We start from the raw sequence: 260,093 nt of genomic DNA on the forward strand, positions 1-260,093 counted from the left end.
CTCCTCAGGGATGTGTCCTCTCCCCACTTCTATTCTCCCTCTACACTAATGCCTACACTTCAAGTGACCAAACTGTTAAACTCCTGAAATTTGCAGATGATACTTCGCTCATCTGTCTCATCCAAGATGGCGATGAGTCTGCATACCGGCAGGAGGTGAAGCGGCTGGTGCTATGGTGCAGTCAGAACAGTCTAGAGCTAAACACCCTCAAAACTGTGCAGATGATAGTGGACTTTAGGAAAGACCCCTCACAATATCCAACAGCCCCGTGTCATCTGTGGAGGCCTTTAAGTTTCTGGGCACTACCATTTCCCAAGACCTGAAATGGGAGTGCAACATAAACTCCATCATCAAAAAGGCCCAGCAGAGGATGTACTTTCTATGCCAATTAAGGAAATATGGCCTGCCACAGGAGCTGTTGATGCTGTTCTACACTGCAGTCAGACATGCAATCTGTCCTGTGCACATCCATCACCATCTGGTTTGGTGCAGCAACAAAACAAGACAGGAACAGACTGCAACACACGGTTAAAACAGCGGTAAAAATTACTGCCAGAAACCGGGCAGTGACCCTTCGCACCCTGGACACAACCTTTTTCAGCTCCTCCCTTCTGGCAGGTGCTACAGAACTTTGTTTACTAAAACTGCCAGACACAGGAACAGTTTCTTTCCCCAGGCCCCTTATCACCCTGATTAACAACTCACCATAATTATATTCCCTGCTTCATATCTATAAGTACTGCATTATCAGGACTGTCAGTCATCACATCATCTTTATATATATTACACACACTATTGCTGCTGTATATTGTACAAAAAGCATAATATTGCACAATTTTGTTATTTGCACTTCCCACACTTTATGTACATAACTGATCAGTCATATATTCTGTATTCATATTTAATACTCGTAATGTCTGTTGTATCACATCTGCATTGTCTTGTATAGTCTGTATTATCTTGTATAGTATAGTGTTATTTATGTATGTACTTTTGAGAGTCACAAACATCTGGAACCAAATTCCTTGTGTGTGTCAACACATAAACCGGATTCTGATTCTGACGATACTCAATTTGCTGTCATCATTGCCATTATGACAAATTCTACACACTACCTTTTATCATACTTGTTTCACTATAGAACATTATATATCGTCGCTGTCGGGCGGAATCCTCATATCTCCAAAACCATTACTTTTCAGGAAATTTAAAAAACGCCTTACCTTATCTGCAGTGCACAGGGTTAGTCCACGTTGGACTCAATGTTTTGAAGACATTTACCTCAGAAGATGTGTTGATTCGTTGCGACTCTTCTTGAGGAGAAATATGCCACGAAGCTCTCCCGCGGAGTGAGGAAGAGGTGGACAGTTGAAGTGTCCAATGGAGTTATGAGATTTGCGCTCAAGCTATTTTCAAGACTTTAGATTGGTTAATAACTTGTAAAAATAACAGACCCACTTGGGGACTGACCAATAGCATCGATATGTGAAAAAATATGAAATTGACCAAATTTGGACCTATGAGGTTTCCGCCCGACAGCGTCAATATGTATATATATAGTTATTGTATCCAGAAAAAGACTTAGAAAAACATTTCAGCTAAATGAACCAAGTATTCAAAAAGAGTGTAGCGGCGCTAATAAACATAAAGTTATCATTTTCTGCAGTTCAGCAACTCCGGTATTCTAAACTTGACCCACCTAGGCTTATTTAGCAAATCCTGTTTTGCAGCTTGTCCTATCACTTGGATTGATGCAAATGATATAGCTGAAAGCAGTCCATTGCACCCGAGACTAGGTTTATTAAAAGGGGAGAGTTTTCACAACGATTACTCACATATTATTCATTTTACAGACCCTCTATGGTTTTAAAAAGTTGTAAAATATGATTTCTATATTATTCTTAATGGATTAAATTGAAAATAGATGCATCTCAGAGTTCTAGATGTTAATCATAAGTGGTAACATCAAGCCACAAACTAACCACTAAGGGTTAAGTAATAAAATATATAGAAATTTTGGTTTAATACCCCTGGCATAAACCCAAAACCAATCCGTCCATTTTCTGTAGGACTTACCCTACACAGGGACTCAGGGCACAAGGTGGGGGACACCCTGGACAGGATGACAACCCATCACAGGGCACAATCGCACACACACATACAACACTTTAAACATGCCATTCAGCCTACAAAGCATGTTTGTGCACTGGGGCCAGAAACAGAAGGTGTGGCAAGATCGAGTCAAAAGTTGCACGAGGTTTGGTTACATTTAGTGGGATTCAATTTAAGCAAGTTAAAAAATATAATATAATCAATATAATCAGTAACAGAGACCTACTGAAGTGGCAGTACTGTTGTAATGTAATGTGTTCATGTTCATGTATCACTAGATCTTGGACAAATCCCAGTAAAAATATTATAGCAGCAGTAGGAATATGGGAGACATGATTTTTGGTAATTGTCTACCAGTTTGGTAATTTGGTATTTCAATTTGGTAATTGAGTACAGTATATGCCATCTGTTGATCTGCATAACATAGGGACCACCACAGGAGCGCTGCTGACCAGACTTTAATGACAGATAGACAGTTAACATGACTAGAAATAAATATACACTAATACACTAATCACGAAGCTGTGAAAATAAAACACGCAGAATAACAATAAATTAATAGGCCATGTGCGAGAATTTATGCCGTCAATTGAAAACGTGTTTTATGTACTGTAAGGAAAATAGGAAACATCTCAAAAGACTTTGCTGTGAACTCAATCGTCATTGTTTTCTGTACAGCAAAGACAGAGACATGTTACTGTGTGTTGCTGTAGAATGCCTGGATCAAAAGCTGTCTTTACTGAAAACTTTCTCACATGTGTATTTGAGGTTACAGCATCGTTATTCTATTTGCTTACGGTGTCTTCCGCGAGCTTTATTATGACATTGTAATATTGCTAGATTGATATTTTTGGTTGTAGTGTTTTTCAACCAAACAGTGACTAATGTCAATCCTGCTGTGACTCATTCAGGCGGCATATACAGTACTGTGACCTGTCGCTATCACTGCTGTGTAAAAAATAGCCCACGACTCGAATAATATCAACCCGGGGTTGGTACTATGGTGACACCCTGGGGTTTTTTTAGGAAGGGAATAAATTGTGCATAGCGGTGAATAGCAGTTTGTACACATGTGTGTGTCCGATTTGAAAGACATACAAAAAAATAAAAGTATTCCAAAAGTAGATGTGATGGTATAATATAACCAAATTGTTTAAGTCTGCTATTAAAACCTGCAGCTGTGTTTTTGAAACATCAACACATCACCAGTAGATGTCAAAAGACGTGCAAGAACTTTCTGCGCTCTGACTCACAATAGATCCAACACAGTGAACTAAACACTGAGGCTTTGTGTTGCTGTAGCCCTGTTCAAACCTGGTATTAACATCTTTCTCGAGAGTTCCAATCACAAGTGGACAGCAGTAGCGGTAGAAAATAAGTGAGAGTGAGAGTGAGTATCAAAAGCATGGGTTAAAGTCTGAGGTTTACAAGTTTCGAGTTCGATTACGAGTTCCGCTGATTTACTCTACATCAAAAAAATATCAGTCCCTCACTATGCAACTCTACTGAACCTGACAAGAGTGCACACAGCTAAAAACTCTAATATATTATTAAATATCAAATTACATGTTAATAATGTTACTGCATTTGTGTTTCTAAAATTTTCTTACCTAACAGCAGATTCAAGCTCATCTTTGGAGACTGATTTGTATTTTTTCTGATCATGTAATCCCTTTATGGCTTTTGTTAAGGGCCATAAGTATGTGGACACCTGACCATCACAACCCCCTGTGCTTGTTGAAATCTCTTTCCAGATTTAGTCCATGCTTTGCTATTATAATAAATTGGAAGGCTTTCTATTAGATTCTGGAGCCTAGCTGTGGGAAATTTTGGGCATTCTGCCAACAGAACATTACTGGCACTGATGTCAAGTGAGAAGGCCTGGGGTGCAGTCGGCATAGCAGTTCCTCCCAAAGTTCTTCAGTAGGGTTGAGATCAGGGCTCTGTACATGCCACTCGAACTTCTTCCACTGCCACATAATCAAACCATGTCTTCATAGAGCTGGCTTTGTACACAGGGGCATTGTCATGCTGGAACAGGTTTGGGCTTAGTGCCAATGAAAAAAAAAACGTAATGCTACAGCATACAAAGATAACCTACACAATTGTTTGTTTTCCAGTTTGTGACAACAGTTTGGGGAAAGACCCACAAATGGATGTGATGGTCAGGTGTGCACAAAGTTTTGGACTATAGTTTAACTATCTAACATTTCCTATAGCAGTGCTGCCCATCAGCTGAACATATACCACCAAACTCTATAAACATTAAAGCCTATCAAACCGTCTGAGCAAAATTATATTGAAAAGTGCCATCCAATCATTTGACTGTAATTTAATCAATAGAATTTAAGCAACACATCTAAGTTTTTTTATCAACCTGTTACGCATGTCAAAATCATGGCTTGGCAAAGAAAACTCAATGCTGCATGAAAACTGCAAACCTAGCAACACCTGCTCATAGCAGTATTTAGCATTCGCCACTTGTGATCCAATCACCCGGGGCCTGTGATCACACATTCTCTTTGCAGAAAACATGTGTCTCACTGAAATTATTCTGTATATTGAACTGGCCACAATGGAGGCATTAAATCCTAACGTATTACAGTTAGTGTTGTTGAAACTTACCACCAAGTCCCAATTGTTCAGCTCTAGGAGAGTGATTGCCTCGGCAATATTGTCGATCCCGGTGCATGCCTGAAAAAACAGCAAGCAGACATGACTTCCCAAAGTACAGCAGAGGTCTATAAGAGATATTATCACTCTTAGCACAGGTTCTAGCACATAATAATGATCTACATTTGAAAACCACAATACAACAGTAAGTTTATATGAGCAAGAACTTTATATGAGCAATGCTCAGTTATAACTGCTCATTTATATAGAACTGTGTATTAAAAAAGTTAGTTGAGACATGAAAACCTGAATCCTGCCTTTTTCATCCTTTACACGGTTGTTTTTATGTGGTCACGTGACCGGGTGTCGCATTTTCAATACACTGAAACCTTGTCCAAATCTAACAAACCTAGCCTTTTATTTCAGCCTCCCACACACACTAGATTTATAACTATTATTAAAGAACTATTATTCCAACCAGGCAGCGAACTCTTCTTAATTGTCCTGTTTATAAAACAGCTCTGTGGACGAGTAAAAACAGCTGTCTTATCATGAAGTAGTGTTTAGAGCTACGCTAGCTAAAATGTCCAGTCATAGCTACGGGGCTAGTTGTAGTTACGGCTTCTTCAATCATTTACCAGAAGCTCATGAGAGACTGAGTGAAAAACAAGTGCTACAGCTAATACTGTATTCTCCTTAAACGCTGCTGAACAATCTTTTCTGCAAAACCAGAACAACTCAGCAGCGTCAGTAGGTTCGCCGGTTGCTGTCAAAGACCAACAATGAAACAGTTAGCCATCAGCGCTAAGTACAGAGCTTTTAGCCAATCAATACTCTTAAGTATTATTACTCTGACAGTCCGAATTAGCCTCTGGTTTGTCGTGTGTGGTGTTAAAGATATCTCATAGTTGTATGAATGCTAAAAAAGCCCATAGACGGTATGTCAAAGGCGTTAGCTTGATAGCTGCTAACAAATGAACTGTCAGTGACATCGCAGCTATAGCTAGCTGTCTATCTGGTCTCGTCACACCACTGTTTCTATAGTTACTGCGCGTGGAACGTTTAATAAACCTCTTGCTTCAAGTCAGGCACGAAGTTTAGTGAAGGTTTTCGATCAGGAGAGAAAACCTACCTGAAAGTCAGCCAGAATCATCTCTCTGTCCATGTTGCTACCGCTGTCGGAGGCCATTGCAGTGACTGGCTAACGCTAGCTAGCTGTTGTTTAGTGCCGCTACAGCTGTGCTCAGCTCTGCTCCCTCTCTTCGGTCCCTTAAACGCTCTGACACGCAAAGGATAATACAGGGACTACAAACAACGTCGGCTTTAAATATTGAACCACATATGAATTCAGTACAACAGAGAACCCAGGAGCAAAACCAGCACTTCAGGCCCCACTTCCTAATCTGTAGTTTTTTAAAAGATTTTCTATTAGTCACTTTTTTTTTATCCGAAGCAACGGGAAACAACATACGGCAGTCGCGAAGAGCTGTCGTAAAACGAACCGAGGCCCAAAGGCAGAGCTGTCCGAATAATCGAGATCACATAAGAATGCTGACGGTCCTCAGTTCTTAAACTAATGATTCCTATTTCGTGCATATCCTCATAACAAGGTGCTCACGTCGGTATATGTCCATTTATAACATGCATATTTGCTTTCTGTACCTGCATTTTTTAAGACAGGTCAATCACTTTTATTAAAGTAGGCCTTAACCTGTCTATTAGACACTGACTACAGGGAAAAATACATTTTATGGGATTACTTTAGTAATTAAGTATTTTATACATAGCCTGCTATTCAGTGTATGGACTCCACTGTAGGTTAAGACTACAATGGTCAAGTCCCATATACCTATATAATAATACAGCTAGAATGATCACCCTTTAATCATGACCATATCATTTTATAGCATCTAATACAAATGGTTATTAAATTTAAACTTGATAGTAGCTATCAAATATAATATTATTGTGCATTATCTTGAATGTGTGTATTACATTTTTAACTACAGTACTATCATGTTAGTAAATATTTAACAAGAACTGTAGAGTGATTTTACAGCATTACATTGGTAACTAAATGTATTGCTTATATACCAGTGATACTAATATAGGGTTGTTCTGCTGCACTAAGCTTATTGTGTTCAATACTTATTTAACCATGATACTATAAATGCTTTTCTACAGTGCAATATACATATTACTTTTATTGATGAGTATGTAATTAAGGCAACTATGCTTATTTTTCTATGATGCATTTTATATATGGTGTATAGTGTATTGTTTACGATGTGTAGCGGTTCATTACACGTTTATGTTATTACAAAAATGACATTTTATATGTTACTGTAAAACAACCCGTATGTTACTACAGCGCATTACGATAACTACATTCAGCTACATATATAACCATGATAGATATTACAGTACATTTATTTATAAATCTATGTTTATTATTTATTTGATCATGATTATTATGTTTACTACAGTGCAACATACAATGTACTATCATGTTCAAATATGTAATAAATGCAGCTACCATAAATTTATTATACATTGAAACATAGAATTGCAATAGTTTTACTGGTGCATAATGTTTTATATATATATATATATATATATATATATATATATATATATATATATATATATATATATATATAAAATGCTTGTAATTACCATGGATATATATATATATATATATATATATATATATATATATATATATATATATATATATATATATATATATCCATGGTAATTACAAGCATTTACTACAGCATGTACAGTGTAATGTACAATATATCACCACGTTCAAACAGTCTGTGTAATCAATGGAACTACTGTACATTTATTATATATTTAAATATAATATTGTGTTTTTGTATGGGACACTATGGGAACTTTGTTCATCACACATTTGACTACGATACTACAATTCAATAGTTCTGGCATAAAGTGGTACACTACTTTTTATATGTTAAAATACACTGCAATAGCTTTAGCCTGGTGTAGTATGGTAGTCTGTCTAATACATATAAAATAAAGATGTAAATATGTAGTATGGTAGTCTGTCTAATACATATAAAATAAAGATGTAAATATGTAGTATGGTAGTCTGTCTAATACATATAAAATAAAGATGTAAATATGTAGTATGGTAGTCTGTCTAATACATATAAAATAAAGATGTAAATATGTAGTATGGTAGTCTATCTAATACATATAAAATAAAGATGTAAATATGTAGTATGGTAGTCTATCTAATACATATAAAATAAATATGTAAATATGTAGTATGGTAGTCTGTCTAATACATATTTAAGTACACTACGGTAGTTTTACTCTGATGTAGTATGGTACTCTGCTAATTAAAAATATGAATATATATTTTAAATATTTGTTTTACTGTGGTACACAATTACACATTTAAATATATTACAATATTATTATTTTGCAGTGTTGGTTTAAGGGCCTGGGTTGTGATCGGAAGGTCAGGGTTTAAGCCCCAGAGCTGCCAAGCTGCCACTGTTGGGCAATTAAGCAAGGCCCTTAACCCTCCCTGCTCCTGAGTGGGAATATGTGAAGAAAAGAATTCCACTGTGCTGCAATGTATATGTGGCCATAATAAAGGCTTCTATGCCACAATTTCATTTTATTTAACTTTCATTTTGGTGTGTTTTTTTTTTACCCAGTTTATTGCACATTAAGTTTAGAACAGTAGTAGCTTTACTTTGGTGTTGTATGGTCGTTTGTCTATCACATATTTAAACTACAGTCGTTTTTCTCAGATGAAGTACAGCACTCTGCTTATTATATATATATATACACTTACTGTAAATATACTAGAAATGTTTTACTTAGTTACACCATAGTACTTTGCCTAATACATTACACATTTAAGTATTCTGCAAGTGTGTTACGCTGGTGTATGTAGTATGATTCTCTGCTTATAGATTAGATATTTAACTATGATTCTACAATATAGTAGCTTGGGGATATATTGGTACACTGATTATTAAATATACAATAGTTTTACTTTGGTGCCCTCTGATACTCTGTTTATTAAGTATTTTAATTATACTACTTTACTTTTAGTCTAATGGAACATTGTACACCGCTTATTGTGTATAGAAAAATAGCGCATTAGCTTTAGTCTGCTGTAGCTTGTGTACTCCTAAGGCTAGGTATATTTACCCAGAACACCGCTGTATCAAAAGCAGCTCATTTTGCGCGTCACACTGGATGAATGATTTGCTGCGTAAATGAGCTTCGTGTGAATTGATGTTCGATACTTTCTTCTCTTCGTAAGGCTTTGAAAGGCAGCAGTAAAGTGCATCTCAACGTCTCCTTGATGTTAACACAGTACTGAGTCCCGCCTTTCCCTGCGTCTGTTAGTCAAACTGGGCGGAAGTTTCAGTCCTTTATTTCAAAAATTGAGTGATGTCAAACAACAAGAGCGCATTCTCTCTCTCTCTCTCTCACACACACACACACACTCTGTGTCTATGTCTCTCTCTCTGTCTCTCTCCAACGTCAACTGCGTACAAAAACAGCTTGTCGACAAGAAGATGTTCCGTCGCCACGCCGATTCCATGTAGGTTATATGATGCTTCTGCTCCTTCAGGTGGTCGCGATACATACAGTGTGCCAGTATCGCGTATTCTCCGGAATACTAACGCAGTGCGACCTAGCGAGCATTGCGTCCTCACAGCATGAGAAGGTGTTGCAGTGACACAGGACTGTTTTCCCTCAGACCAAAGCTCGTTATCTGTGTAATTTATAGACTTGAGAGAGCTTACCTGCTCGAACGTATCGGTGAAAACTCAAGTCTAAACCTAAGCGCTGTTTAAACCACAACTCAACCGACTGCGGCTCAGTTTGAAATGGGCGGGAAGCTGTAAGAGCTCCCAGCGCTTGTCTCTTCTGACAGTCATTGGACGGCTGCAGCACGGCGCCGCTCGTTGCCTCATTTGTTCTTTCATCCGATTTCAGTCGTGCGATTGGAGGCATCGAGGGGCTCCTTTGAACTCTAGATGACAGCAACTGGATGGCAGTTTTTGTAATAGCGTGCACCTGCATATCAGGACTATTCGAAGTGTATTTGTGACTTGCAGATCAGCTTTAGATTTCTCAGCACTTCATGTAGGGGCGCCAATTTTTTCATCCGCAGCTGCGTCATGACATTTGGGTTTCATCTGAACTGATTTTTCTTCTAAAGGCTTTCCAGTATTTTTACATTTTTTTTTTTTTTTTTTTTTTTTTTTTTTTTTTTTCAAGTGGATGCAAGACCAGCACGACTGTACTAACAAGAGCCAGGCTGCTGGCTGTGTACACGCGCGAAGCAAAGACAAGGACGCAGGACAAATCGTCATTCTGAATTTGGCTCGTGCGTAAAAACAACACATTTTCGGCCGGTGGTAACTAAAAGCCTCCTCCTTGGATAGAGATGGCGTGATATCCCTGTTTTTTCCGCGCTGAGAGCGATCTCTACAGTGGGACGATATTAAGACTGAGGTGGGCGGACCTTGGCATAGGACCATTTTTTGTAGGGGGGCTGGAAGAAGAGGCTATTTACTACAGATCCGTGCTGATTTGCGTTACAACTAAGATTGGGCTTAAAAAAAAGCAACATCACAAAGTTCAAATTGAATCGGTTACCATTTATTTTCCTTCACACGCTCAACATCTTGTGAAGATCATGGCCGAAGCCCCAGATGTAAACAGGTTGTCTACTGCTGCTGCAAGAGGAGACTTGAGAGAGACTGAGCAGATTCTGGAGAGCAACATGAGCGTGAATGCGAAGAACATATTCGGCAGGACACCACTGCAGGTTGGAGAACATCACAAACTACTTCCACTTAGGTTTCATCATGCTTTTCTTTCTTCCTTTTTTATTTGATCTAGGCTGTCAAACCCTTAGTATCCTGTTAAAGTTTATTTAAGCATCAGTCTATATTCGCTCGAAGCTCCACAATTTTAACTAAATAAACAGCCATCTGCTAGAATGCTTTTGTTATAACCATATATTTGAAACTAAATTTTACTATATAGGCTAATGGAATGCATATTTTTGTGTATATGTATATTTTGGATTTTTTTAGATTGCTACATTATTTGGCTATTGCTTTTTTTATGACCAGATATTTACTTGTCACGTTTTATTGCAAAACACTAGTAAATATAACATATAGGCTAATGGAATGCATATTTTTGAGAATAGGTTTGTTTTTGATTTTTGAGAACTTTTTTAAGCTGCCACTACACTGTAGAATTATTAGTGCATGTCTTAGATACATCCCCAAATATTAAAAAAAAAAATAATAATACATTTTAGCTGTAATTATATGAATATAAAATATCCAAATCTGTGATTTAGATATAATTATTGTTATTTATCTATTTATTTATTTATTTTGCTTAGTTTGATTGGGGCCTAGATAAAAATGGTGTAGAAGAGCCTCTCAATAATCTCTTTCAACACCACAGTCCTTAATATTATGATTTTATTATATATAACAAATATATATTGTTTGACATATATATTGTGTGTATATATATATATATATATATATATATATATATATATATATATATATATATATATATATAATATCTATACACATTTATAATATGTTTTTTGTAAAAGGTAGTATAGTATAGGATCATTTTCATGTATTAGTATCAATTTAATGAAAGGTCGCATGTGCCCCATATCTTATAGTGTGTTGACAAGCGCTGGTCAATATGAAGTGCAGTGCTTACTCATATACTGTATTTACACAAAATTGTTTCAGCTTCAAAATTACTAGAGCCACATATGTTTAGGGGAATCCCGCATGTCGTGCCTACGAATATGCAGCTTAGTTAGGCTAAGCTAACATTGCTAACAGCTTGTATGGTCTATGGCTAATAGTTTACTTCAGATTTATTAGTTGTTTATTCACTGGTTAGGTTATATAGTTTGTTCTTAATATTTCTCAAGCAATAAGCAATTTTTTCTGAGGATATTTCTGAGCACTCAGGAAAACAAGCCCAGCTTTCTTAAAGCACAAATGAGAATCTTTTTTTGCAGCTTTTCAAAAACCAATTTTTATTATTGCAATGTATTAGTGTTTTTAAGAGAAAGTTAGCAAAGCTTTTGATTTTAATTTTGCTGGAAAAACCCTAGAAACTGTACAAGCCAATACAGTTAATAATGTTGAGATAGGCCTAGCAGAATATATACAGAAAGGCCTACAAATTTTAAGAAGTGCCCTTTTTTGTCCTTTTAAACAAGTCAGGACCATGAGATTTTAAGAATGGACTTTAAAAGCAGAATTACTTATTTCCTGATGAAGTAGGTTGCAAACTACATGTAATGGTCACAGGCTGTTATGTTATATTTACAAATACAAACTTATGGTTACTTAAAAAAAAGCGTTTAGATTCATTTTCGTTTTGATAAGTGACAACAACATTTGCATATTGAGATTTTTTTAACCAGCATGTTTTTTTTTACAAATTAAAAAAAAACACCTGCAAAAATAGATAATTTTTGATGTAAAAATGTCGGTAATATGCTTAAACTCATTCTTGGAAAAATGCCATTGGGTTTGTAACTTATTTTAACATTAGTGCGTGTATGTGCATGAGGTGTAACTCTAAAGTATTATTGTGAAAGCTAATAAAAGTACTCTAGATGGGAACCGCCCCAGTCAAAAGAAACATACAGTTTAGAAGGTTTAACCTGATAATGTAGTGTACTTAGGCCTAATTTCGTTTTTGTTGGTTTTACTGCAGTTTGTCTTAAGCGTGACGATGTTGTACTAGATTTTTCTTTTTTTACAGGTGGTGAAACTTGGCTGTCCTTCTGTAGCGGAAGCCCTGCTACGCGCGGGCGCTGATCCAAACGTGCGCGACCCGTGCGGGGGACTGACGGTAACGCACGACGCGGCGCGCGACGGCCACACGGACACGCTTCAGGTGCTGTTGCGGTATGGAGCATGTGTCAATCTCCAAGACGACGCTGGTAATCTGCCGTTGCATCTGTCGGCTCGCGAGGGACATCAGAGCGCAGTGGAGATCCTGATGCCGCTTACCGAACACCCGTTTCTGCCCAACCATGCGGGTTTTACGCCCCTGGAGCTTGCAACACACCACCATCGAGACAATACGGCACGCTGGCTAGAGAACTACCTGTTTGTGCCATCACAATCAGATTAGGCAGAGGGCCGCCTGCTTTGTGTTGTTACAGAGGTAGTATAGAGATATATGCTGAATGCGCCTTTTGGTAGTATTAGAAAATATTCAGCTAACTACCTCCTTTTGAAATTGTGAAATTAAGAAAATGAAGTTGCAAGAAAAGAGTCTGAACGAAGGCCATTTTCAAGCACACAAAAGGCCAAACGTTTTTACAGGCCTAGGCTGCTTTCTATTAGTTTCCTGTTAAATACAATAATCTTTCATCAAAGTGTTAAAAAGTTAAATTGTTTCGATTTTAAGGGACATTCAGATTAATACATTTTTAATTTCAGGTTAACATTTATGTCTAAAATCGCTTCCAAACCCTCCCAGAACTAAAGGTAAACTGTAATGGAACTAATGATCAAATGGTACTTTTCCTTGTTGGAGGTTGGTACCATCAAAGCTACACGTTTTGTACCGAAATTATGTATATTTATATTCCGATAAGTTCTTGCAATGTACATTTTACTTAGCTTTTAAAATAAATGTACACTTTCGGCATTTAGCAGAAGCCCTTATGGTTCACCAGGTCAAGAAGAAGAATATTATCAGAATTCTCATGGGAGGTAATATAACAACACTAAAATATAATATAATATAATATAATATAATATAATATAATATAATATAATATAATATAATATAATATAATATAATATAATAGTAAAATAAAGTAGTAATAATTAATTCATGAATTTAATATGTATCTTTGAACCTGGAACCTGAATACAATCTTTGAAATTTTTTAAGGGAAATAAAAAATGGGCCTTTCTTTATATGCAAAGGTGTAAATATTTTGGATATCAACCAAATCCCCGAGGAAAAGTACCCCTTTCTTTCTGAGCGTATAGTTCTAGAGCAGTAAAGACCCATTAATTATGCATCCTAAATCATTTAAAGTCATTTTGGTAATTAATAAAAAGGTAATAAACAAGTCCACTTGACGGTACCACTTTACATCCAGTGTATCTGATGACCTGAAATATCATCATGTATAAAAGATAACTCAATCCTGCTTCGAGATATTTCTCTTCCCTATTTTACTAAAAATAATTGCACTAAAGGTCTCTGAAGGCCAGAAGCATTTCTAATTTGCTTTGTACTTTTTTATTTACTTCCGTTTGCAAATAAATTGCACTTTTGCTTGCATTTTGATATTTGTAAAACTATAACTGTGAACGAATGTGTTTTTGTTGTAAACAAGTCGTATTTTTTCAAAATAAACCAAAGACCAGGATACACAATTTCCAAAAAGGACAAATCTGACTTCTTGCCTTTAGACTCACACTATTTCTATACAATATCACTTTGTTTTATTTAACTGAGCTGATTTCCAACATAATACTATGTCACAATGCAATAGATTAAATTAGACGAAGCATACTTGAACGTTACTAATGGTTGTATCTTTTAATTATATGAAGAAATACAATGCTTGTTTCTAAATGTGTGTTGTTTTGATTATTTATATCAGTTTAATCAAAATTCATCTGTGGTGATGATTGAGTACATGTTCTGTGTGCTATACTTTAGATGGATTTAACCTTGATAATCTTAGATCATAAGTAATATCCATGTTAAATGATCCAGCCAGTAATGTTCAGTTTTTATTATAACATCTTGTGTCCTGTTACCTGTATGACTGAAATCCTTTGTTTCCAGCTGTTTTGTTTTGAATGTACAATGAATCAGATTACATATCTATAGACGAGGTATCACGGTTTTATTTTTACACATCAAGTGCAAATGATTTTGTCTTTGCTTACTTGAAACGAAAACAGCTCTGAATGAGTTTGTGTGGTGTTTATTTCATGAATGGAAACTCTAAAGGCATCAGAAAGATTCATCTGTTTTCATCCTGCAGCTGTATGTTAACTCCCTTAATTTATCTGAAATCTTTATTTTACGTGCATCAATAACCTGACTTGTTTTTATATTTAAGGCTGTGCATTTACATTTTACAGATTAAAAGCAAGAAGAAAAAACGGAGTGATTACAAAAACAAAAAAAATCCCCGACAGCTTTGTGTGAGGAAGTAAAACAAAAGCAGACTCCCGTTAGATCGGACTGAGGAAATAGCCTTGTAGCATTAGTCTATATATGCTGTTCTGTGCCAAGACGTTTCTGGTGCGGAGAAAAAATTCCATCCGTGTTATTCTGGGATATTGATCCAATTCATACAGAGAGTACAACGAATTTCGGTGTTTTTTGTTTGAGAAAGTAAAGATGACACTGAAGGTGCTGCGCTTCCTGGTTGCGCGGCTCACGTGCTCCATCCCTTATAAACATGCACAATACTAAAATACACAATACACAATATAAAGCCTATTATTAAATATTTATCTCGATAGTATTGCTATATTAAAGAAACCATTCGAAGCCTGGGATATCTAAATATCCTATGATAACCTAAGATGTTTGCAGCCCACAATAAAACCCCAGACATGGTTCCTTTAATAAACAGCTTTAGTTTCATGACTCTTCTGTAGGCAGAAACACCTGCGAGTGATGTGAAATGGTTTGTCGACTCTTTTTCTGTCATTTGGCTATATCACAATCATAAATCTTTCATAAACAGGCATGGTAAGTACATTACTTGAACAGTTTTAGGTTGATGATATCCTGAATCTGTAACCTAGTGATCCAGTGTTAATGTATTCATTGATAGAGACTCAAAAGCACTGGATAAGGGCGTAGGCCAAATGCCAAAAACTTCATATGCTTCATATATTTTACACTTTTCTTTCCTTTAATATGTTCACAGCTCAGTCATCTCAAGCTTACTTTTCATAATTGTGAAAGTTTATATGGTTTATTTGACATTCATCAGATTACTAAGGCATTACACACATACAAGACACAAATGCACTCTATCCAGTTGTAGAGACCTACCTGTAGTAATTGGTCACTTTTATTTTGGGATCAAATTTTAGAGCAGCACCCTGAAATGTATAGCTTTTAGTATGTCTTTTTAAAAGAAAGGGCATCTAGAGTGTCTTTACATCTGCACTCTATGTAATTACAGTCTAATTATGTGCCTTAAATTTTTTTTTTTAACATTACACTATGCATCTATTGGGGTGTTCTTTGTGCTGTTGCCAAATAATATCCCTAAATTTCCCAAACGTGTAAACAAAACCGAAACACAGATGTGGCTGCCATTATAGATTAGTTTTTCCATTTTTGTCCTTTTCTTTAACAAAGTGTAGACTTGGGGGCTTTAATGTTTCTTTGAAATAATCTTTCTTCTACTCTAATCATTTACCTAAACGCATTTCCTGTGTCAACCTTCACATTTATTCATGTGGGTCACTTTTTTTTTTTAAATTCTGCTTTGTTTTGTTTCTTCATACAGCATGGAAAATGTTGCCTTAGACTTTACAATTAAATAAACTAGTCCAAATTCCTATTAGGCTCTATTGTTGCAGCAATGCTTTCACTGTTATTTTGCTGGATTTGCACTGGTTGTGCATAGAAGATGGTGTACTTTTAGATATTTCTGCATAATTGCTCAACTATGTTGTTATGCCTTGTCTAATATTTACTCCATTTCAAAATCTTTACTCAAAATTCAAGTTTTAGGAAAATCACGAAGGGGCCGGTTAAAAAAAAGATTAGTTTTATATAAAATACAGCTTACAGTAAGACAGTTAAAATGATTTAAGAACCTTAGAAGTCTTTTCGTTAATACTTTACCTTTTAAGGCCTACGATTTATGACTTCCCCCAAATGTAACAGATATGCAGTCATTTGAAAGCCTTCTTTGTTTCGGAGTATGTGATATGCCACTCAAGTACCCATGAGGTGGTGAAGCATTGCACAATTGACATAGTTATTATTCTCTAAGGACTGCAGAGACCACACATGTGCCTGCTTCTCCCAAGTTATGAGGGGAGTAGATTGTGGTCACATGATTGACAGGACACCAAGTACTTCAAGTACCATGCTTCCTCTCTTACATACAGGCATCTGTGCAACAACGAGAGAAGCTTATGGTAGCATTGTCAACATTGATCTATCTATCTATCTATCTATCTATCTATCTATCTATCTATCTATCTATCGTGTATAACATTTTATAGTTAGATTGACCTATATGGCCAAAAATATGTAGACAAATGCCCATGATGGTCTTCTTTAAACTGTTGTAATAAATTTAGAACACAATTCTATATAATGTATTTGTATGATGAATTGTGCATGCCAAACTTGCTCCAACATGTCAACATGCTATGCACAAAGCAAGCACCATGGGGGCATTATTTTCCAAAGCTAGTGTTAAAAAACACAGGTGGCCTCCACAGAACCCTGACTTTAACCCCTTTGAACACCTTTGGGATGAAGTGGAATGCCACCTCACGTAACACTTGTACCTGGTATTCAAATAATACAGCATGGGTATCATGCATGGTGAAATATTTTTGCTTAGGCTGAGATTAATATTACATAGAGGCATTATTTCGTTCCAATTAATAACATATTATGATAAGGTCACCGTGGCAAGAAAAGGCCCCTGCATTGCAGATTAAGATTCCCTGTCACCAACCCTGTAAAAGTCACAGGTCTGACAAGATAATACTGTTAATTCTGCTAGCCAAAAGATTCAAATCTGATAGCCCTGATCTAGGACGAGGCCTAATGCAGTTAGCAAGTCTAATAACAGACAGATCAGAGGTCAGATTTCTACCAACATATTTTTTTCCATGCAAATTAAAAATTTAAAGATTAAAGAATAAAGATTTCACTGCAGCTGTACTTTCAAAATGACTGAATTGGAGGAAGAAGAAAGACAGGAAATGGATCTAAACATCAAAAACACTTAGAAGAAATTAATAAAACAGCACAATCATCTCCATCTAGTGGACGATAAACGCTACTAAAGTTTGAGTCAAGAATTGATCACAGGTTTAAATCATAACAAAAACTGACCAATGCTGTTAGAAAGAGATGTTTACAGGAAATACACATAACTGAACAAAAATGGACTGCTTAATGTGGCTTAAATATATTTCAAAATGTCATTTAGATTATAAAAATATATCATTTGCATGCAACATATACAAGACACTAAATAATACAGTTAACACTTTCATATATATTTTTACTTGTATCTCTGCATAAAAAACAAATTACTCTGAACTGTATTTATTGTACACACAGTGGTAGTGATGTTCATGTGCATTGTGAAAGCAAGGCAAGGTCTGTGTGGCAGTGTTGTTGGTGTCACTTTTGCTCCTTTGCCCTCTTGATGCCAATCTCCAAGCTCCAGGAAAAACCACATTGCTCAACTAGTCTAAGGCAACATGTTCCATGCTGTGTGAAGAAACAAAACAAAACTAAGTTTAAAAAAAAAGACTTAATTTTGCATAAGTGACCCACATGAATAAACATGAAGGTCGACACAGGAAATGGGTTTAGGTAAATGATTAGAGTATTATTTCAAATAAACATTAACACACACACACACACACACACACACACACACACACACACACACACACACACACACACACACCAGTCTACATTTAGCTGCCTATTAATAAGGAATGAAAGCATCACACAGACACAACATGCACATGCACACTTTGTTAAAGAAAAGGACAAAAATGGAAATTTAATAGCAGCCACATCTGTGTTTCGGTTTTGTTTACACATTTGGGGAAATTTAGGGATGGTATTTGGTAACAGGACAAAGAACACCCCAATCTCAAGAGCAGAGAAACAGCACAGAAATTTGAAGTTCCACTTCCTTTAAGCATGACAATAACCATCTTTTACAGAACTAACACAGAGCGGAGAAAAATAGAACACTATGGGGGTTTTTGTGCTTCACCTTCAAACATCAGAGAGAAGAACGGAGGGTTTATATCTGAACAATAATATCAAGGGACATTTTAAATTGAAAGATCAACTAAATTTCATGTCATTGCATATCCATATCACTCAATTCATTTCACATTTGTATCTCTTTATTCTCTTTTTTTGTTGTTTTACAAGAAAAGGTCAAATGGAGACACAGTATAGAGTCCAAAAAAAAGTAATGTTTCAAGCTGCTGGCTAAACCAGAGCCATGGTGATATAAAAGTCACTTCTTTCTCAAGTCTTATAGATTTGCACTCTTTATGGTAATGCTTCATGAACTTCTAATGTCAAACGTGATTAAAATAAAAATTACTGTCATAAAATAATCGATATGTACAATTAGATAACACAGTAACAGAACTGTAAAGTATGTGATTTAACATGAATACAAATGCACACAGAAGAAAAAAATCATCACACAGACACACTGCAAATAAAAGTGCCAAGTTTATCGTGTGATAACTGAAATAATTTCCGGTTTCTGAGTCATTATGGTGTAGAGTTAAGTAGTTATGAATAACAGGATTTGGATTACACAAAAAAAAGCATCCCAGAAGTTTATTTTTAATGCACACCAGAGTGTATTATTGCACCTAGTAATCGCTGACTAACAAAACAACAAACTTCATACACTATTAACCAATAGTTAGAATTATTCCTAGTAAAAACATCTCATTTTTGAAGGAAAATTAATGCACATAGCAAAGACAGGGCTACAGCCCATCCCCAACTTAATTACTCCACTGCTCTTACATTTAAATAAATTATTTGATTCTGGTAATAGACAAGCTGTAGCATAATTATAATAAAAGTATACACACAAAAGAAAAAAATGTTGAGCTAATCTAACAGAGTCTTTACTGTAATCCAAAGCAATGTCATAAAAGCGGTAAAAATGGATTGATCATACAGGATTCACAGCCCTGATATATCAAGTCGTGTTGGTCCTTCGAGAGACCAAAAGAGATGAACATCTTACAAATGAAGCGTGCGATTCATAGTGATCACCATATGCTATAGCTCTTTTATCTAAAGTTCTTACAGAAATCTATCACAGTCATTCACATGATTTTGCCTTCATTCTTTAGTAAATAAGATGCTCGGTCACACTCGGGCAAGTGATTCATTTGACCAGTCAAGAACTCTCCACCATTCGGCTCTGAAAAACGTAAACGCTTTTTTAACACCATATAGGACACTGTGCCATGGTGGGGTAAATATTAGGTGCTTGGTTGGATTTCTATAAACCTTTATATTGTACAGGATCTAATTTGTCCCCCAAGACCAAATTCTAAGACTGCTAATAGCAGTCTGTCTTAATATACTATATGGCCTACCAGTGAAACAGGAACTGTTAACATCTTTACAGGGTTTTTAGAGAAGCAGCAGGAAAATAAAATGGTTCGCAAAAAGGACCGCATCGTATCAAATAAAAAAAAAAATTCAGCAGCTCTTTGTTATATGAAATGGCAACACCATAAATGGGTGCACAAAAAAGAAAAAAATAATACGAGGTTTGGACCATCACGTCATTCTAGCTTTACTGCACAACCAAATGAATGGCACATCTCTGTTGTATCACATTACTCAGGTATATAGAAAAATTTGCATTTAAATTTCACTTGCAAATAGGCATTCAACAATGGGAATCATTTACTTATTATATCAACATTATATCAACAAGTGTGTGATGTATATAATGTAAAATGATGTCTAAATAAAGCTTAATTCTGAATGCAAACCCTGTTGTCTATAGTTAGCTGAATACAACATGCCATCAACTGATAAAAGCAGTGGCAGAAAGATTCTCTCTATTTCTGTGAGCAAACTAGCCTCGTTAGGCAAATAGGTTTGTTTCTCATTTCTCCAGGCCTCGTGTCCTTACTTGCGACAGTTCCTTAAAGGGAGGAGCTAAGAAGCAAGGAAAGGAAATGATGAGGCACAATTAAAAAAAACAATGACAATACACAGCTCATAAACTAATCCCCATCCCATTTAATCAATTCCCACTCTGCATCACTGGTAGGCCCACCTTAATGCCATGTTCCCTACTGGACACATTTTGGATCACAACTGCAAATATGTAATGTACTGGTAAAATGATTTAAACAGTAACCAGTTTGCCCAAATAGTTATTGGAATCACTCACTGTATTTAAATCCTATTAAATGGTAGGCTACTTGCTGCAGCCCTGAAACACCTACAATACCATGCTAACTGCAGAGCCTTGTCCTACTGGTGCTTTTATAATCATTTAAGTAATCTGTAACCTGTTTCCCTTAAACGATTGCTATATATATATAAATATTTATATATATACATACATATATATATATATATATATATATATATATATATATATATATATATATATATATATATATATATATATATATATCCCAAATGACAGCCGGCAGCCTGCACATTAAATTCATAGTAAGTTTCATTTTAAATCCATGTGCCAAAACAAAAAAAAGAGTTCACAGTCAAGTTAGTTGGATGTTGTCTGTTTGCATTGTCTGTTATCTCCTAAAACAACAAAAGAACAAATTTTTAATTTGTCTTCTAATTCCCAGCTTCCACCAAAGCATGTCCCACAGCAACTGGATACGGATAGTACGCTTAACAGGAAGCCTAGAGGCCGGGAGCTGAATGGAATGAGTTCAAGGAGTAGTACACGCCCCTGCATGTAGAACAAGGCGCTCTGTGGGGAAAGATGTCTCTGACAAGTGCAATTTTCACTATTTGTAATTTAGGTGCAAGCATGTTTCATTTTTTTTTCTTCTGAGCTGAAATTCTGACAAGCCCTTATTGGAAAAAGAGCAGAAAGAAAGAAAAAAGAGAGAGTCACACCGCAAAGAATTACACGAGAGAAAGTAGGTAAAAAATACAAATTGCATTTCCCCTCGTCCATCTGTTTCTGTACTTTTTTAAAACTGTTTTCTGCTTTCCAGTGTAAGGGGTGGCACAGCAAAATGGTCCAGGTTGTCAAGGTGTTGTAAAGAGTCTCACTCATGTGGATCCTGAGGTTTCCCTGTCCAGCAGGACAACCCAGGAGAGCGGTCCTGTATCCCCTAGTGCTAGGAGAAATAACTCTGACCTGTCCCCAGCCTATAGGTGGGATAATTCCAAAAGCACAAGGGCAGGAAGCGTGTGTGTGTGTGTGTGTGTGTGTGTGTGTGTGTGTGTGTGTGTGCGTGTGTGTGTATGTGTGTGTGAGATTAAAGTTATTAAGTTCAGTTGGTTTCGTAGGAGGACAGAAGTGCAGCATCCACAGGCTCCATACAGGAGGGGCAGGTAAAGGAGCGCATCAGCCAGTCATCGATGCAGTCCATGTGGTAGATGTGCATGCATGGCAGGAACCGGATCGGATCCCCATACACAAAATCCAGCATGCAGATCACACACCTACACAGAAAGCAGGAAACACGGTAAACTCTGTGTCTTCAGTTATCATCAAGTGAAGATATGTGTTTATGCACGACTTATATTTATGTTGCAGCCCTGCTCATCTCACATATCTTATAACAAGATGTTAAAGTGTTGGATCTAAATTTATTTGTCCTGCTATTTTCTCAAATGCAACAAACAAATAAGAACCAAAGGGCCGTATTTTATACAAAAATATGTTCAAATCTATGACAGAGTTGGTGTGTCTCGAATCCCATCATTTCTTTTCGTGCATAAAACACATGTCCAACAAATCACAATAGCAGCAGCTACTGACTACTTACTCTCGTATCTTCTTTTCAGTCCCATCAGTGCCGGGGTCAAAAACCCCTCTGGGCAGGTGCTGAATGAGGCCGATTCTCTGTGCGATGCGCACTTGCTCTTCTTCGGTCAGCTGTGTCGCCAACCGGGTCTGACTGGGAGTGGGGTGGTAAACAGGTACATGGATCTGCTCCTAAACAAACACACACAAGAAAAATGTTATACAGCATATCTAACAACAAGCAATATGACTCACGTCACTGCACTTACAATACTCCATACAGTACGCGTCTCCATATATTTTCACTGAAACCAATACGTGAAAGTGAGTAATAATTGTCATGACAATCACATACAGTAATGAAGTGGATTTTGGTTATTACTAAGCATTTTCATATTGAGGTGAAAATTACAGACTCCTCCACTAGGGGGCAATATTTCATGTAAACTCAGCCTCATCCCAAATACGGAATCTTGCTCAAAATGCATTGCAAAAGAGCCAGATGTACAATCAGCCTAATTGTGAGAGACAAAGTGCAGTCAACAGAATGGTTTCTTTCAAACAGATGCCTACTCAGCATTCTCTACAGTCAGCAGTGGGGGGGACCAAATATCTTACTAACAATGCAATTTTAATTCTGCATGATGTCAATTTCAAACTCAAAAAACATAAATGCCTTGAGCTTACAGATGTTTGAAATATGTGCCTTATTTCTAATAACCCAAGCAACATGAATGTGTCCTTCCTCCATGCAAGATAGCTAAAATTGTACCCTGTACTCCACTGTCTTTTTGTATAATTACCAGATTGTCCATAAACCTGCAGGCATCATTTTTAAATAAAAAGAAATAAATATTAAGTGATGACTCCAAAGCTGCACTTGGGCTAAAAGGATGTAGGTCTATAGCAGCAAGCTGCATTAATGGTTTTTATCCTTGCCCTGACCTTTAGTTTCTGTTAGGCAGTTCATGTTTCCTTATTGGGATGTATGAAAAAAATCCATTCTATTTGTTATGGGAAAAAATAGCATTGCATAATCTAATGGGCATTTTACTGAAGAACTGAACGACTATCACAGTGATCACAGCACTAATAAAAGTGCCATACAGTACAATAGCAGGAGGGCTGCGAGGGAACTACAGTTATCCAAAAATCAGCGATCAAATCAAAAGTCAGCGATCAGGTTCCTCACACGACAGTGACATGACATACAGCTAAGTATGGTGACCCAAACTCAGAATTCGTTCTCTGTGTTTAACCCATCCAAAGTGCACACACAGCAGTGAACACACACACTGTGAACACACACCCGGAGCAGTGGCAGCCATTCATGCTGCGGCACCCCGGGGAGCAGTTGGGGGGTTCGGTGCCTTGCTCAAGGGCACCTCAGTCGTGGCCAGCCCGAGACTCAAACCCACAACCTTAGGGTTAGGAGTTAAATTCTCTAACCATTAGGCCACGACTTCCCCTACATACAGACACACACATACGCACACATAAACACACACGCACACACACATGCCCACACACACACACACACACACACACACACACACACAATCACATGCTGCCACGTCAAAGCCAAACAAGTTAGTCTGCCTGCTCAAACACACACTGTGTTGGTTTTACTATCTTAGTGAGGTGCTGTATTAATGTATACTGGGGGGATGTGGTAGCTTAGTGTTTAAAGTTCCAGGTCTACCAAGCTGCCACAGTTGGGCCCTGAGCAGTAGTACTCAGATGTAGTAAATGAGATTAAATGTAATTCACTCTGGATAAGAGCATCTGCTAAATGCTGGAAATGTAATGTAAATAGCTTTTGCCATTTTCTTTGGGAGGACCGGTCACACGAGGAAGTCTGACAATGTAAATAATCACAAAGAATTAGGTGCCAAAAGATCTGTCCCATTTTGATAGTAAACAGAAATTACTGCAAATAATTGCCACATATATGGGCAAGGAAATATGAGCCATGGGCGTATGTCTGTAATGAGTAATTATTACATATGTGAAATAGTCCTCACAGAGTGCTGAGGTTATAATGCATTCACAATACAGGTATTAGTAATACCATGGTGCAGTCAGAGACACAGGTTTCCTGGGTTGAGCCAGCAACTCTGACACCAAACAACTCAGCAACATCATGAGAAAGCTTTGAGCCTCATTCTCAGTGGCATTATAATCATTATAGCTTACATGCCCGCACTGGCAATTCTACACTTTTGAAACACGATGCAAAAGCCAGTGCAAGAAACAGATGACATAGCCTAGCTAGAGCTATGCTCATTATATTGGCTAATGAATACTTAGCTACACAAGCTTAAATATATCATGGATAAAGCTTTGTATGAAAGGCAAAGCAGCTCCTATTAAAGAGTAGTACTGACAGCCTTAAAAATATTACTCAGGCAGTATATTACTCAGTCTAGCGAATTAAAATAATAGAGTAAAACCATGCAAAGCATAATCTAAGGGTACAAATAGACACTGTAAAATTAGACTGTACATGCCAGTGTAGACCCCATGGCCTTGGAACACGTGGCAGGGTTTAGCTGAAACAGCCAAAAACAGCTGGAGAGAAAAGAAAGGTCCCAGTGTCTCTTGTAGACAGTCAGGAGAATGCAGGCTGAATATTACTGACAGCTGTATGACAGGTGCACACTCTCTCTCACACACGCACACACACATAGATCAGCATTCTTGCCTCACAGGTGTGTGTGTGTGTGTGTGTGTGTGTGAGAGAGTGTGACAGAGAGAGAGAGAGAGAGAGGACTAGAATAAGAACATGATCTCTTACTGGCTTCTCACAACTGACACCTTCTTATTATTTAATCATGGAGCACGAAGGCACCAAGACCCTCCTGGGTCAAACACAAGCTCTTACTTATTTAGTTCTAAGACGAATACTATCGTTTTTTATTTCAGCTCTCCTCTTGAACCTAAAATACTAGACAGCTTGTCCTACTAAGACAATGAGTGGTAGTGTGTTTGAGAATAAAGGGGGCAGAAATGAGACAGGGTCCACATCTCTATCAAGAGTCGGTGATCTTTCTTGTCTGGGCCGGACATGTTGGAGACAAAGACTACTGTCTTGAATACCCCCACCTCCATATGCACTACAGCAAGACAATGAACATGACATCAGTCACATTCCTGTGTGTGTGTGTGTGTGTGTGTGTGTGTGTGTGTGTGTGTGTGTGTGTCAGACCAAAGCAAAACCACTGCATGATTCAGGTTAGTCAAACAGAGATATGAGACAAACCCATATGGAAAACTGAGCTTCTTAGAAAGAGGAGTTACCTGGGAAAAAGCCCCAGGCTTCTTCTGAGCCAATCACAAGTACTCATAACTGAAATCTTGCCTCTAGCTCATCATATGCATAGAAAAACTATGAATGAATAACTGATGGGTCTATAAGAAACCGGTCTGAAAACCTTTACACAATTTACTTGGCAGGGAAATGTCTGTGGAAACAAAGTTATTTAGTTTGTTCAACATATATATATATATATATTTCCTGCTTAGCTTAAAGCATAACAGGATTACATTAAACTAATAGGAAGATGCCTTTAAACTATTTACATTCATTTACTCCAAATAACTACACACTAAGCAAACATGCTCATCCTATGTCAAGAAATTTACAGAGTGCCCCTTTAATGCTCAGAGACATATTCACATGCACACAGAAATGAAGTGAAACAGGATGACTCTTTATCTGAGAAGATTAGAAATTCAGGGAAAGTCAGAAAGGTGACAAAAACACAACTTGTAAACCATAATGAGTCAGGACTTTGTTAGCAAAGTAAAACAAACTGGTTATAGACATAAAACCTAAATGCCTGGTGAACATGATTAGTTTGAACAGGGTTTGTAGTGAACTCTGATGTCTCTGTCAGGGTAATGGGATCTCAGAACTGAGAGAATAAACCTTTTTAAATTAATTAATAAAAAAGAAAGTCTGAAGCTGGGAAAATGGTTAAATAGCAAACCGTGAAAGCCCAACATGAGAAAGTACCAGAAGCAATGGGTCTTAAATGAAAATTAAAAGATCAGGGGTAGACATGTCAGTAACCTGGAGTGCACACGGCATTCCAGTTCATCCCAAAGGTGTTCAGTGGGGTTGAGCTCGGGGCTCTGTGTAGTCCACACCAGAAACTGTAATGCTGCAGCCTACGAGTACATCATACAAATTTGTGCTTCCAACGTTGTAGCTACAGTTTGGAGAAGACCCACATATGGGTGTGAGGGTCAGGTGGATATGTAAACAGTGCAAAACTGAGCAACATATAACAGTTTAAATGTAAATATTAAACTAAGCAGCTTGCAGTTAGGGGTACCTGCAAGTAAAATCTTTAAGTTTGACAACAGAACACTACAATTATTTTGGGGGGAAGTCGTGGCCTAATGGTGGCCTAATGGTCTCCTAACCCTAAGGTTGTGGGCTCGAGTCTTGGGCCGGCAATACCACGACTGATGTGCCCTTGAGCATGTCCTCTTTCTGAATATGATGAGCATATCATATTCATAACCAAGTCTCCCAAACCATGCTTTTTACTATATAAAATGAAATTATTTGACACATACATATACTTTTACCCTTAAGAAATTCAGATTCTATGATTTTATGCATCTAACACTTCCCACCATCTTCTGTTGAATAAGACACCAGGAACCTACAAAGGCAAGTATATAAAAAAAAATATATAATATTTGACTACTTGACATCTTCAAGGTTGTTTATTCAATTAAAAAGCGAGATCAGTCAGCTACCTACTCAGATGATGCTGATCAGCTTTTGCTTTCACTGGAACTAAGAAGCCCAAACCTTTTACAGTGTTAACAAATTTACTTCAGTTACAAAATTAACTCAATTAATAAGATTTGCATCAACATATTTTTATACATGGCAAAACCCTGATATGTCAGAATATCTAAATAATTCTGAAAAATGTACTGGGACATACTTTATTGATCACAATATTAATCATATATAATCATAATACTCAGCACCAATGTAAATGAGGTTGAATGAGTCGTGTGCATTTGCATATATTATCTAAATACCATATATTTAAACACGCAGTAGGGCTGGCTTTCAAACACACACGCATTATCACATCTCCGTTCTCAACATTACTGCACGAACATCATGTGCATCGATGGGCTAGTTATTTCAATCTTTTAAAATAAATAAAATTACAGAAAGCTACATTTTTAATGATTGTTATGATGTTGGACTGGTGTATTAGGATTATGTTGCATGTGCCGAGTTTGTTTATGACACCGTTGTGTGTTTATTACACCATCTGACAGCTCTGTTACAGGGAACAAACTGCTGGACCAGATTACTGAAGAAAGAGATGTTAAGTAAATGAATAGGTTAGAAAGCAGCAAATCAATAAACTCTAAGAGAAACAAAATACATAGCTATACCACGGGAATCGTTTATCACTGGCATATCACTTATTAAAGCTTGTTTCAAACACTGTCCATAACACACAATGCTGTAAGACAACTTAAGAAAACATCAAAAGAATGCAGAATAATTTGAGAAAGGTGAGTCAGTGGGTTAAGATGTAAAAACTCTCAGCAGTAATAACAATAGAAATGATTATAGGTTTGCAGTCTTGTGAGATCCACATCATTTTAAATGTATTATTACTGTTTTTATCCAGTGCTTGTGAGAGACACATTCGGTGTGAGCTGCTGGCTGCCTTGACTGTCCACTTTTAAATCAAAATATCAGACCTGAACAGGACTGAACTTCTTATGTAAATAAGGTTATGCGAGTATACAGGAGCCATGAGTGAGGAAAATGAAAGAAGGCCACGACATAAGGTAGTGAGCGGGAGAAAGGAAAAATAAGCAAGCCTGCAGCGAGAGAGGGGTTTTTGGCTCGATTATATCCACCATGCCACGCTTTAGCTGAGCTGTCTCTCACACCCACACAGCGTGTGTCCTCTGTAAAAGAGAGGAAAGGGTGAGGGAGGGACAGGCAGACAAGTGCACTGTGGTCCAATCGTAAAACAAACAGACAGCTGGAGACTGGTGGGTGAGAATGCAATCAATACGATTGGGGGAGAAAAGGGGAAAACCATTTGTAAGGCTACAGGGAAGCTCCATCAGTTCTAACAATCCTTTTGACACACATTCATGTTCACTTTCAGACTCACAATTACACTTACCCTCCTATGCCCAGTCTGCTGAGATGAGTCAGCATTTCCAGCCAACTGCTCTCTGAATACTTCTTCCCTAACAAATCTTCCTCCCACAAAAACCTTGTCACATCAACACAGACAAGACAATACTCCTCCAGTAACAAGTCTGTCTTTTATTTGCAATTTGAGGCTTTGGGAGTGTTGGTGTGAAGCTAGAGACGAGTGTACTGAGCTGAAACAAGCCTCTATTTGCACTGCTGAACACGGCAGGATTCCTGCCTTGCTGAGTCCAGTATGCCGTCACCCACAAACACAAACACCTTTCCTCTTGCTGCACTGTTGTTAATGTGTTTGGGAATGGGACTGTGGGATTTGGTTCACCTTTAGAGATTCCAGACTAACTAAGAGCTCATCTGGCTGGCATTTTACTGCATTTTGACAGGTGTATAGGCTGGAAGCATCTGTCACGACAGACTGGGGTTTCACTGGTAAGGTCATAGACTTGGCTTTGGCTGACACACAAGGGAAAAAAAAGGCGATTTGTAAAATTTCTCTTAACATGCTAAAATGTTCCTTTCCTATACAAGATTTATATCAGTGAAGCTAAAAAAGCATGCTTGAAGCTCTAAGGGTTCCAGACAAGGCAGGGGGAAAAAAATCAAGCATTCTTGGCAGCTGGCACAGGAATGTGCTGAGATTGAAAACGATTTGGGTTGCAGAATTGGCCTGGGCTCCCTCTTTGTCTGCGCCACACAGTTCAAACAGACCTCCTAACGTTCGGCCAAAAAAGGCTTCTGTTGAACACTGCTGTCAGGATACTGCACGAAGCAGCAGTCCTGACTCTATGCTGTCTACTTCCCTTCATCTTTACTCTTCAGTCTCATCCACAGCCTTTAGGTTACAAATTATTCTACTTACACAAAGCAGGAGAGAACTTAGTGCAGAAAAAAACATGAATTTAAAAGTGAGTGTTGTGCAAAGCCTGAAAAACACACAGCTACCTTTTGCAGTTTATTAGCTATACATGTTATAGCAAAAGCGGAGTGAAGCAACAGTAGTGTGGAACTCCTTCTAGAAGATCTTCTTCAACATTAAACCTTTGCACAAGCTTCAGTAATCTGGTGCTACATCAGATCAGCTAAGAGCCAGAAACAGCTCAGAAACCCCAAATCATTCATGAACCTTCTCCACATTAGAGCATATGGGCCTTGTTCTTTTCTATGAAGGCCTAATGTCATTTTCTATAAAAATGAATTTCATTTGTCTACAGGACATTCTCTCATAAGGATACTGGAGCCCTCGGCTAAGTTTTGGCAAAATCCAGTCTAGCTTTTTTAAAGTCACAGTGTCAGCCATGGGGTCTTTCTTTCCCCCTTTCATTCAAATGAGGATGCATAGGATGAGCTGATGCCTATATTTGTTTGGAAAGGGATCAAGGTGCTTTCTCCACCATTTAAAGACACTGCTGCCATCTCTCATCTTTTTCCTTTTCCTCACTTTTCATCCATGTCCAGAGAGTTTAAGCTACCATGCTGCGATGTAAGGTTCTTGACGTTACATACACTAGACACAAGAGCATTAAGTCCTCTGGCTTTTGAGCATTGAAACTGAAAATGAGATTGCGTGAGGTTTTTGGACACTGTAATGCTCAGTGTCATATATGCAAATATGAATGCACATTAAACAAAGTTTACCCATACTGTAAGAGGCAAGATTGTAGTCCTCAAAGTTTATTGGAATTAAAGACTTGAACGAAAACATACAATCTGTTTTAAAGACAATTTCATTGTTTGGAAAATTTGTCACAGTGGATGTTTTTATAAGGCTTCTATTGTACTGTTAGTTATTTTATTTTGTTTCTATTTTTCTAGCTTGTCATATTCTTAGAGAATATTCTTGGTACTAAACTAGAAAACTTGGTACATGGTACCAAATATGCCGGTACTAAACTAGAGAGGCTGCACAAGTGCAATAATGAACATGTTAAATGATTAAACTCTTAGGGCCTAAAAGCCTAGACCATATCAATTGTGGGCTGAAATGGTCTCTCTGAAGCAGATATAGGACAATGACACAACTACTTTTTTTGTATAGTGGTTAGTACAAAAGTTCTTAACGCAATGGTGTATACAAGAAGAAAATACCAAACTCACTGTCACTTTATTTATTTAACAAAGAGATTCAAGTTGAGACCCAACAAGGGCTAACAACTACCAATGTCTAATCACTCCTAAATTAATGTATAATGCAGATTATACCATGTTGGTCCATTTTCTTTTCATGTTTCCAACATTATTCATAATACTGATCTACTGATACTAAAGCAACAGGGAAGTTATCACTACTAAAAGGAACCAGGGCAAGCTTTGACTTTCATGCACCAATCTCATGTATGCGTCACATTTAGAGCACTGACAAGTCAAGCATAGTGTCAGCATGACTGTTTTGTACAGCTGCATTAAATTCTTTTGGTTTTATTACCAAACCCTGAAGCTTGATATCACTGAAGAATGTTCTTCTATTAAACACCATTGTACCTGTGACATCAGTGTGACACACAACCGCTAACTCCTCACAGAAACAACAAAAACATGACACCAACAGACAACTTTAACCAGAACTGTTAAACACATCCCAAACAGACTGAAACTCATACTGAGGTTGTATTTTGGTGGACTTTAAAACTCACTACATTTTAGAGCATTAATACAAGTGTTATGCTTTGGAAGAGGATTAAAACTGTTCTTCTCAGACAGTGAGTCACTCCTGGTTTCTGTACTTCATGGTCAGATGTATATAAAAATAATAATAAAAACAATACAGTAAGCAGAGCAGAGCAGAGGCATTAACTAAAAACAACGATAAAGCCTATAGGTGAGAAGCATTAGCTCTCATTCGTGTGTATTAAGTCAAAAACAAAACAGTGGCAGTGAAATAGCCGGTTTGGACATTGTGCCAAGTTTAAACACCTTCTCATTCCGATAAAAATACCAGACAAAGAAAACTGAGTTATCTAATCTGCTTGAGCTGCTATATAGCAACACAATGTAACGTTAATATTACTAGCTAACATGTTTCCTTCGTTGTTACACGGTTGTAACGTTGCTATACAAACAGCTCTGTTCTTGAACACAGCTGTTAACGTATCCGTTACTTCGGAGTTGTTCTATGTAGGTTCGATAAGGAACAAAGAGGCGACTGAAGCAGCTGCTCTGCACTGCGTGTTTAAACAAACGCTTCAGTTCACAGTGAATCGACTCTCCGGATGATTCCGAGTAAAGGCCTCTTACCTGGTAAGGAGGTGGCGGTTCCAGATCCGGATCAGTGCCGTCGCCGAAACTGGCTCTGTCTGACTGCGAATCATGAAGCAAAGAGATGTCATCCGAAGTAGGAGATTTTAGACAATTTCCCATCTCCTTGCTCTCCGACTCCTTTAAACACCTCACTGTTCTGATATAATATACAAGCTTTTTATCGTCCTGACACGATTTTGTCACTTAAATGTCGATTTCTGACACTTTAACGTACGTCGAAAGCCTCATAGTGAAAGCCAGCAAAACGGCTCTCTCTCTGTGTGTGTGTGTGTGTGTGTGTGTGTCTCTCTGTCTCTCTCTCCCTCTCTCTCTCTCTCTCTGTGTGTGTGTGTCTCTCTCTCTCTCTCTCTCTCTCTCTCTCTCTCTCTCTCTCTCTCTCTCTCTCTCTGTGTATCTCTCTCTGTCTCTCTCCCCCCTCTCTCTGTCCCTGTCTCTCTCTGTCTCTCTCTCTCTCTCTCTCTCTCTCTTCAACAAAAACAAACCATGTCGACACAAAGAACTGATATCAACAACAGCCTTGTGCAGCGAAAACAGCTTAAAACAGAGGTTTCTGTCGTTAAGGAAACCTCCACAAATCAGCTAAGCGGGTTAAACGGCTTTGTTTTCGCTAGTTACTGTACATACTCCTTTTCCGTGTTGACAAATTCCATAATATAAATGTTGTCTCTCTCTCAATGGTCATTTGGTCTTTCAGTCACAGTAAACTCCGCCCCCCGACGTCAACCAATCAAATGGCTTCTTCTTCGACCAGGAAGTCATCTGGAGATGCTGTTGTCTTTCACAGGTTTACAAAGTTATTATATGTTTATTATTATTATTATTATTATTATATATTTTTATCATTATATTATTTTTTATTAATATTATTTTATATGGGGGGGCACGGTGGCTTAGTGGTTAGCATGTTCGCCTCACACCTCCACCTTGTGTGTGAGATAGGCACAGGCACCCCGTGACCCGAGGTAGTTCGGATAAGCGGTAGAAGATGAATGAATGAATTATTTTATATCATCACTATAATTCTTATTATTTTCAAAGTAGATAATAATAATAATAATAATAATAATAATAATAATAATAAATATCTTTCTAACTAGATTTCATCATACATAATGTCGATTAAATCCATTTTATTTCAGTTGCATAATGTGGAACAGTTCAATAAATCGGTAAATACTTATGCAACTGAAATAAAATGGATTTAATCGACATTATGTATGATGAAATCTAGAAAAAAAAACAATGGCCTGTACAAATATATGTGTGAAGCAGTAGCCATTATCCAAGTATCCAGTGTCCAAGTCATTCACTGATGAAGTGCAGCTGTGCATTTTAAGTGTGAAAATAACTCAAAATAACTACACCTGTTCCTCCGAGGCCCCAAAGAGTTTCTTAGAAAACATAGATTGATTACATTTTATTATACATCACTTATTACCAAAAACATAACTGGTGTGTAAAAAAACTAGTGTTAATAGTTTAAAACTGATGTGTGCATAGGCTAGCAAGGTGATTTAGCTGTAGCTCTGTTCTGTTTGTCATCAGGATCATCATCTACAATTTAATAGCAAGCTACCACAGATTTGAATGAAGTTGGTCACATATCATTCATTCATTCATCTTCTACCGCTTACCCGAACTATTCTCGGGTCACAGGGAGCCTGTGCCTATCTCAGGCATCACTGGGCATCAAGGCAGGATACACCCTGGACGGAGTGCCAACCCTTCGCAGGGCACACACACACACTCACACACTACGGACAATTTTCCAGAGATGCCAATCAACCTACCATGCATGTCTTTAGACCGGCGGAGGAAACCCCAGAGACATGGGGAGAACATGCAAACTCCACACACACAAGGCGGAGGTGGGAATCGAACCCCCAACCCTGGAGGTGTGAGGCAAACGTGCTAACCACTAAGCCATCGTGCCCCCCTGGTCACATATCAATCATACTAAATAAAACTTTAACATATCATAGCAAATATTGGTAGTTTAATATTGAAATGTTGTCTTAAGGACTGAAATAATGCAGCATCATTGTAGATTAAGTGATATTGGCAAATTATCAAATTATTACCTTATGAAGCAAAATAATATCCTATAGAAGCCTAAGGTTTATATCCAGGGTACATTAAGTTTAAATCAAAGAACTGCAATACTGATAAACAAATGGAGGCTAAATAATAAATGACATTTTCTCAAGAACAAATATTTGGTGGAAGAGAATGTCATCATTTATTTTTAAATTATACAAAAACATCACTTTTTCCTAGGAATGTTGATATGCAAAGGAGCCATACACAACATAAATATGCAAAGGAGCCATACACAACCATCATCTGAAGAATCAGTGCACACAGAGGAAAAATAGAACTAGACACATATGAATCAAATTATTTCCCCCACCACCTTTAAGGAAATAAGAATTTTCATATTTATTAGTTTGAATGCAAGTCCTTCATATAAAAATTAAGTTTATCTTAATCTCCACAGACACTAAATACCTCATCTGGGAGGCAAATCTGTTTAAATAGACTTAAGTATTAACAGAAATGCTCTAGATCTACTATAACAGTGAGACTTCAACAGTAAGTTTAGTTTGGCCTGGCATTGATTGTATGAAAAAACAAAATGATGACATTGCTCTTGGAGATAAAGCATGAGTAAGCATAATTTAAGCTGTAATGCAACTAATGTAAACAAACATTAAAAAAGGATCTTTCTACAAGATTAATATATTAATATCACTTCTAATTAAAGGACCTTTATACAGACTACATTACCATGGTGTATATCTGACAGGATCATTAACACAAAAAAAAATCCTATTTTTTTTTTTTTGTTAATCTCTGTTAAGCTCTTTGTTTTTAGTGTAAGGCTGTAGTGATTTTCAATGCATCCCTCAGCATGACTAGAGCAGAAATCGCCATCTGCTGCCTCCAATATGAAAGAATTTGCCATTTGTTTGTGCATTGATTAAGACCACATGTAGGAGATTGCCTTTCTAAAAGACACATTCAGTTATCCACTTAAACTGGGACAATTTCACAATGCCAATATCATAGACAACTAATATTAGAAATAAATACTAAAGAAACCCGAAAAACGGCCAATATTGTATTTACGTGGTTGTGAATGGTAGTAACTTTGATGGAGGTGCCATCCTACACAACAGTGAGAAGACAGACATAAGGATGCTATTATACGTACATACTAGTGGAATATATTAACAATAAAATGATTCTTACGCACATGTTCCATCTTGAGAATACACAAAATTTTTTTTAAATCAAAATAGGCTAATATAAATAATGATTTGCTGTGTGGAATTAATAAAAAAATTTTAATCTCATAATTTCTAGTGTTATGAGTTATGTTCGTGAATGATTTGAAGTTTTTGGTACTATCAATTTAAGTCATTTTACTGATAAACATTTATTTGTGAGGTTTTTATATATGAAAATATAATTAATAAAACAATTTTAAAGCTCTGTCTATTTTGATCCATATGGCAAGGTTCTCGCTATGGTTACAACAAAAGAAAAACAGATTACTCCTATACACTCACAAACTACTTTTTAGAAACCCCTTTACACCTGCATATTCATGCAAATATCTAGTAACTGTGATGTATGTGATGGTTGTTGGTGCCTAAGGGGCTTGATCTGGTTTGAGTATTTTAGAATCTGCTGATTTCCTTAGATTTTCACACACTACAATAAATAGAGTTTATTACAAAAAATCATCAGCCAACATCAGCTTTGTGGGCAAAAAAAAAAGAGATATTTGAGAGATATAAACCTGAAGCTTTTGACTTGTATTGACCTATATTATGCATGAATATATTTTTATGCCACATGATTGGCTGATTGGATAATTGCATGAATTAGCAGGTATGAAGGTGTTCCTATTAACATTGGTGTTTGTACTCATATAACATTGGTGTTTGAATCATATAATAACGTGCATAAAGATGAAGGCTTCATTCATAATAAATAATAACTGATCAACGAGTATGGTCTGTTTGTTGAAGACACAAGCTGGCCACAGTTTAGACAGTCAGCACCTCCGAGGGCTAAACCAATATAAAAACAAAATGCTGCTCAAATGCAATAGAATCATCCTTAGGTTAAGCGTCTCAGCAAAATGTTTTGCCTCTTATTCGGAGATGGACTGTATCTCGGCACTGCATGCATTTGGGATGTATTGTATGGTTGGCTCTGATAAATACATTTTTTTTTGTTAATGCCTGTGTGTGAGTGAGAGAGACTGAGTTTTCTCTCATCAAATGCTCAGTCCTGCTTGATTGTTGTCTGTTCAAAATTTCTGCACTCGTGCAGCCTTCACCCAGCTCCTTAGGCCTGAGCATGGCATTTGTTGACCCTATGACCTCTCTGTTACTGTGGCTGTTAAGGACTCGAAGGCGAGCAGGGTTCACCGTTCTCCTCTGTGGCTTGTGCTTTGTGCAGTGCAGCCTGAATCCGGAAATGAGTCCGTGACTCCATCGAGTAGTTTTTATAGTTCTGCCTAGAGAGAAAAGGAACAGTGCTCAGGACAGGAAAATATTGAGGGGTATACATGTCATGTATCTTGGCTGCATTTTAGGGATGTAATGTGAATACACTATTCAGAATGTAGAGATAATAGTGCAATAGGTGGTGAACATTTTATTGGGTTTTTCATGGTTAAAACCTAAGGCATGCCTAATGATTGGGATGAAAAACACACCTATGAGTCAAGTGTGAGGGTTTTTTCTTTTCTTTGAGTGTTTGAGCAAGTGTTCAGATATGAAGCTCACAGGATAAGCAAAGACCATGAATATGTAGTGTAGTGCATGAAACATTTAGTTCATTCATTAATCCTTAAAACTGCCTGGTCAGTATTATGGTGGTTTAAATCAGGCTACTGGTTTGTTTATATTTGGGAACAGAGAACCCTCTAAATTACTACATTTCTGTACAAAATCTGTGCAAACAGGATTAAAAATTGGCTAGAGCTAGAATTTAAAGAATTTAACTTTAATATGATGGCATATCTGGGGGTTTTCCAATGTGCCATATACAGTAACATCAAACCTATTATAAATTTCTATGGAGAAAATAAACTGAATTAGGATATCTTAATCTTTTATTAAACACGTACATCTGTGTGCAAAAGTCTGTATACACTTAGTTTGTTTCCACAAATGTTAATTAAAAATTATATCAGTTCAAAATGATCAGAGTTGGAATTAATGTGAATGTTATATACTGTAAATATTCTCTAAAAAATGCCCACACATCTTTGTAGCCAGTGCCTCCTGAGCAGCCTTTAGTCCACAATAGTCCTCCTACCACACATTCTTCTGTGACATAATGAGAGGGTGATTTCAAAACTCTGACTGCTTGCTTTTGGTTCTTTTGAATCTATTTTTTTGTCTGTTATTAATTCAGTTTGGAAACTTATCTTGTAGAATATCCGCACAATTCTATCATTAACATCCCAAAATTTGTATTTTTACATTGCAGATATAGGCATCACTTTTATCCAAACAATAAAGTGGACAGCAGCTTTTGCACTCGGTTATATGGACTAGTATGTTATTAAAGTCATATATGGGACATATCTCATACATCATCATACAGGATAACATGGATCAATAGGCACAGTGTTATGAGGTATCTACTGTGGATTCATAACTTACTTGGCCATCTCCAGCAGTTTGATGGCTTCCTCTCTCCTGCCTTGTTCCAGACACAGCAGGCCGTGTTCCAACAGAGCATTCGGTACGAGGTAGTGGTCAAACTTGATCTGTGTCTCACTGGGTGGAAAAAAGACGGAAAGAACACCATGTTCTAATTAACAGTGTTTGGTGGTAACACAGCACAGGAGGTCCTCATTAGCTATCATTCTTAAAACATGCACATTGTCTTTTACTTGAAACCAGCACAGCAGAAGTAGAAGACCACATTTCACCCTTAAGCACACTTTCTAAAGAATAAGATTTAGTTCCGCATTCATGATCATTAAAAAGATAACTTAGGCATCTCATCTCAGTCAATCTAGAAAGGTATTTGGTTTCAACATGAAGTATTTGCCTCTTCACCAGTGCTATTTAACAGGGTGAATGTAACTCTTTATAAACTCTTTATAAAATTTCAAACCTGTCAGATTTTGCTTGGACTATGAAAATGGAGTTTAATTATTATTTTTTAATTACTGCTATGCTAATTAAGAATATTTTAAGAATTAGCTTTTTAATTTGCACTGAAAAAATACACGCTGGATGGAACAGCAGTATATGCAGGGCTTTTGACACACAAACATACACACATACACACACTAGAGGCAATATCATATAGTCAGTCCGTCTACAGGCAGATCTTATGGAAGTGGGAGAAATCTGGATCTCAGGGGAAACCTATGCAGACATGGGGAGAACACGCAATACTGCACACAGACAGAAACATGATCTCAGCATTAAAGCAGGGATGCTGCTGTTATAAAACCTCAAAGCTGTCCATTCTGCTATTTAACCAGTTGAAAATTGACCTTCCATTAACCACTTTCCCATAAGTATCTAACAATTCCAACAATGAATAAGAACCACTTGGCCAACTTTCAAGAGGAAATGCTTTTCCCCTGCAACATCCACAAAGACGCTTGACACAACATCCACAAAGACACTATTTGAAGGTGAATAATTCATAGCCATATGTATTATATAAACCATTTTGTTGACAAGACTACATTTTTTTACCTGCTTTATATAACCAAGAGAAAAGTCTCTTTTTTTGGCTGTGACCTCTCTTTTTAAACATGGACCATGTTGGACAGAATGACTCACTTGCACAGGATGAGAGTGAAGTAGTGCTCCGCTTCTTCTGTAAAGCCTAGCTGCTTAAGACACAGACCCTTCAGTAGACTTAGCACACACTGGTCATCTATAGAGAACTCTGTCCCTGAAGGAGAACCCACAGGATACAATCATCAACATCATGGTCCTTGCAAAAATTATACACAGCCTATGCCATAATTTGTGGTATTACTGGGCCATTAGAATGGACATACATCTCATTTTTTGTGTATAAGCACCAACATAATGGTCATACAAAAGTCATTAAGGCAATGCAGTCTGTACTGGACTTGGTATGGAAAGGCTGTGGGTGGTTATGTGGTCATGCACTTGGCTGAACTGAGACATTACTTGGATTCTGTTCAAGTTTCTGCTGAGCTTCCTCCAGTGTCTTTAACATGCCCTCTGTCAAGTCTTTGTGCTTCCCGATCACAGTGTAGCCATTCCAGATATACATCATCTCCTGTAAGAAAAACACTTGCTTATAAGAAGAAAACAATAGCATACAACATAGGAATTTTTTTCAGAAGAATGGTATAACCTTCTCACTGACACTCTCTCTCTCTCTCTCTCTCACACACACACACACACACACACGCACACACGTGCACACACACACAAGGTGATTGAATCTTTCTACAGACATCTTTTGGTGGGAAGAAGCTGGAGTACTGGGAAAATGCAAAACTGCTCACAGACAGTAACACGATCTCAGGATTGAAGCAGGGATGCCAGAGTTGTAAAGCTTCAATGCTACCTAGTCTGCTACTTCCCCTTTTGATCAGGAATTGACTCAGACACTCACCAGCGGAGGTACAGGCAGAGAAATTGGGTTGTCTGCATTATATCGGCGAGCCTTACGGATGGCAAACTTCTCAGTGGGTAAAGACTTTCCAGCAAGTTTCTGCTTTAGACCAGGCACCTGCCTGCAGAAACACAAGGACAAAAGTACACTCTGTATCAAACAATGTGAACTCACAAAGGTGCTCTTTGTAACAACATGACAGCAGGTGGTTGTACTGTTCATGCTCTCTCTTTTGTATTTTATATTGACCAAACATAAAGCCATTCCCCACATGTTCACTCCCAAGCCACACACACTCTGTAGATTGCCATTACCTGAATAATGCCACATCGCTTGTCCCAAATGGCTGACATTCCTCTGTACTCAGCATGCTAAGGTAGGCAGCTTTCATATATGCATACATGGCCTGAAAAAATAAAAATAGTGTTGTTTATGTGTATAAGAGAAATTGCAGCAAAATTACTGCTGAAATCCAAACTCACCACAACCAGTGCTTCATCATGACATCATCGTCATGATAACTACTACATTTACATGTACATTTACGGTATCTGGCAGCACACCCTTATACTGAGTGATGTCTAACTACTATTGCTTGAACAAACTACAACTCCAGTTGTCTTTATATTTTTATTTACATTAAACATAATTCTAGAGTGAAATTTCTTAAACACAAAGAGTTGCAAAAATAAATTTCTGCTGCACTAAATCCCTGTGTGAAAGAGCTTCCTCAGTTTACTGTTATGAGTTTTCACCTTAGACCATGCATTCTCTTTGCTAAGCAGGTCTGCGTAGATGTAGGCCATCTTCCAGTGTCGCTTATAGGTGAAACACCACATTAGCTCCCAGTAGCACATGTGATGAAACTGTTTCCAGACCTGCTGGACCTCACAGCACTCCTCAAAATATTTAATAGCCTGACACACACACAAACACACACATATATACAGACACACAGTCACAATATTTATTCCTGCATGATTAAAGTGTATGGCATGAAATGAGAACAAACAGATTATGGATTAGAGGAACTCACAGCATCTAGGTTGCCTTTGATTTCTTCTATTCGGCCAGCGAAGAATAAGAAGATAGATCCCTATAAACAGAGGAGGGCAAAGCGTGTAGGCTGATTAAAATCAAAACTAAATTTGATTAGCACAGCTCTTTGTAAGTGGCAAACCAACTTTTAAAACTGGAAGTTTTACAAAATGAATCTCACAGTGTGTGATTTTAAAATATCACTCCAGCAGGGAGTTATTATAATGTTCAGTAACATAGTTGATAGGTCTATAAAATCAATATAAGAAGCTTTGGCTGTACTGCATGTACCAGCATTTTATTCAGAAAGTATTCACATATCATTGATAATTATCAGCTATTAAAAATGTTTAAAAAGCTGTGTTTAATTTTGGGAACAGTCCACAAAACAAGTTCGTTCCTAGTACATTTTAGCCATAAAAAGTATTTCATCAGTCACCCCCTCCCCCAGACTCCATTTATTTCTCTCTCTTTAATTCAATAATACATAAAAATGTAGTGCAGTTTGAAATGTAACCCAAAAACACATCCAATGCTGAAGGCTTCAAGACATAAAACACCTTTTCCTGCAACTTACAAAAACTGCTGACACCGACCAAAAAATGCTAAATAATCATCTCTTAAAAAAATCAATTAAAACAAGCACATTATGAATTATAAACACATGAGAAACACATGAGATGCATTACAATGAAGTCAACAGTACAGTGGTATAGGTAAATAAAAAAAAGAAGGTAAAATAAAGGTTCTGTTATAATGGTTTATTTTATAGTGTTTTAAAACTATGCTTACACAATGTTCTTAAATGGTCAAAAACTTAAACGGAAACCTTTCGGTTGATGTTCCTACAACCAAATATTTGTAAGATCATGAAATAAATAAACAGTAAAAACAGACCAAAGCAGCAAGAATAAGCAGACCTTAGAATTAGTATTCCGAAGAAATATTTTGTTAATGTTGTCTTAGTGTTCTCAAGAAACATTTTGTTCAGAGTTTGAATAATGACTGAAGGTTTGTTCTTTCCCTCTGATGAATCCAATACGCAAACGTTTTCATATAATCATTCTGGAGAACCTCAAGTTCTGGATTTCTCCATGTTTGCTTTAACATTTTACAGAACATGGATAATATTAAACATGGACAACGTATTAATACACAAATGTTCTGACCTGCACAATGACGTTCCGGAATAAAGATTTATAAATGATATCGAATAATAAAATAAGAGTTTGCATGTGCTCATGGTTGTATATTCTGAACTTCATATATAATTTAATCTTGATATATCAATTTACCATACCTTAGGATATTGTTTAAGGTACGGCTGCAGCAGTTTTTCTGCATCCATGACGTCGCCTTCTCCAGTCCCTGAATCATATCGACACAACATAATATAAAACGCTTTATATTCATTAAACCAAGATACAAAGAGTTTCTGAATATTATCTTGGGATTCTGGAATTCTGTGTTTTGTGTGCTGTTTTTGCTATTTTTGTGTTTGTCTCACCCAGTATGAAGCTCATGAATGTGTGATAGCAAAGCAGCAGCATGTTACACAGGAAAGATCTAAATGTGCGTTCAGCAGAACCCTCCTGGAGCTGCTGCAGTCCAAACTCCTAGAACACACACAGACACACACACATATCCACAGTTAACACAGTGAAGACCCAATACACACATCTCTGAACCTGATACAGGACAAGTCCCATGGAATGGTGAGTTCACCTTATTACCAGAGAATCCCACAAACTCCAGCATCCTCAGGGTCCTTGTGGGCAACAGAGAAAGCATCTGCCAGTAAACATTAAACAAAATACAAGTTAAATGAAAATCTAATCCTTTCTTTATTCAAACTGTTTGCTACTTTCAAACTACAATCACCAGATTAAATGCTCCCACTCCAAGTTTCACTCCTCCCTCAAAGTGGCCATGACTTTGACCATGAACATAATCAGAGGATTTCAGGACTGTATGAAGCTCCCTGAAAGCACAAAGGACACACAAACTCTAAAAACAGATCCTTAATGTTCAAGCATATACTATAATCATCATTAAAAACATTTACTGAAGTGCATTAACAGAGAAGCCCCGCATACTTGTAGATTTGATAGCTGTTCCTCACTTTAATTCCTCCTTTGATAAAGCTGATCATATTTTCGTCCTGCATACACAGTATAAAAATAGTTACTTTAATTCTTTTGTCCTTGTTATTAAATAATTATAATTATATCCAAATTAAAACTATTAACAGCAAAAAACTTGTTTATTTTAAATGTGTTTATATTGAAATATTTTATATTGAGAATATTTTAGATTGAGATTTTGGTGTTGTTCTGTTTGAGCATTCAGATGAACAGGCTCACTTCAGACAGAATTGAATTCACATCAGCGGTTTAAACCAGAAAACTCAGATTTCATCATAAAATAAATATTTTGCGCAACTGAAGAGCACATATAGATTATAAATATTAATAATGTATTAAGATTATACATATTAATGGATTTATATCCATTGAGCATGATATATAGAGAACTCTGGCTAACCTGTAAGAAGGTCAGTGCTGCCCTCTGGAGGAGACACTCAGCATAACACACTTCAGCATGCAGCTCCTCTGAAAAATCAACAGTCAGACTTACAGCCAGCAGCAAGGGTGTAGTAACAAAAACATTTTTTATACATATATGTACACACACACACACACACAGATATATATATATATATATATATATATATTATATATATAAAAATGTACAAACTGCATGTGTACACTACAAAACAGACTGAGCACTTACCTTCCGTATAGCTTTTACTGTTAAAGGAGGACTTCTTACGATACCTGTAATAACAGACATAACCTCAGCACACCAAAATCATTTAACTAAGACATTTATGTATTCAAATTCTTATTCAATATTTAAGCACATACTGTCTTTAAATTAAGCTAATATAGCAAATAATATTAATTATATAGTAAATTAAGCTAATGTAAACTGATGTTATATGTACTGAAATGTAGACGCAGTTATATAAGAGCCAAAATTGTACCTCTGTAGCTTCTAGACTTCTACACCAGCATGTATGTAGCATAAAAAGCTCACAAACGAGCTCTAGAGTTGGCTGGACATGAAAAAGTGACCCGTTTTAATAAAACGAATAAACAAGATTATACTCTGTGTTTCATTACCTGACATTTTTAAACCAATCCGTGTCCTGATATTTGTTTAATAAAGTGTATGCTTAGATTTGAGCAGAGACGAATTTTCAATGTCGAAGACTGATTATTTAACACAAAACAGTTTCTGAAATGTTTTAGTAGTTCGAGTCAACAAAGATTAATGACACAGGTTGCGGACCAAAGTTCTATTAAGCTTTAAATAATTCAACCTAATGAACAAAGTGGATTTTTTTTTTAGGTAATTGCTTTCCTAATATTTTCAATGAAAGTTTACAATTTACATTATGCAATAGATTTTCATTATTGACCAGCACCAAGCCATGCTCATGAAATACTAATACAGTTCAGTTCAGTTTTATCAGTTTCACAGGCACAGTGAAGCACTCATCTTATCGTTCTGGGAAGGAGAACGTCTTCCAGGCTGTATGAGGCATAATATTGTGACTGACATTTAATTTACATCTCTCAGGTGAAGTTGAGACCAGTACTCCCAGTTCTCTGTCCCAGCTTTAACAAATGTTCAGTTGTTTGAATCAAATAAGACTTTGTAGAAAAGCTTCTCTGGGTCATGAATGAATTTTGACAATGAATATCTTTAATATCAAGGAGATGAAACTAAGCTGCTCCAGAACCTATTATCCAACTCGATATCAATCCTTGAGATATATGGACAGGTGGGAAATTCCACTTATTGTCTAAACATCAGCATTAGTCACCATACTACACTGTGCTGTACAGTACTTTTTAAATACATATTTTACTATTACACCTTACTGCAATTATATGTCAAGATTTTATTTTGATATAACTACTGTATTTAGATTAGACACATTACTGCTATTTGCACAATATGATTCACATACAGTATTGTGAATCATGTTGTGGCATGCTTCATACTGGGTACCTTTACCTGTACATCCTTATCTGTAATAAATATTGTTATGGTGCAATAAGTTATCTGCTGTCAGCTGGATGCCAACTGCATTTATACAGTACACTGAAAATGACAATTTTCAAAGTAGGTCAAATTGTCAAAGTTTAACTGACCCTAAACTAAAGGGAGTAAAACTATATAAAATGTCTTAAGATTTTGGGTTTCCACAAACGGTAGTGTGTGTGTGTGTGTGTGTGTGTGTGTGTTTGTCTAGCCACAATCAACTCAAATCAAATCAAATCACTCACTTCTATGTGGTCATAAGTACATTCCTAAGTAGATGTGTCTTTTAAAAACATACATACCACACATTTTCACACACATTCGAGCAGCTAATGTATCAGATGGTTCAGAAATTCCATCAACCCCCTTGATTAGACAAAACCCTGTCTATATCCAATGACAAGCAGCATTTTGGGATTACATCACTAATTCCTGTTCTGATGTCATTTAGGATTTATGCACACATGCAGTCAGTTTGTTTATTTATTCATTTCACTGGAAACCTTCTAGTAAAGTATAGAAACCGAGAGTGGATTTACCGCTGACATATAGACTGAGCATCTTTCATGGTGTTTCCTGCTGACAAGATGTCCTCAGGGTCAAAGGTCATCATTGCCTGCATTTCCAGAATGGTGGCATACGTGAGCGCATGATACATACTGTCTTTAGTCCTGTCAGAGAACACACACACACACACACGCACAAAAACAAAACAAATGTGATCTATTCATAGCACAAAAATCACAAATGACTCAGCACTTAAAAAAATACACCTGAGACAAAACAATGAATAGATAAAGACACTGACTGAACACAGAGCGACTTAGCAGAGAGAAGAATAAGTCCTAAACTAATAAAAAACTTTTGTTCAAAATATATATATAATACAAAGCATATGGTGTAACACAATGCTTTAAAAGGATCATGGCCATTGTGATGTGACGTGTGATATATCTCTTTAAATACAGTATGCTATAAACTACACATTTGCATTACAAAAATGTGGCTATTCATAAGGTAGAGCTACTGCACCATCATTACGGAGTGTTTGGTTCAGGTTTTAGAGAAACAGGCCACTGTGAATTGGAGAGAATGTGACACTGCAGGTCCAGAATGCTCAGCAGCAGGATTACTGGCTAAGCCAGTTTAACCCGCTTTCTTTTAATGAAACAACGATGGAATAATGCTGGTGGGGTGAACACACAAAGGAATGATGAATGTCTGCATGGTTCACATTTCACTCCTTTTCACAAAAACCCTTAAACAAACACTGTTACAGCTTAATGTAGCTTGTAAGGGATGACCCTCGGAATATACTCTCAGCAGGACATTCAGCAACAACCAGGAAACAAAGCAGCATGGCTGCTGTTAACTTACTGTACTAAATATTACTAGAATAAAAAGTGTAAGCAAAATGTAAGAGAAAAATATTCTCTTGTAAGCAAACTATAACAAAAAAAAAAAATAAATACAAATATTTTATAGGTCAGCTTGATGACATATACATTCATACATTCAAAAATGCTTTTCATGAGGAAATGTAAATAATTGTACAAAATTATTATTTACTTTATAGTGTATATTTTTATCCATGGCAATTATTATCTAAACTACAGGAGTTGTCAGTTTTATAGAATTATATAATTAAGCTGAAATTAATTTAGTTCTGTTAATTTTGCTCAATGCACAAAACACTGAATTGAGAATTAGTGTCTGAACTGGTGTCGTTGTTGCACTGATAACCATCATAAATATGAAAAAGTGCAGGCCTGAACTCCTGACCAATGTGTCATCATGCATAATCGTACTCAATTCAAATCATATGACCTACAAAACAGCACCCAGACTACCCAGAGTGATGCCCCCGCTCACTCACAAACACACACACACAATCTGAAATCAGCTGAAATGGGGAAACAAATACAAAAAACCAGGAGTCTCATGCTACAGTGTCCAGAGGTTCACCAAAATTGTGCACTTGAAAACCAGAGACAACTTAACCTGTACCGTTCAGAGATCCTGTGTCTATCATAGCCTCAGATTCCTATTCTCTGCAGCAGTGGAACCCAGTGATGGCACTATCCATTAATTCATTTATTATCATTAACAATATCTTTATGAACATACTCTGCATGATTACACATCTTAATTAGACAAATCACTTTTCAGACCAAAATCAGATACAATTCTCACCTTAACATTCAGTCAGGTGAGTAAAAAGACACAAACTCAGGACCAAATCTCGCATTCAGCATGCACATATCATACACTGATAGCATACACATAGTATATTGCATCTCTTGTAAGTCAAAATAAATAATGAATAAATAATTAAATGGAATTGTAACTGCACAAATTCACATAAAATCAACAGATGCACACATTTATTACTCATTAACTGTTGACTGGAATGGGGAGGAGTTCGTCTGGACTGACTGGAACAAATATATTACATGAATGCATGAACTGCACCTTTCCTGGTTTAGCAAGTTTGGATAGCTAGCCAAACAAACACAGACTTCTTCAAACCACTTCAGACTTCTGTACTCAGAAAAATCTCTGTTCTTTCACACCCAAAAGAGGATATGAAACACTTTCAATAGTATTTCTTAAGGATATTAGTTTTAATTCATCTTTAATCAGAATGGTTTAACGGTCATCTTCTTGTTTCGCGACTTGTTCCAACTTGTGATCTATTTTAATCTGCTTACTGTTGTAACATGATGATTTCTTCACTGTTTTCATGCATGCAGGTTCATGTGTACAAGTGCAGTTAAAGTGTTTTAAAATCCTCTCTCCTGCCCAGACTGAGTGCTGCAACACACAGCGTTTAGCTTTCAGATTGTCTCAACAAGTTCCATGTGCGAGTTTGGCAATAAGATCTGGATCTGGTTTTACTGTTGAGGAAAACCAAAAATTCCACAAAGGAGGAGAGTGGTAAACCCAACTTTATTCGTTTATTTAAAACCCCACTTGATAACCTCTATGTGGGATTTTATATTACTTACAGGGGAAGTGCACTTTCTCTTCCACAATATGTATCACTTGGGAAAAAAAACAGACTCAGGGTTTGTGTATTAATTTCAGAATGTAACTCTGTAGTACATGCTGTTATAAAAAAGTACTGAATGATGTTGTGGTATGATGCAGCTCAGTGTGAAACAGAGTCACAGTTACCACTTTAAAGGTGATTATTTTCCAGTAACTGCACACCCTGAAGTGTTTATGACTCTTAAACATTAACTTGCCAATGACAAAATTGAAAAATTCTTTTCAATTTATAGTTCGGTTAAATGGAAAAAGTCCTTAGGCAAGTTCTAATCAGTGATTTTCCTCAATGTCAGAGCTGTCATAGAAAATAAATCGACATGTTCGGATCAATCAGATTCGAGATTGCAAGAGCACTGTAGTATAACTCAACACACACTTGCATCTCTACACAAGTATTTTAATTGTTGTCATTGCAGCTGGGTTCTCGTGCTAAACAACGTGACTTTTTGTGAAATACTCTTGGACACACACTCACAAACGCAGCCATGTTTTAAAAGAACAAATTTAATATCATTTAAATGTCAACAGCCATCCAAATAAGTCCAAGACAGCATAAATGGCCATATGCCATTAATAAGTTAAAGCAATACCAGCCACTCCTGAGCACTTTGTACAGTCAGAGCTTCATGTTTATTAGTGGAACATGTGTTACTGATTTTTTTTCTGTTCTGTGATAGAAAGCAACTACTTAGTGGATGGGAACTGACACTGTATTGAGAGAGTGGTGTACAACAGACCCCTTACAGCTAGTTTTAGGTTTTATTCGACATGGTATCTTTTTCTAATGAAATTCTTTATTCATACAGCATCTGTAAGTAGCTGTGAATGTTTTATTGAGTGACAGCGTGAGAGCGGTGGGGAAGTGGGTTTCTTGAGGTCTTCACAATGTGCGGAATTAAGAACTTCAGGCTGTGCGGTTATTAAAAAAAAGACAGAAAAATAATCACAGCCATGACAACCTGATTAAGGAGGATTATATTCCTATAACTGCAGGGAAGAGGTGTTTGTCATCATTGGCAAGCTGCTGACGTGTCAATTATGTACACACTTTGTCAAAAAATAAATAAATACAAGACATTTTTTATATCTCTTTAAAGTTACATCAGCCCCAAAAAGTATAAACAAGTCATTCCTCAACTGTGCTATTTTGGACAAGAGACAAATTTTGAAAATCCTAAAAGATTTCTAGAATCCTACGATAAAATATGTAGTCTTTGATCGCTGGTTTAACAGGAGTCTTGGGATTTGTGGATCAGCTTGGGAATGGTTCGCTTCCTACCTGGAAGGACGCTCATATCAGGTAACATGGAGGGGAGTGACCCACACAGACTCTCCACTGGTGTCCCACAGGGCTCAGTACTTGGTCCTCTTCTTTTCTCCCTGTATACTCAATCTCTTGGTGAAGTTATTTCCTCACATGGGTTCTCTTACCACTGTTATGCTGATGATACACAACTTATCTTCTCTTTCCCACCCTCAGATACCACAGCTTCTGACCGGATCTCAGCATGTCTGGCAGAAATATCATCATGGATGACTGCTCATCAGTTAAAGCTCAACTGACAGCAGAATGCTGAGCCCAGGTAATTCATCCCCAGGTCATGACCTTGCTATATCCCTGTACAACAATCTGATCTCCCCTTCAGCCACAGCTCTCAACCTTGGGGTAACTATGTACAGTCTGCAAATGATTTAAAATGCAGCTGCATGGCTTGTTTTCAACCTGCCTAAGTTCTCGCATACCACCCCGCTGCTGCAATCCCTCCACTGGCTTCCGGTAGCTACACGCATCAGATTTAAAACACTGATGCTGGCCTACAAAGCCAAAAATGGACCAGCTCTTACCTCAAAGCCCTCATCACTCCTCACACTGCACCCTCCGATCTTCTAGCACTGCTCGACTGGTTCCACCATCTCTCAGGGAAAGAGGCAAGTATACTACAAGACTCTTTTCTGTTCTGGCACCAAGGTGGTGGAATGAACTTCCCCTAGGGGTCCGGACAGCTGAGTCACTGGCTATTTTCAAACAGCGGTTGAAGACCTACTTATTCAGGAAACACTTCAACTAGCACTTCTTCCCTATCTTTTGCATTTATTAAAAAAAACCTTTGAAACTTTTTCATTGTAACTTTGAACAAATGTTTTAAACCTCATGGTATCTTAAGTATGTAACCTAGTGAACCAGCATTAATGTATCCAATGATAGATTTAAGCACTTATGTACGTCGCTCTGGATAAGGGCGTCTGCCAAATGCTGTAAATGTAAATGTAAACATGGGCACCAACAGCCGATTAATGGCCATTGTGATCCGTTTTTACTCCGATGAAGTTCCGGCAGTATCAGAAGTTTTCAGACACTTACATGCGTTGACATCAAACGACGAGCGATCTACGACGAGCGACGATCTACGAAGAGCATCAAACCAACAACCAAACCAAACAGGATGATGCATGCCCACCAATGACTTGCTCAACACACGTCGTTTTTTTCTGTTTTTATCATCAAGGATTGTCATAAACAAAATTAACGCTACAGATTGTTTTCATTTGTGGTTTCATTTTCGACATGCCACAGATTGATGACATAAAACCCCGGACAAGTCTTCTTGTGTACGTCAGATTTTGATGCGTCTTGACTGTTGTACAGTTTGACATGATGACAACTGAGATCCTACAGTGGGGATCATGTTCATACAGTCTGACAAAAATCGAGAAAGATTATGAAAAAAATCACAGAGTGTGAGCCTGGCTCACTATAATAATAATTATACAAGAAGAAAGTTTTTGTTAACATTTTATTGGAGTTTCCAAAAAACTTTGTTATTGTATAAAAAGTGTGCATGTAGGCCAATACTGGTGTCATACCCAGCATTCTATACAATCTTTCTGTATGAAGCATGCAGTTGTTGGCAGGACAGGCTCACATCGCCTTTCTTGCAGAGGGCTCCACACATTAACGGTACATTACTGAATAAAACACGATTGTATTTCACCTACATATACCATTCTTAAATGATGACAATTATCACATGATGGATTAGATCACATCGCTTGTCTACTAAAAAGTATCATACACTCACCTGCACTTGAGTCTAGACAATGCCTCGTCAAATTCATTATGCAGGAATAAATCCAGCGCTGCCATGCAGTCCTCTAGAGCCACCGACAGATCAGATCTTTCTGAGCTGAGAAACAAACAAATAAGGCACATTACAAAGGTCATAGCTGAGAGTGTCATAGTGTCATAGCTGAGAGTGCATGTCCCATAATATCCAGAGCACACTGTAGCACACTTGCACTGTAGGGAATTATTAAACTGTAAACTAGATTGTGTTAGATTTGTTCTGAGCAAAACACAAACAGCTTGATGCTAATACAGTTTAGTCTTTTGTAATGCAGTGCAACTCAAGCATGCTCCATGTTTACCTGATATTAATAAATGTGGCTTGCATAAGTTTTCACTCCTTAACCTTTCTTGCATTTTTGTAGTATTACAAACTGGAATTGCCATAAGAAGTCCCATAATTAGTTGAATGGAGTCAACTGGTTTGTAGTTAAATATTACATACACCTGTTCTTGGTAGAACCCAGAGATTGTTGTAGAAAAACAGGATTGTGAACAAGCAAGCAGAATTAAAACAATTTCCGTAGACAGTTCTGGAAATGCATCAGTCAGGGAATGGTTATAAACAATAAATGTTCCAAACACAGCACACCATTACATTTCTTATTTTAAAAATGATATAGAATGAAAAGGATATTAATACAACATTGCCTTTACCTAGAGGAGGAGCGGAGGTTATGCACCAATGTCAATGTCTGGAGGGCATGAGTCAGAGTAGTGACCTATTATGTCCTGGACATGTGTGTGTGTTGTGTGTGTGTTTGGTCTAACATGCACTACTAAGCATCCCCACTGCTTTTCCTGCATGCAGATGCTTTCCTGTATGAAGATGCTTCATACTAGAGTGTAGATGTTCCCATGCAGAGGCAACTTTGGGATGTAAGTATACAACAGTACACTTGTTCACAGTGTACAAATGGAGGACAGTGTTCTTTACCGTGTTAAGAAAAAAGGTGTATTGCAGCATACTGGGAGTTCCAAGAGGTCCACAATGCAAAGATACATGAAAAAAGCTTTTTTCTTGCAACATAAACTGCTGTGTATATTAGTGACTTTCAGTTTGCTCCAGTATTGACCAAAAACCTGCTAATTATTGTCATCGATTTTTTTTTAAAATGCAGTGTGTCTGGTTGTGTCTGGTATATGAGCACTGTAATTTGTGATGCAAAGAGGACATTGATGTGAAAAAGTCACTCACTCTCACTCACTCATTTTCTACCGCTTATCCAAACTACCTCGGGTCACGGGGAGCCTGTGCCTTTCTCAGGCGTCATCGGGCATCAAGGCAGGATACACCCTGGACGGAGTGCCAACCCATCGCAGGGCACACACACACTCTCATTCACTCACGCACTCACACACTACGGACAATTTTCCAGAGATGCCAATCAACCTACCATGCATGTCTTTGGACCGGGGGAGAAAACCGGAGTACCCGGAGGAAACCCCCAAGGCACGGGGAGAACATGCAAACTCCACACACACAAGGCAGAGGCTGGAATCGAACCCCCAACCCTGGAGGTGTGAGACGAACGTGCTAACCACTAAGCCACCGTGCTCCCCCCAATGTGAAAAACTGCCAAACATATTTCTATTGTTAGGGTGCTCCATAAATGTCACCAAGAAACTCCTACTTTAACATAAAGAGCCAAAATGACTCACACCGCAAACAGCCAATGTTTTCTTTTATGCGGAGTATTTACCATGGTGCTGAGAAATCCAGAGGGACAAAGTTGCTTTGGTAAAATTCAAATAAGTTTTAAAGTAAAATGTCTTGAACTAATTAGTCACACAAGTCAATTTTTGTGATAATCGATCTGTACATTACATTATTCTTGAAAGATTTATTGTATAGACTTGATTCATACTAAAAGGTACAAAGGTCAAACCTTTAAGGATACCACCACAGGGACAATCATATACACACTGCACTAACATTTTCCTAAGAGTGGTTCTATAGCACATCACTGGAAGGGCATTATTTACGTAATTACCTTAATATATTTGAAAAAGTTAAAACAATACATGGAAATGTTAGACAGTTTTATGAGCAAAATCAACAAACTGATTATGAAATCTTAAACCATGTCTATTACTTTCCCTAAAAACAACAAAACCTAGCACTAATCTGTATACTATTAAGCTGCAGATGAACTCAGTGACACTCAGCAATAAAACATCTCTAAAATGGCTGAAAGCAGTAAACCTAATAAAGCAGCTAACACTTTTGAGGCAGCGTAATCTAAAAAAATGATTGTGTCCTAATTAATTGTTCATTTTTGTGTGTGTTTGTGCTTTAAGCGTTTTTACTAGTAATTGGTTAGATAACTAATGTTTCCTAAGCATATAATAAAAACTAATAAAATTGTAGTAAAAGTTAACTTTAGTAAACAGATGCCGGTTATAATAACTAGCAAACTAGCAACATAAAAAGAAATCTAAACTGTTCAAACTCCTCTGCTCAAACCTCCCAATTTGTACTGCTTCAGAACCAAATCATTTTAACCTGATGGATTTCTTAAATCTTATCTCTTATTTGTGCTAGCATGATTATTTTTTATAGAGACTATTAAAAAAACCCATTAGGCTGTCAATCAAATGCTGTAAATGTATATGCTAACATAGCTAATTCTGGCAAACATTTGGCTAACAAACCCCATGTATATCCAAGACACAAAATGACTAACTAGCTTTCAATACATGAAGACTGACTTGGGCTTGACTTCTGCTGTTTTGGTTTAATAAAAATTAAATAAGATATAAAATAATAATAATAATATAAATAAATTAAAATGTTTCAGTAATTAGCAACATACCAGATACTGTAGCAGCTTAACTAGACATGCTAGTGTAGGAATTCACTTGTATAGCACATTCCCTATGAAATATCCCTGTAGTAATAACTGTCTATGGCTCTTCTCTTTGTACACTAGAATTGAGAATTAAAGGGAACGTATCAGGATAAAAAAAAGTGAAGCAAGAGACTAAAACTGAAGTGTCTATGTCTATCCACTCCAGATAAACAGACCCAGTCTTTGTGCTCTCTTCTGCTCCTACAATTGCAACAAATTTAATGTCTCAGGTGGCCCTCAGACCCACAGAAGTTGTTCTGTACTGCTATCATGTCTTGCTGTGCATAATCAGTGGCGACAGGCTGAGGATTTCCTTTAGCTAAAAAAACTTTCCTTGTCTAACAAGTGTTGATGGTATGTTAGATATATGTGAATGTGCTGTATGTGTGTATTATATATAATCTTATACACTCTATATTATACTATAGACAATAATATAATCTACAATATTTTGTTTAGGCCCCGAAAAAACTGCTCTGAAACATAATGAGTTCTTCCCTGCTGAGAACTTGATTCATACTATACTGATCATTTTAATGGAAGAACAAAGTCAACACGACACACATTCTTCTAAATTTGCCCACTATAGATACCCTGTATATAGCTCAAATGATTAAAGTCTACATGCTCTCAGACAGGCCATCTGAACACCAATTACTACTAACACTGAACACCAAAGGAACTAACACAAACAAGCTGTGACGTACAATGATATACAGGATCTCACATAAACATACAGTAGTACAAGATATTCTCTAAGTAGTTACAAAAGCTAGGATTTGCATATCAGGATTTAAGAATGCTTTTTAGGTCATACATTAGCCTATGTACATGGAGGACATCTAATGGACAAAATTTGGACAACATTAGCTGCGAAAGACTCCTTTCTCATTTTGTAACTCCACTGAGTGAACTCTGTCAGAAAATCTCACACTCATGCAGGACACACACACGCACACACAACGTCCCATCCATAGTGTCGCATTTCTTACCCATTTGACAGAGTTTCTCCTCCCTTTGACATTTTCATCTGGCACAATAAAGGATGTAAAGAAGTAAAACAGAAAAATAGAAGATGGAAGTATGAGAAGACAAATACAGAAGAATAATTCTTATGTGGGTTTGAAATCAGGTCCTTTCAGGAGCTCCCAACAGCAGCTTCCGTCACCTCGACACACATACACATACTTGATTCAACTCACACTCTCTCTCTAGGTCTCGCTCTCTCACACACACACACACGCACATATGCTGTCTAATAGGAACAAGCACAGGGAGAATGCAGACCTTAATAAGATCAGGATGACTACCACATATAGAGCAACAAAACATTCACTCAGACCCTTTTCTCTCTGCCCAACTTCTCATCCACATCTTAACACACACACAGCCCAGATCGTTTAGGCTGTTCCTCGTCTCAGCACAGCACTCATGCCACACACTGCAGTCTGGTCTCTGATTGGTCAGTGCAGCAGGAAAGGAGGGTCTTATTTCATCAGGAAACTAGCCAAATAATATGCCTAGCTAATTTAATAGATATTACACAGTCAGGTGACAATATGACCACTGTGTTCAGCTCACAAGGTCCACCCTCATCCCTGGCTGTTCATCATGAGACTCAGGGCTAGAATGTCTTAACTGTAGTCTGCACCATGTAAGTATGTAAGGAAATGACATAGCCTAAAGCAAAAAAAAAAACTATACATAGTGTGAATGAAGGGATGAGACAGCAAGAGAGAGAGTGAGAGAGAGAGAGAGAGAGAGAGAGAGAGAGACGTGGATACTCTGTGCTGTTTTACTGCAGTGATATAGATACAGCAGTAACTGCAGAAAAACAGCCTGGTATGGCACAGAGCCAGTCTCAGTTGTCCTCCATGTATATTGAAAAAAGAATGCTGAGCATGCAAAGCTTTAATATCTCAGAATATTAGAAGGAAAATAAACTGCACATGAACAAATTTAGAAAGCAAAACAATTGTATCTGAAAGGTTTACTAGAAAAAATTAGATGTTCATTTAATGTATTACTAATACACAATACTAAAGGCTGCTCTCAGTATAACATCAATACAACTTCAAGTGATGTTCCTCTTTGCCAAAATAAAAGAGCTACAGCTAACCAGGGACAGTTTACAGCTAACTATAGCAGAAATACAAACCATTTGCTATTGGGTATTTTTTGGTCATTTGTCAATTCCTAACCACTAGCATTAGCTCTCCCTTATCACACAGCTACCAGCTGGAGAGGGTGAAGGCCTGCATGAGCGCCCTCCAAGACAAAGGAAGACAGCCAACATATCTTTTGCTGCTCATGCTACATCACATGGCAGAGTACTTCCTCAGTCCACAGTCACAGATGCCCATGATTGGTTAGTTGCTGTGATTGACAGGGTGGAGAATAATGGCATCCCTCCTACTAAAAAGAGTTTTTAAATGTACTCTTGGACACCCAACCATGGATGACCACGGATTTGTCTGGGTTGAAGCTGGCTCTCTCACAATGAGAGGACAAAAGATTTTCTCCTTGTGCAATTCAGGAACACTGTTTGGAATAGTAAGGCATTATTGTACAGCACTAATAGTGAACAAGTGTCATGTACTGTATATGTACTCAAATATACTGTATATATATATTAGATAACATAAGAGACCAAGATGGCAAATTACATTTTACTATTCATCTTTTCACCACACACCACAAGAGATTCAGCTCTAGTTGACAACTGACAGAAGGCTTGGTGTGTCAGAGGCCTTTAACATTAATGGGTGCGTTTATGTGCAAATTTGTAAGTTGACCCACCTTTCAGTAACGTCACACACAGCAGAGAAAATGCACAAGTTCATTCAAACACAAACAAACACATACACAAAGAGTTAAGTGAACCATGGCAATTGATGTGGACTAACTGGCTGAGGTTATTTGTTCCCATAGGCACTGTCTGTTTCAAACACTCACCCTGACTAATAAAACACAGCAGGCACCCAATACTGCGCTTTGATTTTGAAAAATGGAATCAAACGTGTCAGTTATTAAGCTGTATTGCAAGAAAAGAGGATGAAGTAATGAAATTAGTTGATTCACAATTACAGAGACATACAAGTGAAAATGCTTGCAGTTTTTTGGTGTAAGCTCCTTTATAAAGAACCACTGTGATCATGACATGACATACATTACCTGTGTTTATCTGCAGTAAACAATTGTACGTATATAGATAGTGATAAATATTATTCCCACTCCTACAAGTGATCCAGAACACAGCTGCACTTCTCTCAAAATCTCCTCAATTTTTCGCACATCACTTCATTGCTGAATTCCCTCCACCGGATTCCTGTAGCGTTCCGCATCAGGTATAAAACACTGATGCATACCTACAAAGCCAAAAGCAGACTAGCTCTCTCCTACCAAAAGACATTTATCAAAGCCCACACTGCACTGCTTCTAGCATGGTTTATCATGACACATTCTTTACTCTTGTAACTACATACTTATAAATAATAAAGTTCTGTAATGTAAATATGTATATAATATGCATATGTTGTCAAAAGTATACACAAAATTAAGTATATAAACTTTTAAACTGATTGGTATATACAATTACGTACATACTATTTATTGTATGTATACAGATTAGACTACACACTATACTATATACCAATACTACAGTCTTCTACAGAAGTTTCAGAATGGCAAGGCCAGTTCTTTTGTTTTGTTTGCTTTCTGATGTACATTACACGTCTTAGACAACTTAGAACACGGCATCTTTTGTTGGACCTCACTCATTTTCAAAACTGTTAAACATGTGACAGGTTTTCCTTCTTACCCAAGTGTGTTGTGTTAGATCAATTGTTTAAATAATTAATGTCTGGGCACCAGACCGTGAAGACGGCATTTGTTGTTAAAAAAGATAGCGGGATATGGGAGAAAAGCAAGTCATTTTTTGAAGCTGAGAAAGTTAGGAAAAACATTATTTACACAAGCACTGTACAGAGCTAATAAAGAACTTGTTTTGAAAATTCCCCCTTTTCTTCTGGAGGTGACTGGAGGCTTTTTAACATGTCTAAAAATAAACATCAGGAAATGAAAGCTGAAATTCCGTTCTATTGTCTATCTCTGGTCTCAAATGCAAATATTTTCAGTGGTCATGTGAACATGTGTTTTACACTTACGTCCATCACTAGTAAGGCAGAAATTGGAGACAATTATTGGAACCAACAGCTGGAAAGAGCTTCACAAATGCTCCAGTAAGATGTCTGAATATATTAAATATACACAAAATGCAGTAAGAAATGGAAAAAAATGCTTAATTAAGTCATATTCTTTCAGGACTCTCAAAGGTCCTGGCTATATCCCTGTTTACAATCAGTCAATCTAGGGTCTCAACCGATATATTATACCAGGGACAGAAGAATATCTTCTTTCCCATCATGCAAGATTAAACGAGACTGGGAAACAGTTTCAATGTGTGTATGGATTGGTGGAGGGGTGTCTAAAAACCAGCATGGGTTCACAGACAAATGTGAAAGCCAGCCTGAAAATAGCTCAATTACTGAAAAACAAACAGCAGGATGCAGCCTTTTCTGGTGTGTGATCAATATGCTGCATACATCAAGAGACAGTGTCAATGTACACTCACATCAGCTCATGTCAGCAGTTCTCATGCAGTTAGCTGGATCAGGCAAAATATTATGGAGTAAACAGGTGACTAAGCACAATGACACAATTCCCTGATCAACACTAATTATTAATAAATAAAAAAATACAGATTGGGTCATGAGAGAGTTAAATAATTAAGCAAACAAAATGTACATAGAATATAAGCGTTTGCGACCAGGTAAAAGATTAACTGTAAAATCTAAACGAGACTTACGATGTAGATTTTCCAGTGTCTTTGAGGTCATCTTTATTGTCTGGTAACTCCAACCTAGAGTAGGGAGGAGAGGGTTTAGATGACATAGCAAAGCCAAGACTAAAGCAATGTGGTAAATGAACACTTGAATGGACAGTATTGTTGTAGGTAACGCAATATCCCCATTTCACCTGTGATTCCCTTTGAGAAATCTCAGAATTAAAGCCTAACCCATATTCTGTAGGCAGGACAATAGTTCCCTGAATGTTTTTTATAACGTGAACTCATGAACCCACTTACCTGAAGTCTGTAATGACAGGATCGAGTCCATTAGTCTTTATGATCGGTGAACTGAAAATCACTTTTAACAGTCAGTATTAAGGGACAAAACATACTTCAAATATTCAAATAATATATTTAATGTGCGCAAACTGACTCTGGGGTGGGTGTCAAGTAGAAGGGTCCTTCGTCTTTTTCAACCGTATCCCTTGAAAACACATTAAAATGGGTTGGAAACTTACATCTCAGTGAAAACCTTAAAAGAGCATAGATATTTCTCAATATCTTATTTCATTATTAATCATACGCTTGAGCTCTGTTTTAAAATTTCCCCTGCTGAGGAATGTTAATTATGCACACACACTTAAAGAGAAAGTTGAGTTTCAACTAAAATATACCCACTACCTAAACTACCTAACTAAGAGTTTAAAATAATGTACACGCACAGCCGCATTCATTAAAAAAAAACGATTAATACCAGAATACAACATGCTGAGCTTCAAATTGCATGTCTGCGTTCTAGCAATACTTAAAAGTTGTCAAGTGATTTTGAGCAAAATAACTGAAAAACTAATTTTGGCTTTTTTTCTGGGGATTTTTTTCCCCTTTTGCTTTAGTGCCTGCCTTATTCATATTCTGATCACTGCATCTTATGCCTATTAACATTAATAAATAACTAGATTTGTAAAGTTCGTCGTGACAAACTTTGATGTTGGCTTTGACGAGGCAAGTATTCGCAAAGGCCGGTGCTTTTTGGAGGCGAGTGGACATAAGGGACAGTGTTACTTTTGGAGGCAGAAAGATAGGGTGCCAAAACATTTGGAGGCAAGTGGAGACGAGCATGTGACGTCATCAGAATACACGTGAGGAAGTTCCCCTCATTGTTATGAGTGTTTTGATATGTCAAATGTCCATGTTGTAAAAAGTTGGACATTTGACAAAAGGGCGGGGCTGCGGCACAACCGAAAGGCCAATCGGTACACCAATTTAAAAGTTTGTTCAGAGTATCACCCTAAAGGAGCTGGCCGAGTTTGATATAGATAGTTTAAAAGCTTGCCGAGTTATAAACCTCCAAAATTTATAATGAGAGTCTATGTGAAAAAAGGCCAATTTGAGATCCTGTACCGGAAGTACTGGTACTCGGATCGCTTAGAAAAGTAATAGCAACAAACTTCAGACCAGGGTCTACAACATATCCAAATTTGGTGCATGTGGCTCGAAAGCCCTAGGCCGCATTAAATTTTATAAATTTTTGTCCAAGCTGAAATAGGAAAACAGAATGTTGGCTTCTACAAAGCCAACATAATTAATGTAAACAAAAAATAAATGCTGGCTGAGACTATAAATTTTTTTATTGTGTCATAAAAATATAGAGAGGTAATGGAACTTCAGGTCTCCAGACAGAACAACACAATTTTATTAAACCGAAGTAAACCTAAACACTTTCCTTACTTATCTTTCTGGATTCTTAGTAAATTTATTAAGGATATTTTCAAAATTTTACTATAGACACCACAAATCAAGTTACTTTCTCTTACTGAAGGGGGTGGAGCTACAAACCATATTAACATAAATCACTTAAAATGACAGCATTATAAAGTTTAATCAGTTCTTCTGCTTAATCAGCTGTGAAGTCTGGACTTTCCAAAACATTACAACAGATGTCTCGGAAATTTCTTTTCCTAAACTGAGAATTTTTTAAAATTATGTAAATCTAAATGTGTATGATTAGCATTTTAAAGGCTTTTAACAAGAGTGATATAGTATGATTGTCCAAATAAATAAATAAATAAATAAATAAATAAATAAAAGCTGGTCAGAACTATCTATAAACATTTATAACCTTCATGTGCTTGTGCACTTCCTTATTATAGAGCACAGTAAGACATCAGCTATCTCATACAGTGACATGAGAATAATTAGTCCTATACATGACAAATTATATCTGTTTTCAAGCGTTAACACCTAATAAAGTGTAATAACCACGGAGTGATGGTAGGAGCTTTAAAAAAACTAAATGAGTTTAAAATGACAACCATGTTAGTTCAGTCACAACACGTCGTTTTCCTGAGTCTGAGTCATCTTCATGAGTCGACTCATAAAAGTTCTGGTATCGTTTAAATCAATTCAAGAGAATGCACGCGCACATTAAGGCAGATCCAAACTCACTTTTTGCTGTCATTCTTTTTGCGTTTCCAAAAACTCATTCCAAAGGAAAACGGGTAAAATCCGATATGATTGAGGCAGGAGATGATCAGCTGCTGGACATTCAGAAGAGGATAAACACAGACAATCAGTAACCACAGACACTCTAGTGAAGTAATAATGAGCATGTATTTCTAGAAACGCACGCGCTCCTTCACTTAATGCTCCGGAATGTAAGCGCTGCGTCTCTTCCCCCGGTCTTAAAGACCTCCAAGTTACCTGTTCTAAAAGCTTCTGCTTTACACCACAGCTCAACACTACTCAAAGCTCCTCTTCATGCTTTTTCATCACTGAAGATAGTTAGTGATGGATAAAGGCAGAAGTTGATTAACAGGAAGTTGCAATGCGTGCAATGGAAATTCTAATGTTTGCTGTGAACATCTTACTCAATAGGTTCAGACAATTCTCTTGAAGGGTGCCAATGAAATTGAACGTACAGTATAGCAATAATAATCTGGGTTTATACACCTGAGAAGATGGATATGTAATGTAGACGCTGTATACAATATGTAGACTTGAAGAACTGCAAATGATTTCTAAATGAACTGATTTCCAGTAAAATAGCCAGAACAATAATAAAACACTGTATATATTAACACTGGACACAAAGTGGGAATGCAAATTGGAACTTCATTGAGGCACTAGGTACATATACTGTACGTTCACACTCTTATTGTCACCTTGGGGGGGATTTAAAGCAACCACCTCACCAACATGGCCACGGTGCTGAACATATATTATTAATAAGGGTTTATTAGTAGTGGCAAAAATAGCAGGAGTTTCATTACTGACAAAGGTTGGGTAAATGAGTAAATATGGTTGGAAATGATTGTGGCTGAATTTACACCTGCAGGTATTGTGTTGCTTGTGCAGGAGTGTGACATGCATTTAAACCTAGAAGAGCAACTGTTCTACAACTAACCGAGAATATATATATATATATATATATATATATATATATATATATATATATATATATATATATATATATATATACAGGGAGTGCAGAATTATTAGGCAAATGAGTATTTTGACCACATCATCCTCTTTATGCATGTTGTCTTACTCCAAGCTGTATAGGCTCGAAAGCCTACAACCAATTAAGCATATTAGGTGATGTGCATCTCTGTAATGAGAAGGGGTGTGGTCTAATGACATCTACACCCTATATCAGGTGTGCATAATTATTAGGCAACTTCCTTTCCTTTGGCAAAATGGGTCAAAAGAAGGACTTGACAGGCTCCGAAAAGTCAAAAATAGTGAGATATCTTGCAGAGGGATGCAGCACTCTTAAAATTGCCAAGCTTCTGAAGCGTGATCATCGAACAATCAAGCGTTTCATTCAAAATAGTCAACAGGGTCGCAAGAAGCGTGTGGAAAAACCAAGGCGCAAAATAACTGCCCATGAACTGAGAAAAGTCAAGCGTGCAGCTGCCAAGATGCCACTTGCCACCAGTTTTGCCATATTTCAGAGCTGCAACATCACTGGAGTGCCCAAAAGCACAAGGTGTGCAATACTCAGAGACATGGCCAAGGTAAGAAAGGCTGAAAAACGACCACCACTGAACAAGACACACAAGCTGAAACGTCAAGACTGGGCCAAGAAATATCTGAAGACTGATTTTTCTAAGGTTTTATGGACTGATGAAATGAGAGTGAGTCTTGATGGGCCAGATGGATGGGCTCGTGGCTGGATCGGTAAAGGGCAGAGAGCTCCAGTCCGACTGAGACGCCAGCAAGGTGGATGTGGAGTACTGGTTTGGGCTGGTATCATCAAAGATGAGCTTGTGGGGCCTTTTCGGGTTGAGGATGGGGTCAAGCTCAACTCCCAGTCCTACTGCCAGTTTCTGGAAGACACCTTCTTCAAGCAGTGGTACAGGAAGAAGTCTGCATCCTTCAAGAAAAACATGATTTTCATGCAGGACAATGCTCCATCACACGCGTCCAAGTACTCCACAGCGTGGCTGGCAAGAAAGGGTCTAAAAGAAGAAAAACTAATGACATGGCCTCCTTGTTCACCTGATCTGAACCCCATAGAGAACCTGTGGTCCATCATCAAATGTGAGATTTACAAGGAGGGAAAACAGTACACCTCTCTGAAGAGTGTCTGGGAGGCTGTGGTTGCTGCTGCACGCAATGTTGACGGTGAACAGATCAAAACACTGACAGAATCCATGGATGGCAGGCTTTTGAGTGTCCTTGCAAAGAAAGGTGGCTATATTGGTCACTGATTTGTTTTTGTTTTGTTTTTGAATGTCAGAAATGTATATTAGTGAATGTTGAGATGTAATATTGGTTTCACTGGTGAAAATAAATAATTGAAATGGGTATATATTTGTTTTTTGTCAAGTTGCCTAATAATTATGCACAGTAATAGTCACCTGCACACACAGATATCCTCCTAAAATAGCTAAAACTACAAACAAACTAAAAACTACTTCCAAAAATATTCAGCTTTGCTATTAATGAGTTTTTTGGGTTCATTGAGAACATGGTTGTTGTTCAATAATAAAATTAATCCTCAAAAATACAACTTCCCTAATAATTCTGCACTCCCTGTATATATATATATATATATATATATATATATATATGTATGTCCCCTCCTCGAACCGCCACCTTATTGTGGTGGAGGGGTTTGCGTGCCTGAATGATCCTAGGAGCTATGTTGTCTGGGGCTTTCTGCCCCTGGTAGGGTCTCCCAAGGCAAACAGGTCCTGGGTGACAGGCCAGACCAAGAGCGGTTCAAATACCCCTTATGAGTGAGTTAATAACAAGGTCCGTGACGTCGCCCGGTATGGCGCAACCGGGGCCCCACTCTGGAGCCAGGCCCAGGGTTGGTGGCGGGCGCCTGGTGGCGATCTCCTGTGGGCCCACCACCTGCAGGAGGGACCGTAAGGGGCTGGTGCAATGTGGATTGGGTGGCAGTCGAAGGCGGGGGCCTCGGCGACCCAATCCCCGGACACGGAATCTGGCTCTAGGGACATGGAATGTCACCTCGCTGGGGGGAAAGGAGCCTGAGCAGGTGCGGGAGGTTGAGAGATACCGACTAGAGATAGTTGGGCTTGCCTCCACGCACAGCTTGGGCTCTGGAACCCAACTCCTTGAGAGAGGCTGGACTCTCTACTACTCTGGAGTTGCCCGCAGTGAGAGGCGGCGGGCTGGTGTGGGCTTGCTCATAGCCCCCCAGCTCAGCAACCATGTGTTGGAGTTCACCCCGGTGAACGAGAGGGTCGTTTCCCTGCGCCTGCGGGTCGGGGATAGGTCTCTCACTGTTATTTGTGCTTACGGGCCAAATGGCAGTGTAGACTACCCGACCTTTTTGGCATCTCTGGAAGGGGTGCTGGAAAGTGCTCCAACCGGTGACTCCATCGTTCTACTGGGGGACTTCAACGCTCATGTGGGCAGCGACAGTGACACCTGGAGGGGCGTGATTGGGAGGAACGGCCCCCCGACCTGAACCCGAGTGGTGTTCTGTTATTGGACTTCTGTGCTAGTCACAGTTTGTCCATAACGAACACCATGTTCGAGCATAAGGGTGTCCATCAGTACACATGGTACCAGGACACCCTAGGTCGGAGGTCGATGATCGACTTTGTGGTTGTTTCATCTGACCTCCGGCCGTATGTCTTGGACACTCGGGTGAAGAGAGGGGCGGAGCTGTCAACTGATCACCACCTGGTGGTGAGTTGGATCCGATGGCGGGGGAGGAAGTTGGACAGACTTGGCAGACCCAAACGTACTGTGAGGGTCTGCTGGGAACGTTTGACAGAGTCTCCAGTCAGAGAGAACTTCAACTCCCACCTCCGGCAGAGCTTCAACCAGATCCCGAGGGAGGTTGGAGACATTGAGTCCGAGTGGACTATGTTCTCCACCTCCATTGTCGACGCAGCTGCTCGGAGCTGTGGTCGTAAGGTCTCCGGTGCCTGTCGTGGCGGCAATCCCCGAACCCGGTGGTGGACCCCGGAAGTAAGGGATGCCGTCAAGCTGAAGAAGGAGTCCTATCGAGCCTGGTTGGCTCGGGGGACTCCGGAGGCAGCTGATAGGTACCGGAGGGCCAAGCGAGCTTCAGCCCGGGTGGTTGTGGAGGCAAAGGTCTGGGAGGAGTTCGGTGAGGCCATGGAGAAGGACTATCGGTTGGCCTCGAAGAAATTCTGGCAAACCGTCCGGCGCCTCAGGAGGGGGAAGCAGTGCCCTGCTCACGCTATTTACAGTGGGAGTGGGAATCTGCTGACTTCGACTGGGGACATCCTCGGACGGTGGAAGGAGTACTTCGAGGTTCTCCTCAACCCCATCGACATGTCTTCCATTGAGGAAGCAGGGGCCGAGGGCTCAGTTGTGGACTCGTCGATCCCCCAAGCTGAGGTCACTGAGGTAGTTGAGAAGCTCCTCGGTGGCAAGGCACCGGGGGTGGATGAAATTCCGCCCTGAGTACCTCAAGTCTCTGTATGTTGTGGGGCTGTCTTGGTTGACACGCCTCTGCAACGTCGCATGGAGGCTGGGGACAGTGCCTCTGGACTGGCAGACTGGGGTGGTGGTCCCTCTGTTTAAGAAGGGGGACCGAAGGGTGTGTTCCAACTACAGGGGGATCACACTCCTCAGCCTCCCCGGAAAAGTCTATGCCAGGGTACTGGAGAGGAGAATTCGGCCGATAGTCGAACCTCGGATTCAGGAGGAACAATGCGGGTTTCGTCCCGGTCGTGGAACACTGGACCATCTCTATACCCTCGCCAGGTTGCTGGAGGGTTCATGGGAGTTTGCCCAACCTGTCCACATGTGCTTTGTGGATCTGGAGAAGGCATTCGACTGTGTCCCTCGTGGTGACCTGTGGGGGGTGCTCTGGGAGTATGGGGTCCGGGGCCCTCTGCTAAGGGCTGTCCGGTCCCTATATGACCGGAGCAGGAGTTTGGTTCGCATTGCCGGCAGTAAGTCAGACTTGTTCCCGGTGCATGTTGGACTCCGGCAGGGCTGCCCTTTGTCACCGGTCCTGTTCATTATCTATATGGACAGGATTTCTAGGCGCAGTCGGGGGCCGGAGGGAGTCCGGTTTGGGGACCACAGGATTTCGTCTATGCTTTTTGCAGATGATGTTGTCCTGTTGGCTTCCTCAAATCAGGAACTTCAGGGTGCATTGGGACGGTTTGCAGCCGAGTGTGAAGCGGCGGGGATGAGAATCAGCACCTCCAAGTCTGAGGCCATGGTTCTCAACCGGAAAAGGGTGGCTTGCCCCCTTCAGGTTGGTGGAGAGCTCCTACCTCAAGTGGAGGAGTTTAAGTATCTTGGGGTCTTGTTCACGAGTGAGGGAAGGATGGAGCGAGAGATCGACAGGCGGATCGGTGCATCTTCTGCAGTGATGCGGTCGATATACCGGTCTGTTGTGGTGAAGAAAGAGCTGAGCCACAAGGCGAAGCTCTCTATTTACCAGTCGATCTACATTCCTACCCTCACCTATGGTCATGAGCTTTGGGTCATGACCGAAAGGACAAGATCCCGGATACAGGCGGCCGAAATGAGTTTCCTCCGCAGGGTGGCCGGGCGCTCCCTTAGAGACAGGGTGAGGAGCTCGGTCACCCGGGAGGAGCTCAGAGTAGAGCCGCTGCTCCTCCACATCGAGAGGAGTCAGCTAAGGTCTGTTCCGGATGCCTCCTGGACGCCTCCCTGGGGAGGGGTTCCGGGCATGCCCAACCGGGAGGAGGCCCCGGGGAAGACCTAGGACACGCTGGAGGGACTATGTCTCTCGGCTGGCCTGGGAACGCCTCGGTATTCCCCCAGAAGAGCTAGAGGAAGTGTCTGGGGAGAGGGAAGTCTTGGCGTCCCTGCTTAGACTGCTGCCCCCACGACCCGGCCCCAGATAAGCGGTAGAAAATGGATGGATGGATATATGTATGTATATATTTTCCCTTCTATTACTGTATATTATATGGTCAAAAGTGCAATAACTTCAATAACCAGAAAATTTATTAGTTTTAGCATGAAGTCTATTTTGTAAAAGTTATTCACTGTCCACTGATGAAAACTTGAGTCCAAAATTTTAATATCAATTGCAGTCCAAAGCCCTCTTAATGGTTTATATGTGGTACTCTCCACAGCAATGTATCTCATGTATCTCTAGGCTGTCTAAGACTGATAATATTATAATGGCTTTCTGTTCATTTGAATATTTCATGTAGATATGAATCTTTGGATATAAATCACATTGTTCTACAAATTTTCTCACGCAGATATAAAACGTTTAATCTACAAAGCAGTTACTTTACTTGTTCTACTGTATTATAATGATCTCTTTCCCACCACACTCAGTATTTATATGTTAAGCGTTATTGCATACAAAGGGTTAAATGTACAGATTAGTTACTGTATATAACAATTTTGTGACCCATAGCTCATCAAATTCTCAGCTGAATGTCTACAACAACAGTGCTTACAATTTAAATATAATCGAACTGGGGATCTAAATGTTGACAGTATTGTAGGAAAGTGAATGTTTTGCTATTTCCTGTATGTTTTTTAAACTATTCCTCTTTACAGTTTGAAGAACAGGGAACATCCAAAATGTTGAAAGGTTCATATTTATTCTTTAGCGTTAATTACATGTTATTTAACATGTTTAAACATCTGTCCTTATTAAAAGGGACACATTCTGTAAAGTTAAAAAAATAAAATACATTAAGCCAATTTTAAAAAGTCTGTAGTACACCAATACATAAGTGGTTTAGGATAAGAAGAGTTAAAGGCCTATACATACATACATACATACATACATACATACATACATACATACATACACATACATAATGAGCAAAAGCACAGATCACTTTGACAGAACTTAGAGAAGCAGTTACAATTAGAAAGCCAAATCTTTCCTTAAAACAGAGTGCTAAAGCAATATATCTAAAGCAATATGCAATACTTAAATCTGGTTTACAGGGTATAATGCAGTGTTCATAATGCTCATGAAAACATTTATCAGCTATTGGGCAGAAAACTGTGACAGGGTAACTTGTGCTTTATTAAAAATACCTTCTTTTTCCTTTTTTAATAGACAGACAGATTCTCACCAATGGAAATATATGAATCAAAGGGACATTCTTGATCCAACATGTGACATTTGAAATGTCAAAAAAAAAAAAAAAGCAAGGGCTTTTATCTGATACAAATCATCATGTGCAATGCTTTCATATGTAGAGAATGAATGACAAAGTGCATCTATTGTTCTTGTGGTCACTTAAGACTTTAGAATGTAGACAAATGCATTGAGGTCAAACCCAAAGGACAGAGGCAGAGGATGGTTTAAAATGCAAACCAGTGCTACAGACGTTCTCTGTGTTCTGATAACAGTAACCTACTCAGAAGTGACTGAAATGGTACAAGACACTCAGAATTCCTACAACACTTAGATTGTATAGGGTCAATATTTATTTCTAATTTTTTTTTTGTTTAGTGTTTTCTTTTTGTTCTATTCATTGCCACACTGACATCAAAAGAAAACTCTCCTTAATTTGAAAAAGACTTAACAGTCTTAGACATACTGCACAATCATTCCTTCTCTTAGATACTTCAGCAACTTAAGTGTATTGTGGTTAGAAAATAGAGAAGTTAAAAGAAATGTAGGAGGCATTTCAACACAAATCAGTTTTCCTTGGTTTTAGAGATTGGAAACCATTTACTGTCTGTGTTTTTTATTTACTGTCTGTGTGTGTATATATATATATATATACACACACACATGTATATATGTATATATATACATATATATATATATATATGTATATAAAATATACATATATATATATATGTATATAAAATATACATATATATATATATCTAATAATAATAATAATATATATTATATTATAAAATATATATATTTTGAATGCCCTACATACAATATTATGTATTAAGGATATGCTTTGAGAATCATACATGCTTATAACAGGATATTTATATACTGTATATTTTCTAATTCTCATATGTAAGGAGGACTAATGGACTCTTAGATAATTTGGAAACCTGAAGATGGCCTGTAGACATTCTAATTGGGTTGTGAATGTCATATGAGAAAAACTTCTCCCACAAAGAACTTTTTACTTTGAGAGTCTTAAAAATCATTTTAATCAGGGGTTTGAGTGAGTGTTCTTCTAAACAGAATCCTATAAAGTCAGTGAAGTGCCCTGGCTTCAAAATGAAATTGTATACACTAAAGCAGTCCAGGACAAACATATGTACAGGAGTCTTTAATGATTTCTCTGTTTAAAATGTGATGGATCCCAACCTGCCTTCTGTAAACCAGTTTAGAAGAAGCCATCCAAGTAGAAAATAAGTTCAGGGCATACTGAATACCCAAATAGTGTATACTGATCATGAAGCAAAATTGTATTGCTTTGTTATGAAAGATATCTATTTGCCCGTCACTTCTATAAACATATTACCACTAATTTTCTATTTATGAACAGTGCACTTTCACTGACAATTTCTTCCACCTTTGCTCCTAAATACAACCTCAAACTATTCTGTAATTAACACATCACTCAAATTAAACCCAGCAGTTTTAAAAGGACTGAGTTTTTTCTTCTGATTAATGTCAAACCTGTTAAACTGTCCCTATATATTTGCACTTAAATCAACTGACAATCCACTTCAATGACATGAACGGTAGCAATTGGAGAAAGTGTGTTAATATGCCAGTGACACTTCATAGCGGCACGTATTTGAGTTAGAAATATCAATTTATATAAATCTTTGATTTTTTTTTTTTAACACAAGGAAACACATCGCAACAAAGTAGCAAACCAAGGGTTGTGTTTTAGTCCTTCACCTTTATACCACTTCTTCCCCAAAACCACAGGTTTCAGGAGAGTCACTGGCAACATGGAAAGAGATGATATACTGACACATAAAACTGGGATGGGGAGGGAGATTTGGACTATACTAAAACTAGTGGGATTGTGAAATCCCAGCACCCGTAAGTTTAGCTTTTCATCCTTTCCTCTTCTTCCTCGGCAGTGTGGTTCAGGGCCGGTTCTGGTCAAGAAAGTTCCGATTTGCTGAGTGCGATGGCCAGCTCCAGATCCTCCTGCTCCTGCTGGGTGAGTCGGGCCACACGCTCCCTCTCCTCTCGCTCACTCTCCCTCTTTGCCCATTCTATCATGTCCTCTTCTGTGGGGTACTGTTCCACAAACAAAAAAAGATAAACCATCAGAAAATGTTGCCGCAAACAAGATATTGGTAATAAAACAAGTGATATTGGTAATATACATGATAAACTGTGTAGGTCATAAATGCATATCAAATCATTTGTCATCACCATCACATTTAAATATAAATCTAATATTAATCTTTGTATAATAATCCTTTTGTATTATGTTTCTTATGTTCTGTAAAGCTGCTTTGTGACAATGTCCATTGTTAAAAGTGCTATAAACATAAATTTGAATTCGATTGAATTGAACCAGTAGTCATGTTTGTCATTTCATAACAAACAAACACCCTAGATTTTATTTATAAATTATATTTTTTGGATAAAATTTTAACTTTCAACATGTGCTATAGCAGGGGTGTCCAATCTTATCTAGAAAGGGCCAGTGCACATACACGTTTTCATTCCAACCAAGCTGAAGTCACACCTCATAGTGTTTTGAAGGCCAAGATGAACTAATTAAACAGGCGGAATCAGGTGTGGTTCCTGCTCGATTGGAATGAAAACTTAAACCCACACCAGCTCTTTGTGAATAAGATTGAAAACCTGTGTGCTTAAATTATTAGAGCCCATGAAGGCCCAGCAATATTTTTAAACAAATAAGAATCTGTTGTATGTGTTTTAGTTTAGGAGGAAAAAAGCTGCAGAATCTTGGGAGAAAAAAAACAATTATCAAAAGTGCAAGTTGAAAAATATTCAGTGTTCCATGAACTGTGAAAAAAAAATCGGTTTGTTAAAAAAAAAGATTCAGGTGAATTGTCTGCCAACACACAATTTCATTTCAGTGTTCACAGTTAAAGTCTGAATGCAGCAGGCGAATATCTTGAATAGGAACTCTAGTGGTAGTTCCACTGCAGATGCAAAAATGGAGTGTTTATAAATATCCAGTTGTTTTGAGCCATCAGGCATGTCATTAGAGGGTGTGTTGTATAATGTTATAATGTTTTTTAAAGCTAAATTACACAGACATTAAACAATTAGTTTATTTGTTATTATTTATATATATATTTTTAAAGTTCTCATATCCTATCCAATTTTCTACCAACACCTACACACTGCCTGCTAAATCTCTTCCTCCACTGACAAGGCCTTATGTCCAGGTGTGTCCAAACCTTTCCAGAAAGGACGGGTGTGGGTGCAGGTTTTTATTTGAATCAAGAAGACACCTCTGATTCCACTTGTTAATTCGTTTATCTTTGCTTTCAATAGACTCAGGTGTGGCATCTATTTGGTTGAAATAAAATCATGTATCCGCACCAACCCTTTGTGGACAGGACCGAACACCCCTGCTTATGTCCATTCAAATAAAGCAGGTTTACATTGCAAATTCTACCCATGTACTGATATTAACCTAGTATACTGCAGTAGCATTATTTTCTAATACAGGAGAGATGATTTCAAATACATCTGATGTGCTTATTCTTGTTTACACTTGAAACTTCAGGGTTGCACATACATTATCCATGCTGAGAAACTTAATACATGCAGTTAATGCACACAGATAGGATTAATGGTACAAAGATGGATGACACATACACCAAATAAGCTTCAGGCACATCGTTTATAAGGAGCACACTAATGACTTTACCACAGCGTGTTACAACATATAAAACAGCTTTCGCAGTTAGATTGATCAGAGAGGATCTTCCGAGCTCGAGGACTGCCGTAATACATGACCTCTCACCACTGAGTAAAACCCCATATATCCAGGAGCACAGTGTTACATTGTTCACCTTTAATGAAGTTAGGAAACTTGGACCATGCATTCTTAATGTATTCTAAATGACTGAGTATGACTCAAACATGTTATATAAATGAAATACAACTCGACATAGTTTTACAGAAACAATCTGTTTAAGTGGAACTAAAAGTTAACTAACTGAAAAAAGCTAAAATAAAGGCAAAACAATAAGGAGCCATAATGATGGTGACTAAGCTCCTAATAAAAATTTTACTGAACATACTTCCTGTAGTTAATATCGTAAAATCCTGAGCTTGTTTATAGAGTGTGGGGTCGAGGAGGTGTGCCAAGTGCATGCTGGAAGTCATGGGATGCAGTGGCTCCATAATCAGGAAGCACCTGAGCCAATCACAGCTCACGAAAGCATGAAAACTTCTTAGGTCATAAGTAGTAAACAATCAAGATAGGTGGAATTGATTAGTGCATGCAGTGCAAGGTAAGAGGGAACGGTAGAACAATGTACATGCAGCATGAGCTCAAGCCCCCTGAACAATGGTAGAAATTGAAACACAGTACGAGAATAAAGTAAAAAATAGCCAGTAGGCAGCCCCACCTCTCCAACCACAGCCAGTGAGAATGTATGGGTCAGGTTGAACAATATAAGATGCACAAAATAAGGTAACACTGATATATGAACATAATTTCTTATCTATCCATCTAAAGTCTATGTTTAATAACTTTTCATATTCATAGCCATATAAAATAAAATATGAACCATATCTGTTACATAAAACCTAAAATTTGAGAGGGTTGAGAGACAAAGGCTGCCACTCGGCAGAGGTTAAAGGTGAAAGCTTAATGTCGCTACTGAGTTTCAGGAGGTGGAGAGGGGGCAGGGGAGGTGCTCACTTTGTCAAAGGTGGCAAATCGGTCAGGCTCGCGTGGGACTTGGGAGGGGGAAGAGGGAGCAAAAGGGTCTGGCACAGTGTCTTTAGCAGGAAGGGAGGAAAACTCCCCAATTCCACGCCTCTGAACTGAGTCTGATGATTCTGACCGGTAGATGTTCGACCGCTTACCTGTAGAATAGACCACACGAGACAGACAGACAGACACACACACACACCATATGTACATATGCATATTACTTAAAAGCAGCAGTGCACCAACATGAGTTCACTATGACTGTGTATTTATAGAGACAATGTTCTCATAAAAAGAATGTGATTTCATTTAATTCCTGCAATTATGCAAAGTATGCAATAATGAGCATGGGCGTAAATTTCATTTAACAGTAGGGGGGACAATAAATATAAAATTTCTCATGAGCAATTTTTGAAGGGGGACACAAATAATACAGTCTAATTGTACTTATAAAGATATGTCCCCACAGTGAAAAACTTTGCTTTTATCATTATTATTGTAGCATGGAGACTGCGTCATTATGGTTATTTTCAAAGTTTTTCTCGACGGCTTTGGCGTGTTAGTTGCAGTGCACTATGCAACAAGCTATTGTAAACAAGCTAACGATAACTAGATAAGTAATATTTTAAATCGCTAATATAGCAGATTCATGGAAAATTACATCGGTAATCAGCATTTTTGACGCAACTAATTTATGAATGAGTCTGCATCAACTACATTAAAGAGATTCGATTTATTTAAAGTGAATAAAATTCCCTACTTAATGGAATTCACCATTAATTGAGCCACAACCACACACCAGACTTGTTTGTGCAGAGTAGGTGAGATGAACTGGGAAAGCAGGCAGTGGGTCAAACCACTGTGAGGAAGGGGAGGGGGAACTCAACTGTTTCTAAATGCATTTTTTGCGTTTTTTTTCTACTTACACGATTATTTAGGTATGTATTACACGATTATTTAGATATGTATTTATACATACATATATTTTTCACAATAGAGAGTGCGATTTTTTTTTTAATAATTTTTTTATTTTATTTATTTATTTATTGTGTGTGTGTGTGGTGGGGGGGGGCAATCCTCCCAGGATTTACGCCCATGAGTGACAGCGAGAGAGAGAGAGAGAGAGAGAGAGAGAGTGTAAAACAACAGTACTTCTTGTATTTCTCCCTGGACTCACCTGGTGGAGGAGGGGGTGGTCTGGTTGGAGTGCCAGTTTTGGGTGGTAATGCAGGAGGCACATCTAACTGGTTATCTTCCTTAAATAGATTCTTACTAAGTGCACTTGAGGCAAAGTTGTCAGCGCCATCAGACTGCGGGGCACATACACCAACACGGAATGAAAAAAAATGATAAGCACGATCAAAAAGTTCAGCAAATTATCCTCAGTCTTCTGAAGAGGAATGTGATTTACCTTTTCCAAAGTTCTAAAGTCTGCAAAACCTCCTACAAAGGACTCAGTACCAGTACCAAATACTGTAGCAAAGGGATCTAAGAGACAAAACACAGACACACAGATCATACACTTACAACACAAACACACAAAACTATATGTATTATGACATTTTTTAATTACATTTTATACAAAATTGAACAAATAAACCCCCTGACAAATAAAAAAAAAAAAGCATGGAAGTATAATACATTATTATATGTAAGTATAATAGTCAGTAGAAGGCTGTCTGCTCTTACCAGCATCCGAGTCAGCCTTCACCACTGTTCCTCCAGGAGCAAATGGGTCATTAGCATCTGCTGGTGTTTCCTTCTAAACAACACAGATATTATAAGGCCATATTGTCACAGTGGGATCAGTTTTTAAAAACTCTAATTCTATTCTGTGAAATACCAAACATTGGTCAGATGTGGTTTTCTGTAGGTGTATTTGTTAACAGATATTTTCAGTTCAATATAAATAATAAGTACTTACTGATGACAGCTCTGACCCAACAAACGGGTCATTCCCTGCCCCAGCTGATGAGCTGAAGGGATCGGAGTCATCAAGTTCATCAAGTTTGGAAGTGAACGGTGTGCTACCACTGCTAGAACTAAATGGATCCGCTGGCACGGTGTTTGATTTAGAGAACGGATCGGATGCAGCCGTGTTGTTGATCTGGAAGGAGAACAGGTCTGGTTCTGCAGAGCCTGTGTTTGAGCTGAACGGGTCGGAAGAAGCAAATGGATCTTGTGAGGAGAATGTGGTAGAGGAAGACTGCTTGAAGAAAGAGTCAGTGGCAAATGGGTCTGTGCCTTTGAAAGGATCACCACCAAATGGATCTGGACAGAAAAACAAATATTTAACCGTTGTGTGGTTTCACAATAAAAGTGTCAAAGCCAGGCGTAGGCTGCTCACCTGAAATGTCTTTTGCAAAGGGGTCATCGCTTTTGAAAGGGTCACCTATTGGAAATACAATACATTTTTCAAAGTTTTTCTTTATATATTAACAGGAGAGACTATTAAAGCCGTTTTTTAAAGCTCAATTTTAAGTTGATAGTTTGATAAAATCTGGTTGCATTAAAATACGGGTCTCTTACTGTCGCTGAAGGGATCAGATGGAAAGAAGTCGACGGGAGGGACGGATGCTGAACTGTCACTATGAGCACCTATGGGTTGGGAGGACTCCTCCTTTTGCTCAGGAACTGGAGACTCCACCTACACATTATCCAAACACACATTCTAAATGAATCAATAGATATTCTACATAACGGTGGAGCAACATTTTAATCTGCCAGCTTATCGGCCTTAACTTTTCAATTACTGAGTATTGAACAGCTGTCCTTAAGCACAATTTGCCATCTCACCTAGCCTCAATCTATTAATTAAAGACACCGATATAAGACGATCTCTGACCACATATCAACAAGCTATGTGTACTTTTTAAACTACAAATAAACTTCATTTATTGCATGTTATTCAATTCACAACTTATCCAGTAATTTTGCCTTGCACCTGTTTGTCAATCTTTCACATGCATTCTGAATAATGCTTGTGGGACCCATTTACATTTGTACTTCAAACATGTTCTGTAGGTTAGCTTAGACACTATTCTGACTACTGATTAACTATTAACAGTCCTTTATTAATGCTGACCTTTAAGGTGCTGCCCTGCTGTTTTATTTCCATTTCCTTTAGCCCCCATTCGCCAGCAGGTAACGAACCTTCCTAAAAAACATAAAAGCAACACAATGCATTGCATCACATTCTGTTCAGTCCTTATGTTGATACAACACACATGCTATAAGTATATTATAATTTGCCATAATGCCTCACCATTTCATTTTGAGGCCAAGCTGCACCAAGAGTGCTGGCTGAGGACATTGTGCTGGTGAAGAGGTCTTCCACGGCATCAACTTTAAGCTCCTTAGGACTGAAAGACAGTTCTGCTGATTCTGTCTCAAGCACTCTTAGTTCCTGTGGCTCATCCGTGGGAGTGAGCTCTTCCTCCTCCTCCTCCTCCTCCTCTTCATCCTCCTCTTCATCTGGTTTCTTTGGAGAGTGTTCTGTGGGCTGTGGCCACTGTAGTGGCTTTGTCTGTTCAGTAGGGGGTGCTGAGCCATTGACGAATGGTGGCTCCTCTACTAAGACCTTCCAAGAAAGCTGGGCTTCAACCTCTCTTTCTTCGGTCTTAAGTTCAGCCAGTCTTTCCTGCATCTACAGCACACCCCACATACAGTGAAAAGAGATAGAAAAGCAAGCCACAGACACAATTGAAAAGGGAGGAAGAGCAGTTTAAATGAGGAAATAAAGCCAAAACCACAGCAAGATGCAAAGAAAAATGAACAGAGAGAGTGGGGAGTTTGGTGTGAGCTTATGAAAATAATATAAGCCCAAAAAAGGGCTGCACAATGATGGATAAAATAATGATCATTAATTTCACTCGAATACACTATGCTAAGAAAAAAAAAATCACTTTAAGCTTGTCAATATTCCACTTTTCATGGTTATATATATATATATATATATATATATATATATATATACATACATACACACACACATACACACTAATTAATATACAATACACTAATAGTGATACAAATATTATGAACAACAGACAAATCTGGGAGAGACAGCAAACCTGTGCAATCTGTGTGTGAGACTCTGTTACTGCATCCTGTAGAGGGCAGAGCTGATCACGGGCTGAGCGCACTCTCTCCCCCAGCGTGCGGCTCTGTTCCTGAAGAGAAAGCAACTCCTCTCGTGCCCTTACCAACTCCTCCTCATAGTCTCCTATCCTCTGCTCCTGCTCAGAGTGCTCAGCCTGCAGAGACTGGATCTGTTCTCAGACACACACGCACACAGACAGACACACACACACGCACGCACGCACGCACGCACGCACACACACACAGACACACACGCACGCACACACACACAAACAAACACACACGTGCGCACACAGAGACACACACGCACACACACACAGACACACACGCAAACACACACACAGACACACACATTTAACAAATGATAAACAAAAAACATGATGTGATAAGGTACCAAAATGCACATCACGTTACAAAGAAAACAAAAGCATTTGATTTTTAGACCAGAGAAATGCTTGTGATTTGAATTGTGCCTGAATGAGCTAGGAAGGGCAGTCAAAGCAGGGAGCACTGACTCATCCTTGCTCTCGCTTTCTCACACCCACCAGCTGGTTCTCCTGACTACATTGCTGGCGTATGAGCTTGAGCTGCTCCTCTAGGGACAACTTTTGCTCATCCAGTCTCTCCAGTGCTTCCTGCACCTCCTGTCGCTCTGCCTGTAGCTTCTGCAGCTCCTCGCTCTCTTTCTGCACTTCATCCTGCAGGTCCTAAAAACAACAACAAAAAAAACCCAACAAAATTTAACACAAACCTAAATATTTAAAAATGATCTCGCACAATGCCTGTAGAAAATGTCTTGGTCTTCCTTACAAAGAATGAGCAAGCACAGTGGCAAAATGGCTGTAAGCCTTGATCTTTAAAATGTCAAATATTCAGATTTCTTCCAATGTTCAACAAATATTAATTGATATAAATATTTGTACAAAACCTAGCAAGACAGGAGTTCCCCTTTCTCCCTTCTATGTATGCTTCCTCTATTCAGCCAAGTTATCTTGAAATGATTTCTTAGATATGATTCTTTTCTTTGTTGATGTATTTCCTTCTGAAACAGGAGGTCAGAGTGACGGCATGTTGAGTTAACATGCTTGAATGACTAAATATCTTTCGAGATACAGCAAGCCCCTCCTCAATCTAAACATTAAACTGGATCATCACCAAAGGTTACAGAGGAATGTTTTTTTCCCCACGGAAGAAATTTCCAGCTTTATCATTTTGGTGACTATAACACTGAGGGACAAAAATCGCTGAGACACCAATTTTGATAACAAAGAAGTTCTTATTTGATTCCTCTTCAAATATCAAAGTAAGCCTGTTTTCATAAAATCAATACCAATCATCAGATTCAATACAGAATCTGCATTTGATCCAGTTGATTTAAGGAGAGCCTGAAAAGTAGAGAAGTTTCTGAAGCATAAACATGGCAACCCAACAAAGAAATCTATCATTGCCTTTCAGCCAACCTCATTGTTTCAATAGCGGATACAAAATATCGTGCAGTATTGTGTCTTTGCCTCTTGTGTGGAAAAATGACATCTCACCAGAGTTACTGGGAAGATTAATTCCTCCACTAATATTATTTCTTTAATTATGCTGCCTTGTTTCCAATCTCCTCCCTCTCAGGAGGTAAGGGATGGCCACAATGGTCATATATATATAATTTTTCCCGTTAGGGTTTTGTGAAATTGGGATAATTGGGCCCAAGAAAACAGCATACAGAATAACATAACCCCGCCACCGTCGGCCTGTGTCCGTCCAACAACGTTATCCAGGTGCCATAGCCTCTGTTGGTAATCGTGTATCTGTGCTTGGCCTTTGACGCCCTGCGTTGCAGGCAATGGTGCACAGTTGGCATGGGGACTTGGCTGGGTCATCAGCTACACAGGCCCATATACAGAAGACTGCAATGAACTGTGTGCTGTGACACATTGTCTTGGTCACCACTGTTGTAGCTGCCAGTAATTTTTGTCGCACTATGGCCCTGCCGTTGCTGTGAACAATGCACGACAGTCTCGCTCCCATCTGGCAATCAATCAGCCAAGGACGACACGCAGCTGAATGACAGTTCATCGTTTGGCCATCCGTGCACCAATTTTGATATGTACTCACTACAGCGATGAGAACAAAATATTTCCATGTATGTATGTGTGTGTTTGCCTGTTCCAAAAGCCACTATTCTTCTTGTTCCTCGGTTCCTCTGAGTGCATTTTATGTATCAGCATCATTTTTAAAGGATAGTAGACTTTTTTATTAAAAGCAGAAGGAGGGAGAATCAAAGAATCAAGGAGGAATGACTTCGAAATCTGGTATAATGAAATAAAGTTTAACTGCATGTAGTATCCTACGTATCATTGTTCATTACAGTCACATAATCAAAATAATCATGTATTTGTAACCAGCACTCATTGGTTCTGTCTTTTTGTACTCTACTGTATCCAAATTCCACATCATGGCTGCATGGCAATAAAGAACTCTGAATCTTTATAAAAGGCAAGTAAACACATTGAGACATTGTGTTTCTTATTACACACAAAATGCAGTTTCGATAAAAAAAATCTAATATCTTCTTAGAGAGCAATGTAAGAAAACTTACCTGCACCTCGTTGGTCCTCTGACTAACGCTTTCTTCCTTTTCCTTGATTTCTTGTTCCACAGAGCTTTTCTCCCTGAAAGACCAACAAAAGCAAGAGTATTTCAGGATCAGAGCAAGAGATGGTACTGGTAGCCAAGTGGCCACCGTCTGGACTGCCTCTTCCTCTAGTACCATGTCTGAATCTGAAGGCGAGAGTCTATGTAAGTGTGCTTCTAATATGGGTTGAATGAGAGAGGTGCCAGAACTGCACATGGGCAGATAGCTGTCTGGTGCTGTCAGAGTAAGAAGGAAAGAGAGGGGAAAGGGAGGGTGAGAGAAAGAGAGAGGAGTGGGTGCTCTCTCTTCTGAAAGTCCTCTACCATTCTCTTACTGTTTAAAAATAACCATAAGTCAGGTATTCCTCAAGGGATTTAAACAATACCAGGGCACTACACACTAACAGTGCAGAGTGAGTGTGTGTGTGTGTGTGTGTATGTGAGAGAGAGAGAGAGAGAGAGAGAGAGAGAGAGAGAGAGAGAGAGAGAGAGAGAGAGAGAGAGAGAGAGAAAGAGAGGGTTACTTATGGGTAGAGATTTAGGAGTTTCATGATTGAAAGTAGCATCAGCTATATATGGTTGAAATGTCAATAAAAGCTTCTTGACTTATTTGATAGGAAATCTTCACTTATAAGCATGAATGAATATTCTGGTGTGTGTGTGTGTGTGGGGGGGGGGGGTCATCCTTTTACTGGTATTCTCTTGTTGCATTACTTTTATGAGAAGTTAAAGACAAGAATCTTGAGCGCAGATTATCACTGTACTCCTGGAGTTCATCTTAAATAGAAGGTAAATATCTATTACCATAATCCAGTCACACACACAAAAATGAGTTGGACTAAGATACAGAGAGGGAGAGACATGAAAAGGTGCACAAACAAGGAAGAATTAGTCATGATCTTGTATCTAATAGTCATGATCTATAAAATAAACCCTCATCCACCCAACTACTTTGTTGCAACACGAATGTGCACAGTTTAGAAGAGTGTTACATTCATAAAAGCAGACTACATTTGTTTTCCACCTCCTTCGTGTGAGGTCTCGTCCATGGAGGAGGAGGAGCTGCTTACCTTTCTCCAGAGGTGTTTTGCTGCCGTGAACAAGTGAGGCAATCCCAAACAACATGCATCATTTTAGGTGCTTGGATCCATGCTAAAGAACCCTGAATCTCTTTTCCTTCCACAAACTATTCACCTATCTTTCTCACTTGGAGTAGAAAAAGTACTTTCCACTCTGTTCTCCAATTCCCTTGGTATCTTGCTCTCTCACTCCTTGCAGTCTCAGACAAGAGAAGTGGAGAAAGTAATCCTGCATTACCTGGCCCACTCCTCAAGAGTGAGTCTGAGGAAGCCTTGCACTTTCTCAAACAGAGAGCTTGTTTGTGAGCGTCCCTCCCCTTATGTTCCTCTTTGAAACTGGCCCTCAAGTGGTACGTGACCCTCAGGGGACTTGTTGCTCCCTAGAATGCAGCGTCAACACCCTGAAACTGTGTTCTCCAGGCCTCACAAGCTTAGTTTTAGCACAACACACACATCTCGACACTGTTTATTCCTTGCAGTCACAGCCAGAGATCAGCATTTCACGAGTCTGTGTTATTCTAGTACCTATTCAAAGTAGGATGACATCACTCATAAACCCCACCCTAAAGATGCTGGAAAAGCAGCCAAATAGTCATTTTTTCTGTTTTCCAAGTAATTATATCAGCAATAGTTAGATGCATTTCTAATCTGAAACTTTAATAACACACCTACCTCTTTAGTAATTTGCAGCTCTGAAAGCTAAATGTCCAAACAATATTTACGGTAAATAAAGCAGTAGAAATAAAGGCCCAAGAATGACCCATCAACTAAAAGAATAACCTATCAACTAAAATAATAATTCAAAAAAAGTTAAAATAATAACCCGATTCCAGCTTACAATACACCGTCCACAGTAAAAAATTAACTCCTCACCTCTGCAGGTCCATAATCTCATTACTGAGGGAATCCAACTCTTTAATGGCAGAGAAGTCTGCAGCCTGACATGACAAGGCATTATTCTGCACAGGTAAAAAGAAAGAAAAAAAATAGTGAGAGAAAAAGGATTGAAGAGAATAAAAGGCTTATTTAAACTCAAAGCTCACATATAACAAAAGCATTTTGAACATGTTCTTCTTAACCCAATTAAATAAAGACAAGAACATCTTCCATAAAACAAGAGCTTTGCAATGCAAAATGTTCACATACACACCCCAGGTGTAAAGTAAAAGGAGAAGAAGGAAGGAGACAGAACACAGTAAAAGGATATAAGGCTAATACTAACAACCTAACACAAGATTGATCTAATGAAAGCTAATGAAATAGGAACGTATGAAAAGTCTAATCTATAAAGGTTTTTCAGAAAGGAAAGGGAGAAAAAAAAAAATGCACCAACAAAGAGAGAATTAACAGACTCACACAGACAGGCAAACAGATAAGACAGCAGAAAGCTAGAGAAAAAAAAAAACGTAGAAAGGAAATGCATGATTTGTAGGAAGACAGATTTAATGTTACATTTTTATTATTTTTACATGCCTCTTTATTCAGTTTGACAAACCAAAGTCATGATTCTTTATCTTATGAGTATTAAATAATACAAAAAAATTAAATATGCAAAGCAAAGGAATGGGTTGGGGTACAATTGTGGTAGGTCTTACCTGCCGTGATAACCTATCAGAGGGAGGAATCATTTCTGGAGAGAGAGTTTGGGGTGGGTCAATGCCTCTGGAAAGTTTCTGATTGATTAAATAAAGAGCCAATGCAAACTGCTCTCGGGTCAGTTTTCCAATGTCTCCAATGTCACAGAGCTCCCTGTTCAACATAAAAAGCAAGCATTGCAAATGTTTATGTACTAAAAAAAAATAAGGCAATAATTTATGTCTGTACAACCACAGGAGATGGAAATGGATATGAATAGAGAAAATATTACCCAAATTTGCACACGTTTACTTTTCTGGTTCAGCAAGTTTTAATTCAAAATCACCCATTTTTTGCTCAGCATGTGTTTAACTTCAAGGGGACATCTTGCTTTTGGCAGAACTGTTTTAACTGTTCTTTGTTGATGCATCTAATAAAGAAAGGTTCATCACCCCAAATATATAGGGGCCTGATGTGCAAAAATATATGACTCTGTATGTCCATCTGTAATTATGTGCAAGGTGTAGCATTATGTCACGACAGCAATTAATTCGTACACGTCTGCTAAAGGTACTAATCGTGTATGGATCAGGCCAGAAGCTAAGACTCTACATACTAATTTCACTAGTCAGACTAATTCATAAACCACAAGGCAGTCTTATTCAACATCGCTCTGATAACTGCTGTTTGAGTTGCCTCACCATATTCGAGCAAGTGTGGCAGAGGGCAGTCCTGTCTTTAGGAAGATGTCCCTCACCTCCGGCCCAGACACCAATCCATCCAGATCACTGTCGGTCTTTGTAAACAACTCATCATACTTAGCCTTATCGCCAGGAGACACAACCCACTGAAATCACACAGAAAGGGCAGTGAGACAAAAAATTAAAGAGCAAATTTTGGTTTTGGGAACAGCACCAGTCAGGACAGACAAGTTCTCCAGAGGATGGTGTGACCAGCTGAATTTACTATCCACACTGAGCTCCCTGACCTGGAGTCTATGCAAGCGGTGCTGGATCAAGGCCAGGAAGATAGTGATGAAAGTGGACTCTTTTCTCTATTGTCTACAGGGAAGTGCTTCTGCAACTTGAACATAGAGAAAATGAGGAGGAGCTTCTTCCTGCAGGCCATTCAGGCCCTCAACAAGGAGAACACCTAGAGCCTGGACCATTTCTGGACCTTTCAAAACTACCACAACTCCCACTACTTTGGCCGGACTTTTACACAATGCTATGTCTACACTTTGCATATACGATATATATGACGTTATGTTCACATATTCACATACATCACTAAAATTCATATTCAGTTACTACTGCTACTTTTTAGCATTCATCTCTTCTTTTATTTGTATCTAACTTGTTCTTTATTTTTTTATTCCTTTACAGTATTTTTATTCTCCATCTTAGTGTAATTTGCTATTTTTATTTCGAGGCCAGTGGGAAAAAGCATTTCACTACATGTTGTACTGTGTACGATTGTGTATGTGACAAAATTTGAATTTGAAATTCGAATTTAAATACTGTGATTCAAAATAGGGACCCTGGGGCTATAAGGCACTGAAGCAATCTGTCACACTACCCTGGCTCATTTTTTCCTATTTTAAATAGTGTTCAGTTTTTAAATTGTTTAAGCTGTAAATGATTATATGACTGCTGACCTGTGGAGGTGTGGGTTTAGCGGGCAATGTTTGAGAACCAGATTGAGTGGAACGCCTTTCTTTGAGTGATGGTGGTGAAGGGAGGAGTGGCATGACAGGAGGTGAAGTCACTTTTTTCCTTTTCGATGGTGGAACCAGTGGAGGGGGCAGAACCATGGGTACAGGCTCATTTTCAAGAGCTCTATATACCAAATACATTGCCTGCAAAACAAAGCATAATTAAAGCAGTAAACAGTTTTACCATTGTAATGGTTAAATAATCAAATAGAAAGCAATTGTCTAGACTCTAAAATCATACAGCCTCATAGTTTGTGGATGTTCACTAGAATTATAGGTAAGGAGTGTGTATAAGAGTGTACACATGCAATGTATCGATTAGCACAGGACCCACCACTGCAAACTCATCTTTATCCAGCATTCCATCTCTGTCTATATCACTAAGCTCCCAAACCTGCAACAGAGGTTTACATCAGTTCATCATCATAGTTCAGGGCTGAACATTGAAACAAAACAAGCTCAAGTAATAGTTAGAAACCAAGATACAGTAGTGGTGAATACTGCCACCTGGAGGCTAAATCTCCAACTACATGTTCCAGACTAAGAGGAGAAATTTCATGCCTGTTTAGGCATCAGCAAAACAAAACCACCGCCATGAATTCAGTAAACTATTGTGGCTTACCCTGCCCAGCACATCTACAGGGAGCTTGGAGTTCAGCAGCACAGGTTTGACCTTGTCCCCTGTGAGCATGCCACCCACTGGGGAGAGACTGTCGAAGATGGCATCGAATTTCACCTTTTCCTCTGGCTATAAGCAAACATTCACAAACAACCACACACAAGTACAGGCGCATAATTAATTCTAATGGCAGATTAGAAAAAAACAGTAAAAACACAGTATAACTAAAATGTTTCAAATGGATTAATTAAATAAATTCGTATGTCTTTTTTTTTGACTTTTAAAAGCTTTGATCAGATCTAACCTTGACTATCCATGCACTGTCAATGGGCACACCTGCTGAGAGGAGAGGACTGGTTGTGTCGTGCTAGCCAAAGAAAACAGAGGGAGGAAATTTTACCTCACATATACATAAGGAATTCCTGTTTAAAAGATCATTTCTGCAAAGTAAGCTAAATTGTTCATGTATAATGTGCTTAATATCATTACTCATCAAGTTTTCAGGGTGTGGTGAAACACAATTCGACAACAAGACTTCGACTTACAAACATTGGCGGAGGCACAGCCACGCTGAGGCTTTTGTAGGCAACCTCAAGTCCATTCTGAGCACATGCCACCAATCGTAGTGCAACAAAAAATTGCTAGAAAGACAACGTACATTAGTTTATCCATTGTTAAAGTATTTAAGCCTTCCTAACTATATAACAAAAATGGAGACCTGTTTGTTTAGAAAGCCTTTGCATTCCGAATCTGATAAGTCCCATATCTGGAACAGAACAAATAAGATAAATCAAAAGAGTGACAAAAGAAGAGTAAAGGCCATAATTTCATGTATACAATGCATATAACCATGAAATAATAAACACTGTTTTGCCACTGCTCACAGATATTATATATATATATATATATATATATATATATATATATATATATATATATATATATATATATATATATATATATATAATGTAATATAATTAAAACACAGTCATGAGAAAAAGAAAGTCTCCCGCCTTCAATTCTGTTTTAATTACCGTGAAGTTCATCACTCTCAATGATGGCAAGTTTCCCAGGTTCTGTGGCTCCAGAACCAGCATCGTATCAACAGTTGGCATGAGTTGTTTGTGGTGTACACTGTGTTCAGATTTTGTGTTAGAGGTAGCCTTTATAACCCTTTTCAGCTGATGAACAGAAACAAGTGCTTCATGGCTGATGTCCTTTTTTTTTTTGTGACATGATGTAGACACCTACCTGAGTGGTCCAGAACCTCAAACTGCCCAAAGTTTTTGCTCTTATAGAATAACTCGCACTTCTTAACGATTAAATAATAGTGCATTTCATTTGTAAGACCCATCTGATAATTACTTCATGGATATGAAAGTAGGGTGTACATATCAGTTTCTAAATGTTTTGGGGGTCTTATTACTTATTGAAATTGAGGTTATTTGTTTGTTTACAGAAGTTGTAGTGAACAACGGTATTGTTGTTTAGCCCCACATTTCATATTATATATAAAAACCACATAGGATCAATGGATTATTTTTCCCCATCACTATATAATCAAAAAATTACAAGGTAAAAATCTGACATGAATACATTATTGCTTTTGTAAATGCATCCAGTTATAAATACAACAATCATGTAAACCCGGTGAAGTGACCTTGGAGTAAAGGTTCTGCTATATCCAGGCACATTTGCATCAATATATTGACCTTCACATCCCACAAGACTGCGTGAAATGGTTATATATTTGTAGTGTGTTTACCTTGCCAAGGACCAGGTCTGAAAGACCAGACCTTTTCAAGAACAAGGCTGCGTCAGTGGCTGCTACTCTCCCACTGCTAGATGGATCGACCTGCACACAAGCAGAGACACCGAACTGAGGAGGGGAATGCCGTCTCATACTGCCTTTTTCTCTCGTATAGTGGCTTTAAAAAATTAGAAAACTCTTTCATGACTCAGTGGTCAAACATTCAGCAGATATCCCCATCAACCTCACATCAACCACCAATTCTTTAGTATACTGTGACAGTAGGCAGGAATATATTCAAATAGTGATGACCCTTCATTATTTTAAAGATTTAAAAAAAAAAAAATTTTGACATGCTGTTACAAAAAAAAAAAAAAAAGGGAACAATATTTCAGCCACCTCTCAATGCATGCATCAAATTTTACACTGGTAAAATACTTCAACACACCCAAACCAATTTAACAGCTAAATTCTTTAGAGGTGAAAATTGGTGTGTTAAGATTTTTAGGATTATATGAAGTGTGTTGTAATCTGTTGATCTTTTGCTGTAGTCAGGATGATAAACGCATTTGCCTGAAAACAAATAATTTCAGATAGGACACAGAGATGTGTTATGGGAAATCTTTGCCAGGATGGATAAAGGCCATATACTCACTGCTGTCTCATTCTCACTCAGCAGTCTGAGCCATAGCATGACCACAGGTCATCATTTATTCAATGAATTATTAATTCGAGGTTGCCTCTTATTACAGAGACCATGTTACAGAAAGGATTGGTTCAAAGAGCTGTTGACTGAATCCACAGATCATGAACTGATGATTTCAGTCACCACAGCTATCTGATTCCTTTGTTGTAAAATACAGTGCAAATATGCAACGTAGCTCAACAACAATACAGAAAAATATGAGGCCTCGTTTATCAATCTGTAAATAAACATGTTCTGGCAGATTTCCAAATGTTTTTTGAACACCAAAGTTCTTTGTTCTTGCTTGTGTATATTGAGCAGCTATAAAGTGCAAGGCATGTTCCTGCTTCAGCTTATTTGCATGTAGTTATTCCCATAAAATGTTATAAAAGGTCAAGTGTGCTAAAGTGGAAGTTAATGTGACTCACTTCTATGCCAATGAAAATACTTTAAAATGTATTATACTTATAAAATATGTGTTTAATCTTCCGTTAACTCGGACATGTGTTATGACCTAAGGCTATACAGACCAGCTCATATATGCCTTCCTTAGGCAACTTCCTTATATATGCCTGAAAAACTTTTGTTAGAAATGAACTGTTTGTCTTTTTTATGCATTTGTGTCATTTTGCTTTGTGATCTTATTTATTTATAAATTTATTACCATAATATAGTACAACTTCACAAACTGTTCTCGATGCTATTCATAGTTACTGGACAAGCATGAGAATGTGTATTTGATTGAGACGACAGAGCACTTATGTATGCCGCAATATAATGTTCAGCGTTTGAATGTTAGCATTTTTAAGTAGTTAGTCAGTTTTGTTATGTGTAAATTCACATATACTCAGGAGTAGGATACAAACAATTATCCAAATTTACAGGATATACCATGAATACCAAACTGCTTGTAAAACACTCATACAAAAGATTTTTTGCATAAATCTGTTCATATTCAGCTTGATAAATTTGGGCCTCTCTCTCTGTGCTTACCTGTCGATAGTACTTGTCGTACACAGGGTTCCCACTCGAAAGCTGTACAAAAAAAAGAAGAAAAGAAAACTATCAATCTAAGGCAATATAAAGGTTTGCTCCTTAGGGAAGTGTATGGCAGGCATAATCCTGAGATGCAATGCAGATCTTTTTGATGTGTGTGTCTGTCAGAAGGACTGCAACATAATCAGGAAACACAGAAAAAACAGGAAGGCCATCTGGCAACCAGATGAGAGTGTGTGAATTTTTAAAAATGTTCAAAAAGGCCTCACACAGACAAATGCCTTACTGTAGAACCTTCCGATACAGAAAGTAAAAATCTAATTCAAAACTCATTTGCATGTAAATAAAATGATTCAGCGATTTGGAATAACCTACTGGAACTCTTAAGCACACAATTTGAGCCAATGTTGAGATAATTAGTACTAACATTGATCCAGCTTTTAAGGGATAACTGTAAAATGATACTGGCAAATAATGTGTATGATTGATGATATTTTTACCGCTTTTTATTTCATTCAGTGCAAAAAGTGAACATGAAATATCATATCAAATATAAAATGTGACGATTAGTGATTATCTACAAGATTGATCCTTTCTAGTCTAGTATAAATTAGCAATATCTGTATTATTAATGTCACAATTTCAAGTCCAATTAATCTGTATTTTGTTCAGTAAGAGCAGTTCTGAGGAACCTCACAGTAATAACATAAACCTGCTATATCTAGGCTATGACATTTTATCCCCTGCGACCCGACCAGTCAAATCCATTACAAATTGCATTACCGGAGCTGCTCTGGCAAAATAAATTCAACTCAGATAGCAGCTACAACCTTTGATGAAAGTGAAAGAACAGCAAGTCTACTCTTCAGCTTACTATTAATACATCCTCTTGTACGTATTAGTATCATACAGGTGTGTTGGTCTGGGGAAAACCCATTATAACACTAAGTAAAGTACAGAAAACAGTCCAAAGTTTGTAGATCTTAAGACAACATAATTAGAAGGCTAAACTGTTTTATTTATTTTACAACCTTGTATAAGCTTCCTGTCTACAGAGTACATAGACAAATATCCTGCAAAGATGATATTTTGATTGCTAACTTGCTACTCAATTGTGCTTTCCAAATAAAGAATGTGATGTCTGGATAAGATTCTAAGATTGAGTAATTGGAACATGCACCATCTGTCAAAACATACATGATGGACATACGCAGCTGATGAAGTTGTTATTTTTGAATGATAATCACTTAATCACAAATGTAAGCAAACAGTGATGAGCTTAGTCATAAGACACCTATTCGGTTAAGAAAAGCGTGCAGTTTTCAAAAGAATAGAAGGCCTATTAAATTTTAGAGGTCAAAACTATAAATATTAAATGTGAAAACTTAAGCAGATGAGGGGTTTTCTCAGGCCACCACACATACAGTTAGTGAGTATAGTCTAATAATGAAGAGTTAAACATGCTAAATCTGCATATAAACAGTAGCCAGTGTGACAGCTGAACATTCTGCACTGCATTACTTTCTTACAGCAAGCCTCGCTGACCAACATCTGAACACAATCCCAGCTGCTGTTTTCGGACCCGGAAGCTCTGTCTCCCTTCAAGGGTTTACTGATGCATGCAAGTGTTTCTGGCAGCCAATATTTTGCAAAGAGCACTACCAATTTCCTTTTCATGCTTAATACACAGCAGACCTTTGAAAAACACGTAACACAAAGATTACAAATATAATTTATAATATATTTATCATTTGTGAGTATAGCACAGACACACTTTCATCTTCAGTCGACATATTTGTGCACAAAATAGAAGCCTTATACTTGACATCATCTCTTCTAATCTGTGTGTGACCTTTGCCTAAGCATGACATACACGGTTGGCATTTTAAATGAAAAACATGAATAAATAAACGATCAGTGCAGAGGTTCCAAGCAGCATATGACATGACTGAGCAATTAAGAAATTATGTACATCATAAGCCGTGGTCTTTATTTGAACACCTATATATAAGATTTTGGAGTGAGATGGCAACAGTGCTCTTCACCACCTCCAAAAAAAAACACAAGACTAGGTATAACACTTGGTAAGAAGCCCTGAAGTTGTTCTGGTGGCTTGCAGTAGCTCAACACCTTACCAAAACATTATGTTTTTTCCTTTAATGCGTCAGCTGGCTGTATATCCACGTAATGAAATGCCAAAAGACAGACAGCAGGTTACATGTCCCAACAGAGACAGTAATACACTGGCCCATTATTACACCACAATAAAGAATGCATATTGCTTCAGTCTGGAAAGGTCTGAAAGCCATCAACAACTACAAGACACCATCCCTCAATGGCAAATCAACAACTTGCTGAAGATCTGACTGAGTTTTGTTGTAAATTCAAAACACAAAGGTTGTGTGAAGAGATGGTCAGAGCGATTAACACCTCCAGTAACCTTCCTCTCTCCCCCTCTCCTGCGCTCCAAATCAGTGAGGATGATGTGCGCCAGGTCTTCAGAAAGAAAGAAGAAATGCACCAGACCCAGACGGTGTGACACCATCCTGTTAGAAAAACTGTGCTGGCCAGCTGGCCCACATCTTCACACAGATTTTCAACAGATCAATGAAGCTGTGTGAAGTCCCTGTCTGCTTCAAAAGCTCAACTATCCTCTCTGTCCCAAAGAAACCCAAGATAACAGACCTGTGGCAATGACGTCTGTCGTTCGAAAAACGACGGTTTAGGCTTATCTGAAAGACTTCACTGCACCCTTACTGGACCCCCTACAGTTTGCTTATCGAGCCAATGGAACTGCATTACATCCTGCAAAACCTGGATAAATCAGGGACTTATGTGAGGATCCTGTCTGAAGACTTCTGTTCAGCCTTTAACACCATCATTCCAACATTCCTCCAGACCAAACTAACTCAGCTCTCTGTTCCAAGCTCTGTCTGTCAGTGGATCACCAGCTTTCTGACAGATAGGCAGCAGCTAGTGAGACTTGGGAAATTCATGTCAAACAACCGCTCCACCAACACTGGCGGCCCTCAAGGTTGCGTTCTCTCCCCACTGCTCTTCTGCCTGTACACCAACACCTGCACCTCTAATGACCCCTCTGTCAAGCTACTGAAGATTGCAGATGACACTACAGTCATCGGCCTCACCAAAAATGGAGACGGGTCTGCCTACAGACAGGAGGTAAAAGAGCTGGCACTCGGGTACAGTCACAACTACTTGGAGCTCAATACCCTCAAAACAATGGAGATGACTTCAAGAGGAAGTCCCCCTCCCCACACTCACCATCATGGACAGCACTGTGGCTTCATTGAAGGCATCTTCCAGGAACTGAAGTGGTACACTCACATCAACACCATTGTTAAAGGCCCAACAAAGGATGTACTTCCTTAGCCAGTTGAGGTAGTTTAACCTGTCTCAGGAGCTGCTGAAACAGTGAGTCTACGTACATCAGTAACTGTCCGGTTTGGCTCGGCTACAAAATCATACATTAGAAGACTACAGAGAATGGTTCAGACTGCTGAAAGGTTTATTGCTGTTCCCCTTCCCACCCTTCAAGAACTGTATATATCCAGAGTGAGGAAAAGGGCTCAGAAAATCACTCTGGATCCCTCACATCCAAGTCATCCACTTTTTGAACTTTTACCATCTTGCAGGCGATACATAGCCCCAAACACCAGCACAATCAGGCACAAGAACCGTTTCTTCCCCAAGCAATAACAGCAGGCAATAATCTTCTATTTATTTGTTACCACCTCCCTCCTAGTACATCCCTGCATCTCATTCTATCATCTATAGCACAACTGTACATACAATTAATTTATTTTTCAATTTTTTTTGTCTATTTGTATTTTGATTTATTTTTTATTCTCTGTGCATACTTGGCAATAAATAAATAAGTAAGTAAGTAAATAAATAAATGCTTCTGATTCTGAATGCACTTTAATTATGTATTCAGTTCCCTGAAGGCAAGTTTCACGTCTAATTAGCATATTAACTAGTATTTTCCAAGTAAGGAACTGTGCATAACTTTAAATTAGAAAGGTGTAAATTAAAAATGTTGTCCATTTACTACAAGTTTGTGAGAACTGCACTTGTCTAGTTAGCCATCGTAAAATAATATTAATTACAGGCTACAGGTTAGCATGTGTTGACTAGCATCCTGCAGCAAAAGCGCTAGCCTGCTACTAGGCTGGATAATCGGTAAAACCTCAGTTAAAAGTTGTTTAACGATATAAAAAAAAAACAGCAACACGTTTCACTTAAGTTTAGACACATCTTATAAAAGATTTTTTTCCATCGACAACAGAAAGCGAAAACTAGCTAGAATTCAAGTCACAGCTTAAAGCAGCAACTTCCTCTTGGCTCCACATTTAAAATCCTGTAACCAAAAAAAGCTCTGTGGAGACGTTTGACTGCCTTTCCGACATATTTGTCATCACTGACTACTTTATTTACCAAGTAATAAACTTCTTAAGAAAAGAAATAACCTTTTTTTCTACACTTTACAAATCTTTTATTTGAGTTTAACCGCCGTGTGTCGGACATAAAGCCAAACTGCTGCTGCCGTTGCTAACGTTACACACTTTCTACCACCATAAAACGACGTCCTGTTCTGTCACAATTCGACAGAACTCACAAATATTTTAAAGTTAAAACTTCTACTTCTACGTAAAACTAAAGTCATACTGCATTGATCGTACAATGAAGGGCAAGGCGAATACTTCTAACCCGTTTTTAAAAGTGACACAAACCAGCAACGCCCTTTTCGCAGTCCCTAAAATTAGACAGAGGGCTAAAGCTAGAAACTTTTCCCCCCCAAAGCACTGGATCTATACAGCTTCAAAACACACACAGCATGACAGCGTCAACTTTAAAACTCATATACGCGCATCAGCGTAAAGCTATGTTTATAACAGTAAGTAAAAAAAGAAAAACAACTCGAGAGAAATGTTCTATTTGAATGCAAAACCATGGTTACCTGAGTTAAGGAAAGACTGGCAGCCATAATGTTTCAGTTCCCACTAGTGCATCCTACGCTCTGCGATAGGCGACGAGGCCAATAAAGGTACACAGAAAACCCGGAGCTGGAGTTCTTTACTATACTGCATTACAACAGGATTTGGATCTGGACTCAGTTCTAGTGCAGATCTGACAATCAACTATAGGTTTTTGCCATTTGTGAATTTGTTAAGGAGCCAAGCTGGATAAACAGGTAGAACATCAGATCGTTTTTACCAGCTGACAAGCTTCTTGTTAAGTTGCAGGAAACTGGAGAACCCATATTAGAATTATAATTTAGCTGAGATTCAGATTCAGAATTTAGATTCTGGTATAAAGTCTGGAAGCACAACGTTATTTGCAAGATTTTCTTTCACCTAATAGATTATCTTTATGCCATATAAATATGGCATATTTATATATGCTGCCCCTGCTATTTACCCAGCAGGGGTCTCCCTGATTTTTGTGGCCACAGCTTTAAATTTAAAGCTGTGGCCACAAAAATCAGGGAGACCCCTGCTGGGTAAATAGAAGCCTTAAAAAAAGAGATTTTATTGAACTGAATTCAGAGAAACATGAACTTTGATTTTTGAATGTGAATTTGAGATCACAACAGCACAATGTGGTATGAATGATGCATAGCATTAAACCTAGACTCCTAAAGGGTTCTTTCATTTATCCAACTGGGGCAACGCTTAAAGTTTGCCATTCAGAAAGAGCTCCAAATTCAACACCTTTTCAAACCCTTATCTACAAAAGAACTGACAGACAAGTGATTTTTCTTAATGTAGGAATGCTGTAGTCAATATGGCGTGGTCCCTTAGCCCGCTTGGCTAATTTTTTCACATTCTTTGTGATGAAGATAGTGAAGTTATTATTTATTTTGCTGTTATACACTATACCTATTTTCAGCTTTGAAATTTCTGCTTTGCTCAAAAATACATAAAGTACAGGTAAGATCCAAAATCAATAATTAGGCTCAAACTGTCCCCTGTTCCCAAATATAATCAACCAGCAAGGCCCGTTTGGACAAAAGTTGGTTTCAGTTTTGCACTGGACCTATAAGGTTACAAATATAAAAAATAAAATTATAATTCATAAAACTTTTTATAGAGCAAAGTGTAAGGTGTCAGACATCTGATACCTTACTGATCAGCACAAGAATGAATAAAACAGTGATGCAATTCAAGTGATAAAGTGAATGCTATAAGCTTCTGTAACTAGTTAACACTTTCAGCTCTAATGAAAAAGGCAACATTAATAGACCACAGATGTCTTCACTGATCAACTGCATATGTGTAAATCTATTTATAATTTAAGTATTGCTTTCTCATGGGTTAAACATGTTTGGTGGAAGAAGGCTATAAGTGAAACTGAGTACTGCAAATTAAGCCAGCAAATTAATGCCATCTTAAACTTTAAGCAGGTTTGAAACAAATGATACAAAAGGGCCACATCAATCCACAGCTTGGTTTCATAATACACTTTCTTTGTTAATCTTTTGAACCTAATAAATAACTTTTTTTTTTATATCTGGTCTGCAGAATATGTCAGCTATATAGTTTCTTCAGAAGAACAAAATCCACACAAGTTCAAGGGGCAAGGAATTATTTCAAATATTAACAATACAATCATGTTTTCTGTTTGAGGTTAAGTTTTGGAATTAACAAAAAAAAAAAAAAAAAGGGCATACAAGGATTCTCGCTTTCACACACACACACAACATACTTAGATTGAGCATATTGCACTATGGATGGAAAATGAACAGCAATCTGCTGGAATTTCAGGCTCCTAAATGTTCAGCTAACACACTAACAAAAATGAAATGAACCGAACATAAAACGGTGACACAGTAGTGGTTCATAGAGGTATTGTGGACCATCTTTTTTTTTTAGCCTTCTTTTATCAATGTTACATAATTTCCCGGTCCCGTACATGATCACTATTCGTTACAAAAAGGTATGCATTTCCTCTTATTTCATATCCTCTGAACACCACTTTATGGTGTTATGGTTATGCTGACGAAGCTCAATGAAGTATGGTATAGTTATAAATATGTTTGCAGCACCAGAACTGAATGTTAAATGTCTGAGCTGAGAAACAAAGGAATGTTCAACATGTCTCTGCCACAGTTCTCCAATGAGAATAGGAGGCATAGCAGGAGTTTCATTTCAAGTCTACAACTCATCCTTAAGATTAGAGTCTGTTCCTTCCTCGTCATCTTCTTCATCATCGTCATCATCTTCCTCCTCCTCGTCCTCCTCTTCATCTTTCTCTTCTTCATCAGCTTCATCCTTTGCCTCTTCACTCCTTTTCTTGTCCTCTTCTTCACGTTTCTTTCTCTCTTCCTCCTCTTGACTCTCTTTCATCTTTTTTTCAGCATCCTGTTAAAAACAGATTGCTTTATCTCAAGAAGAAACCCTGATAGACACTTCACCACACATAATATCACTGACAAAATATACATCACAATTAAATATAGCTGTAGGATAGATGTATTAGTATTCAGAGAAGAGTAATGCTCCATATTATGAAATAAAAGGCGTGATTATATATCTTGTTTAAATGTTAAACACTGATGACCATCAGTCTGTTTTGGCTTCAGTGTTTAAACAGGTCAATATTTGCACCAAAATAGTAAGAAATTTGCTTCATGTATATAAAATTATGTATACTTGGTTGTGTGAAAGGCACCATGTCTTGTAATTGCATTTAGAATGCTAAACAACTGTATCTTCATCTAAATAAAGATTATGTTAAGTAAAATTAAACTAAGTATAGGTTTATAGTGTTGAACCCATGTATGAATTTACCTTTGTGGCACCCCAAGACTCATCAGCAATCTTTTCAGCCAGTTTTGGGTCATTGGTAATGAGAAAGTTGTCAAAAATGGTGCCAGACTTCACCTGTTCCAAAACAAGGAAATAGTGTGGATTAGTAAATTTAATAGGAACGCATCCTTTGAAACAAGTCATAACCAGCACTAATAACATTCATACCTGCCACAGGTCCAGTCCAATCACTCCATTGCTGCTGTATTTGTAGATCTCAGAATCAGGAGTGTATTCAGGGTTGTCAATTTCAGGGTGAACCCATTTACCTTTGTAGGCAGGATTGTCAATCTGTTTTGGTTTCCATTCACCCTACCAAAGAGGAAAATCCATTTTATGGGTATACAAATAACAGCTGTTTTACTATGCTACAGTATTTCAAGTTAAAACACAATGAAACTCTAATCTAATTTGTTACAGACAACACATTTGTTGAATGTGGAAAGATTATAATATTTTGCCAAAAATATTAAATGATTAACAATCTGAAAAGCTATACTGAATAAGACAACTGAAGGCGAACATTTGTTTACGGAAACAAATGCACGAACATGTTTAGATATAATAACAAAAAAGACCAGTTCAAAATATTAAACACATACTGTACATTTTTGAATATCTACCAGAACTAATGAATATCTACTGTACCTCTGAGTGTGTCCCTCATGTTTGATTATATACATGATTTCTGTACAATGCCAATAGAAAATTAAAATAGGCGATATTTTTTAATGGGCTATATTTTACTTAGAGCTTTGTTTACCTTGTAGTCAGGGTTGGTAATCATGGGAGGCTCCCATTCTCCATCCATCTCTTCATCCCAGTCATCAGGTTTTTTGGCATCAGGATCAGGAATGGTTTCAGGCTCATCCCAGTCCTGTAGAAAGGTAAAGACAATCATCATTTCATGGGAAACCATCTAATTTTATGTGGATATAAACATCATTTGGATTAAAAATCCATTGCTCCAAAAAAAAAAAAAAAAAAAAGGAACACTTCATCATAAGAGTATAAACACCTAGTAAATTAAACTTAAGGGATATCAATCTGTTCACTTAGGATGCATAAGTGATTGTAAATCAGTTTCACCTGCTTGGTGCAAATCAAAGTGACAACAGGTACACAGGAGCGGTAAAAGCAAGACACCCCCCCAAAAAGGGAATGGTTTTGCAGGTGGTGGCCACAGACAATTGCCCACTCCTTATCCTTTCTGACCAATTTGTCTCTAGTTTTGTTAGGGTCCTTGTCACTACTTGAAACATGAGGCAGTAACGACAACCCAATCATTTTAAACAAGTAGTCCAGTTTCTCAAAGATGGCAAAACCATTCGCGTCATTGCAAGGAGGTTTATTGTGTCTCCCACCACAGCTCCAAGAGCATGGAGGGATACAAAGAGACAGGCAAGGGAGAGTTGCATAGGGCCACAGAACAACCACCCTGTAGCAGGACTGGAATCTGCTTCTTTGTGTGAAGAAACCGGAGGAACAGTGCCAGAGCCATACAAAATAACCTTCAGCATGCTGGAGCAATGGGCCCTAGGTTCCTCCTGGTGCATGCCAATTCCCAGACTCATGTGGCCAGAGTGGTATGCAGCTAATGGATGAATAAGGCATTGATGTGAATGACTGCCCCCCATGTTCTCCAGACCTGAGTCCAATTGACAACCTTATGTATTGGACCAAATGAAGCTGCCAAGTAACAGCACAGAATGTCCAGGAGCTCCATGATGCAGGTGTGGGAGAAGATCCCCCAGTGCACCATCTCATCAGGAGCATACAGGCATGTGGGGGCCTGTATTTGTTGTGATGAAATTTATGCACGTTGGATCAGCCTGTAATTTCAGTTAGTTTACTATGATTTTGAATCCAACCTTAATGGGTTTCTTCTGACCATTTTCAAATCACTCTGTTCACAACATATTACAGAGTGTATGCAAGTATTTTTAACTCAAGTATTTCATTTCATCGAAATCCAATGTGTAATTTAAGTGTTTCCATAATTTTTTTGAGCAGCAGTGTGCAAAGGTATGTAAGCACTGACTTCACTATTTACATTTGTTAAAAACAAACTTCAACCATAAGTCTTTGTCAAAATTGCTGTAAGACAATGTGTATGTGTGTGAGAGGTGATGTTACATGAATGGAATATGGCTTTTAAACTGTGTTGACAAATTTGATCCAAACACCAAACTACAGTACATCAAGAACAGAGAGGTTATTAATATAAAATATTATATAAGATTCTTTAGGGGGAATCTAACCAAATTACTACATAAAGTCTGGGATTTGTATGCGTCTTAAAAGCAATTCTAAATTTACATTTAGCCAAAAATTTATTCTCTAATTCTTTAAAGTCTAAACACTTTATTCTTAATATTATTCACCTCAGGTTTTTTATCGTCAGGGTCATCAATCTTCTCCTGCTCATCCCAGTCTTCAGGCTTCTTTGCTTCTGGATCCTTGATCTTCTTTGGGGGCAAAAAGTCCCAATCATCCTCGAGAGATCCAGACTCCACTTTTTTATTGTCGATCTTCACCTCATATGTGTTGTCTGGGTTAACAATTAGCGTGTACAGGTGGGTGTATTCATCATCCTAGTCATTAACATCATAAAGTTAGTAAGGTCATTTTTCCAACAGCTCATCAAAAACATGGAATTAGTATGCTGGGAATACCATGTAGAACTGACTTTACCTTGCACCTGATGTCTTTGTTGATCAAATGATTCTTGCCCTTATAATTGAAGATGACATGAACCTTTTTAGTGCCAGGGCCACAGATATCAGGACCTTAAAGAGAGCATATCGTCAATAAATATCCTCTATTCTTTATTCCTAGTTTAAAATCATCAGATACCTAGTTAAGAAAGAAGAAATCTTTCTCACCAAACATTATATTGTATGTGGACTCTCCATGCATTTCCTCTTGCTTGAGGCTTGATGGGAAAAGCTTAATGTAGCCTCCTCCACAGTCTATGCTCTGCTCATGTTTCACTGTGAACTGCACAACCAGTGGCTGGTCCTTATTGCTGAAGTCCTCAAACCGAGATGAGATGGCATAAAAGTGAGCATCCTGGCTGGTCTGAAGGCCTGTGGAACAACATGAAAATATCTAGTTCAATGATATTCTATAGCAGGTCTAAGTTTATAAAGTGTGTGCACATTAAACACACATCATTACCAAACGAAGAATTCAACAAAATTCCTTGCTTTAGTCTATCCATACCTATTTTTAAAAAATGTACAGAGAAAGAAAGGTTATTGCAATAGCACGCAAATATTCAATATTTAATGGCGTATGCAATTTACCAATCACTATTCTAATTTTACCAGTTTGGCCAAATAATTTATGCAGACCTGCAGTCTACTTTAAGCATTGGGTTTAATACAATAAAATAGAGTAATGAGTTTGACATGACTGTGGTATCATTTAGCCCTTGTAATGCTTAAAAATTAAAACCGTAAAAAAATTTAACAGTGAATCTAAGAAAATGTACATTTTACAATTTAATAAAAGTGTTATGCCATTTCAGTTACCTAATAAAAAGTGATGGGGTCATTTAATCATTTAAGTTACAATTTGTGTAAGAACTTTGTACTTTTGTATTGCCCCATCAGTCAATCTACTAATATATTTAAAAATAAGAACAAATGAGAACTGAATTGTGACTTTCTCTTGAACAATATTTCAAGGTAAAATATAACAAAATTGCTGCTATCCAAGTGCAATGTTTTATTAGTACTTATTTATCTGAAATATAGATACAGGCTTATGTTAAAAACACTAAGTTTATACTTTGTGATCTTTTGATTACTTAGCAGCGGGTTAGACACCTGAGATAGAAAACATGAGTTGAAATGACCAACCTTGAATAAATCAATGTTTTGGGAAAACAGTAAGGACACAAACACTTTTCATGCCTGGGGATACTCCTACTAACAGATGTGTGCTATCATGAACTGTGTGAGTGCAAACCAGGCATAAAAGTAATATTGCAATGTGCTGCACGTCACACCGTGTGGTTGTGTATGTATCCAAAAAATCTGAACAAAATTAATTCTATTTTCAAAAAAAAAGCATGTCCATTAATTTCATTTTATATTTCTTTTATTATAGTACTTATATATATATAAAGGGATGCACCAGAAGTAGATTAACCATGTTTCATATTCAGTAAAGAATTGACCCAAACACAAAAAGTACTAATATAAAAACATCTAATTTTTGCTTTCAACATAAGTTTTAAAATGTCTTCCTCCTTTACATAAGTATTTATAGTATAATAAGAATGGAACCCCAGTCATGTGTGTGTTTGTTTTCCCCCCCTAAGATTGGTGCATTTTATTGCATTACAAAATACAAGATGCATCATTTAGAGATTTGATGAACTGTTGACAAAAAAAAAAAGTGCATCAAATCCACAACACGAGAATGTCAGCATTCAAGAGAAAAGGACCGTCTCACCCTTGTCTTTCTCTGCATCGCCATAAAATTTGCCAGCCGACAGCACAAACTTGCCATAGTCGGATTTGTGGGTGGATTCCAGCCATCGGCTTTTCCAAGCATCTACACCAACAGAGAATGAATACAAAATGTTTACTTAATTTAAAGCATCTGCGTTGTTACCAAACGTCTAGGAGGAAAGTGTGACGCCATGTAGTGTTGATTCCCTGAAAGGAATCGCGTTTTAAAAACATATAATATTCAGCTTTAACGCAGGTCTTCATTCATATTCATATTTCCAATGTTTCAGACTGTATGTTTACACGAGAGAAAGACAACACATATAAACAAACCCCTGTCTAAGATGATGTTGTTATCAACAGCTAAGAGAAATGTCGGTAGCACAGCCATTGTAGTGGTGTGAATTCTATTCAAAGACTACGTTTAACTTTAGATACATTCTTTAAAAAAGAAAGAAACACATACATAAGGTTATTGAATCATTGTTTAAATATAAAACAGCCATTACCCCCGTCTTCAAACTGCTCTCTGAAATAAACGGTCGGTTCTGCAGCTAATAAGGCTAACGATAAGCTCATGAAAAGCAAACATAGCGTTGTCATTGTGGCAAAAAAAAAAATGCTCTCAACAGTCTACTAGACGACGTGTAAATTAGCTTATAATGCCACCTAAAAACACGTTAATATCGGCGATATCAAGCAACGTGCTTTTCTAAATCAACTAGATCCTCTTCACTTTGCCAGGCTCTCCTCTTGGCTCAGAACAGATGGCCTACTTTCATTGGCCCAGAGCACGAGCAGGTGGGATCACAGATTCCGACCAATCAAATCATGAGTAGATCAATGATGGAAAGCAAACTTTGGCCAATTCAGTGTGTCCATGTAGGTAACCAGCAATCCAAAGAAGAGGACATGAACTAATGATTTTGAGATGGAGAAAGCAAAATCACACAAGCTATTGGTTTTCCGTAATTAAATACCACTTGGGTAAAGATTATTTCCCAGCTGCTCCTATTAATGATATTTATACAGTAGCTCTTTGTGACTTAATTTATTTTTTCTATTTTAACATATTATCTGAAATAATAATGCCACTGAAATAAATTGAGAGTATGAGAGAAAAATAAACCTTGGCATTAAAGGTTTCTTGATATTTAAAATAGTCATAAAATCATTTGCACATCAACTGTAAAGATTTCCATTTATATGAAAAGAAATTGGATCTTCATTGTAGTCCATAGGCAATAAAAGAAATAATTTGTTTATAGTGACTGAAAATATCCTATAAGTTAGTATTTATTCTGCTAGCTGTATGGAATGTCAATGTACTGGTGAAAATGGTTAATGCTTTTCTAATGTGAAAATCAGCATAAGCATAAGAATAGTAATAAAAAGGACACAATACTGGTTCCGTTGTAAAACATTTTATGTGTAACAGCTAAAATGAATTAAAATTAAATTCACAAAAGGTTTAGAACTTCCATCTGGTGACAAAGTGAAAATGACACAGAGGTCTTAAAGTTAAATAGTGTTATAAAGTGTTCAAAATATACATAAAAATGACAATTCTTTAAATATAAATGTAACGCTTACTACTGTAACCATCCAGAATGAAAATGTACATTTGGAATATTTTTTGACACAACATAACTTCATATCAAACTTTGTTACATTTTTTCACTTCAGCATATTACTTTTCAATCCATGATGTAAACACTACCATGTATTTCCATAGTTTATGAAAAAAAATACAATTGCGAGGTTAGAGTTTTAAGGGGTACACACCAACCCCAGACTATGCATTGTTCTTATTGCTGTCATAATCTGGTATTTTTCTCTAGAAAAATAGACTTTTGTTGTAACAGAAACAACAGTAATGCTAATAAATGATGGATTGACCTACACTTTCTGCTTTTCTTTACTTTCTCTTCAACATCACCTGAATGTTAATACATCAATATAACGTGAAAAAAAACACAAATTATCCAATGTAAGGCATTCATGCACAGCACATTTACATGAAATAATTACATAAAATAAAAATTTAAATAAAAAAAATAAATAATTGCAATATTATTAACTTGTATATTTATGGTGTCCTCCATGAGATTGCAGGTTTTGAAAACAGAATTGTGAGCTAAACCAGGTGTCTTTTTTTTGTTTTGTAAAAACTAGCTAACTAGAATCACAACAATTAGTGCTTGTAAATTTCACGAGCGATCTAATGGAAAACCTGGGTGACTATATGTCCACAATGTTGTGCAGTCATTTATAAATCATTTTCATAAAACAATTTTCATAACAGCATTTCATAAAACAGAGGCTCACACAGATAAAACCGGCTCATAAGGCAACAAAGAAGTGGAGTTTTAGAGAGTCTGAAATTGCTGTTCTTGAAAAGAAGTGCATTCAAGAGCAAACTGCTTTTTGGATGTTTTAGCAGTAGTGTTACATAACAAACAAAACATGTTGTGTGGCAGTATGTCATATCTGCTGTCAGTAAAGCTGGGCAAATGGGTGGAGAGCAAACAGAACCAGAGTACAAACCACTCGGGTAGGACAAAGTCTGCCTGAGTCAGCAATGAGCCTCCATTATCAGGCACAATGCAATTAGTGGTATAAGCCCCAATAATGCTCTCTTTAATGTTTGGATAATGTTGACTAATAAACTTGTATGCTAAGATTTAAAATTTAATTTGATTACATTATCTTTCTTTAGTATACACAGCATAACTGACTCACCTTACCTTCCTTTAATTTATCTTTAAAAACATATCATTTATGAATCATTTTAAATCCACTGTTACCTACATTATTTCTTGATTTTTCACAAAAAGGGGAAATAAAAGGGGAAAAACGGATCGGAAGAAAAAGTTGTTCGGTTCAATGGGATCTAGTAACGGCTCTCCCTTTGAAAGTTAAAGTGACATACAGCTAAGTATGGTGACCCATACTCAGAATTTGTTCTCCGCATTTAACCCATCCAAAGTGCACACACACCCGGAGCAGTGCATCCAAAGTGCACACCATTTATGCAGTTAGGGGGGTTTGGTGCCGTGCTCAAGGGCACCTCAGTCGTGGCCGGCCCGAGACTCGAACCCCCAACCTTAGGGTTAGGAGTCAGACTTTCTAACCATTAGGCCACGACTTCCCCCATTTTCTAACTCTGTTAGATATTCATTGAAACTTTCATCTGCAGTAACAGCTTTATCTTGGCCAGGTCGTGCTGGATCTGAAGCCTTGAGGAGGCTTGAGGGGGGATGTGGGCATGAGGAGGGAATGTGTCATGGATGGGGACACCAGTGGTCCATGCCAACAAGCAATTTAGCATAGCCATTCAAACTGCCAGCATGTTTTCAGATGGAAGGAAGAAATCTACATGGAGATGGTGAAAACATGAGGACCTCCACATACATAGTAACCCAAGCTCTGGATCAACCTGGGAACCCTGGGCCTGTGAAGTGGCATATAAATATCTGGTAACAGTCTTATTTTAGCTTTGCTGTTATGTATGCATGAACCTTTTCATGTAGGCTTAGTGACCTTGTGTTATTCCATTATTATTAATGTAAAAAGAAGTTGATTCGTTGTGGGATGGATTTGCAGCCCTGTGCAGAAAAGAGTTTCTCTTCTTTGGGTACATACAGCATGGCTTTAGCCACCTCGTCCAGAGTTGCCTCATCAGGCTCCACACCACGGCTAACAAATGCGTCCCGAGCACAGAGTTTAACATGACGATATTCAAGAGGCAAGAATGGCACAAAGAAGTCAATCAGGTGCCCTGACATAAGCTCACTTTGGGCAAATCCTCCTAGAGGAGAGAGAGAGAAAAAGAAAGAGAGAGAGTGAGAGAGAACAATTAATCTCACTTATAATGAATCAGTCCAGTTGGGGCTCACAGAAACGTATTTTTAATATCAATGGACCATTATTAATTATACAGAAGTGCATCAATTAGTCAATGTCAGTCTGGTTGTAAGTATTCATTGCAAGAGCACTTGCCTTCAGCCTCCATAGATTCTGCTCGTAGTCGATGTTCCAGATCTTCCATACCAATATCCTCCCGGTTCTGGCCCGAATGCCAAAAGTCCAGCGCCACATCATTAATAGCTGCACCACCAATATTACTACAGAAACAGATTAAGATGTTTTAAATAGAATTGCATGTAAAAAGATGTACACCCTTACTTTATTTACTGTGTTTTTGTGTCTCTATTTCTCGCAGCTCTGAATTGAGAACACAGATGCTAGAAGATACTGTAGATGCTCAAAGAGTTAACCACTACCTTAAAAGTTTGCTTTACTTTTATTCACACAAACCAAGAAGGATGCAAAAACGTATGCTGGTAGTGCTTAGAAGTAGTTTGCACAATTATAGTAGCCTATTTGACTTATTTTTCCTCAAGCACTGCTCCAAGCCTCAGACTTAAGATCCTATAGTGCTCAACACTCAGTTCATATAATTAGAGTAGCAGCTGTATTAAAATCTCTAATATAAAGCATATGCTTTATTAGCCTTCTAGTTTTGTTTTGTTTTTCAAATCCAAATAATTAAACATGATGAGGAAACACCAACCTGAGGAACAAGAACATGGCTCTTCTGTAGGAAACCCCATCCACATTATCATAGTGGTCCATATAGGGCTTAATGGCATCAATAAGCCCAGGGTGCAATTTCTCTGCCTCATCAAAAATGAAAAGTGTTTGTGGACAACGGAGAACCATGTCTCTAATAGCTTCCCTCAGCTGGCCCTAAAAACACGTGTTAAAATGAATAATAGCTTTTATATTGTAATAACACAGTTGCTAAAATACATTATGCGCAAGATACCAATATAACTATACCTCTATACAACTATTCTAACTGATCAGGTTTACAAGGGATCTGGAGCCTATCTGCAGAACAATGGGCCATTTTCTGCATGTATAATATCACCAACCTTCAGCTAATGACTAAATTTATATACACCCACCAAATAAGGCACACTGGTTGTTCTCTCTCTCTATAGCACAGAACATGTGATTCTACACTACATGCCTCTCTAACACACTTTACAGCTCTCTCTCTCAAAGTGAACAGAACTCCCTAATACCTAATAGCAGTTTACACACTCGGTGAAGGTAAATTAACTGATTGTAAACAGTAAAGTTTGCATAAAGACATTGTGAGAATGGCTCACCTTGTAGATGTCCACCAGTCTCGCATGTGGGAAGTGGAATGGGGCAATGAATAGACGCACACACTCACTCTTCACTCCATCACGATACAGGTTATCTGCCACCATCCGAGCCACAAAGTTTTTGCCTGTGCCTGACCAACCGTGGAATGACAGAGTCAGGGGCTTATTGGACTCAGGGTTATTAATGAAGCCTTGAATTGCTTTCAGGACCACAGACTGAGCCAGATGCTGCCCATGAAGTTTTAGCTGTAGATCCCGCTCTAGACCTAATTGTAGATTTCACCAGAAGAAAATAAAACAAAACAAAACCCCTGTTAAAATGGTAGGTTTTTGTAATGTAAAAATATGAACAAATATACATTGTGTCAGAACAATAAATAAATTGCTTTTCCACCCTTGGAAATTACAACATAAGAATTAAATGAAAAACAACCAGAAACATTTCAGGGGAAAATAGGAAAAATTAAACAAAAAAAGTTACAATAACCTACTTATTGCAAAGCCTGAAAATTGGGGATGTGACTATTCAGGATGAACAAAAAAAAAAAAGAAGCATATATCCAGAACAACAACAAAGTCAAAATCAACGTTTCTGAAGGACCTGGCCAAATCCCAGACCTGAGTCCAAGTAAACATTTGTAAACATGACCTGGAACCAGCTAACACAGGAGATGCCCTTACAATCTGATGGATCTAAAATGTTTTTGCAAAAAAATATAGCCAAGCCAAGGTGTGCCATACTAATAAACTAAAAAAAAAATTAGCAGTGTAATAAAATCAAAATGTGCTTCAAGAAAGTATTAGATTAGGGGTGTGCACACTTCTACAGTTAATGGTAACTCTCTTCAATCTCCCCCTTTTTCCACAAAAAAAAAATTTTTTAATCATTTGTTCATTTAATTTATTTCATCTTAAAGGTGGAAAAGTTATCATTTGTCATGCCAGGACATCATGATTTATCTTAGTTTCATATTATCTTACATATTATTTACTATTGTATATACATACACGCACATACATATTATACATACATACACACACACACACATATATACACAGTATCTCATAGAACTGAGTACACCCCACAGATTTTTGTAAATATTTCATTACATCTTTTCATGTGAAAACACTGAAGAAATGACACTTTGCTCCAATGTAAATTAGTCAGTGTAAAGCTTGTATAACAGTGTAAATTTGCTGCCCCCTCAAAATAACCCAACACACAGTCATTAATGTCTAAACCCCTAGGCACAAAGGTGAGTACACCCCTAAGTGAAAATGTCCAAATTGGGCCCAATTAGCCATTTTCTCTCCCTGGTGTCATGTGACTCATTAGTGTTACAAGTTCTCAGTTGTGAATGGGGAGCAGGTGTGTTAAATTTGGTGTTATCACTCACTCTCTCATACTGGTCACTGGAAGTTCAACATGGGAACTCATGGCAAAGAACTCTCTGAGGCTCTGAAAAAAATAATTGTTGCTCTACATAAAGACGGGATAAACCAGAAGATTGGTTTAACAGGACAGGTTCCACTCAGAACAGGCCTCGCCATGGTCGACCAAAGAAGTTGAGTGCACGTGCTCAGCATAATATCCAGAGGTTGTGTTTGGGAAACAGACGTATGAATGCTGCCAGCATTGGTGCAGAGGTTTAAGTGGTGGTAGGTCAGCCTGTCAGTACTCAGACCACACGCCGCACACGGCATCAAATTGGTGTGCATGGCTGTCATCCCAGAAGGAAGCCTCTTCTAAAGATGATGCACAAGAAAGCCTGCAAACAGTTTGCTGAAGACAAGAAGACTAAGAACATGGATTACTGGAACCATGTCCTGTGGTCTGATGAGACCAAGATAAACTTATTTGGTTCAAATATTGTCAAGCGTGTGGTGGCAACCCTATTGAGCATTTGTGGGGTATTCTTAAACGTAAGGTGGAGGAGCTCAACGTCTCTAACATCCACCAGCTCTGTGATGTAATCATAGAGGAGTGGAAGACTCCAGTGGCAACCTGTGATGCTCTGGTGAACTCCATGCCCAAAAGGGTTAAAGCAGTGCTGGAAAATAATGGTGCCACACAAAATATTGATACTTTGGGCCTAATTTGGACATTTTCACTTAAGGGTGTGTCACTTTTGTGGCCAGCAGTTTAGACATTAATGACTATGTGGGGAGTTATTTTGAGAGGACAGCAAATTTACACTGTTATACAAGCTGTACACTGCAGCAAAGTGAAATTTATTCAGTGTGGTCACATGAAAATATATAATAAAATATTCACAAAATTATGAGGGGTGTACTCACTTCTAAGAGATGCTGTACATATTTACGCACGTGTGTCTGTGATATGTACTGTACATTTACCTAATAATCTGAAACTGAGATTTCATGTGCACTGTTTAAAAAAAAAATACAATGGTGCCATGTAACACTATACCTGTGATGTTGTTAGTAATTCGACAGTCTCCTGAATCACAGCATTGTCCAATGCTGCAGTACCAACTTGTCAACATGCCCTTATAATCCTGAGAAACCCAAGACCACACGTTCCCTGTAGGCACTGAGCAGAGCATAAAAACACCACATTTCTACATTTAATGATAAAATATCCCTAAAGCTGCCTCCAGCACAGTGAGGTCTGAAACTAAAAGCAATGGCTGTGTTTTCCCAGCTGTTTGTCACATCTGGATACACTGGAAACCCCCCAGACCTAAACGCGGCCTTTCAGAGCCTCGTCCCTACCTTGTTGGGTCGCATCGTCTTGGTTCGGATGACATTCTCCTTCCCAAACTTGGCAGTAGAGGTAGTTAAAGTAATAAACAGACACATTTGAGATGCTGTCAAAGTGAAACAAATCCGCTTTAACAGGCACCGCCAATAGCGCGGAGAAAAAAGCTAAAACAATCATGAGGACCGACAGAAACGCCGTCTAGTCACTAAGCAAGAAATAACCCTCTTTTTGATCCCATTCAGATCTCCTGACAGCCTGCAACACCACGGTCGTAAAAACGTACCATCGATATTCTCCCGAAACAGGTTGCCAAGGAACTATTGCGTCACTTCCGGTAGCACCAGCGACGACAAACCTAGGATTTCCTGTAGTTGGCTTGATTACACACAAACTGACATCTTATATCTGAACAACAGAAGAAAATACTCGACAAGGCTCCTAACCACCCCCACCATTGATTACTGAGGTTTCTGGCTACTACCATTTCCCAAGACCTGAAATAAAAAGGGCAAAAAACTCCATCATCAAAAAAGACCAAGCAGAGGATGTACTTTCTACATCAGTGGAGGAAGATGGTCTGCCACAGGAGCTGTTGATGCTGTTCTACACTGCAGTCATTGAATCTGTCCTGTGCACATCCATACATCACCATCTGGTTTGGAGCAGCAACAAAACAGGACAGGAACAGACTGCAACGCACAGTAAAAACTGCAGAACATAACTGGTGTCCCCATGCAGAATACCCAAGACTTGTACCATACAAGAACCAGAACCATGGCAGGAAAAAAAAAAAATCAATCACCACTTACCATTCACACCCTGGACACAACCTTTCAGCTCCTTCCTTCTGGCAGGTGCTACAGAACGTTGTTTACCAAAACTTCAATCACCCTGATTAACAACTCACCATAATTATATTCCCTGCCTCATATCTACAAGTACTGAACTCAGTCACCACATCCTCCGTATACATTACACACACATGCTGTACAAAAGCATATTGTACATTAATGTACTACCATGCACTTAATTTAGGCACATAACTGATCGGTTATATTCTGTATTCATTTTACTAATACTGTCACATTGGCATCGTCTTGTTTAGTAGTCTTATGGCTATACTTATGTCAAACAGCTGGAACCAAATTCCTTGTGCATCAGGAATCTTATTTCAACATATAGCTGTTGCAGTACACAACGAAGAGACGTTTCTTCAGGACCATGTGTCACACAGCCAATAAACATTCTGATTAGTCTGATTCACCATACAAACTTAAACTTCCTGGTTGCTTAATACATGATCAATTTGGAAGTGTTAACTAAAACAGATCCCATCAAGTAGCAGCAAATCCGGCACACCCAATTTTAAATGATTTTTGGAAACAATCAGCTAAAGGTCATCAATAAATCAGTACAAGGGATCTATGCACCACCAGCACACACCCAGAATTAAAAATCACTGACCAGTCCTGTAATTTAACGGTTAAAAAAAAAAAAAAAAAAACCCCACACAAACATTATGAAGTGCCCCTAGACACATTAACTTTGGGTTGGGAAAAAAAATGAAACATTTTTTCATTTCAAATTTTTATTCAACACATGAAAAGCCATTAACTTGATAATCTCTCCCTTCATGAGCATGTGTTAGAACATCACCCTCCCAGTCCAGGTGATCACAAGCTTGTGGTGAGGGCCACTGCTGCAGGGAGAGGAGGAAAGGCAAAAGTAAGCAATCAAACTTTTATATGACTAGCAAACAGAATATGTAGTCATTGTGACCTCAGCAATAAGTGGAACGGAAAGGGGTATAATCAGCAGATTCATTTGGCAGAATCTCTTCATCACAGGTCACAGGTTAACAATTTACAAGCCATCATAACTTCTCACCTGTACCATGTCAGTCTCAACTTGACCAGTAGACTCCAATACACCCTGCCTGTAATGGATATTTAAAGTTAATCTGGGTAAATCAAAAAACAGCTTACAGAGAAATAGAAACATGGGTTCATCAGCAAGAGACTGTCCACATTTGTGTTCAGGTCAGACATTTGTAAAACATCACTGAACCCCAATTGTGGGCTAATAATTTAATAAGTGTACCAACCTGGTAAAGACGCAGCATGCTTTAATAGGGCCCTTAGGGTTATAGGATGCAAACAGCTTCACCTGTCAAGGATTAGACTCCTGTTAGAATAGAAAATATTCCCAATGAGGTCTAAAAGCTACCTAAAAGGACCATCAGACAGAGCTAATATCCAATCTCCATGGGAAAAGTCAATGGACATTAAATCATCCCACTGGTCAAGTGAGCTAATAAACAAAATCAGTATTAAACAAAAACTCACCATTCATTACAGACAGCAACACTAAGGGGGAAAAAAAATTTAAATTAGGGCAAGAATACTGCAACTGGGAAATGCTACAACATTTAAATCCAGATCAGTGGTTAAGATGTGTCCTCAACAAGATCAGAGACCTGATTCATTATCATCCTCTCCAGATAACTTAAAAAAAGACCATGCAACCACATGATTACATACCTGGTACAAGACGTCAAAACATCACAGCCTTCATACACCATCTACACGCTGCAATAGATTATTTTTTAGAACAAGCAGTAAAAGTGATCATGTACAGTTAAATTAACTTGATACATCAGCTAGGAGCGAAAGACATTGCACATGGTTCTACATGGAGATTCTGCTGAACTATGCAGTCATCACTTGCATCAAAGTTCCATTTCAGAGAAGAGAAAACTAAATATAATTACCATTAAGCCAACTTCACTGGCCCACATCATGCACTTGACATACAGGAACCTTTGGGAAAGAACACTTATAAATGTGCATACTAAAAAAGGACCAACATTATTATGACAACATGCTACTGTTTCAGTACAATTATTTCTTTCACTCTTATTCAGAGAGATTCCCATTGTATTTAACAATCATCATAAACAGCAAATGGTAGACACTTCAGGATTAACAAATTCCCATAAGCTTACCTCGTTCATCTTAACAAGCCAATATCGTCACAAAAACGGTCATTCTAGGAAGAAATTGATGGGAAAATTACTTCAAGAAACAACTTTAGTGCATTTCCTATGACTTTAGTAAAGTAACAGTGCCTCAGATTAAATTTGGTGGTTGCAATTTCATCAGTCTTGGATCAAGAGTAGCAAATAAGGTCATCATCGAGCACACATTAGAAATAAAACATTAAAGACAAAAACACACCTGTATACGAGTACAGCATACAGATGCCCAATGGTCACTGCAATAAAAAGAGGACCCGAGTAAGCTTTGCTGCCAATGTTAACATTAATAAAAAAGGATAAAGATGCCTCAGATTCAAATTCTCAGAAAATCACTTCTGTCCACTACTCTTATTCATTTCACTCATCACAGGCAATACAGTAGGGCAAATCTTCAGCTGCACATACCTTAAGTTAAAGCAATCCATTCTTTCTACATGCTGTAATGAGGAAAAATATTTGAATTATATAATTAATCTTTGAAACATGTACAGCAACGCTAAGCAAACCACATTTAAGCCTCAGAAATGTATATTTTTCAGAAACCACTTCTGTCCACTACTCTTACTCATTGTTCATCACGGGCTTGTGCATTGTCGAGTAAAAGCACTGCTTATAACCATTTATAGCACTTAATACGCAGCATTTATGGCTGATTAACAAACTCAATGGATGTGAACTTACCAAAAGCCAGATCAGCCAAGACGAAATGCTCAATCCAGCAGCTTCTGCAGAAGAAAGAGGAGGTTAATTGAGGCCGAGTTGCTGCCACGTGGGATGCAGAAAGTGCAATAAAACGTCCATACACAAGGTCAGAAATGTTGGCATTCATCAGATTTGTTCAGATGTCCCTACCAACATGTTTTTCATCATATACAAAAAAGCAAAATGCACCGAGTGCTATAAAACACAAAGCAAGCTACAGGGAGGGCTAGCTAGCTAGTGCAGCTAACGGCTAAGCTAATAGACTATTATTAGAAATACTCATTAAAAAGGTGCTCGTACAAGCCACACGAATAAAAAAAAAACCTTACACAAGTACTTAAATATTTACTAAAACAAACAACAAAAAAAAAACCACGACTACTAGAAACACACATTTAAGCAACATTTCATACTGACCTTTTTCTTACACACCATGTGGGAATGAGGCAGAAGGAAAGGGCACGCGAGCATTTATACTACCTGCCGCAATGATTTATGGGAAGTTTCAAAATGGCGCTTTAGCTAGCAATACAAACTACAGACACTAGATAGCAGTGCCGAACTGTTTAACTGTAATTTTGTAGAGACGTTAATTCCGTCTCCTTTTCTTTGTGAGTCGAAGCAAGTGACTCAGCTCAACAGTGAGTCGACTCTTTTGGTTGTCAAAGACTGTTTGCCAATTTTTATCAAAAGTATTGCAATTCATTTGATCCTAAGGTGATGCATAAATGCTCTACGTATTCAATGTACCAATAATATTACTCTTTATTAAAATGTAAAATATACCATATTACGGATCTTTAAATACGCGAGACGGTTCAATGAGTCGATTCCTTCAACGATTCTTCATTTGTATTTGAGCAGAAAAAACAGGACATATCAAGGAAGTTTTATAGGGGTTTTGGGGAAAGAAAGAAAAAAAAGACTCAAGTTGGTCTCATTGAGATTTAATATTTTGCATCATTAAACAAGAAAATCTAGTATAATCAGTGGCTATGTCAAATGAGAGGAAAACAGTAGATTGCTTTTGCAAAGCAACACTGCATGACAGTGAAATGTATGTATATGGCAAGGCCTCAATTTCAAATTTACAAACATAAGAAAAGGTTTTCCTTTAATAACCCATTGCTTGCCCACCTTGATTCACTAGACTTGTTGAAATTTTTGAATCCTTCTCAACAACGTTCAATCCATGAAATAACCAACAGTGCAAAGTTCAATATAATCTCAAGACAGAATGTGGATCCTAATAGTTTTACTTCAGCATCGCTATACATTTAGACTCACATGCCTGTGGAATCCTTGTGAAATTCAAACATATCCATGAGTTTACCATTAGGACATTTTAAGTATTCAAAGTATTTCATGTATTTGGTAACATCTGCTTTAATTATAATATAGAGAGAATAAAAAAAGCAAATCTAGAAGAGGGTGAAGGTGAGAGAACCAGAGAGAGAGAGGATAAATGAATTAAATACGTTTAGAAGGGGCATTTAAAGATGACTGTTGACTTACATGGCATACTCTGCATACGTTTCATAATTATGCATTCATACTGCCATTGGACAGTGCTAATTTTTAAATAATTAACTTATCCATTAAAAACAATGAGTAATTGAATTGAAATGGACTTTCAGCATGATAGACTATCAAACCGAGTTCCTTCAGGTGTAACCTGTTCCTCATTTTAATGTTTTGTTTCCTTTAATGGTCCTCATTTGCAGCTACACATGATGTGATGCAAAACCTTTTAAAAGAAGTTGATCATGGGGTTTTCTTCTATTTAATGATTAACAAAGAGGAATTAAACGGAATGGTTATGCTGACATTTTCAAGTTCATACTTTCAAACCATTACTATTGCAGATGAACAAAAAGGCAAAAAAGGACATCATATAATATATAATTGTAAGTTCTATATATGTATATATAAATATCTGTAGCTAGCTGTAGGCGAGTCAAGTTCTTCCATGTTGTATTTCCACCTAAGGCTTTCAAAACATCAGGAGATACAGCCTTCATTCCTCAGTCACCTGATTCCCTGAGATACAGAACGCTGTTTCCAGTTTGTTTAATTACAAACTCTTTTGCCCCGAAGTGAGAGACAACATACCTGTGGGAATGACCCACCCTGACATAACAAAAGCGTTCTTTTGGCTTGTTAAAGAGCCATTAACTACCTCAGTGTGTTCTGTGGTGTGGGATTTTTCCAGCTTAAAGGAGCAGTGGAGCATGGAAGTGGTGCAGTTGGCGAGAAAGGAGTATTTTTTTATTTGATATTTACTTGTATAGAGTCTAGTTCTTATCATTCATTTCCAAAATGCAAAGCTGTTTAATTGTTCGTTCATCAGTCATTCCAAGGCTTCACATGAAAGGTGAATTGTAAAAGAGTTCTTTTCTTAGACTCGGTTGTTTCAGAGAAGCTGGACTAGTGTCGTAGTGAAGCCATTCTCTTCAGAAGAGGTTCATCATAAACCCAGCACTCGCCATCCTCATGGAACAGCTGCAAGAAAGGAGAAAAATCGTACATCAGACAAACTTAAAGTACTCTGATGCTGTTTTTCTTCAGAAAAACTAATCATTAACCACTTATAAAGGGGATAGTGCATAAGGTATAAACAACTTGATCAAAATGCAAACTGAGAGCAAGAATATACTCAGACTGGAAGTAAACTCACTCTAGTCTCCCACTGAACCTCCTTCTCCTTCCTTTCTCTGGCCTCGGCCCGCTGTATTTCCTCCAGACGGTGCTTGGCCTCTGTGGCCGAATCAATGTCTTTGAGCTTCAGGTTTAACGTCACATCCTTCCACAGCCTGACAGGCCAAAAGAAGAACAGCTGACATTACAGAAAAGCAGCCATAATATAAGCCTAATTTCTTAGCATACATCATGATGTGGACAAGTAAATTGTCTTAAATACACCTGTGGGAAGGATCTTAGATAGCAAAACTGGCTGTGCTAGAGGTGAGATGGATGTGTGAGGAGTTATTTTCTCTGCTGTCAATCAGAATGACACTAGCCAATCAAGGGCGTTTGTGAACGCCCCCCCCAATATATATATAATGTTGCTACTGTGTCTGAGACAAGATACTCACCGCCTTGATTCGTATTCTAACTGATCCTCCAACTTCCGCACTTTCTTTTTAACAATGCCGAGTTTCCTTGTGTCAATAAACACAGAGTTTTCCTAAAACACAAAAATAATACATCAAATATAATGTACATTCACTGTCTATTTTAACAGGAACACTGGTACATCTGCTTATACATTTGCATTTACCATACAATCATTAAGTGGCAGGACAGTGGATACAATCATGCAGATACTGGTGAAGATCGTTTGGTTAATGATCACATCAAATATCAGAATGGGAAAAATGTGATCTCTCTGCCTTTAACTGTGACACTATGGTTGGATTTCATAAACTGGTGATGTCCTGGAATTTTCACACACACAACAGGTTCCAGTGTTTGCATAGAATAGTTTGAGCTGCCAGGAAGGATATAGTAACTCAAATTGTCACACATTACAATCGGGGTGAGCAGAAAATAGTCTCAGCATGCAAGAAAATCTTGCAGTGGACAAAAAAAAAACAGGCCACATCAGGTTCCAAACCTGTCAGCCAAGAACAAGAATCTGAAGTGGTCATGGGCAAAGACACCACTGAATGGACAATTGAAAAAACATTTTTTTCTTCTTTAACTGTCCAGTTTGGGTGAGTCTGAGCCAATGATAGCATCAGATCATTCTCCTCTGGTCTCTTTCATCAACAATAGACTGTCTATTGACTGTTGAGTGTTAACATCCCAGTAGATCAGCAGTTTCTGAAACTTCCAAAAAGTCTCAATATTACAATCAGAAATTTTACTTGGATTCACTCTGTGGTGATATTCAGGCATCTGACTTACCCCAGAAGCCCATTTTGCATACATCACTCCATTCCATTCCCCTTCAATGGAGCAGAATGATTTCTTATCATTGGGACCACTGCAATGGAGCGAACAAGTCATGCAGTCAACATAAACCTTTTGTACCACAATCACAAAGATTAATATTTATTTTAAGCACATTCTTCTATAGATACACACTCTAATATTGACTCACAAAATTTCTGCAGTTATCCTGTGCTTCTTTCCCCCATAAAAGGGTTTGGTGTGGAACACTATGTTGGCACTGTAGCCGGATTTGGAGCAGGAAATATTGCACTCTCCACCTAATTCCACCCAAGGAACGGTCAGGATCGACCTGTAAGGACACATGCAGGATAATAAAACATGCCATGAGACACAAAACACCAGACAACGCTTCATGTAAGGGAAAAAAAAAGCCCTTTAACCTTACCTGCCATAGCCATTGGGGAAAGTCAGAATGTAGTGTTCATCGTGCTCTAGACAAGACACACAGCCTGCAGCACACAAGTAAAGAGCTGGATAAGATGCATTATCATTGTTATACCTCACACTGATACTCGCTGTGTGTGTCTTTGCCTACCTTGGCCAATATTGTGTACGCCGATAGACATTCCAAGGAACTTGGATTTGGTCCAAATGTGTGCATTGAACTGGATTTTCTTGCTTATACACTCAGAGTAGAAGGCAGATACTGCAAAAGTTAAAGAAGAAATAAGCATAAAATTCAGAAAGTACTCAAGAAACAAAACACACGTTCTTGTGATTTACGGTATAGTATCCAGTCACTCAAGTGTGTTCAGATTACAGTCCCTAAACCTAAACAACTGTTCACAATTTACTGAGTACAGGATTGACTACCTATCAGTATTATGTTTTATCCACACAACCCACTGAACATCCAATTATTAATATGCTTGTAGTCATGTAATGAACAGTGCATTAATACTTAATGCTTTCTCTTAACCAATACTTGTTTTTCTGCTTTTTTTCTTTCATTTTATTATTCTAAAATGTGGCATTCATGTGGTTAGTATTACTTCAATATTTAAAAAAAATACAGTTTTAAAACATTTTCTGCATCCATTTCAAGAGCTTTTCACATAGTGGTTAATAATTCAGTGGATTCCTAGCTTATCTGTTTTTTATTAAGTTGGTTTGTGTGTGCAAATATGTAGCACTTACTTGGTGGGTGGTGAGAAACCTGCTCTGCTACGAATGACACACTGCCCCGGCTACAATATGGCACTGGCCCCTCTGACACAGGTTCCTGTCCAAAAACCACATGTCTGTTTGAGAAAAGCCACTATTTAAAGTGTCATGCTGCTTTCACATGTTGGTGAGCGGTAGCGCAACAGGTTACCAGTAAATGTTGCTATGGTGATTTGGCAGGATATAGCTTTCATTTACAGTATAACACTAAAATTGTAATCTCTGAATCCCCATGCACACCTGTATACCCTTGAGTGTTTATTTACATACAAACACAAAGTTGGAAATGGGTTAATCTTTCAAGTTTTATAGTCTTAAATGGCAAGTTCTGAAGCATTTTCAAAGCACACTAAATTCTCTAAAATCACGAGTTTTGAATGTTTAATCCCAGAATAAATAAAAACATCCAATTTGTCATCCAACTAAGCAGTTTTTATTTTTAAAATCTCAGTCTCAGAAAGTTCCATCTGAAGCCCCTCAGGGCTGTGTGCTCAGTCCACTGCTGTTCACTATGCTGGCTCACTACTGTGTAGCAATGCACAGCTCAAACCACATCGTCAAGTTTGCCGATGACACAACCGTGGTGGGTCTCACCAGCAAGAACGAGTCAGTATACAGAGAGGAGGTGAAACAGCTAACTGCTGGGTGTAGAGCCAACAACCTGTATCTAAACGTGGACAAAACTAAAGAGATGGTTGTTGACTTCAGGAGAGCACAGAGTGACCACTCTCCGCTGAACATCGACAAATCTTCCGTGAAGACAGCTGAGAAGATCATCGGAATCTCTCTTCCCTCCATCACGTTCATCCATAACACACACTGCATCCGCAGAGCCAAGAGCATTGAGGATGACCCCACACACCCCTTACACACTCTCTTCACTCTCCTGCCATCTGGAAAAAGGTAGCGTAGCATTCGGGCACTCACAACTATACTGTGTAATACAGGGGTCACCAACCTTTTTAAGACTGAGGGCTACTTCAAGGGAACCGAGTAGTACGAAGGGCTACCGGTTTGATACAAACTTCCTCAAGAGCAAAATTGCACAGATCACTTTTTAATAATAATAATAATAATAATAATAATAATAATAATAATAATAATAATAATAATATTATGGTGAAGAGACTGCTCACATGTCAATGTTAATTATTCTCCACAATTATTAACAATGATTTATACAACAATGATGGAAGGAATATTCACAAGTAATTTAGTCTTTTTCAAAAAATGTTCACATTTCTGTGCACCATTTTTAGTTTAATGTTATGGTGTTTTCAGTGAACACACGTTATCTCTTCTTTGTCTGTAAATGTCTGTTAGTGGGAAGACTGGCACTGCATTCTGCTCACCAGTGTACTGTAATCTGAGTCTGAGTGAGTCTTGTAAATGTTCATCAGTAATGCGTGTTCTGTGTTTGTTCTTGATAAAGTTCATGTTAGAAAAGGCTGGTTCACAGAGATAGGTTGAACCAAAAAGGCAGGCAGCTTTCATAGCTGCTGTTCATACACCACTGTACTTTTCTGTGTCCACAAGGCACCAAAAGTTTGATGCAGACTGATGGGCTTTGAGGTGAAAGTCATTTTGCAACATTAGGATTTCTATCTCTACCTGTCCAGCATCCAAGTTGAACAGAGCACTTAGTTGCTCAGCAGTGCATGTCATGTCCACTTGCATGAAAGGATTTGTAACGGCTTTTTCTGTCCTTAATGCGCCGCCGGGTGGGTAGTTAGCATTGAAACTTTCGTGACGCAGACTGAAGTGTCTTGCCACATTGTGCCGCTTTGCCGTCGCAACAGTCGTCCCGCAAATGAGACGCACACACTTTTCTTTGACTGACGTAAAAAGAACTCTTCCTCCCAAACACTGTGAAAATGGTGTTTTCTGTCGCTTTTCTGCCATTTTTTGGGGGGGGTAAATCACAACTAACTCCTCATCGTTGCTGCACCACTTCCTTGTGTCAGGAGTTGGACGTGACGTGCGCGCAATATTGGCATTTGACTTCAGAAAAGGCCAGAGTTCGATATATACATAAAACATTTTTGTTTTCATTTTTTTTTAATTAAATAAAATGAAATTAAATATCGTCATTTTAAAATCTACGTTAATGCAAGCGTTTTTTATTCAAAAACTACAGCAAGAAATTTTTTTAGGCGTAGCTATATTTTGACCAGTGCTATTTTAGAACGTGCCTCGCGGGCACCTTAAGTGCTCCTTGCGGGCGACCAGGTGCCCGCGGGCACTGCGTTGGTGACCCCTGGTATATAGTTTTTTCCCTCAAGCCATCAGGCTTCTCAACAAACAGAATAGAATTATACCAAACACATACACACACTCACTCAACTGTGCACTACACTGGACTGTACAAATCAATCACTCACTCACTCAATTGCTGTTTTAGACACCACATCTCATTTAACTGCTGCGACTACATAAGTCTGTATATGTTTACAATTGTTGCACAATGTACTTTATAATACAGTATGCACACTGGTCGGTCAGCACTATTTTGTGTACTTTGTGTATTTTGAATTGTCTTTTGTCTCGCACTGTTGCACATTTTTCACTTCATGTGGCTAAGACTTAAGTCCTTAGCTGTGTGTTGTTTTATGTAGCACCATGGTCCAGGAGAAAGGCTATTTCATTTTACTGTGTACTGTGTCAGCTATATATGGTTGAATTGACAATAAAAGCTTCTTGACTTGACTCTTGACTTCATCTGTGTTGGCAAAATAATCTTATTAAAAATGACTGCTAGATAGCATGAACCAGTAACATGTGAACACATAAATGGATAAATTCCTGCTGCATTTTTAAAAATGTACGTCATATAATCGCACACATACCCCAGACACTGGCTCCTCTGTTTCTGAAGCAAAGTCCCAGTGGCAATAGAATACTTCTCCCAAGATGGGGTTGTACGGCTTTTTAGCCACGGATCCTTTCCGGCCAGCATGAAAGGCTGAGAGATACCACCTCACCACCTGCACCATGCGTTCCTTAGGCTCTGACTGCTCTGCAATGCTGAGTGGAAATAGAAGAAGATTAATCAAATGCAGTGTTAATGTGCATTGCTTCTGGATCGGAATTGAAAGCAACATGGATCTTAAAATAATCACTGCTTATTCCATATTGAAATACTGTACTGAAATATGTTTGAAAACCCTGTTTTATATGTATGTTGCTGTATCTCTCTCTCTACGTAGGTAGATAGAGAGAGCGAGACAAAGAGAGAGAAAGAGAGAGAGAGAGAGACCTCCAAGGGCATACATTAGCTGTGATGCACAGTAAAACACTTTACCTGACAAACAAATCAGGATGTGCAAAGAAGTCTGCATACATCTCCAGCAACGACCTTCTCTCCAAGATGAATGTAGGTAAAACCACCTAGAAAAGACAGTAAAATATTCATGGAGAGTTTACAGAAAAGGAAAGAGAGTGGTAGAAGAGGGGGTCAGGAGTTACCTTGGTGAGGTCCATTCCTAATCGGACTTGTGAAAGCAGATGCATAATGACGCTCTTATGTTCCTCCACTGACTCCCCCTCACCATCGTCATCCCTCTCATCATGACTGTCATACTGATCTGATCAAAACAAAGCACATTGAGTGTATATAACTATGTGCTGTACTTATTCAAGGTTCAGTGTGTGTGTGTGTGCGTGCGTGCGTGTGTGTGTGTGTCTGTCTGTATGCGCACGTGCTATTCTGCATCCAAAACTGTGGTCTTAACTGGATATAAAGCAGGTGAAGAGGTCAGTGGTGTTGGTTTAGGATTATGGGTGCATGTGTGTCTGTGTGTGCACGTACATATTCCATGGTATCACATGACATACATGGGTATCACATGATACAATGGAAAATGCTATTATGTGGGATCCAATTACACAATAAAGGAAAGTGAAATACCACCGCATTCAGGTATTCACAAGCATACAACCTGGCTAAAAACTAACGCCAAAAAAAAATGTTTGACATACTTGAGTGTCTGGATACTGTAGAGTCTTTACGCCTGAATTTAACTCTGAATATTAATTGGCGAACAGAGCAAAAGTCAAATTATCATCACTTTACAGTTGGCAGCTGTCAAATCCTAAATGTTTTACTTCTCGTTAAAAGCACTCCTTCTATTGGACTATATAATGCATGTTATAGGCATAATTGAATGACATTTATGAGAGAGTAGATAAGGAGGAATTTGACAGCTAAGTTTCAATCCCAACAAACATCTTTATCATGATCATTTGACTGTGTGTAGTATTACAATTTACACATTAACACTAAATGCTTGTGCAGCTGTTTGGTAAAAAATTGAACATGAAATTGTGGGATATTGCATCAATATTATATATTTGTTGTAGTTATTAATCTGCATTTACACACATTTCCGTTTAATGGTTTTTAACAGATCTGTAACTTGTGTAAAGCCATGCATTTCCTGTTTATATCATCTAAACCACCAGGCAGAAGCAACTGTATTCTGTAAATATATTGTGCCAAAGCAGCTGTGTGCACTTTTAGGCTGCTTGAATGTGCATGATTAATTAATTACATGATTAATTTCTATTGATTAGAAAATGACAACAATGTGATATTTATATATGAAGAGTAGGTGTGTAAATAATGAAAAGTGTTCCACCTGATGCTTTGATTAATTCATATAATGCATGAATGCAAACATTTTCAATGTGTCCAGCTTATTGGGCACTCATTGTCATTGTGTGGGTTTAAGTGTGCATCCACGTATGGTGTTTTAAGTACCCTTTGCAGCAGAACCAAACGTCCATTGGGTGATGTTGGTCCTTGGAGTAAAGCAAGTGTGTGTGTGAGCAAGTGAATGAGTGAGTGAGTGAGTGAGTGAGACTGGATAAGTGTGCAGAATGTGTTGTTTCATGCTGTACAACTTTGTGTGGGTTAGGGTTTATAACATAGATCTGATCTAGCTTGTAGACCTAGATTGTTTGTTCTGCATCATATATTATGAGTCCGGTATCACAGAGTGCAGTATCACTTTCAGTGGTACTGAAAACTGATTTTTCTTTTAGTCTTGTGTATAAATGTTTGAATACAGTACCTGCGTCAGTTGTGCCATTGGACATGGAGGAATTAAGGGATTCAGTGGTGTTGGGTCGTTTTAGAGCTGCATTTCCTTCACTGTTAACACCAGAGGTTCTGGAGGGACTGTAGCCAAAAACAACAAATGTAAAGCAATGCTACATTCTGCTGCCTACACAGTATGTGTCTGCAAAGCCATATAGTGAGGAACAAGAATGTGTGTAATATCATGGTGTAATTAGGTAGGTATGTGTTTAGCTATAGTTAGTAAAGAAATATCTTGTGTGAGAATAATGTCTAATTATCTCCATACACTACTTTGGCAGCAGCTGTATATGTATGTGTGTGTGTGTGTGCATGTGTATGCACAGTCTAACTCACTCAATGCAATGCTTTGGTGAAGCACTGCTCTGGTAAAATTCATCAGCGTCGTAAAACTCATCCTCACTGCTAGAGTAGGAGAAATCTGGGACAGCATGGGCTGGCACATTCATGTGACTAGGTGAAGTGACACTGCTACTCGGTGCAGAAGGACCACTCCCTATACACCAAAAATGGAAAAAAAAGGAATATATTAAATTAAACTTAAAAAAATAAAAAACTAATAATAAAAAAAAAAATTAAAATCAGCCATTATAATCTATTACTTAATCAGTGGACATCTACTTCTACCTATCTACTTAATGCAAACCCAAGGACTACTCATCTCTTCCTCCTGTTTACTTTGCAGTTTCTCAGGCTGCATTGAAAGCTGCTGAGCTGCACTTTTTACCAAGCTCATCATTTCTTGCACCACCTCAGCAGAAGTGACTAGTGACTGCTAGAAAGGAGTTGAGACTCACTGCAGAGAGGTGCTTCACACTCACATTACACATCCTTCAAAAATAAGTACTTCTATGGCATGGGAAGTGCAAAAGCTGATTATATACAGTAATAATACTGATGCTTAAAGTGCACTAGAAACAAAAAATAGAAGAAATTTTAAATTCCTAAAAATTCTGAACCTGCAACAAAGTCTGACAGTCATTATATGACTTGCTGTGGGAGTTTTTAAAATGATACCCAGTTATTATAGTCCATAAGGGTTTAAATGGATTTTTTTTTAAATGGCAATTTTTATTTATTTATTTTTTACTAAAAAAATACATTTTGCAACATAAAACATTATGTGCTTGGTTCAGTTTCACTAATAAATGTAATTCATTAAGCTAAATTGCATGACAGTCTTGGAAACCCTTCACTTGTTAAAATTTTCTGTTATACATAGATCTTAAAATATATAGCTTTCCTACACTGAACTAAAGTCACTGTAAATTTTTCTGGACCATTTTTTCCCCTTTCTTCAAGGAGGTAACCAAGCAATGGCTTTAGTCCATACTCTCTTTTACAGCATGTTGCCAGGAGAGCGATCTAATCGCGTCTCATGTCTGCATCGTCCCTTATGTAACATCTCGGAATTGCCATCTGTACCTGTGCTGTTGGGAGTGGGCGTCTGAAGGCTGCCCATCACCGTGACGACGGGACCCATGGGAAGAGAAGAAGGCCTCTGTTCTGCTTTACACACCTGAGCCCCATCTACACAGTCGAGCACACACAACAAATAATGTGCTTAATAAAACAGATTCCTGTAACTTTAAAGCACAAAGGCTTTCTAGAGTGCAACAAAAAGTCCTACACCTTTATTCTAAACTCTTAACACATCTGCCTACATATGGTCAAAACACCTTAATAGCTTTGGGTTTTTTATAGCTAAAATGACTAAATACAATAACATTATGACTTAAAGGAGAATAACTGGGTATTCATATATGTTTTGGATTAAAGTGTATGAAATACTTATTAACAGCTAGGCCAAAAAAGTAAAAGTGTGTACAAAAAAAGTGAAAGTGATAAAGAATAAGGACCTCGCATACCTGTGGGGAGGGTGGTCTGTGTTGGCATGGCAACGGCGCTGACTACAGAGGCATCCAGGGGGCTGGGCTGGTGAACTCCATCCACTGGGTTTATGGTGCTCTGCAGGGTAGCACAGATACCACACACACACATACTCTGAGGACATCTCTGCTACTTTGTTACTCCACATTCGGGAGGACTTCACTTCCTCTGGGGCTGACAGGTTTCTAATCTGAGATGTTTGCTTTCATATTAAAGGCAGTGGATTCTATTCAGATAAATATTGGGATAGTATTCTATTCTACACAAAAGCATGAAACAGGTTTATTACATTTGGGGGGAAAAAAGTTAATATTAACATCACTGATGTACTCTACATGCACTCTGAATACATATGACTTATGTAAACATAGTACAAATGACTGTGTTAATTATTCTGCATTCTGTCGAGTGTCACATCAGTGGTCATTTATAAAGCTGACGTTTGGCCTTGTTTGGGTCATTGCACTAGACACAATGAATCTAATTATACAACAATCACTGCAGCTCTACACTCAAAACTCTACATTTGTAATGCCCCAATACACACACACACACACACACACACACACACACACACACACACACACACACACACACACACACACACACACACACACACACACACACACACACACACACACACACACACATACATACACAAGCAGAGGAGACTCGGATAATGGCTGTTAAGCTCAGCTACCATGGTGACAAGCACAGACCATAATACTGCACACATCATGCAGGTAAATACTTTCCTGCTGTATCCATGGAGCAGACCACAGCCATACATACAAGAAATGAAGGAAAATGGGAAAACATGCAACAGCAGGAAAATGAAAGGGAATTTAGCATGGAGTGAAACCTGGCTATTTACTGATGCAGGGTTTTGATGACAGCCATCAACATGAATGAGATTTGGAGAGGTTTTTCTCTTCTGGGACACTGAAAGGATTCAATCCTGATTATTTGTTTGCAATTGAACAGTCTCGTGTATTCCCATATGGCGAATGAGCCTGTTGTGCTTAATGACAAGCCAATTTAAAAAAAAATTGAGCCATGGTGATGGGAGGTAAGTGAGACTGGATTAAATCAACAGGTGAGGTGACCAAGGAGGCAGAGAGAGGAGGTTAAGGACGGAATAAATTCATTATTTTAATTGCTTTGAATATTAGTCAGAACACTGTAACATTACAAATATAATCTTTACAGCATAGCAGGTCACACAGCTCAAACCAGGCATACAAGTTAGAACTAATATAACCAGAATACACCATGGTTTTCAGATTAAATCCTGAGCTTGGGCTATGGTCTGTGTGGAGTTTTGCATGTTCTCCTTGGGTCTGTGGGAGTTTCCTAAATGTACTCTGGGTTTCTTCAACCTCCCATCCCCATGCTGATAGGTGTCTTGGCTATGCTAAATTGTTCCTAGGTGTGAATATATATGTGTGGGTGTGCAAGTGTGAGTGCGCATGGTACTCTGCAATGAACTGGCATCCAATCCAAGGTGTCCTTCACCTAAAGTTCTGAAACCCACCATGACCCTGACCAGGATAAAGCAGTTACATAAGATGAATGAATAAATGAGTAAACTACTATAGGATTAAGGAATCAAGAGCTATATTCCTAAATGACATTGGATTATTGGGCAAATTAAACCCAAAACGGTGGAATGTCAAAGACTCCTGAACTATGTTAAATCAGATGTGAATGTTGGCTATCTCCAGGACCAAATTAACAGTTACTGACATGATCTGTGGTTCGGACAGCCACTAAATGGTCTCTGATCTATTAGTCCGGAGATGGCAGAGTAAGCAAAAAGGGTGAATGAAGGATCGATAGCCATTTTTATAATGTTGTTAATGTACATGTTGAGGTCATATAATCAGTGGAGACAGACTGGAACAGAATTGGCTCAGTCATAGATCATTACGGATGCTTGCAACATCTCACTCCACAGAATATTAAAAAATCCTATCGCTTCTGACAAAGAGTGATGAAAGTGAGAGCGACAGAAAGATGTGGCAGAGCCAATTTCCAAAAGTGAAAAGCATGCACCTGTGGCCAAGTAAAATTTTTCCCAATATGAAAAAGAGTTTTCAAAGCAAAGAGACAGAAAACTGGTCGAATTAGTTTGATCCATGGTTGAGGAAAGTCACAACTTACTATCAGTCCGTTTGCGTGTTGCTGTTCATTACTTTGATCCTTAAAATTTTGAAAAGAAAACATGAATTGAGGAATGTGCACCTCAGTCACAAGGGTGAACCAACTCAAGCATTGTGTAAACTTACTTCATAACTCTACTTCCTCAAATCAAAGTAATAAATAATCATATGTTGGTTCTGTTACTGAGATACCAGCATGCTATACCACATAACAATAGAAATCTATATATTTTTAAATTATGTATTAAATTAATAGTGAAGCCTAAATATTTTAGGCTCTTGGCAATTTCTTTGAGAAGCACCTCTCCAAACCATTACATTAGAACCTCTAGGAATGTAGCAAACTTATTCAATACAATCACAGACAAGTGGAAAAATACTACTGCCATTAGAGATAGCACCAATAAAACATCCAGTATGTGTGTTGGATTGACATTAGCAGTAAACTGCATATCAGAGGACAAAATGGAACTAATCCAGTCTGATATATGCCATATATCTTCATAAGTCATACATAGACTAGATATTTTATTTATTTACACTAGACAGTCAAAAATATGTGGACACCTGGCCATCACACCTATATTGTTGCAACAAATTTGGAAATGTATAAAATGTGTGTGTATGCAGTATCATTACAATTTCCCTTCACAGGTACTAAGAGGCAGCTAACATGTTCCAGCATGTCAATGCACCTGTAAATAAAGCAAGCTTCATAGTTTGCAAAGTCTGGAGTGTAAGAAATTTAGTGGCCTGCTCAGGGCTCCGACCTCAACCCCATTGAACGCCTTATGACCTCAAACCCTGACTGAACACCAGGCTTCCTCACCAAACATCACTGCCTGACATTACTAATGCTCTTGTATCTGAAAAGCAAGTTCCTACACTCCAAAATCTAGTGAAAAGCCTTCCTGTACGAGTGGCGTTTATGTTAAAAATAAAAAGAGAACTAAAACTGGAATGGGATTTTCAAAAAGCACAGTGTTATGATCAAGTGTCCACAAACCTTGGGCCATATAGTGCAATGTCCATTTCTAACTGAAACTGATATTATATTAGACCTAAATAATTGTTACATTGGAATTGCAGTCTAAATTGCTCTTATTTTGTACAAATTCATACTTTTTTTGCTTGTTGAAAGCATTTATTTGAACAAAATAAGTGCAATTTTGTGCAAGCCATGTTAATATTGAGTTTATTCCTCCAGTAGGTTAGAATAATGGCCAACGAAGATCTGAATTCGCTTCATTCATTCATTAAGCATGAAGCAAATCAGATCGACATCAGCATCAGACAGCTGTGTCATGATCTGTATCAACGTCATAAAAATATTGTTGTAAACAAAATAAATTGTATTGTGCTATCGCTAATTGGCATTCGCTACTAAGGATAACACACATTTTTACTCCCACACAGCTCTACTGATTCATAGCAAAACTAAGAAAAGAAAAGTTTTTACCTTGGCAATTTGAAGCAGTACTATACAGTGCTTGATAGATTCTACCATACTCTAAAAAGACAAAGCACAAGTAATAAAAAAATAAGACAATTTGACACTAATGCTCTAGAAGCTGAAGAACATACAGGAACACTAGAACATACTTACACAAGTAGTTTCTTTCAGGTTCTCGATTTTCTTTAAAAAAAAATAAAAATAAAAATAAAAGGTCAGGACAAATAGTCTAAATCTGTTTCAATACCACTGCCTTTACTTATAAAGGAACCATGAACAGTACACATGAAAAAGAGAAGTGAAAAGGTGACGGTACAGAGCAGAAAGTCGTGCAATTCCCAGAATACTGAAACTTTGACTAGTCCTCTAAATGTAATAGCTGTTTTGCAATATAAAATACTGTTACAACACCACCCTTAAACTGGTAAAATTAGTATTTAGCTAAACACTGGCCACGCACCTCTATGAATTACCAAATACACACACACACACTTTTGCGCTGTGAAAAACACTGTGTATAAATTAAACATGTTACTAGATGTCTCATAAGAGATAATAACGACTTACTCTGCTCGACTCGTCATCTTTGCAGTCTTTTATCTTTTCATCAAAGAGCTACAGGATGTAAGTGGAAACAAAATAGACAAGTTGAATGATGAAAAAGAACACACAATAACAGTATGCTAACAAGGTAATATTCTGATAAAGCCTATCTATACACAGGTAATAATCTTTACAAACCTGCTCCAAATTGCTGCAAATGATAACAACGCTTACTTACCTTTAGCTGGTCAATCAGAATCTGTAAATATGCGTCTGCTTCAGCAAGCTTTTTGTCAAAGTCTTGAACGCTGGGAACAAACGATGTCTCTGCCTCCTGGAATTGAAAACAGGAGAGACTGTTTTGAGTCACCGCAGTACCTTTAAACACCTCCATGCTGTGCTTCCCTTTGCCTTATTCTGCTTTCCACTTTCAAGAAGAGGAAAGTGGTGCAAGTACAGTGGTGTGAAAAAGTGTTAAACCCTCTCCTTGTTAATTTATTTTTTTTTGCATGTTTGTCACACTTTAATGTTTTAGATCATCAAACAAATTTAAATATTAGTCAAAGATAACTCAAGTAAACACAACATGCAGTTTTTTAAAAAAGGTTTTAGTTATTAAAGAAAAACGAAAATTCAAACCCAATATGGCCCTGTGTGAAAAAGTGTAAAGGGGACCAAAACTTTTTCACACCACTGTACTACTGACCCCAGCCAGTTTCCTTCTACACCCTAATGAGATGGAGCCTAATTTTACAGTTAGAATAGCATCCAAACAGCAATCAAACTGATGAGAGTCCCCCACTTCTGAACAAAACTGTAACAGAGAATAATACACAGAATAAAACTGTCTTACACTGTCTGTATTGTCTTGTATAGTCAGTCTTGTCTTCTATAGTCCAAGCTAAAGGTATAGTGTTATTTATGTCAGTACTTTTGAGTGTCACCAACAGCTGGAACCAAATTCCTTGTGTGTGTCAACACACTTGGACAATAAACCTGAATCTGATTCTGATTCTGATTCATAAAAAAGAAAAAAAAGAATTAAATAGGTGTAAATTTATGATAAATAATGTCAAAGGTAAAATGCAGCAAAAAAAAAACAACAACAGTAAACCATGGGAAAAGGAACAAGTCTACAAAGATTGATATATAAATTATATTTATGGTCTTTACATAATATTTTGCCACAGTACCCAGTCATGTTGATTCCAGTTATATTAAGTATTTTCTAGATCTTTACGCATTTTGTGTAGAAGTTCCATAAACTACCAGTGGAGCTTACGAGTATGACAATTACGGCCAAAAAACAAATAACTGAAATAAAAGTATGCATTAATGCACTCGTTCTGATAAGTTATTGTTTCTGTATTAACGGGTCATACACAGGGACCTGTATAGTGACGGCTAAACATCATCCAACACAAATAATTAATGAATTAAAAAAATTGTTGTTGTTTGAGTCTTATAATCATTAATGTGGTTAAGTTTTTCATTATATATTTATTCTCATTTATGTAAAGAGTCTTGGGTGTAAGTGTTCTTGGTAGGAGTACTACTTTTGGCTTCCACTGCTATCTCAGTAAAATGACAGGCTACGGTTTGCTTGTGTGTCTATACATATAGTGGTGTGAAAAAGGACTGCCCACTTCCCGATTTTTAATTTTTTTGCATGTTTGTCACACTTTAATATTTTAGATCATCAAACAAATTGAAATATTAGTCAAAGATAATAAGTAAACACAACATGCAGTTTTTAAATATAGGTTTTAATAATTAAGGGAAAACAAAATCCAAACCCACATGGCCTTGTTTGAAAAAGTGTTTGCCCCCTAAACCTAATAACTGGTTGGGCCACCCTTGGCAGCAAGAACTGCAATCAAGAGTTTGCTATAACTTGCAATGAGTCTGCTACAGTACTGTGGAGGTATTTTGGTCCACTCATCTTTGCAGAATTGTTGTGATTCAGCCACATTGGAGGGTTTTCGATCATTAACCTCCTTTTTAAGGTCATGCCACAGCATCTCAATAGGATTCAGGTCAGGAATTTGACTAGGCCACTCCAAAGTCTTCATTTTGTTTATCTTCAGCCATTCAGAGGTGGACTTGCTGGTGTGTTTTGGAATATTGTCCTGCTGCAGAACCCAAGTTCACTTCAGCTTGAGGTCACAAAAAGATGGCCGCACATTGTCCTTCAGGATTTTTTTGGTAGACAGCAGAATTCATGATTCCATTGCAAAACAGCCCCAGACCATCACACTACCACCACCACCATATTTTACTGTTGGTATGCTGGAATGCAGTGTTACTTTTCCGCCAGATGTAATGGGACACACACCTTCCAAAAAGTTCAACTTTTGTCTCGTCAGTCCACAGAGTATTTTCCCAAAAGTCTCAAGGATCATCAAGTTTTCTGGCAAATCTGAGACAAGCCTTTATGTTCTTTTTGCTCAGCAGCGGTTTTCGTCTTGGAGTCATAAACACTGACCTTAACTGAGGCAAGTGAGGCCTGCAGTTCTTTGGATGTTGTTGTGTGGTCTTTTATGACATCTTGGATGAGTCGTCGCTGCACTCTTGGGGTAATTTTGGTTGGCCGGCCACTCCTGGGAAGGTTCTCCACTGTTCCATGTTTTCGCCATTTGTTGATAATGGCTCTCACAGCCCGAAAGCTTTAGAAATAGCTTTAGAACCTTTCCCAGACTGATAAATCTCAATTACTTTCTCTCATTTGTTTCTGAATTTCTTTGGATCTCGGCATGAAGCGTAGCTTTTGAGGATCTTTTGGTCTATGTCACTTTGTCAGTCAGGTCTTATTTAAGTCATTTCTTGATTGTGAACAGGTGTGGCAGTAATAAGGCCTGTGTGTGGCTAGAGAAATTGAACTCAGGTGTGATGAACCACAGTAAAGTTATGTTTTTGGGGGGACACTTTTTCACACAGAGCCATGTGGGTTTGGATTTTGTTTTCCCTTAATAATAAAAAACTTCATTTAAAATCTGCATGTTCTGTTTACTTGTCTTATCTTATAATAGTAATATATTAGAACTGTATATGGTAGCCTTAACATGTGAAAACTTGTCCCTTGGACATTCCACAACAATAAATCAAAACAGTTAAACCATTTTAATTAAACAGAATTACACACTACAGGCTGTACTATTATACGCACATAATGCACTTTGTGTGGTAGCGGCACTTAGCTTCCATCTCCTGCCATGTCCCACCTCCAAAGCGTGCATTATTTTGAATAACAGAAGAAGAAAAAAAAAACCATGTAGCGTCTGCAAAGAGCTTACAAAGATTGTATGTTACAGTACCTTACTTGTTGAAAATATCTAAAAAGAATTTCCAAAACATTAGATTAAAAACACCATAAAAGCTAACCGGTCTCACTGATGACGCAAATAAGGATGGGTTCCCCTTTGAGTTTGGTTCCTCTCAAGGTTTCTTCCTTTATCATTCAAGGGAGTTTTTCCTCACCACAGCCGCCTGAGTCACCTCAGACTTACTCATTGGGGATAAATACAAACACGTTTAAATATATCTAATATTAATCTTGAATTTTTGTATTATATTAATCTTTATATTAACCTTTTCTTTTATGTTTATGTTCTGTAAAGCTGCTTTGAGAAATTGTCAATTGTTAAAAGCGCTATACAAATAAATTTGAATTGAACTGATCTGATGAGACGAGGTAAAATGTTATAATGCTTCAAATAAATTAGTTTAGGTGTGTGCAGTTAACCAGGTAATTCTTTCCTGTGAAAGTGAAAAGATCAGATTTTTTTTTTAAGACACTAATTCCACATTGTGGGTTTTTCTGAAATTATTTTATCTTGATTTCATTTATTTACATTTTAACGGGAGTGTGTAAACATTTTTATAATCACAGTAAAGCCAATATCCTGGTGGGAGCTGGTGATCAAACTGTGTGCCAGCAGTATACATTTCTATTTGAGCTCAAGTGCAAATAGACATGCATAGACACATGTTTACACCTTCTTCATACACATACGCTAACATACTGTACACCAAAACCATTCACTCTATTACACCGATACAGACAGTGGACTCTTCAAAAGCAAAGAAGAGGAAAAAGAAAAAAGGATATTTTCCGGTTCGAAATGTGTCAAATGTTTGTCAGTAAGTCACGGTCTGCTCTAGTACGACACAGCATAGGACATGTAGTTTCAGAGATCCAGCTAAATAAACCAACATATAATAGCGGCTATTGTAAATAGTCACTGCGACAATTTGGTTAAATATTAATAGTAAAACATAAGTTACTCCCCAATCTGGACTTTATTCTCCGCTGATGGACTCGAGGAACTTTTTACGTTGACCTCCAGAGCAAGAACTAGCTGTATCCAACCTCGTCAAAGGGATATGAAGGAAAGCCATTGACGCGTTCCTGCCATTTTACTGCACTTCCAAACAAAGCTGAAAACAGTTTAAAAACAGTGGTCAAAGTCTTCTTTGGTGCATGAACATGAGTCTCCACTAGGAGCAAAAGTGAGCGGAGATAAAACTGTGGTTGGGATCAGGAAAGATTTCTCTTGAAAATATAAAAGCAACTTAGTCACATGAGTCTGACCTCTGGTATTTTTTGTCATTAAATATGAAAAAGGCATTTGACAGAGATGGTGGATGACCAACTGTATACTTTTAATTGCCATAGATTATCAGCAAACACACAAGATTATTTCGTTTGCTTAGCAAGAAACAGATGTGCATGTGTTGAGCAAAAGTAAATAAAAGTAAATTAAACATTAATGTGCTCGCAGATAAAAATAATATTAAATGTACACACTGTATCAGTATGGTACATTTACTCACTTTCTGCTGCTAGCAACACTAAAGGCCATTATTTGGGAATAACTTCTTCTGTACACTAAACTTCACTAGGGTCAATCTGTGTCCTGAATTGGCCTTAAAACATTAGTGATGCACATCCCACTGTCCTTCCAACCTCACATTTATTTTAAAAAGGTTAAAATGTAAAACAGGCAGCATGGTGGCAGAAGGATTACCGTTCCCGCCTCACAGCTCAGGTTTCTATCTGTCTGGAATTTCGCATGTTTTCCCATGTTTGTGTGGGTTCTCTGGTTTCACTGTCCAAAAACATACAAGTAGCCAGATAGGCTACACTAAATTGTCCCTTGCTGTGAATATGTGTACATGGTGCTCTGTGACGGTACGAATTCCCATCCGTAGTGAATTCTCCCACCCTGGGCCTCGGTTCGGCTCCAGGATACTCTGGTTACTAAATATTAATGAATACTTGAAATGTTTAATGTGTTTTCTAACGCAATATGCCTCAAACACACTTGTACAGAGAATAAACACCGATTTGGAGAGTAAAAGAATCAGAAGAATATTAGCGATTATTCTTCTATTTAATAGATTAACAGAATTAACAGACATCCATTTCATTTGGATTGGCCTCAAATTGATTTGATCTGTTTTGATTGAGCTCACTAAATGAGGTTTTATTGTAATTGAACAGATGGGTTTGGTTTATAATCAGATTATTAGACTGCAAATAAACCTAGCCATTATGCCATGCTGTTTAAAAGAGTATTTTCCCTGCTGAAAACTAATGCAGAGAAATGGAGTGCCAATCAGGAGCATATTCTTCAAGATGGAGAACAATTGGAGAGCATATGCTTCCAGACCTTGAGACTTGTGGTCAGAAATGTATTTTCTCAAACATTGGGTGTCGTTTGGGCAAAACATCTGAGGCTAAGACTTTTTAAATCTATATAACATTTGAATTTCTTCATTCATTATATTGCACCAGAGCACTTATTCATTTTAAGTCAGATATAATACACACACCTACTAACAGATGAGCGTTAAGAACATACTCTGTTTCGCAAGTCTCTCAAACATACAAAAACTAATTCAAATTCTATAATACAAAAAATAGGTAGGTTTCAACAGTTGAGAGAGAATGTTACTTCATCCAAGTTTAACAATCAAATAATGATCAAGTAAAATATCAAATGATTCATAATGTTTTCCACAAACACCAATACAGTCAGTCTGTGGCAAGTCTAAACTGTATTATGCTGTTGTTTTTTTATAACACGCTTTACCCAGAGTACAAAAGCACACGATGACAGGATGTTAGCAACTAACAAATTTAAACACTTGCATTTTAATGGCTTAAGACAAAACAGGGAGAGGCTTTGACACTTACCCGTAAGAAGCCTGAGTCACAGTCTAGCCTGAGTCAACATCACAATTCAAACTAACATAGACATGTGCTAACAAAGCTGGTTGTTTAATTTAGTCTCTACTTAGCACGATATAGCAAAAACTCACTTTAAGATTATGATGTTTCTTGAGCCAAACCTCACTCTTAACCTGAATCTAATCAATATACAATGTGTAGGCAGGGGCTTACTCTACATATATACACACAGACAAGCACGTGGACACACAAGAGCTAAAAGATACACACCCATTCTCAAAACAAAACAGAACGTACAGTGCGTTGTGTTTAAAACTTTAAATCCATGCATGTCATACACCATTCCCTGAACATCGCTATCCAAAATACACAAACCCACTATTTTAAATGACACTGAATTTTAAACTCAGATACTCACATGAATCCTGACTCTGCTGAATTGGGACATTAGAGAAGCCAGAAGTTTCTGTCTTGGCACCACCTATAAATTACTCCCTAGCTGTCAGCCCAAGTCAGATTTTCCTCTGCTGGAAACCTCTGAATCCACCTCCAAGAAAACTGCAGCTAAAATGCAGTCAGAAAAAGTTTGACTCAACTACTACATGAAAAACACAACGCTTCAAGGAACTCAAGAAAGGAAGTACAGACTTCCGCAGATTTAAAAAAAAAAAAGAAAAGAAAAAGGAACTCCCTAAATGGGGTCAAACAACTATGAACAGCTGCTCTGATTGGGTAACCATCTGCTGCAGTTGAGAGACTGGCCAAGTGTGCAGAGCTGGGATTGGCTCATTAGGGATATAGGATCATGTGACTATAAGGCTTCATTCTGCCAGGCAAGTAGATTCATGCATCAGTCAGTCAGCAGAATTATTCACATCGACATCAGGACACCAGGAGTAGAGGAAAGGACGAGAGGAGAGTTCAAATCAATTTAAATCGCTTTACAAAAGGAGAGAAAAGAACCAATTATGGGAAAAAGAGAAGTTGTGTGGGGTAAATAAGTGAGCCGTGTTCTGTTTTCCTGGACTCCATGACACATATTCTATATCCACACGCTCTCACACTCACAATACACTCATAATACAAACACGCTTATCCTTTAGGGCTGATTTATATTTCTACAAGCATGTTTCTGCAAGCACATAACAGCATCCTGTGTGCGTACACTGGCGTAGGGTAAAGCCTTCATATTTGCATATATTGTGAGCATGACCACTAGGGGGTAATGTCCCGTGAACCAAGCCAAAATTTACAGAACTGATACAGCAAGAAATAGCACAAACAAAGGAAAGTTCCGAGTTACAATGTATAAATAAGAAAGAGACGATTACACAGGCGTAACCCCACTCTGTAGGATGCTAGGGGGAAAAAGTGTGGTCTATTAGAAACCAAGTCAATGCGCACTGTAAAGATTACTGTAGCGTTTCAACACGTCTTAAGCAGCTCTTGTATCAAAGCTGTTCACAATTCCAGAAATTGGCAATCACAGATTCAGCTTTTGTAAAATAAAGCCATTGTACATTATTGTGATTGCCATGTGTGAAAAACAAGAAAATCTGAAACAGATAAACACTAATCATTTATACTAGCTGTTCTGTGAGAGACTTTTGATCACAGAGGTAAAATATTACTAAAGACAGTTTAATATATAACTCTCTCAGTTAAATATTATACAGAGTGGATATGTTTAAACTGAGATTTCAACCATTTCTTTAGCAAGATGTTTTAATGAACTACACTTTCGGAAAAAGAGGAGCGCATGCACGTCTATAGAAGACGGAAAGTACTGAATGCGCAAGAGGAAAACACGTTATTGTTTACACGATAGTATAGTTCAGAGTAGAATGGTTCCACATTCAAGTTTAAACAATAATATCCTGAAATTGATTTCTGGGCATGTAAACAGACACACCTCTCCACCAACCAATCAGTGTCCAGCTCAAGAATGGAAGATGCAGAGAAGCCCTGACATGTACGATGTGTAGCTAGCTCTTTGAAGGAAAGTGAGCTAGCAGATGTCCTATAATCTCCCTCTATGCATCGCAACACAAATAAATGTTAATGTAGAAGTATTAACCAAGCCTTCCACTGAAGGACAAGTTCCTAAACAAGGGCAAAACTAGAGCCTAATAACGACATCACAGGTGTTTATATAAACGCTTAACAGAAATGATAAATATGACAAAAATTGCAGTAAGGATAATTTAATTATCCCTAACACTAACAAAATAGGCATATGCAGCAATTCCTGGCTGTCTCATCACAAACTTTATTATTATTATGATTATTTACTTTGTTTCTCCGAAAATGATTTTCAGGAACGCTGGATATGAAAAGAAAGCAGCCTGAACTCTTACCCGTAGCTGGAGTGCGTGACGTAGAATTGTCCCCTCTAATGCGTGGATCCACTTCTCCCTCTCATCAGCGTCTCGGGCTGCCGGGGCAGAACATCCAAAACACAATCCATTAGAGACAGAACACACACAGAAAAAAGGAGAAGGAGGTGTGAAGGTAGGACAAGGGACGTCAGTGTATGAGGCCAACAGCAGCACAGCTTAATATAGCTGTAGAGGTGACAGATGACTAAAGATCAGCAGTGCTCTGTTTACTTTAAAGAAGAAACACAGTGGGAGAACCGAGGACTAAACCGGACTACAGACACACCCACACAACCACACACCTACACCCAACCTCATCTCTCCATGTTAATGATGAACACACCCACACAAACAAAACTACCGGTAACCCTTTCTCAAGAACTAGCAGCTTCCTTAATTAAAACTTGCTGGTTTTCTGAAGTAATGCAATAAAACAACTGAGCCCTTTCTTTGTTTGACCATCATTAAATGGAAGAAAGAAATAGTTGGATTATGACCTCACTTATCGTTCATTATATACAGTTTGTGTCTATTTAAGGATTGGTTTTCAATTTAAACTTTATTTTTCCGCTATGACACTGTCTCAGATGAATGAATTCGTTTTATTTAGCGTTAAACTTATTAAATTAAACTTTTTATTAAAAACTTATTAAATTTATTCGTTTTATTAATAAAAAAATATTCACAAGACAAAGCCCAAATCAATAAATGTTATTTTTATTTAGTATTGAATGGATTGTTTGCATTAATATTTTGTTTGTGCTATCAACTCTGGTAATAAGAATAGTGAAATTTCACTGCTTTTGGTTGCCGTCTTTGCGGTTTAACCGCTGATTAACGTTATAGATAAATGCCTCCAGCTCTGACTGCGCGTGAACGCTGCGCCTCCGTTCAAATAAAGCAGACAGCTGATGACGCACTTTTGAAAGACTACAACGCACGTGCGTAAAAGCAAAGGAAAAAAAATCGCTCTTGGATCAAACTGATAAATAATTTTCTTTCCAATCGAAAACATGTCCTGCATTTTAACGTAATTTTTATTTTTTATTTTTGAAAGAAAAAAATATACTTATAGTTTTAGGGTGGCTGAGATCACAGACAGGGGGGCTGGAGCCACCCTAAAAAAGGCCTAGAACCTCCCCTGGTTAAACATGTCTAAAAAAGTCTAAACTGTGGATTTATTTCCAAAGCTACAACAATGAAGCAAATCTACCCCCTCTGAGAGGGTTTTCTCCACAGCTGGAGATACAATAAGCCAGGAAAGGTCTCGTCTTCTCCCAGAGAAAGCAGACGTTAATTATTCTTCAGAAAATTTGCTAACTGTTTTGCTAAGTTGTAATTCTGGATGTTAAATTTGATGTTGGATTTATTTAAATTTAAATTGATATGAACTGAAATGCTCTGTTTAAAATATTTAAAGAGTGATTAATAAACCAGAATCAGAAAATTTATTTTGATACCCAACCCTATTTAGCGTTCAATTCATTTTAGGTCAAACAGTGAGGGGCTGCTTATATTGGTGTAATATTTCCAATTTCTCATTGTTTTATTTAAACTGGTGTGCTTATTTTATATACTTGAAGTTTTCTGCCACTTGCTGTTGTATTTATTATTATTATTATAGTTTGTGGTGGATTTGCATCACAATCAGGGTGTAGCCGCACCTCGTATCCAGTGTTTCCAGCCTTGAAATCAGGATAAACCATTTACTGAAGATGGAAAAATAAACGATACCAAAAGTTACAGGGATGTAATAGAATATGTATTATAAGTATTATATTTATCGCTGTTGTATTTAGTATATATTTATACTATCACATCAGCATACCTATAAACACACATATAGCATCAAGCTAAAACCTATTTACAAAGAAGTTAGAACAATGAGTTAGTACATGCTGGTACAACAGTATTAATGTATTTCTCTGGATCTTAAGGGACCATGTTGGGGAGCAGAGTTTGAGAATTGTAGTGAAGGATAGTATAGTAACCTGTTATTTTATCCTGCAAGAGGATGTACTGAATTTATCCAGTAAATATCATTATCATGGGATCAACCATCATACTGAACAGTATCTGTTTCCAACAATATTTCCACTTGATCTATGTTCAGATGGGATATTATTTTAACTGTGTATTTATTTTAACTGTAGAACCAGTCTAAACCCAAGAAACTAAAAATAATGACAAACTGAGATATGAGGTTTCCTAAAAATAAAAAAATGGCTTTGAAAAATTACACATTTGAAAGTTGGCATTATTTTTTTTCCCTGTTCACAATAGTATTTACTCAAGGAAGGCAGAAATAAAATAGTAAACAAGATGTGAAATATAGCTGACACTTATAGCTATGCAAAAACAGCTCAAAGCTTTTAAAGGCATTAACCAGATCCACGCATGCCAAATACAACCCCCTCACATGCATGCACGCACACACGCACACACACAGGCTCAGCTACTCATTGGAAAATCTATAGATCCGGTTCTACATTAAATGGAAAACGCCTCTCAGCTTCATCCTGTGCATCTTTCATAACACTACATCCCGACATGACCAGTACAACAACTGACCAACGATCCACTAGAATGAATGAGTCATTATGGAAAGAATTTACAAATTTATAAATCACAGACAAAGCAGTCATTAAATAAATGCTTTATACCATCCAGTGCTTAAAAAAAAGTGCTCCATTTCACTTCATTTGAGCCTCCTGATGTATCCAATCAAAAACCATCGTTTCCTAGAACCCTGTGGTATTTACAGACCAGAACAAACACGACCCATTCCAGCGTTAACTGCCAAGAAAATGCTTATAGACTCTATGATCAGCTTCTATACTACAATGTTTAAGAAACTGATGTGGATTATTTTACAATCCCATCAGCACAAAAGAACATGCTATAATCCCCATATATGTAATAAATCAATAACAACACAGCTTCACAGAATGAATGCAAATGAAATCTGAGCAGGAGCATTGATCTGAGACTATGACAGTGCAAAACAGCATTCTGGTGGAAAATTCTAGACTAAGACGCAACATTACATAGGTTGAACAATTCGAAGCAAACAACAGGTAAGGACGGTTTCATAAACTACATCCCAGGTAGAACTGGACGTCTCCTTTTTCTTAGAAGAATAACACAGCACATCTAATGGATGAAGACAGAAAGAGACAGAGACAGAGAAAGAGAATAATGGAATAAATAGGGGTCATGGCACACAATGTACCCAACTAATGATAAGCAATAGTGAAACTGAGAAATGTGTATTCTCTGTTTTACACACCGCCCTTTGCGTCTGCTAATATGTTGACAACTGATTTGGAAAAATAATGAAAAGTTTATTTGGACAAATTTGTGCCAAACATCCGATTTATTCTCCACAAGAAAAAAAAAGATAATTATGTTCAGTGAGATAAAGGTGTACATAGTTTGAGGAACATATGGGGAGGAAAACCGGTGGGCAGACATTCTGTAATGTATCTGGCATTACAGCATTTTACATAATTTTTCTTAACAACATTTTTGCCAAGCCTCTTATTTGTCTTCTTAGAATGAAGTCATTTTTAGGTTAGCTAGCATAATGCAGGCTGGTATGTGGTGGATACTTATTAGAACAGAGGCTCAATTCAAAGAAAACGCCTCCTGGTTCTCAGAAGTTTGGAGTCTAATATAATATGTCAACAGGGTTGCTCACAAAGTCAGTAGGAAATAAAACCCCATGTCACCACTGTAAAAAGAATTTAGAATAGTATTAACTCTTGATCGATCTGCCTAGACATAAATGTTCACATCTACAACATTGACCATAACCACTGGCTGCTCTGAGAAAGTCAATTTTATCATAAACTCATATGATGATGATAAATTCATCAAATTTTTTGTTTCTCAGAAATGATGTAATTCTGCTCATCTGTTGATTTGGACTTCCCGCATCCAAATAAAGGCTGACTGTTACAATGAAATTTCTTCCCCTCAGGTATAAACATATTTTAATTTAGGCTAAGGTAGAACGTGACTAAGCAAATAATTCTGAATAGTATGAGGACACTGAAGGGTGTCCTAAATGCAGTGGTTCTTTGTTGTATGTAGTAACCTCACAACAGGACTATAACAGAATTTTCTAGGATAAAATGACTAACAGGTTTTCAGGATTGTGTATCCTACAATCAATACCAGCTTTGTTTTCCAAAAGCTCTAGTCTTGTGCATTAAAGGTCACTGATAAATAACCCAGAACGTCTATGCTTTATCCCCTACACCATATCCACATGTCTTTGTCCATCCATCTATTAATCACACTCATTCATTCTCTAGTTCACACCCGCTTGGTGAGAGTGAGAGTCTCCCTTGTTTACTATTTTCTCAATAACAAGGGCATTATTAAAGGATCTTTGCAGCAAGCCTGTTGAGCTCAACTGCTGGTTTCCATGAATCAAGTATCTTCTCAGTAGCTTACATTCACATTTACAGCATTTGGCAGAGGCCCTTATCCAGAGTGACGTACATAAGTGCTTAAATCTCTAACATTGAATACATTAATGCTGGCTCACTAAGTTACATACTTAAGATACCATGAGTTTAAAACATTTGTTCAAAGTTACAATGAAAGGTGTCAAAGGTGTTTTTTTTGTTTTTTTTTAAATGCAAAAGATAAGGAAGGCTTTTGGGGGAGGCTTTACTGCTTAGCACAGACTGCTGAAATAAAGGAGCTTTCAGGCAGGCCAATATCAGTGCCTGTAAGAGCCTAATGAATTATAGATGGTCCTGTAAATAGCAAACAGTTCTTTGGAGATGCCTTTGCTGCAACCGCTGGAAAAAAAAAAAAATCACGTTTGAGAGGCAGTCAGCTAGCTTTATTAAATCTTATTTCTTATTATTATTATAAGAAAACAAAGGGCTCCCAGAATATTTTGATCGTTACCAAAAAGTCCTGTGCACTGCATCCACTTTGCACATCCCTTCAATCATCCTCAGCTGATGTCATTAGTGCTGGATGGCTGCTTCACCTAATTACAGGTAGCTTTGCCTCCTCATCACGCCAGTTCCACACCTGCTCAATGCTGTTCAGCACTTATAAACCCCTATTAGAGACACACATGTCTCTGCTGAGCTTGACGATCCCACATTTAGTCTTACACAAACATCCCCGCTCTCACTGTGGCCAAACTGAATTACATGAATGAGACAGCAGTTCTGAGGATAAATACATGCAGGAAATAATATCTTTTTAAGACATGATAGAGGAGAGATGGGTCCCTGAGGGGGGCATGCTTACAACTGGATATATAGAGAAACCGAGAGAACAAGTCCCTTTGACTGCTCCTTGAAAGCAAAACCTCAGCTGCAGACACAGGGGAATTCAAAGATGCAGAGAGAGGGAATGGGGTAAGATTACTATTGTAAGCAAAACATCATTGTCTGCATTCGGTCCAGTTCACAGGGAGGACCTTAAGTCTGCGCAAAATAAGCAATGCATGCACAAACAGCAAGGTTTTAAATGACTTCAAGAAGTTAAAAGTCTTAAATAAATTAAAGTAGATACAACATAAGAGCAAAATGTCACAGCCATGTACGAGTTTTCTAAAATACATTGGCCAGATGATCCCGGTGCTGGATGATCCGTGTGGCATGTTTACACAACAAAAACAACCTCCAAACATCTACTTGCTGCTCTTCTAACAACCAATAAAAGAAGCAGCATTCTGAGAACTGAAACATTATATCAGGCAATTTCTGGACTCAAGCACAAGCAACAGACACAAACAGAGTCCCATTAATGATGATAAATGAATGACTCAGCTATTGCTAAGTAATGCAAACAGTGAGCGCAAAACTATGACTGCAATATTCCTACTAGCTCCAGCCAAGCATGCAGACGTGCATCACCTTACCCTTCCTACTGTACAGCCACAGCAGACAGTGCCGAAACATGGCAATGGATGAGGGCATGGGGAGGGCGAGAGGGCCCCCGAGGGAAGGGTGTGGAGTGAAAATGGACAAAAAGAGAGGGGGTGGAGGCTAAAAGCTAAAGACCTGGATCTCAGCGCCCTTTTCTTGCCAGCTTGCCCGGTCCAGTGCCACTGGACGAAGGGAGGGGTAAAAGAAAAGAGGAGGAGGTCTGAGGGAGATGAAAGAGGTAGAGCATGTGAGCGCCTAGTGGCGAGAAGTGCGTTACTTCATCTGCTGTACCAAGGCTTAAGGACTACTCAGCTGTGCCCCAGAATTTGCACTTGCGATGCTGTTGTTACAAAACGTGAAAGCCGCTCTGCAGTAAGGAAAAGGAAAGTAACGCCTGTTTCATCTTTCCTCCAGTGCTGCAGGAGAGCCGGACTGCCAGAACATTGGGATACGCTGAATAATTGCACCATCCGCAGTGTGTCAGATGCATGTAAGAGCAATGCAAATGTGTGTGTGTGAGAGCGAGAGAAAGAGAGAGAGAGAGAGAGAGAGAGAGAGAGAGAGAAAGAGAGAGAGAGCGAGAGCGAGAGTGTGTGAGAGAAGAGGCTGCAGATGTTTTGCCGTCATAATCAGCTCTAAATGCAAAACCGAGTGAAAAAGAGAGTGAGAGCAATAGAGACAATGTCTGAGAGCACGTGATTGCTTCAACAAAAACAGCAGAAGCCAACAGCCTGGAAAAAGCATTAAAGGGAGGAAGAGACTGTGAGAAAGATATAAGAGGAAAAATATGCAAGAGGAGGGCTTACCTTGAAAATGGAAAGTCTTTTGGTCTACAGTGATGGTGAAAGTGCTATCGTCTTCATCATCGATTCCAATCACTGCTCCCTGAGCAAGCAAAATGAAGCGAGAGACTATCAGTCAGAGAGCCACGTCATTCTCTCTCGCTTTTTCTGCGCTGCTCCCTCACAGACCCACACACGCGCGCACACACACACGCGCGCACACACACACACGCGCACACACACACACGCGCACACACACACACGCGCGCACACACGCACACACGCACGCGCACACACACACACACACACACACACACACACACACACACACACACACACACACACACACACACACACACACACACACACACACACACACAGAGAGGAGGGGAGAATGGGTGGAGCATGGGAGGTAGGGACAAGGAACAGGGAGGGGGAAGTACATGAAGGATGGAAAGGAAAGGCTAAAAAGTGTATGGGGAAGCTGGGAACTGCAGAACTGTACACAAATGACACTCTTTCATTAACACACCAAAGATCATATCAAAACAGATTTCAGGTTGATTATAAAAGGGTCTCCATGGGGCACTGAAATAAATTAACACTGTGCAAACAGTTTACTGCCATACTGAATAAAAAATGTGAACTATGAGCTGGCAAAGATATGCTGGAACATGCCTGAAAACAACAGGAAGAATTGTGACACTTATCTCTCCTAAGAGGAAGTTTGTTTAAAGGATTTCATTTAGAGAGTTCACACACACACTCACTCACTCTCGCACACACTCACTCACTCTCGCACACACTCACTCACTCTCGCACACACTCACTCACTCTCGCACACACTCACTCACTCTCGCACACACTCACTCACTCTCGCACACACTCACTCACTCTCGCACACACTCACTCACTCTCGCACACACTCACTCACTCTCGCACACACTCACTCACTCTCGCACACACTCACTCACTCTCGCCCACACTCACTCACTCTCGCCCACACTCACTCACTCTCGCCCACACTCACGCACACTCGCGCACGCACGCTCCCTCGCACACACGCTCCCTCGCACACACGCTCCCTCGCACACACGCTCCCTCGCACACACGCTCCCTCGCACACACGCTCCCTCGCACACACGCTCCCTCGCACACACGCTCCCTCGCACACACACTCCCTCGCACACACACTCCCTCGCACACACACTCCCTCGCACACACACTCCCTCGCACACACACTCCCTCGCACACACACTCCCTCGCACACACACTCCCTCGCACACACACTCCCTCGCACACACACTCCCTCGCACACACACTCCCTCGCACGCGCACACACACTCCCTCGCACGCGCACACACACTCCCTCGCACGCGCACACACACTCCCTCGCACGCGCACACACACTCCCTCGCACGCGCACACACACTCCCTCGCACACACACACACTCCCTCGCACACACACACACTCCCTCGCACACACACACACTCCCTCGCACACACACACACTCCCTCGCACACACACACACTCCCTCGCACACACACACACTCCCTCGCACACACACACACTCCCTCGCACACACACACACTCCCTCGCACACACACACACTCCCTCGCACACACACACACTCCCTCGCACACACACACACTCCCTCGCACACACACACACTCCCTCGCACACACACACACTCCCTCGCACACACACACACTCCCTCGCACACACACACACTCCCTCGCACACACACACACTCCCTCGCACACACACACACTCCCTCGCACACACACACACTCCCTCGCACACACACACACTCCCTCGCACACACACACACTCCCTCGCACACACACACACTCCCTCGCACACACACACACTCCCTCGCACACACACACACTCCCTCGCACACACACACACTCCCTCGCACACACACACACTCCCTCGCACACACACACACTCCCTCGCACACACACACACTCCCTCGCACACACACACACACACACACTCCCTCACACACACACACACACACTCCCTCACACACACACACACACACACTCCCTCACACACACACACACACACACTCCCTCACACACACACACACACACACTCCCTCCCTCACACACACACACACTCCCTCCCTCACACACACACACTCCCTCCCTCACACACACACACTCCCTCCCTCACACACGCACACACACACTCCCTCCCTCACACACACTCACTCCCTCCCTCACACACACACACTCACTCCCTCCCTCACACACACACACTCACTCCCTCCCTCACACACACACACACACACACACTCCCTCACACACACACTCCCTCACACACACACACACACACTCCCTCACACACACACACACTCCCTCACACACACACACACTCCCTCACACACACACACACACACACACTCCCTCACACACACACACACACACACACTCCCTCCCTCACACACACACTCCCTCCCTCACACACACACTCCCTCCCTCACACACACACACACTCCCTCCCTCACACACACACACACTCCCTCCCTCACACACACACACACACTCCCTCCCTCACACACACACACACACACACTCCACACACACACACACTCCCTCCCTCACACACACACACACACACACACACACTCCCTCCCTCACACACACACACACACCCTCCCTCCCTCACACACACACACTCCCTCCCTCACACACACTCCCTCCCTCCCTCACACACACACACACACACTCCCTCCCTCCCACACACACACACACACTCACACCCACACACACACACACACACTCCCTCCCACACACACACACACACACACTCCCCACACACACACACACTCCCTCCCTCCCACACACACACTCACTCCCTCCCACACACACACTCACTCCCTCCCACACACACACACACACTCCCTCACACACACACACTCCCTCACACACACACACACACACACTCCCTCACACACACACACACACACTCCCTCACACACACACACACACTCCCTCACACACACACACTCACACACTCACTCCCTCCCTCACACACACACACTCACTCACTCACTCCCTCCCTCACACACACACACCCTCCCTCACACACACACACCTCCCTCCCTCACACACACACACACACTCCCTCCCTCACACACACACACACACTCCCTCCCTCACACACACACACACACACACACACTCCCTCCCTCACACACACACACACACACACACTCCCTCCCTCACACACACACACACACACTCCCTCCCTCACACACACACACACACTCCCTCCCTCACACACACACACACTCCCTCCCTCACACACACACACACACTCCCTCCCTCACACACACACACACTCCCTCCCTCACACACACACACACTCCCTCCCTCACACACACACACACTCCCTCCCTCACACACACACACACTCCCTCCCTCACACACACACACTCCCTCCCTCACACACACACACCCTCCCTCACACACACACACACACACACACACACACACACACACACACTCCCTCCCTCACACACACACACACACACTCCCTCCCTCACACACACACACACACACACTCCCTCCCTCACACACACACACACACTCCCTCCCTCACACACACACACACACTCCCTCACACACACACACACACACACACTCCCTCCCTCACACACACACACTCCCTCCCTCACACACACACCCTCCCTCACACACACACACACACACACTCCCTCCCTCACACACACACACACTCCCTCCCTCACACACACACACACTCCCTCCCTCACACACACACACACTCCCTCCCTCACACACACACACACTCCCTCCCTCACACACACACACACACACTCCCTCCCTCACACACACACACACACACACTCCCTCCCTCACACACACACACACACACACTCCCTCCCTCACACACACACACACACAAACACCCTCCCTCACACACACACTCCCTCCCTCACACACACACACACTCCCTCCCTCACACACACACACACTCCCTCCCTCACACACACACACACTCCCTCCCTCACACACACACTCCCTCCCTCACACACACACACACTCCCTCCCTCACACACACACACTCCCTCCCTCACACACACACACACACTCCCTCCCTCACACACACACACACACTCCCTCCCTCACACACACACACACACTCCCTCCCTCACACACACACACACACTCCCTCCCTCACACACACACACACTCCCTCCCTCACACACACACACACACTCCCTCCCTCACACACACACACTCCCTCCCTCACACACACACACACACTCCCTCCCTCACACACACACACACTCCCTCCCTCACACACACACTCCCTCCCTCACACACACACACACTCCCTCCCTCACACACACACACTCCCTCCCTCACACACACTCCCTCCCTCACACACACACACACACTCCCTCCCTCACACACACACACTCCCTCCCTCACACACACACACTCCCTCCCTCACACACACACACTCCCTCCCTCACACACACACACTCCCTCCCTCACACACACACACTCCCTCCCTCACACACACACTCCCTCCCTCACACACACACACACACTCCCTCCCACACACACACACACACTCCCTCCCTCACACACACACACACTCCCTCCCTCACACACACACACTCCCTCCCACACACACACACACCCTCACACACACACTCCCTCCCTCACACACACACACACTCCCTCCCTCACACACACACACACACACACACTCCCTCCCTCACACACACACACTCCCTCCCTCACACACACACACTCCCTCCCTCACACACACACACTCCCTCCCTCACACACACACACTCCCTCCCTCACACACACACACACACACACACTCCCTCACACACACACTCCCTCACACACTCCCTCACACACACACACTCACAAGCATTTAAACCTAGTTGCAAAGCTATTTAGAAACATAAAGCAGTGTTTCATCAGGTTTAAAAGAGGAAGATAGTAGCAGTAAACATGTTGGACAGGAAAGCACCACAGCCTTAAGTCAAATATCTTTAAAAAGAAATACAGAGCCAACATACATAACACAAGCAGAAGCTCCTCGATATTACCCTTCGTCTCGCTGATCTAAGCCTCTCCTTCCTGTGGTCTTAATTTGAAAATCCACTTCATTTGTAAATGCACACGTGTGTTGTTTTGCATTGGGAGAGGCCACAGGGCCAGAACTGAATGCTTAAACCTGAAACTGCTCACTCACTCTCTTAAGACAGTGTTAGCTGGCATTGTGAAATGTCTCAATCTCAAAACTAGTTTTAACAGGATGGAGTTTAGAGACACAAATTTCCTTCCTCAAAAAATCCCCAATTTAATTTAAAAAAAAAGAATTTATTTTTTTAAGTCAATTATCCATGTATTCCATAGTCCATCTAGAACCAGATGATTATCATGATGTTTGACACATGATGTGAAGATAGATATGCTCTATAAGTAAAAGAAAATCTCATTTGTTGGCTGCAAATGTGCTGTATTATATTATTGACCCCAAATATGCCACCTAGTGGTCAAGATTGCTTACATAAAACAGGCCTAGAAAATACTTCACTTCCCAATAAACCTGGAGCATTTTAAATCTTTCAGCTGATCATCAACAACAGAACAAACTCGCATCTATGTGAGCTATTGTAAAACAAAAATAAGTGCTCTGTATTAAACTTTTTTTAGCACAAAGTATTAGTGAAAGCTGCTTGCTTACCCTGAGTCTGACACACCCTCTTCGTGAGCCACGCATCATCTTGTCTTTTGACTATGCAATAAAAACCAAGGACAAAAAAAAAAGAACATCAGAGCATTATTTATCTCATGTCAGTCAAATGCATATTTATCTAGATGCTGAAAACATTTTTAACACTGTTAAAGCCATAATGATATATGTAAGACAATTTATATTTCCAAAAGACTGAGAAACATGTCAACTGCAATTTTATATATATATATATATATATATATATATATATATATATATATATATATATATATATATATATATATATATATATATACACACACACACACACACACACACACATTCTAGTCAGATGATGGACGCATGTCTAGTTTCATCAGTCCTGTACTTCAAGGCATATAAGCATTTGGTTATCTTAATCATTATCCCACAAACAGCTCAAATAACAAAGAATATCGCTGCAAACTAACAGAGCTTTTTGGTGATCCACCTAATTTTCTATTGGACATACTTACAAAATAATTGAAGGCCTACTTCTGAGCTGAAAAGAAAAAAGCCCGAGAAGTTAACTGATCTATAAGCTCATACTGTATATATGGGAGCAGAGCTTTGGAATAAGATTAGTTCACCACTTTATTAAGGACCTCTGGATCTGACAGGGGTTTGCCCAGCAATTGAATAGAGCAATTTGCAACATGCTACCCCTTCCCTTAAACAACTGATTTAACAATGCAAAAACACATTTTGACCATACCATTATCCAAAAGACACATTTCTATCCTGACGGGAGTAATTTGTTTCAATGTGCACAATGGCACAGCAATGTGTTAAATGGTTCACCGTTTTCATCAAAACACCAACTGAGGTTGAACAGTGTTCACTCCCAGTACAATGTCAAAGACAGCTAGACAACACTAGCGTCTAGTGCACTGAAGGCTGTTTTTCTATTTCATTTTTCATCTCATCTATAACATTTATTGATACATCCTGATATCTGACATTTATTTAATTGCTTCATCTACCAATACAACCTCATTCATTCCTGCAAAGGGACTATCTTTCTGACCAGAAGAAGAAAGCTATTACTTGTCATATTAAAGTACATAGAAATACTTCTCTCTACACATCCCAGCTTATTGTAAGTAGGGTGAGAGCCTTGCTCAAGTGACAGCTTGGGGTGCGGGAGTGAAACATTGACCCTCTGAGCAGTAACCTTGAGCCTAAACCACTGAGTCACCACTACTCAAGAGATAACGGTCCTTCAAACCGGATTTGGATGGCAACTTTAACAGCTACAGTCCTACGCTCTTCTAACAGAACTACTGAAGGCACTGTTTATGTTGTGGACCATCCACAGTTCAGCAATGAGACTGAACACAAAAGAGGGATCTACCAAGGTGTTGATGTAATACAGATGTATCAGGAGCAGCAGTGTGTTGCTTATCTCAGTGTCAATGTTAGATTCACTAACAGTCCAAACTCCTGCTTAGAAACGGACAGGAGTTAAAGACGTAAGGATAAATACCACAAACAATGCATAAAAACAAGCTGTAGGCACTACCTGTGCACTTACAAGACGGATTAATAAAGTTGGCAACTTGATTAAACTAGCCGACAGTCACTGCTGTAAAAGGTCAACCACCAAAATAATATATGGAGAGCATTGGTCTTAAGATGGCCTCTTTTTTATTATACTGGGAGCAGAAATTTAGGCATAGCAACAGATATACACATAGAAGGCGTACCTGGGTTACTTAGGCACTGTCAGATTTGTATTAAACCTTACAGCAGCTTTTATTTGGATTGTGTTTAGTCAGAAATGCTTGTGTCATCCACTATTCTACATTTTATCTATCTAACCCTGAATGACTTTCCCATTCTAGGTGAATCAGGTATTCAGCACTGCATGCTGACAGACACTGAACATAATTCTCCCAGTTCATTATAAATAAAAAATAACGTAATCACACGTTTCCTATATCTCTAATAACAGTGAACACATATGATAAAAACACCATAAACATACAAAAGGAAGCAGTGATCCTGTAGCCAGCATGCTTTTCTCATCACTTTTACACCTAGCTAGCTTTATTAGCCATTAACTTAGCATTAAGCTGTTATCTCTACTCTAACGTTAAATACTCTATTGCACTGACATATATTTACATTATACATGTGACAAGTCTGGAGGCTGGAGAATGTATTTTGTGTGTCATCTGTTAGCCGTGCAGACCAGACAAAACGTGTCCCATGAGGTTGAGACCACCACCCTTACATTCTCTATAATAACACAATCCAGCCATAACATATTAAATGCGTCGAAGCCTCGCTAAAATTCTCTGGCACAACATACCTCGTTCTGACTGCTTATTGGCTAACGTGCCCTGTAATAAAGTCCGTGATTGGTTCCTTTTCTTTGTCACTCAAAAAACCCCGCCCCAACCAGCTGAGATTCTTAACTCAAGTGTTCATCTGTTCTTGATTTTTACCCCCAAAATAACCCTCTCGAATAACGTAGTGCCTTTTGCTGGGATCGTACTTACAGTGTAGTATGACAGTAGTCCCGCGTTATAGTCCAAAACAAACCAACGATACTGCCAGCCCTTCATAAGATTAGTCCATTTGCTCAACGGCCCCTCCATGATGGACGCCATCTTTGCACTTAAACCAACCAGAGGTTCAGAGGGAGGAGCAACATTGAGGTGTTACGTCACGCTCTGAAAGGTGTGTCATGAGTCTACGCCGTATAACTGTACACAGATTCACTGTACACGCTTAAAGGTTATTTAAAAGTTAAGGGAACGTTGGGAGAACGTTTTCAGGGCCATAAAAATCCAATGGAGACGAAAACATATTCTGAGAACGTTTCGGAAACTAAAAACAGACTAATAGCTGTTAATGTGCGACGCCCAAGTGCCACTAATGTATTCATTTTCTACCGCTTATCCGAACTACCTCGGGTCACGGGGAGCCTGTGCCTATCTCAGGCGTCATCGGGCATCAAGGCAGGATACACCCTGGACGGAGTGCCAACCCATCACAGGGCACACACACACTCACGCAACCACACACTAGGGACAATTTTCCGGAGATGCCAATCAACCTACCATGTCTTTGGACCGGGGGAGGAAACCGGAGTACCCGGAGGCACGGGGAGAATATGCAAACTCCACACACACAAGGTGGAGGCGGGAATCGAACCCCGACCCTGGAGGTGTGAGGCAAACGTGCTAACCACTAAGCCACCGTGCCCCCCACTATTGTATTAAAGCTATTGGCCCGGAACGTTCCGGGTGATGTTTGTTTCCACTCCGGGCATGTTTGAATGTATCACGGCGCAGAAATAAAATAACATTGACCTTTTGTAGCCATGTATCTTTGTATATCAAGGTAAGATAATTATTCATAACGGATACATTATGCGTATGGGCCGCTTATTCAAGTATGTCTTCTGTTTTTTTTTTTGTGGCTTTTTTTTTGTTTGCAAAACTCAATTGACCTTTGACACACTTTGATGATATAAATGACGGTTCAGCTCAAGTGTTATTTGATTTCCGGTAGCAGAAACCTTCAGTGAATCCACTTGACAGTTCAGAAACTATTGTGAAAGTCGCTGTGATGTAAATAACGTCGTGTGTTTTTATTTCTGCCAGCTTCTTTCGAGCAAATGGAAGGATATGCTTCACAAACCAATCATGCACCAGAAGACTGTCAAAGGCCATAGAAATGAAGTGTCCTGATTTCAGCTCAGCCTTAGGACTGAAGTACCTGAGACACAGTCTACAGCGCATACGCACACATCAGGCAGTGTTACACCAGTGCATAAGCTCAAGCGTATGCAGAAGAAGTCTGCCAAGTGCATTTCCAGTAGTAGATGGTGCATTTCAGCTTATTCACAGACATGTATTTGAAGCAAATTTACAGTACAGCCAGGCATGTCAGCAAAGGTATGATGAAGATAATCACACTAGACAGCCTGTTTATTTACCTTTATTTACATTTATACCACCCTGTTCCAGCTTCGCAGTCACATGACATTGTATGCTGCAGTCATGAAGCTGTGAATGTCAGGGTAGGAAATGTGCTAAATGAAATCAGTATGTGATTTACAATAAGTGTAACATACTGTACTCATGTGTTTTGATGGTAGAAGTATGATTTACTGTCAACCAATTTGAAATAAAATCCACCCAATTATGCTTCTTCTACACAGACATTAGTGTAGTAACAGATTTCTGACTACATGTGTCAATCTAAAACAATTCCTCCAATTTATGTATAAAGGTTTACCTATCTAGTAAATGCTTGTTAGGAATGAACTATTTCAGAGTTTTATGAATTTTAAATCAGTGATTTCAGCACCTGATTAAAGTGAGATTTTGTTTGTGTTTAGGTATCTAGAGCTTAAGGAGAAAGTGTTAAAGGCAGGTGGGGAAAACGCCATTGCACGACATACACAACGAAACAAGAAGGTTCTTGTCAGAGACAGGCTGCGCATGCTGTTGGATGATGATGATTTCCTAGAACTGTCTCCTTTTGCTGGACTGGGTTTACCTTATGGGGACATCCCATCTGCTGGCTGTCTCACAGGTATTTTACTGCACCAACAGGCCTGAGAATTTTCCACCCATACCTAGCTTTGTTGTGGAACATTTTGCTATCTTTTTTCAAACATATTCTGTAATGCTAGCTGGCTACGATAAAAAGGATAACTTGATTTCAACAGTTTATTGTACAACAACAGTGTAGAACTTAAAAAAGAAGGGCCCAGTTTTAATAATTTACAGCAGAACATAGAAATAAATAATGATTTGTTTGTCTATCTATTTACTGTACTTTATCCCTTTTTCTCTCATTATACAATGATTTTTTTGTTTATGACAGGTATTGGTAAAATAAATGGGCTGTGGTGTGTGTTCACCGCTAATGATGCCACAGTAAAAGGGGGCACAGCTTACCCTATTACAGTAAAGAAACAGCTTCGGGCCCAGGAAGTGGCCATACAGAATCGGCTCCCCTGTGTGTACTTAGTTGATAGTGGGGGTGCATTTTTACCTCTTCAGGTAAACTGCACTGTAAAAATCCAAAGCTCCTCTGTCAGTATAACACCACAAGTATAGAACTGTGTAATCACAGTTCTAAAAATTCTTTCAACAGTCAGATATATTTCCTGATAAGAACCACGGTGGACGTGTATTTTACAACGAAGCTATAATGTCAGCAATGAAGATTCCACAGGTATGATATATTTTATATATTATTAAAAAATATATAAATATATATAAAATCTCTCCCTCTCTCCCTCTATCTATCTATCTATCTATCTATCTATCTATCTATCTATGTATGTATGTATGTGTGTGTATATATATGTATATGTATGTATGTGTGTGTATATATATATATATATATATATATATATATATATATATATATATATATATATATATATATATATATATATATATATATATATTTTACATATAATAAATGTAATAAGAGGCTTTTAAATAGCTCTTTTCAGAACCTGGTGTTATTTTTGTGCCTGTAGGTGGCAGTGGTCTGTGGGTCATGCACTGCTGGTGGAGCCTATGTCCCTACTATGGCAGAGGAAGCGATCATTGTGCACAGGATAGGGACCATATTTTTAGGTGGCCCTCCTCTTGTTAAAGCTGCTACAGGTGAAGAAGTGACGCCTGAGGATCTTGGAGGGGCCAAGTTACACTCAGAGTGAGTGAATTACTAAAGCTGTCTGTTCATTGAATTTAATATATCTCTCTTTAATATCTGTGTAGAGTTAACTTTTTATTAAAGTATTAAAAATTGGATTATTCATTAGATTAAAGTTCAAGTTACCCATTGTTTTTTTTTTTACTACTTTTATTACTTTTGCTTTTATGTTTTTTATGTACTGTGTGTACATTATTGAGCTTTGACAAGGTTTATAACTATAATAACTTCAAAAATAATCTAAAACAACTTGGATAGTAGGTGATCGCCCTAAAACATTTAAACAGTAGCTATTTTTAAGTGCTAAATAGCTTTCCCACTGTTCATTTTCCTTATCAATTTACAATAATTTTATACTGTGTTTGTAATTACTGCCATATTTACATAAATCTTAAACATAGTTTGAAATGATTAAGATGCTATAGTTTCTCATGCATTAGTTTACTCTTGTGCCAGGGTGAGTGGCTGCGTTGATCATTTTGCTGCTGTGGAACATGAGGCATACGAGTGTACCAGGAACATAATCTCCACACTAAACTTCAAACTACCCGTAGAGGACTGTGCTGAGTTTGAGGAGCCCCTGTATAATCCTGAGGAGCTTATGGGCCTTGCACCAAGGAGCTACAATTTTAGCATGGATGTCAAACTGGTAAGGTTTACACATACACAAATATACACACATCAAAATTGCAGGAATAATTTCTCCTGTTGTCTTTTTATATTTTTAGATTGTGAGTCGGCTGACTGATGGCAGTCGTTTTCAGGAGTTTAAGTCTCGCTATGGAACCACTCTTGTGACTGGATTTGCCAAAATTGAAGGGTAATTATGGGGTAATTTTTTTTTATTTTTTTTTACACAGACCAATTATATAAACCATCTTTTTCTGTGAATACTACCAACACCATGTTTTTATTTCTGTTTTATTAGACATTTGGTTGGCATTGTCGCCAGTAATGGCAAGCTAACATATGAAGCCTGTCTGAAAGGAAGCCATTTTGTACAGCTCTGTGAGCAGAGAGACATTCCTCTCATCTTCCTCCAGAACACAGCCCCCGAGTCTTTGCACACACTTTCTCAAGATAAGGTAAAGCTTAAATGTCAGTAAACGAAATTCCTATGAGGCATCAAGCTCTTGTGATGACACAGTCAGTGCTCCAGATGAACAGTGAGGTTGTGGTCAGCTCTCTGTGTAGGCCACTCAAATTCCAGAGCACTATAACAAACCGTGTTTCTTTAAACCTTGTTTAGGCCACATGGTCATTGTTCTGCTGGAACAGATTTGAGCCTGTTGGATCCAATATATCTAACAGTTAGACCTACATATGAGCATTATAGTAATGTGTACACATCTTTTGGCTATAATATTTTATGGATTTTATACATTCTATGTTTCTGTGTCCCAGGCAGAGTCCAACACAATGATACTCAAAGCTCAGGGATCCATGATGTCTGCTGTGGCCTGTGCATCTATTCCTAAGATCACAGTGGTCATCGGAGGCTGCCACGGTGGTGACAGCTATGTCATGGTTAGTAGCACAAAATGGTGATTTAGTGTATTTAATGTACTGCAAATAACCCTTTAATTGCACACAAATAAATTTAAATTTCTCTATCTTAATGTTATAGTGTGGACGGGCTTTTGACCCCAACTTCCTGTTTTTGTGGCCCAATGCTAGAGTTTCCATTTTAACTCCAGGCCATGCTGGTGGTTTGGTGCAGGATGAAGAGGAGGCCATGCACATTAATGAGCAGTAAGAGACACCCTTACACTTAACTCCCTTGTTACGTAGCTGACTATTATCTTATGTAATAATCCATCCTTCCTGGTTTAAGTTCTAAAAGGGGAATTGGGGGGAAACCAGAAAATATCTTTAATTTAAAGTAATATACATGTTAATTGTGAATTCTGTTGTACAATACTCTGAGACTTCTTGGTGGTTAAGATTGTAAAAATAAAATTTTCAGTAGTTGTAGAACTTTCACAAAATTGCTGTACTATATATTGCATAGTTAAAAGATAAATATATTAGTAAGTGATTGATTATTGTTTTTCATATCTAATGTGAAGGCTAATAGAAGAGAGCTCAGCATTCTTTTCATCAGGCAGACTGTGGGACGATGGAGTGATTCTTCCAAAAGACACAAGGAAGGTAAAATACAACGATAATACAAACTGTCTGTTATTCTTTCATACTGAATTTTATAAGATGTTAAATAGCTTCATATGCAGGTCATATCATATCATATATCACTTACCCAAAAACTCAACTTCTTTAAGTGTTAGTTGTAGGAACCCTGGTGCTAACAGATCATTACAACTCACATATAACCCTAACATTACACGCGTATGTGCTTTATAAACATCCCATTCCAGATTTATTCCTCATTTACTGTTATATTAATCTACACTTTTATGGGAAGGCTTTCAACTCGGTTTTGGAACAAAGCTGTGGGGATTTGCTCATTCAGCCATAAGAGCATTAGTGAGGTCAGGCACTGGTGTCACACGAGGAGGCCTGGGGTGAAGTTCATCCCAAAGGTGTTAGGGTTTGGGTTCTGACAGGCCACTTGAGTTGTTCCACTCAAAACCAGGTAAACATGGGCCTCATGGACCTGACTTTGTGCACAGGGTCATTATCATGCTGGAACACACTTTGGGTCTCTCATTTCCAGTAAAGTGTAAGTGTAATACTACAGCATACAAAGACACCCTACACAATAGTATGCTTCCGTATTTTGTGTCACAGCAGTTTTGGGAACATACAAAGGTCAGGTATAAACAAAAAAAAATAAAATAATTTTTTTTGTTATTAGGTGCTGGGGAAATGTTTAAAAATCATCAAGCAACAGGAGTACCATGTAGCGTATATAATTGTTTTCTTATGTAGCACTGAAATTTAACTGTTTTTTTTGTTATTAGGTGCTGGCGAAATGTTTAAAAATCATCAAGCAACAGGAGTACCAGCTGTCTCGAGGAAAGCCAAAATCTATCCCTCTTCGAATGTAACATCTGAAATGAGTTCACTAAAATGTTTAGGCTACTTGAAAACCAACCATCCAGGAGTCATGTTTTTGATAGATTTCTATGTGAAAATCAAGTGCTCAACACTCAGTATTTGAAAGACTATGCCAATAAAAACGTTTTCATGGTATGTACTTTTAGTATGAGCACTTTCATACTAATTACATTGATTTTTCTCTTTAATATTTAGAGGGAAATTTGACTGCGCTCCATGTTTAGGTTGAAGGCATTATTATGGTTCATGTATATTAAGGATATTCACTTTCTTCTCTTTAAATGTAATTTTATTTTGTGTGACTAACACTAAAAACTCAGATCATTCGGAAGCGGAGTCTATAAAATAGTTTTTAGTGACTATTGTACATATGATCCTAATGAGAAGGGATAGTTTTTGGATAGTTAAAAGATCATTGACTTACTAAAGTGGTTTAATTGAACCCTTTTGTTGATTGGGAATTATTCAGTAGTGTCTTTCTACAGAGAGTTTACTAGTTTTCAAAACTCAGGACAACAAAGTCTGAGTTGCAATTACTAATATTGCTTCATGATTTTTTCTGTACACAAATATTACAATTTCTCCTGTGGATGTGAATAAAATGCAGGAAAAGGCTGTTAAATAAAATTCTGGTTTTAATAAAGTTAACAAATGTTATCCTACTTACACATGCTACTCTCTTGAACCAAAGTTCAAAGTCTCTATGAGATTTGAAAATGTTGCCCTTTGCTTGCTAGTGGCCCTTTCTCCAAGCTTATACAGACATGAGGTTTATGTAATGTGTGAACTTAGAGGAACTTCTACATAGGCTCTACAATAGGCGTACATTTAACATTTTGGATCCCCTGGTAACAATAGTTTATATCCTCTTTAAATATCCTCTACTCTTTCCTCCTGTGTACAGTGTGTTTAATATGAAGAGGGCAGATTCAGCAGTTCTGACTGAACTGGTGTTTTTCAAGACATCAGAAAGAAGAGAACAGGAGGATTTCAAAAGGTGGTGCATTATGCAGCCTTTCAGTATTTACAAAACAGCTATTAAACAAATCCAATCCCTTGTTTGTGGAATCGGGAAAGGCCACAGATCCACGTGATTGTACGTTCGATTGTGTGGATGGCAGGGAAAATCTAAAGAAAATTAAAGTTAGTGTGTGACTGATAATGTCTGGACAGAATAAGAAGACTTCACTTGCAATAGAGACCCTTACACGAGACTCTTGCTATGACTGACATTTAGCCATGTTGGAATTATACCTGATGGAAACAGCTTTTACAAGAATATTCTCAGATCCAGATCATATACTGTATATGAATGGTGTCAAAGGATTTGTAAACATGACATGCTTTGGACACACACAATTACACACAAACACAGCTGACCTTGTGCTCTGACACCAACTTCCAAAGTTGTGATATATGAAGAAAAAATTTCTTTATATGCTATAAAGTATATGTGACAAATTAAGACTTCTATTATAAAATTCACAAAATTCTATGAAGTATGTGTTAATTGTGCAATTAGAAATAGTCTGTTTCTCTGTTCTCTCTCTAAAATCTTGGTAACATTGGTTGCTATATGCTTTGGATAGATGCAACAGCTTTTTTTCCACACCATACAAAATGGGTAAATACGATATCAAATATTCTGTGCATGAATATCATTTTAATCATTGTTTCCTAAGTAACCCCATGTTGGTTGATGCTAAAGCAGAAAGCACAAACACAATTTTTTCTTTTCTTTTATTGCATAGCATAAATTCCTAGTATGTCAGGCTAAAATCTCCAAATGGGTACATAAACGGTTCTGAGGTCATTAAGAAGACATCAGATGTGTATAGTGCAAAAATAGTTTCTATTGCATTGTGGGTTGAAACAAAATGTTCACTTAAAATGCATCCTGTCAAAGCTTAGACCTGGTATAAACTGATAGAATAACTAATATGGAAAAACCCACTAGAGCATGAGTGTGAATTTTGTCTTCACACAACTATACTGGAATTGCAATGTCAGTTTGAGCATGATTTTATATAGAACAATCAGATAAACTAAAACTGTTACATGAGAAAAGGGAAAACGCTGAAAATGTATAAATTAAAAAGACCAACAAATAATGTTGTAACACAAGACACCTTCATTGGGTTTCTAAGCGACCATGCTTAAATGAATAGCTGTTAATCCTTTTGTAAACATTTCAAATACATTTCTGCTCACCTATGGTTCCAGTTAGAAATAATTCGTTTCCCAAAGGCACCAGAGTTAATATTATCAAGAAAATGCTTAAAACTAACAATAAAACCAAGCCTGAATTGTCCTTTGTTTTTCAAATCTGGAAAATGAAACTCCCAAAAGTTTGAAGCTCCCACAAATGAAAGGCAAACATGTACATAGAATAAATAACAAATATATAAAGCAAGAAAAACATCATAAAAACAACTGTCATCCCTTAAAAGGCATGACATATCACTTCAATCCCAAGAAAATGTATAACTTCCAGTCATGTGGACCATTTGCTTTCCCTGCTCTTACTAGGAGAGCAAATAAAACACAGAAATACCTGAAATTTGTTTGACCCCCAACAGTGAGAGCTTCCATGTAACTCCAATAACAATAAGCAGTAAACGCAAAGAATGACAATCCCATAATTCTAAAGCATTCATGACAAAATCACATAACGCTCAGGTACACACTACAACACCACACTCAGTTGTGAAGGCTAAATGCTTTAGCTTTCCTCATGCCAATCAACATTGGTGGTTTGATCTTTGGTTTATCTGCAAAAAGCTGTGCCTCGCTCTCTGTGTTGGGAAAGCGGCGAGAGTAGATGTCAGGATATTCCTTCTGAAACTGAGAAGACAATTTTTTTAGGACCCTGATGCATGTCTATAAATACAACCAACCATTCTGATATTTCCATTGTCAGCAAAGTTTAATGGAAAATGCATTTGTTGTATCATTACCAGTCTAAGTTTCTTCTTCTTCTCCTTGACCGACATGCCTTTGTCCTTGATGATGCTCTCCAGCAGCTCTGCAACAGCTGCTTGAGACAACGACAGCTTCTGTTCCTCAAACTCCTGAGTGCTGATCTGTTTGCAGAAGGAGTAGGATGGAAGAGGGTGTCTCTTCTACAAGGAGCAAAATGAATCAGATTAATGTACGTCTTAAATCGAGCAGAATCAAATCCTACTGAAGAGGCATCACTATTTTTTCAGTACAAGATAAAGCCTTCCCACTAAACAGAAGATGGTTCGTGTGTTTTATGTTTGCTTCTTGCACAGCAATATGATTATATTACTGTGCAGTACTGTACAATGGATTTATTCACAGAAAACTATATCATTTTATCATTAATATATCAAGTCTTTCTTACATGTGAAGCCATTTTAATAGACAGCTTAAATACTGCAGTATTTAAAATTTTTAAAAAGTAGCATTTAATCAGTAGTTAATAGTTAGTAGCTAATAATAGTTAATAATAAAACAGTAGTTTAAAAAGTAGCATTTAATCAGTAGTTAATAAAAAGTAGCATTTAATCAGTAGTTAATTTGTGAATTTAAAACTAGTTTGATACAAAAGCTTCTCATAGTGATGAATACACACAAACATTTCAGGAATACTTTCAGTAAGGATTCTGTTAGTTCATAAATAATGACATCCCCCCCCCCCCCCCGTAATTTTGCTATTCCTATAAATTTGCTATTCCTACATTAAAATAAGGAGCTCTCCTTGCTTCCTTTCATCACCATGCAACTCAGTAAATTCTGTTGTGCTTCATGCACCTCTTAGAGAACATTCCCACGTTCCCACGCACTTTACCCAGTTTATTGTGACTGACTCAGTGTCCGTTTTAACTCTATAAATCCTAACATCACAGCATTTGTTGTGTATGTTGTACTTTCTTCATTTTAGAGGAACCAAACATAAATGATAAATGTAGAACCAAGTTAAATTCTGTTCAGCCTTACTTTGCATTCATGCTTGGAGTCTGCAACCTGCAGACTACATCTCTAAATACTAGGTGTTTTTCCTAAAACTCCTCTCTATCACTCTATGGGTTACATGATAAAGGATTTCTTAATTTCATACAAATATACATTATAGACCTGCAAACTAATAGATGATTTAGAAACCTGACACCGGTCTCTTTTACAATCCATACAATATATAAATATTTCATTCTAATTCAGTCTGAACATATTTCTGAAGCGATTAAAAACAAAAAAAAGAGGAGATTCGTCACCTGGGATGTGAAGTAGGCGATATGTTGTTCAACAGCATTACGCAGGTACATGGGTACCTGGAGTACCTCTTGATGATGGTCTATTAAAAACGACAGCAGCCTGGTGGCCAAGAGCTCATCCAGATCTACTTCCTCCTCACAGCTCAACACACAGCGAGAGAAAGTTTGCACCATCTGCATGCGCACACAGAAAAAATGGGCACAAGAATATAATATGTTCATGAGAGGCAGAGAGAATGTAGCATTTATTTCATTTGGTATAAATATGATTAGTTAAATTACTGTAACAATGTCTGTGACAGGACACAGATGTTCCTTACCAGTGTGCGTGTACCGATGGTTTCATGCAACCGAGGCATGTCCACATTCTGGCTCATGCGTGAGATCATGCGCAGGAGCAGCTGCAGTTTGCGGCGAGAAACCGGAGGAAGGAGAAGAGTACAGAGCTGTAGTGCCTCGATGGCGAGACGCTCCAGCGCAGGCTGCAACAAGCCTGTTAACCACCCCAGTCGGAAGATTTACAGTAAAGTACAACACATACGGGCAAACACAAAAAGAAAATCGATAATAGCAATCTCAGTTTAGTCAGAGATTCACTCCATGCATGTCATTCATACAAACAGCTAAAAAATTTAAATTAAACCCTATATTTCAGCTTCAGACACACACGTCTTTTGGTTTGCATGATCTCTCTCCACAAACACACAGCTTTACAAAGGATTTCATGGGTTCTTTTGTATAAATGGAATCTTGAACATGAAAATTAAAATCATTTTAAAAACACTCTCACAGAGGATAAAAATATGTGTCCATATGATGTATTAAAAAAATGAAATCAGATGATTTACAAAAACTTTTCTCCCCAATACTCAACCCAATACCCGATCTGAAACCAGTTTTGAAAAATAACATGCAAAAGTGAGGGAAATAAAATTAAAAAGGTTAGATGCATGCATGTTAAAAGCGAGGTTATACACACAGCAATCACAAGCCACACCAACACAAGCAGAACATTCACAGTGCTGTGAACAGACACATGCAGGTCTTACTTTTCTCAGGACTCAGGCGACGTGCAACAGAAGACATTGAAGGACGAGACGGCGCAACAGGCTTGCACAGGTCCAGAGAGCTTTGACAACGTCTGCTATTGCTTGTCCCTTTGCTGACATCCAAGCAACTTCCATGCAAACGAACCAACCCAGGCGCTCTAAGACTAACAGTAGAGGAGGACAAGTCCGGTCTCATGGTAATTTCTGCTACAGGAGCATTGATGCTAAAGCAACTTGCTGACGTTTCTCTGTGCTCTAGTATATCAAGACAGTTTCCGATGCTTCTGGGACGAGGCCTAGCAGTTCTCTGACTGGAGGGTTGACATTCTGAGGACAGAGGAGAGCTTGAGCTTTGAGAAGTCTCTATACTTGGAATAGTCTCACTTGGGGAGGTGTTACAGGATATAGAGGAAGAGCCATCAGACTTTGTCTCCACATTTGCTTGAGAACTTCCTTCAGGGGAGGATCCATCAGTGCTGTTAGTCCTCAAGGATGCTAGACTTTCAGCAGACCTGAAGAGCTCCCATTTTGGGCACGAATCTACAGATTCATCAAGGATTCTTTCCAAAGAGCAACTCCTGCGTGGAAACCTGTTAGGTGGACGTCCAATGGTGCGCATCCTTGAGCCTGCAAACTGGGTCTTAATTTTAGTTGCAAACACCTCGTTCATAGGAGAGTCAGTCTCCTCAAAAGATTCCTTTCTTATCAAACTCAGCAAGAGGCATTCGGTGGATCTAAAAGCATTGGCAGTGTTCAGATGAGGGGCTTTAGCCGGCTGCGGACAGCTCAGCTCCTCCAGGTTTTTACGTTTTCCACGAGTATTGGGAGCGGTGGCATAACCGCACAAAACTAGCAAAGGATCAGACAAGACAACATCAACAACAAACAAGCAGGCAAGGATTGTGGGAGAAAAAAATGGGAAGAGTCATGGTACACAGGAGGGTTAGTCTTTAAAAAGTACACAATAACAAAAGCACCAGCGCAGGAGTAAACTGTTAATGTTGAACAACTTCAACTTTCTGTCTTTTAGTAAAAAGAGAAGTTGCTAATTACCCATTATTTCATTCCTCTCATTATAATTCTGTTTCTGTTATATTACCATTATTATTTTTTACATATGTCATCTATTTAATGTCACTGTCAAAAACTAGTGGTTGTCACTTAAGACTTTCTCAGGACTCTAAATGTTACTCTATACTCAATACTCTAAATGCTAATAAAGGAAATTTTCACCCTGAAACACGAAAATATTTGTGATGAGTTTTGCAACATTGGTGCTAAATTCTTTACACATGTGGAATTTCTGCTCGTCATCTGAGAAAGTAAATAAGAAGTTAAATGCAATTTTTTAATAAATCTCCTAACAAAACAAACAAGAATGAGGTTCTCTTCTCCCCCACCAAACATCAGCAATGTTAATCAAAGAAATATCAAGAACTGTGGCTTTGATTAAGGATAATGTTAACCAATACTTAATTTGATCAAATAAATCTTGGATGCCATTGGTAATAACATCTTACTAAATATTTATATTCGGGATGAATTTTTCCGTGAGAGTATAAACCAAACTGGAGAAAATTAGATTTCAATGTGATCCATTTCAAATAATATGAATGATGTCAAGACTGAAATGTAAAAAGGTCTTCCAAGATTATTTTAATGATCATATTAACAAAATGAGTATCATCTATTTTTACATGTGGGAGCTAATCAGCAGCACATGGCTGTATTATTATTATTTTTATTATTAAACATTACAAATTAATCCTATAATCAGAAAACATGTCTAGTGTGCAAGACAATGCTGGCGATAAAATGGCAAAAAGAGGAAGGGGCCTGGAATTTATCTGTTTAATTCTGCTAACTAAAAAGCTTCCAGATTGCTGATTTAGAGGAATGAAATTCTGATATATTATTTTCTTGAGTATAAAGCACCATTCTGGTAGTTTTCCCTTATTCTGCAAAAGACACAACAGACCCAACAGAACCATTTACAACTGAATCCAACATTGCAACCTATTTTTCAGATGGTACAGAAAAACAACTATTTATAAAAATCCCAATACATTTCATACATACCCAGAACATTAACAAACAATTCATAGTACTGAAAGGTCAGCATTGGCTGGGGAAGACAGTGGAAATAGTCAGACACTGATTTGAAGACATCCCTTTCAAAGCCTGGATAAGATGGCTGGTCAAACTTTGGCCCTTTTAAAATGCAAACAAGATACAAAAATGTACAAATATAGAATTAGAAAACATCCAGCATATCTCCTATAGCTGAACATTATTCAGTGAGTTGTTGACACGTCATGCTTTATATTGTACAAGTCAGATGAGACTACAGTCTAAAGAGGCATCACCACATAAGTGTAGGTAAATGTATTTCAGTGATTATTCTTGATGTGTGCACATAAGAGATTACAATTGCCATAATACTTACAGTTTGCAAGACACTTCATGGCTGACAAAACCCAGTGAGGCAGATCATCTGTAAATAAAACCATTCTGCCATATAGATAAGCTGAATCACATTACAAACTTGATCGCAATAACCATTCTTAAGCAATGGTATTTAAATATAGCACAGATTTTCTTACCCGTCTTATCCTCCAAGGTAACAACACCATGCTTGTTTACTTTGGTCATGTTATACATGATGAAGCGAGAAGTGACATCTGCTGGATTTAAAACATCTTCCAGAGATGGCAAACCCAATAACTTCTGCAAACTTAAAAGGAACATTTTTTTTATTCATTTTTCTATTTCTTACACATTCGTTCACAGACTAAATCACATTTTAATTGAATAAAAAACTAAAGCTTACTGTGTTAATGTTACGTTCTTCCAAATATCTTGAATTTCTTCCTCTGTGATTTCTCTACAGTGTGCAGCCTCTTCTGAAGAGCTGTTGGAAGTATCTTCTATAGCTGGAGCTATATTTTCCTTCAAAAAGCAACAAGATTTTGATTGTTGTGAAAACTATTTACATGGGAAGTCAACAAACCCACAGTCTTTAAACACTCACTTGGATTTCTTTATCAAATTTCTTGGAACCCCTGAATTTGAAGAAGCCCTCTCTGTCCTTCAAAGACAAACTCCTTTTCCTTGTGCCTTGAGACGTAGCAGGGATCGGCTTGAGTGGTGACGATGGTGGAAACCTGCAAAACATTTCAAGGCGTTAATCTGTTTATTAACCTTCAGTGACCTTTTTCTTCAGTTCAGGGTTACAGCAGATCCAGAGCCTGTACCACAAACACTGGCTATGAGGAAGAAATACGTGTTGCAAGGGACACCCATCCATCAGAGGACTCCAAGCACACACACAGAATCTAGGGATAATTTATTTTACCTGAAACATAGAAAGAAACCTGATAGCCTAAGAATCTAAAAATCAAGAGAACATGCGCAGAAACGCACATGGTGGAGTCATGGGGTGGCAACACTACCGACTGCACAATCATGCTTCCCATGCTAAGCAGAAAACCTTTACAGTGAGAACATCATGGCAGCAAGGACCCTGGATCAACCCTAAGCACAGAGGTTCTGTACGTGTTGAGTATGGCATGTTTTCCCTGTTTCATGTACTTTGTCTGAGCAAGTAAATAAACCGTCCCATGTGTAACTGAGGTGCGAGTGTGTGTGTACACTGTGCAGTGATGGACTGGTGTCTCATCCAGGGTGCATTTGTGCATCATAGTCTCCTGACACATTGCAACTCTGACCAGGATAAAGAGGTTAGTGAAGATGAATGAGATCAAATCCCAGAACTACCAAGCTGCCACTGATGGGCCATTGAGCTAGGTCCTTAACCCTTAACTGCTCAATTGTATAAATGAGATAAATGTAAATCACATTGGATAATGGTGTCTGCCAAATGATGTAATGTGCCTGAATGGAAACTGTGTTCAACACAGCCAATGTATTACCTGTAGAGTTGACTGTTGTCCTCAATGTCCTCCACACCACATCGTCCTTTTACATCTTCAATGACGTGATTTTTTAAGAACTTCTTTAAAAGCTGTACAGTCTGTTGCCTGGTGACATCGGGACCAAAGTTGCAGTTGTTCCTGAGGAGGTCGTGTAACCAGTCTACAGCTGCGGTGGCGGTGAAGCAGTTCGGATAAGCCTTCAAGTGTTGACGATGCTTCTTCACAGGCATCCCAGCACGGAAAAGCTTAGTCACTTCATTCCACTATTTAAAAAAAAAAATTAAGAAGTTTAGATTTACAAAGACTAAATGATGATGAGGACCTGGCTTGATGTTTTTTACGCAGTGACCCTTTACAGCACAACACCTTTACATTTTAGCTCATTTTTATGCAACTGAGCAATTAATTGAGGGTTCAGGGCCTTGCTCAGGGGCAGCTTGGTGGACCTGGGATTCGAACCCATGACCTTCTAATTGGTATTCCAGCACCTTAACTACTAAGCTACCACATCCCCCATACCCCAACAAACCCTATTACCACGTGCATAGTCCAAGGTTTTAACAGGACGTTTCATTCTAACTTCTTAAAAACAGCAAACATAAAAAAAAAAAGCATGCAACATAACCGAATCAGCGTGTTTACTTTCCTCTTACCAGTTTAGTGGCTCGATAAGGACCTGGTGTGATGATGTGAGAATCCATTCAGCCACTAAGACAAAAAAAGATCTTCAGGGACACATCCAGTAAAAGTCTAGGTTTGTTTTACGCACAATAAAGCATAGCAACTACAAACTAAAAGACCAAACCCACCGCTTGTTACTTAAACCATAAACACACAGTAACCGCACAACACGGCTGTTATTTTTCACACCGAACCAAATGTTTGAAAAGATTCCTCTGCGCACAAGTGCGCGCTGATTGGAGCGTTTGTTTGGACACGTCACCAAATTTCTCTCCCGTAGTGTTTGAACTCAAATCTGCCACCTGCTGGACGTATCGTGACTTACATTAGGGTAATAATTAAACGGAGAAACTTTTCCTGCATGTTTTTATTAACGTTGTTAGTTAATAATTTTACAGTCAGCTATTTGCGCAATAGCCACAATACACCACCAAGTTTAAGTTTTAATGGATGCTTTTGCTTTATTTACTGTTTCCAAGGCTGTAAAACGACCCATGAACCTTGGGAATGTAGCCTACATTTAGACTGGATGGTATTCATGTGTAGAAAATCCTGCAGACATGTAATATGTATTAGAGTACAGTGCCCGGTCTCTCCTGTAACACAAGGCACAAATCCAGGCCATAAATCATTAATTATTTTATTTCTCTATAATTAGGTTATAATCACGACAATGATAAGGAGGATACAGACACCAAACATATTCATACACCAATTCATAGTCATTCTCTGTAGAAAACGTAACAGAACTTATACATCAAATCCACTGTTTTCAAAATTACACCAAATCCACTGTTTTCAAAGCATTCAAAATTATATAATTATTACAGAATTATTCTACAATACATAGTTTTAAACTTTACATTTTTTTATTTTTTATATATATATATTTTTTTTTTTTTACCAAAAAATTAATTCCAGAGATCTCATCACTACATATTTATTTCATGTATATTATAAAATTATTATTATTATGTACTATAGTATTTTGGTTATTTATTGGAGCCATACAGCTATTTACCAAGTTGATATAATTTATAGGCTGACTTGTTTTTGAATTATGTGTAACATTTTAGGGACAATATCTAGGGACATTTTTATAAAACATTTCCCTCTTATTGCCTTCAGTGTAATGTTTCTCTTTATTGGATCTCAAACTTTTTTTTTTTTAGTCACTGACACCTTTAACAGTAAAGTAAATTCCAAGGAACCAGTCAGTATAGATTTATTTCCTGAACTTGTGTAAGGTCTAGAAGCACCATTAATTCTTACAAACTACACCTTTAAGTCTGCATTTTGTGATTAATTTTTAACCAACATATTTGTCTTTTACTGTGTAATGTTGTACTTTTTTTTTTACAGGTTCTCCTTTAAGTTTGGTGTCCCTGTGTTACCCCTGGTGTTGTGTTCTAACTACTTAAGACTACATGTTCAATAAACCTAGTATCCACTGCAATAAAACCATTTCGACGGAAATTCCTCTTCTGTACGTGTTTACACAGTCTCCATGTTAATGATAACAATACATGGACATTAAACTGCAGAAATTTATGAGCTCAGCCCAGCATTGGATAAAGGAGGAGTCACCCTGGTTAAAAAATAATTAAGTGTGAGGTGTATCAAGCAAACTTACAGATAAACATCCAGAAATAGAAAAGAAGACTCCTACCATACAGTAAGAGATTCTGATTTAAGGTAGTGTGCTTTTATATAAACTTGGGTGTTGGGTGTTTTGTTTAGATGAAAATTACCTTGCTTTTTTTTCTAATGTTAAAAGGAATGCCTTTAATACACAATTGGAAATTTTAGTATTGTTTTAATTTTAAATTAATGTAAAACTCTACGTAACCTAAGTAATGTCTTAGTAACGCTTCTTTGCTTTACAGATGAAGCTCCAAGTTATAATCTTTATTTACTTAGGAGGATCCATATTACATTTTGTGAAATGTTACAGCAGTGGTAATTTTGATCATATTCCAGTTATATGCCAGACTATGGCAGTTGATCACTACAACATTCAGCCTCAGGAAACTGAACCGCCTTTTAAAGTTGATCCAGATAATATCACTATTGGTCCTGAAGATGTGGGAAAACCCATTGATGGTGGGTGTTTTGTATTTACTGCTATTGAAAAGTTATTATCGTTAAGGCATATCCTGGCAATTCAAGTTGTGTGTGTATATATATATATATATATATATATATATATATATATATATATATATATATATATATATATATATATATATATAACAAGGGTTCAGTAGATAATAACAAGATCTAGATACGTTACAGAATAAAGAGCAAATTTTAAGGTGATAACACCCAATTAAAAAATTGTTTCAGCATACTACATATGTGGTGTAAAAAGAAAAACACTGAAAATGCGTCATGCTTGGGAACATAAGATTTGTGTGACTTGTGTGAATATAGTTTCTAATCTTCTGTTTTATTTATATCAAGTATCTTATTTTTCTATTTAAAGTAACACTGAACGCAGATAAAGATCAAACATTCAAAGGTTTTATGTTGGAGGCACGAAAACCAGGGGACACAACTCCTCAGGGGATTTTTGTTTTGACCAACCCAGATCTCACCAGACTTCAAAAATGTAATGGTGCAAATGTAAGACTCGTCTTTCTCATATTCCCTCTAGCTTAACAAAACAATAACAATGTGATCAAATTTTAAAATTCTAATCCTACAGTAGTGATCCAAACACTTTTCTGGGTTTCAAAGTCCTTCATTTAATAAACTGTAACCAACTAATCTGTTTCAATTTATTGTATTTTTTTGTGATTAAAATTTAAGGTATAGGTATGACATAAACATGATTGTGTATAACTGTGTACAGAAAAAAGAAAATATGCATTTACGTATTTAATTTGACTGCCATTAAGTGAAATAGAGATAGTTAAAGTATAATATGGACATTGTGTCTTTCTTTTGTGTTTTTTATGTGGCCTATGTTCTTACTTCATGACCTATGTCTGTCTTTATCCAGGGTAAAGCGGTAACACAAACAGATAACAGAAAAAAGACTGAAATAAAAGTTATATGGAGTGCTTCTGAACGTGGAATATATTTTTTCAGGTTATTTCTCTGTTTAGTTATAAACATGATACAATAGACAGTTGAGTAATTTAGAGAAAGGTTAAGATTACAGTCATTTATGTGCTTTTTCAGGGCTACATTCGTTAAGGATCTTAATATATTCTGGCTCTTTAAAGATGTCCCTTCCACAACCCTGGCACCACCAACAACAACTACCACCATAATAATCTCAACATCAACCTCAGGTGTGTTAATACAGAACAATTCCACACAATATAGCTGAAAGGTTTCTAGCAGCTGTGTTTTGATTTATTATTTTATAAATATCTTTAATAAAAAAATAATTGATTGGCTTATCTATACCTGAAATACATTTCTAAGAACAATAATTATAGCATTGATACAAATAAAAATAAGCATAATTTGCTGTAGAATTATTGAAATGGTTAGATATTGTGTATCAATATATTCTGGCTCTTTAAAGATGTCCCTTCCACAACCCTGGCACCACCAACAACAACTACCTCCATAATGATCTCAACATCAACCTCAGGTGTGTTAATACAGAACAATTCCACACAATATAGCTGAAAAGTTTCTAGCAGCTTTGTTTTGATTTATTATTTTATAAATATCTTTAATAAAAAAATAATTGATTGGCTTATCTATACCTGAAATACATTTCTAAGAACAATAATTATAGCATTGATACAAATAAAAATAAGCATAATTTTCCATAGAATTATTGAAATGGTTAGATATTGTGTATCAATATATTCTGGCTCTTTAAAGATGTCCCTTCCACAACCCTGGCACCACCAACAACAACTACCTCCATAATGATTTCAACATCAACCTCAGGTGTGTTAATACAGAACAATTCCACACAATATAGCTGAAAAGTTTCCAGCAGCTGTGTTTTGATTTATTATTTTATAAATATCTTTAATAAAAAAATAATTGATTGGCTTATCTATACCTGAAATACATTTCTAAGAACAATAATTATAGCATTGATACAAATAAAAATAAGCATAATTTTCCATAGAATTATTGAAATGGTTAGATATTGTGTATCAATATATTCTGGCTCTTTAAAGATGTCCCTTCCACAACCCTGGCACCACCAACAACTACCTCCATAATGATTTCAACATCAACCTCAGGTGTGTTAATACAGAACAATTCCACACAATATAGCTGAAAAGTTTCTAGCAGCTGTGTTTTGATTTATTATTTTATAAATATCTTTAATAAAAAAATAATTGATTGGCTTATCTATACCTGAAATACATTTCTAAGAACAATAATTATAGCATTGATACAAATAAAAATAAGCATAATTTTCCATAGAATTATTGAAATGGTTAGATATTGTGTATCAATATATTCTGGCTCTTTAAAGATGTCCCTTCCACAACCCTGGCACCACCAACAACAACTACCTCCATAATGATCTCAACATCAACATCAGGTGTGTTAATACAGAACAATCCTACAACACCTAATTACTGGATAACATTATTCTTAGCCACTTGCTAGACCCATAACTTTTATAATAAAAAGCTGCTCAGTAGGAAAGTCAAAATATAGCTGAAGACTTTTCAAGCAGCTGTGTTTTTATATGTTCTTTTACAAATATATTTAATGAGAAATCATTGATTGGATGGATAATTGAAGGATAATGGTTTGCTATATAATTACTGAAATGGTAAGGGTAAAAATTTTAAATTATATTTAAAATTTAGTACACAATATTTAAAAATTTTAATAATTAACCATTTTAATGCAAAATGTATCACAAATATTTGTGTATCCATGGCATTTCTTATTAAAATTAAAATTCAATTAATTAAGTAAATAAAAAACATTTTGTTTGTTTTCAAAATCTTTTTCACTTCAGAAATCAATAAAATATGTACTTTGGCCACAGGTACACAAACATTTTGAACTGTACAGTCAACTTAAGTAATACATTTTTAGAATTATGTTATTGTGCATTACTTTCCAAAAGGTTCAATAATGCCATCTCTAATTTTATGCTTATATAGACAGTAAACCTGCTCCAAAAGAAGGTTTGGTATGTGTGTTAATATTTGATTTATTTGCATTACACAAATTTTGCTAAATATGTCTTAGTATTTTTGCACGTTTAATTACAAATTAATTGATTTATTAATTGACATATTAGATGATTTCACATTGCCTGTTGCTTGTGCATGTCCAGCAATTATAGCATGTGGTAAAATTTCACCTTTATGATGATCATGAATGAACTGATTATTGCATGTATATCTCAATGCATATCTATCGGACTTAACAATTAAATAATAACATCAACAACAACAAAAAATGTAAAATTTTTCTCCCACCTGAAGTCTATGATGAGCTTCTTTGTTTTGCTGGTGATAAGGAGCAGGTTGTTGTCAGCACACAATGCATCCAGATGCTGTACCTCTTTCCTGCAGGCTTATTGTTGGTGTTGAGGCCAATCACTGTGGTGTCGTCAGCAAACTTGATTGTGGAATTAGATTCCTGCACAGACTTGCAGTCATGAGTGAAGAGGAAATATAGGAATGGGCTTAGTACACAGCCCTATGGTACACCTGTGTTAAGGGTAATAGTGGCAGAGCAGATGTGGCCTGACCTGACATGCTGTGGTCTGTTGGTCAGAAAATCCATAACCCAGTGTTATAAGAAGGTGTTGATGCCTAAAACCCCATATTTGGTGCTGAACTTGCGCACAAACAGCATTCGTGCATAAGTGTTGTTATTTGGGTCTAATGTGGGTGGGAGGCAGTTCTTTAGATGTCCCAGGACCAGTCGCTCAAAGCACATCATGATGATGTGTGCTACTGGGTGGTAGTCATTGAGGCACATTGGGTTGGAGTGTTTCGGCACTGGACATTGGAGGTGGACTTGAAGCACGTTGGCACAGTCGCTAAGGTGAGGGACTGGCTGAAGATGTCCGTAAAAACCCCTGCAAGCTGTTCTGCTCATGTCTAAGCACACATCCAGAAATGCCATCTGGTCCGGCAGCCTGCATGATTTGATATTGCCCAGTTCAGCATAGACTTTGGAGGAGGTGAGTGTGAGGGGCTGGAGGGTTTCAGAGGGTCTGGTTTTTGTGGCCGTCTCTCTGTTGTTACTGTTGAAGCAAGCATTAAACTCATTTAGCTCGTTCAAGAATGAGATGTCTGTGGTTGATGGGGGAAGCTGCTGGGCTTACAGTCGCTGATGGCCTGGATGCCCTGCCACATGCTCCTGGGGTCGCAATTGGAGAATTATTCCTTTACCTTTACCTTGTAGCATTGCTTGGCCTTTTTGATGCCTCTCCACGGGTTTGTTCTGGATGTGTTGTAGGCCTGTGCATCACCTGATCTGAAGGCAATGTTACTGGTTTACAGCAGGAGCTGTACTTCCTTGTTCATCCATGGCTTCTGATTAGGCTATGTGGTAATCTGTTTCTGGGTTGTCACAATATCAATGGTGGTGTTAATATAATCCAGCACAGAGGAAGTGTAAGTATCAATGTCCATGTGAAAGCCACAAGTAGCCTGAGAGGCAAACGTATTCCAGTCAGTATGTTGAAATTTAGTGAGCAATGTCTTTAAGTTTGAGTGATTAAAATCACCTGCAACTATATAGGCAGCCTCTGGGTGAGAAGTCTGTTGTTTGCTAATGGCTGCATAAAGTTTGTTCATAGCAAGCTTGGCATTAGCATCTGTGGGGATATATACTGCGGTAACAATAGTGGAGGTAAACTCCCGCTGGAGATAAAAGGGTCTACATTTAACCATGATAAATTCAAGGTTAACTGAGCAGCATTTCCCAATAACAATAGAGTTTGTACACCAGGCTTTGTTAATATAAATGCACAATACTCCACATCTGGTCTTACTGGATTCCTTTGTTGTACTGTCTGGATGTCCCAATTTAAGAAATGAATACAGAAAATGATAAAGTTTTTTTGTGTATACGGTGTGTTGTCTATTTATATTTGTTTTCTTTGTTAATACTTGTGTTACTCTTTTTCTCTCTGTCTTTATCTTAGCCTGAATTATATCTATCTCAACATTTGATCAGTTATCTTTCGCTTGTTGTGTGCAGTCCTTTCCTACTGAAAGCCAGTGTATGTGTTTGGATGAAGGTAAAATCTATAATACTCTATAAAATTCATTAAATATTTTTACTTTAAACATAGTAAAATAGATTCTATTACATGTAAAATAATTATTTTGCATACACAGATATACAATTTTTTTTTAACAGGTGACATCATTTTTGTCTTTGGTATTTTCACTGTCTGCATTCATCCTCTCAGTGATACACACCAAACAGGTGAGATTGTTATTTATGAAATGTGTTCCATATAATTTTGTGTCTTCTAGTCGATTCTTTAAGCCTCACCTGCATTCTTAATGTTCTGTTAATCTGCCACATCAACATTAAACAATTACTATTAAAATATATGATAGATGTACTGAGTACAGCAACCAAAAACAAGGAATAATTATGTGTTCATTTTTGTGAAGGTATAATAATCTTCTTTCCATGTGTGTGTATTTTCCTGTGTGTATACCTGAATCTGTTCATGTATAGGTTGTCGGCAAAATTCTGGCAGGAGCTGCAGTGAGTCTGAACTTGGGCCAAACCATTCTAATATTCTTTCTCTGTAGACCAAGCCATAAATTGTGAGTGTTTCCTTAAAATGTTTCAGAGTGACACTGCCAGTTTATGCACACTTGAATTTTAGGTACATCCAAATGTACTTTTTTCTCTGTCTTTACTTATTTTGTATATTTATCCATGTGTTTTTTTTTTATCCAAGAATGAAAGAAAGATATTTTGTTATAAATTTCAGAAGGACGATTTTCCTTTGGGTGCTCAAAGTGGTTGCATTCATAAACCTATGTTTTACAAGTAAGAATACTTTTTTTAATCTTACAGAAATCCATATATGGCACAGTTATCTTACATACAGTATATAATTTGGTCCTTAAACATATATTTATTCACTCCAATCCAGAGATGTTATTCCATTTCTTGATCAGTCCCATTTATCTTCTGACCTTCCTGGTATTCCCATCCTTGCTTTTTTAATAGTTGCTGCGATATATTTTGGTCTTGTGGAGCTCTACTCCAAAAACTTCTGCATCTTGCCCTCCATATTGATGGGAGTTTATTTAGCATGCCACTTGATGTCATTTGCATTTTTTATATATGGGAATCTAAAACAAAAGAACCAACACCAAACTGCATCAAGTAGACAGATTTGTAAGGTAAGACTAGTTTTTTGTTTCCACTCCAGAATTTTTTAATCATGCTTATGCCACATTCAAAAAAAAAAAAAAAAATGCTCTTTCTGTGGAGAAACATAAAAGTCTGTGAAATTTTGCCTTTATGGTTTGCTTTATAGCAAACTTGAATAATTTTGTTAGCCCTAACCCTTACCTTATTACACTTAGCATTACTTTTAATATTGAATTTTGAAATGCTGCCATGAAATAACATGTTTATGGTGTATAATTTTTTTGCTTTTGTGTTTTATACAGGCTTCTTGCTGGTGTAGCTGCTTGGTCATTTTTAGTTTAATGAGTATAGCATTTACCATAGCACTCGAATTAGCATTATTTTTGTGTGATTAATACCTGAACAGTCCATGATATTTTACTGTTACCCTTTTATTTTGTTTATTTTTTTTTTTGTGTGTTTATGTGTTGTGCTGAAAATGCAAAGATCTATACTAATAATAGTAACAGTACACTATTAATAGATATTATTGCTTTTATTGCTTATTCTTTATTAAAATGCTTTTGTCTAATTTTTGACTATAGCAATCCAGTTTGTTGCACATACAATCAGATTTTGATTGCATGTCCAACAAACCTACAATCTCAGATGTTTAGCAAGAATTATACTAACTCACTCATTGTACTAACTCTGTACTCACAATGCCAAGTTAACTTTCTTAAAAGGTCAGTAAAATATCTAAAATCACATATCAGTGAATATGTCTTCACTTGTTATAATGTAATATATGGGGATGTAGTAGCCTAGTGGTTAAGGGGTTGGGACTACTGAGGGAAAGGTCATGAGTTTGAATCGTAGGTCCACCAAGGTGCCACTGCTGGGCCCCTGAGCAAGGCCTTTAACCCAAAATTGCTCAGTTGTATAAATTGAAGAAAAAAAAAAAGGTAAGTCACTCTGGATAAAGGTGTCTGCTAAATGCCAGAAATGTAAATGTAATATCTCTCAACTGAGTTATTCTAGTATAGTAGATGCTTTCTAAAGATTTATTGTTTACTCATAAAAAAAGGCTTTTTTTATCCTTGAACTACATATCTGTTTCAATTAAAAAGTGATTTATTCTCACATGACTCTTTATTATAACAAGCCATTTTCTCAGTTTATAAAAAAGTGATAAAAAAAAAAAAAAACACTCAGCAAGCGAATAGAAAAAGACATTCTAGTTTTAATATTTACATATTTAGTGAAATGCACAATTTTGAGCCAGAACAAAGCGTGACCTTACAGCCGAAACTAATCAAGGCGTGTGGTACATTCAATATGACCTACTAGAAAAATAAATCCACAACATAAATTCGGTCAGTTCATCCGCTGGTGCAAAGAGCTGACTCTTAAACCTGCACTGCTGTTGAATGTGAGCTTTGTGTACAGTACATACTCCTGATGACTCTAGCTATTTTGGAGAGAGTATATTAGAGAAATAATAAAAATCGGAAGTATAGTGAAATGAAGAAGGAATGCTGGACAAAACTGCATAAAGTATTAATATATTTACACTTTATAATAAAGAATTTTTAACATGGCATTATTTCAACACCGGTGCCATGACATTAAGTGCATGACCTTCTAGAGATCTTGTTGCATATGTCCAAGATGTTAGAAGAAAACTAGACTTACAGATTGAGTCTTGACAATTAGATAATATTCCAGATGTCAAGGAAAACCTGGCTAAGAGTGCACAGCACCAGCCATTTAGCTGCACAATCACAATAATTACATGATAATTAGCAAAACTCTGGTTTGAAAACCTTCAGTTATTAGAATCCTCTCTCTCAACAGCCATTCTGTTCGATCTTCTGCTCTGCAGCTACAGGTAGGATGAGATGAGAGATTCTACTCCAGAGCCCACTTAGCTTGTCTACATCCATCTGGTTAAACTCAACAGTTTTGTCAGAGGAGACAAACCTCCCTTTTAAGTACTCCTGAACTTGCTCTTCCACTGCACTCAGACAGAGCTTGAAGTCTAGTTCAGCAACAGGGAGCATGACAGTGAAAACCAAAAAGACTTTCTTAAAGGCAGAATTCTCATGATCACAATAGCGGTAAAAGATGAGTGTAGATCCAGGAGGAAGCTCTTCAAAACGGTGGATTACTGCTGCCTGGGTACCGCCCTCAAAGGCCTCTTTCAGTGTTTTATCAATGTCCATCTTAACCTGGTCGCTGTCTTGTGCACTTTTGCTGGTTGCGTCAATACTCAGAACTGAGGAGTTGAAGGTCCTGGAAAAGGCTGCAGCTAAATTTTGTGCCAGACAGCCCAAAGTCTTCTCAGCATTATGACCAGAAGTTAGGATGAGACTCACTGGTTCAGTTGGATTAATCAGTTTAAGGTGGCTCTTAAGATGGATCTCAGTCCTTTTCCAGAGTTCTGGTCGCTGACTAGAGAATAGGGCCTTTAGTTCAGCTAAGTGGGTTTCAAAATTTGCACTGTACAACAATCTGTTTTGATGTTCAATTATTCTTGATGAGGTTGGAAAATGCTGATAACCCATTAAACCCAAGGCAAGTGAGGCTATCAGGAACACAGCCCACTGAAGCCACCTGCATACACCCCATGCATCTGCTGTAAAGAGAAAGAATACCAGATACTTCATCATCATCATCATCATCATCATCATCATCATCAAAGATACTGAAAAGCCAAACTGTATTTGATTGTGTGGAATGAAGGTAATACCTCTTGAGGATGAAGCTATACCTGTCTTTGTCATAACTTTTTTCCTTACTTCTACAAAGAAGAGAGAAAATTTTAAATTTCTATTTGCACTCAAACAAAGCTGAGAGATGAGATGATACCTGTCTTTGTATGGCGTAGGGGTTGTTTTCCTGCAGGAATGTTGTTTGTCTTGAGGGAGGGTGTTGTGTGACCTTTCCTGTATGGATACCTGTCCCTGCTCTTAAAATCCACTTCAGAATCACCTACAGTAAAAGAAAATGAAGAGCACGCATGATAAAGAAAAGAAAATACTACAAAAATATGTGAAATTAAAGTGCTTTCCCTGCATTCACACAAGCACACAAAAAATGTGTGCACATGAAAGTTCCTAACACATACATTAAAGACTAAATTGAAATGTTGAACAAATTTACGCAAGATTAATTACTATGCTTTAAAGTAACAAAATCCAAATGTCTCTCTCCAGTAAATTCATTAGATCATTCGAGAGTTAGGAAGAGTTTGGGATTATGTTATGTCTATTCTCTATTGTCCCAACTTCAGCTCCTACCTAGCTCTTATTCGACTGTGCATGGTGGAAAAAAGGAAAATACACACTTACTGTTATTAGTGTTTCATGTTTATTTGTGTTTAAACAATTAATTAATTAAAGGTAAACACAGTAATGTGTAAAATTATAAGGATATAGTGCATTATTATGCACAAAAATAGACAACACAAAGAAAACAAAAAACACATTATATTACATGTCTGCAAGCTAGGATAGTTGTGATCATTATAAACTGGGAGTGAGATTAGTGACACTATTGTCTAAATGCAGTGTATTTCTGACCTCTTGCTTTCTCCTCCATTTTGTATCGATACTCTCTTATGCTGCTCCTTACAGTTAAAATGTCTTTGTTCTCCAGGGGTTTGAGTTTGACAGAAGAAGAGCCTGTTCTGGAGGGTTCTGTGGTGAAAACCAAATGCAATAAGAAACATAAATGAAATACTGAATAGAAATATGATTAGGGAGCAATCATAGGTCAGCCTTACAAAAATAAATATGTATAAGTTATATCTCAAAAAGAGAATGTTGACAAACCTCTTGATAAAATCTGAGAACCAAGAACTGTGTCTCCACATCCTGTCAGTTTGGAAGGCTCTGTTGCCTGTGACTTTTGATTTGTTTTTCTTTGCCGCAGCAGAAATATCTTCATCTCCTCTGTTTCCAGATTCTCCACACGCAGTGTTTTGATGACTCTTTCTTCTTGGATGGGAGGTTTTGCTGGCACAGACACACAGACAGTGAGTTTGATCGCTACCTCTCAGTAACTCTCCAACAAGTTTCTGAATGATTTAACTCAATCTGGATATAACAAAGTATTGAAACTCACTCTTCATGGCTGCCTCATTTCCACTTTCATCCTCTGAACTCATGTCTTGGTTCTGATCTTCAGATTCTTCCACATCCATTTCCACCATATTAGTTTGGTCCCCATTCTGATGTCCGTCTCCTGCATCTTTCTCCACCTGAACCTTTGCGATCTTATCAGGAGATTCTGTTGGAAATTTGTAATATATTTAATATTATACAATACATGTAATGTAGAACATACACTCACTAGGAGAAAGCAAACACCAGACACACTATTGGGACTACTGATAAAGAAAAGAAAATTAGGACAGGAAATAAGGTCTTTGAGGTCAATTAGCTTAGGGTATTGCTGATACTAACCTTTCATTAATGTCAATTTATTTTAATACATTTACAAAAAAGGATACACCCTGGACGGAGTGCCAACCCATCGCAGGGCACACACATACTCTCATTCACTCACACAATCACACACTAGGGACAATTTTTAAGCCACACTAAACCACCGTGCCCACAATGAAAATTCCAATTCCCACTCATATAGCCTGCCTGGCAGAGGACTAAAGTGTATTTTGTCCCCACACACAGTGAGGATGATGGTTGTTGGAAGATTTGCAGAAATTGCTATGTATCATTGTAACAAACTGTTCTTCTCAAAGTATTAGAAGAAAAGCTTTCTTTTTACAATTACAAGCACCTGGAGTTTGCTAAATTATATTTTTGATGCAATATCAAGTATATTATTCTTAACGTTCTTTAGCTAGAACTATTACTATAGGGTTACTATAGAAAGAACAGGACTTCAGGCACAGAAAAAAATGCATTTGATATAAGACAAAGGATGTTTATACAAAAAGAACCTAATTCCCATTGTTAAGTATTGTGAACATCAGTGAAGTTATGGGTAATTATTTAAGGCCCTGGAAACTGGATTAGGAAATGTGGCATCATGACTCCCATGAATCAAAGTAAAAAAGTGGCTCCTATTGTCAAATATCATAATACTATGATTTGAAACAAAAGTCCAAATAAACACAAAAAAAAACAGTTCAGTGACCATATAATCACACTTTTTGACATTATTTAGGAGCAATAATTATGACAAATGTGATTTTTATTTTCTTAGAATACAAATATAGAATAAAAGTCAGCATTAAAAGACGCCCTACATTATGGGAAGCTTTAGAGGGCCCATATGTCAATAGCCAATACAGTCAGAAACCTGTCTGTACACCTACAAAGTGGGTGATTACATGATTAAAAGCTACATAGCAGGTAAGCATACATTAGATCTGATCTGATTAGTGTGTTGGATCAACAAGCACAGAGTCAGGAAATTCTATCTAAAAGCTTTTGACACATGACACAACCTTCTTCTGTTTTCGACTCCTCAGTGCTGGTCAGAGCTGTGATGTCTCTCCTCCTCTTCAGAGCTCCTCTAGGTCTCAGGTCAACGGGAAAAACTACTAAACACAAAAACGTCTAATGTTTATTCCTTCCCAGTGTCTGTTTACTCATTTTAAACAACAGTAACAGTAGTTTAATTGTTTGATCTGTACACGTTTCCCTTTAGCTTTGCGATAACGCACAAAACGAAAGTAACTTTGGTTTGTCATTAATTCGGCTCGTTTTTAGCTCCTGATCCTTTTCATACTGCTTTCTAATGTGTAATGAGTATCTAAGCACAGTTAAATCTATGAAGACCAACCATTCGATACACATATTTACCAAATCTATCACTTTATTAGGTAGTAGATCCGTCCATACATGAAGTTCACATACATGTACAAACTACAAGCGAGCTAAAAAAAAAAAAAAAAAGCTAACGACGGTCCATGATAATTCGGTTTAAACTCTGTATAGACAAACCTTTACTCAGCGATTGTCTGGTGCTTCTTCTTGAATTAGTTCCGTCTCTTTTCACATCGACGCGGTCCATTTGATTCACATGAAATCAGGATTTTCTTTTTTTAAAAATAAAACTTTAACTCCATCCGACACAACTCACTACTGGTGAAAGGGAACTGAGAAATGTTTTCTGGAGGACACGTTTGTGTGAACACCAGTCATTTCCGGAAACAACATCCGCTAGACACCAGAACGAAGAGATGCATTACAAATTGCCTAAAGAAACTAATATAGTATATAACCTAATAAATACTGCAACTATATATACTGTATACCACGTACTGAACTAGTATACACTGTATATTAATACTGGACCAGTACCTTGCTGTTCTAATACTGTTAATATAATGGGACTGTTTGTCTAAGTTGCTTGAGTTATAGGTTATAACTAGTTATAGCTATAGCTTGAGTTATAGTTGTATTATATTGCTTGAGTTAATTTTTTTCAGTTATTGCTTAGATTTGATTAGAGTCCAGTCAAACAGGATAACTATACAAATTTAATTCTAAATATACTAACGATGTTAAAGGTGGGTTGAGAGTTCCACCCTTGTAACAATCTGAAAAAAAAATAAAATAAATCACAGACTATACTTTGAGAAACACTGCCTTATATTACATACTTTGCACGGTAGAGTTTATAGGTTATATGTTTAGATATTAAATTCACATGTTGAAACATACCTACCTCATATAACTCATTCTTTAATTGCTTTACTTAGAAAAAGAACAGACGTACAGCATAAATACAGTATCTGGATATTTCTAATTTCTGGCATCAAGACATCATAACAGAGTTGTGAGAAACTATAGTGTAACAGTTTGAAATGTCTGGATGCAATAATCAGTCATTTATTTAGAAATTATATTGTAATATATTGCAAATAAAATTTATGTTTACAATATAAATTGCATATTTTGGCATATATTGTAAAATAAAAAGTTGCATTTATTTATTTAGCCTGCAAAACAAAATCAATAATTGAATTAAACAATTAAAATGTTTCTTTATTTCAAATATATTCATGTCATTTTACATATAAAGACTGCTCAAAACATTTACAAGTCCATTTACATTTCAGTGCCATTTGTAAGTTATTGAGCTCACTCAATAATGCTCCTGTCCTCATGCTCCTAACTCCTAACTACATATGCATTCTGAGATTGAAATTAAATGAGCTGTGTAGAAAAATGTAGAAGCGAAAAAATTGTTAGATCCTTTGCAAGATTTCTATTGACAGATATTTTAATTACATCATTAAGAATTATAGATGAACCTTAACCTGTCACCTTAATGAATATTCATAAATGAATTCAAGTATTATCAGTCTCACTATCTCACACACACACACACACACGTGAACTTAATATAATAAGTCTTTAGTTCAGTTCACAGAAAGTCACCTTTATGTTTGACATCCATTCTGTTCGATCTTCTGCTCTGCAGCTACAGGTAGGATGAGATGAGAGATTCTACTCCAGAGCCCACTTAGCTTGTCTAAATCCATCTTGTTAAACTCAACAGTCCTGTCAGAAGAGACAAACTTCTCTTTTAAGTACTCTTGCACCATCTCCTCCACCATTCCCAGACTGACATTAGGTGGAAAAGCCATCTCTTCCTGTAGCATGACAGTGAAAGCCAAAAAGACTTTCTTAAAGGCAGAATTCTCATGATCACAATAGCGGTAGAAGATGAGTGTAGATCCAGGAGGAAGCTCTTCAAAACGGTGAATAACCGCTGCCTGTGTACCGCTCTCAAAGGCCTCTTTCAGTGTTTTATCAATGTCCAACTTAACATCGTCACTGTTTTGTGCACTTTTGCTGGTTCCATCAATACCCAGGACTGAGGAGTTAACAGCATTAGAAAATGCTGCAGCTAACCGTTGAGCCAGACAGCCCAGAGTCTTCTCAGCCTCACGACCAGAGGTTAAGATGAGACTCACTGGTTCAGTTGGATTAGTCAGATTGAGATGTTCCTTTAGATGGATTCTGCTTCTTCGCCAAACTTCACGGTGCTGGTTGGGGAAACTTTCTTGCACCTTGTCCATTTCTTGATAAAATATCTCCAGCAAGGTAAACTCTTTTTCCACAGGGGGAGATGAGGTTCTCACAAACCAAAAAATCAAAACCACAAGAGCAAGTAGAGAAAGTAATATTGCAAGTAATATATACCAACCTGTGTATGAGAGAAAACAATATGTCTGTAACAGCAGAAATGCAATATTTAAAAAAATTATGTTGCTTCCAAATAATTTGTTTGGTTTTCTTAAGATACCAAGTTACTGACCATAAGATCATGTTAAAAATAATACTTACTGAAAGTATCAGCAGCAACTGAGCTCCTTTTCGTTTCAGCATCATGGTCAGGAATGTCACCTTTGCCCAGATGTGCTATAGTACAAATGCATAAAATCAACCATCTATCATGGGTGCTAACAAATGTAACAAATAATCCACAAGACAAAATAATCTATTCACCCATCTCACAATCTTTAGGGCAATTGATGGACTCATACACAACTATTACAAAAGGTCCAATACAGGCTTCATTAAGAGCCAGAGACAACACGTTTGAACAGGATGTTTGTTGCAAATTTTCTTCTGGGAATGGAGTAAAATATATTTAATCCGTTTAAATAATTACATTTAATTCATTATATTTAATTATTTTAAATGATTAACACTTTGCAGATTCTGAAAAGAATAGAATAATAAGAAAAGTTATGACCACAACTGTAATATACACACTGTACATATATTCAATAATACACTACCTAGGTTTTTTTTCTTATTGGATATTCTCTGTCTTGGGCCATCACCAGCAGGTTGCACGTCATTGTTTTCATTCTTGACTTTGATGCATTTTCCAACTGATGTGTCACAAGCCTTTCTTTCCTCATCAGACTGAGCACTGGCTTCTTCTGTATCTATCAAGTAAAATGTATTTAAAATCCATATCACAGTTTGAAATGTGAAATGTGTAGACCCTCTATGTTCAGTAATCATGCACAAGGTAAACACCTTTCTTACTCTCCTTCTGTTGGTTATAGACTCTTGTGTCAGTGTCTTTAGGTTGCTCAGTGTCCAATCCTACATTAAAGATGCAACATAAGGTTATTATTTTAAAAATGGATTTAAAGACAGAACAGCAAAAATCCAAAAACTTGAAATGTATTAGGTTTCTATGCTTAATTATAGTCTGCAAATGCATGTAGAGGACAGGACAAACAAGATGCTGGTTCTAGCCTGCTCATAAATAATGTGGCTTATCATCATACAAACAAACCCACACATATTAAGTACAACAACAGATTCAATAGTATATACTTTTAACATGCTTCTTTTGTAAGCGCTTCACTCTCTGGTTTATTTCTGAAGATGCATCACCACTGTTCTTGTTTGGACTCCTTTCATCTACGACTTCATCTACTCCTGTAAATTGCAAATGATAAAAAAATTGATAATACATTTTTTCTGATAGCATTCTATTTTTCTGGTTATGACGTTAATAACGATGATGACAATGATGATTATGGTGTGGATTCAATTAATGCAAATTGAATAGAAAAATTATTTTCATCACCATCATCTGTGTAACACTCTTCTTCTTTATCAGAATTGCAACTGGCTGCATCTCCACCTATCAAATAGACAGATATAATTCAATTCTTAATACCACAACTAGATATTAAAGAAAGCTAACTAGCTTAAGTGAAAGTTAAGTGTAAGAGTGTAAAAACAAACGCAATGATTTACATTTTAATACTATATAATGCAGAGGGAGCTAAAATAAATCAAACATGACAGGCTACTTGAGAACCTGGAAAGATTTTAAATCTTGATTTTGCTAAATATATATCAAACCTAGAGTATTTAGTAATAGATAAAAGCTAGGTACCTTGTTTTATTTTCTTTGGTAGATTACACTCTCTTTTGTCATCCACCAAGGGCTGTTTCGTATCCCCTTCCATACAAAAAATTCAGTACGTTTGAAACCAATTGTTTCAGTATTTACAAATGCAAACACAGAAAAACTGTGATCCCAAAGATAACTTCATTAAATAAAAAAATAAGTCCTGGGGCAATTCGTATACTTACTGACACACAATAAGTAACAGTATATATAAATCTAAACTTGTATTTATTTCTTTTTTCTAGCAATTTATATTTATAGTAACCTTTCAGGTTACTTTAAAAATAAGAAAAGACGGATATATCTTAGACACAGACTTTCCATGTGGCTTAAATGTTATATTTACTGTTTACAGACAAGTGAGAATGCTGAATGAAAAAATTGCCAAATACAGAAAGTGAAGTAAAAATGAATACACAGTGTTGGGAAACACTAACAATGATTCTAGTGATAATACAATAGAGAAAGAGGAAAATGCACAAGTAATTACCATCCATTTTTTTTTCAGCACAATCCAATTGTTAAAGAGAGGAGTCTGGAGTCAGTTCAGTGTCAATCTGTGTAGCTGCTTAAACAAAAACAAACCCCAAATACAAACATAACAATGAACAGCGGTGTGTTAACGTTATTACCTCTTGTCTGAGATAACAAACCGTAACTAAACATTGTGAACACTAAAGAAAGTACACACACAAAACCGACCTAATTCATATTGTAAATATAACAACAATAATACCATGAAATTAATCTTAAGCGATTTAGCTTCATTTATATCATTAAAAAAATGACTAAAATACATTTGGTGTAAACATGTTTCTTTAATTCAGTAGGATTGTTATCGATAATGTAACGTTGTGTAAACTTTGTGCTTCTACAGCTAAGTTCCCAGAGCTAGCGTTAGCTCGTTTACATGACACTTTACTTTAGTTCTGCTTAGGAGCGTTTTCTGAATGTCAATGATAAGATATAAACAGATTAAAAAAAGATTACTACACTCACCGAGTCCATTTGTTCCTACATTAATAGTTTAGCAGAGATTACATCCAGTTTTGTCTGAAACTAACAAAAACGTGACGTCATTGTGATGATGTTGGTCGGGGCGAATTCCGTTCCGGATTGACAGCAAACCGGAGGTTACAAAGGTTTCCCGTCGTTTTAAACAAGCTATTATCTATCGCATTATTATTTCTCATACTAATCCACTTGTTTGACGGAGCCACGGGCTTAAAAATGTCCTATGTATAGGTCTACCCAAACAGGCGGAACCTATTATTTAGACCCTTGTTTCCCATCATTTAGACCCTTGTTGTTTTCATTGTTCTGTTTTGAAACTTTACATGTATTTTGTTGTTCAGGAGAAACGACGAAGTGATTGAAGAAAATAAACATTAAACAATAATTACAGTTTTCTACACGAACAACATTATTCAGCTTTGCTCTAACACAAATCACTCTCACTACAGATACTAAAATAATAGTGTTTAAGTTGTATTTTAAATATACAGGTAATGGATATAAAACACACTAGCAGTTAAAATGATGAAAAATGAAGTTATAACAAAATGCATGGAACAGTTGGAAATCTTGCAATAAAAGGGCCTCTGTTTTAAATCTGTAGTTTATCTTAGTCTTATCTTATTTCAGTGTCTCCAGTCATATTAAAGAAATTCAAGACAAATTCAAGTTGTAAAAATTTGCAGATGAAATGATGTACATAAAAGCTTTTTGTGATTAAAAAAAATGAAACGAAACATTTTAATAATACCATGAATTATAATCTGTGATTTTTATTTTTATATTTTACTTGAGCTCAGAATATGACTATATATATGACAGGTTATAGCTTTGTTTGTTTTCATGGCCCTACAGATGCCTAAATAAACTTAAAGTAGTTTCATTGGAACAGATTTGCAACCTACTTCCATGTTTCTGCTAAATATTTTACGATAATATATGTTTATCGTAACTACAATGGATGTGAGAAAGTATTATTAAGTAAAATTCCTGAAATACTTTAACTAGCACTTTTTCCCTTGTTTGTTATGTATGTTTAAAAAAAAAACCTGAACAATTTTTAGGTTGACGTATTCATCGATAGAGAGTTAAAAGCACTATTGTTCGTCGCTCTGGATAAGGGCGTAAATGTTAATGTAGATGTATTTAAAAACATCAAAATTATAAAAATAATAATACATTCTTGTAAAAACATTCTAGATCCATCAAATCTCATGTGCACGGATAGCTTCAGAAAGCCCCAAAATGTTTAGTTGGTTTCAGGTTTGTTCTCAGGTTCATTCAAAGTGTTCTTGTAATTGTTTGTGAATTTAAATGTATGGTGAAAGGTGAAAATTGGTTTCATCTTCAGCTTAGTAGATGACATTAATAATACATAATACATTCCTTTGAGATTGTATTTTTTGTGAGATACATAAATTTTTTGTGTACATATACGAGAGATCATGGTCACATGCAGAGAATAATCACCTGTCATACTAATGCAGCTGTTTTATTGCTGCTGTAGGTCTAATGGCAGCCTCCCTGTGAAATTTTTGTCTCGTCCTTTTTTAAATTTGGAGGAACTTTTTTTTTGTTGATGTCACTGTAGTGATCCATTTTCACTATTTGTTGATGTCACTGTAGTGATCCATTTTCACTATTTGTTGATGTCACTGTAGTGATCCATTTTCACTATTTGTTGATGATGGCCTTTGCAGTGTTCCATAGTACATCAACTATTTTGAAAATTCTTTAATAACTCTCTCCTGATCGATACCGTTTAGCAAGTGGGCTTCAGCAGTCAGATGATACCAGGAAAATATGAAGGAAATCCTACACCAACAGCTGATATTGATTTGGGGCTAATAATTTAATTGATGACAGCTATATGGTAATACAGGCCCAACCCCAATTATAAAAGTCTACATACTGTACTATACTGTCCACAGGCATGAAACTAGGTTATTGTAACTTATTTTATTTTCCTTTCAATTTGATTATCTTTCATTTAATTCAATGTACAATACATTGTACTTTCACATGGAAAAAAAATTCTGTTTCATTTACTTTATAATACTTTTTATTTATTTATTTACTTTATTCCTTTACAAATTTAGTGTTGTGTAACCTTTTAATATACATTGTATACTATTTAGTTTTTAGTGTAGTTATGGACATATGATAAATATCACTGCATGTTGTTGTATTGTTAGTCATTGTATGGAAACTTGATAAACCCATGATGTAATCACGTGACTGTTGTTTGTATGGTTGGGACATTGATGCATTTTGCTGAGATTCCTCACATCATACGAAACAAAATGGTTCCCTTTTCTAAGCAGGGTTTAGCAGATCAAGAAAGCTGGAGGTGGCCATCTTCTGATTCTTTTTTAACCCTCTGTAGGGCAGGGATGTATTCCTCAGACTCAGACTCCTTCTGACCAGAAGTCAGAAATCTGAGGTACAGGTCAGAATTAGGCAAAAACAGAAAACAAACCTAATTCAATTCCAAATGATAGAAATGTGTTTATTTTCAGTAAAAACTGACATTCCACAACACAGTTTACACTGTTGGATAATTATCACAATCAACCTGCTCTCTTTCACAAATGTCTAGATGTTTCCTTTACTGAAAATGCAAATGAACTTGCTACAAATATTGCTTACAAGGTGTACTGTTCAAATGGACTAAGAAAATCTTAAATGCAAATATAACCTTAGTGTTTTAGGCACTTGCTAAATGATATGGTTTTGGCTCAGAACTATTTTCACATATTCAAAAGTGGACAGTCAGGAATACGTTGACTTAAGTGTCACCTGTGGGTTCATATTTACTAAACATCAGCACAGCTTTACTGTTTAATGTCAAGACTGTCACTTTACTGAAGACATCAAGGTCTTTTAAAAGTGGTTGTCAACATCTCCCATTTCCACCACAACAGTTTTCAGCTGGGAATAATACTCAATAGTCACCATACCATTTTCTCTGCCAAAACCTGGAGCGAGAGAGAGAAAAAAAAAAGTTTTCTGCTGAGTCTCATGGCATAAATGAGTAAATGAAGATTTATTTGGAAAGATAAGTATTCGTTGCTATTATTAGGGCATTAAATAATAGTACTGCCTACAGTCCTACCTGACATCTTGTAGCCTCCAAATGGGACCTCCACTGGACTCACATTATAATTATTGATGAAGCACGTCCCTGCTTGAAGATTTTCAGCCACTCTGTGTGCTCTAGAAATATCTCTGCATGCATGCAAGACAACATGTTAAAATGTAGAAGGGGAGGTAAATTTTCTTTTCTATTTTTATACAGATCATGAGGTCATCTGAAGGAGACCCTGGTGTGAGACTTCACCTGGTAAAGACTCCAGATGCCAAACCAAAAGTTGTGTTGTTGGCTCTTTGCAAAACTTCCTCTTCAGTGTCAAATGGCATAATGGACATCACAGGCCCAAAGATTTCCTCTTTCACACAGGTCATGTCATCCCTGCAGTTATCTATGAATATAGTAACATATAAAAGAAATACATTCACTTGTGTATTGCTGGAAAGCTTATTTTAGATTAAATTAGGGACCAACTTGGTTCCATGCTTATAATACGAAAAAGTTAGCTCTTAAAAATAGCTCTCCAGTGCCGATTAGAATTTAACATTAAATGTAGCATTATGCCAAAAAGAGACAAGCGAACAAATTAAATATAAATTATAAACCTTCCCAGGTTTGTGGCAGACAAATACATGCACAACTACATAATGTGCATCTTGTCTTAGTCAGTGTTATTACTTTTAAAACAAGAAAATGGAATAAACTTTGTTGGTCAGTAACACACAAAGGTTAGTGTTGTTAAGCTAGAGGAGTTAAATTTTATAACATTTCAATTCAGATACAATAAAAAAAAAACACATTACTTACCCAGAACACATGGGGACAAGAAGTAGCCTCCTTTAAGTTTGGGGTCACTGGAAACAAATGGCTCTCCACCACATAACACCTTGGCTCCCTGATACAAGATTTGAGACATTAAAGCTACATTTCTATCAAAACTATTGTTACAAACACCACTGTGTACAGTCTATTCTGTAAATTTGTATATTGTAGATCAACCAGAAATGCTCCAATGTACAAAATGCCTCCAGAACCACATCCTTAGCAGTTGTGTGTTCTATACAATGATAAATTCTTCATGGAAAAAGTTACTTACAATAGGTACAAATCAACTTTTTGCTTGTTTATCTTAACAACATTTGTGTTTTAATGATGAGGGGCAGAAAAGGGGCAGATGTTTTTTTAATTAAAATGAGATAATCCTTAAGTCATTCTCTAAAGATCTATTTACTACTTACTGAAGTATATTGAACATATACCAAATCAATTCATATTGATGTCAAGAAAAATCTACCCAATAATCAGACATTCAAATCATGTAACCAACACTTTTATTAATAGTACCTGTTCTTTAGCTTGGTTTATAAAACCCAGCACTTTCTCCATGTGGGGTTTGCTAATCAGAGCACCCATCCGTGTCCCATCTTGTAGAGGATCTCCAACAGCAATGGCCTTTGTTCTCTTCACAATCTCCTCTATAAATTGCTTCATAATATCCCTCTGCACGAACACCCGTGTCCCATTGCAACACACCTGCATCAGCCAAAACATGACAAAACGGTCATTCATAAAACCATGACAACTGGAACAACTAAAACAAAGGGCAACAGGAACTTGGTTTGTGGACACATGAACAGAGCATCTCTGTGCTTTTTAAACTTCACATTCTAGACTGAATTACTATTTTGTTGTTATAAAAACATCCACTTTTCTGAGAAGGCTTTTCACTAGTTTGAATTGTGACTGTAGGGATTTGCTTATTTTGTGGAAGATCCACATATATCTGTATATGATTAGTTGTAAACAAACAGTTGTATTTTGTCCATATAGTGTACTTTAACCAATATTATCACCTTTGGGATTATTTATTTTAAAGAGAGCTGATGTTAATGCCTAATTACCTCTCCCTGGGTGAGAAAGTTAGCCATTAAAGCCCCTCTGATAGCATTCTCCAGCTCACAGTCCTTAAAGATGATAAGTGGTGACTTTCCACCTAACTCCAGTGTCACTTGCTTCACACCTTTTGCTGACATCTCCATGACCTTACAGACAAACAAATACAGTATGATTTAATATTCTACAACAATACCTTGGATATAAACAATCTAGTTTTAACATTTTACCTCAAATCCACTATATACTATTTGCACTTAAACACCATTTTAGGGATTTCAGCTCATGTTCACTTAGTGAATATCTCAGCTAGCTGTTCAAGTGAAATTAAACAAGGCTTTTAAATATTTACATTTCCTATTTGGCTACATCATTTTCAATAGATGATTCCAGAAAGATAAGATTTACTTTCAGTGAAACTGAAACTTCTAAAAGGTCAGACATGTTATTAATTAAAACATTACTTGGCAAAAGAAATATAGTAAAAGCTCCTGGATGAAATAAAGCGTGTTGTAGTAGATAAACGTGAACTGTGATAGCAGTTGAATTAAGTCAATTACTCATGGGTTAAATAAAAAAAAATAATGAATCCGATTAAGGCTATGTCCACACTTTTCCCTTGGTTTCAGCATTCCTTGCACATTGAGACAGCGTTTTTGTCAACAAAACTGGAGCTTTTTGAAAACACTCTCCAAAGTGGATAAATTTGAAAAGTTTTTGCTCTGCAGTGTGGCCTCTGAAAACAATGACAATTGTTGTCATGTGACCATTTCAGACAAGATGGCGGGCTTCAAATTAAATTCATCAACCTTGTTGTACATTAACCAGGTATTTCTGTGATTTTTATAACTTAAATGTTTGTGCATTATTGCTGTGCTGCTATGAAAAGCATCTCCTCTTTCCATATGCTGCTCTGTATCATGTTTAGATTTGACTAGTTTAACTACCATTGCTGTTTTTTTAACCTTCTTGTTGCTACAATTATTCAGATTGATTTTTTTATATATTTGCATTTCTTTCTCTTTGCCGCTGTAACAGAGAAAGTTCCCCATTGTGGGACGAATAAAGGTATATCTTATATTATTCTTCTGTGGTGTTACATGTGTACATGGAAAGATAACAGCACAGCTTACCTTAATATTTTATAACGTTCATGCTTTAACTCACATCAAAATTTTGCCAAATTAAGAATCCTATATAATGCAAGTGGAACCAGTCATACTGTATGCTTCACAGTGTTAAATGCTTATATGTGAAAACTGGGCCACCTAAAAACAGTTCCGTGTGGTGCAACAGACCTATATTCTCCAACATATATAAGCAAACCTAAAGAATGTGTTAAATATAAAACAATAAATAGATAATATTTCATGAAATCACCATGATTCAAATGTTGCTGCTATTATTGAGAACCATTTCATAAAAGGAAATCCTTCTAGCTTTGTTACCTTCTTGCCAGTAGGCACACTACCAGTGAACGACACTTTGGCTACCATGGGGTGGTGGCACAGCAGTGATCCGGTCTCAGCTGCACCCTGCACCACATTAAACAGCCCGTCTGGCACGCCAGCTTCTTTATAGATCTCTGCTAAAATGACTGCTGTGAGTGGAGTCATGGGAGATGGCTTAAACACCATGGCATTACCTGTGCAAGTGAAACCATAACATTCAGTTACAAATCCAGTTTTTCAATTAATACCATACTGGATAATAATAATAATAATAATAATAATAATAATCATAAGTTTAATTTATATAGCACCTTTCCCAAGCTCAGGGACGCTTGGATATTCTTATTAGTTTAGAGTAAGTAAGATTTAACATTTCTCACATACCACACGCTAGAGCTGGGGCCGATTTCCATGCAGCAATCTGGAAGGGATAGTTCCAGGCACCGATTCCCACACATACACCCAGTGGCTCTCTACGAGTGTAAGCAAAAGAGCCTCCGGGAAGCTGAATGTGCTGGCCTGACACAAACACACACAAATCTATATTACTCAACTGAAGAAAATTTTTTTTTCTAAAGCATTATTTTGCTTAGGAGATGTATTCTGAGTACTCCATTAATAAGAAATGCTGTAGCGGTTTTGACAATTTACAGCTAAAAATACCTGCTAGTGTGGGAGCAATTCCAGCATAGTACTCAATACACTGCCAGGCCACATCAATGTCCACCTTAGCCTCAGTTATACTTTTTCCATTGTTGATCACTTCCAGCACAGCTATCTGATCTCTGCGCTCCTGTTAAAGCAACAAGGAATAAAGTTTACACTTGTTGGTTATGTCATGGACTGTTGGACTGTGAAAAACCGAGCACACCTGGGCAGCAAAATACAAAGGTCGATATTTTTGATCATTTGAAAAATGTGTGGGTTTAAAAAAGGAGGTGCCAAATCAAATTTTAACAAAGCACCATTTAAATATCAGGAAATAAAAGCTGACATTCTAATGCACTGTGTCATGGTTATTTCTGCCTCAAATCTAAACGGCTTCAGTGATGCAGGATTAGGATTGGTTTATTATTAAATTAATTAGGACTGTATTTTAGAACTGTAGTTCACAAAAAAGGAACCACATACTGTTCAGTTACCTGAGATAATGCAAACATCTCTGTTCAGAACCACATACCACATACTTGTGCGTTGCATTAGCCCTTTAAAACTATACATTCTTAGGAACACAAATATATCTACACACTATTAAGAAGATACTGGATAGTATATGTAATTAGGACCATTGGGTTTTGTTGCGAATCTTTACCCTAATAATACGTGCAGCCTCCAGCAGGATCCGAGCTCTCTCTATGCCGGCAAGTTTACTCCATTTTAGGTAGGCAGAGTGTGCAGCCTTTATGGCCTGATCTACCTCCTCCTCCCCACAAGGAATCATATCACATAGCACACGGCCTGGAGAAAGCAAGGTTTGGTTTAACTCCAGTATGTTTATACATTTACAGATATTTGTTTTTTCCTGGAATATTTTTTACATATGACCTATAACCTGCAAAGCAACATGCAGGCAACAGTTAATCAGTGACAATTAGCACTAAACACCATCATGCAAAGAATCAGTGTAGATTTATGATCTGTTGCTACACATGCAAAAAAAAAACCTTACCAGTTGCTGGTTCATACACTGGCTCAGAGTTGTTCGTGTTCTTGCCTTGAACCCGAGCTCCACCCCAGAAGTTTAGAGCCTCTTTCACAACCAGACTCCCAGTAGAAACATTGTGAAACTCAGGCAGCGAAAGAAGTGGTGTCTGAGCCATTTTATACTGCTCACAAGGAAAATATTGTTTATTAGAACCTAGATTATTTGTGCTGTCCAACAAAGCTCAATATTTGTTGCAGTGGATTATTGTAGAACAAGTTGTTCTGCCAGTAATCTGGAGCACCCAAGACAATGTCCATTCTCATGGGTAATGTCTGTTCACTTTTGTCTGCTTGGGACATTTGTACATGCCCCATTTTTAACTTTCTCCCTGTCTTTCCACAGCATGGCCTGTCATGTATGTAGGGCCTCAGCAGAAAGGGGTTTAGAGATAAGAGGAATTGCACAACTTCCATACCCCTCTTTGCTAGCACTAAGCTAACCAGTATGCTAACGTCTGAGGGGGAAAAAACAACCCTCACGCCCCCTGATCTTTTCCAGACTACAATGAAAGTCGTAAAAATGAACCTAAAAAGGATCCGAAAGACGTTTAAAACAAGAAAATCATAAACTGAAGCAGTAAAAAAAAAATACATTTGCGATATGTCAGGAGCTAGTGGAAGCTAGCTCGCTTTACGCTTCACAATAACGACGATAATTTCCGTTATGCATTCGATATTTAGGTTTGCCTTCAAATCATTTCAGCAAATGTAACGTTACCTTGAAGTGTGAGACTTGGCTTCTTTAGTGTCTCTGCAGATTCAGTAGGTCTTGAGCTACTTCACTTCACCCTTCTGACAGCAGAAATGGCCGTGAAGTTTGTGTGAACTGAGTGAAGTTATAGTCTCTCAGAAATCCACTTATCAGACCGTGATTATATAACACAGTGGACTGGACGTTAACCAGGTTCTTTCACTGGTGCATTTTATTGGCACGTCAGCACTTGTGCTTTTGACACACTATCATCCAACCAATTTTCAGTCAATACACTTTTGTATCCTGCAATTTTATGATCCGAATTATGATCTGGATTATGATCTTGCATTGCATCATCAAAGAAGTTGCACGTCTTAAGTGGGTCAAAAGTACACAAAAGTTTCTTAGTGTGCTGAGATTTTGAAGGATTTCTACATTTTCTGAAAGCTAACCCTCTGTTGTAGGTTTCTTCCTTGATTAACACAATACCTGCTTCTAACACACCGAATCTTCAGATCTTACTGAACTGATGTAGGTGCGTTAGAGCAAAATTTTAAACTCGGGGTTACTCCATCTAATCCTTTTTAGCATGCACACATCAGGTTTATGTCATCCACCTTTGTTATATTGAATTGTGCATTTAAAAATTATACAATTACATTAACACATAAAATGTTTGCTTTTCCATGACACACAGATTTGTCTTTGCTGCTTTTTAAATGAGATGATGCTATTTGTACATCTGACCAAGAGCGTAACATTTTTTACAAGAAAAAAGTCACTAACACTGAAGTAATCTATGCAAGATAACTTTACCACTTTATTCACCAAGTGTAAGCGCCATAAAATAATTACAAAACTGAACTTAAAGCAATAGAATCCACACAATTTAATCTCTTTAAATCTAATCAACACATTCACACATATGCATAAATAAAATCCATACCAAATATTAGTCTTACATTTCAAATAAAGAGAGTGGAGAACACATAACAGATTATCAGGTCGCTTATCTAGAAACTAGAATTAAAAGAGCATACTAACATACTGATCATTATGTAGTGCAGTTATGTAATGACCCATTGACATAGAAATCAGAATTACATGCACATGGTAATAAAATTAAAATAAAAACCTTTGTCTGATTTTTTTTCTATTTATCCATGTGAATATTCCTTAACATCTGTAGCATGCAGGGTGAAATAATCAAAACTGGTGGGATCAACAAGTACAGTGCTCCCAAGATTCCTAAATGTTCCCATGCCTGAAATAAGCTGACAAAAATATCACACAATACCAGTGGGGCCCAACACTGAAATAGTTGGCCTCTTATGTTATGTTTAATAAGTTAGAAAATGCCATATAAAACATTTAGAAGAAAAAAACTATTTCTAATATCGTTCTATTTTGAGATAGCACTGTTATCGTTTACATGTAAATAGTTTCTGGTGAAAGTGTCATATTTAATTGAAACTAGACCTTTCTAAAATAACTAAAGTATTTTTAAAGCATGCTCTATTTCCCTCCTTTTGACAAGCACAAGTGACCCAGCCTTTATGAAACTGTTAAATAATCTACGTTTAGCAGTTCCACCTTCAGACAGTATGCAGTAGGCAAAATGTAATTAATTAACCAAAACCATTTAAAGAAATTCTATTTGCCATTATCGAACTACTGTAAATATTTGGAGTTTGAATAAAATCATTGTCAAATTTAAACATGGAAACAATATGTACAGTGAGGTAACCAGGCAGCTACTGCATTTGAATTTTTTTTTCTTTTGTAAAGAGTTTGTTTGGTTGCTTCAAGTCTACCCAAAGTATTTCTACAACCAAAAAGAAGAGAACCTGTGTATTGTCTAACATGTTTATGAGAACTTGGCAGCTTGTGGAGGGGGTCCCAAAAACCCTCCAGCTTGTTTGGTGGCTGCACGAGATGGAGCCAAGCCCAGCATCTTCTGGATGTTCTGAATGAGAGACAGGAAAAGTATTTTTCACTACAACTGAGATAATAAATACAGTAGTATTAACTTCAACCTTAACATGCAGTTTCAAAGCATAGATTTTCTCAGAGATTATAGTCAACACATAACTGAAGCCGCTGAATCTCACTCTTGTGACTTTTCTTTTTGAACCTATGGCAAAGGTGTCAAGTCAAGTCACTTTTATTGTCACATCAGCACAGCACATGTGCCTTGGTGAGTGAAATTCTTAGGAGCGAACTCCAGAAATTGCAGAACAATTGTACAGGGAATGAGTTGACACGTGAAAATGTGCAATTTGCTCATACATAGTCAGTGCAATATGTGTGTACAATATGTACAATTTGTTAATATGTACAATTAACAAACAGTTAATGAAATCAAGGTGTTGAGCATTACCTGTCTAATAGACATGGTGCACAGAATATAGAGGAAGATGAAAGAGCAGTCAGTGTAATCTTCACCCAGAAGATTGCGATGAGAAAGGCCTTGGATGTAGGACAGTGGAACAAATGGTAGCTTTGCTACAACCCGCCCATCAAAGCTGAAGTGAAATAAAAATTGGAAAATAAATCTGATGCCTAAACCATTAGATCTGCATACAACTCTATAATTCAAAAGAAAATATCAAAGGAACAAACACCACTTATTTGTGGACTAATACTTAAAGATAATCATAATCAACTTACATAGAATTGAACATGCCCATTAATGCTGTAAAGCAGAAACCAATGGCAAACATGGACTTCATTCTGACCTATGATGAAAAATAATTTCTGTTTAAGGCAGAGAGTTGAAATACAAAAAAAAGAGAGTTCTCTGCCAAGATATAAATGACAAATATGGTAGCTGTATCAAATAAGATTGTTTCACCATTGACAGGTCTCGGTTGTTGTTCTTGAGTTTCTCCTCTTGCCTTTCTGTTTGAGCAGAGCAAAAAAAAAAATTAAAAATTCAAATTTATTTCTACCTCTTTTAGCATTCTGCACAACTGTCGTTCTACAGAACAAATAACACCAATATTGCAAAAGGAATATACAGTGTGTCCCAAAAGTCTCTATATATGGGCAGGTCTCTCTTACTAATGCTGTAATTTTTTTTTCTGGTGTTATGCATGTAATTGCAATTTGGCAATACAAATAGCATTATTTTAACTGAAATTTGTGCTGCATTCTTTCCTGGCACACCATGGCCTTCTTTTGTGAAAGGCATTCTTAAAGACTATCTGAAAGTGTTGATTTTCCTTACGTATTGGGACATTTGGCATGTACAATATTATATCGTTTGCTGTTTTGCACAATCCTTTACATTATCTCAGGGACCTGCTGCTATAACCTGCTGTTCATTCTAGTATTTGTGCACATGCAATATTGTTTGAACATACAGTATTTACACCGGTCAGCACTGTTTCTGTTTATTGTCTTTTGAGTATTGTCTTGTAATTTTTTGTCTGTACTGTCTTTTGTCCTGTCTTGTCTGCACTGTTTGCACAGTTGCACTTTATGTATCTAGGATTAACTTACTAAGTCCTTAGCTCTGTCTTTGTTTTATGTAGCAGCATGGTCCTGAAGAAACATTGTCTCATTTCACTGTGTACTGCAACAGCTATATACAGTTGAAATGACAATAGAAGCTTCTTGACTTGACTTGACTATTAACTGCACAGTGGAGGCTTAGCAGTGCTCTGAACTCTGTAGGCTGTGAGATCAGATCCCATTCATATCACCTGAACACGACTCTAAACCATCAGTTACTCATCTCAACTGTAACTAAGCTGGAAGGGATAAAAAAAATAATATTGTTAAATAAATAAAATCGTGCAGCTTTTCACTTGCCTATCTTTTTCTTCTGTTGACGTCCAGCAGACTCTGTAATCGTCTCTTTCTTCTTCTCCACTTAAAACACATTAAAAAAAAAAAGGAATGAACTCAAAGGACCTGTAGATGCTCATGGCATCAATCACAGTGTTTAGATGTAATTAGATACCAATTTTAGTTCATACTTACGCTTTTTGCTTTGCTTTTCTACTTCAGCTTTGAGCCTCTTGTACTTGTCTGTGCGGTAAACTAACACCCATGTTATACCTAAACAATTCAAAAATAAAGACGACGTCAAGCTCGAAAAATTCACTAAACTAGTTAGACATATGTGGTTAAACTGATCTAGTCATCGGCTAACTGCATGCAATTTATCTCCTGACCTCGTCAAATACTAGTAAAATATAGTCACGTTTAATTACCTTCAGCCAGCAACGCGGTGCAAACAGATATGAAGACGATAAGTATCGTGTCTGCGAACATAGTAGTCATTTTGTGCAGTTTTGGGATTATATGACCACACTATAGCTAACGGTGGATATCCCAGTCAAAGTTAAGCGTCAGCATTACGTGACATCATCGGTATGCGACAACTGTTTGTATTCAGTCATGGTGTCGCTCTCTAGTGGTCAGGTTTTTTGGTGTTTATTTTATTTCATTCAATTCTATTTTACTAATTTTTTTAAATAATTTAGTACATGGGGGGCACGGTGGCTTAGTGGTTAGCACGTTCGCCTCACACCTCCAGGGTTGGGGGTTCGATTCCCACCTCCACCTTGTGTGTGTGGAGTTTGCATGTTCTCCCCGTGCCTCGGGGGTTTCCTCTGGGTATTCCAGTTTTCTCCCCGGTCCAAAGACATGCATGGTAGGTTGATTGGCATCTCTGGAAAATTGTCCCTAGAGTGTGTGTGCCCTGCGATGGGTTGGCACTCCGTCCAGGGTGTATCCTGCCTTGATGCCCAATGACGCCTGAGATAGGCACAGGCTCCCCGTGACCCGAGGTAGTTCGGATAAGTGGTAGAAGATGAATGAATGAATAATTTAGTACATATGTTGTTCTGTGACATTGCTATCAGAATCAGACTATCCGAATATGCAGTAAAGGTAAGTACAGTGAAATTATTTGCTTTGAATACATCAGTTTGTCAGTTTCTTAAAAAGGATCAGAGAGGCTGGAATCCTTATCGTTGGAGATGGCGGTAAGTTATCTATCAGCAAGGGAGAAAAATAGAATAAATCACAATTGCAAAAAGTGTAGAAACACCAAGGCTGACATCTGTATACAATACAGAAACTAGTTGGGTCAGTACTGAACCGAGCAACAGAAGATATGAAATAATACTCACATGACAGAATAGGACCAGCTGAATCACTAATTACACTTAAACAAGGAACAAGATTCAAGGCTTTACCCCCAACATCAATGAAAGGAGTCAGAAGAATATCACACATATTACAAATACTAGGGAAGATTTAAAAGCCACATTAAATGGGTATTTTACACTGAAAAGAAGACAAAAGATGCAGCTCTTTGATGAGTGCCATTGAGAGAAATGAATTTCAGTTTTTGACGTATCATTAGAAAATCCGTTCCTTTATTAACTTTTATATGTTAGCATTTTATCTGTCTAAAAAGGGTTCTACATATAACCTTACCTACTTATAGTGTTCAGCTGAAAGTCTGCACCCATAGTTGTACTGTTTTGGAAGATGTATTCAACAGCCAGTGTAACGTGACCAATAACACATCAGCAAATTTTACTATCTGAATTTATCTCAAAGGTACATTTTGAATGCACAAATGTAATAATATCACCTTAAATCATTAACAAACTGGTATCAATTACAAATAAATTGTGCAAATAAAGAGCTAAAAAAGTTGAGAATAAATTATTAACATTATTATAATAACTCATGTTATGATATTTTATAATGTTTTATGTAGCGTTCCCATCCATCCATCCATTTTCTACCGCTTATCCGGGGCCGGGTCGCGGGGGCAGCAGTCTAAGCAAGGACGCCCAGACTTCCCTCTCCCCAGACACTTCCTCCAGCACTTCCGGGGGAATACCGAGGCGTTCCCAGGCCAGCCGAGAGACATAGTCCCTCCAGCGTGTCCTAGGTCTTCCCCGGGGCCTCCTCGTGGTTGGACATGCCCGGAACACCTCCCCAGGGAGGCGTCCAGGAGGCATCCGGAACAGATGCCCGAGCCACCTTAGCTGACTCCTCTCGATGTGGAGGAGCAGTGGCTCTACTCTGAGCCACTCCCGGGTGAACGAGCTCCTCACCCTGTCTCTAAGGGAGCGCCCAGCCACCCTGAGGAGGAAACTCATTTCGGCCGCCTGTATCCGGGATCTTGTCCCAAAGCTCATGACCATAGGTGAGGGTAGGAACGTAGATCGACTGGTAAATAGAGAGCTTCGCCTTGCGGCTCAGCTCTTTCTTCACCACAACAGACCGGTATATCGACCGCATCACTGCAGAAGATGCACCGATCCGCCTGTCGATCTCCCGCTCCATCCTTCCTTCACTCGTGAACAAGACCCCAAGATACTTAAACTCCTCCACTTGAGGCAGGAGCTCTCCACCAACCTGAAGGGGGCAAGCCACCCTTTTCCGGTTGAGAACCATGGCCTCGGACTTGGAGGTGCTGATTCTCATCCCCGCCGCTTCACACTCGGCTGCAAACCGTCCCAGTGCACGCTGAAGGTCCTGATTTGAGGAAGCCAACAGGACAACATCATCTGCAAAAAGCATAGACGAAATCCTGTGGTCCCCAAACCGGACTCCCTCCGGCCCTCGACTGCGCCTAGAAATCCTGTCCATATAGATAATGAACAGGACCGGTGATAAAGGGCAGCCCTGCCGGAGTCCAACATGCACCGGGAACAAGTCTGACTTACTGCCGGCAATGCGAACCAAACTCCTGCTCCGGTCATATAGGGACCGGACAGCCCTTAGCAGAGGGCCCCGGACCCCATACTCCCAGAGCACCCCCCACAGGTCACCACGAGGGACACAGTCGAATGCCTTCTCCAGATCCACAAAGCACATGTGGACTGGTTGGGCAAACTCCCATGAACCCTCCAGCAACCTGGCGAGGGTATAGAGATGTGTAGCGTCCCCTTCAGACTTAATTTTAGTTATGTGCCTCATTTGTCGTTGACATGTGATGATTTAGTCAGGTGTGTGCATCCACTTTTCAATTTGGGGGGAAGGAAATTAAAAGTGATTTTTTTATCAGGGCTAATTTGCAGTTTAGTGTTGCCTACAAAACTAACCCAGTGGACACCAAACAATAAATGGTCAATAAAGAAGAATTCCTCAGAAATGTCAATTAGTGCTAAAGACATTAAAAAAGATGCGAAGGCAAATGGAACTGAAATTCTTCCTCTTAAAAAACATTATTGGCCTCTAAATATCCATTCCTTTCTATGGGCAACATCTACTTTCTCTGCCAGTAATATCAATTCTGTCATTTGCTGCACCCTGGCTTACAACTTCTATATTAGCAGATCAGCCCACCCTTTTGTATATGGCAGAATATACAAAAGTATTATTGGGTGTGTTGAATTTATTTTGAGGGTATTTTAAACTCAGAATATTTTATGCAACAAAAAAACTAAGTACATTCTTCATCAAGAGAGGATGACCCAACACTAACCATTAGAAATGCAAAAACTGATCTTCACTGGCAGTAAATATGATTCTTCTTTCAGCAGGTATGTACCTGATGCTTTGTAACCATAGCAACAGATCATCAGCCTGGTCACTGTGCCACCTAGATTTATCCAGATAAAACCCTACATTTTAGCTTGTAAATAAATCTGTTTAAAACGGATTAACAGAAATTCCCATTGTAAGAGATATCTGGAATCTGAAATGCTGACATAAACTCTTTGCAGCAAATTTCTTATATGGAAGTTTCTTTTTAAGGATGTTTCCTGATTAGTTAATCCAACTGGGCTGTCCTGACATTTTCAATTCAGTTCAAAATAACCAAACAGTACTGAGTGTATTTAAAGGATCTTCACTATAAATATCATTATCAATAACAAATATCATCACATCCATAAGAATGACCAGAAACACAAGGGCAAGGCAGATCACTCACTGACCCTCATATTGTGACCGACCAGGGCATATTGTGCTCTAATATACAACAGTCATTATGTTCTCCTTGTAGGAGGGAGCTTTTCACTGTTTGACAGTTTGTTCATTCTTTCTGTCTCTATTTCTATCTCTCTCGCACACACACACTCACGCACACTCTCTCTCTCTCTCTCTGACTAACTAGCCTTGTAAGGACCTTCTACCGACAATGTAGAGAACTATGAATAAAATTATTTATGGTATTTTTTCAATGCCTACAGCTAAACTCTGCTATTTTAGTGTGTATGTGTGTGTGGGGGTGATGATGATGATCCCCCACTAAGATATAAACACACACACACACACACACACACACACAAAGGAAAGGAAAGGGGTAAGGAGGAGGAGGAGGAGGAGGAGGAGGAGCGCTCGGTGTTGGTTTGCTCGGAGCGGCGCTGATCGTGTTCACACTGACCGGCAGCATGGCAGGAGAAAGCGAGGCCGATCTGGAGCACCGTGATCCCGAGCACACACACACCATCCGACAGCCTTTCCTCATCGGGGTGGCGGGGGGCACCGCCAGCGGAAAGGTCGGCAATCTCATTTTCTCCCCGATAAAAAAACTCCTCTATTGTGATGATGCCTGTACTTTTGTTGTCTGTACATGAGACACCTCATGACCGCGTGGCTCACGTCAGACCGTATAACGTGTCCTTATAACGTGTCCAGACATTATAACGTGTCCTTATAACGTGTCCATTTAGGATTAGGTTTATTTTAATATCCGATATCTAACATCTGTTAACGTCCTATATTTATACATTACACACGTTCTAGGCTATATGTTACACTTTTTACATAAATCAAACTAACTCTAAGCTCAGTGTTTTTTAATTACTAAAATAGCATTGTTATAATAGTTACAAGCCAAAAACCGGTCTACAGGAAGATGATAATGTTGACTTTATACAGACGATGGTATTAAACTCCTATCTTTTGTATGGTGTATTGTTTAGAATGAACATAAGACTGATTCACCCTATTCATAAACACTGACCTTAATAAATGTAGTTATAATTATGATCTCATAGAAGGTTAAATGTTATAACTGTTTTTGTGTTATTGTTGTGTAAAACAGTCGAGTTAGCCGTTAGCTTTTGTTCCTGTCAAATGCTCGATAGCTCACACAGATTCCATCAGATTGACTCAGATTATCATCTCAACATTTTGGGCTGTCGGTATAACGCCTTTGTGTAAAAAAAAGAGCACTGTTCGATTTCATGTTTACTCCAAACACGGTATTATTTATACATTTGTTATTAGAGCTGCCATCCAGTGACTTACAGCAGATTTACAGGTTAGGCATCTTCACAAAGAACTGTGAGCCTTTGTTTGATCGGGACGACGGTTTTGCCTGACATTTATTAGTTTTATAATTTTATAGTATGATTAATATTTATAGTATATTTAATTTAACCGTAATAACGAATGAATGAAGCTGTTAAAGTTACACATTGATGAGTAGGTACACAGTAATGATGTCAGTAGCTTATACAGTAGGCTGTGTACGTGGTAGCCTAGCGGTTAAGGTGTTGGGTTACTGAGCAGAAGGTCGTGAGTTCGAATCCCAGGTCCGTCAAGTTGCCACTGCTAGGGGACCCATGAGCCAGGCCCCTAAAACCTCAATTAATCAGTTGTATAAGTTAAAATAAAAAAAATGTTGCTTAATTTTACAAATATCTAATTTGTCACAGAAAACGATTTACATCGTACTTAGTGATGCATAACCAAGGAAAAAAAACAGGTAGAGCTATTTTTCTGACATGGGTTGGGTCTGCTTAGAGGAAAGGGCCATTGCGAATCAATACAAAGTTATTGTGACTCATCAGCTTTATCCCTATGGTCAAACATGGTGATCAGTTCCTGTTGGGAGGTGCCCTCTATGAGAATGACACTGTGTAGTACTCATCTACAGGACAAGGCTAACAGACAATTACAAAATGATGCAAATCATACTTTTTGACAGTCGTCATCAACATAGTTTAATGTTCATGTGAAATTTCAGAAAACGTATTATAACGAATATATCGTTTGTGGTTTATCTATATACACCTCACACTAATATTGTTGAAATGGAAATGACATTTTTTGTTTCCGCATTATGCTGAAGACATTTGGGTTATTAAATATGAAAACGAGATAATAGATCTGATAGAATCTAGATATAAAAAATTTCTATCTATCTATCTATCTATCTATCTATCTATCTATCTATCTATCTATCTATCTATCTATCTATCATATTAGAATAATATTTATAATATAAAGAAAATTTAAAAAAAGAAAGAGATGATTGGTGTACTAATAACCAGACACTGAATAAATAGGACAAACAATTGCTGTGAAGAAAAACCCTAAAACAACTGTCAGTGACATCACCAACAACATGGCAGGGTGAAGCTATGACAATCTACCCTTCATAGCCTTTCAGAGCAGAAATTTGATTCAGGTCATGTTCTTTAATTAATCATTGTAAAACTTTCTCCTTTTTTAATTGTTTTCGGTTGCTTTCAAAGTATGCTTTAGGACATTGTCCAGCTACACTGAACCATCCAAGGAGGTATAAAGCATTGAGGTTTACCACAGGTTTACGTTTTGTATTGTATTTATTTGGTGAGGAACTCTCATGATTGTTGACTTTGAGGCAGATATCCATATTTCCTGGAGGGTGTTCTTGGCTGGCTAACTGTCGTAAAAGGGATACTTCAATGAAAGAATTCTTCTTCTATTCTTCAAATTTCTGATGGTCTTCTGGGCCATTTTTGTTCCTGAGCTCACTAGTCTTTCTTTTTAGGATTGTGCCAGATTTGGACATACCTATTTTTTCCTAAATGGGTGTGTTTTATTCACTAATATGTTTTTACTCAGTTATATTTATTAATTAATTTTCATTAATTAAAAGGTACATTTATTAAAATATATAAAATTTTAATTTGTTTATATATTTTTTAACCAAAATACTGTATATAAATTTGTCAGTGTCAAATATTAGAGAGAATGATTATTTGCTAAAATGCTAAACTGAAAAAGGGTACAAGAAACTTGATCATCTTAAATATAATCCACAATTCCATTTTTGGGGCCTATAAGAAAGTATTGCAAAAACTTCCACCAGTAATAACCATTTCAATCACAAATGGACCTGTGCAGCCCTCAGTACCCCATGAACAAAACTAAAAAGCAGATGAATTTAGTGTTTACAGTTCAGGACAAGATATATCGTAAAGAAATCGTTTTATAATGTATATCAGATATAATATTATATTGATTATTCCCTATACATTAATTTTATGTCTCTGGTGTCATGTGTCTTGTTTTTCTGTGTCATCCTACCACCAGCTGGCAGGTGACCTTCTGTATCTCTTTAGCTTACTTGAGGGATTATTTTTTATTTTGGCTTTATGTTTATGTGCTTTGACTACTCTTCCTAAGATCTAGCTTGTTTTTGACCTCGTCTGGTTCCATTGGATATTTTATTTATAGACAACTTTTGCTATGTCTTCAGAGGGCTTCTGTAAGGCCACAGTGTTGGTGCTGTAAATGTACATTACAAAAGTACCTGCACTTAGAATTAGGGATATGGAGCAAAATATTTAATATTTAATACAGCTTGCACATTTATATTGGATACAGGATTTTCTGGTTTTTGTAGTCCTTTTGTCTCTTTAACTCATGACATGACACCATTTTGCCAGTATTGAGTACAGCCTCATTGACACTGGCATTAGATCTCTAAAGTGTAGCATAGTCTGTTGGTTTCAACGGGCCTCAGGCTGAGATAGAAGAATGTTTAGTCAGCATTGACAGCTGGCTTTCTGTCAGTGGGTGCAGTAAAGCCCTAAAATAAATATGGTGCAGATTCAGAACATTAGTGTTAGCTTTTAAAACATTTTTTATTGTATTAAAAGTTTAGCAGTTTGTAGAAAGGTGTTATAGAACAAACATGTAAACTCTGAATGTATTCATTATAATTTTAAAAGTCTAAAAGTCAATGAATATATGATGTCAGATTGTCTTAAAATTATGGAGTTGTGTTAAATGTATTGAGACAAGCAGCACTGAAATGGAAAAGAGCAATGGAAGTCATGGTTATATAGCCCTGAGATACAGATGATTCACTTTTGATTACATACTCTTATTTTAATTTCTAATGTAATATTAATTTGCAATTAAAATGAACTAGCAGTAAAAACAGTATAAACAGTGTTTTGGTACATCTGACATTGTAATATTGTTATAGGATCAATAAATTATCTATCTATCTATCTATCTATCTATCTATCTATCTATCTATCTATCTATCTATCTATCTATCTATCTATCTATCTATCTATCTATCTATCTATCTATCTATCTATCTATCTATCTATCTATCTATCTATCTATCTATCTATCTATCTATCTATCTATCTGCCTATTTGTCTGCCTGTCTATCTATATTAAAACATTGAAATTATTTGCTGTGTGATTAAGACAGTCTCCTATGACATTATTATGACATGCATGTACTCTGACATTAACAAATTTGGCTTATCTAATAATATTACTCACTCTTGTTTTATTCTGTATATAATACTGTATTGTAGTCATTGTTTTCTATGTTAATTTATTCTATCTGACAAATCTAAACCCCTATACAGATTAGTACTAACCCCTATTATTGTTGTTATGTGGCTAAAATTTTGTTATATATATATATATGAAAGAATATACACACATGCATGCTCATTTGTTTGACAAAGACAGTAAAAAGTGTAATAGTTTCCTGTTATGCATTTATTATTAGAATTGAGTAATAAAATTGATTATTAATAAACCTACATCTTAACTAAGGACATGAAAACAACAACAGGATATACTGAGTATATGTGACATTGCGGATGTGTGCATATACAGTATATGGCCATGTGTGCATATACAGTATATGGCCATGTGTGCATATACAGTATATGGTCCAAGGTTTGTGGAAACCTGTCCATCATGCACATACAGTAAGTAGGCCTTCCTCAAACTGTAGCCACTAAGTTGGAAGCACACAATTGTATAGGTTGTCTTAGTGTGCTGTAGCATTACAGTTTCCCTTTTCCCTGGAACTAAGAAGCCTAACCCTGTTCCAGCATGATCGTGTCCCTGTTCACAAAGCAAGCTCCACAAAGTCATGGTTTGCCAAGGTTGGTTTACCATACGTGAGTGTCCTGCAAAGAGTAGGACAGTGTCAAGCCCACATACAGTAACGCTTTGGGATGTATTGGAACACCGACTGCATGCCAAACCTCCTCACCCTAAAATCTGTGCCTGGTCTCAGTAAATGCTCTTGTGGATGAAGGATCACAAATCCTCAAAGCCACACTCCAAAATCTAGTGGAAAGCCTTCTCCAAAATCCACTAAAGCCTTATCTAGTGGATAACCTCCACTCTTCTCAAGCCAAGAGTAGAGGTTATTATAACAGCGAACGGGCAATAAAGCAGGAATAGCATGTTCAAAAAGCAAATATGGGTGTGATTGTCTGGTGCCCACAAATGTTTGGCCATATTGTGTTGTTCCTTTAAGTATATTTAATTTATAATTGTATCGTTATAAATTCACTTATTGAGATAAACAATAACTCTTTTTTCTTTTTTTTATTAAACAATGGTCATTTCTCATCTCCTTTATGTTGAAGAAAACTATACAGGCACAAAATAAGTAATTAATTCAAGGACTGAGTCACCTGTAACTGAGATATGCTTCTGCATAGTCCTGCAAAGCTGTCTGATTAGCTCATAAGTCAGTAGCTTTGTCTTAAGTTTTCATTATGTATGCGTAACTGAACATTGATTATGGCCCTAAAATTTTGAACATTGGCTGTTGAAATGTTTTGCAAACTGTTTTTTTGTATATGGCTTTGGTATTTTAAATGTGTAATTGGTTGAAATAACAAAATCTAAATGGTTTATTATAAAACTATATTTCACATTTTCAGACTTGGATCCCAAAAGTCATGACAGTTGTTTTTTTTGTTACGTTCCTTAAACTGACAGTGTACTTTCAGTACTAATTAATGCATCAGGCAAATAGTTGATTTATTTATTTATTTTTCCTAACAGTCATCTGTATGTGGGAAGATTATGGAGCTTCTTGGCCAAAATAAAATTGACCATCACCAAAGGCAGGTTGCCATCCTGAGTCAGGACAGTTTCTACAAGGTGCTTACTCCAGAACAGAAGGCCAAAGCTCTTAAAGGACAATTCAACTTTGATCACCCAGGTAAACTAACTGTAATGTAAGTTGGGAGTTAGATTCTTTTTTTAGGGATGTCTGTCCTGTAGTTGTTTTGAAGTTTACACCAGCTGATGAGTTCTTTTTTCTCATCCACTTTATTCCTTCCTCTGCTTAGATGCATTCGATAATGAGTTAATAATTAAGACTCTGTGGGACATCATGGAGGGAAGAACAGTTCACATCCCAGTCTATGACTTTGTAACCCATTCCAGGTAAGCCTCTGCAGCGTCTCACATAAAAGTTATATGGGTAGTCTTTTGTTTACCTTATTATTCTTCCTGTGTTTGTCTATAGGAAGAAGGAAACAGTGACAGTGTACCCAGCTGACGTGGTGCTCTTCGAGGGGATTCTTATGTTCTACTCTCAGGAGATCCGGGATTTATTTCAGATGAAGCTGTTTGTGGACACAGATGCTGATACACGACTCTCACGCAGAGGTGAGTAGGGTAAGACTAACACTAGTGGCGTATATACACTCATTGAGCACATTATGGAACACCTTTGCACTCATGCACTCATGCAAAAGCATAAATCATGCAGATAGGAGTAATGTTCAAATCAAACATCAGAAAGGAGGAAAAATTGAGACCTTATTGATTATGTCTGTGGCATGATTGTTGGTGTCAGACGGGCTAGTTTGAGTATTTCTATAATTACTGACCTGGGATTTTCAGACACAAAAAGTCTAAAGAAAAAAACAGTTTTAAAGAAAAATCTAGTGAGGGGCAGTTTTGCAGACAGAAATATTTGAGCTGGCATAAAGGCTACAATAACTCTTATGACTACTCAGGTACAAAAAAGCATCTTAGAATGCATACCGCATTGAACTTGAGTTTTGTCAGCCAAGAACAGGAAGCTGAGGCTGCATTGAGAGCAGGTCACCAAAATAGGGTATGAAGTCTTGGACATAAAGGTTAAGACTGGAAAAAATGTAGCCTGGTCTGATGAATCTTGATTTCTGGGGAACACACATGGGTAAAAATTTACAACAATAAAATGAATCCAACCTGGCATGAATCCAGCTCAGGTTGGTGCAGGTGGTGTAATTGTGTGGGTAATGCAAAAGTCATATGAAATTGGTTTCATGAACATTACAACAACACCAATGTTCTTCAGTGGCCTTCTCAGTTAGCAGATCTGAATGAAATAGGAAACTTTTGGGACGTGTTGGAAAAGGAGATTCACAGCACTAAAGTGCACCTGCAAAATCTGCAGGAATTGTGTGATGCAATCATGTCAACATAGACAAGAATCCATGACATGAAGCACTGACAAAGTTTTGAGAGCAAAGTGAGGTCATTCCCAGGGTTAGTATAGTGTTCCTAATAATTGCTCATTGAGTGTAGTCTTAATGCTTGTATTGCATTGTTTGATCCCACATTTCTGTTGCATTTCCTTCATTCTTGAAGTGAATTTAATTTTAACTGTTTCCTGGTTTGAATTCTTTTCTTTATTTTTTTCTTTTTCGTTTTCTTTTTTTTAATTGTTTTTTCCCCATCAGTCTTGCGAGACATCAGTGAGCGAGGACGGGATCTGGAGCAGGTCTTAACTCAATATATCACATTTGTGAAGCCTGCTTTTGAAGAGTTCTGCCTTCCAGTAAGTGCTGCAATAGTGCACAGAAGCGCCAATTAGTTTGTTTCCTATGAGTCAAACAACAAATGTGAGGACAATTCATACATAAAAACAAGTTTCTACATATGAAACAAGTTTTGTATTTTTAAAGTACTGTTAATTTTAGTGCTGTTTAATAAAAGAACTGTTTAATCTCAAAGATTAATCTCATTTATTGAGATTGCCTTTTCCTAATTAAAAAGGAAAATCTATAGAATCCAGGAAGCAACCTTGGTACTATTATATAAGTTTTTATAGTCTGCAAGAAAAGAACTATAATTAAACCACCATTTGTTATATGAAGATGCACCTAGATGCAGAAAGCATTACTACTACAGTATTAAATTTTACATTTGTGGTAGATGGATCTGGTTTTCACTTAAATTATAGGACTGATGAATAAAACAAGGGCTTCAGTAGCTTAACTAGATAGATCATATAGCTGGATTAAATTAGAGGTGTAATTAAATAAACACATAAAATATATGTCATATATAATATAAATTACTGTATATAATCATAGTTTTAGTATTGGATGAGTAATAACTTTGAATAGTTAGTAATAGTAATAAATTGAATAGTAATGAAATTAATAGAATTATTTATATAAAGTGAGTCTATTTTTTTGGTTTTGATATACACTGATGACATTTAGGTTTGAGATCAAAAGATAAATGAGATTCAACTTTCATTTCCTGATATTTATGTCTAGCTGTGTTAGAAACAGTTAGAACACGGCATCTTTTGTTTGAACCCACCCATTTTCAAGTGACTGGCAGGTTTTTCTTGTTGCCCAGGTGTTTACTGTTAGTCTGATTGTTTAGATAATTAAAAGCTCTGCTTGTCTGCACTTGGTTTGAGCCCTTGGCTTTTGTTCGCGTTGGTCTTTAAAAATGGTTAAACCAACATGAAGGCCAGAAAGCTGTCTATGGGAAAAAAGCAAGACATTTTGAAGCTGAAAAAAGAAATTAGAGCCACTGCATCAGAATTGTACAGATCTAGTAAAACAATTTTTATTGTCCTGAGGAAAAAAGAAACCACTGGTGTTCTACCGCTCATCATCATTAAAAACAAGAAGACAGATTAGAATTTACAAAACGATACAGAGATGAGCCACAAAAGTCCTGGAATTAATATTATCCGTTACCAAAATGATGGAAATGCCAAACTGGTGATCTGCTACCAAAGGTGCCTTGTTCTAAGTTGTTGAACACATCTGTATATAAATATCTGTAAAGAAATACTGAAATTCTGATCAATCTGTCATAATCCTCTTTAGATTTATACATAAATTTATACTTCCATTTCAGAAGAATATATGTGTATCTGTGTGTATAAATGGCTAATAAATGCCAACTCAGTTATAAATGTAGATAGTTTGGGTTGAGACTTGATGAGAGACTTTTCTAACTGTTTGGATTAACTGCCTTTCTGTATAGCAGTGAGCTTTAGGTTTTAACCGCCTGTTCTCCTTCCTGGGGCAGGTGTTTCACCACACCACACCACACCCCCTGCCCACATGTTCCTGTAACATCTGTAGCTTCAGAACCCCACTAGCTTTCTGTTATTGTTTTTTTCCTCACAATTTTTTTAATTAAAACAAATTTAAATAGCTCTGTACGTCAGAAAATTAAAAAATAATTAAAGTTTAGCACCTTATTACTGTCAACTGTCAATATATATACAACATGTAAATACAAGCCTATTTGATACAATTTTGTATTTTATATATTTATTTATTTTTATTTTGACATAACCATTACCTTCTGTCTAGGGGGTCTATTCGTTCTATAAGATTTTAATCTTATATTCTATTGTGTAAATGTCATGGATTTTACTACCATCTTGATTGCTACCAATTTGCTTCAGTTTAAAATCTAAAATTTGAAAGACATTTACAAACTCTTACCTTACACCTGCAGTATAAGTAGTGTGCAACTTTTATATACATATTTATATATTTTTGTATATATTTTATATACATTTATATACATGCAAAAGCAATTAAGAATATAAGCAGGGTTATATGATGATAAACTGTTTACAATTAGATAACATCAGCTACTCGTTTTGGCTGTGTTTGTAGATAGCTAGCTAATTACCAAACAATTAAAATCTGTTGAACAGGAAGAAAGTCAGGTCCACATTACTCTTTAAACATTTATTTAAATATCTCTTTAAATAAATCTTTAAACTTTTGCTACTTTCTATCCTCATTTTGTCTGTGCTTGTCTCTTGTTTGCTGAAATTATTTGGGTTGATGCTATTTGCATCCTGCTGAAAAAAAGAAAAATGTATTCTTTGCTTCTGATAGAGCAATTGCTTAGTCCCTCCTTGTAGGTGTCATGTAGGTGTGGAAGAAACAGGGCTAAATTTGCTGGATATCATTACACATTATAATAGAATCTGTAAATAAAATGATCAAACCTTGCTAATGGTATTATCCATGTATTAGCTTATTTATTAGCCTAATTGGTGTCTGACCTTGGAAACTAGTTATTACAAAATATAATAGTTAACTTGTGTGGGCTTGCTTGCTACTGAAATCCATTTACACTGTATTAGGGTATACGGTAGCTAGCTAATACATGGCTTAGTAGTGACATTGGCTAGTTACTAAAGTTAAATAACTATTAATGGAGATGTAACATAGGCTAGCTAGGAGTTAGACGCATAGCTATCTTATGTTACATCTCCACAGACAATGTAACTCCTAGACACTACTACACACAACATCTCTATCTTCCGTGTTGCTGGCTCTCAGTTTCTGAATCCACAGTTTTTGTTCAGCTGCCAGGTAATCCAGTCATGTAATATTATACACAGATGTATTATTTTTGCATATTGAATGCACTTTCATTTTCTTCCAGCACTCTGGTACAAAAGTACACTAAAGGTGTAAATATTTGTAGCCTGTGAAATAGATGTTGTTTAAAGTGCAAACAGTTGCACACTTTGCTGCACAAATTAAACTAACTAAGAATAGTGATATTCTAAATCTGTCTGATTTCATCAGGGAAAAAAAACTATAGTATTCTTTTTTAAAATATTGCTGGTAGAGTGGTAAAAATGAATTGTTGTGGATCTGCTAGTTAAGACACTTCTGTTTTTTTCAATCTATATGTAGTCTTTTTGACAAACAGTCATTCATGTATCTGTTGAGAAAATTAAACAGTTTTAGAAGAAATCAACTTCCTTGAGAAACCTCTAGCATAAACATCTCCGGCATTTTTGGTGGCAGGAAATGGTTAAGAAATAGCAACCGAAAGCCACCTGGAAACTGTTTTTTTCTTTTCTGGGAAGCTCACTAAACACCTCTTGTTTTTGTTGTATGCAGACAAAAAAGTATGCTGATGTGATCATACCGAGGGGAGCTGATAATCTAGGTGAGATTAGTGTGTGACTGTGGAACTAGAGAAATGTTTTGGAACTGGTTATCACCTCTTCTGTTTTGGAATGCTAACTGTATCTCTAGAAGGCCGTTCTCAGATTCTGCACATTCCTTTTCAGCTGCCTTGCCCTTTCCACCCACTCTGAGATGTTCAGTTGCCCTAAAGATGTATAATTATTAAAAACAGCCTTTGTCAGACTCACAGCTAAAAAATGTATTTCATGTGTATCGAATGTTGGTAATTTAAATATCTTACTTGATATGATGCCAAAAAAAGTTTAATTATAGATAATGCACTACGTATTTATAATGATACCAGTAGAACTGGATCCTGCTGTAACATGAATAGCAGCCATGTTTTAATTGTTAACATTTGCACTAAGAAGTTACAATTTTGCTGTAATATTTTGATACATTGATAAGATATTTTTCTGAGGCATGTTTAATGAGTTCTTTTTGTTCTTCTTCTTCTTCTTCTTCTTCTTCAGTTGCCATTAATCTGATAGTGCAGCACATCCAGGACATTCTGAATGGTGGCTTGACCAAACGACTGAACGGTTGTCTTAATGGCCACACAACTCCTCGCAAGAGGCAGCCATCAGAGTCAAGTAGCAGGCCACACTGATATGCCCTACAAGAGAACTACAGAAGAGTGGCAATGGAAAAGGGACTTGAAGGATAGTTGTGTGTGTATATACTGACAATTTGCAAACTGTATTTAAAAAGAAAAACAATTCAAGAAATGCCTTCTTTGACTTGCTACAGTGTTACTGTTTTGTTTTTTGAATGACTGCTGCACTTATTTGTGAGGGGAAAAAAGGTTCCTTGCTGCAAAAACTTGGTCAAAGCTATACTTCCTGTTATTATTCTTCCTGCTGTTAACTTGTGCAGATTTTATCCATCTGGCCCCAGATTATGTGTTTCATAAAAAATAATGAGTATGGGTGACTTAAAGTGAATTTGCCAAAGGGACATAGCTGGTAAAGACATGCACTGACTTTTATGACTTTAATAGAACTAAGAAATCATATTTTCAAGGTTAAAGTACAACTTCTGCCTCTTTGTAGTATTATTGCCTCCAGAGCATTTCAGCTCATTTGCTGTATGTTAGAGCTTGTTCCAAGAGACCCGTGACTTGATTCTGAATGAGGGATATGTTTTTTTAATCCTTCATTTTTGGTAACATCTATCTTCATGATAAGTAGGTCAGGCCTTATATTGTATCCTGTACTGTAAAATAGAGCTCAGTGACATGTTATGAACAGTATGTGAACATAACAGAGATAGTTGTGTGTAAGCAAAAAAAAAAAAAAAAGGTTGTGGATGTTCTCCAGGTCCTATGCAGTATGTTGAAAGACAGATTCTTTTAATACATCTTAAAGTATATGCAGATTCAGCAAATAAACCAAGATCTTGGGTGGCTCTTCTGTACTTTATTCGATGTAGTGTTTTCAGACCTTTTAACAACATTCAGAGGCAGATGATAAATTGCAAATATATTCATTTTATTTAACAGAATTTCTTTCTTTCAGATAATTCAGTTCTTTTTTGTCAGCGGCAAACATTAAGCACATATGATGGCACTCAGTATGTATTTTTTTTTGTACCACAGAAACTATTTTGTCATTTTTGCTTAAGGAAATAGTAGCTTCAGTTTTCTTTCTAACTCAGGATCTCATGTTTATGCATGGGATTTATGCAGGGACTTATGCATTGGACAAGTGACTTTACTTATTTTTTTTATAAGGGCTCATCAATACTGAACCTCTTCTAAGAGTATAATCTTGTCCTGACTAACAGACTTTGTATCTCTAATATTTGTTTAATATTTATTATTTTTCAGAGTCACATTATTCTCAGAAATGAATCAATACTGTAGATGTTTTTGCATTGTCCTTTGTGTCCTGGCATACACTTCTTTGACTTTTTTCCTGCTACACATTTTACATCTACACTGCTGCTGTGGTACAGGGTAATTGTTAAATAGTTGAGTAGTGTAATTTAAGTGTATTATCAAAATAGGTTGTTTGTAAGCCAGTGAATTTATATTTAATTGTTAATTTAGGAGAATGCAGTCAAATAAAAAAATGCACCCTGCTCTCAGGGATAAATAGAGAATTGTTCATTTGTGGCGTTAAAAGGCCTATTTGGTCTTTCCCTAATAAATACGAGTTTTTTGACAAGGTATATTTTTCTTATATAAAATTTAATGTTACAAATCAGTATGTTCTGATATTAGTCATGAATAACTGATTGCCTCCTGATGGATCTTGCTGCTTTTTTCATAAATACTAATGCATATATATATAAATCAGTGGTTGAGTCAGTGAAGTCTCTCAGACACCAGCTGTAGTAAACTGCAGTGTGCCTTGTAACAGTTGAAGTTTCAATTTCACCTATTTGCATTTTTATTTCAAATTACATGGACCAGAGAATAATTTCATTCCAGTTAGATTTCACAGTGGGGGTAATCTGTTTCTGTTGTATTCCACAAATCATTGTTATTTTTTCTTGGACATTGAATTCACTGATATATTTGTATTTTTCCCCAGAATACGTACCACAGTGTGTGTATACATGTCGATATCACATTGGAGATGCAATGGTTCATAATGTTAAGAGGTTTTCAGAAAAAAAGAGAAAGAAACAAAACAAAAAAAAAAACAGGAATGACAGCCCTGAAGGTTAAGTGTTAAGAAACGGGTTTTAAGAAAGGATTGTGAATATGTGGTCCTGCATTAAGTAAAGTGTAACTTAGTGATCCAGCATTAATGTATTCAATGTTAGAGATTTAAGCACTTATGTACGTCGCTCTGGATAAGGGCGTCTGCCAAATGCTGTAAATGTAAATGTAAAGTGAATAGACTGATATCAGTAGGTAATTGAAGACCATTATATTAATGAGAGATAAGATGGGTCATGTGTTTGCATCGTCTCAGTGTTTCACAATGTACTGCAATTTAAACAAATGAATAAACAGCGGTAAGTTGGACGATTAAATAAAAAAAATGTTTATCATACGTTTTATTGTATGTGACTCAGTTTTTTCAACGTCGCTATCACCATGTGGTAAACAATAGCCATTGCAAGCCATCATCAAAATACGACCACGATGACGTCACTATCATGCGCCGCCTGTAAAGCGCGTATGTGAGTTGCTAATCGGCGGCGAGACATTTGAGCCGTTTGTTCAGTGAAAGGCGCTGAGATAAAATAGCTGTATTTGCAGCTTAATTTTGTTGCTTTTATCGCAGTTATGTCTACGAACGACTTTTATTTAAGATATTACGTAGGACACAAAGGCAAATTTGGTCACGAGTTTCTGGAGTTTGAATTCAGGCCGGACGGTGAGGCGCCATGTAAACTAGCTTAGCTACACAACTAGCATGCTAACACGACTAGCTTGCTAACAATGCTAATTGCTTTCTCAATTAAAATGTCTGGCAGTGTACTTTTTTTTTTGCTTTGAACACGATTTTAACGCGTTCGGATGTACTTACATAAATCTTACCTGTGAGCGTGGTTGTCTGTGTTTTGAGAACATTAATATGCCGCTAATATGATTAGCCATTTAGTGCTAACTCCAGCTGTAAATTCTAGTTCTGCTTTAACAGCGCACTGTTAAGATACATAGCATAATGTTAGATGCTGGCTACCTTCGTTGTAGACCTAATAAAGTTTTATAATTTTGTGCTAAAACGTCTCATTAATCACACGCTGGTTCAATGTGTCCTTTTAACGCAGGAAAGCTAAGATACGCGAACAACAGCAACTACAAAAATGACGTCATGATCAGGAAAGAGGTAACGTGCTTCTCATTTGCATGTTTTCTAGTACGTTCCTTCTGAAAGTAATGTTTTTTGTACGTTTTGTCTGTTTAGGCATACGTTCACAAGAGCGTGATGGAGGAACTGAAGAGGATCATTGATGACAGTGAAATCACGAAAGAAGACGATGCCTTGTGGCCTCCTCCTGATAGGGTGGGCAGACAGGTTTGTGTCGTTTGCTGACTTATTTTTTGTTTTCTCTGTTTGCTGCATGAAGAGAGAAGTCATGTGCTTTGGGCCAGGGAAGGATTTGGGGTTGATTTTTCTTTTATTGCTCTAATTTTTTTCATTTAGGAACTGGAGATTGTCATCGGTGACGAACATATTTCATTCACAACTTCCAAAATTGGGTCTCTGATCGATGTCAACCAGTCTAAGTGAGTATAGTGTACCACTGTTGGTAACTTCAGACACTTAAGGATGCATCATCTTAAGTTAACACATCGCAACAATTTGGGACCATTATAAATGTAGCATCTACTGAACATGAAATATGTTTTTTGCTAAAAGGTAGTAATATTCAGCTTAAGTCCTTATATATAGACCTTCTGCATCCATAGGAGTTAATGTATTGGTATTTGGTTAACTGCTAGAATTTGTATTCAAAGTAGCTTAATCAAGTAGGATTTTCCCACAATTAAAACAATTAAACATTCTCCCCTGACAGTGGTGGCACACAAGTTTGTTTGGCAGATGTTATATAAAGAAATGAAATACAGAATTTAATGCATCTCATATCTTTTACAGAAGTATTATCATCACATAGACTTAATATAGAAGCAGCAGTTCAGTCATTAACCTGAATGAACTTTGGGATCACACTAATATCCTTGTGACAAAGCATGTTTGTTTATAATATTCTGTAGATATTTGCATGCTTTAAAAAAAAAAAAAAAAACATTTTTGAGACAGAACTGAATGTTCCAACTGAGCACAGTGACTGTTGCAACCATCAGAGTATGGTGTTGCTTTTAATGTAAAGTGGGAACGCCTAAGCTGCAGCTACCTGATTGTTTTTATTTATAATTATGAAACTGCTTGCTTCATAATGCACAAAATGGGGCATAACAAGCATGCAAAAAAGTTTTCTGTATTCAAATCCTGGCACATTAACTACTCGTACACAATGAAATGAATTACTACATGAAAGACCATGTCTATAGATTTGAATACATGATTGAAGTGTTACATGAGTAACACCTCCTTGGAAACTTTTAGCCTTCATGAGTTTTCCTAATCATTTGAATGAACTAAACATTATGCAGTACTAATTTAATCGTCATTGTCTTCCCTCTCAGGGATCCAGAAGGCCTCCGTGTGTTCTACTACCTGGTACAGGATCTCAAGTGTCTCGTCTTCAGTCTCATCGGCCTCCACTTTAAAATCAAGCCGATCTAATTTCGACAGTTTCTACACACTGTTCATTTAGTTTGTTTCTCTTTCAGCATTTTGTACAGTAACTTCTGGCTTGTCTGCTGTTTTTCTTTTTTAAATAAAACATTGTCTATTTCAATAGTATGAATCAAGTGTTTTATGAAAAGATGAAAAAATGTCACTACTTTAAATGCACAAATATCTTGCTCAGTCAAACAGGTTGCTCTTGCTAAAGCAAAAGTAGCAGCTGAAAGTTAACTTTTTTTATTTATTTAACTTATCTTACTCCAGGTGGGGTAAAATATTGACCATTAAACTAATCTACACCAAAACACATTTTGAGGTATTCAAACCAAATCATTGATTTCACTTTTAAATTTGCAATATTTTTAAATAATGTGAACATTTAATTGGCTTTAATTGGATTTAATTGGCTTTCCTTCAAGAACAGTAAAAATGTCCTCCAGAGACTTGTGAACACATCTGAGAAATTCATGGACATTCCTGGCAGGGTAGCTGGAAACATTGCAACCGATCCAGTCATCATGGACACCGTAGCCCACTCCAAAACCGTCTGGGACCACTGGGGCAAAGCCACCTAAATTGACAGCGGGGCTAGTGAGTGTGCTGGTGGACAGGATGTTGTGATTTATGGCCGCATAAGCTGGGTCCTGGTACAGACTTGGCATAGGCATTCCTTTAGAATTTGCCAGGTAGCGTAAGGCAAAAAGATGCCGGTCAAAACCTTGTCCTAGTTTGAAAGAAAGGTTACAGAACATTTAAGATGGTTGAGAGGTGTACACCAAAACCCCTTTTTCAAAGCAAATTTAGATCTGATGTAATAGTCACAATTGCCCTTAATATGACAATGTATTTCATTGCTCTTGCTTACTAACCACCATTACATCATTTACAATGTTTTTAAGTTCTACTCAGGATATCATCTTATTTTATGTGTCTAACAAACCTCTAATGAGTTGTTACAGTAAGGGAGTGATCATTAAGATGGCTTCAGACATGTTTTAAAAAAAATAGTATTAAGAGCACTCACCCATGGCTGCCTCCTTTGTGAGCTGCCCATGGTATTTGGAGCAGGCATGCAGTAGACCTGTGAGCTGCTCCACACTCTGCTGACCAGGCTGTTGAACAAAGGCTTGGGCACAGCGCTGTGTGTGTATACTGGCAGGCCGGATGGTCTCTGTGCGGCCATGTTTGAAGGCTGCCGTACTGCAGGACTCGTAAGTAGCTACGGTCTGCCCGTACTGCCGCAGGAATCCCATCTGAAAAGCCAGTTGTGCAATGGCATCAGGGCTGAGCTGCTTCTTCTTCAGCTGCTCTTTTCCCCCTTGCTTAAACTCCATAGCATCAATAATTAGCTTTGAGACAGCATCCTGGAAGTTCTGTTTGGCTTTTCTTATTCCTTGCTCCAGTTCAGGGTTTAGCTTGAATTCTAGCCTCCGCACAGCAGAAGCTGAATCTACAGCAGCAGGTTGTGTGCCAGGACTGATCAGTGGAGTCTCTGTGGTGTCTTTGAAGACTTCATTTTGGAAACGTAGGACAGCCACACCATCACCCCAAGAGTGCTCAAAATTGATGGCTGCTTGTCCATCTTTGGTTAAAATGATACTAAAAGACTTGTCATACCATCGGTTACAGCCGTCCCCATGAAGCATATTGTGGGAGATCTGTATATGATCATGCATTTCCTTCTCATCAAGACACATGCAGAACAGAGCATTATCCACTAAACCCAGAGCCTCGCCATTCCCTGCCTGTAGAAGCTTTTCCCTTAGTCCAGCCCAAATGTCCCTGTTCTCGCTCGTCAGAACACCTAGAGGAAAAGCAGCAGCTGGTGTTGCGTCTGCAAGAATGTATTTGAGGTGTGACAGGATTTCTGCTGGTTTCACCATATTACCATCCTTATCCAGCGCATCAAATATATACATATTTCCTCTTCTCATGACAAGCACATGGCGACCTTTCTGGTCAGTAAATAGCTCATCCCGCTTGGGTTTGGGGATCCGTGTAGAATTGAAGAGACGGAAGTACTGAGACATATCCAGCGGATAGGCATTCACCATGTAGGCTCCAAACCACGAGATGGAGGACGGCACCCATCGAATGAACTTCTTAAAAGTATCAGTGTTGCTCTTTGAGGGGTTTAAGTGAAACACCTCTGGTTCAAGGAGGCCGGCACGCAGGGTCTTCATAAACCGAACCGCAGAACACACCATGTTAGCAGACCGAACAAGCTGGTCATTATACTCAGGTTTGGGGTCAGGGTTGAATGACATGAAAGGATTAAAGTTCAAGACCACAGATTCACGGGCTGAGAGGTACATGTCAAACCATGGAGCTGGAAAAACAAAAATGTTTTTTCTTTTATACAAGTGGGACATAAAAATATGTATTTCACTCTATGTCAAATTTATACTGTAAAACGTTCATGCGATATGACTCGATAAATCTTTTATGAGATATGTGCCTCATTTGGCTTATTAGGTGTGAGAACTCTGTAGCTCAAAAATGAGATAATTCCTAGTTGAAAGTGGTGAAAAAACATGGATGCCTCAATTAAAGTAGTATAGTTAGTAACAAGTAAGTAACATTAGTAACAAGGTAGCCAGCTAACATTAGTATTCATGAGTTATGAATTTATTTTCCCAAAACTGTATAGCCAGTGGGGTCACGGTGGCTTAATGGTTAGCACGTTCGCCTCACACCTCCAGGGTCGGGGTTCGATTCCCGCCTCCACCTTGTGTGTGTGGAGTTTGCATGTTCTCCCCGTGCCTTGGGGGTTTCCTCCGGGTACTCCGGTTTCCTCCCCCGGTCCAAAGACATGCATGGTAGGTTGATTAGCATCTCTGGAAAATTGTCCCTAGTGTGTGATTGCGTGAGTGAATGAGAGTGTGTGTGCCCTGCGATGGGTTGGCACTCCGTCCAGGGTGTATCCTGCCTTGGTGCCCGATGACGCCTGAGATAGGCACAGGCTCCCCGTGACCCGAGGTAGTTCGGATAAGCGGTAGAAAATGAATGAATGAATGTATAGCCAGTAATATAGATCTGACCAACTAATTGATTGATCTGAAGTAGTTTATTGATATTTTATTTACTTTTGACTTTCTGAGTAGGAATTTAAGTTGAGGACATTTTCATTGTTTTTCCTTAGTTGAAATAGGAAATTCCAAGCTATGAGCTTTAGTTGAACAAAGCATTAGTCATTGTGATGACAAAGGTCTGACGGTGTCAGAAATGAAAATCTCTGGGTGTGACCACTACTTTGATGCTGGTCTAGACACTAGTATTAGGAGGATGGTATACCAGAGAAAAGCATTTCACTACACGTCATACTGTGTATGGTCGTATGTAACAAACAAAATTAGAATTTAAATCATTTAAAAGTCTGCTAAAAATATGTATTAAAACATTTCTTTATTGTTTCATGCTCACTTTGAAGAATGGATTGATGGCATAAGCAGAACACAGTAATCATATAGTCTGTTACAGAACTCAAGATTTCAAGATCATCTCGTACATTGCAACTGGAATAATCATAAAAGATAATTATAATCATAATATAATGCAATGTAAACCCAGCATAACAGAGACCGTTTGGGGTTCACTAATAAGTGTAGCTTGAACCTTCTTACCTGAAATATAGCTGGTGTGCTTGTTCATTTTGTCCAGAGCCACAAGCTCCTCGTGTAGCTCCTTGCCAACACCATTCTGGAATTCACGAGCCAGTTTCTCTGTTTTACTGAACACAAAAAATTCACAATATACATACGCATCAATTTAAGGCTTAAAAATGTGATTCAATATGATTATTTGGCTTCACAACAAACCTGTACTGTTCCGGGTTTAATAGGGGCTTCTGGGCTGCCAAATATCTCTGTATCGTGTCCTCCAACTTTGGAACTGGCAATCTATCAATAATTAAAATAAACGAATATTAGATTTAATGAGAACTCCTTCAGTGGATCTGCCTATGTAAAAAGAGCACATCTGCCTACATGAGTTTACATTGTGCTCTTTCACCTAGATTGTTTAAAATGGCACAGCAGCTCTTGAGTGTCATAATACCTGCACATGAATCAGGAGGAGACCTTTAATGTGGTCAGCACTGTTACTGAATATAAAATAAGTTCATAAAATGTTTGGTTTGGTGTGGTGCAATTGTCCAGGAAGCTTTACTTACCTCGGTAAACTTTTCTGGTAGTGCATAGTAGGAACAATACTTTTGTGCAAATATTCAGATCCTTCATATCTACTGCTGTATGGTCGATGATTTGCACACCATACAAAAGCAGTCCTGAATGTCAAAGGCTTCAGTGTTGTCTTTAGTTGACAAGAGAGAAGATATGCCATATCTTTTTTGATAGCTCGTACCAGTAAAACGTTTGCAAGATAATTGTTGGTAGTTTCCACCAGAGTGTTGTTAGACTGGTGCTAAGAAAAGGTTTCAACTTGACGTTTTGTGTTTATAAAGATACACCACGGAGACCACTGACTATATGCGCAATAAGGTCATTCACATACGGATTATTTTGGCCATGTGGTAGGAAAATAGTCCTGTCTGTTAGACTTCACCTCTCAATTGAAGTCGAACACTAACTAGATTTTTTTTTCTAATAAAACAGGGCTAGGGTTACAGTTACGGTTAGAGTTAGAATTAGATTATCAAATAGGCCACGCCTGCCCGATGACGCAATTTCAGAACAGCGTAACAAATATTGCGTCATCGGGCAGGCGTGGCCTATTTGATAATCTGAAAGTTTAGTTTTTGGAAACTGAAACTGTAGTTTTTGGTTGTTTATTTATTTTCGAAAATAGCTTAACTGTAAGATAATAAAGCACAATAGATATAAAATATAAAATCTACCTGTATGTATGTTTTGTCCTTCATTATCCATCGTAGGTATGCTCTTTTTTTTGAGAGGGCGTTTTTCCAAGACCTCCAGAAACGCCCACTTTACGTAACGAAACCCCTGGAATTTAGTGAACGCTCATAATAAATGTAGCTTCTATTGAACATGAAATGTATTTTTTGCTTAAAAAAATACAACATCTGTAGTAATACTCAGCTTAAGTCCATATATGGTCTATTATTTGAGCCCACAATAACTCCTGCATCCATAGGAGTTAATGTATTGGTATTTGGTTAACTGCTAGAATTTGTATTCAAAGTAGCTTAATCAAGTAGGATTTTCCCACAATTAAAACAATTAAACATTCTCCCCTGACAGTGGTGGCAAACAAGTTTGTTTGGCAGATGTTATATAAAGAAATGAAATACAGAATTTAATACATCTCATATCTTTTACAGAAGTATTATCATCACATAGACTTAATATAGAAGCACCAGTTCAGTCATTAACCTGAATGAACTTTGGGATCACACTAATATCCTTGTGACAAAGCATGTTTGTTTATAATATTCTGTAGATATTTGCATGCTTAAATTTTTAAAAAATTTTTTGAGACAGAACTGAATGTTCCAACTGAGCACAGTGACTGTTGCAACGTTGTGTGTATGGTGTTGCTTTTAAAGTAAAGTGGGAACGTCTAAGCTGCAGCTACCTGATTGTTTTTATTTATTTTTTATTTATAATTATGAAACTGCTTGCTTCATTATGCACAAAATGGGGGCATAATAAGCATGCAAAAAGTTTTTTTGTATTCAAATCCTGGCACATTAACTACTCATACACATTACTGTTAATAAATTAAGTGGGATCATACACAATGAAATGAATTACTACATGAAAGACCATGTCTATAGATTGGAATATATGATTGAAGTGTTACATGAGTAACACCTCCTTGGAAACTTGAAGACCCATGTAAACTTTTAGCCTTCATGAGTTTTCCTAATCATTTGAATGAACTAAACATTATGCAGTACTAATTTAATCGTCATTGTCTTCCCTCTCAGGGATCCAGAAGGCCTCCATGAGTTCTACTACCTGGTACAGGATCTCAAGTGTCTCGTCTTCAGTCTCATCGGCCTCCACTTTAAAATCAAGCCGATCTAATTTCGACAGTTTCTACACACTGTTCATTTAGTTTGTTTCTCTTTCAGCATTTTGTACAGTAACTTCTGGCTTGTCTGCTGTTTTTCTTTTTTTTAAAATAAAACGTTGTCTATTTCAATAGTATGAATCAAGTGTTTTATGAAAAGATGAAAAAAATGTCACTACTTTAAATGCACAAATATATTGCTCAGTTAAGCAGGTTCTCAATGGTCTTGCTAAAGCAAAAGTAGCAGCTGAAAGTTAACTTTTTTTATTTATTTAACCTATTTTACTCCAGGTGGGGTAAAATATTGACAATTAAACTAATCTATACCAAAACACATTTTGAGGTATTCAAACCAAATAATTGATTTCACTTTTAAATTAGCAATATTTTTAAATAATGTGAACATAAAGTACTTACGTTTTATATTTACCAATTTAAATAGTGTATACATTTCAAATTGTACAGTGAACATTTGAACATCCTGTACAAATTTGCAGAACATGTTAATTGATTGTTAGGCAGAACTGAAAGTACAGAGGATCTGATCTACTCAAACAACTGCAGACAAAGAATTATGTTAATATAAACATTAACCTTTAAATGATTCCTCAAAACCCAGTCTCATTCCACTGAAGCACACTAGTATTTAGATTAGCTGGATTTAATCATCTTTCCTTCAAGAACAGTAAAAATGTCCTCCAGAGACTTGTGAACACATCTGAGAAATTCATGGACATTCCTGGCAGGGTAGCTGGAAACATTGCAACCGATCCAGTCATCATGGACACCGTAGCCCACTCCAAAACCGTCTGGGACCACTGGGGCAAAGCCACCTAAATTGACAGCGGGGCTAGTGAGTGTGCTGGTGGACAGGATGTTGTGATTTATGGCCGCATAAGCTGGGTCCTGGTACAGACTTGGCATAGGCATTCCTTTAGAATTTGCCAGGTAGCGCAAGGCAAAAAGATGCCGGTCAAAACCTTGTCCTAGTTTGAAAGATAGAAAGGTTACAGAACATTTAAGATGGTTGAGAGGTGTACACCAAAACCCCTTTTTCAAAGCAAATTTAGATCTGATGTACAGGTGCTGGACATACAATTAGAATATAATCAAAAAGTTTATTTATTTCACTAATTCCATTTAAAAAGTGAAACTTGTATATTATATTCATTCATTATACACAGACGGATATATTTCAAATGTTTATTTCTTTTAATTTTGATGATTATAACTGACAACTAAGGAAAATCCCAAATTCAGTATCTCAGAAAATTTGAATATTGTGAAAAGGTTCAATATTGAAGACACTTGGTGCCACACTCTAATCAGCTAATTGACTCAAAACACCTGCAAAGGCCTTTAAATGGTCTCTCAGTCTAGTTCTGTAGGCTACACAATCATGGGGAAGACTGCTGACTTGACAGTTGTCCAAAAGTCGACCATTAACACCTTGCACAAGGAGGGCAAGACACAAAGGTCACTGCAAAAGAGGCTGGCTGTTCACAGAGCTCTGTGTCAGAGCACATTAATAGAGAGGCAAAGGGAAGGAAAAGATGTGGTAGAAAAAAGTGTACAAGCAATAGGGTTAACCGCACCCTGGAGAGGCTTGTGAAACAAAACCTATTTAAAAATGTGGGGGAGATTCACAGAGTGGACTGCAGCTGGAGTCAGTGCTTCAAGAACCACTATGCACAGACGTAGGCAAGACATGGGTTTCCTTGTGTCAAGCCACTCTTGAACAACAGACAGCATCAGAAGCGTCTAGCCTGGGTTATAAAGACAAAAAGGACTGGACCGCTGCTTAGTGTTCCAAAGTTATTAGGTAGGTTTCCTTTGGAAATCAGGGTCCCAGAGTCTGGAGGAAGAGAGGAGAGGTACACAATCCACGTTGCTTGAGGTTCTGTGTAAAGTTTCCACAGTCAGTGATGGTTTGGGGTGCCATGTCATCTGCTGGTGTTGGTCCACTGTGTTTTCTGAGGTCCAAGGTCAATGCAGCCGTATACCAGGAAGTTTTAGAGCACTTCATGCTTCCTGCTGCTGACCAACTTTATGGAGATACAGATTTCATTTTCCAACAGGACTTGGCACCTGCACACAGTGCCAAAGCTACCAGTACCTGGTTTAAGGACCATGGTATCCCTGCTCTTACTGTAATTGGCCAGTAAACTCGCCTGACCTTAACCCCATAGAAAATCTATGGGGTATTATGAAGAGGAAGATGCGATTATGCCAGACCCAACAATGCAGAAGAGCTGAAGGCCACTATCAGAGCAACCTGGGCTCTCATAACACCTGAGCAGTGCCACAGACTGATCGACGCCATGCCACGCTGCATTGCAGCAGTAATTCAGGCAAAAGGAGCCCCAAATAAGTATTGAGTGCTGTACATGCTCATACTTTTCATGCTCATACTTTTCAGTTGGCCTACATTTCTAAAAATCCTTTCTTTGTATTGGTCTTAAGTAATATTCAAATTTTCTGAGACACTGAATTTGGGATTTTCTTTAGTTGTCAGTTATAATCATCAAAATTAAAAGAAATAAACATTTGAAATATATCAATCTGTGTATAATGAATGAATATAATAAAGTTTCACTTTTTGAATGGAATTAGTGAAATAAATCAACTTTTTGATGATATTCTAATAATATGACCAGCACCTGTAATAGTCACAATTGCCCTTAATATGACAATGTATTTCATTGCTCTTGCTTACTAACCACCATTACATCATTTACAATGTTTTTAAGTTCTACTCAGGATATCATCTTATTTTATGTGTCTAACAAACCTCTAATGAGTTGTTACAGTGAGGGAGTGATCATTAAGATGGCTTCAGACATGTTTTTTAAAAAAAATAGTATTAAGAGCACTCACCCATGGCTGCCTCCTTTGTGAGCTGCCCATGGTATTTGGAGCAGGCATGCAGTAGACCTGTGAGCTGCTCCACACTCTGCTGACCAGGCTGTTGAACAAAGGCTTGGGCACAGCGCTGTGTGTGTGTATTGGCAGGCCGGATGGTCTCTGTGCGGCCATGTTTGAAAGCTGCCGTACTGCAGGACTCGTAAGTAGCTACGGTCTGCCCGTACTGCCGCAGGAATCCCATCTGAAAAGCCAGTTGTGCAATGGCATCAGGGCTGAGCTGCTTCTTCTTCAGCTGCTCTTTTCCCCCTTGCTTAAACTCCATAGCATCAATAGTTAGCTTTGAGACAGCATCCTGGAAGTTCTGTTTGGCTTTTCTTATTCCTTGCTCCAGTTCAGGGTTTAGCTTGAATTCTAGCCTCCGCACAGCAGAAGCTGAATCTACAGCAGCAGGTTGTGTGCCAGGACTGATCAGTGGAGTCTCTGTGGTGTCTTTGAAGACTTCATTTTGGAAACGTAGGACAGCCACACCATCACCCCAAGAGTGCTCAAAATTGATGGCTGCTTGTCCATCTTTGGTTAAAATGATACTAAAGGACTTGTCATACCATCGGTTACAGCCGTCCCCATGAAGCATATTGTGGGAGATCTGTATATGATCATGCATTTCCTTCTCATCAAGACACATGCAGAACAGAGCATTATCCACTAAACCCAGAGCCTCGCCATTCCCTGCCTGTAGAAGCTTTTCCCTTAGTCCAGCCCAAACATCCCTGTTCTCGCTCGTCAGAACACCTAGAGGAAAAGCAGCAGCTGGTGTTGCGTCTGCAAGAATGTATTTGAGGTGTGACAGGATTTCTGCTGGTTTCACCATATTACCATCCTTATCCAGCGCATCAAATATATACATATTTCCTCTTCTCATGACAAGCACATGGCGACCTTTCTGGTCAGTAAATAGCTCATCCCGCTTGGGTTTGGGGATCCGTGTAGAATTGAAGAGACGGAAGTACTGAGACATATCCAGCGGATAGGCATTCACCATGTAGGCTCCAAACCATGAGATGGAGGACGGCACCCATCGAATGAACTTCTTAAAAGTATCAGTGTTGCTCTTTGAGGGGTTTAAGTGAAACACCTCTGGCTCAAGGAGGCCGGCACGCAGGGTCTTCATAAACCGAACCGCAGAACAAACCATGTTAGCAGACCGAACAAGCTGGTCATTATACTCAGGTTTGGGGTCAGGGTTGAATGACATGAAAGGATTAAAATTCAAGACCACAGATTCACGAGCAGAGAGGTACATGTCAAACCATGGAGCTGGAAAAACAAAAAATGTTTTTTCTTTTATACAAGTGGGACATAAAAATATGTATTTCACTCTATGTCAAATTTATACTGTAAAACGTTCATGCGATATGACTCGATAAATCTTTTATGAGATATGTGCCTCATTTGGCTTATTAGGTGTGAGAACTCTGTAGCTCAAAAATTAGATAATTCCTAGTTGAAAGTGGGAAAAAACATGGATGCTTCAATTAAAGTAGTATAGTTAGTAACAAGTAAGGAACATTAGTAACAAGGTAGCCAGCTAACATTAGTATTCATGAGTTATGAATTTATTTTCCCAAAACAGTAAACTGTATAGCCAGTAATATAGATCTGACCAACTAATTGATCGATCTGAAGTAGTTTATTGATATTTTATTTACTTTTGACTTTCTGAGAAGGAATTCCAAGAGGACATTTTCATTGTTTTTCCTTAGTTGAAATTGGAAATTCCAAGCTATGAGCTTTAGTTGAACAAAGCATTAGTGTCATTGTGATGACAAAGGTCTGACGGTGTCAGAAATGAAAATCTCTGGGTGTGACCACTACTTTGATGCTGGTCTAGACACTACAACCCCTGGCAAAAAGTATGGAATCACCCCTCTCAGAAGATGTTCATTCAAATGTTTAATTGTGTAGAAAAAAAACAAGCACATATATGCCAAAAAACAAATTTCACTCAACAATCCAAACTTCTGGCTGTATAAAACACTTAAAAAAAAAAACAAAGAAAGATAACTATAGTCAATTACAACTGTTTTTACAGATCAAACAGAGGACAAAAATATGGAATCACACAAATATGAGGAAAATTATATGGAATCACCATGCACTTTGCATTTGTAAAACAAACACCTGTATCTGATTACAACTGCTAATTAGTCTGCAGTTAAAAAGAGTGCTTGCACACATTAGTGATGTGTTGAACCAAGATGATTGACATAACTCATGGCTCCAACACGAGAGATGTCAGTTGAAACAAAGGAGAGGATTATCAAACTTCTCGAAGAAGGTAAATCTTCACGGAATGTTGCAAAAGATGTTGGTTGTTCCCAGTCAGCTGTGTCTAAAATCTGGACCAAGTACAAATCAAATGGAAAGGTTGTAAAAGGGAAGCGTACTGGTAGACCAAGAAAGACATCAAAGAGCCAAGAGAGAAAACTTAAAGCAATATGCCTTGAAAACAGAAAATGAACAATAAAACAAATGAGGAACAAATGGGTAGAAAGTGGAGTCAATGTCTGTGACCGGACTGTAAGAAATCGCCTAAAAGAAATGGGATTTACATACAGAAAAGCCAAACGAAAACCATCATTAACATCTAAACAGGAAAAAAACAAGGTTTCAATGGGCCAAAGAAAGACAATCTTGGACTGTGGATGACTGGATGAGAGTTATATTCAGTGACAAATCACAAATCTGCATTGGGCAGGGTAATGATGCTGGAACTTTTGTTTGGTGCTGTTCCAATGAAATTTATAAAGACAACTGCCTGAAGAAAACATGCAAATTTCCACAATCATTAATGATATGGGGTTGTATGTCATGTAACGGTATGGGAGAGATGACAGTCATTACATCTTCTATAAATGCACAAGTTTATGTTGAGATTTTGGACACTTTTCTTATTCCATCAATTGAAAGGATGTTTGGTGATGGTAGCATCATTTTTCAGGATGATAATGCATCATGCCATAGGGCAAAATCAGTGAAAACATTCCTACAGGAAATAATGTCAATGGCATGGTCTGCAAATAGTCCGGACCTCAATCCAATTGAAAATCTGTGGTGGAAATTAAAGAAAATGGTCCACGACAAGGCTCCAACCTGCAAAGCTGATCTGGCAACTGCAATAAGACAAAGCTGGAGACAGATTGATGAAGTATACTGTTTGTCATTAGTTAAATCCATGCCTCAGAGAATTCAAACTGTTATAAAAGCCAGAGGTGGTGCAACAAAGTACTAGTAGTGTTTTTATTTGGTGATTCCATATAATTTTCCTCAGATTTGTGATTCCATATTTTTTTCCTCTGTTTTATTCTGTAAAAACAGTTGTAATTGACTATAGTTGTCTTTCTTTGTTTTTTTTTTTTTTTAGTTTTATACAGCCAGAAGTTTGGATTGTTGAGTGAACACAAACACAATTAAACATTTGAATGAACATCTTCTGAGAGGGGTGATTCCATACTTTTTGCCAGGGGTTGTAGTATTAGGAGGATGGTATACCAGAGAAAAGCATTTCACTACACGTCATACTGTGTATGGTCGTATGTAACAAATAAAATTAGAATTTAAATCATTTAAAAGTCTGCTAAAAATATGTATTAAAACATTTCCTTATTGTTTCATGCTCACTTTGAAGAATGGATTGATGGCATAAGCAGAACACAGTAATCATACAGTCTGTTACAGAACTCAAGATTTTAAGATCATCTCGTACATTGCAACTGGAAATAATCATAAAAGATAATTATAATCATAATATCATGCAATGTAAACCCAGCATAACAGAGACCGTTTGGGGTTCACTAATAAGTGTAGCTTGAACCTTCTTACCTGAAATATAGCTGGTGTGCTTGTTCATTTTGTCCAGAGCCACAAGCTCCTCGTGTAGCTCCTTGCCAACACCATTCTGGAATTCACGAGCCAGTTTCTCTGTTTTACTGAACACAAAAATTCACAATATACATACGCATCAATTTAAGGCTTAAAAATGTGATTCAATATGATTATTTGGCTTCACAACAAACCTGTACTGTTCCGGGTTTAATAGGGGCTTCTGGGCTGCCAAATATCTCTGTATCGTGTCCTCCAACTTTGGAACTGGCAATCTATCAATAATTAAAATAAACGAATATTAGATTTAATGAGAACTCCTTCAGTGGATCTGCCTATGTAAAAAGAGCACATCTGCCTACATGAGTTTACATTGTGCTCTTTCACCTAGATTGTTTAAAATGGCACAGCAGCTCTTGAGTGTCATAATACCTGCACATGAATCAGGAGGAGACCTTTAATGTGGTCAGCACTGTTACTGAATATAAAATAAGTTCATAAAATGTTTGGTTTGGTGTGGTGCAATTGTCCAGGAAGCTTTACTTACCTCGGTAAACTTTTCTGGTAGTGCATAGTAGGAACAATACTTTTGTGCAAATATTCAGATCCTTCATATCTACTGCTGTATGGTCGATGATTTGCACACCATACAAAAGCAGTCCTGAATGTCAAAGGCTTCAGTGTTGTCTTTAGTTGACAAGAGAGAAGATATGCCATATCTTTTTTGATAGCTCGTACCAGTAAAACGTTTGCAAGATAATTGTTGGTAGTTTCCACTAGAGTGTTGTTAGACTGGTGCTAAGAAAAGGTTTCAACTTGACGTTTTGTGTTTATAAAGATACCCCACGGAGACCACTGACTATATGCGCAATAAGGTCATTCACATACGGATTATTTTGGCCATGTGGTAGGAAAATAGTCCTGTCTGTTAGACTTCACCTCTCAATTGAAGTCGAACACTAACTAGATTTTTTTTTAATTTATATTTTTTTCCAATAAAACAGCTCTCCAGCTCTATTTATTCCTGATCCAGCACCACTTCCGCGAGCCAAAGTCTAGCCGCGCTGCTGCATCTGATTGGCTGATAAGTTCTGAAATAAAAGTCCAAAACAAATCTCTAGTAAATAAATAAAACAAAAATGCCTCAAAATGATCTGTTTCGGAATTTTCTTGTTGGTGTGTTCCCGTTTATTTCTTCTATTTTCTTCTCTGTATTTTCTACTGGTTGGTGTTCTTGTTTGTTTAATAAATATCATTTTATTTTAATTTCACAATTTGGGATAATTTAATATTAAAAAAAATCACACCCCTTCAATTCCATTGCTCTAAATTATGACGTTATTTACACCTTTAGTAGTCGATCGTGCTCACTGAAAAGGGTAGTGTGTTTACATATTTGCTATTGTTTTACGAAACGCATTTTTCCATAATAAAAGTTCCCCTGCCTTTGGTTTTCAAGAGCTGTGGTAGATTTGCGTCTGTTCTGATTGGTTCACTGATGAATATCTCTGAATCGGATTGGTTGCTGAGTTTCTGGGGTAACGCGATGGTCTGCAGCTGATTCTCAGCTAAGCGCATCAATGTAAATCTGGCACATCAGGAAAAGAGTATCATCAGGACCATAAACTGTAGGCTGTATAATTAATTAAACTAACCGAAACAGGACTGGAATTCCTGCATTACTTCGACCAAACTATACTGAGCGATACATCTGGGTAAGCAAAAATATGATTTTGTAGAAAGGTGAATTTTGCATTCACAGAGCTGCTAGTGAGGATGCTAATCTTTTGTTTTTTTATGACTAAGCAGTTATAGTTAACTTATTATAATTTAAGGTATTAATTCAGCAGTGAGTGGTTATTGCAAGAGACGTTTTCTCCCAAAAAGCATTCTGTTAGGTGGACTGGCTGTACTAAACTACCCTATGTGTTTGTGTGTGTGTGTGTGTGTGTGTGTGTGTGTGTGTGTGTGTGTGTTTGCGTTTGTTTGTGTTTGCGTGTGTGTTTGTGTGTGTCTGTGTGTGTGTTTGCGCGTGTGTACATATGTGTGTGTGTTTGCGTGTTTGCGTTTGTGTGTGTTTGTTTGTGTGTGTGTGTGTGTGGGTGGGGGGGAATACCACTGAATGTGAATGTGATGGGCAGTCCACACATACACTCTCAGTGTTCCCTTGTGACACTGACCAGGAGAAAACAGAAGAATTATTTGAACGAAACACTGAATATGGTTTCCTTCTATAACTGTACACCGATCAGTTATTAAAAGCACCTACTTCTTTTTGTTTCCCACCCAGAACAGCTCTGTGCACCCAGAACAGCTCCGTGCACCCAGAACAGTTCTGTGCACCCAGAACAGCTCTGTGCACCCAAAACAGCTCTGACCATTTGAGGCCTGGACTACACAAGACCTCTGAACGTGTGCATCTGGCACCAAGACTTTAGCAGCATATACTTTAAGTCCAGTAAGTTGTGAAGTGTGCTCTTCATGAATCAGACTTAATTTGGAGGCCAATTCTACACCTTGAACTCTGTCATGTTCCTCAAACCATTCCTGGACAATATTTGCAGGGAGCATTATCCTGCTGAAAGAGGTTATTGACATTCTGGAATACCTTTTTCATGAAGGGGTGTACTCATCTGCAACAATGTTTGTGTAGGTGGTATGTTTCAAATTAACATCCACATGAATGCCAGGACAAAAGGTTTCCAGACAGAACATTGCCCAGGGAATCACACTGGCTCCATCAACTTGCCTGCTTCTTGCATTGCATCCTTGTCCATCTGATGGGGTGCCATCCAATCATGATCGCACACACACTTACACACCCAGCCTACAGCCTCTTTAGACTAAGGGAGAAAGCAGAGGGAGGAATATACAACACACTCAGGAATCTAAACCCAGAGGTTCAAAGCAATTGTGCTTCACAAAGACTTGTTTAATGGCAAGGTAGTTTTAGTGATTTATTTTGTGATATCCAACTGATTTAATCTTTCTCTCAGCAGCTGAAGGACAGCCATGGGGGCTCTCAGCCGGCAGCAATTCTTTCAGGAGCTTCCTTTGGGCTGTTTGCTTCCAACTGCTCAACAGGGTGTGCTGCAAGTGTGGCAGCTGCTGCTCATGTGTTTAGCATGCAGACTTCTGTGGAGAATTGGTAAGATCAGGGATTGAGCTGGGGCATCAACAGTTCTACACATTTACTTATGTATAATGCAGTTTTGTACCATTATGTGGATCTCACAACACAAATATTATGGAAGTGAAATTCATTTATCTTGATGTATCTGTTTCTCTTTTAAGGGATTAATTAACCATAACTATGTAGCCAGTGAAGTATTGACTATAATTTGCTTGTCAGTTTTGGCATCATAATGATGTAAAAAGATTGAATTTATTAACTATGTATATGAACCACAGATCACAGCAGACCATAAGAAAACATTTTACAATTTTAAGATGAATCTATTTCTGTGTGTGTGTGATTTTGTGTGTGACTATCACCACTGACAGGTCACCTGCCTGGATACTTAAAGCACCTCAGCACAATTGCATGTGGATTTTACACCCTCTACATGTTCTTTGGGTTGCACATGGTGTGGGTAGTGCTGCTCAGTCTTCTCTGCTACCTCATCCTCTTCTTGTGCCGCCACTCCAGCACTTGTGGCCCTTTCCTTTCTATCACAGTCCTCATCTACCTCCTGTTGGGGTTTGTGACATGCAAAACTTTTACACGCATATCGGTTATAGAAAATGTACATTTTATGATAGCTAAAACATGCATATTGTTGTACAGTAATGGCCTCTTTACTTTTTCTATAGACAACACCATATGTTTGTAGGATGCTTATATCCAGTGAATATAAAAGACAGAAATAAAATCATGAATGTCAGACTTGTTACATCTTTAATGTGATCTTCCAACAAACAAAAATCCAGAAAAAAATAGAAGTATTTCATAAATTAATGGCAAGTATATGCTAGACCTAATGTGACCTGAGGGCAGTTAGAGCCCCATTATTAAAGGGTGTTTTTTTTTTTTGTTGGAATATGGCATTAAAGAGGAAACAAGTCTGTTGTCATTTTTGTCTTTATATTTTAAAAACTTGCAATTCTGTAAGGTTTTGTGGACTTTTTATATTCACTGTATAATATGTTTTCTCCAATAATTCTGCATTGCCTAGTAAACCACAGCTATATTGCACCCTATACCCACACTTTGCCTAGTAGATATCTACATTCTTTTTCAGAGAGCTGCATATGATGGACACAAACAGCTGGCACAAAATGAGAGGTAGTTTATAATGCTGAATATTTCATTGTAATAGTGCATTTGAGTGATAGTCGCATATGTAATGCCAAATTATGCCCTTTAACTTCTTGAAAGTCAGCCTTGAAGCAAACAATAGAAAAATCATTTATAATGCTATATTTACTTGACAGTAATGAATTACACTGGAACTGCAAACTCTATAGAAATAGAAATGTCTATGTCTACTTAGGTTCTCAGATAGTAGTTGCTATGAAAGCGATCTCTCTTGCCTTTGACTTGGACAAAGGCACAGTGGAAAATGTCCCCTCTCCAATGGAGTTTATGGGCTATATTTACTTTGTGGGCACTGTCATATTTGGACCCTGGATCAGCTTCAGCAGCTACAGGGAGGCAGTAGAAGGCAAAGAGCTTGTAAGTCACTGAATCATCATAAAAGCAGTTTCTAATAGCTCTGTATGAACACAGTTTGTAAAGGTCAACCCTTTCTTCAACAGAGTGTCTCCTGGTTGGTGAAGGTAATCAGCAGCTGGATCAAGAGCCAGTTGTGCCTGGTGATCTCCAACTGTGTAGCTCCTTATCTCTTTCCCTACTTCATCCCTGTCTTTGGGGACAAACTACTAAAAACGTGAGTAGGTATTTGATTTACTCAAATTGTGTGATGATATTATATATATATAGATATATTATATGGGGCATGTTTTTTCTTAAAAGGTAAATGGGCAGTGGGTTTAGCTATTAATCTGCGGTCATTTTGATTCGTACAGTTCTTTTACTCGATTTTCATTTTGATCTTATCTAATTATTATTTATGCTTTTCCTCCAGTAACAAGAGGCGAAAGAACAGGTGATCTTTCATTGTACGACTAGCTCTTACTTTACACTGCAAATGTAATTGTAAACACCAAAGAAATGCTGGTCTAAATTGCACAAGGTAATATGTGAAGGTGAATGGTATGAGAACATTTCTAATGTTTCCAGAGAGACTATTATGTCTATAACAGCACTATAGAGGATTATTCTTGGTGTTATTTAAAATAAAAAGTGCATTCATGTCCATTTATAATTAAGATGTCTAATACTGCTGTATATAAAGACATTTCTGTTTTGTGACTATACATAAATTACAGTGCATAGTAAGTTTGTGAGCATCACATTTCTTAATGGAAGCTTTTGTTTTAATGTTTTTCATTGTTTCTAATAATTTGTTTTACTTTCACTCTACTGCTTCTCAGAGGATTTATTGCAAGGTAACATATTTTTTAAGTATGCTTTTCATTGTTGTTTCATTTCTCTTTTATGACATAAGTACCTCAGGTAATCATTCTTTCTGTCATGGCCAGTGTATATTATATTTTCACCTTGTCAGGTGGCTGATGGGCTATGAACACAGCATGGGCTTCCATTTTAGTAACTATTTTGTAAGCTATTTGAGTGAAACCACAACCACACTGTCAGGTGCAGGCTTCACAGAAGAGAAGGACCATCTCAAGTGGTTTGTACAAACACAACCTACTACTACACAAAATAACACAGCACACTGGTTTTAGCTTAAATGCATTTATCTGTCTGTCTGTCATAATTAAGCTCTGTTTGTGTTACAGGGACCTTAAAATGGTTAACCCACTAAATGTTGAGCTTCCCAGGTCTATGTCAGAGGCTGTTATTTCCTGGAACCGCCCCATGTCTCAGTGGCTCAATATTTGTAAGTCTGAGTTGGTGTAGTTGGTGGTGCATTTTTTAGCTCATTTTGTCATGTTTGAGGAAGCGTGTTGCAATTTGAGTTTAGATTTAAATATGATTTTTTTCTGCATATTCAGATGTATTCAAGAAGGCTTTCAAATTCGGGACATTTCAGGCCATCCTCATTACTTACACAACCAGCACTTTGCTGCATGTGAGTCTCTGCAGCCTCTTTTGGACATGAGAATATCCTCAAAGTGTTTCCAACATCTAATTTCTCAAATTTCGCAACTGACCTGCTATTGTTTTTTTTAATGTAATACCTTTAGGGATTAAGCTTTCATATTGTAGCTGTGTTATTCACCCTCGCCTTCATGACATATATTGAGTATGGTGAGTGTCTACATTATGTTTACTCGAAGTTATATCAAATATTTATTTATAAATCTTTTATTGTATTTGTAAATTATAAATCAGAGAATTTTTATTTTAGTTCAGTATTTGACTTTCATTTTTAATCTTTGCAGAGTTAAGGAAAAGACTGTCCATCATCTTTAATGCATGTGTCCTTTCTAAGAGATGTCCTTCAGACTGCAAACACCAAAACAAGAAGGTGGGGAAAAGATTTTATATCAGACAGGCAAATTCAATTTAAGTCAAAGTAACATAATGTATTTTACCTCTCACATTTTAAATGTTTGTGTTACCAGTTTTAGGGTCTTTCTTTCCTAACCTACAATTACTTCTACGTGCTAAACAAAAACGTACAATATTTAAATAATATTTTTCAAATATTTTAAACAGGCTTTCAGCATAAGAAAGATATTTAGGAAAAATGTTAGAGGTTGCAAAGAGTGGTTGAATAACACATTAGCCAAAGTGGGGAGATGTTGATGGTTCAGGGTGGTGGAAAAAAACAATATTTTTGTATCCATCCACAATCATTTCTAATCAAAATAGAAACAAATAAATTACGTATACTACAGCAGCCATAACCAGAATAGAGCAGTCACTTTAGACTGAAACAACTCAATAGATGAACAAATGAGTAAATCTTAATTAACACTGCCATTGTGAACCATTGTGGCCCTTCTTCATGTTGGACCACCAGTACATGGTGTAAAAATTTTCACAATGCACATCTAGTTCAGAAATCCATAAAATATTTATTACCTCACATGTTTTTTGGACTTGTGTATTTGTTTTTGTCTGTAAAAGTGCAAATTAAAAAAAACATTGAAGCTGATGATGTCAGTTAGCTTGATGTTAGCTTGTGTATGGCTTTTAAGGCTGACATGCTGTTTAACACACCATTTGCTTTTGTTTAAAAAAAGAACCAAAACAAATAGAAATGTCTTAACTGAGCTTTTGCTGTAAAACTGTGATAAGGATGATTAGTCATAGTGACTCACTGCTGCATACTCAATCATAATTTTTACTTTGTCCACAAAACATCCTGCACACTGTAGCTTCAAATATGCAAATGTGTTATTTTCTCTCATATTCTCTCTAGGCACTTTGGGTTTATCTTATCAATGGAGTGTTTAGTGCACTAGCGGTGCTGCACCTTACCTACCTGGCATCGGTCTTTGGCTCCAGCGCTGATAATATAGACTCAGATGAGGTAAATGGTCTTTATTTATTAGAATTTATTAGCAGAATTTGTAAGTGTGCTTTTTATAGTATTTTGTAAAACACAAATATGATCTATGGAAATACATAGCAAATTTAAAATAATTAAACTCTGAGCACTTTCTATATTTGATCTACAGGATGGTATGTCCATTCAGACTATGCATAAATGGAATGAACTGAGCTGGACAAGTCACTGGCTGACCTTTGGCCTTTGGGTTGTATACCGCATTATTATGTAAACGCAGACCAAGAAATTAGATGGACAAGGGGCAAATATAAAACCTGGAAGCCAAGCTCCTTATGACTTCACTGTGAATTCCTCATGCACTGCAGTGCTAGAGAACGAAACCTCGAACAAAACTGGATTTTATCTGGTCATGATTACAACTAGAATCTGGATGCTGTGGCACACGAGCAACTGTCTCTGTGGCCTCTTTACACGTTTAAAGGACCCATCATTCTTCCAAGAGCAAGCAGCAAGACTTAGAAGCTGCTTTCATTCATTTTATGGACATGCAATATTACATGTTTATTGTTATAGTACATATAATCCTACGTGAATCAATGATATAAACATGACTTTAGTCATAGGACACTGTATTGCACATACACTTTTTAAAAGTATTCTCATTTAAACTTTACATTTACTTTACACCAAATAAGGAAAAAAAGGTATTTTTTTTTAAACAGTGCTTGGTTAGTTGATAGAAAAAAATATTACCACTGATTTACACTCTTCGTTAAGTGGAATAATATAATTACAGCAAGCATTTTGGAGCACTAAATCCTCTGATCAATTTGGCTGGCTTTGTTATTGTTTAGGGTCAAAGGCAAAGTCTATTAAAAAGAAATAGGTGTAAGTATTGAGTTAAAAAGGATTGGTTTGAATTTTAGTCCACGGTTTGAATAGCTTAAACAACTGGTGCATTAGTGCAAAACTGATTTCAGTAAAAGGGTAATACCAAAAAAAAACAAAATAAACATGAAACATGCAATAACTGAAACCCAAAGCTAAGCACACATAGTATTATCTAGACTTAGTTGCCAATTTATTCAGCTTAAGAGAATATGAGAATTTTTTTAATCTATTTGGAATCAGGTTTAGTGTTTAGGGAGAGACGTCAAACACAAATATCTTACAAAAATAACCACAACACATAATCACACTGAATTTCACACACAAGTTTAACAGTCTGTATTTGACCATTTAAATAGTGTTTTATTTATTTATTAATGTGACCATGATCGTGCAGATTCTATTTTGTATTTCATAACACTATTGTGAAATAATATAGATGTTGGACTGTTTACAGGATTTAATTATAAATATTTAAATATTTAGTGAGTGCAAAGTTATTGCAGATCTTATCTGATTTCTCACTGTTATTCCTCCGTCTTGTGTAATACTTTTATCTTGTCCATTTTAACACACTTTGTTATTGGTATTTGTTCTTTTTTTATTATTATTATCTTTGTTGCATAACTGTAGTTCAAACATTATTATCATGGTAGATTAGATTGATCAGTTGATTCACACTGAGATCATTAATGTTTATCAACTCATTAAGATTTAATCATGTTCTCCAGCATTATTTTTTTATAATCTTTGTATGATGATTTGTCCATCCAGTATTGTATATCCATTTTGTAATAAACAATAAAGTCTTTATATTGCATACAAATATTGTTGTATGTTTGTTGTGATCTGTTTTGGACCACAGATGGCTGGACATTTTGGTCGAGCAGAATGTTTTTCAACCTAGCAGTGGTTTACCCCAGCAACATTGTTCTTGTGTTCTACCTATATGAAAAATATACACATGTCAGTGTCACTGCTGTGCTTGGAACGACACACTAGAAAAGAATATCTGGTCATGTAAGGCACAGTTCCCTAACCCTGATCCTGAAGTACTCTGTTCTTTACATCATAGTGTTTTCCTGCCTTTACTGCTCGCTTTAAGGAAGTGTTGTTACTTAGCTGATTAATTGTGCTTTTCCAATAGCGAGAAATAAGGAGTTTTTTGTTGTTTTATTTTTACAATAGACAAAACAAACATTATAACATTCCCGAGGCATCCAGAAATTGTACCAGCTCCGATTGTCTTCCGTGTCATGAAGATTTTGGAGCTCCACTGAGATGAGGCCGACTCCGTGAGGATCCTGAGGCATCTAGAGATCTACCAGCTCCAGTTGGACTCGATACTAAAGAGGAGATGAAACTCCATGTGGTCTTTGAGAACAACAATCTCCTCATCAATACATTTATCAGACTGTATATTTATAATCACATCCTCCAGTGTCACCCATATGAGGATGAGGTTCCCCTTGGAGTCTGGTTCCTCTCAAGGTTTCTTCCTTTTCCATCTAAGGGAGTTTTTCCTCCTCACAGTCACCTGAGTCACCTCAGACTTGCTCATCAGGGATAAATACAAACACATTTAAATATATCTAATATTTATCTTGAATTTTGTATTATATGAATCTTTATATTAACCTTTGGTTCTATGTTTATGTTCTGTAAATCTGCTTTGTCAATTATTAAAACTGCTATAGAAATAAAATTGAATTGAATTAAATTAAATTGAACATTTAATTTTGAGTTCATATAGTTATTAGCCATTGTAAATAGACAGAAAAACTAAATGGATTTAGTCCAAAAACTATTGTTGGTATTTAAATAATGTCAACTTGGACCTTCAATGTTTTGGAAAGAAAATGAAAATAAAATGCCCTTAAGGTACAAATGCGACACGTGTTATTATGACTGTCCGGTAGGTGGCAGCAGCGGGCGGTACCGTTCCTGTGACTCGATTGAAAGAGGTGTGAAGGAGAGGAAGCTCATGGACCATGTGGAACAAGATGGCGTTGTCATCGCGTTTGTTTTTGTGCGGGCGCTTTGGTCGGATCGCAGACGCTGCCTTGCTCATTAATAAACAACCGACAGTTCCGCTTTCTTGCAGATGTTATGTTGCCTTTAGTCAAAAAAATCGTGAGTACAGTACATATGGCTTGTCATGATTTGTAAATAAATAAATAAATACATAAATAAATAAATACACAGAGAGGTCAGTAGCACTTAGTCACTTTCATTTTTAATAAATACGTCTTTAATTCAGTTTAGACGGATAACACGTTCTTGTCCTGTAATAAGCAGAGTTGAAATAAATGTCAATTAAATAAACAATAACATCTCTAACAGACTTTACAGCACACCAGACTGCCCTAAAAAGGGGATTTGTCATCTCAAACGAATGACAATGAGATCTGTTCATGCTGAAGGTCAAGCAAAGCCATGCAGTTCTCACTGATTTTGACCTTTAGTTCATGTATTGGGTGACTGCATTTTGCCTGGTGTCCAGGTCACAGTTATTTAAAACTGTACCACAAATGTATCACAGTGGTGTAATTGATGAGGCCTGTGTGAAATGACTATGAACCTCAAAATCAACATATTATCACCATTTATCTACATCTGTCTGTTTTAGATTTCAGCTCTTTTCTCTGCCAGACTGTCTAGTTCAGTGGTGTTCAGTCTTCTCTAGAAAGGGCCACTGTGTGTTCCAGTTTTCGTTCCAATCAAGCCACACCACAATTTTATTGAATGCCAAGATAAACTAATTTAACTGGTAGAATCAAGTGTGGTTCACGGTTGATTGGAAAGAAAACCTGCACCCACATGAGGTCTTTGTGCATAAGAGTGGACACATCTGATCTACTGTGAATATAAATTTGTCTGTCTATCCTTGCTCCTTTCTATCCATCTGTGTCAGAGTTGCAGTTCAAACTGGACGAGCGTACGGCTCACAGCAGCCTTGATCTCTTCAAGAAAGACAGTGGTGTGATTTACAGAATTCTGGGTCTAGATCCAAGTCAAGTCCAGGATTCCCCTCTGCGATTTCGGGACTGGGCCGTCGTGTTTGCTGATAGTCATATTGACTCTGGAAGCCACTACTGGGAAGTCACGGTTAAAAAGTCACAGGAGTTTCGGGTTGGTGTTGCAGAAGTGGCTATGTCTCGTGATGAGTGTATAGGTACAAACTCCTCTTCGTGGGTCTTCTCATACATGCACAGTAAGTGGTATGCCATGACCACTAACAAGCAGGTGCCTGTGTCACTTGTGGGGAAGCCGGATCGAGTGGGGCTGCTCTTGGACTTTGAGGCTGGTAAGCTCAGTTTAGTAGATCCTCAGATTGCAAAGGTGGTGCACTCGATAAAGACTCATTTCCCCTTGCCGATCTGCCCAGCTTTTGCACTGTGGGATGGTGAAATTCTCACACACTCTGGGTTGGAGGTGCCATCACAGCTTAAATAGTTTACACATGCTTCTTTCAAATTTATTTTTGGATTAGAAAAGCAATAAGAAGTCTGTGTCCCAAGCAATAAGCAGTCTGTGTCCCAAGTAATAAGCAGTACATTGTGTCCCTGGTATATTAACTGAGATACTAAGCAGAATGTTTAGACAAATCACCACATAAACCATGTTGGGCTAACATTGCTGATGAGCCATGGGACTGTGCATATAAATGAAACATTGTTTGACACATTAATACATGTAACATGTATCAACATTTATATGCTGTTATATGATGGGTTCAACAAATCTGTTATGTCTTCTTCTGTTTCCAGAAGAAAAATGTATGGCAGTGTGCATGCCTTGTCTGTATTCATGCAATTTTTGTGTGCATTTTCATGATGTGTTCAATAAAAGAGACTGTTTAGTGGTAACTTATTTTTTATTTTATTTCATTTGTGCTACTGTAAAATACATGTATTACATTAGAAACTAAATGTCACATAATTACTGTAAAGAGTATAAACCTTTGCCTTTAATGGTTTGGTCAATTAGAATGTGATTTTTATTTTCTAAGCATTCAGGTGATATAAAATCAATCACTTTTATGACGCTGTATGTTTATAGTCAGGTCCAAACAATACAGAGCTCTTAACAATTCAATAAAGGAGTCAAAATGAGTCAAACGACAAGTTCTGCATTGTGGTTCCTAATATCCTGCCTACGGTGCTTTAGGTAATAAATAAGAGCAAGTATTTTTCAAATATGAGGACCTTGCTGTATTATTGAATATACACAAAAATATGCTTTATATATATTTACAAACAAATGTACAACCTCTGCATGCTTTGAAAGCACATTAATCTAAATGCCATATCTGTAAAGAGTATGGATTTGTGGCAGATGTTTTACTTTAAATTAAGTGCTAATGTTGAATGCTGAATATTTACAGTCGCAGTCAAATTTCTTGACATTTGCTTTAAAACATGAGTATTTTTGGTAAATAGAGTTACAGAGATACAGTTCCAAAGATTTCAGGGCCACTCTATTATTTACTCCCATCACACCTATGCCATGTTATAACCATTTTATGATGTTATTCAGGCATGTTGACTACTAGAAATGGGGAAAATACTAAGGATTCCACAAAAGCCATACAGATGTAGCCTAATGCCTTAATTAATAGCTGTGTTCATCTGCATAGTTTGATCTAATCTGAGAACTGAGTACTGAGACTAAACAGTACATCAGTATCAACAGCACACCTGATCTATGAGCTTTCATCGAAATGGCATACTCCTAATGTATCATCTTAGTGTATTCCTCTCAGGAATGCATTTTCATTAAACTGATGTCCTCTATCACACAAATCTCTCCAGAGCCTCCAAATTCCCCAGATCATCTGCATCCAGTGCTGCGTCATCGTGGGTGTGCGTACTGATTTGCTCAGGCATCAGGGTGTGGGAGTAAATACACTGATATTCCTTTAACACTTCAACCACCCTGTCCTGTCCAAACTCCATAGCATCATCCAGTGGCGTGTTTCCCCACCTGAGCAACAGATGCACAGTCATTTTTAAATGTAAGTAAGATGATCAGTGGTATCAAATAGAAGGCATGAAATTTTCACCTGTCCTTAACATGAGGATTCACTCTGCATGTTCCTGTTAAGAACTTAACAGCTTCCAGGTTACCTAAAACACAAAAAGTCACTGAATGCACTGTTATCCACAAAAATCTGGATGAGTACGTGAGTGTGAGTTATTTACCTTCAGCAGCAGCTATATGCAGAGCTGACCGAGAATCATAATCCCTCAACTCCATATCCACTGCTGACAAAGCAAACCTGCAGACATTACGTGATAATCATTGCCATTGGCAAAGTAAGAGAACATCAAACAAACACTTAGTGTGTAAATCTGCAAATTTGTAGTGAAAGTGTAAGTACCACAGACATGAACATTGTACTGACTTGAACAGAAACCTTATTTTCAGTTATAATGGAAGCATAAGGACAAATAGATCAGTAGTACAACATCCAATTAACATCTACAGTATGTAAAGCAAGTAATTTAAATGGATGCTTTCATGTATTCTTTGGTCAAAGATATTTGTAAATTCCAATTAAATACTATTCCAGTATTTAAAGCTTATTAACAAAACTCAATTAAAATAATATTGTTTTAGTAATTGATTTTTTTTTTCTCAGGATCATATTATTTGCATGGTAATCAAGATTAAGGTGATTAAACTCTGAAGTATTCCTTTTAGCCTAAATGTTTTGAGGGGCAAATTTCTAGTACCACTGCAATCCAGAAAAGAAACCAGCCCATTAAGTTTAGTGTTCGAAATTTCCAGCCCAGGATCTTTTTTTACCTCCTCAGTGCTGACACATCTCCACTGTATGCTGCAAACATCAGCTCAATTACAGCCTTGTTCTATAAAAACACAGAGTATTTACTCAAACTATTTCATTCATGCATTCATCTTGAGTAGCCACTTCCAGAGTCTATCCCAGAAACAGCATGTATGCAGGTTGGGAGGAAATCAATTGCAGAGTAAAAATGCTCAATTAAAAAAAAAAAATGCTTACAATATAATATAGTGAAAGTCATGGGTATCTATAAGATTGAGCTCAGTTAGTCTCACCCTCTCATGGCCAGACTGTCTACGAGGATCCAGTTTCTTAGCAAAATGTCTCAGGTTGTCATAATTATGGAAGTTAAAAAGAGAAACCAGCTCCTGAAAAACAGCACCAGAAACATAGCATACAGTTAATGTTAGTTGTTATATATTTATACATACATATATATATATATATATATATATATATATATATATATATATATATATATATATATATATATATATATATATATATATAGTGTGTACCTGACAGAAGTGCACGCCTCGTACACTGTTACCCACACGATCAATAGGTGGAGACCAGCACATCACTCCCATGACATTAGGAACTACCAAAAGCACAGCACCAGACACTCCTGACTTAGCTGGCAAGCCCACCTTGTGAAGAGAAATGTAAGAACATCAACAAAAAGGTCTTTCAGAAGAAATCCACAAGGTAAACATTTCACATTTAGAGCATGTTTTTGCTTATGTGGAAGACTCACATGGAAAGCAAACTGGCCAGAGAAGTCGTTCATGCCACAGGAGTGCATGAGACAGAGAGTGTTTCTCACAGCCTCTGCACTCAGCACACGCTCGCCTGTGATTGGACAAATTCCTCCGTTAGCTAGAGTGGCAGCCATGACACTCCCTGACTCGCAAGTAACCTCGATGGAACACAGCTGGTACAAGACAGAAGGGCAAACATAAATAACTGTAAAAAGTATATTTGTTCATTGTTCTTTTGTCATTTATGTAAAAAAAAAAAAAAAAAAGATTATTACCTGAAAGTAAAAATCGAGAGCTGATACCATGTCTAAACTGTTAGGGAAACACTACAGAGAACACATAATTAAGAAAGTCAGTGGGTACAAAATATGGATGTTTTCAGACCTATTATACAAATATTACTATATTTTGTAACCCAATCACTTGCTACTACATCCGTAGAGTATGTTCAGTTACCATCAACAAAAATGTTAACACATATCCTTCTACTAAAAATGAACAGAAACAGTCATTAGATGAAAAGTAGTCCTGTTCATTAGATGAAAAGTTCTTTCATGTTCTAGGTCCTCTTGCGTTTCCTTCAGGTTCTCAGCTTTCCTCCAACCTCCCAAAAGGAGGTGACCAGGCTACACTAAAAATTGCCTGTACTGTAGGTATTAGTGTGTGTGAATGTGTATGTGCATTGTGCCCTGAAATGGCCGCATTCCTGGTATAGGCTCTGGGTCCACTACCTTGACTAGGATAAAGTTAGTGATTAAATATTTAGATATGTGTTGAATTATTGTTAAGGGTAATTGTACATAAGCTACAGATTGTGGTAGATAAAGATTAGGTTAGAAGTATTTTAGAAGAGTATTTTATAAATAAAAGAAAGATACTAACTTTTTTCTCTTTTAGATAATAACCAATTGCAAAGTTTCTATCACCTGTCTCCTTTTCGGACTGAAACCTATGGATAAAAAGTCGTTATAATAAACTGATTGCATCTACGTATGGGCATTGCAACGAATAAAATACATGCCCATGATTAATGAAGAAGGAAAGTAGAACTCTAATAAGGTGACTTACGTGGCATTACTGAAACCTACATACTCTCCACCTGCCATTCTCTTGATATAGTCTATCATCTGTTGGAATGACAATGACAAATAATCACATCACAAATAATCACAAATAATCACAATATCAGTGATAAAATGGCAGTACCTGTAAATTGTCTTAAAGTTCTAAGACTATTTGACTTACATAATCAAATTTCTCTGCCTTCTTGAACCCAGGCTGAAGAGAAGGAAAGAGAGTAAAAATGCTGTCATATGTGTACAATTGCACAATTAAATTAGTTTACAACTCCCATTAGTAACCTTTATTTAATAGAAAAACATCAAAATCAAGAATACCTAGTCATATAAAATCAAACATCACTGTTGTTCTTTAAATAGATATCATGCACCTAATAGAAATAATGATATAATAATTATAATAATATTGTGCAAGTTATTAACTAGCAAGCTACTATAAAAATTTGTCCAGTTAATAAGACATTAAGCTTAATCTAGATATTCTATAATGTCACTGGAAAAATTCTATTTAAGACAGATATTTTTAGGCAGCAGATGCATATCTGTGGGATGTAGCAGTGGGACATATGCAATGTAATATTTTGACACAGGATGGCAGTATGCTCAAGTATTGCTAAGTTATTAGGCTGAAGAAAGTCTTTGGAGAAACACTATCACTATTGCCACCACAACCCATAAATCACTGACTCAGTCTTGACAGCCATCCTAACATTCAGAGAACATTAACGGTTTTCTGGAAATCAGCTGAGACAGTACAGGATACTCATTGAGTGTGTCAGCTGTAGCAACACACAACTTCAGTGATCTGCTTTTCCTCTTTATAGTTGGGTCATAAAAACTGAGGTTAAGATTCACTCTTCCATGAAGCCTAGCAGGGGATAACTTGCACTGTAGGGAAAGGTTAAGGCGGTGCAGTCTGACTATTGAATGTCTCTGCCTTAAAAATACACCCACTTGTCTACTGCACTTCTCTCTCAAAAGCCTTTATAGGCAGTTCAATTTGGAAATCTCAAACAAACTTTCTCATATGTATTGCCGTATGGGACCAGAGTAGCGGGACTTTAGTTGTGAAATGCTTTCACTCTCTCTCTCTCTCTCTCTCTCTATCTCTCGCTCATCCTTTTCAGCAGCTGTCAGCTGGCACACCCATTCTAACACACCTCTAACACTTATTATAGCAGGGGGCAAGACAACCTCCAGCTAACCCACACCTTATCATCTGTTCTAACAGAGTTCTAACTGTAAACAAACCCTGTCCTCACCATTAAACTATGTCACTTGATTAATCTAGTGACCAGAGTCAAATGCATCCTACTGATGTAGACATTATAGAGATTGTGAATACCTTTAGAAGTGAGCTGATCACAATGGCCCCTGCATTAACCATTGGGTTATGAGGTTTTTCTAAAAAAAAGAAAATAAATAAATAAATAAATAAAACAATAATAAAAAATTTAGTAGGATGAGGTAGATTAAATCACTTGTGCTTAAGATTCTAAGCTTTACAAAAACCTTGAGAACCTTAAATGTCACTTTGACTAACAGCATCTGGAAAAGTAATATATATATATATATATATATATGTGTAAAATTTATATTTATATTTCTCTCTTATATTTAAGAGAAATTTTAACGGGCTGAATTTCTGTTCATGTTAATTTAATTAAGAAGTATTTCTGACATTATTCTTGAAGATACAGTATATTTAATGTACCTTATATAATTTAATAAATTATTTAAAACATTATATGTTTACCATAAAGCCAATAAATTATTGCATATTACATTTTAATTGACTGATTGCTTTAGACATAATTTTCATAAATTTCATTAACTTTAATTTACATATATAAAAAGATAAAATGGCCAAAGTGTATAATATTCATTCTCACCATAATCATTTAAACTTAATTTGTTAAATTTGACACCGCTGGGCTCTTTTCCAACATATGTATGCACATACTCAGTCCCAAATTCATTAATTGCCAGAGCATACTCAAGTGGCTTCATGCACGACTGCAAACAGAATGGTTCCCTTGTGTCTCCTACAGAATGCCTGAAAAAGAGAGAGAGAGAGAGTCTAAAACAGACACAGCAACAACTCTTTGGAGAGCATTTTAGATATTTTTCTCACCTCTGACCATTAACAGTGCACAAAGACACACCCCACAGATCAGGGCTAAATTTAGCAAGTTGGGGAATGTAGTTGGCTACCTGTACATACATACACAAACATGACAAGAACCAGTGAATATTGTGTGTGTTTGTGTGTGTGTGTGTGTGTGTGTGTGTGTGTGTGTGCATGTACAACTTACTTGCCCCCCTTGCTCTGTTTGTGCATTATAGTACAGTTGGTTTATATTGGATGCAAATGTTATGAAATCTGGGATGATGAACTTCTTCTGAAAGGCTTGGGTGAGCAAGACAATATGACTGCTTGCACATCTACAACAAAATACATAAATACATATTTAAATGAAGTCATTCACAAATTCAAAGATATTTTTGTGTCTAAAATGTTTCACATAAGCAATGATCATTCAGTAACTAAAGTGAAAGTAATAGAGAAAAGTATGGATTAAAGCGATCTTAGCGTTAAAGGGATTAAAAAAAAGATATGAGGGCAAACATGTGCTTGTTATACAATGTTTACTGTAAATCTTTAGAGAAATTTTGAATGGGTTAAAGGCATAGGACACGTATCTTGTTCTAGCTTAACATACCACAGCTATCACTCATATTATGCAATCACACACACACAGACACACATGTACACAAACAACAGGTGACTCAGTGTTTGTTGCTACATGTGTGTGCGCACCAAGAAGTCAGATGATGTGTTATATTTACTTAGAGTGTTAGAGCACGTATTTGTTTGTTTGTGACTTTTGTTTTCCTCTCTGTGCAATACTTAAAAGAGTACATGCAATACTGTAATACTAAGTAGTAAGTGTGGCATTATTTGGTATTATACAGATATGAATTAAATGAAATATTTTCTTTCATACATATACTAAAACATATACACACTTACTTGTACACTCACTTGCAATACTCTCATGCCACATTGTGCATGTTCAAAATACCCTGTTAATCAAAAACCACATGGGGTAACCATGTTTTCTAATTGCAAATATTTAAAAAAATCAATTTGAAAAAAGATTTAAGCTGAAATTCTGATTTATCATCTCACATACCAGCTTCTGATCTCAAACCGAAATGTTTTCAAAAACAATAGTACTGCTCTTGCTGGTTCATTACATTTGGAGTTGACTATATGTGCAATGTCCACCTTAATGAATTAAGTCCCTAATAAACTAGCCATCACTAAAGAAAGGATAATGTTTGAATGAGTGCATTAATATAAAACTGTGATTTGTTTTACAGCCAGAACTACTATCAGAGCTGCTGCTGTAGAAAATCAATCAACACCTTATAACAAGTCATACTGAAGAATTAGCAGTTTTATGGTACAACGTGCTATAATACACAGCTCTGCTTTGAAACATTTCTTTTTTTTCACAGCATGTTGTAGCACAAGCTTGCTAGGGGTGTCAAAAGATGTAATAAATTATTTCATTAATAGGACAAATTATTAATTAATAATCATGGGAAAGTATTAATGAAGCTCAATCATCAACATCATCATCAGGTGCTAGTGGACCACTGTTGCAACCTCTGTTAATGGGCTTTATGTAACTATAACAGGTTCAAAAGCTGCCAGTTTTATTTTTATGCTATGCTGGTTTTGGATGATTGAATGCTATGTGAAAAAATCCTCCAAATTCCACATGATCTAGCTACAGTCCTATATGCACACACACACACACACACACACACACACACACACACACACACACACACTTACTTCCTGAAGAGTTCTTGGTCCATCATTGCTGTCCCAGCAGACTCATGCACTGCATGATGGAGCTGCTGCATGCAGTCCCTTAGTCGAGGGTCAGAAGTCAATAATCCTGTGCTTTCCAGTTCCTGAGAAACACAACCACACAAAAACCACCCCTGATGAATAACAAATGTACATGAAGAATAGAGAAACTAGTTATCACTTAGATGCTTGTTATTGACAGTTAAATAATAGCTTGGATTTCTGGCTTTCACTTACTGTATGATTAAAGAATGTTTTTGCATATACATTTCCACAAGCCTCTCATGTATTCAAGCACACTACTGTCTATTTATAATGTCATTTGTGTTCTAATCACTTGTTAGTGATTTGCTAAAGGTGTACATATTCACAGTTATGCTGTTTGTAAATATATCGCTACATTATAGAGTACAGAATAGAATATAACTACATAACTCCTATGTTGTGACACAAATATGGAGCATCTACAACTACGTCTTTTATAGGATATTCACACACTTGTACACACAAATACGGTGTCCTAAATATAGATTTAATTATTGCCTTGCACAAAAAACTACAACTCTTAAAAGCTTCCCTGCAACTTCCAACATGTTACAGGAAATATTTTCTAGGTTTTCTAGAAGAGTGTTATAGGACTTGCTACCTACATTTATAAATCACATTAGATAACTGTCTATCTATAGTAATTTATGTTTTTTCTAATTAACATTATATAATTGTATAACATTGTAACATTTTGTCACAATTTGAAAAAATACAATTGTGTGTGTGTGTGTGTGTGTGTGTTTGTGTGTGTGTGTAAATGTGCATATGGTTGCATGCTTGTATGTACAGAATGAACAATTTGTTCTCTCACCTTTAACCTTGCCACTCATTTGTTTGCAGTACTTGCAGTAAGAACATTAATGAGTCATTATTTTTCATTGTCTTACCAAAAATACTTGTGTCACTTACACTGATGAAACGTCCCACTGAGATTTTCTCCTCTCCTTGAGTAATCGTGTAAAACAGGAGGTCCTCCAGGTTTGTCCCTGCACCTTTACTAACGCAACCAAATCACAATTGTGAAAAACAACCCATTATGACACAGATCAAGCTTTCCTATCAGATCTGGGTCTGTTTAAATGGCATTTCTAAAAGATGGTCAAAGAGACACCAAGTGATTCAGCACGAACACAACAGATATGTGAGGAAGATTGTGCAGGTTGGTGCACCACACGTATATCAATATTACAAATTTTAAAGCTGTTTAGAATATATGCAAGAGGGCTGGTAGAAATTCTATTATAAATTCTATTATACTCAGACAGGCACAATAATAAGTAACATAACTTAATTGACACCATTTGACCTGTTCTTGTGATCATGAAGGAACAGCTGGGAAACCTGACACTCTTTTGGTTATAAAGGAAATCTCTGCTCAAATGTTTATCCTAATGAACTAATTGCATGACCCTTGAATAACTACTTATCATTACACAACATGCATAATAAATCTTAGTTCACAACATCTCCCAAGTACTTCTGAAACCGTATGTAAGCGTACTGTTTGAAAATAACACATGGGACACTGAATTTATTACCTGTCCATCTCTGTCTCTGTGTCCAAGATCACGTGCTGATGACGTGGATGCTGAGCTACTGCTGCGCTCGTGCGCATCAGGCTTTTTTGGAACAAACCTCCATTTCCGTTTTCCAATTTCCCGGCTTGTTTAATGAACGAAACAATAGTCCTGATCGCTCCTAAATGCTTTAGATATAGCATAATCAGCCTGAGAAAGTCGACTCACAACAAAGACAGGCCTCTACAGTAAATATAACGCGTGTATGTCTTTTCCCTTGTCTGCGCGTGTCCACGGGTTGGTTTTCTTTCTAGCGCTTTCCACGCACCGATCAGTCAATGCAATGTTGTCAACTGTAAACTACAGGTCAGGAGTCTATCTTGGCACATGTGACTTCATACTATAAGTGGAGTTGAGGGAGGAGGTGGCAGTGCCAGTGTTGTTGGGCCAATGACCAAGAGCGTGGAGACCTGATCTAATCCCAAACTTGGCAATGGTGATGATTCACTCTCTCTTTGGAAAGATATCAGTGAAGTGTTGCTCGACAAATGGTGCATATCAGACCAGTGAACGATAAACACCTAAATAACCATAAAATGCCTAAATAATATTATATAGCATAATAAAATATATTTCACCGCATATACTTTGGTGAAGTCATTTAGATAGGTAGGAAAATTTGTGAATATATATGGGTAAATAAAATCTCAGTTCAAAAGGTTCCATCTTAATTGGGCATTAATTGTAAAACAAAAACAACCTGTTGTTTTAATACATGATTTAAATGTTGGTTATTTTATATGCTATTAATATAACCATCACTATCACAGAAAAAACAACAATGATATTTTAGCACAATATATACTCTTTCTGTCATAATGAACATGAGGTAACAGATTTTTCTTGCCACTGGGTTGGTACAATAAAATGCTGCCTTATTTGTACCCGTAGTGTAACCTTTTTACTTAGGAAGGTACATGTGGTGTACCTTAAAATTCCTTTTAATGTACAGCTTTGAAGGGACATATATAAATATATATATTTTAAAAAATAATTCAAGGTGAAAGAAAGACATTATGTGGACAAAAATATGTGGACTCCTGACTATCGTACCTACATGTGGGTCTTTTACAGACTGTTGCCAAAACATTGTAAGCATGAAATTATAGAGGATGCTGAAACTATGGGTGTGAACCTAAACCTGTTTCAGTATGACATGTGAACTCCATAATGACATGGAGTTCATAAAGGTCTGCACAGAGCTTTGACCTTTAAAACCACCAAACAACTTTTGGATAATTTGGAACTCTGACTATATAACCTCACTAATGAGTGATCTGAACAGAGCCCTGACCTCACTACTGATCATTTTTTTGATCAATTGAAATGCTGATTGTGCACTAGGCATACTTGCCTGATGTATCTAATGCACTAATGCTTAAATGAACAAATTCCCACAGCCACGTTTTGAACTCTATTGGAATGCCATCCCAACATGTTACAAAATCTGGAATGGGATATTCAGCAAGAATAATGTTGTGATGATCAGGTCAGCCATTATCTTTTGGTCATATTGTGTACATGCTAAAGGTACAAACTGTCTTTCAATGCACAATCAAACAGCACTTGTGTCAGTGCAAAGTCACTGCACACACAATGCACACACTAGGTTCAAGTGCTTTTGTGTTGGCACACTGATGACGTAGCTGAGGCTATCTGCAATTATGCAAAGCCATTCAGAATCATCTGTGCAAACACTGAGTGTTGTGATTACAAATGTGAGCACTGAACACCCCCTGACCTATCAAACAGCGTAGGGGTAAAAAGGACAACAACTGTTCTGTCATATGACTATTTACAATTTTGTATGTTTTGGATAAAGTCTTCATTTTCACAAGAAGGACAGCTTTCAGAAATCCTCGACTAGTTTTCAGTGCCCAGTCGAGTTTATCTTCACCCATTTAACTGTGCTACATCATAAATATTGCTGGCAGAGAATGAGAGCATCATGTTTTCAGAAAAGCACACCAGGTTACCCTTGGAGCTCAAATCCCTAGGAGCTCAACCATGGAGGAGGAACTAGGGACTGCCCTTAATGAGATCTAGAGAATTCTCAGTTCAAAAACATTATGCATGCATTTTTATGCTTAAATTTCATGATGAATTAACCAACAATTTTTAAAAAAATTATTATTAATTTCACGAATCACGGGAATAGGTGCTGGTACCTATACAGTTCACAATTCGTTTTCATAACCTTAGTACTAGATATATTTTTTTAAGGCCGTGAGAGCCCCCTGGTGGACATAAACATAACTGCACACGTGTAGCATTTTGATACATTGAGTAATAATTAGTAATCTGTCAAACTTTTAAGAACCATTTATTATTGAAAGTTCCGATCATCAGAGTTGCTTATTTCGAAATGATCAGATTGATGAAACTTATATGTATTTAGAATGTTTATTTACTTCATATAAGCTGTAATAACAAATAACAAACCTTAATAACAAACAAAAAAAAATTTTCACATAGAAAGGTGTCTGGAGCGCTTTCTCTCCAGGTCAGTCCAGGTCAGATATGGTCTTAGAGTCAATAAAGCCTTTAGGGGGCGCACTGCACCTACTAACATCCATAGACAGATCAGTAGAGTCACAGTAACACACAGTAGGTAGAGCAAGTCATGCGGATAAGCCTCACCTCTCTAAAGTAAAATACCAGTGCAGACCTTTCTGTGCTATTCAGTGTAATCAGTGGCCTCTTATAAAGCCACAGTTGGTCTACAGGATTTTCAGAGTCAGAGTTCTCTGAGAGTTAAGAGGCCTATGATAGCAAAGCCATCTAGACTGGTCTGCAAACCCCTACACAGGATTAGTTAATGCATGTTGGTTCTTCACACCCTGAAGTTATTTCTCTCATCTCCTCACTCCAGCTGATAGTTATTGGGTGGAGAGTGTCTTTGCACCAAATCCCTGGGCCATAGTGCACCTTCTTATTATTGGATCAAACACACCTTTCCTCTGTCATATACACTACTGGTGGCGCTCACAGACACTCTCATACACACCTATGCACACATACTATCCTATACTTTACCAATACATCTTGAGAAGTAAAATGGTTCTCATTCCTTCTCCATGTCTATGAATGCTGCCTTTGTCTTGCTACACCATCTTAAACCCCCTTCTCTCCCTCCATCTTCCTTACCACTGCCTCACCCTGCTCGCTATGATCTCTCCCAGAATATTTGAGGGATTTTTACAGTCCTACACAGACTACCGAAGGAGTAAATCATTAAAAATAAATAAATAAATAAATAAATAAATAAGTAAATTCAAACACAATAATAATATCAAACTTGTAATAAACTTGTAATTCAGAGCACCTGATGTACAGGTGACAGTACTAATAATGGCGCATGTGTTTCACAACTAAATGACCAAAATACGTTCATGAAGCAGATGAAAATTTACTGCATTTTGACTATGTGACTACTTGACTTTGTGGCTTCGTCGTGTTCTTAAATTATTTTCAGCACTGAGTGGGGCCAGTTTCTCATGGCAGGTCACAAGGCTCACCGTCACTCTCAAATGTGTGCCAAAGAGCTGCTAAGAATGCAGGGTCCTAGTGAACTGTTTGCTTTGTTTTGTCTAAGTAATCATTATGTGTTTGTGTGTGAGTGAGAGCATGTATACGTGAATTTGTGTGGCCCTTACATTCCAAAGTTATAAAGCAATACTTTATTTTTTGGATTTCAGACATTTTGTTTAATAAGAAATCTACTACTTTGACAGTTCAGTTCAGCATAAATAGAAATGATACTTAAAATGTAACTTAAATTGCTCTCCACAACCCTACATCAGTGCAATGGGTGTTAAGTCAGATGAGCAAGATCAGAATTGAGAAAGAAATCTCTGAAAAACACATTTTTCCTTTTCCTATTCTTCTCAAATTTAGTAGAAAACATGAAAAGCACCAATAAATGACAGCAAGCATTTAATTTCAGCTCCTTGTACCATATGGCTTTGCACAGTGTACATTTATGTTCAAGTGGATTATCAATAAAGGTATTCAGTAGAATACTCTAGATAGGCGTTCTGCTGTGAGGGGAAATATCTTTAGGAAAATCTGTTGACTGAATATAGACCTGAAGGCTGGTGTTTGTACAGTGTGGAATGGCTGTATGCTTTTAGACTTAATATAATAATCCATCTAAAAATGGGTGTATGAAACCTTAATAACAAACCATATTGCACAAATCATATTGTTTTTGATTTGAGATTTTTGTCTTTTTATTATTGAGATTAGATTTTCATGATCTAGTGGCTATTTTTTGTTTCACAGTCCTCTACAGATATACTTACGTTCATTAACCTTTGAGAGTGGGTACCAGGTATGGGAAGGCCGTTTCCAAGCCCTGCTTTGGTCAGTGGGTTGGTGCCAAGCGAAGTTCTTGTGCCAACTTCGTCCACTCCTGAAACCCAGTCACCCTACACACCCCTGGAGCCTCGCCGTGGTCTCACAACCCTCATCTCCTTTTTCTATCCTTCTACCTTTCCTCGCCCACCCTCCACCTACACCCGTGGCTCCATGCTCCCCCACTGCCCAGCTCACTCTCACATTCCTCAGGCCTTCACACAGACCCGCATTGTGTGTGTGTAGGACAGAGTACACAGTCAGTACTCACTTCACACACAGACACACACACAGACACACACACATTGAGATATTTCAGCACAGGCAGGGACACACAGACACACATTCTTGTAAATCTGTATATAAAGACACACATTAATGAGTTCAACCAAACACAGACATTCAAGCAAACACAATCACACACTTTACATGCTCATCTACATACACAGGATGTCTCATCCGGAGACCGGAATTCCAATAGCCTTGTTCCTGGCCTTTTTTATCCTTGGCCATCTTTTGCTGTCTTTATTTTGATCCTCTGATCCCTTGAGCACCAAAGTTCTCTATGTTTTTCCCACAGAATGATAGCTGATATGGCTGTGTTTTATTGTTATTGGACTGAGAAAAGGAACTCTCAGAAGAACAGAGCAAATTTGCATGTGTTTATGAAATATTCATTGATTATAAACACTCTACAAATATCAGCTGGAAAAACCTAGACATAAGAAGTTCATTCATAAAGTGGTAGGTCCAGACCTACATTCCCACTTACCTTCACTGTAGTTATTGAAAAATATGCATTTAAATGAATAACTGAGTACTACAAAAACAGTTAATATATTATATTTAAAAATATATATATTTTCAAATGCTACAGACAGATATGTAATAATATATTAAAACTGAATTAGATCTGTGTTCAATGCTCTAGTGTTTGTTAACCAGCCAGACAAAG

At 37.7% G+C, this 260,093-nt stretch overlaps 22 protein-coding genes, 1 long non-coding RNA gene and 7 other non-coding genes across 55 annotated transcripts in view; 7 read left to right on the plus strand and 23 right to left on the minus strand.

Moving 5' to 3' along the window:
• faf1 (Fas (TNFRSF6) associated factor 1) overlaps nucleotides 1-6,232 on the minus strand; it is a 69,786-nt gene extending 63,554 nt beyond the window's left edge. Inside the window, exons 1-2 of the mRNA XM_060881115.1 lie at nucleotides 5,858-6,232; nucleotides 4,738-4,806 (exon numbers count right to left, since the gene is read on the minus strand). Of these exons, the coding sequence (XP_060737098.1) occupies nucleotides 4,738-4,806; nucleotides 5,858-5,914 (126 nt within the window). The 5' untranslated portion in view covers nucleotides 5,915-6,232. The remainder of the gene's footprint in view (nucleotides 1-4,737; nucleotides 4,807-5,857) is intronic.
• Nucleotides 6,233-10,003: 3,771 nt separating this feature from the next.
• cdkn2c (cyclin-dependent kinase inhibitor 2C (p18, inhibits CDK4)) lies at nucleotides 10,004-14,604 on the plus strand. Its single transcript, XM_060881378.1, has 2 exons — nucleotides 10,004-10,555; nucleotides 12,553-14,604. The coding sequence occupies exons 1-2, from the start codon at nucleotides 10,424-10,426 to the stop codon at nucleotides 12,925-12,927; spliced, it is 507 nt and encodes a 168-aa protein (XP_060737361.1). The 5' UTR covers nucleotides 10,004-10,423; the 3' UTR covers nucleotides 12,928-14,604.
• Nucleotides 14,605-21,545: 6,941 nt separating this feature from the next.
• rnf11b (ring finger protein 11b) lies at nucleotides 21,546-32,663 on the minus strand. Its single transcript, XM_060881287.1, has 3 exons — nucleotides 31,974-32,663; nucleotides 22,545-22,714; nucleotides 21,546-22,218 (listed from the first exon to the last, which is right to left on the minus strand). The coding sequence occupies exons 1-3, from the start codon at nucleotides 32,094-32,096 to the stop codon at nucleotides 22,047-22,049; spliced, it is 465 nt and encodes a 154-aa protein (XP_060737270.1). The 5' UTR covers nucleotides 32,097-32,663; the 3' UTR covers nucleotides 21,546-22,046.
• Nucleotides 32,664-34,212: 1,549 nt separating this feature from the next.
• On the minus strand, nucleotides 34,213-61,425 carry ttc39a (tetratricopeptide repeat domain 39A). 3 transcript variants are annotated; one of them, XM_060881693.1, is made up of 22 exons: nucleotides 61,369-61,425; nucleotides 61,114-61,205; nucleotides 59,102-59,152; nucleotides 58,966-59,016; nucleotides 58,687-58,740; nucleotides 50,924-51,028; nucleotides 45,332-45,463; nucleotides 43,473-43,516; nucleotides 43,224-43,291; nucleotides 42,776-42,840; nucleotides 42,561-42,660; nucleotides 42,405-42,470; nucleotides 42,187-42,295; nucleotides 41,980-42,047; nucleotides 40,678-40,737; nucleotides 40,397-40,558; nucleotides 39,956-40,047; nucleotides 39,642-39,762; nucleotides 39,188-39,299; nucleotides 38,828-38,942; nucleotides 37,685-37,801; nucleotides 34,213-36,528 (listed from the first exon to the last, which is right to left on the minus strand). In XM_060881693.1, exons 2-22 carry the CDS (start codon nucleotides 61,149-61,151, stop codon nucleotides 36,411-36,413), a joined length of 1,848 nt encoding a protein of 615 aa, XP_060737676.1. In that variant the 5' UTR covers nucleotides 61,152-61,205; nucleotides 61,369-61,425; the 3' UTR covers nucleotides 34,213-36,410. The 3 variants fall into 3 exon arrangements, with proteins under 3 accessions (XP_060737676.1, XP_060737677.1, XP_060737675.1); XM_060881694.1 differs by lacking the exon at nucleotides 61,369-61,425 and adding an exon at nucleotides 61,296-61,367; XM_060881692.1 differs by lacking the exon at nucleotides 61,369-61,425 and having other exon boundaries at nucleotides 61,114-61,279.
• Nucleotides 61,426-67,702: 6,277 nt separating this feature from the next.
• On the minus strand, nucleotides 67,703-93,175 carry eps15 (epidermal growth factor receptor pathway substrate 15). Of its 3 annotated transcripts, none has more exons than XM_060881558.1 (25): nucleotides 93,070-93,175; nucleotides 88,089-88,130; nucleotides 86,426-86,515; nucleotides 85,379-85,426; nucleotides 85,206-85,301; nucleotides 84,965-85,027; nucleotides 84,664-84,789; nucleotides 84,376-84,435; nucleotides 83,985-84,185; nucleotides 83,029-83,174; nucleotides 82,348-82,501; nucleotides 81,626-81,711; nucleotides 79,639-79,711; nucleotides 77,594-77,755; nucleotides 77,021-77,218; nucleotides 76,213-76,587; nucleotides 76,033-76,104; nucleotides 75,477-75,594; nucleotides 75,295-75,339; nucleotides 74,872-75,218; nucleotides 74,637-74,709; nucleotides 74,359-74,435; nucleotides 74,125-74,257; nucleotides 72,936-73,102; nucleotides 67,703-70,315 (listed from the first exon to the last, which is right to left on the minus strand). In XM_060881558.1, the coding sequence occupies exons 1-25, from the start codon at nucleotides 93,094-93,096 to the stop codon at nucleotides 70,175-70,177; spliced, it is 3,120 nt and encodes a 1,039-aa protein (XP_060737541.1). In that variant the 5' UTR covers nucleotides 93,097-93,175; the 3' UTR covers nucleotides 67,703-70,174. The 3 variants fall into 3 exon arrangements, with proteins under 3 accessions (XP_060737541.1, XP_060737540.1, XP_060737542.1); XM_060881557.1 differs by having other exon boundaries at nucleotides 76,213-76,593; XM_060881559.1 differs by lacking the exon at nucleotides 72,936-73,102 and having other exon boundaries at nucleotides 76,213-76,593.
• A 1,762-nt stretch (nucleotides 93,176-94,937) lies between these two features.
• On the minus strand, nucleotides 94,938-101,131 carry calr (calreticulin). The gene is made up of 9 exons (XM_060881560.1): nucleotides 100,893-101,131; nucleotides 100,385-100,486; nucleotides 98,806-99,009; nucleotides 98,615-98,709; nucleotides 98,305-98,514; nucleotides 96,684-96,797; nucleotides 96,089-96,232; nucleotides 95,903-95,995; nucleotides 94,938-95,473 (listed from the first exon to the last, which is right to left on the minus strand). The coding sequence occupies exons 1-9, from the start codon at nucleotides 100,984-100,986 to the stop codon at nucleotides 95,267-95,269; spliced, it is 1,263 nt and encodes a 420-aa protein (XP_060737543.1). The 5' UTR covers nucleotides 100,987-101,131; the 3' UTR covers nucleotides 94,938-95,266.
• Nucleotides 101,132-101,814: 683 nt separating this feature from the next.
• Nucleotides 101,815-108,649, minus strand: tor3a (torsin family 3, member A). The gene is made up of 6 exons (XM_060882011.1): nucleotides 108,300-108,649; nucleotides 107,995-108,117; nucleotides 105,564-105,829; nucleotides 104,960-105,135; nucleotides 104,386-104,510; nucleotides 101,815-104,194 (listed from the first exon to the last, which is right to left on the minus strand). Exons 1-6 carry the CDS (start codon nucleotides 108,463-108,465, stop codon nucleotides 103,947-103,949), a joined length of 1,104 nt encoding a protein of 367 aa, XP_060737994.1. The 5' UTR covers nucleotides 108,466-108,649; the 3' UTR covers nucleotides 101,815-103,946.
• A 1,209-nt stretch (nucleotides 108,650-109,858) lies between these two features.
• On the minus strand, nucleotides 109,859-112,485 carry LOC132853546 (uncharacterized). 2 transcript variants are annotated; one of them, XR_009649180.1, is made up of 11 exons: nucleotides 112,445-112,485; nucleotides 112,007-112,050; nucleotides 111,731-111,762; nucleotides 111,525-111,561; nucleotides 111,293-111,336; nucleotides 111,059-111,107; nucleotides 110,829-110,876; nucleotides 110,634-110,654; nucleotides 110,393-110,472; nucleotides 110,176-110,224; nucleotides 109,859-109,987 (listed from the first exon to the last, which is right to left on the minus strand). It is a non-coding gene; the product is annotated as an uncharacterized LOC132853546 (long non-coding RNA). The 2 variants fall into 2 exon arrangements; XR_009649179.1 differs by having other exon boundaries at nucleotides 110,393-110,454; nucleotides 112,445-112,483.
• Nucleotides 110,065-110,138, minus strand: LOC132854254 (small nucleolar RNA SNORD47). The gene has a single exon (XR_009649237.1). It is a non-coding gene; the product is annotated as a small nucleolar RNA SNORD47 (small nucleolar RNA).
• LOC132854248 (small nucleolar RNA SNORD78) lies at nucleotides 110,293-110,355 on the minus strand. Its single transcript, XR_009649231.1, has one exon. It is a non-coding gene; the product is annotated as a small nucleolar RNA SNORD78 (small nucleolar RNA).
• On the minus strand, nucleotides 110,936-111,020 carry LOC132854256 (small nucleolar RNA snR60/Z15/Z230/Z193/J17). Its single transcript, XR_009649239.1, has one exon. It is a non-coding gene; the product is annotated as a small nucleolar RNA snR60/Z15/Z230/Z193/J17 (small nucleolar RNA).
• Nucleotides 111,173-111,250, minus strand: LOC132854253 (small nucleolar RNA SNORD79). Its single transcript, XR_009649236.1, has one exon. It is a non-coding gene; the product is annotated as a small nucleolar RNA SNORD79 (small nucleolar RNA).
• LOC132854249 (small nucleolar RNA SNORD75) lies at nucleotides 111,629-111,698 on the minus strand. The gene has a single exon (XR_009649232.1). It is a non-coding gene; the product is annotated as a small nucleolar RNA SNORD75 (small nucleolar RNA).
• LOC132854250 (small nucleolar RNA SNORD75) lies at nucleotides 111,840-111,909 on the minus strand. The gene has a single exon (XR_009649233.1). It is a non-coding gene; the product is annotated as a small nucleolar RNA SNORD75 (small nucleolar RNA).
• On the minus strand, nucleotides 112,123-112,206 carry LOC132854255 (small nucleolar RNA SNORD74). The gene has a single exon (XR_009649238.1). It is a non-coding gene; the product is annotated as a small nucleolar RNA SNORD74 (small nucleolar RNA).
• A 473-nt stretch (nucleotides 112,486-112,958) lies between the features above and the next one.
• On the minus strand, nucleotides 112,959-151,980 carry osbpl9 (oxysterol binding protein-like 9). 6 transcript variants are annotated; one of them, XM_060881731.1, is made up of 24 exons: nucleotides 151,831-151,980; nucleotides 149,297-149,347; nucleotides 143,575-143,653; nucleotides 136,845-136,921; nucleotides 128,533-128,628; nucleotides 128,319-128,366; nucleotides 127,905-127,934; nucleotides 127,758-127,808; nucleotides 126,300-126,338; nucleotides 124,115-124,214; nucleotides 123,672-123,776; nucleotides 122,583-122,742; nucleotides 122,221-122,327; nucleotides 120,614-120,732; nucleotides 120,450-120,535; nucleotides 119,995-120,172; nucleotides 117,122-117,206; nucleotides 116,520-116,630; nucleotides 116,370-116,433; nucleotides 116,133-116,273; nucleotides 115,937-116,015; nucleotides 115,123-115,214; nucleotides 114,705-114,840; nucleotides 112,959-114,529 (listed from the first exon to the last, which is right to left on the minus strand). In XM_060881731.1, exons 1-24 carry the CDS (start codon nucleotides 151,939-151,941, stop codon nucleotides 114,455-114,457), a joined length of 2,220 nt encoding a protein of 739 aa, XP_060737714.1. In that variant the 5' UTR covers nucleotides 151,942-151,980; the 3' UTR covers nucleotides 112,959-114,454. The 6 variants fall into 6 exon arrangements, with proteins under 6 accessions (XP_060737714.1, XP_060737716.1, XP_060737715.1 ...); XM_060881733.1 differs by lacking the exon at nucleotides 151,831-151,980 and adding an exon at nucleotides 151,641-151,659; XM_060881732.1 differs by lacking the exon at nucleotides 126,300-126,338.
• Nucleotides 151,981-152,466: 486 nt separating this feature from the next.
• si:ch211-198n5.11 (methylcrotonoyl-coenzyme A carboxylase 2) lies at nucleotides 152,467-158,692 on the plus strand. Of its 3 annotated transcripts, none has more exons than XR_009649198.1 (13): nucleotides 152,467-152,677; nucleotides 152,941-153,234; nucleotides 153,681-153,877; nucleotides 154,172-154,350; nucleotides 154,445-154,525; nucleotides 154,839-155,017; nucleotides 155,474-155,666; nucleotides 155,746-155,837; nucleotides 155,946-156,102; nucleotides 156,422-156,544; nucleotides 156,695-156,769; nucleotides 157,087-157,168; nucleotides 157,939-157,996. XR_009649198.1 is itself a non-coding variant. In XM_060881737.1 (13 exons), exons 1-13 carry the CDS (start codon nucleotides 152,658-152,660, stop codon nucleotides 158,023-158,025), a joined length of 1,809 nt encoding a protein of 602 aa, XP_060737720.1. In that variant the 5' UTR covers nucleotides 152,470-152,657; the 3' UTR covers nucleotides 158,026-158,692. The 3 variants fall into 3 exon arrangements, 1 of the variants encoding a protein (XP_060737720.1); XR_009649197.1 differs by lacking the exon at nucleotides 157,939-157,996 and adding an exon at nucleotides 157,833-157,876; XM_060881737.1 differs by having other exon boundaries at nucleotides 152,470-152,677; nucleotides 156,645-156,769; nucleotides 157,939-158,692.
• A 1,451-nt stretch (nucleotides 158,693-160,143) lies between these two features.
• Nucleotides 160,144-168,165, minus strand: depdc1a (DEP domain containing 1a). 2 transcript variants are annotated; one of them, XM_060882091.1, is made up of 12 exons: nucleotides 167,911-168,165; nucleotides 167,255-167,520; nucleotides 166,354-166,486; nucleotides 166,153-166,271; nucleotides 165,926-166,056; nucleotides 165,769-165,816; nucleotides 165,402-165,533; nucleotides 163,323-164,171; nucleotides 162,594-162,766; nucleotides 162,274-162,447; nucleotides 160,993-161,157; nucleotides 160,144-160,879 (listed from the first exon to the last, which is right to left on the minus strand). In XM_060882091.1, the coding sequence occupies exons 1-12, from the start codon at nucleotides 167,956-167,958 to the stop codon at nucleotides 160,736-160,738; spliced, it is 2,382 nt and encodes a 793-aa protein (XP_060738074.1). In that variant the 5' UTR covers nucleotides 167,959-168,165; the 3' UTR covers nucleotides 160,144-160,735. The 2 variants fall into 2 exon arrangements, with proteins under 2 accessions (XP_060738074.1, XP_060738075.1); XM_060882092.1 differs by lacking the exon at nucleotides 163,323-164,171 and having other exon boundaries at nucleotides 167,911-168,164.
• A 1,386-nt stretch (nucleotides 168,166-169,551) lies between these two features.
• Nucleotides 169,552-176,992, plus strand: LOC132854096 (uncharacterized). Of its 7 annotated transcripts, XM_060882255.1 has the most exons (16): nucleotides 169,552-169,633; nucleotides 169,825-170,041; nucleotides 170,424-170,563; nucleotides 170,943-171,031; nucleotides 171,125-171,237; nucleotides 171,477-171,545; nucleotides 171,785-171,853; nucleotides 172,093-172,158; nucleotides 172,398-172,466; nucleotides 173,044-173,072; nucleotides 175,047-175,142; nucleotides 175,265-175,333; nucleotides 175,595-175,686; nucleotides 175,857-175,915; nucleotides 176,099-176,274; nucleotides 176,548-176,992. In XM_060882255.1, the coding sequence occupies exons 2-16, from the start codon at nucleotides 169,825-169,827 to the stop codon at nucleotides 176,638-176,640; spliced, it is 1,446 nt and encodes a 481-aa protein (XP_060738238.1). In that variant the 5' UTR covers nucleotides 169,552-169,633; the 3' UTR covers nucleotides 176,641-176,992. The 7 variants fall into 7 exon arrangements, with proteins under 7 accessions (XP_060738238.1, XP_060738239.1, XP_060738240.1 ...); XM_060882256.1 differs by lacking the exon at nucleotides 172,093-172,158; XM_060882257.1 differs by lacking the exon at nucleotides 171,785-171,853.
• Nucleotides 176,993-177,447: 455 nt separating this feature from the next.
• si:dkeyp-82a1.6 (torsin-1A-interacting protein 2) lies at nucleotides 177,448-182,374 on the minus strand. 3 transcript variants are annotated; one of them, XM_060881717.1, is made up of 8 exons: nucleotides 182,203-182,374; nucleotides 181,704-181,796; nucleotides 180,353-180,517; nucleotides 180,061-180,243; nucleotides 179,809-179,925; nucleotides 179,096-179,218; nucleotides 178,977-179,027; nucleotides 177,448-178,862 (listed from the first exon to the last, which is right to left on the minus strand). In XM_060881717.1, the coding sequence occupies exons 1-8, from the start codon at nucleotides 182,270-182,272 to the stop codon at nucleotides 178,075-178,077; spliced, it is 1,590 nt and encodes a 529-aa protein (XP_060737700.1). In that variant the 5' UTR covers nucleotides 182,273-182,374; the 3' UTR covers nucleotides 177,448-178,074. The 3 variants fall into 3 exon arrangements, with proteins under 3 accessions (XP_060737700.1, XP_060737699.1, XP_060737701.1); XM_060881716.1 differs by having other exon boundaries at nucleotides 181,704-181,799; XM_060881718.1 differs by lacking the exon at nucleotides 178,977-179,027 and having other exon boundaries at nucleotides 181,704-181,799.
• Nucleotides 182,375-183,223: 849 nt separating this feature from the next.
• zgc:112962 (uncharacterized protein LOC548348 homolog) lies at nucleotides 183,224-187,409 on the minus strand. 4 transcript variants are annotated; one of them, XM_060881913.1, is made up of 9 exons: nucleotides 187,154-187,409; nucleotides 186,645-186,719; nucleotides 186,140-186,205; nucleotides 185,825-185,881; nucleotides 185,569-185,673; nucleotides 185,272-185,331; nucleotides 185,016-185,168; nucleotides 184,558-184,632; nucleotides 183,224-184,417 (listed from the first exon to the last, which is right to left on the minus strand). In XM_060881913.1, exons 2-9 carry the CDS (start codon nucleotides 186,649-186,651, stop codon nucleotides 183,648-183,650), a joined length of 1,293 nt encoding a protein of 430 aa, XP_060737896.1. In that variant the 5' UTR covers nucleotides 186,652-186,719; nucleotides 187,154-187,409; the 3' UTR covers nucleotides 183,224-183,647. The 4 variants fall into 4 exon arrangements, with proteins under 4 accessions (XP_060737896.1, XP_060737895.1, XP_060737893.1 ...); XM_060881912.1 differs by having other exon boundaries at nucleotides 185,016-185,162; nucleotides 185,263-185,331; nucleotides 187,154-187,408; XM_060881910.1 differs by having other exon boundaries at nucleotides 185,263-185,331; nucleotides 187,154-187,407.
• Nucleotides 187,410-189,656: 2,247 nt separating this feature from the next.
• aldh9a1a.1 (aldehyde dehydrogenase 9 family, member A1a, tandem duplicate 1) lies at nucleotides 189,657-196,184 on the minus strand. The gene is made up of 12 exons (XM_060881254.1): nucleotides 196,026-196,184; nucleotides 195,273-195,429; nucleotides 194,916-195,061; nucleotides 194,267-194,396; nucleotides 193,988-194,122; nucleotides 193,601-193,797; nucleotides 192,161-192,301; nucleotides 191,604-191,792; nucleotides 191,067-191,154; nucleotides 190,509-190,650; nucleotides 190,284-190,396; nucleotides 189,657-190,146 (listed from the first exon to the last, which is right to left on the minus strand). The coding sequence occupies exons 2-12, from the start codon at nucleotides 195,421-195,423 to the stop codon at nucleotides 190,052-190,054; spliced, it is 1,527 nt and encodes a 508-aa protein (XP_060737237.1). The 5' UTR covers nucleotides 195,424-195,429; nucleotides 196,026-196,184; the 3' UTR covers nucleotides 189,657-190,051.
• A 610-nt stretch (nucleotides 196,185-196,794) lies between these two features.
• Nucleotides 196,795-200,384, minus strand: tmco1 (transmembrane and coiled-coil domains 1). The gene is made up of 7 exons (XM_060882194.1): nucleotides 200,222-200,384; nucleotides 199,989-200,066; nucleotides 199,818-199,877; nucleotides 198,856-198,902; nucleotides 198,672-198,739; nucleotides 198,382-198,526; nucleotides 196,795-197,967 (listed from the first exon to the last, which is right to left on the minus strand). Exons 1-7 carry the CDS (start codon nucleotides 200,289-200,291, stop codon nucleotides 197,869-197,871), a joined length of 567 nt encoding a protein of 188 aa, XP_060738177.1. The 5' UTR covers nucleotides 200,292-200,384; the 3' UTR covers nucleotides 196,795-197,868.
• A 3,925-nt stretch (nucleotides 200,385-204,309) lies between these two features.
• uck2a (uridine-cytidine kinase 2a) lies at nucleotides 204,310-217,401 on the plus strand. Its single transcript, XM_060882118.1, has 7 exons — nucleotides 204,310-204,481; nucleotides 210,039-210,198; nucleotides 210,329-210,425; nucleotides 210,508-210,650; nucleotides 211,715-211,812; nucleotides 215,165-215,213; nucleotides 215,707-217,401. The coding sequence occupies exons 1-7, from the start codon at nucleotides 204,374-204,376 to the stop codon at nucleotides 215,841-215,843; spliced, it is 792 nt and encodes a 263-aa protein (XP_060738101.1). The 5' UTR covers nucleotides 204,310-204,373; the 3' UTR covers nucleotides 215,844-217,401.
• A 943-nt stretch (nucleotides 217,402-218,344) lies between these two features.
• Nucleotides 218,345-220,558, plus strand: magoh (mago homolog, exon junction complex subunit). The gene is made up of 5 exons (XM_060881326.1): nucleotides 218,345-218,565; nucleotides 218,963-219,021; nucleotides 219,100-219,210; nucleotides 219,340-219,422; nucleotides 220,344-220,558. The coding sequence occupies exons 1-5, from the start codon at nucleotides 218,475-218,477 to the stop codon at nucleotides 220,441-220,443; spliced, it is 444 nt and encodes a 147-aa protein (XP_060737309.1). The 5' UTR covers nucleotides 218,345-218,474; the 3' UTR covers nucleotides 220,444-220,558.
• A 261-nt stretch (nucleotides 220,559-220,819) lies between these two features.
• Nucleotides 220,820-225,061, minus strand: LOC132853520 (carnitine O-palmitoyltransferase 2, mitochondrial-like). Its single transcript, XM_060881325.1, has 5 exons — nucleotides 224,618-225,061; nucleotides 224,265-224,345; nucleotides 224,070-224,176; nucleotides 221,471-222,775; nucleotides 220,820-221,170 (listed from the first exon to the last, which is right to left on the minus strand). The coding sequence occupies exons 1-5, from the start codon at nucleotides 224,785-224,787 to the stop codon at nucleotides 220,836-220,838; spliced, it is 1,998 nt and encodes a 665-aa protein (XP_060737308.1). The 5' UTR covers nucleotides 224,788-225,061; the 3' UTR covers nucleotides 220,820-220,835.
• Nucleotides 225,062-226,688: 1,627 nt separating this feature from the next.
• Nucleotides 226,689-234,245, minus strand: LOC132853586 (carnitine O-palmitoyltransferase 2, mitochondrial-like). Its single transcript, XM_060881447.1, has 5 exons — nucleotides 233,735-234,245; nucleotides 233,382-233,462; nucleotides 233,188-233,294; nucleotides 229,318-230,622; nucleotides 226,689-227,426 (listed from the first exon to the last, which is right to left on the minus strand). The coding sequence occupies exons 1-5, from the start codon at nucleotides 233,902-233,904 to the stop codon at nucleotides 227,092-227,094; spliced, it is 1,998 nt and encodes a 665-aa protein (XP_060737430.1). The 5' UTR covers nucleotides 233,905-234,245; the 3' UTR covers nucleotides 226,689-227,091.
• Nucleotides 234,246-234,771: 526 nt separating this feature from the next.
• On the plus strand, nucleotides 234,772-242,255 carry porcn (porcupine O-acyltransferase). Its single transcript, XM_060881543.1, has 16 exons — nucleotides 234,772-234,902; nucleotides 235,483-235,645; nucleotides 236,187-236,335; nucleotides 236,692-236,887; nucleotides 237,429-237,472; nucleotides 237,681-237,862; nucleotides 237,946-238,076; nucleotides 238,275-238,295; nucleotides 238,684-238,698; nucleotides 238,818-238,943; nucleotides 239,053-239,153; nucleotides 239,269-239,345; nucleotides 239,461-239,524; nucleotides 239,659-239,744; nucleotides 240,645-240,755; nucleotides 240,904-242,255. Exons 3-16 carry the CDS (start codon nucleotides 236,200-236,202, stop codon nucleotides 241,003-241,005), a joined length of 1,392 nt encoding a protein of 463 aa, XP_060737526.1. The 5' UTR covers nucleotides 234,772-234,902; nucleotides 235,483-235,645; nucleotides 236,187-236,199; the 3' UTR covers nucleotides 241,006-242,255.
• A 1,301-nt stretch (nucleotides 242,256-243,556) lies between these two features.
• On the plus strand, nucleotides 243,557-245,491 carry spryd4 (SPRY domain containing 4). The gene is made up of 2 exons (XM_060881700.1): nucleotides 243,557-243,755; nucleotides 244,537-245,491. The coding sequence occupies exons 1-2, from the start codon at nucleotides 243,614-243,616 to the stop codon at nucleotides 245,076-245,078; spliced, it is 684 nt and encodes a 227-aa protein (XP_060737683.1). The 5' UTR covers nucleotides 243,557-243,613; the 3' UTR covers nucleotides 245,079-245,491.
• Nucleotides 245,492-245,521: 30 nt separating this feature from the next.
• Nucleotides 245,522-255,083, minus strand: gls2a (glutaminase 2a (liver, mitochondrial)). 2 transcript variants are annotated; one of them, XM_060881697.1, is made up of 18 exons: nucleotides 254,744-255,083; nucleotides 254,115-254,202; nucleotides 253,140-253,261; nucleotides 251,587-251,716; nucleotides 251,406-251,485; nucleotides 251,164-251,327; nucleotides 250,617-250,675; nucleotides 249,438-249,470; nucleotides 249,261-249,319; nucleotides 249,075-249,141; nucleotides 248,468-248,518; nucleotides 248,189-248,365; nucleotides 247,950-248,081; nucleotides 247,707-247,799; nucleotides 247,434-247,495; nucleotides 246,827-246,903; nucleotides 246,688-246,751; nucleotides 245,522-246,608 (listed from the first exon to the last, which is right to left on the minus strand). In XM_060881697.1, exons 1-18 carry the CDS (start codon nucleotides 254,923-254,925, stop codon nucleotides 246,419-246,421), a joined length of 1,830 nt encoding a protein of 609 aa, XP_060737680.1. In that variant the 5' UTR covers nucleotides 254,926-255,083; the 3' UTR covers nucleotides 245,522-246,418. The 2 variants fall into 2 exon arrangements, with proteins under 2 accessions (XP_060737680.1, XP_060737682.1); XM_060881699.1 differs by having other exon boundaries at nucleotides 254,115-254,197; nucleotides 254,744-254,870.
• Between the last annotated feature and the right edge of the window lie 5,010 nt (nucleotides 255,084-260,093).

This window comes from Tachysurus vachellii, chromosome 11 (assembly GCF_030014155.1).
Source record: "Tachysurus vachellii isolate PV-2020 chromosome 11, HZAU_Pvac_v1, whole genome shotgun sequence".
Classification (NCBI taxonomy): Eukaryota; Metazoa; Chordata; class Actinopteri; order Siluriformes; family Bagridae; genus Tachysurus; species Tachysurus vachellii.

Bases quoted from the DNA above. Each gene is read 5' to 3' on its own strand.
- calr (XM_060881560.1), bottom strand. From the start codon at position 100,986: ATGACAACGCTATGTTTGCTTTTCATGAGCTTATCGTTAGCCTTATTA. The intron at 96,798-98,304 runs GTGAATAATATT...ACCTTTCTACAG, and splicing joins CTGACGATAAAAAACCTGAG to GACTGGGATGAGCCTGAAAC. The intron at 95,996-96,088 runs GTATGAATGTTA...GTTTTGGAACAG, and splicing joins TTGGACTGGACCTGTGGCAG to GTGAAGTCTGGCACCATTTT.
- uck2a (XM_060882118.1), top strand. From the start codon at position 204,374: ATGGCAGGAGAAAGCGAGGCCGATCTGGAGCACCGTGATCCCGAGCAC. The intron at 204,482-210,038 runs GTCGGCAATCTC...TTTTCCTAACAG, and splicing joins GGGGCACCGCCAGCGGAAAG to TCATCTGTATGTGGGAAGAT. The intron at 210,199-210,328 runs GTAAACTAACTG...TCCTCTGCTTAG, and splicing joins ATTCAACTTTGATCACCCAG to ATGCATTCGATAATGAGTTA.
- porcn (XM_060881543.1), top strand. From the start codon at position 236,200: ATGGGGGCTCTCAGCCGGCAGCAATTCTTTCAGGAGCTTCCTTTGGGC. The intron at 238,077-238,274 runs GTGAGTAGGTAT...CTTTTCCTCCAG, and splicing joins GGGGACAAACTACTAAAAAC to TAACAAGAGGCGAAAGAACA. The intron at 239,346-239,460 runs GTGAGTCTCTGC...TAATACCTTTAG, and splicing joins CAACCAGCACTTTGCTGCAT to GGATTAAGCTTTCATATTGT.
- zgc:112962 (XM_060881910.1), bottom strand. The intron at 185,882-186,139 runs GTACCTAGCTTT...TCTATTTGATAG, and splicing joins ACCAAAGAAAATAAAACAAG to GTGGAGATGCAGCCAGTTGC. The intron at 184,633-185,015 runs GTAGTGTATTAT...TTTGTACTATAG, and splicing joins CAATAAGAAAAAAAACCTAG to CACATCTGGGCAAAGGTGAC.
- LOC132853586 (XM_060881447.1), bottom strand. From the start codon at position 233,904: ATGGCATATCTTCTCTCTTGTCAACTAAAGACAACACTGAAGCCTTTG. The intron at 233,463-233,734 runs GTAAGTAAAGCT...AATTATTGATAG, and splicing joins TACCAGAAAAGTTTACCGAG to ATTGCCAGTTCCAAAGTTGG. The intron at 233,295-233,381 runs GTTTGTTGTGAA...TTTTGTGTTCAG, and splicing joins TTAAACCCGGAACAGTACAG to TAAAACAGAGAAACTGGCTC.
- tmco1 (XM_060882194.1), bottom strand. From the start codon at position 200,291: ATGACTACTATGTTCGCAGACACGATACTTATCGTCTTCATATCTGTT. The intron at 199,878-199,988 runs GTAAGTATGAAC...ATGTGTTTTAAG, and splicing joins AGAAAAGCAAAGCAAAAAGC to TGGAGAAGAAGAAAGAGACG. The intron at 198,527-198,671 runs GTAAGTTGATTA...ATTTCACTTCAG, and splicing joins ATGGGCATGTTCAATTCTAT to CTTTGATGGGCGGGTTGTAG.
- tor3a (XM_060882011.1), bottom strand. From the start codon at position 108,465: ATGATTGTTTTAGCTTTTTTCTCCGCGCTATTGGCGGTGCCTGTTAAA. The intron at 105,830-107,994 runs GTATAGTGTTAC...ATCTACAATTAG, and splicing joins AATTACTAACAACATCACAG to GTCTAGAGCGGGATCTACAG. The intron at 104,195-104,385 runs GCAAGTGCTCTT...TCTCTCCTCTAG, and splicing joins AGAATCTATGGAGGCTGAAG to GAGGATTTGCCCAAAGTGAG.
- eps15 (XM_060881557.1), bottom strand. From the start codon at position 93,096: ATGGCTGCCAGTCTTTCCTTAACTCAG. The intron at 74,436-74,636 runs GTAAGAGCAGAC...TTTGTCTCTTAG, and splicing joins GAAGGCTGACTCGGATGCTG to ATCCCTTTGCTACAGTATTT. The intron at 70,316-72,935 runs GTGAGCACCTCC...TTTGTGGAACAG, and splicing joins GATTTGCCACCTTTGACAAA to TACCCCACAGAAGAGGACAT.
- osbpl9 (XM_060881731.1), bottom strand. From the start codon at position 151,941: ATGGCGTCCATCATGGAGGGGCCGTTGAGCAAATGGACTAATCTTATG. The intron at 149,348-151,830 runs GTAAGTACGATC...TTTATTGCATAG, and splicing joins GACTACTGTCATACTACACT to TCAAAAGACAAGATGATGCG. The intron at 128,367-128,532 runs GTAAGTAAGCGT...TACATCCTGTAG, and splicing joins TTCTGATTGACCAGCTAAAG to CTCTTTGATGAAAAGATAAA.
- ttc39a (XM_060881692.1), bottom strand. From the start codon at position 61,277: ATGCTCATTATTACTTCACTAGAGTGTCTGTGGTTACTGATTGTCTGT. The intron at 40,738-41,979 runs GTATGGTAAATT...CTCTGTTTATAG, and splicing joins ACCTTAAACAATATCCTAAG to GGATCTATCTTCTTATTCTT. The intron at 37,802-38,827 runs GTGAGTCATTCT...TTTTCCACCCAG, and splicing joins TTCACTCTCATCCTGTGCAA to TGAGACACAGATCAAGTTTG.
- LOC132854096 (XM_060882255.1), top strand. From the start codon at position 169,825: ATGAAGCTCCAAGTTATAATCTTTATTTACTTAGGAGGATCCATATTA. The intron at 171,238-171,476 runs GTGTGTTAATAC...GGCTCTTTAAAG, and splicing joins AATCTCAACATCAACCTCAG to ATGTCCCTTCCACAACCCTG. The intron at 175,687-175,856 runs GTGAGTGTTTCC...TATAAATTTCAG, and splicing joins TGTAGACCAAGCCATAAATT to AAGGACGATTTTCCTTTGGG.
- si:ch211-198n5.11 (XM_060881737.1), top strand. From the start codon at position 152,658: ATGTATCTTTGTATATCAAG. The intron at 155,667-155,745 runs GTAAGGTTTACA...TTATATTTTTAG, and splicing joins TTAGCATGGATGTCAAACTG to ATTGTGAGTCGGCTGACTGA. The intron at 156,103-156,421 runs GTAAAGCTTAAA...TCTGTGTCCCAG, and splicing joins ACACACTTTCTCAAGATAAG to GCAGAGTCCAACACAATGAT.
- magoh (XM_060881326.1), top strand. From the start codon at position 218,475: ATGTCTACGAACGACTTTTATTTAAGATATTACGTAGGACACAAAGGC. The intron at 218,566-218,962 runs GTGAGGCGCCAT...CTTTTAACGCAG, and splicing joins GTTTGAATTCAGGCCGGACG to GAAAGCTAAGATACGCGAAC. The intron at 219,211-219,339 runs GTTTGTGTCGTT...TTTTTCATTTAG, and splicing joins CTGATAGGGTGGGCAGACAG to GAACTGGAGATTGTCATCGG.
- depdc1a (XM_060882091.1), bottom strand. From the start codon at position 167,958: ATGGATTCTCACATCATCACACCAGGTCCTTATCGAGCCACTAAACTG. The intron at 161,158-162,273 runs GTGACGAATCTC...TGCTCCTTGTAG, and splicing joins TCGCCTACTTCACATCCCAG to AAGAGACACCCTCTTCCATC. The intron at 160,880-160,992 runs GTAATGATACAA...TTGTCTTCTCAG, and splicing joins AGAAGAAGAAACTTAGACTG to TTTCAGAAGGAATATCCTGA.
- gls2a (XM_060881697.1), bottom strand. From the start codon at position 254,925: ATGCTATATCTAAAGCATTTAGGAGCGATCAGGACTATTGTTTCGTTC. The intron at 249,471-250,616 runs GTATTCACAATC...CCTTCTCTTCAG, and splicing joins TGATCAGCTCACTTCTAAAG to CCTGGGTTCAAGAAGGCAGA. The intron at 248,519-249,074 runs GTTAGTATCTTT...TGTTCTCTGTAG, and splicing joins ATTATCTAAAAGAGAAAAAA to TGTTTCCCTAACAGTTTAGA.
- LOC132853520 (XM_060881325.1), bottom strand. From the start codon at position 224,787: ATGGCATATCTTCTCTCTTGTCAACTAAAGACAACACTGAAGCCTTTG. The intron at 222,776-224,069 runs GTAAGAAGGTTC...TTGTTTTTCCAG, and splicing joins GCACACCAGCTATATTTCAG to CTCCATGGTTTGACATGTAC. The intron at 221,171-221,470 runs GTGAGTGCTCTT...CTTTCAAACTAG, and splicing joins CACAAAGGAGGCAGCCATGG to GACAAGGTTTTGACCGGCAT.
- aldh9a1a.1 (XM_060881254.1), bottom strand. From the start codon at position 195,423: ATGGCTCAGACACCACTTCTTTCGCTGCCTGAGTTTCACAATGTTTCT. The intron at 193,798-193,987 runs GTATGTGAGAAA...TCACTTGCACAG, and splicing joins GGCCCCAGCTCTAGCGTGTG to GTAATGCCATGGTGTTTAAG. The intron at 191,793-192,160 runs GTAATTAGGCAT...TGGCTGATGCAG, and splicing joins ACTTTCTCACCCAGGGAGAG to GTGTGTTGCAATGGGACACG.
- rnf11b (XM_060881287.1), bottom strand. From the start codon at position 32,096: ATGGGAAATTGTCTAAAATCTCCTACTTCGGATGACATCTCTTTGCTT. The intron at 22,715-31,973 runs GTAAGAGGCCTT...GTGTTTGTTTAG, and splicing joins AACCGCCACCTCCTTACCAG to GAGCAGATCCATGTACCTGT. The intron at 22,219-22,544 runs GTAAGTAGTCAG...CTTTCTGTGTAG, and splicing joins ACTGAAAAGAAGATACGAGA to GTGTGTGATCTGCATGCTGG.
- si:dkeyp-82a1.6 (XM_060881716.1), bottom strand. From the start codon at position 182,272: ATGGACCGCGTCGATGTGAAAAGAGACGGAACTAATTCAAGAAGAAGC. The intron at 181,800-182,202 runs GTTTGTCTATAC...TTTTGTGTTTAG, and splicing joins CAGACAATCGCTGAGTAAAG to TAGTTTTTCCCGTTGACCTG. The intron at 179,219-179,808 runs GTCAGAAATACA...CTTTTACTGTAG, and splicing joins AATGGAGGAGAAAGCAAGAG to GTGATTCTGAAGTGGATTTT.
- cdkn2c (XM_060881378.1), top strand. From the start codon at position 10,424: ATGGCCGAAGCCCCAGATGTAAACAGGTTGTCTACTGCTGCTGCAAGA. The intron at 10,556-12,552 runs GTTGGAGAACAT...CTTTTTTTACAG, and splicing joins TCGGCAGGACACCACTGCAG to GTGGTGAAACTTGGCTGTCC.
- spryd4 (XM_060881700.1), top strand. From the start codon at position 243,614: ATGTGGAACAAGATGGCGTTGTCATCGCGTTTGTTTTTGTGCGGGCGC. The intron at 243,756-244,536 runs GTGAGTACAGTA...CATCTGTGTCAG, and splicing joins TGCCTTTAGTCAAAAAAATC to AGTTGCAGTTCAAACTGGAC.